This window comes from Lepisosteus oculatus, chromosome 25, assembly GCF_040954835.1.
Source record: "Lepisosteus oculatus isolate fLepOcu1 chromosome 25, fLepOcu1.hap2, whole genome shotgun sequence".
In the NCBI taxonomy this organism is placed as follows: domain Eukaryota; kingdom Metazoa; phylum Chordata; class Actinopteri; order Semionotiformes; family Lepisosteidae; genus Lepisosteus; species Lepisosteus oculatus.
In genome coordinates, this window is record NC_090720.1 from 7,597,432 (window position 1) to 7,885,789 (window position 288,358).

The 288,358-nt window shown below is 37.7% G+C and overlaps 2 protein-coding genes across 5 annotated transcripts; both read left to right on the forward strand.

Annotated features, from left to right (window-relative positions):
• Window positions 1–8,440: 8,440 nt before the first annotated feature.
• Window positions 8,441–200,634, forward strand: ephb2b (eph receptor B2b). 4 transcript variants are annotated; one of them, XM_069183719.1, is made up of 16 exons: window positions 8,441–8,733; window positions 91,321–91,385; window positions 103,976–104,660; window positions 147,000–147,155; window positions 149,801–150,136; window positions 167,538–167,662; window positions 170,687–170,849; window positions 174,108–174,216; window positions 174,991–175,058; window positions 177,609–177,731; window positions 180,746–180,993; window positions 187,358–187,573; window positions 188,085–188,234; window positions 193,620–193,813; window positions 197,566–197,721; window positions 198,300–200,634. In XM_069183719.1, exons 1-16 carry the CDS (start codon window positions 8,682–8,684, stop codon window positions 198,406–198,408), a joined length of 2,955 nt encoding a protein of 984 aa, XP_069039820.1. In that variant the 5' UTR covers window positions 8,441–8,681; the 3' UTR covers window positions 198,409–200,634. The 4 variants fall into 4 exon arrangements, with proteins under 4 accessions (XP_069039820.1, XP_015192737.1, XP_006641994.2 ...); XM_015337251.2 differs by having other exon boundaries at window positions 177,618–177,731; XM_006641931.3 differs by having other exon boundaries at window positions 174,994–175,058.
• Window positions 200,635–244,572: 43,938 nt separating this feature from the next.
• Window positions 244,573–279,975, forward strand: LOC102697192 (leucine-rich repeat-containing protein 38). The gene is made up of 2 exons (XM_006641928.3): window positions 244,573–246,039; window positions 275,016–279,975. The coding sequence occupies exons 1-2, from the start codon at window positions 245,412–245,414 to the stop codon at window positions 275,261–275,263; spliced, it is 876 nt and encodes a 291-aa protein (XP_006641991.1). The 5' UTR covers window positions 244,573–245,411; the 3' UTR covers window positions 275,264–279,975.
• Window positions 279,976–288,358: the final 8,383 nt, after the last annotated feature.

The window sequence follows — 288,358 nt, forward strand, 5'->3', positions numbered from 1 at the left end:
ACAACTTTAAAGCCTTCCAGTTTACAGTTTTGACCCATAAATACCCTTTTGTATTCTATCAGTTGTATTATTTTTAGCTGGGAAAACAGCATGAAAGTGAATTGAATCTCACCTCTCAAAACATTTTTTCTTGTGTTAACAGATGGAGGCTAATAATGTTTAGTCAAAATTAATCTTGTAGCAATTGCCATGTCACGATACTGTACATTCAAACTTGATTTCTTTCAAAAACAAGATGATGTTGTTCAGCAAAGCTGATAATTAGGCTTGGGATGATTATGTGAAGTTCCTTTAGGCATATCTTATGTACACAGAGTGTAATATAAATACAGCCTGATGACTGATCGACTGATGTATTCAGTTGTTCTTGATACCCATTCATAACCACAATCTGTGAACAGTTCTGTCCCAGCAACACATTCTGGCATAGCTTCTGGTTAACTGTTTCAGATATAAATATTTATAAGCAAAGTAGCCGAATGAAATTCCTGATGGAACAGAATAGGCCTATTCAGGTGTCGTGTAGAATTAAGACTTGCATGGTTTAAATAATTCATTATGATTACCTTTTTTTTTGCATAACTATGACAATATTCTGGAATTCTGCTGAGTTTTATGGTCAGTACATCATTCATTTGTGTTTATGACCGTGAAATGTAGCATGTTAAACTTCTGCACATTCTTTCTATAAAGGCTTTCTTTCAAAGCAGAGTGGTTTCTTAAGCTGGAAAAAAATGAAAAGTCTTATTGACTAATTTTTAAGTCTCCAGTGTAAACCACACACCATTTATTTTCTGTTAGCAAATGGAAAAGTCACAAAAATGGCAAGAAACGGATTAAGATTAAGAGGAAGGGATTGATTTCCAGTAGTATTCTTGATCGAGTAGCTACTTTGACATCATTGACTATGCTTCTTTTTTTAAGGCAAATGGAAATAAATCTTACAGCCTTGAGTTTTTTTTCCCCCTTGGTCTTCACTGTTGAGAATCTGAATTCTACATGTGAATGTTTGACATTATGCATGACGTATGTTCAGTGTTACGAATATGAGATCCCACATGCACATTGTATACTTTTCACTACGGGTTGAGTTACAATCAAGCACTTTGTATAAACACATTCAAGGCCTTATCCTTAAAATAAAAATATCCTGAGATAAAATTCAAGACTGGGCAAATGCCCGGCAATGATTAATGTAGACAAAGGGCAAGCATGCAGGAACCAAAAATATAAACTATACTGTAAATACAAAATATAACTGAGATAGAACACACTACTTATGAAGAAGACTTACAGTAGGTGTTTTTGTTAACACACTACTTATATCTCCTCGGCTTTTAGTGGAAACAATTAAAAAAGCAAGCAAAATATAGTTAAAAGTGTGGGATTAAATCAAAGGATGTCAAAATTGTATACTGTATTAGCAAGGCATCATTTAAAATATTTTGTGCAATTTTGGTCACCATGTTATAGAGTAGATACTGGTTCTCTGGAATTAGTCCAGATAAGAGCAATCAGATACATTCTGGGACTTACAGGAATGTCCAGCAGTAACAGGGTGACGAAACTAAATATTTCTAATGTTAAACAGAGATGATTACAAGGGATCCTGATACAAATATTTAAAATACTCAAAGGCATTGACAAAGTTTACCCAGTAAATTCATGCAGAATGAGCACTGAAACACGAACCAGGGGACACAAGTGAAAGTTATATTTAAAAACAAGAACTGCAAACACTGGAAGCTCAAAGAGTAGTGGGAGTATGGAACAAGCTGCCCAGCCATTTTGTTAAAACTGTGACCCTGGGTTCTTTCAAGAAACCACTGGATGAGATCCTTTGGATGTACTTGCTACCATGTTACCATAAGGGATCGACAGGCCGAAACGTCTCCTCCTGTTTACAACCTTTCTTATACTCTGGAACTGGACGTAAATTCCGTTCGTGAGTTAAGGCAGCAAATCTTGTTGCTGTTACAGAAAATTATTACTAGGAGAAGTTCCCCTTAGACTGAAAACCTAAATGTTAAATTCATATATGTCTGAATGTCTGTATAAATATATGCTGTATATATAATTAGTATATTCCAAAGATAAAAAACACATGGTTCTTATAACTGTTCAAGATGAATGCTGACTGATTTTTTTCAAGGATGAAGTGTTTTGATTATTATGAATTAAGGCTGGAGAGGGCCAGCAGCTTTTTTTATGCAATTTTTTCTTGGCAAATCAAATTGACAATAAAAATATACCCCACGTCAGTAATTCAACAATGTTGTCAACAGGTTTTTAATTCGATGTTGAATTGCTGGAAGAATGCCACTGGTCTATATTCATCAGTTCTGCTCACAAATTTCGATGTCTTCCCATGAGTATCCAGGCAATGGCACTATTTGCTTTTTAATTTCCATTTTATTAAAGCGATAGTGCAGCTTACGTCAAATGGACACACAATTGACTTCTTTTTTCTCCGAGTTGGGGGATCTTTAAAAAACAGTTAAAATATTACATGTGTATGTTATAAGTATTGAATTAAACAAAAGGGCTGGAAGAAATTAGCAGTAATTTCCAGGAAATTACCAGCAACATTCTGCCAGTGCAAGCTGTGCATTAAAGCATGATGCATTCCACGTCTGTCACAGCATCTAAACTGCTTGCAGCTTCCACAGCTTCTTTCTTTCTGAATATTTTCAAAAATAATTCCAATTCCAATAGCAGCTGCTGAAAAGACAGAAGTGATGCGTCTTCAATTGCTTTGAACGTTTCCAAAGACCCAACACTGTTTGGCACATTGGGCAACACTGCAAACTCAGATAAACTGTGGATTTTTTTGTTTTCATCTCCAAGTGACAAACTCCACCAGGCATAGTCGGGCACAAACTCTATCAATGTGTATGATGGTTTCAGATATATTGCTTTTGGTAAGATGAAATGTGCAGTGTCCAAATCTGAAAGATCTCTTATTTTCTTTGTTTTTAAAATGAAAAAAATAATTCTGGATATTTTGTGTTTTAAAAAGCCATAAAAGCTAAAAAATATTTTTTTACCTAAAGCAGGTTCTTTTATGTGCTGAAGTGTAAATATCACCTTAGACATGCTTAATTAATGTGTACTGTATGGCCGTTTGTGAATGATTAAACACGTTGGATTGTTTGTGAATGATTAAACTCGTTATTTTCTTTTTCTTCAGCTGAAACTGCAGCATAAAACAAAATTGTTACCTGAATAAGTTCCGCTTAATGCATAGTCATGGATTTCTTTCAGGATAAATGAGTCATTATGCTGTGACTAGAGAGCAGCTTTATTTTGCTTTTGTTGTAGGGCACCATTTGCCCCTCTTTTCAAACGCACACCATTATTCTTTTTATTTTACACTGACCTTTTTTTTAAATGATGAATATTTGTAATTAGAAAAAAATACAATTTTCATTCCTCTTTCAGATTTCCTCATCAGCACAATCTAAAAAATATATAAATATGACATTTTCATGGTTATTTTGGGAACAAATTCATGTACTTTATATACTGTATACAGTATGTATATATGTGTATGAGCCATTCTGTACCTTATTACAACTTTTGAAGTTATATGAACATATTTATTATGAAGGATAATACTGTATACTGTACTGTATATGAGCTTACATTGAGAGACATTACAGTTACATCTTTTATATTCTTTAATCATTTATATACAATTATTATTAAAATGTAAATATGTATATAAACCTCTGGAGCATTTTACATTAAAAAAATGAATACGCTTTTGTCTTTTACATAAGACAGCAGACTAACACAATAAAATTTATGTTTAAGAAAGTTGCCAGTAAAGTATGGGTTTGTGATACACAAAGCCACTTTCTTGTAGTGTTCGCTAATAGTGTTAGCTAGTCATCCTGTAGTGCAAATTCATTTAATAGCAAAAAAAAAATGCAGAGCCAAGTTATTGAAAAATAAATGTTTGGGTCTCTTTCAATAATTCAGCAGACACATACGTACTGTATATTTGTACACCTGGATATTTTGTAAGAAGACCCTACGTGAAGTAAGATGCTCAAATGCAGAACAGCAGTTCCACCCAGGATTTAAACTCGCAGCTTCCCAGTTATGAATCTTGAGGCTTAACCATGTCTCCAATTTTGTTTTATGTAATAATAAAATGTGTTTTTAAAGCCTACCTGCTATTTCCACTGCAAGGTCACTGTTACATTTTAAAACTACACATTGTAGTGTTACCAAGACCACATTTTGACCACATTTTGATTAAAAATGTGAATTCTAATTCAGTGGAGGAGTTTCACGGCCGTTGGAGAGGAAGCTGCCTTAATTACGTGTCTGCCGTGTAGACTCCGTTAGTGTTAGAGGTCAATAGTTCAAGTGCAGTTAACAGTTACTTTTATAAAACATGAAGGCTTCCATTTTTTCAGTCTGTATGTTCAGCCCAGTTCTGTTTGTGTAAAAGACTTACACAATTCCAACCTATATAGATATGAATATGCATACAGAACTGCGACATTTTTAACTGCCGAGTAAGACAAACAGCACTTTGCCTGCAGACCTTATTCTTCAATAATAATGTTATTATACCATTATGTAACTGTCGGACTAATCAAGATGTTTTTCACTCTATTGTTGTCCGTACTCCAATGAAGAGAAAACCCTTAAAAGCTGTTTTTTTTATTTAAATATTTAGCTTACGTTTTAAGGCTCATCTTTAATGTAAAATATTTTACAGCCACATTTGATTTCAATATAGCCAAAATGCACTATTATTTAAATAAAATGTTCTTTCACCAAAACATCCCCAAAAACATCACAATAAAAAATAAGAATAACAATAGTCATGGATGTAAACAAGTATCTTTTTTTATTTTTGGGGTTACTGTTGAGTAGAATTGTGCCTTAATGATGCTTTGCAGTCCCTGGTTTAAGAAACATGCCTTTCTGAAGTCATAAGTGTTTTTATGTTGTAATAAAAATATCTTCTATTGTTTTTAGATTGTAAAACTCCATCAACAAGCACATATTTTATTGCACATATTTAAAATTCAGAAAAATACAGAAAACTATTCTATAAAAGAGTGCAGGATTTAAAACACTGTGATGCTATGAGAGTAGAAAAAGAAAATCTATGAGGTGTATATGTAACTGGCTCACAACATGTTCCAAAATCCAATGTACCCATCTCAATTTAATAAATACTGTATTGTAAATATATTGTTTTCATCCAAAAACAGTTCCTAAATGTACAAATATTTGTTTTTTTCTTGTTATGTTTTTTTCCTTGATAGTTTTGCTTTTATACATTTTTTCACCTTATTACTCATCTTATTTAAGATATACAGGTTTGTCTGTAAAACGTTATTGCAATATGCATAGTAGATAAATACTGTATGTGAGTCATTTTAAGACATCTTGATGAAGTCTAAGCCAAATGATATAAATCTACACAGTGATATTTATAAACAAGAAAGTAAATATAATTTGTTTTGTAATGTGAGGATACTTCTGCATAAGCACTTTCACTCATTGTCCCAAAATATTACCATTATCTTTATAAACAAATACCACTAACTACTACATAGGGTTTTGGAACTATTGCTTTGGGGGCATTATATTACAGTACCTAAGCAACTAATGTTTGCAACTACTGTTGCTTCACACTACATCAAAATCCAATCATAGCATATCTAACTTGTAGATTTAATATTTCTATACACAGTACCTGTATTTGTGGAAGTGCACAGTACACGCTATATACCTTATCTGCATCTGTTGACTCAATGCTTGGATTTCAGAGCACAAACCTCATATATTAAAAATCTAATTTACTTTAACGTTTGTTTTTTTTTTAGAAAGGATTGTTTTAATTACAGACTCCTGGCATTAAACTGGAGAGCGCATCGACGGCTTTTTTTTCCCAGAGGTGAATATAGAAATTTTGAATGGTTTGAAATGCGCAGCACGAATGCAGCTGCCTGGGAAGATAGGAGCTGTTCAATTACACAGCGCATGCAAGTGTTCATCGATGCATCTGGATTGTTTCATTGAAAACTACAACTGCCTTGTTTTTTTAAACAGATACCCCACCCCGTCAACTGTAGACTATTTAACACCTTTTTCAAATTTAACAGCATTTTGATGCTAAGCCCTATACGCAGTTGAAAGGCAGTGCCGTAACAAGAAGAAATGGTTGAACAGATGATTAGGGTTTTCAGTGTGGAGGTTTGAGAAATGTATCCACACTTTTAATTATTCCAAGTGTAAAATAAACACTCTTAATCACTTTTGCATTCACCAAGGTAAATAATGTGACAAGACGTGTTAGATGTTTAACAGCCCTGTTTTTAACATTTCACTGTTAACGCCTAAAGACTAAAATTATACTGTGATTCTGCTTTTATACGAGTTTAAAATTAATAGAGGGCTCAAAAGTCAGAAATGTGTGACAGCTTGATCAAATGTCAGTGTCTCCCAAGTTTCGGTTCCGTTGGCTATTGTAATTATAAATTATAAATATTATACATTTTGTTATTATAAATAATAACAAAAATAACATCTGATTCTTACTAATATATAGGCATCACGTTGGTCTATTGCTCTATAACCAGCTGTGCCATACAGTAGGGTAAAGTGATATGGAAAAATAAGTACTCTATATAAATAACAAGCAGAACGGAATTTTTCATTATTAATACGAAAAACACGGTATCTATTAATATGCGTGCTTTGGTTTTACAGTATTTTAACAGATATTTCTATTTCGTAATATCGAGTGGTCGGAAAAGTTCTGTAATAAATGCAGGGACAGATGTATTTAATTTTGGATTCTTCCTCTATCAGCTGCACCTGTGTTTATAGCTAAAATGCAGAATTACTGGTCTATCTTGTGATTTTCGAGCTACCAAATTGATATTTGATCTAAGTAGATTAATTTTATGAATATAAAATATACTCTCCTGAAATCTTTCGAGAGAGCAGCAAATTATATAACGAGATTAGAAGACTGTAGGCCTGTAATTCATTATTTAACAATTTAATGGAGAGAATAAGCCTTTCTACACTGTAACAAGATTTAGTTATACGCAATACATCCCAGAAACAATTTAATAAAATATATACATTAGACAAAAGCAAGGTCGTGGCATATCGAAGCCTATTTATAAGTGCGTGATTCCCTGTGGATTTCCTCAAATATTAACTTTCCCAGCAAGTGAAAGAAACTGTATATAGCGTGTGTATGGTTAGTTTTACAGATGTTCTGTTTTAGTTTAAGTGCTGGCTGACGTCTAGAAAATTCACACGTAATATGCTTATTTATATAACCGATATAAATAAAACGTCAAGTGTTTATAAAAGACACGAGAAAGACGTGTAAATAGTTACCCATATATGATATAATAGCATTTTAATGTCATTTGCTAACAAAGAACCTAAGGGAAAATATCTGAAAAGGGTTAATGATTACATGTACAGTAGGAAATCCAGGTGATTTATATTCAGGCTAGCACGAAGCCAGTGCAAACATTTTTTAGAGCTGTGCCAATTTACATTTTAGGAGACATCCACTGCACTGTGCCATTAACACCGGACATAAATCCCGTGTTTTCCAGCGTTTAAAAATGTTGCACGCAACGCAACCATATTAAAGAAGTCATACCGGACGTTACAAAATCCCAAAACTAAGACAACTAAGAGAACGTTAAATAATTAAAACTGCACCTCATACTGCAGAAGTAATGTGCTATTCTACAGCTCATCGTGAAGCGCAATCTCTACCTGAGCGCAATACAGAACACACACAGCATCACATGGAAACACCTATGTGATAACTACATGGTAGACACAAGCAATTCTGGGATCGAGATATGCATCTCAGCTACAAGTGACCTAACGTCGAATATCAAATGAGAAAATAACACATTTGAACCTGGGTGTGAGCTGATTATTGTATTACTAATTGTGCGAAATTAAACAATTAGATAAGTAAATAATTACCCAAGAATCTGGTGTACAAATCCACTTAGTGTTATTTAATTCCTCGTTTTTTTGTTATTCGCGGAGAAAAAGAAATGTATTTCTTACCAACAATAGCAATAAAGGAAAAAAAAATCCATTAACAAATTTGGATATAATGCTATGGCGTTGTAAAATAAAACCCCAAAAATGTTTGACAGGAGTTTTTAAGTTGCCTTATTTCTTTCCATAGTCCCCAAGACTTGCTCTACTCTCAGCAAGTATCTTGCACTGATGAGTTTAAAAAATCAGTTCTTTATCTCCGTGATTGACAGCTGGGAAACGATAACGCGTCCTACAAGGGTGGGGACAGGCTTAGAGTTGATACGAAAGCGCCCTGAAACCCTCCAAATGTTTTTACGCGTTAACGCGAACTTGATTTAACACAGGCGTGTGGTGCGTTCTGCAAATAGCGGGCTCACATTTCACATTTAGGTGTAAAATAACAGATTTTGCGAGCGAGACGATTCCCCCTGTGTCTGCCTTCTTTTGGTTTCACCCAAACTTGGCTTAGATTTTTGCTCTCTTTTCATGGGATCTGGTTCATTCTGTTGGTAGCCAAGGTTTGCGCGTCTCTTGGTTTCTACTGTCAATGGCTTTCCGGACCTATTTTTATTGAATGCCTGGACTTTTTATATTTTTACACTGAGAAACCCCTCGCAGTAATGGATATCTTATTGGTTTTGTGGATAGTACCCACAGTATGGGCTGTAGAAGGTAAGACCATTTCTTTCCTTTGCCATATATTTTCAGCACGCTGTGGCCAAGGTACAGTATGTGTCTGTAATTAGCGCACGCTAGCAAAACGATGCGGTTCCCTTATCTTCCTGTACAAGGTGTCGTGGCATCAGTCATCACATGAAGATGTTCAGTGTGAGGAGGGTGTTGCGCGAGTACTATGCCTACCTCCCCCATGCACACATTATTACACACGGGTTTTATTTGCAAACTGCAACACTGTCCAGCCAGCTGTTTTGTTGAGCGCATCAGCGCAGGTCCAGACACAATTCTTGTCAAACATAAACTACACCAGTACTACGGTCGTTAAGATGACTTTACCACAGATGGGGAAAAATAAAACCCGACTTCTTCGACAAATAGACGGTAAATTACCGGTTGCTTCAATTAAAACATCTGAACACAAATAAAAAAGACATTTAACCGCAATGATATGCGTTTTCCACGGGATCTCTAGAATATTACACGAAACAATCAAGAAATTACTAGACAATAGATATTGGCAGAGGAAAAAATAAATAAAGTGGCAGCTGTGTACCAAGTAAAAGAGTTTTTCAATTCGACTGACGATTTTACATTTATATTGCTTATCTGAACATCTCTACTCTTAACACTGCAACTGGCGTGATGTGAGTCAGCCGGCTTGTCCTGAGTGGTAGTGCAGCGTTTTTGTTTGCACTATATAACACAAATAGTGTTTTAAGTGCCTTCATTTACTTTATGGCTTTCTGTATAAATAAAATGAGAAGAAATATTAGCAAATTCTAGCTGGAGTGACGGAGTTTTGATCTATCATGTTAATTTTTGGAATGGTGTATTGTATCTATGCCTGCTTCGGCACCGTATTAATGAATCTGTGTCAGAGCATCCCTCTACTTAATACAAAACACATTCTCTACTCATCTCCTGCGCAGGCCTTCTCCTGGATCCCCATTTATATACAAAGTACGATGTTTGGACTCCTCGCAGGAGCACTGGAGAAGGAATTTGGAATGTGTGAATGTTTTTCATGCGTGTTTACATCTGTGAAATTTCAAGTATAACAATTTATTATCCTGGTGTAGAAAATACCCTCTCCTCAATAAAACAATAAACACTGCAATAAACACAAAGGAAAACTTGTAGCTAGCAAACAGCTCTCATTGTTTTAAAAAGGTAGACATTCAAGCTGCGACGCATTTTATTTTATGTTTTTATTTATGTTCTCTTCTGATTTAACTTGGACAGTGTATACTGTAGAAGTCAGCTTCCATCATTGTGATGTACTTATTTGAATGTTTGCTTAACGGAATTAAACAGTGCTAGTGGGTACAATCATTGTGGCATAGGGAGTGTGCAAAGGTGATTAAAAAGCAAAATAGATTTCAAATGATTACATATATATATATGCTGATGTTTAAACAGGGATAATGATGACCACAAGCTGGTCACTATACTTTTTAATCTTGATGGAATTGTTCTATAATAAGTTATTTTTGCTATTGGGTATTGCGTTAACTCTGAGAAGGTTAACTAAATCTTCATTACTTAACAGTTTAATAAAATCACCACACCTTGTCTTACTCGGCATGCTTTAAGGCCTACCCATTGGAGAGTTCTGGCTCAAACTCTCTTATCCAAACATATTTACGCCCTGCTTTGTCTTAAGGACGTGCTTTGCCAGTCTTGGTGTGGACGGGGCAAATGGCGCAGAATTTTAGACCTCAAGTGCGCATTTATCAGTAGACCTGTATTTTTCTCCTTTATTTCTTTTCTTCTTTTTTACCTCCTCTGAAAACAGAAGGGTCTCGGGGAGTAGAAATACGAAGTGTGTTCCCTTTCTTGTGAGCTACACTGTGTTTGGCATGAACAGTTAGATTAGTGACAAAACATTTTTTTTAATGGAGCTCAGTGTACTGTTGCTTGTGGATGAAAATCTTTTAATGGTCTTCACAACTGTTGCTGGAAAATGCAGATAATGATCTCATCTTTATATAACATATTTCTGTCTACCCTGAAGCAAAAGTTCCCAACAACATACAATTAACTAGCTGAGTAATTAAAATAGTATATTGTCATCAATACATGAAATCCCCAATATTCTATACTTGAATTATTACTAAAAGTAACATTGTAAATTAATATAGAATGCACTGTACTCTTTGTATAGTTGTACTCATACTGTATGTACACATTTACAGTATATCCAGTTATTTTCTCTATTATGACTTATAGGAAAAATATAGTAAAATATCAGTGAGAGACTTAATTTCTTTGGCACTGATCTTGTCATAATGAAAAGAAAAAATGTATTACTTTGAATAGCCTTGTACATCTGACAAGACCTCCGTATTTTAGGTAATATTGTGGAAAAAAAACATTTTCTGCAAAGAGAAGATTGTTTTACTTCAGTCTCACCTCTGATCTTTCTTTCTTTCTCAATCTACATTGCACCTAATAAATTCAGCAAAAACACTAGAAATATCTGACAGAGGAGCTGAGTTTCATCAGACTTGAACTGCAAAGTGTCAGTGGAAAATGACCATACATGTGCTTTCAGTAAAATGTTTTGTACATCCCTTAAAGATAGGGACGTCAAAGAGCAGTAGATAACTTATAAGGCCATTCTTTCTCGGGACTGTTTGATCCTTTGATCCTCAAATATTTCTGATCACTAGTTGAATGAGGTGCTCTGGCGGATCTTTCTCCAGACAGATAAAAAAGGACACCCGTGACTGTGTAAGAGGCATGTTGGTGGGCTGCATAGCAAGGCTCTGTGCTAGAAATCTGCTTTAACAGCCCCAAGCACAGCTTCTGCAATGTATGGTAAAGGCTTAATTTCTCAATGCTTGTCGGACACGTCAGACATGCTGGGATGGTGTGGTAGCTTTGTGTCGCAGACATTAGCGCCATGCTCCCTCTGCCTGTAAATTCTTTCTCCAAGCAGAATAAGAAAAGTAGACCAGAAACATGAAACTCTTTTAAAATTTCCCTGTACAGAATTCCTGGAAAAGCAAGGAGTGTGCATGAGGATTTTTATCTCTTTGCTATTTTAGGCTGCAAATGTGGACAGACAATGCATTTTATTCATAAGGCTGGAAAAGTTAAGGAGCAGTGCTGATTTGTGTGGAATACGAAGAAGGTCTCTGGTCTTGACTGTTAAAATTCGGAGGTCCTTGCTGTTAACTGAGAGATCTGTAGTATAGGGGCTCTGCAATATATCTGCAGCAGCACTGCTGGAAAGGAGATAAAAGCAGAAATTAGTGATCCTTATCTTTCTTCTTTCACTCTTCCACAGTTGATGCGTTTGAGTAAGATTTAAAATGTTATGCCTTTGATAACTACGAAAGTCATGGTTGTAAACCTTTAAAGGGGTTAAGTGTTGGGGAAAGTATTCAGAGATGAGAGTGGAATAATTTGTTAAATCCATGGCTTTTTGTTTGTGTAACTAATTGCATACGATAACCTCTTACATTTTTTTCCATTTAAGAAGTGCATTCATTTTTTTCTGGGCTGTTTGTTCTTGAAACAAAATGTTTATTTGTATCTATTCATTTTGTAGTTTCAGTTACTTGCTTTGTTTTAAGAAAACCTCCTGTCGATGGATGAACATGTTTGTGCATATTTTTGCAGCCAGAATTCAGATTAAATTTGTTTGAATTCTGGCCACATGCTTCCTGGGCTCGGAGGACAGAAGGGTGGTTTATTCTGAGGATAACTCTGCTTTTTCTTTATCAAGAGGGCACATCATTTTATCAAACTAGAACATGATACTGCTTCTGTTAGCGATTTTTAAAGAGAAAGCAAATGGAAATGGATGTTATTTTATCCATTTCTTTTGAAAGCCACATGGTAGTAATTGGGATATGGGTTCCACATTTACATTCACTCAACAAAAGGTTGCTGGCAGAGCAATAAAATGGAGACTGCTGAAAAAAATATAATTATCCTCTAGAATAAACAGAATGTATTTCAGTTTCTGCAATGTAGGCAATTGCATTACAGTGGAATCTCACTATCTTTTCTTGAGGCTGTTGCTGTTCAACAGTGACCATCTCCAGTCGAGATAGATTTCTCTGCTATGTGGTGCCACCAAAGGAGATCAAAGCACATATAGTGAGGGCACTTCTCGCCAGGGTTAATGTGCGATATTTTGTCGGACAACATTCGTTAGCTGGCTTGATGAATTTGACAGTGGTAGGCGGGCGTTCCTCCCCTCCCCCTCCATATCACCCTAGAGTTTCGTCCAATACATTTCTAGGAGCTGGGTACGTATGAAAACTCGAGAGTTGAAACAGAGGTCACTGTAACCTAAAAAAACAACCCGGCGAGGGGAAAGAGACAGCGATGGGATGGAACGCTAAGCCGATTGGCGCTGACGTCACCATAGCCCAGAAAGCTGTGTTTGTTTCTCAAGGCGAGAAACTACATTTACTCGACCACTTTACAGTGTTCTGCTTCCCTACCAAGAAAAAAAAATGGGGAAAATTCAAAAGCTAAGCTGTATTTGTGTCCGTCAGTTCGTAATTTTTCAATTTCCTGTGTTTGTGTACACTTCGGAGAATTGCCATTATTCTCGCCGTAAATTTGATCCAATTTTAGATTAAATGGATCAGCGATCCAGTAGAAAGGAGATTCAGCTCCTTATCTATACTGAGAATATTGTTCGTCTGTCTTATATATGCACAGCCATATTGGTCCTGTACATCTTCAGTAACGTTATGTCATGCCTTAATTTTTAGGTGTCTCTTAAGCAAATTGTGATTTTTATTGGATTCCATGTAATGCAGAAAAAATAAATGCACATCAAGTGGTTTATTCCTGCTTTATTTTGTATGAATAGTAGCTTTTCCAATAGTGAATTTTTTATCCTCTCATTTTATTCTTCACAGATAGTGGAAGGATATTAAGAAACCCAAAATGGTCATCAGATGTGATGACCTTGTTAGTGAAACATGAAATTGGTTCAAAATGCCTTTCTATTCTACAACAGTAACAAAGGGTGATTTCTCAGTTCTGTTTCCAGAACTTATTCCGTTGTCATTTCTTAGTTCGGACTTCAGTGCTGATGACTGGATGAGAGTGAATACTCTGTTCGGCGATCCAGTTTTTAACATCCCACCAAAAAAGTAGACACAAACCCCTTGTTGGTCAGACCCTGTGATGTAGCAATGAACCGAAGGTTTGCTACATTCCGTTTGGCAAATTAAGAACATACTGTGAAATTTATTACTCCGTAAAATAGAAAGAGCATGCGATCGGTTTTCTTAGCAATTGAAAAGAACAAGATTTTATCCTAAAACGGGATATAATTCCTTTAGCGGTCTGGCTTATTTTCAATTACATTTCTATTACCAGTACAACAGCAGATTTTTTAGAAATCAGTTTTATTCATTTTTCATTTTTTTGGATTTTATACATTTGTCTATAAATGTGTACGCTTGAATATACAGTTTTAATTATTAAAATTGTGAACATTGTAGAAATACCAGAATGGATTAAAAATGAACACTTTTATTTAATTTCTTCACAAAGGATTTATGCAGTAAAATAAATGGACATTTTTATTTTGTATTAAAAAGTATGGGATATTGTCATTTTAGTGTAAAAATAGCAATTTTCCTTTTCTTTCATAATGTGAGATTTGTTAATACACCTAAAATGTAAAATAGAGTAAAAATAAAATCGTAGTAGAAAATATAGTGATCTTTATCAAGTATTGGGTTTGACTATTAATGATTTTTATTAATAATTCATTTTTTCCATTTATAATTTCAATCATGTTGTACAGAATTAATTCACAAATTCTAATTAATATAAATAATACCAAAAATTGTTCAGATTTTTTTCTTTGAGGCAATACTTGTGGAATTGTATATTTCCCCTCCTATATCCTTTATGGTGTTTTATAGTTTGTGAAGGTAAATGTTTAATGCTACAAAAATTCACATTTAGGAATTTTTAATTTCAGGAGCTTAAACCATGGAGCAAGTGAAAAAATGATATATATAATATGCTGGATAATATTTTTTGCAAATGTAAGATTTATAGTGGATGTAAAGCAGTGTAAACAGTATTTTGTTTGTCTCCAGATTTCCGTCTGCATAGCGATGATCATTATACTCAGCACAGTACTTGAAAACACTGTATGTTTAAAGTAATAAAAGAATTTGATCATCATTTCTCATTTGACTACTGAAAAAGTAATTTTGTGAGATTTTGCCTTGAAGAATTATGGAGATGTGTATATACATAATGCTTTTATTTAACATCAGGATTGGCTGAAGTGCAGAAATATTATTTGAAATGAATGAATCCAAGCATTTGTGAAGGAGCTTAGACCAATCATTCTTATATCCCCCTTCACTGCTAAATACTAATAAATTACTGTGCTGGTTTAGCTGCAGTCCCTGGCGACGCAAAACTCGTTTGACCTAATTAATGAAATCTCAAAGCACGGTGAGAGACCTTTCATTGTCTCAGAGGGAGTTTTTTTTTAAGCCATAGGTAGTTCATTTGGAAACAATAGTAAAAAAATATAAGTTTGAAGAGAAAAGACCAAGTATAATCTCGTGTATTTAATTTAGGTGTGTATTTACGAGTGCATTTTATTTTCATAAAATGTTTTTTTTTCAATTTTAAAAATCGTCTTGGAAATATAATTCAAGCTAATCTAAAGTAGAATATTAGTAGCAGCAGTTTTACTAGTCTTACTGTAATATAGGGTGTTAAATACTGATGATAGGTATGCAAAAGAATAATTGTGCAGCCAAACTGCATGTGCATAACCTAAAATTAAAATTATTATTAATAGGTTACGTGTGTGTTTAACAATCCAGTTTTTGTTGTATTTGTATAACATAATCTAAAGCACTGTTTTTGGTTATTCCTCCAAACTGGAAGTGTTTCAGTTTTGGGTCAGTGTAAAAGTAGACCTGAGTGACTGCTGAATGCTATATGCAGTAGGAAGGGCAAAAATGCATAACTTCTTATTTTTTTCATTTAAAAGGAAGCATCAGTCTAGCAGAATTTAACATATATTATTAATTGCAGCACTTTCTAATTTCTAAGCATCTTAAGCATCAAGATAGTTCAGCTTTAGAACGTAGCATGGATTGTTGATTTAAGTAGTGTAGATTATTGATTTAATTGAATATGCTGCCAAGGCTACATGGATGGTATTTCTCTGTCTGTCCTTCACCTCCGTTGTTACATTTTGTGCGAAGATACCCTTAAAAATGGCTTTATGCTTGTTCATAAAATAGCTATTTGCTTTGTCTTCTTCCTGAGTGACTTGTACTAATCTGCAGTAAATAGGTCAAAATAGGACATCATGCATTGAAAAAAAACTCCTTGTCTCCCATTTCTTCTGCTTTTTTTGCTGTTGTCCACTGCATCCTTTTAAAATTGTTCTCCAGGAATTCAAACCCATGGGGATGGTACATTTCATTTACAATCCTCTTGATGTCTTTTGGTTGTGTGTGTGTAGAGATGGGGGTGGAGAGTTGTCATTTAATGCTGTCCTTAGAGAATTTCTTTCCCCGACAGCCTTCACCACATACAAAACACTACACTTATTGAGCTTTCTCCTGCTTTTTGAGCTATTGACAGGTGAAAGTCTGGCTGGGCTTGAATACCAGAAGAGGACTCGTTCTCAAATTCTTTGTTCAGACCACATACTTTTTGTTGTTTGTATCTTTTTGACTGGCTGTTTCCTATTTAAAATGTTGTCTGGAGTGAATATGTCTTATTTCTGCCTGATTTTATTCATCATACTTAAGTAACAGCACCAAATTTTTATTTACTGGAATTCTCACACTTTTCTCTAGATTTAAAAATAATGAAGGACCCAATGACAAAAGTCCTTATTGAAATAAGGTGCCCTGTTTCCTGTGTTCAACTGTTTTTCTTTGCAGTTTTCCACGTAGATGTGTACTGACTGAACTATTGCCATTTTAAACCAGATGGTGCAGGTGATTTAGTTATGTGATGGTGCTGCCAGCGGTGTTGAGTTATATGTTTATTAAAGAAAAGTAATGTTCTGTCACTATCTGCACATACTCTTTCACATGATGACTAACCGTTTTCATATGAAAAGAGCACAGTGATGACTACTACACTGCAGTTATGTCTTCACTTAGGGAAAATTAGAAGAAGAGTTGGCTATGAAAGTAAGGGATTCACTAATTCTAAACCACAGAACATTTTTCTAATGTTGATCAGTATGCAGTTCTAGGTTTATGGTGCTGATTTTCTTCAGCTCGCCCTGCTTTAAACATTACATTGGCTTGATTACCAGTGTCTTTGTTTAAAATGAAGCCTATTTCCAGATGTACGCTTCAGACGAACACAAAAAACTGACCTCCTTTTATGGCTTTTGTAATTGTTTATTCAGTATGTATAAGGGAAGTCTTTATTTCACTTTACTATCGGTAAAACAAACGTATTGAATCTTACGCGTAGAAAAGCGTATAGAAATGTACAGAAAATTGCTCAAAATAGAGCAGGATTATATATGTGCAGTGTGTGGCACCTGTGAAAATATAAAGGTGTATTATTTTTTCTCTTCTTTCACAGTTTATAGAATGGAAGCAGATGCAGAATGAAGAGCTCTGCACGCTAACAGCCAGTGTTGCTTTAGGAAGGAATCCATTCTCATTCAAGTTCTAATCCTTAGTGCCCAGCTCCTTATCATTAAAAGTTGCATGCGAAATTTCAATTAGTGCCGGTACCAGTTGTTTTTCGGGATGACGGGAGTCACATTTCAGTCCAGACGGCCGCTTACCTTGAAGATGCGTTTCAATCAGGGTGGCGAGGGGGGCTGAAGGCTGTCAGGGAACAGCAGAGAGATGCCAGTCTCACAAAGACCTGGCTTCTTAGCGTGGCATGACATCATTGTTCCAGGATCTTGAGCCAGCTTCTTTTGTTACTGGACCCTGCTGACGGATTAGGCTGCTCTTGCATGGCGGATCACGACATCGGTGTATAAGAAATGGCAATGCCCTGCCTGCTCTTCTTTGGCAAAGGGGTGAAACAAAAATGCCATCGAGGCTCCATTAAGACTGCTGCTGAAAAGATTTGCAGGTCTAAGTGCTGTACCTTATTGCCAGCAATGGAAAGATCATTACTGAGAAAACCCATGGAGCCCTGTGACTATTTGCAGAGTCTGATTTTGCACGGGTAGGTTTCATTGTATGTAGACAGTAGGTCGAGTCAAAGTATGTGTGTAGCCAAGGCACAACAATTGAACTGTACTCGGGTCAAAACCTGAAAGGTCAAAACTGCATTCATATTCAAAAGGTAAGGGTAAAATACAGCAATATAAAAATAAGATGTAATAAAATAAAATCACTATTATATATTTTGTATTGCAGAAAATAATATCCCTTTTCAGAAAGCTCTGTCTGAGAGGTAAGGGTAGTGGCAGCCCAGAGCTACTGGTGTTCTCTAGGGGTACAAGGCAGATCTCCATCCTGGACGGGATGCCAGTCTGTCAGAGGTGCACACAGAATCACATAGGGACAGTTTGGGGGATCGGTTAACCCAAGTGACATGTCTTTGAAAGGTGGGAGGTCACCTGGTGGAGACCCACATGAATGCAGTGAGGACATACTGTACAGACTCCTCACCGAAGGCACTCTATTTTGGAAATGAACCCAATGACGCTAGAGGTGCACTAACTACCATGATCTGTGCAAAATTAATATTATAAAAATACTTGAAGGGATTACCTGTATGTTCTCTCTGAAGCTGCTCTTGGCATTGGGTTTCAGTGACGGTTTTTGAATAGCTCTGAATGAATTTTTTGGGGACCTGTGTTTAAGGTACTTAAAATGATGAGAAAGCTGCTGCTTATTCTGCTAACATGCAGAAGCCGGGAGGATCGTTTCTTTTGTCTTCGACTCTGCATCCAGCAGGGGGTGGTAAAGCACGTGCGTTAAGGAGCATCCGCCACTTCTACAACGGGAAAACAGGACTGGAGTTTGCATCGATGGGAAGTAATGCGGACGAGCTTATGGTAGTCGGATTTAAAGAAACAAAAAGTAACATCACTTGACCATATTCCACCAATCGGTGTCAGTGGGTTTTGTCCTTTTCTTTGCAACAGTATGAAAGTCCATTTTTACTGCACGGCGGAAATCTGTGATCGGTTATGTTTATGCTTCTTTAATAGGATGTTTGAAACTTTAAATTGTTTTAAGCTATAAAGGAGTAATCCCACATCAGCCATCTTCAATGTTAGAACTCTGCACTATCTGTTAGGAATCCACATAGGATTTTGTCCTTATCACTTCTTGAAAGATGTATTTATTACTACATGTAGCGATGTGGAAAGCTATAATTATGCAACTGTAGAATAGGAAATCTTGTTTGTTATAACTGCATTCATTTTGGGATTTAGAGGGCTCATCCTATATGGGATGCAGACTAATTCTCTTATACTAATTAATAAGAAGGATGTTGAGGGCTACAGTATATTGAGGGTTATAGCTGCTTTTGGTATGAGAACTTAAAATATCAAATCCCTAAATTGTCTCAATGAAAGTGTTACAGAATGGCATAGATTAAAGGAAACATCTAGGTTTCATATGTTATTTTCCCCATGAGGTATAAGTGCCTACAGAATAGGAAACTGGCATTGTAACCTTTACATACAACTCAAGCAATTACTATAAATAATATTTAATGCTGAACCAAATTGGCCCTTGATAGAATGTGCTGCTTTAGTGACACATTCATGTCAATGCAAAGTGTCAATTCATGTGTGGTGGTGGAGGGTTCTGAAGGTTAGGCAAACCTTTCTTCTCAAAGCATTATAGGTTTTGAAATTACTTTAATATTTTCATTTAAGATAGTTGCTTTTTTAAAGGTAACATTGACATAAAGATACAGTTTTTTGGAGCGAATTTTGTTTTTACAAATGCAGGACCAAAAAATATCTTATTGTATTTATAGATTATTACTCTCTCAAGTTCATTCAACTTTCCATGCAGCATAAATTGTGCTATTTAGTACAGCAGTTTTCTTGCACAGCTTAGTGTCTTTAGCATTGAATTTGCAGCCTATCATGCACTGTGTATGCAGGTAATTTGAATTATTCTAGGAATTTAAAGCAGTAATATTTTTTTATCTATAAGTGCTTGTAAGCCTCCATTCCTTTATTCTTATCTGGCACTGCTTAATCAGCGCAATTGTTAATTTCAGGATTAGAAGTAAAGTTCAATTTGCTTTCTTCTCACATTACTAAGTACAGTATTAGCACTGTTGCATCAGATAGGCCTGTTTCAAGTGTCACCCCAGTAGGGCTATGAAGGCTTTGTACATGAAAGATCTGTATGCAGAGATTCACTTTTTAAAAAACATTCTTCTTTGTGGACCTAGAGAGAGATGAAGTTGTGCACAGCCAAGCCATTTCTGGCTTTATCAAAATGCATGTAGTTCCAGTTGAACAAGGAAAGATGTGTACAGCATAAACATGTTGACTCTGCACTCCCTGCATTCAATTAACAGGGCTCTGAAGTAAAACATCGGTGTTCATGTTCTGTTCATACACAGTACATGTTATGCTTTGTAAATAGTGCACACTGCCTGTCCTTCCATTATACAGTATATGCATGAATCTTGTTTGCAGCACAGTGGGTGCATTTGCATACAGCAGTTGAAACATAATACACATGCAAATCGGCTTAATTCATTTTTTTCTTTTAAATCGGGGAGCCTTCTCACGCGATGTTATGCCAGTCTTCTTCACAGAAGGCTCATAATATTTTTAAAAGCAGGACTGAAGAGATCATCAGATTTAGTGTGCTTCAAATAATTTAATAAAATGTGAGGGAAACAAACTTTAAAAAACTTGGTTTGATATCAGCCCAGAACTGTAAACTAACGTAACGTAACATTGCCAGGCCTAAATGTAAGGTGTGTCATTATCCTGAGACAAGTGGACAAGTTGACAACTGAACTTAATGGTTGTTACAGTACTTCACCATCAGAATTTAGAGCAGCATGTGCTCCTTTAAATCAGGGTTCAGCAACAATTTTGGGCAGAGTACTAAAAAACCTAAAATGTCTACTTTAATATGCCAGGCCAAGAGAAATTTAGTATGTTGAGGAAGTAGTACTTGGCTGATCACACTTCATAGTATTAAGGTTAATAAGTGGAAATATTGCAGCCGTTGGTTTATGGTAGGCACCACGTCTCGAAAAAATAGCAAAAATAGGAAATGTAACGACCAAATAAAACTTTATGTGGGCTGTTGCAAACATAAAGAATGCACAGATGTACGGACCGAATTCAACATGCTCTTCAACATGAATATTCACAACCGTGAAGCCTCATGAACAAAAAAAGCACATTAGCTATCTAGCCTTATCATCATCATCTGTAATAACCATAACCTCATAAAATGAAATGCAACATTTGTAGAGCAGAGTACCTAATTACAAGAACAATGGCTGAATCGTCTTAGTAACTTGCACATTTTGCTGTTCATAATTAAGTATGAACAGGCCTCTTAACCACAGAAATAAGTAGTGTGGTCCTAATTGTAATATTTCCTGGAGTTCATTTTCAAGTAGCTTGAGGTGATTAAATGATGTTGTACTCAACAGATGATCAGACCTCTTTTTATTGCTTGAGAAACACGCTTTCAGCAGTGGATTAGATATTTAATTTCCTACTGAAGCTAAGTTTATTCTTGTAGGTATTGTGTTACTGCGTGGAATTTTATTTCTTTATTAATGACAGCTATGAAATACACGTGAGAACACAGTGTGGAAAGGGCTGGCTGGAATGTGTCCGTGTGCCCCATGAGGTGGGTGTTGCTGACCCATGCTTTAAAGCAGTGTGAGGTGCAACTAACAGTGTATTCAACAGCATGGAGAGCCCAAAGTTCATTTTCAGAGAAATGTAACTGAATCTCCTTTTTACACATTCCTTACTTACCAGGGTGTGAGCCCTGTTAAGACTTCGACTTGGAAGTTATTGAACTCCTGGTGCGACTGTGGTAATTAATCTCTCTGTGAAGCTTGGGCTGGGCACAAGCAGATTTATTAAAAATAATACTATTAACGACAAGCAGACTGCATTTTATTTTTTGGGCTCGTTTCCTTAAGTTGCGTTTTTTTTTTCCTAGAGTGAGAATTCCAAGTTGGAATGCCCAGTTCCAAAACATGTAGCATCGTCCCCTGGGGATAACCATCTTAAAGAACGCTACAGTTAAAGTGTAGTTAAATTGCAATCAGTTGCACATGAAGAAAGGGAGGTCACAGAACAGTGAAGAAATGAGATTCTCCTTCTCGTGCTGAGACTACGTTTATAGGCTCTGCCTTATTGTTTTCCTTTGGAGAACAGCTCTAGAGCTTTAGCAGGTTGTTCCCAGGGGGGGTCTCTGTAGAGCAGCTCGAAGAGCTTTTATTGTACTACAGTCAGTAAATCAGCTCCAGCTGGTAAAATAAACCTTGTCCAGTCTTTTGGTCTAGAGTGGCCATTCTGAAAAAGCAGATTCTCAAAGATTAAGCAGAGAAAATGCAGCTGCAGTAGAAAAATTGGCTTTAGCATGGTTTGTTTTTCCTTTTCATTTTATTTCAGGCAATTTTTTCAGGCGGTGTGCGTTAACAGCAGCACTGATTGTGTGCACGTTTTAATGAGTCTTAGCACGGTGCAAAATTTGACCCTATGCGCTGTAATTCTGTGGAAACAAAAGTTACCTTTCCCACAAATCGGATGTGTTCCAAAGCAAAGACACTTCGACATCTGTCTTGATTAGTTATTAAACATTAGAGCGATGCGTATGAATAACAACAAAATATTTTCCTATAGGTTAATAAATACTCAAAAATCTGATCTTGACATTATTTAAAACATCTCTTTGAGGATTACTTTAGGAGAAAAAAATGTGCAAAATTAGCTTTGAGCCGAAAAGGGCATATCCTTTTATGATTTGGATAGTGTAGAATTTCAGAAAAAGAAGTATTGTATAACACAGGAGCTGTGGGAGGTTGATGATTGAGGATCTGGATGTTATATAAATTTTTTGTGTTCTTTTCTAAGGATATGATGAAGGTGGGGGGTCATTTTGGTTCTGGCTTTTGTTTTTATTGAAATGGCTAAATGATAGCAATGTTGTTCTACCTTGGGGCTGTAATTGTTTCAATCTGCAGTCTAAAAGAAAAGTAGGTTTGGAACAGAGCGCTTACTCAGAAACCTGTGAGGAGTTAAGGCTAATGCCTTTGTACATATATCTCTATCTATACCAATCTTTCTTGCTAGAGCTTATGTAATATGTTACAGTAGAAATATTTATGTAGCACCTTATTCATCCAGTACCCTTACTCCGCTACAGTAGACATACACCAAAATAAGTGGAGTTTGTGTTTTTGGGGAAAAAAATAGCTTTGCTGTATTATGGAATTTCTGTACTGTAAAATGTAATTCAATCTGCATGATTGTGTACCATATCAAGGTGAAGTTGTGTGTGACAACATGTAAAGATAATATTTTAGCTGTCTGTAATATTGTATATAATGTATATAAAGAAGACAGTCATGCTTCCTCTTGCATAAATAACCTTTCTTAGAAGCTATGCTCTTTCCACGTACCAGCTTAAATATGCGTTCCTAGTGGAAGATTTAAATAAAAACAAAATTCCATTAACCTTAAGCGCATATGCTTTATTTAAATAGTCACCTGATAAAGGCAAAACAGGGAAATCAAAGCACTGATGTTATCTCAGTTATTGATGAAAATATACTTATTAATTGGATTGTGGATGGTAATGTGGATTTCAAAGGATTTGTCTGAAAGTGTGACTTTACAATTAAATACTTAATATTGTAATCAAATAATATCAATACATATTAACAGTAATGTGTTCAACTAGTATTCATGTCAAAATCTCTTTAATGTCTGAACACCTACGGAGACCTATTTGTCTATTCCTGATCAGATAACTACAGACTGAAAATTGTTGATTAAAGTTTTATCCTGTGATCACAATGAGATGTGAACTGAAGAATATTTAAATTGCTAAATTACTATAATTGTGTTTGAAAGACATTACAATGGTTACTATCTGTCACAGGGCGCACACAGACAAAAGCTTGCACACACTCACTCCAGGGCCAATTTTACAGAATCCAATTAACCTAGCAGTATGTCTTTGGACTGTGGGAGGGAACTGGAGCGCCTGGAGGAAACCCATGTGAACACTGAGAAAATATGTAAACTCCACACAGATTGCACTCCAGGAATTGAACCCAGGGCTCAAGCTCTACGAGACAGTGTTACTAAACACTGCGCATGATACGTTGTTTTACAGTTTCTGGAGCAAGGCTTTCTGAAGGCTTCAGTTTTTGATTCAAAATTTGAGGGTGCCATGTACGCTCACATTTTGAGTGGCAAACGTGCAGCTAATTTGCCATCCGGGCTAAGTTTCAGCTTTTATTTAGCTTCAGGGATCTGATCACATGAAAACCCATGAGGGTGATACTATATGGTGCAGGAGCCTTTATTTTAGAGATCATGCAGGTCTTTGCAAGAACAGATTCCACAACCACCTCCCCAGAATGCTATCATTCAGACACCCAGCTGCCCACTACCACCATGAGACCCTTCATATATTCAAACCTTCTGCTAATTTACCCCATGTGAGACTGTTGAATTAACTACTGCCAATAGTTTAATTAACTCATTATCACCAAACGTTTTTAATTGCAAATTCTAAATGCTTTTAATGGCCTCTAGTGGCAGGTCGGCTGTTGTTACAGTCCCCTCAAAGACCGACCTGCCACAGAGTGATTCTGCTTAAATGGTTAGACTGGGATGCATTTTATCGTGTTACGTCACATTAACTCCACATGACGGTTTTTTTTTCTGCTGGTCCAAGATTATGAAATATTTTTGTAGAGGTGCCAGAAGTTTTTTAAGCTGTCTTTTACCATCTATTCTGACTTACTTTCTAACACTAAAGGCAGGAGTGCTGCAGTTTGCTGTGTGTCTCTTTAGGCCAGAAAGACTTAACAATCAAAATAACCGCACAAGCTCAAAATGGAGAATCATCAAGTCAGTGCATCTGTACATGGTTCAGATAATGACAACTAGTGGGATCCATGTCATTTCTTAACGTCTTAAAAAATAAAACCAGCCACTGGATCTGAAGAGACAAGGTTGCTTCTTAATTTGCATCAGAAAAGAGATATTCCACCTGGGAAAGAGTTACACGCATGATGTGTGTGAGATCTCAGTAACGCAAGTTTTGCCCCTTGTATTGTAGCTGTGATGTCTATATTCTTCAGTGACATGTTCCTGAGCACAGGTATACCTGAGTGATTTCAGCCCTGTCAGTACTACCATGGCTTGGTGTTTTTGAGTAATTACACTGATCCAGTTTTCTTGCTGATGTAATGCCTTCAATACTGTGGCTTACAGCAGTAATTAGGTTATGTATGGAGCAGCAAGAGGGATACCCTTTTCCTTTTTGGATACATACAGTAACAAATGGGCTCAACCAATTTTCAATTGACAAGTATGCTGTCATGGATATCGGTAACTTTGTGGTATCATCAAAATCAGGCACAGAGTGGAAACTAACTTTCAGAGTGATTACTACATTTGTTACAGAATGTACTGTAGGTATGTTATGGAATAAAAACATCTTTTTAGCATCCACTGAATATTCTACAATGCATGCATTGAAAATTTTCCAGTTCCTTGCCCTAAGACAAATTGCGGGCTCAGGTGGAATTAGAGAAATCATATTTCCATCAGTGAAAATGTTGCAGTTTAAGCTTCTTTGGAAGAATAACTACTGTAGCGTTCCATGCACACTTCTTTTGACATGTGTCAAAGTAAACCCAATATGTACATAATGATGAATTTGCCCTGTTGGAAATTACCATGGCAAACAATCTGAGAGCCAGTAGTGTTTTGCATTTCTTATTGTCTTGTGACTGACATAGTGATACTTTTTTAAATAATAATTTGTTCAGATCAGTGTTTCACCCCACCTTACAATAATGCACATATTTAAGGTAAAGCCAAAACCAAAGTTTTTGTGTTGTCTGACTTCCTTGTTGGTTTTTGGTATGCCATGTACCATGAACGTATTCTATTGTAAGCAAGAAAACATCGACAGGTGCACAGAGGGACTTTTTGTGTTTGTGATTAGTTTAATCCTTTTAGCTAGCTTTAGATGCATACTGTAGATATTTCTTCTAAAACGCCTGATGTATTTGCCCCGTTTTGTGTGTTTTAATTTGAAGTTAGCTTTATGAGATCTCCCTCAAGAAATTGGAAGTCTTCGATCAACACTGTGTGAAAACTGCAGTGTGTTGCAAATCATAAAAACATGTAAGTCTTAATTGCAGCTTAGTAAGAGAGCTTAGAATTTGTATGAAAATTGTTTTTTGTGGTTGTGACGAAGGTTAGTTATGCATCATTATTATTGCCAGTTAGTGAAGATTTGCTATCATTGATACTCCTAGAATCCAGCCTGTAGTATAAATTAATTTCTTTTATACATATATTATAGATGTATCTTCCTGTTTCTAGTCTTCCATAGTTGCATATTCAGCCTTTGTTTCACCCTCAGCAGGACAGTGATATAAGAGGGGTGTTTTTTTCACACATCATCCATAATCACTTTCACATCATCTGTAATTTGTGTCTAATAGCTGTGCCAGATCATTAGCACCTCTTGAAATCACACCATTAAACAATTGGGGAAGCTCTCAAAGCTCCCTTCTTCTAAAACATCTGGAAACCGTTTGTTCTAAAATAAGAAAACTGTGGCAGGTGATGGTGCGTGATTTCAGAATAATTTTTATTTTTCCAGTTTTTGTACAGTATGTGCATAGGCATGGTCATTAACTTATTTGTAGTGTAAGATTTTGAGAAATGCTTGCTTGAGATACCTTCTGAAGACAGTTCTACCTCTCTAGTTTTTGAGGAAATTATGCTACGATAACAGAGTTGACACAATGGTTACAATACATTGCCAGCTTTCTATTCTTGAACACAGTCCTCAGGATTACATGACAACAATTGTATAATCCTATAGGTCACAGTTTCCCTAACTTTTAGTTTATTTCTTCTGTTTTGCCATAGTTGGTATGTTTTGAGTATTACTTAATTTTTAATGTAGTCTGTTCTGTATGCTGTGATAATCCACCCCATGTTGCATACAATGGATATGAATGTATAATTCTTTCTTTATAAAAGTGTATATAATACTTTCTTCAGTTGTCACAAAATAGTTTTGAAATAATGTGTGCATCAACCCTATCATTATATCACATCAAAAGACTATGATTATCAGACTTACAGCCATATATACAGTATGCAGAAACTGAACCTGTTTGATCCTAGATAAAAAGTTTTCCTTTTTCCATGCTTTTAAATGACATTGAAATTTGAACAAAAGGAGATATGATGAGACTCGTTTTCATTTAGAATCACTGCAAACTGTTGCGACTGTTTTTCTCTTGAAACAGCCATCGAAAGATGTCTTGGTTTTCTAAGGCCAGACCTTGCTCAGACATCCAAGTTGTTGAGACGATACAAGACTAGAGATATTCTGCTTGAAAACGAGTCTCTTCTGAAACAGTGGGAGATACAGGCATTCAGACAATGTTAAAGAGCAATTATGATCCCACGTGTACGCAAGACAGTGTGCACACCTCAAATACAGTGTCTGGGGCTAGTGTATTGGCTGCTCTGTCAGCTTGTCTTACAGACACATGCAGTCTTGCATACCAATTTATCCTGGCTGCTTGGAGCCTTTAGGATGCAGAAGATCCTTTAAAAAAATAATGCTGTTGTCCGTTCCTTGATTCCAGCAATGTGGTCGGCGCCATAGTAAAGCAATGGCATCCATTTTTGTCATTGTTGATCTTCTTTTGTCGCTTTGTCTAGGTTCATTTTCTCTTACAAGAAGATTTTTATTCAGTCCCAGATTTGTGGTTTTCCATTTCAAACTTCTCAGCTGTGTTGTGACTGCTTATTGTGATAATCTGAAAAATTCATCCCCCGTCCTTCAGTCATGAGAATTCAGACTGTGTGTTCAATTTCGTTTCCTCCATGGGGTCCTTAGTCTCATCCAGTAGGTGAGTGCTTCACTGTTCACCACTCTTAAAGAGCCTGGTTGAAGTATAATGGTTGATGCTTAAATAGAACAGCTTCCTCAGAGCTCTTGAGTTCAACAAAAATCTGGAAATTAGCTGCTTGGCTGTCAAGAAAAAAGCCAATAAAACTGTATTGTTTAATTAACGGAAGTTCTAAATAGCCTTGAGAGAGGGGGAACTATTCCAGCCTGAGAAACGCAAATTTAATCAAAACCACAATCATAAATAATAAGCATGATGCTGAAGATATTTGTTTGCACATAATTGCATTACTTTACTGCATGGGGAATTACCAGATAATGAACTGCTCTGGGCTCTGACTCTTTGCTTTCAGAATAATCTTCACCAATTCCCTCAGAGACGGGCATGGCTGCAAAAATGGAACATAAGCCTTCAGATAAAGAAGGGTTAACAATTTCCACAGCTGAAATATGCTGTGATCAGGGTTCTGACAGGACATATTCAACAAAGATCTCAGAGAAATGAGAAGGTCCATTGTAAAAAAAAAAAATCCTCACACTAATGTGGCTCCCCAGAGATTCTGGAGGGGGGAGGGGGTTAAAAGGTAAGAAATACCTGTGGAATTTAGCATTCTTTTGACCACCTGTGAATGTGGCATGTAGGCAAGGTAGAGTAGGAGGGCTGAACTAGGAGGTTAGGAGATTAAAACAAAATCCAAAGGGCAGAGGTCACACATCAGAAGAAAACACATGCACGCTTTTATTCCTGAGTAAATCGGCTGTAGTCCATTTACTCCAGGCTGCCCAGGGGCACACAAGCTTATTTTCTGCTCTGAATTATACCTCTTAAGCTTAAGGATTTTTCAAATCACTATTGGGTAGAGGGGTGTAGTAGCAGAAGATAAGTCCGTTTTGGTGTGGTGATTGAGATAGCACAGCTGATCTTTTTTTTGAGGTGGTGTTTTTGGACACAAAATGTAACCAGCTGTTTGGCATTGGACAGGAGTGTATAAACCCTCATAGTGGTGTTTGTATGTGATGTGAGGGGGCGGGATACGGCCACCTCTCCTGATGGTGTTTGTGTGACAAATATCACCACCAATTAATTTCAGCGCTCTGAAGTCTTCATGATTCATGGGGTTTGTTTTTGCCACCAGCTGACTGGGAAAAAAATGGAAACCCTTTAAATTGACCAATTGTAATCAGGTTTCGCAAAGTGTACTCATCTGTTCTTTTTGGAAACGGCACAGCCCACAGATCCATGGAACCCAGAGGTTCTGTGTTTTGGCAGTTAATTGTCATTAAAATCAGGTTCTTTGCTTTGTTTTTGGTGTAGTGAATCGCATAGGAGAGCAGGGTGTGTTTGACTAAGAAAACCTGAGACGTCTATGGACGGGCGTATTCCATGTGCATGTTGAGGGATAACTATTCCCCAGGCAGAAATGAAAGGTGGCAGCCAGTGTGCTCTCCACTGCCAGTGGCAAACAGCAGCATTCCTCAAAGTCTTGGCGTGAAAGGCTTCATACTGCTATCCTTCCTGTCAGGGACGCTCTCTGTTGTTGATATTGACCTGAAATCGGCTTCCTCCTTCCATTTTTGTTTTCCTTGGGTGGGCAAGATTTCTTGATGGAGGCCCTTTTACAGTTCAGTCAGAAGGTTAGATACTATAAATATTGCGAATGTCTGATTGCCCTTTAATCCTCCGTTGGTATTAATTCTTTCTAAGCGCATCTGTTTATAGTTATTTTTATTAATTCCTAACAGAAGTAGAATTCTAAATTGATTCTTCGATTATATAAATATAAGTGAAAATTACAAGCTGATCCGTTCTTGTGAACTTCTGCTTTTTTAATACATTCACCTCTCCTCTTGTCTTGCTTAGTCTTTGGCTACTGTCGTAACTGTAGTTTTGTTAAAGTAGCTAAGGTAGTAAACTAGAGCATAATTCAACATTCTTGTGCGTTTAGTCATGGAGCTCTTTGTTTTTTTTTAACACGCCTTCCTCACACTGAAACACCAATAAAAGCGATGAAAGCAGTCAGAGAACATGAGAAGGAATTTCTCGATTTCCCCCAGCGTGCAGAATGATATTTCTCATCGGCATTACTGTAGGTCACTGTTTTTCAAGTCATTCTCATTCATCCCAGCTGTGGAAACATATTGTTGGTCTTTTCAATGTGATGGAGAACTGGCTTCAGTAGTCCTGGGGTCACAGTGTACCACAGGTTTCCAATCTAAGTACAGGGAATGCTCACAGGAAGAGTGGACTTCTCTTTCAGGAAAGCGCTTTTTTATGAGTGCATTCTTTAAATTTGCAGTGCAATGTTAAACTGCTGTGCTATTTAAAAAGAACTGTAATTGTGGTGTCAAATCAGGCTTTAAATCTTGCTTTACTCTGAAAAATATGGTCACAGCCCAGCAACTGCAATAAAGGAAGCTGTGTTGTGCTGGTATCTCTTCAAATTTCTTTGGAATTTGGTGTAGAATACTTTTTAATATATCTCATTCATATGATTCTGCTTGTCCTGAGGGCTCAGGAAATGAGTGAAACATGGAATAAAGAACAAACAGCTCCAATAATGCTTTAAATGGTGTGATGTTAGCATTGCTACTTCACAGATCCCGGGCACCAGCTTTTGATTCCTGTCTGGAATGGCTTCTGTGTGGAGTTTGCAGGCTTTTGCCAACGGCCAAGTGTAATTTCACCATGTTCTTCAGTTTCCTTCGTTATTCCTCAAATGTGCTGTTTTAGTAAAATCGCATCTCTACATTTTTCCTGCATGTGTATGTATGCATTCCCTGTGAAAGACTGGTATTGCATCCATTCTAGAGTATATCCTGCTTTTGACTAGGCTCTGTCTTCCTTCGACTCTGTACTTGATTAAGTGGTTACTGGAAATGGATGTATGTTGAATATATGGTTGTTTTTGTGTCTTGGCTTTTCAGAATAAGTTAGGAGTTAGGAAATCCAGAGAATACATTTGGGTCCGGAAGCAAATAAAAAAGCCATAAGTTGGATGCCTTAGCAGAAATCCAATACATATGGTAGAATCAATGTAAAATGACTATATCAGACGGTATATGTGTGGGTCATTTCCTTTTTGAAATATGAAGGTCATTTCATACAATATCTGTATCACAATGTACACTACTCGCAGCTCTGAGCTGTAAGTGTATGTTGTGCGTTTACCACTAAACAATACAATTAAAGACAAATCCTGCCATCATGCCTGATTAAACATACAATACATGTTAATAAATGCAGAACGGCTTATGGTTTTGTTAGGTGAAGTGATGCAAACAATTAATATGTAGAGAACTCGGTTTCTCAAGAATGGTTAATCACTTCTGATTTCCTTCCCAAAGCATTTAGAAAAAATGGGCTCTGGAAAAAGATTGTAAGGACTGTGCTTAATTTGCTTACTTAGAAAATCTACAGTATTTTGTCAGCATTTGAGCCAACTAGATTCTAATGCAGATGAAAAGCTTTGCCCCTGGGACTGGATTTCTGTAGGCTATAGCAGGAAATATCGACAGTTGTAGCAGAAAATGGCCTACTTCACAACCATTTTCTTTTCTAGTAGCGAGACTCTGCGTCCCTTAATGGAGAGTTAGAAAATTGTACATATCGGTGTAAGCTGGGAGAGGGTTCCATTTTAACTTCTCTAACTATTCCACAATATCAGACTGAGTTACGTTTTCAAGGAGAAATATTTTTTTTTCCTCTGGGAACAATAATACTTGAGTGGGAGGTTATTTATGTATTTTTTGCACAAATTATTGAAGCAAGATATCAGATATCCAAGCAAGCATGATTTATTTATGTGTACAGCTAAATTTGTCTCATTCACTTAAGCAGCTTTACCTTAATTCACCTTGTTGGGTGTGTGCAGTTGAGCCTTTTCACTGGTCTTAAGATAAAGATACTTTTCACAGTGGGTGCAGCTGCTGTGGCTATTACAGTTACTATAAAGAGGCTGTCCTACGATGAAAACCTGCTTACTGATCTGCTTCACTTCAAAAACCTGTGTTTTTAAAAAGGTATTTATATTGGGAAGCACAATTCTTTATCGGTGGTTTCTGTTTATATTGGCTTCTGAGACAATTACATTGGCCTGTCCGTGCCGAAACGTTGAATAAAACTGTTGCATTTACAAGTCTGCGCTTGGCATTTGACAGTAAAGGTCACATTAGGCTGTATCGCATCAGCTTTAAGGCATTGATTCTTCTTTCAGATGTCCTAGAAATTGGACATTTTGAAAATGTCGGATACATTTTTTATGCGGTTGTGCTCTGCAGTTCATTAGAACATTCTTTTCGGCATGTATTTCCTTCCACACTATAAGCTACTGGAGCACTGTTGTAGTCAACAGGAAATTTAGGTGATAGCTACAATATTTGTATTTGGTTTCCAAGAACTTTCCCTCTACTGCCATTGAAACGATCAAGCATTTTGTTGGTTTGCAGTGGGATTCAGACTGTTGATACAGTATATGTAAGATAAACTATATTTTTCCTTTTTCAGCAGCGTGGTATATTGTATTGAAGAAACTAAAAACCCAACCAGAACTCTACTGCCTGTCTCAGCGTGTGTCCTTAACGATGAAGCTGGAGATAAGCCTATCGGATTTCTTGATTTAATTTAAAAAAAAAGAAATCTAACCCCTTGGGTGATTGGTAATACTCTCTGCTAATTATGCGTTGTCGTTCTACGCGAAACATTAATCTGTCCGCAAATTTATGTTGTGCCTGTCATTGTTTCAGTACACGATGCTGAGGCCCTGACATTGTTGTGGGGCCTCTGGCGAATAGCGAGATGCCTCTGCCTTCCCTAACGCCTGCACAACCCGATGATGAAGTGTTCTCTCTTTCCCATCCCAGAGCGGCGCCTTGTCTCTCATTGCGCTTTCCCAAATTACCATGGAAATGAAAAGCAGGAAGACAGAGCTGTGGGGATTACTGGGAGAAGTGTGGACGCCTGTGGAGTGGCCCATTAACTCCTTCCTTGCCTTACCAACGCCTCTCCCCCATCTGTTCCTCAGGTTTCCCTTCAGACAAGGGGGTGACTGCACTCTTCCGACATTGCCAGCTCCTTCCAGTCAGTGTGAGCTCTGCCAGTGTTAGCAGTTGGCAGAGGGCAGGGCATTCTGGTCCCTCTGAGACAGATGGTCCGTTCACAAGGTTCAATAAATAAGAGTTTGTTTTTTTTTAGAAATTGGATAAATGATGCGATTTCATATCTAATAAGTAAAGGTGTGAAGAAATGAGTAAATGGCTATCATTTGCCCCTTTTTTCAGAAATGAAAACATTAAGCTCAGACCTTCTAAGCATAATTTATTCAGTTGTTCACTCATTGCATGATATGTGTTGGCAATAACTTAAAAACTTAAATCAGGGAAAGAATAAAATCCATAAGAATGTGCTGGGCAGAGTTTTAAGCTTTGAAACAGAAAGCAGCAGGTTGTAATTTGTAACAATTTGTACTTATTTCAAACAATTGTACTTATTTCAATGCAATTTGGAACAGTTTTGCTCATGACATAATTTTCTGAACAAGCCAGTGAAGTGAGTCTTTCTGAAACCTTCTAGTGTTAATTAAAGGAGAAATGAACTCAGAAATGTTAAAAACTAACTATCAGCATCTCAAACTGTGTAATCAACTGAGGAACTACAGAAAGTGAATATAGCTCTGACAGGGACAGATCTTGTCTTTAGCTATTCTGAATGTTTTGGTACTAGTAACTCGCATCTCTCTACCATCATTATATGAAAAAGTTCATCTCTGCATGATGATCCCTGTACATTTCTGGACCATGCAGGCGATAGTGTTTCCAGAAAATAAAATGGTATCATAGCTGAATGAGAGGAAATTGACCCAGGGGTCGGAGTATTGTTGCCACACTGCTTTGAGCTACACTTGGCATTTTTCCTAGGCGTTGGCAATTCATATTAATTCCAAATCAGGTTTTTCTAAAACAGTGTATTAATGGGAGGGAAATGCGGTATGAAATAACATATCACGTTAGGGGATTGTAAAGGCAGTTTTGCTCTTAAGGGAACTGGCTTGCATTATGTCACTACTTTAATGAAGTGTAATGCACACTAAAAGCACAGACAAACAATAAGTACACTTATTATTCCCTTTTTTTCAGTATGAACATCGTTGAAGATATGATGTTCTTTCCCATCCCTGTCATTGTTTTGGTATTTTACTAAGGAAGTTAACGTGCCTGGGCTAATTTAGGTTGTTACCAATATATGTGAAGCAAAATCTCTGGAGATATAGACTTAGACATGAGCAACAAATCCTGCTAAATCATTAACGAAAATTAAAGGATCTTTTCTGGAGGATTTCAGCTTATGAATCCACAAGGGCTATTCTTGTGGATTAAACAAGGTATTGTACAATGATTAGTGTGGAATGGAGGTCCCCCTGCCTCAACGTGCCATTTGTAGTTAAACATTTAGTCTGCAAATATTAAACATCAGAGAAAATGTTTGAAAATCTTATGATTCACACATTCATGTGGTCTCAGGATATTTCACCACTGTGCCTTGATTCGTGTTTGTTTTGAACGTTAGAGACTTAATTGAATATCTGAAGCGATTTAAGTGTTGTGAAATCTTTTATTTTCCAACTACAGTTTAAATCCCTGTTAGACCTAAAAAACCTAAAAACCATTGCAAGTTCTGTGTGCCAAGAAAATCTGGTTCTCTATTAAAAGGCGTTGTACATGCCATTATGACACCAATAGCATTTGTTGCATTTTTAATGTCTATCAGTATATTTTTACTTTTTGCTTTAAGATTCATGAATTTGATTAATTTCAGTAAACATGACTATGGGCATTTGAATTCTGTATTTTCAGGAGATGGATAGCACAACAAATGGTTTGTGTCTGGTGGTTTCTTTTCCTTTAATTGGTAGAGAAATACCGATATCTCAAACTTGCTAAATTACATTCTAAGAGGAGAAATCGGCCTAAAATAAAATGTTTTCTTGCATAAGTCAATAAGACTGAAGAATTGTGTTAACTGGGTATGGAGTAATAAAATATCAAACCAAATATTTCCATTGTTCTACCAAAGACAACAACTGAAGCTCTTTGTGTTATGCCTGCTAAAATCTCTTGCTCAGCATCTGTCCGTCTGCAAATGTAAATAGTTTTTGCTGTTCCAAAATCAACTGCCAACACTTTCTGGGTAATGAGTAAAATATCAGTTATCTCTTTTCTGCTGTGGGTTTTGAGTGGCCATGTGCTTAACACCTACATTGTACCGCTGTTCTGACATAAAAAACTAATATAATTTAACCACATTCAGAACACATGCATAGCAGGCACTGATTCCTCATTTTGCTATGGGACTTCAATAATGAGATAATCGTGGGTGTATGTGGATGATTGGGGTGAGAGTTTATTAGTGTCCGTCAGAATATTTGCAGACTTTATTGTGTAGTTAAAGTGTTAGGCGTACTTATCTAGACAATGGACTTAAAGGATAGCAGTTGAGCCTTAAAAAGGATGATTATGTCCATTTCTGGCTGTTGTTTCTTCTTCCAAGTACAGTACATGGATTTCCTTTTGCTTATCACAACTACAAATTTATTTGGACAAAAAATACATTAACGACTTACCAGCTTGTCACTACTGTATGTATATGTTACATAAATTGAGCTGTGTTTCACAGAATGTGAAATAAACAGCCATAATAATTTATTCACAGGAAAGAAATGAAAGCCATATTTTTGTCACCTGTAGACTCAAGCTTGCAGAACTTGCAGAACTGCAGATTCTCTTTGGAGAATCAGTTTTGAGATTTGGTTACATACTATATCTGCTGGTTGTTTCTGATGTTAGAATACCTTTTGATACAATAGAACATTTTTTAATAGTTTCAGAATATCAAATATCATTTGCAAGTGAGAACAGATGGCCGTGCAATTTTCCATATCTTTTATTAGAATGCAAGAATACAATTCAGATGAGGGCAATAATGCAATATTCCCATAATTAAGCTTGCGTTTTAATTTTGTTTTTCTTTCTGATAATTTTAGTGTTTTGGAAGGTGGAACAGGGGATAAGGGTTTACTTTGGACTCAAAAACTGGATAACAGAGGTTTTTGCAAGATGGCAAAGGGAGGTCGTCATATTAAATTCACATTAGTACAACAGTGATTACAGATATCGGAGAAGCAGTGTTGTTTTTTGCAGTAATAGGAGACTTAGAAGGTTTGTCCTCTGCTATTCATCTTCTTCTCCAGGCAGAGGGGAGAGCAAGAGGAAAGATGGATGAAGATAGCGAGGAAAGGAATTCTTTTGTGTTGCTGTTTTTGGCACAAGGGTGGCATTTTTATGTGATGCGATCTCCGTCTTGAGTTCTGTGTGGCTGACTCCTCAGTGTCCTTTTTCTTTGACGGCCAGTCAGCAATGTGGTTTTGTTTCATCAATAGTTCTGTCAATTGGGAGTCATTACCGTCAAACAGAATCACGGTATGGACAGGTGCTGCCTATTTTAATCTTAGGCTGTGCAAGGTCTTGCTGGAGAAGAGACCTTCATATCTTGCTGAATTTCATCCCAAGGTTAGACCTTTCTCACATGTGGGGGTTGCATCCCAAGAGATAGTTGAGAGTGTAAATTGAAGAGTAGCACGCAGTTCTTTAAGTCGATCTCATTTGCATTTTTATGTTGTTCTTACTTTTTTTCACCAGCCCAGTGCTGCTGCTGAATATTTTAATCATATTATCTTGATGTGTATAGGAGCGGAGTAAAGAGGATTGAAGATGGGAGGCATAGCTAAAAATGTTTAGAATTTGGACTGGATACCCAACAGCATAACATCACTCTTCAAATTGAGTTGAAGGCTCTGATTCATTGCTAATGCACCATGATCAGAGTGGCTTAGGGAGAAGTATTCATTTCCCTGGCTTCCTTGGTAATGTTTACCACAGTACAGAGGTGCTGTGATACTGGCTTTGTGTGGCTGTTGATGAAGAGAGCTTATTTTTGCACTAAGAAACCTGCAAAAATCAATCTCATGTTTTCTGTATATATTTTAAGAAAGCTCCCTCACAGCCATCGTTTCAAAGAGGATGGAAGATGCCTTTACCCTTTTGCTTTTTGTATTCAAGGGACTTGCCTTGTCATGGAGAGCGATGCTAAATGTTGTCTTCACTCATTCCGTTTTGCTCAGGTCTTTAGAGAACGATAGGTGAAAATGTGGAGCTTATTGTAGCATACAAAACTCAGCAGGAGAGGAAACAACAGTGTAATATCCAGATTAAAAGAAAAAAGATGGATGCATGTATTAGCTACACTCGGGTATGAAAGAGTAATACAGGAATGTGTTCTGTCGTTTGCCCTTTCGAAACGCAAACAGTTCTGCTTCATGCTTCATAGGTTTAAAACCTAATTGATCAGTCAGGTGCTGCACTACACAGACCATCGCTAAAGAAAGAAATTTGCATTCGTCTTTGAAGGAGATGTTGTGTGGAAATTCACTTCAAATTAGTCACATAAATTTAATTCACACCAAAGTGTGAATCCATTCTGAGAGTAAAATAGGCTAAAAGGCACAAATGGAAAAAAGAAAACTATGTTGATGTTCCTCAACTGATCTCTGTCTTGAAATATTGAAACACCATTACATTAACAAAAAAGCCTTTTGATTTATATGAATGGTAACAACCTACCGATTTACATGAGCTTGTTGGCTTTGGAAGGTACAGTAATTGGCCCATTCAGTTTAACACTGTGGTCTGTGGTTTTGCAAGTGTTGCTGTGTTGTGGAAACTGTGAAACCAAAGGCTGACAGCTCCTTCGTTGGTATTTGTGTGCGAGTGCTTATTTATTAATGTATGGATGCTCTATTATGTATCTTCTAGTCAAGGCTGTGCATTAAGTCTCCCGTATAAGCAAACAATACACTTGTCTGTTCTGTCTGCATGTGCATCAGTTTCCCAAGGACTTTACCACATAAAGAATTAAAAGATATGTTATTTTGATAGTTTTTCTTCCTCTAGTATATAATACACTGTATATCTGCTTTTCTATGCTATAGAAAATCAGAGGCATGAAATAAATATTTAAGAGCCTATTGTGATGTTTTTATAACTTCAGAAGACTGTGATTACAGGCAAAAAAGGTTCCTGAATGGATGCATTAACAGTTGAAGAAGTGTATGCTTTCATGCAATATGCAATATATACAAAATAGTTCCAGGATGTAGTTTTATCAGGTGTTCCAGTTCAAGGACACTTAATGGATGTGACACGGACTAGTTGCACCAAATTAAGCTCCGTGTAATAAACACTGCAGTTATTTAGCCTGTCCTTCACTAGGCCACAGTAAACATCACATGAACTACATTTTGAGGTATAATAGAAACTCGACTTCACACTCTGGTGTTTTGTAATCTAAAACCTGCACACATTTTCACAGGCAAGAAGTGCTGAGCCGTACTCTGTATGAAGTTTGTATGTGCCATTTGAAGCTTATCATCCACAGCTCTGGGCATTCAAGATCAAAATTGAGTTGAATACTAAAGGGAACTCAGAAGTGTGCTTACTGTGAATGTGTGTGATGAAAGCAAGCTGAGAAGTCACATGAAACATTGGGAGTAGACATGATTACGGATACTATGGTGGCTATGCAAGTCCTCGATCCCAAGCTGCAGAGTACTAATGAAACCAGAAATCTTAAAATTCTGGATAAAATGTTCCAGAAATAAGGCCTAAGCAGAGTACTAGTAAAAGTCCAGGTTTAGATTTTGAGGTAGGCTTCTATTAACACACATTTATGTGCTGGTTGAAAGGGGCTAACAACTGAAAACCAGTACCTCCCCAGGAAGCCAGGCAGCTTAGCTGAACTCTCAAATTGAATGTGTTCAGGTGACTCCCTTTGCACACGACCAAGGTTTGCTACCAGTCAGTTAACCAGATGTTCATGGTTCAAGAGTAAATTTTTTCATATGGTCTTGTTACCAGCTGTTACCAGCTGATTGTGCTGTGATCAGATTTTCGGACAGAGGCAGAAGAAGTAATCTAAAACAGAACAATTTAGGATTTTTATTTTTGGAATGATACATTTTCTGTCCATGTACAGTAGCTTTTTGATCATCATGACACAGTTCTACCAAGATGAGCTCATTAGGATAATATACATTGATTTTTTTTAATTCTCAAAAATAAGCTTCATAAGGCAGCTTGGTTTAGCATACATTGTGCAGACGAAGCTAGTTGGCCTTTTTAAAGGACTGTATTGTGAATGCGCAGTTTAGAGCAATAAAACTTAGTTTAAATACAAAGGAGACCATTGGGACCATGCTTCCACAGCACATATTGGCTCAATATGACTGTTATACCCATGGTATGCTGCATGCATGGGCAACAATGGTCCACAGCTGTTCAGTGCCCACTGTCATTGTCTATGGGAATACTGTATGTACCCCATTGTCCTTTTTCTTTGTATAAAAAGTCATAAGTGTCATTTTCACTGTGTGCCATTTACACAATTTGAATAGGTCGACTAACTTTCTGCACACTCTAGAGATTTGTTGGTTCTTTTTGTGAGAAAAAAATACCAGCTCGTCTGTTGCCTGGGCTAGGTGATGGTGTCTCAAGCATAATGTTGTTTCAAGACGTTGAGTCAGAGCCCAGGTTATGATGGTTGTGAAATGATTTAGCACTGGCTAGTAAGCCCAGCAGAAAATAAAAACAGAAATTCATCACTGCATGAGTCTCGGTAACCATCGCCCAGGCATCCTCAGCATTGCTGGCGAATGAAGGCTTTCTTTGTGCCAGCATGGAAATGAAAATTACAGGTATTGAATGTAAACCTTCTCACTTTATTAGGTAGCTGTCCGTGTCCAAGAGATGAGTAAGATTGTCAGCTGCCTCAAAGTTTAATCAGGGGGTTTAGAGCAATCCAGGGGGATTCCTGTAAGAACATGTTACATCTGATCAAAGCATCTTGTGAATTCATTATCTTGGCATGCATTATTCAACAATTTTCAGCATCTAATAAAACTTTTTCGGTGATACTCTTGGGGAATAGTAGACAAAGAACAAGGCTTTTCATTAAATATATGCACATGCATACTAATATAAATACTTTATATGTATGCATACTGCTTAGAATGCCTTTTTAAGCTAGTGTATTTCCGCTTTTCCATACCTTGACTTTTCAAAGCACATTTTTTCTTCCTTTTGAAAGTGTAATTATGTACTTTCTAAAGCTGCTTCTAGAAAGCTTACTTCCATGTAGTAAGAACATCAGTAGCTTGGAAAGGAAATCCAGGTTGCTGTTGTAAGCAGTATTGCTAGACCAGGAGAATCTTTCAAGAATTTCCAAATGAATGCTACAGTGTGGTGACCAGGGACACTGTGTAGGTGATATTAAACAGATGTTGACTGCCTGAACATTAATGGTCCTAATCCAATGTTCATAAGAGTAGGTGTATTAACCACAGCAACCTGGATAAATTCCACTTTAGGTTTGCACAGTCTGGCCACATGAATTTCCCTTTTAATGGGCAAAATCATTCTTGAGGAAGGCTGGCATTATGTGAAGACAGAGCAATAAATGTATTTGCTTTGATCTATTTCAACATGCTTGCTTCCAGTAGATCATTTTATTCTATAAAGGCTGTTCTTATGGTTACGGACAAGTACAACAGAGAAATAATGCATAAACCAGATGGTAGTATCCGGTAAAATAAAATAAGTATATACATATAGTGAGCCAACAGATCATAAACACAATATAATTCAAAGCACAGTATACACAAGGACGTTAGAAATTTTGAAGTTCGGGATACAAGTAAGAAATGGAATGACCAGGGAGATCTGTAGTAATCTGTGAACAATATGGAAAAATAATCTAAATTTCTTACTTTAAAAGCTTATGCCACAGCCATATTATGATAATATTTTTTCCAGGGACGTTAATAGTATCTCCACAGTTATCATGCTATATTTATGTATGACATGATATATGATATTTACTGTATATGTATCATCATATCGCTCAGCACATGATTTATATCTATTTCTCTCAGTCCTGAATTGGAAGGCAAGATTTACGCCATGCAATAGAATCTTCACCTAAGGAAGGAACAGCGATTAAGATGCACCTTGTGTATCAGCTTTTCCTGTTAAGTGTCCTTGACAGTAATGGAATTTAATTTTAACAGGTGGAGTTGTGACATGCAACCAGAATCAATTCCTGAATACCCAGTGGTAGGCACCTAAATTATTGTGGCCGCTATAAAATGCTACAGTTATACACTTTTCCCTCCTTGGTTCTGTTTCAGTTTTATATCGGAAAAGACTGTCACTGAGATTCAGTCTCCTTAATGTCAGACCACAGAAATTAGCCCTGTGGGACCTTCAAAAGTATTATAGTAAGGACCCGTTATCCTACCGTGACCAAACATCACTAGCCATACTGTATTTGTGTATATAATTTAAGTTAGCCTTGTTAAAACTAAATGAGGATTTCTGATAGTGAAAGCGATTTAAAAGTCAGTCCTTGTATTCCACAGTATGTCCAGCTCTGGCTGCCTTTGATGTGTTACTGTTAATTTTAAACCAATATTAACACGCTGTTTTCTGTTAAAATGTGACATCCCATTTTCTTCACATTTCCACGCCTGCCATGTGCTCTGTGCAGTCTGTGTGCAGCAGAAGATGGGCTTATGTCCTCATTTTATTCTAGCTGACTGCGCTTTCAGATCACATGTCTGGCAAAAGCCATCCAACATATTCTTTAGGCTTTTCTCTTTTTTTCCAGTTAATTAGATTTTTTTTTTCTTGACTCTAACCAGGTTTAAGATTTTAGGTCAGATGTGGCTTGCTACGAAGGTCTTCTAACTGCTGCAGTGAAGAATACTGTGCAGATCCCACCCTTTTTGCTGTTTGAACAGGGGCTAGTTTTTTTAAATTACCCAACAGAACATTTTTCACTTTTTGTGAGGCAATTATACACAGCGTGTACACACATTTTCAGCATGCAACAAAGAAAGGGAGGTGGCATTTTCTGGTTCTGCTTTGCTGTTTAATGGCCTGCTATACCAGAATCCTGTTGAATAACCAGACAAATTGTTTCACTTTGAACTGACGTTCATCACTGATCCTGTCGGCTAACGGAAAAAAAAAATTGTACTGATTTAAACTGATTTGCGAGGAGAAATGCATTTTCCTCTGTGAAAGCACAACTTTTTTCTTGTGAGGTTGCAGTGTTTGGATAAGTGTCAACACAAATCGGTGTATTTTTTTGTAAAGCGAAAACTATTCTGTTTTGGAAAATAAGTGGATCACAGCCTGACTCTCGTTAATAAATGGTATCCCGAACTAAGGAAAAGGAGACTGAGACAAAGATGGGCTGGGGTTCCTGTGGTACTTTTGCGAAAGATTGACTGTATTGAGATGTGACTGGATTGGCGCAAGTGGGGGCAGGCAAAGTAGGTCCCTCCTGCTGCCCCCTAGTTTTGCATTGGAGGACAGATTTTGTCCTGCTGTGGTGATGTCCAGACTCATAGTCCCTGCATATACCCAGACCTTGGGGCCCACTCCCTCCCCTGCCTTAGTGGCTGCTCAGGCAGACTGTTTCAGCCCAGGCCCTGTCACTCCCATCATTCCACTAAATGTCAGATGAGTTTTCCGCTTAATTACAGCCAGATCAGTTTTGCGGGAGGTCGCCATAGCGACGGGCCACTGTCACCTTTATTGCGGCTTAACTCTCACTCTGCTGCGAAAACTTAAAGCTTGACCTAGTCAAGAGAATTCCATAAGGTGCAGTCTGCCTTCTCAACAGGCAGCCTTTGGATGAAGCCAATTTTCACAGTATTACACATTTGGCCCCATGTCTGTGTAATGTACACATAGGTAGTGGATCCAGGGAGATTGTACGGAACCACTGTTAAATAATTGTGTAGTCTTGAGTTTAAAGCTGAATTCATGCTTGTAATAACAGCCTGCCGTTTTGGCAAGAAGGATGAATGGATGTGTTGAAATAAGACTGAGAAACTGACTTTAAAGAAAGGGCATCTATAAGAAAATCTGTCAGTTTCTTCCTCTTTAAGGTGTTAGTATTTAAAAGGGTGGAAAAGAAAGTCAAAGACTTTTTAGCAGGCACCCATAAATGATCATTTAATTCAAATATGAATATGAACGTTTATTTTTGCTTTCTAAAAGTGCCTTGAAGTGTGGTGGCTCTTTAGGTTCGGCAAGATGCACATTCTTTCTGGAATGGTTTCTGCTGCACCATACTGAGGTGTATATTAAGCTCCTTCAGTATGTTCACAATTCTTTGGCTAGTGCGCTTACTAAAATTACCCTGCATCAGCATGCAGGGTAATGCTTTCGAGTTTATTGGAACAAATTTACTTTAAGCATCTTCTGCTGAACGTTTAGACACAAGTTTGGCTCCAGGTTATCTTAAGGACTTAATGCATTGAAATAGTCCAGTCCTTAATTGGAGATCTGCTGAATCAGATGTTCTTATTTCTCCGAAGTCCAGGCTCCACACAGTGGGCGATATAGCTTTCTTGTGTGCGGCATCACGTCTGTGGAATTCATTACACAATTCCACTAGAATGACTGCCGTCATATTTTTTTTTAAACTCAAGGACCTACAGTATCTTCTTGCTTTTCCTTTTCAATGTATAATTTAGTTTTGGTTTCAGTCTTTTTTTGTCAGCTTACTATCCTTCTTTCTTTTTTTCGGTTCCGTTCTATTAGGTGTGCAAATAAATAAACAAACAAATAAACAGGGCTCAGAGTTATTTTTATAACTAAAATTGTATTATTATTGTTAAGTGAGTCTAGCAGTAGGAGACTGGGGATATTCTTGATTTCAAAAGCTGTGTGCAGCTGTAAGAGAACATCTCATCAGTGAGAGGGCTGAATATGTCTTATTCGATTTTTTCAAACAGGAGGGAAATTGTACAAGGTCCAGCATAAAGGCAGGCACTTTTTTTACCATAGACCTGTTCAGTGAAGCAAGTCAGAGTACATATTGCTGATACCTGGGACATGGCAGTGGGGGGGCTGCTGCAGTTAATCTAATGTTTATGTTGGAAAGCAAACCTTGAATTTCAAATGGTGAAAAGTTTTCATCCTGTCAAATGTCCATTTCATTTCCTCATTATTTAAGATGTTTTTAGTAAGATAAACAGTTTGGCCAAGAGCTTTCTGGTTCTGACTCCCTCACCATCCAACATGCAGTACGATAATTAGTTCTCACTTCTACTCCCTCATTTGTCTTATGTTCTTTTTAGATTGTCTTTCTGGCACTGGCGTCACTGAATAACAGTGTAATGTGCCACAAATCACTAAGGAAAAATAATCCATACGTACCTAAATGTCATTAAATATTTGATTTTCACACAATATATTTGACAATGACCATTTATGTTGCAATTTTAAAATATAACATTCACTCCAAGTTGTTTTTAGTTGGGAAAATATATTCTGGTAATCTTCAAACCTTTAGAAACAAATGAATGCACCTTACATGTCATTCATTAGATCTTGTTTTTAACTAGGTCCACGTTGGTTGCCAAATCTTTTTTACACCAAGTGCAAAAAAACTTTTAGCACATTTTTTTTAGATGGACGAAGTTCATTTTTTTGACAGGCACAAGTAAAGGTTTATTCCCTGCTGAAAAGAGGCAAAAAAAGAGAAGAAAAGAAATGCAATGTTTGGCTGAGGAGCCTTCTTCGGGTGTGGAACTACTTCACTTGAACTCCTTCAGTCCATTTTTTGACAGGACAGCTATTAAAGTTTTTGACATTAGTTCCATTAAGTCTGGATTACGTACCGTAATTCAGGTTGATTTGAAACATCTGTAGTTTAACATTTTAATAAATTCCTTAAAGTCGATTACTATTAGCATAATTAATTGCAGAAGCATTAAGTGTGAAGAGCTTGGCCATATTTCCTGAATGTTTTCTTAAGAAACCTTTACATTTACCTTTTGCATCATATACTGTTTTCGGATGTCTTTTTGGTGTGCCGTTTTTGTGAAGGCACCGCCTGCTGAAAAGCAATTTGACCTGTGGGTGTTTTCTCCTGAACCAAACTTCCGAAAAATGAATGTGCGGTGATGTGTTGTGTGGGCGGGTGTATGTGCCTGTGAAATGAAACGCCTGTGCGTCACCATCGCTGAAGATGCCACAATGATGCCGTCACTCCCTTTGCAGTGTCTAGAATTTTGCTTACCGAACCATGTTTGCGTCTCTGTCTCCGTCACGTTTTTAGAACGCTGGAAACAGTAAGTCGAACCTGATGTTAAGTGGTACCCATATTTGTGCCCTTTAATCCGGAAGGGACCAGAACAATTTCCCATGGGAGTAATATGGTTTGGCATAGAGAGCGTGGCACAGCCTGCAAGGATTATGTGTGCCGGTGTTGTTATTCCCTTGCCCTACTTTTCCTTAAAAAGAGAGCGCTCTTTCTATATTGGAGGAATACTAGCACAGATGGAGTGAACGGGGGAGGGAGATCTGTCTTAAGGCATTATATTAAACCCACATAGCGAGAGACTACTTTTTTTTTCTTTTTCAACATCTATCAGCATGTTTCTCTTTTTTTCCCCTCTGAAGTGGGATGTCTTTATTGGCTTTTGCAAGGAGAGGAAGTCTAGATCCTTTCAGGATATGGTGTCGCTGACAACAATTCTCACTTTGGCTGAGGATTAGCTTGGCTATCCATCATCTATCCCAGGCGGCCAACGCACATGTGCACAGGGACTTTGGCCCCTGGTGATCTAAACCATTCAAAACTTTCCAAAGTAAAGGAATGAATGCCGTGGGTCTGAGAATCTTACGAGTTTTCTCATTTTTCTTTTTTGCCATGGTTGTACGAGGCTTGATACTTTGGCGCAATGTCTTTCTGTAACTAAACTTTTCATTTGCACTCAGGAAATGGTCATCTCCACATAGATAGGTTTTTGTGCCTTGGATGAAACACAAGGGTAACACAGAGAAGCATTGACATGTTTACCCCTGTCTACAAAGATAGACTTGTGGTGATGGATTGCTTCATTTCTCAAGAGGGTTTTTTTAAATAACCTCTTCTAATTTCCATCTTCTTCAATGCAATGCTAATTAGAATCTAAATGATTTTTTCTGTAGGGGCTACGTGATTTTCCTAAGGCCTTTCATATGAGTAGGTTTTCATCACTAAAAAAGCAATACATTTAATAGAAATCTGGTTCTGTGTAAAAAGGATGAGATTGGAGGGCAATAAGCATGACTAACTGAGAAGTGTAGTTATGTAGAGCAATGTGGCGTGTCATTTTCCAGCTGTCTGGGTGACAGTTTTTCTGCTGCTCTTTTTTCAGCTGAAGTATTCCTATATTTGTGTTAGTTTTTACTCTTTTGAAAGCATGGTGATGTGTTTCACTTTGGAATATATACTTGGCATCAGCTGCTTTTTAACTAATGAAGTCTGTACTGTTGATGTTGGCACATGATGTATTCTTTTGATCTCTCAGATTCACTTTCTGTGTTTTCCAGTGACCTTATATTCATTTCTTGCTTGTTTCTTTTGAGAAAAAACATCAAAAGAAACATCTAGTGCCTAGCTGTTTGGTCATTGCTGCTCTAACTTTGTTTGTTTTTTGCATTTCATGATTTTTCAGTTACTTATTGTTGAACCTATTGTTGTGCAATAACACTGATGACCTGTGGTAATTTTGGGATGGAAAAGCACAGTACATTAGAGATCTGCCTCTGAGAAAGTGACAGGACATAAAGTTCATGCAAATAGCAGGGAGCATTAATTTGTCTTAGAAGAGGATCCAACTCAGGCTCCCCTTCCTAGCCATGTAGTATTGTACAGAGGCATTTTAGGAAAATGTGTTTGTTACCACTCTCAAAAGAATCTTGAGTCATCAGCTTTGAGGTGGTTTTTAGGATATGAATGCTCTCTGAAGCATTTATGATTCAGCTAATGAAGGTGACTTGTTCCTTGCTGACATTGCTACTTAAACGATTTACAGTATGAAAGAAGATAGTCAGGAAGTATATAAGGGAAGCAATTTAGAGTAACACCAGGCTTTCTTGCTTTTTGGTTAAGGAGTTATCACACTGATAGTATTCCTGTGGAATTTTGCTTTTATTCAGGTTTGAGAAAGTCCTTTTCAAAGGACTCTTTTTCCCGTTAGCAGAAGGATAACAGTAACACAAAAAAGAATGTAGAAATTATAAGGAAATTAGTAGTATTCATGTCATTAACTCATGTGCATATATGAAGTTGATTGTTTAACTTGTTTATTGTGTACGTTACTTAAACATCTTTTAAAAACAAAATTCAATAGGCTACAATAGAAAAATCTACCCTATATATTTTAATTATAGCAATGCATACTTTCTGAAACTTTATATTTCACTTCATATAGTAAATTTGCCAACTGAACTTTGTCAGTAGACAGCTGTATAAGGAAATCAAAAGAAACGGGAATCTGTTCCGTGTTAAGTGAAAATCCATCTTTTTGTAATGTTATACTGATTGCATTCGTTTCTTAATTGAAAGAAGCATTACATTGAATTTCTATTCTTTTAAATTGCTGATATACAGTATTCCAATTTTGACAAGCCACGTGATGAAATGCTGAAATGACTTGCTGGGTCCTGCGTACTGTTCATTGTCTTTACTTGTGACGCATCATTTCTTAAGCAAGACTGAAGTATGTTTGTCCAGCGCCATCTTCACTCTGGTTAGAGGAGGAAGCTGCATCAGCGTGGGCTCTCTGAAGGATCAAATACTTGTTAATTCTGTGCTGTGAAAAAAAAAGAAAGAAATTCAGTGTTTCAGCTGTGGAGCCTCTTCAGGTGACCAGAGGATTTAAGGATTGGGGAGGTCGTACCCAGTACAATCAGTACTGGCTGGGTGACTATGGAGGAAAGAAAAATGAATGGATGAGCTCACTGGGCTGAATGACCTCCTCCTTTTTTTACTGTTGGCTTTCTGCAGTTTCAAGGAAAGGAATGTCTTCCGCCCCTTTCCCGGGAATCTCTTTCTTTGGTTAACGCCTACCACACATAACTCTTTCCTCATATCTGCAACCGGGATCTGCATTTTACTCTTTCTTTTCAGCAAAGAAATCATCTTGTCTCTTGACCTCTTGACTATGCCAGAGTAGGAAAAGGAGGTGGCCGATGACACTGTACCTGATATCACTGCCTGGTGGCATGTGAAAGTCTCGAAGCAAACATGACATGTGGTACATGGAACATGATGTGAAAATTAGTTGTAGGCTTCTCATATTAACTGTATTCACTAGGAATAACAGCACCCAAGAATAAAGTGTCCTGAAAGGATTATGGAGTGTTTAGTGAAAATTTGACTTAGCCTGCTTGGCTGAGGGCTGACCTCCTGGCTAGGGGACGAGGAGGCTGGGACCCCCCTGCAGAGTGAGGAGTGACCAAGGGGCAGCTGCAGAGGGGGAGATGGGGATGGATGGGGAGGTGGGATGCAAAAGATGTACGTGAGGGGGAGAAGGGGATCACTGATGGTATTTGTAGTGTTTTAGAAGACAAAATGAGTGATTGCTGATTACTGACAACTGAGTCTGATTGAGCTTGGCTGTTGTCATCCCTCCTGAACATTCGTTACAAACTCCTTTGATGTTGTATATCCATTAAACAAATTTCTCCAACAATAACAGAATACTTTCATCGTGGTCCATTGTATCATTCACACTTCATAATTTTTGGTTTTAGTGTGTTTCTTTAGCTTAATATGCAGTGACACAAGCTAAAGGGGTAAACTAAATCTGAACAATAAAAATATGACGTTTGAACCATAAGTTTAACTATATTCCATCCTTGCAAAGTATGATTACCTTAGCTATTTGCAAGACTGTAATTGTACTTGTTTAAAAAATTGCCATATATTGTGGCTAATGTAAACATACTGTACTGTATTCAGTATGTCAGGCTGGGTTTTACTAGCTTAAGGGAGCAGTACATCATGCCTAACTGTAGCAGCTACAATGCTGTATTAAGAATGAGGTGTGATTGCTGCTGAAATGGAGAAAGAAATAGTCATGTTTTCATTAAAGCATCTGTATTTCTACCCCAGCAACTCATATATTTCATCTGAATAGATGCCAAATGCAAAATACATTCCAGGGCAACCTGCAAATTAGCCTTAATAAGTTCTTAAAGGCAGGAATGTAAGGCATAAATTTAAACCACCTGGATTAAGTTACGACGAACCTGTTTCATAATTTGTTACTTATCAGGCATCCTGTGATTGCTTTAATATAACAATCCAATTCTGGCAGAGGGTACTGCCTACAGAAAAGACCTGTTACATGCGAATTTCTTACGGGTACATTTGCTGTTGTTTTTTCTTCCTGTTTTTTCTTCCTCCAGTGCTGAAACACTGAAGAGAGTTTTTTCTAATGAGAAACTCCCACGGACATTTCACGGCATTGGAGAAACCAAGATCGAAACTGAACTTGTCACATCCTAGGTACAGATGTCTATTTGTGTTTTGGTACTGTATTATTCAAAAGTAACATTTCAACTGATTCTCTTTGAATTAAATTTGTGCTTACCTGAAAGTGTTTCTTTCTCTTGGAGAGAGAGAACCTGTTAGATTATCTGTTAGGTCTTTTGAAAAGTCAAAATCCTGTTGCAAATAGCAGGTAGTTTAAGTTTATATTCCTTTGTTACACATTCAGTTACTGTATGTAGTATCCAGTATTTAGCACTCATTCCATTGTATCACACTTGGTCCTGGTTTGCTTTCCATTAAACTTGAATTGCAATACAAAATCAGTCTTTGTTGTTGACATCATTTTTGTGTCAGGTGGTTTTATCTAGATGACAGTCCAGCCAAGTCAAAAAGTATACATCAGCTTAATTATATCTGAGAAAAGGAATACATAACATACATATATTTAGAGTCATGCTTGGGAAAAAAATATTTCTTGCATTTAAGGCTTCAAAGGGAGAGAAAGGGTAACTAAATGTGCTGGGACATTAGGAAAAACATGAAGTCCAACCCCTATGCCAGATTGAGTGTGCAGTAGAAACCATATTGTGGAATATTATACATGTGACATTATGATGTTGCAAACATAGTAGTATGCGTGGTAGAGATGCAAGCAATTAGTTGCCGCTTCTTTAAAGAAAGTCGTTTATTCAGTTATAATGTCTTGAGGAATTGCGAGGGCTAGCCCTCAGGAATAGGTTCTGTAAAAAGCCATCTTTCAGACTATACTATAGATGTGGTAGGGCTTGAGTACTATGCAATAATAGAGCTCTAAAAATAGCACGGCTAGCCATGCCTAGAATTGTGATTTAAGTTATGCCAGTGAAGAGGCAATGTTCTTGACAAGACTTCTTGTTTTTAGTGAGTGTTTTTCTTTTAAAAGGGAGGGTTGTGGTCATTACTGGAATTTAGATACTTCTGTATTTTCTTCTGCCAGCCCTAACATTCTCCGTTTTCTATGGCCACAGGAGCCTGCATGTGTGGCAGATGTTCAGTGAGTGTATGATGTGATTTTATGAATAATTACTCTGGGTTTATCTTTTGCTCACAGTTTTAACAGCCTCAGAAGTAGGGTAAGAAGAGGAAGAGAAAGTCAGTGTTTCTATTTTGGCAGCTTATGACGATTTCTGGTCTGCCCCACATGTCCTTACGTCCTGTTGCACAGGTGCAGTTTAGATGGAGCACCTCTGAATGCTTTCTTCTCTAAAATCGCTGCAGACAGACAGAAGAGCACTGTCAAGCCCTTCATTAAACATTTCTTTGACACACTGGTCTCCATTTCCTCAGGCAGTGCAGCAGGAAAAAAGTCTAAAAAATAAACGGTCCTTGTATTTAGATTAAAGACCTTCTTAAATGCCATTCCACTGTGGTATTTTACAATAGAAAACATGTCATATCTTCTCCACGAAGGTTTTTCCACACGTGTATACTTGCACATTGCTGATACATTCTGGATACGTTTCTTACAAATTTGTTCCTGTATGGCTTAGACAGAGCGATGTTTAAAGGCACTTCGTAGTTCTAATCTGGCCATTATATAAACAGATTACGTAAACAGTCGTTTTATTCTAATACTGAAATTCAAGAGCAGTATGTGGAAGTACTGAACATTTGTGCTCAGGACTGCTTGCTGAATGTTGTGACTCTCGGGATCCTCAATTTGCTAATTAATAATGCCCGCACTGAACACCACTGTAAATTAATTGAACTTGATGTGAAGTTAACTGAGGAAACAACCCTGCTTGCACTCTAACACTTATGGCAGCCATCCAAAAAGAGCTCTGGCAGCCTTCTGAGGACTGTGTGTCCTTATCCATGCCAGAGCTGAGCTACAAGACTCCATCAGACAAACAGCTAGTAAATTATAGTGAAATAGGATGATGAAGTACTTTAAAGGTATTAAACACCTTAAAGTGTATTAAACTTAAATACACTTTATTTAAGGTATTAAAGTTCTCATTAAGGCTGTACACCTTTGTACTAAATACTTTTTTGGGTCATATTTTTCTATTTGTTACCAGTATATGCAACACCCAGGATCCCAAATGTAACTCAAAAAGGACAATCAATCTGTGGTCTACACAAATATACTCACCCTTTCTCCTGTTCTTCTCCTTATCTTAAGTGCAAGCAGATCTTAAGTGCTAAAAAGCAGTATTTGTGGGGCCATTAACACAGCTGTTGAGACTCAGAGAGGTTTTTATTTACTTAAGCAAGTGGGGAAAATTGAAAAGAAGTGTTAAAATGGGAATTCTCTTCCACATGTGGCCATGCAGGAATTTCTTTTCGCTGTGTGTCTGTTTCTGGAAAAGCAATTATGGCAAAGATGTTCAGAGAAGAGATCCAAAAAATAACTGCAGAAAAACCCAGTCTTTACCTGCTGTATACTGTTAAAACACTCAGCTTAAAACATTTTTTTAGTCTGACCATTTATCTGAAAGTACGTAAAAAGGGGAGTGCAGCAATGGGCAGACAATAAAAATACCTTTACCAAAAGACTCTGCCACATGTTTCATCCTTTTTATAAAACAAAAGTACGAGGGCAGAATCTCGTACACTCCTTGAATTGTTGTTTTAGGAGTTTATACCCTAGGGGGTCACTCGGCTGACTAAATGCTTGCTGTTTTCTTATGCGCTTTTATAAGCAAGCACTATTATGCACTATTATAAGTAAATTTACTTTACAGCTATTCAGGTAAAACCCTACTTTTGTATTCTGGACTAGAAGAGATTGAATCTGTATTGACAGGTTCTGTGTGTGTGTAAGTGGTTTGCTTTCTCATATAAACTGTAGTATGACCTTTTTAGTTTTGATTTTCCATCCATGTCCTTTTTTGTAACATTTGTAACATTCAGCTCAGTTCAGGCTGTATAAAAAAAAACTCTGTAAAATCTGTAAAATCACCAGATGGCTTTATACAAGACTGACCTGATGGTCTTGTCCAGTATTTAGTTCAGTGCTATAAATATATGGAATACAATCCAGTCGGCATGATTTAATTTTATGTGGTCCTGGTTTTGATCATAGATTTTCAGCCCTGTGCCTTTGTCAGACTATAACATTTTCTTTTGATTATGTGAAGCCAGACTTAGATCAATATATAGAAGCTATGACAGAGACGATGCCCTGTGCAGGAGAGTAGTAATGAAATGAAGACAGTGTGCAATTCCTGTGGGTTATCCCTGCAATCTTTATCATCTGTTTGTGGGTATGCCACCAGAGATGGAAAACGCCATGCAAGGAGATAATGTTGGTAACTTCCCGGCTTGTATAAGAAAGTGGTGAAATTTTGATAATTGCAAGCACTTTTCTATGAGAAATGGCGTGGTGGTTACATAGATCAGATTTCATCTGCAGTTTTTAAGGAACCTAGTGGTGACAGTTTAATTACAGTCCATCTGACTGGACGGCAGTTTATGTAGCCGTGGACAAAATAGTTTACCCACCCCATTACAGAGCACGAGTTATGTATTTTTTGTTTAAACTCTCTGCTTTTTACAGTATAAACCACAGCTATTTCGCAGTAAATATGCATTCGTATTTGTTCGTATTGATTCTAATTAATGTTTCATCTTCTCCATTGATAGAATTTGCGTGCACCAAAACATTAACATAAAATTTGCTGCTGTACAAAACATTTGCTTTGTGTACTTAACTTGAGATGGTAAAGTGCTAGGACTTTGCAACATTTGGAGCATGAAATGTTTTTCACTTAACTATTATTAAATGCAACATGTGTTCCCCGTTCTCTTTTCTCTTACTCTGTATAATATGTTGCCAGGTGGGGCTTGGAAACATGGCCATCTTCTTCCTCAGTGCAGCAGTTGTCTCAGCGATTCAGTCCGAGATGAAAGATTGACTCATACTAGCAGTGTCCCCTGTTGATTTTAGTAAAGTACAGAAAAGGGTTGCGTCATTTATGTTGACATTCCACAGTTCCACATAATGGACAGTATATTGCTTCTTTATCTGCCTGGGCAGCTTCTAAAGACCATCATCCTTATTCGGCACATTGTCCAAGCTGCTCAAGAGTTGAGATTTGGTTTTATTTTCAAGCACAAGGCTACACTCCCACCACTGGCCTGTGTTGAGTTTTTTTCCATGTCATGCATCACTTCACAGTTGTGTTTACTGTGAGAAGTCTTAAGGGCACAGAGGCCACTTTCTAACACATTCAATGTCACGTTTGCAGTTCGTGTGGTCTGACCTCTCGAGCATTGAACCTCATCCGCTGCAGTCTGGACATCCTTAACAAATTGTGACCGCTCTGGTTTCTGCACAAGGCTGCATTTGTTGTATGAAACTAATTTAATTTTGCTAAAATTTTCTGTCTTTAAGAACTGTTAAGTCAGTGTATTGCTGTGCAAAGTATTTGATGTTTTGTTCTACTCTTTTATTTCAATATTATTCCTTCTTCATTTATAAAAAAAAAACAACAATCATTGGTGATCTCCTACAGACATTTTAGCCCCTTTGTTATAAGCGATTAGTTGACCTTAATGGATGAATAATTTGTTGAAAAACATAGCCTGTTTAGAAGAAAACTTTAATGTTAATGAAGATTCATATGGGTTGTTTGCATAGTTTGTTTAGAGGTGTTGTGATCAGATTTTTCTAGATTATTATCAGTGTATATTAAAGTATGTACTAAATGACAAGCTTCATAGCTTTTCTACCAAAATTATTTATATTAATTAAAGTGGAGTGAAAGCTTTGAACAAATTAGTGATCCTCATACAGTAGCATAGTTTGTAACTGTTTGCTACATGGACATTCTAAGCTGTAGAATTGCTAAAAAAAATATTTATTTAATGGTTGTGAAGAAAGCTTTAATATATGTTTCTTTTAACTGATAGAGTTATTTAACTTGATACAAAACAAAATAGAATTTTCTTTTTTGGAAAAAATTTAATTGAAAATTGAACAATTATTATTTGCTGATACACTACTTGGTTTATTGTGAATTAAACACAGACTGAAAAAAATAATACCGTTCTTTGCGTTTTTTGGCACTCCACAGTAACACTGTGGATGTAGCTGTGTAATCTGTAAGCAATGCAAATGTAATATGTATAAGAAACATCAAATCCAAAAGCCCTCTTTCTGACAGCAGCTATTTCAGCTAATCATTTCCATAATGAGTTCCTGACACAAGGCTAGTGTAAGATACTGCTGAAGTCCTCTTGAGATTTTGTGAATTGTATTGTTTCATTACTGTTCATCTCTTATTTTTTTAAAATATATAGTTTATATAGAAATAACAAGCCATTTATTTTGTTAGGTTAAAAGAAGCAGGAGTTCTACTGTGAAAAACATGTTCTTTGCCATGAATGGGAATTCTTTTTGTATAACCATAATGAACTTTGTACAATGCCTCCTTGTATAACATATAAGTATGTTATATTGTCTTGTAAACTTTTAAATTGACCGGTAAAATGCAGTGATGCTCAAATTAAAGAGTCTATACTATTACTATAATCTTTAATTTTCATCAGGAGCTTTGCCATACCTTTTAATGCCCAAACAAGTACTAAAGCAGACAGAGAACAGGCTGTGAATCCGCCATTCAAAAAAGTGAGGGGCACCTGGTATGTGCTGTCCATAGAGTTTGTTATGAAGCACTATTTCCCTGTTATTTTAAACAAAGGTTTTACTTACTTAAAAAAAAAGATCTGTCACTTAATTTTTTATTCTCTGGGGACCAACAGCTTCATAGCTTTTATGTGTCCCTTCGCCCATTTTTGTGTTGATGAAGCTGCACATTGAAAAGGCTGGGGGGTGGGTTGATGGTCTGCGTTTAGGAGCTCATTTGCCTAATCCTGGGAACTAGAGTGGAAGCTGGTTGTATAATGAGGTGTAAGGCGCGGATAGGAGGCATTGTGGGGGGGGGAGGGGGGGGGAGTGTGTGAAAGTGTATGGGTTGGACTGTGAAAGACATGAAGGTATTAATCAGACAAAAGAGGCAGCTGAAAGTTTTAATAGAAGGGGAATACAAGATGGAATGCCTTTAGAATGGCTAAGCATTTCACATTTCAAACTCCTTTATATTGCAAAAAAAAAATGCACTATATTGGAAGCCGGGCAGCCCAGCAAATATTTGTTCGCCTGGAAGAACAGGAACTTGGATGTTGCTGGAATACTGTGCCATGTGCCGCGTTTTGACTAGAACTTTTGCCCCAGAGTATGGTTCTGGCTCAACGTTATAAAATTCACATCCTGGAGTACATGACTGAATGTGCATGTACTAGAAAAAAGCGGTACTATAGAGTAATAACTTGAAGCACATTCTGCATATGTAGTGGTTTATTATATTTTACTGCAGGTACCTTTACTGCCTTTCTGTATTTACTGTATTGCAGTACATGTGGACTGTCTCCCAACAGCTCCTGAAGATCAATTATATATTTGAAGAAACTACAAGAAGATCCTGGCTAATGCCACTTCTAAAATTATTATTATTTGTTGGAAATAAGCCTTTCATTGAGTTCTTTCCTCAATATAATTATGAGTTTTTATGTACTTTTGCATTTTTATTTAAAGCAAATTGCTTCCGTGTCTTATTTATAAAATTTATAATATATATTAAATATTAATAGTCATTTACTTGTAATTAATTAAGCCTATTTACTTACCTTCTCTGGGACAGCAGCTTACCTGTTAGCTGAACAGCACAATAAATGCGCAGAAAATATCTAATGGAATATGACCACAATTACTGTAACTATAGGGACATTAACCACTGTCTAGGCTGATAAAACATTAGAACGGTTTCGTCCTAATTAATTATATACAATTATCCTAAATTTCCTTTCCTAGGTTCCCTTAGGAGCCATTAAAAGTGACCCTTTTTGCAGCTCAGGGGTTTTTCCCTTTGCCAAGTTAAACAGTTGCAATAACAATACTAATAGCAGGTAGACACATTTCCCAGCAGTATCCAGGTATTAGTATAAGAGCAATTACACATCCCATGTCAAGTAGTGCTCTTCATTGCAGGCTTCTAAAGATCCCAGTTTACCATCATGAAACAGTTTTGGACATTTTGTAGTTCATATTGTGTAAAATGCGGTGTTATTGTTTTGGGTGGTGGGAAAGAGCGTAGGAGAAATTAGCTTTTGGGAGAATTTAGGCCAATCTCCTGTGGTTGACATGGCAACATGGATTTGAGTGTTTGCAAGAGGAAAGCTTCACCTGCATAATATAGTCCTCTCAAAATATATTACTTTTGTTTCTGCGGTCCTGCTGGCTCAGTATTCCGTATTTGCAGATCTACTGGTTCAGCAGTTTTTAATTTGATATGCGATATTCTAGTCTGGAAATGTAAAGTTAAAGAAAGTTTTGTTATGAATTTTGTTATAGAAACATAGCAATGAAAGTACATATATATTCCTTACTTGTGGATGTCCAATGTTGTGCCTTGTACAGAATTTGTGTTTCAAGTCTTGGGCATGACTGATCTGCCAGCCATCTGAACTGTCCTTCTTCAGACTGAGAAAACTGCTGTCAATTCAGTTGCTGTTTGTTCATTTTCCCTTTTTCACTTTGAAGTTGAGCACCAGATTCTAAGGACATACATTACAGTTCTTGTTATTGGCCGGTGACTTGAAACTTCATTTGCTCAGCTGAATGGTAAAGATTTCCTGAATGGTAGCCATTATTTAGTTGTTTGGCTGTATGGAAAGATCAATTAGCATCATAATTCACTATTAGAAAAAGAACTAACCCCGCAGTTTCCTCATTAAAGAATGCACTGAGGAAGAAAGAAGATTTTGAGTTTAGAAAAATGTCATCTCCCACTGGTCTGCTGAGCCCAAGGCAATGTAAAGAACGAAGGAGAGAGGAGGACATGGGGGGTGGGGGGGATTCAGAGATACAGAGAAAACACTTGGCAACAGCTGCTAAGAGGTGTGATGAAATGTCTGAACATGTTTACCCCTACCTGTCAAAAATCTAAGCATGTTTTGAATTCCCCTAAATTAGGCCATACCTCAGTTAATGCCTATTTTCAACAGCCCAACTGGTAACCCATCCAAGTTGGCTTTGACTGTGGGGTTGATCACATAAGAATGTGCGTTCAGAATCTGTCTTGGTTAAAGGCTTCAATTGCTTGTTATTTAAAATGTCTTGTCTATCTCCTAGGTAAAGACTTTGTTGTTTTTTGTCTGACTGTTTTTCAGATTTGAAGATATGGACTACTTCCCATGTTGCATCAAAGAGTCTTGCTCTGTTCTTAGCATTAGAAATAATAATAGTGATGACAGAACAACTCAGAGGTTTTCTCTAAGACACCAAAGACTACATTTCATTCTGCTTGGTAATTCCATGTCCAATGTGAACAAAGCCATTGATGTTAAGACACTAGCCCGAAAAACCTTACAAAAACATGGAGGAACAACACAGAAACACAGCAGAGACTCAAATTTCAAGTAATATTTGAGGTCTAGCAGTTCCATCTAGACCTCGAAGCACTGCAGTCTGGGGAAAGTCATATGTACACAGGCTTTATACCATATAGTTCATAAGCATTTCTTCAATAGAATTACTCCGCAAGAAGGCCAGAAATAAGTGTGATTTACCATTATGGGACAGGGTTAAAAACATTAATAGGGCTGTAAATAAATGCAGTTGTTACACATAACATGTACTGTAAGCACATAAAACATCATTATGAATTGAACTGACCTTTTAAGTATGGCTTTTAGTGAAGAAGTCTGGTATGTACTGTAAATGAAGTGAAAGGGAGTCATTTTTAGTTGATATTAGTGTTGAATTTTCTGAATCAATTATTTAACCAGATAAGTCAATTGAGAACAAATTCTCATTTACAATGATTGCCTAGAGAGTTTCCCATTTATACAGAAGGGCATGCACTGCAGCTTAGTGTGGTGTCTTGCTCAAGGGTACAACAGTAGCATCTCAAGCGGGATTTGAACCCACAAACCTCTGGTCCACAGTGACTTAAAGGCATAGCAGGTTCTTTTTAATTAACCTGTCACCATGCTTCATCCTATAGTTTTGAGATGTGAAAAGAATGAGTGTAGATAGAAAGCACAGCAGAAATGGTGTACATATGGCCTATGGGAAAATATTTTCTAAAATTCTCAACACAAATCAGATCTTCAAAATTTTGATCACATCTCATTCTGCTATGTAGAAGGCACCTCCCGCATGAAAGATTCTGTTTTCTTTGTGGAATTAGATCTTTGAAGTGAGCAATGTAAGCTTAGTTTAATATTTATGCACACAATATCCAAATATTCCAGCATGCAAAGGTAATATCATGTCACATATTAAGACATATTATCATATTCACAAATGCATATAATTCATGCGCATGCACACATGCAAAAGAAAATGGATGCATTCGCACAGTCACACAGGAATAATCCTTAAAATCAAATTGCCAGGGAAATTCAGCAATTCGTACAACTAAATATTACAGCATTGACTCATATTTGTATTCTGTTTTCTAAACTGAATTTGCTCTTATAGTCGCTCTAGTTTTTTTTAATGTTTTTCCTTTGAGGGTTGTATTGAAACACTTTCATACAGTAAATCAATATTTGGCCCATCTTTGTCTCCACATACAGTAGTGTACTGTATGCTGACAAAGTTTTAAGGTGTGCCTATTGATTGGAAATGAAAGGTTTATTTAATAAAGTATTTAGACATGTATGTAAAACTGTTTCACTATAATACATAGAATAAATACAGGTATCTTTGCTTTGCATCAGACACTGCATCAGTGAGCACAAATTATCCAAATCTCTTGCAATAATCGTGAGAAAAAGAAAATAGTTTATAAAATAATGTAGTGGCCACAGTCATTGTTGAATGTTGGATAGGGCTCTGGACTGAAAGGCTGAAACTTCAACTCCTAGGTGAAATGTTACTGTTGTGCCCTTGAGCAAGGTGTTCACTCAGACTTCAGTGAAACAAGATTCAACACTGCTTCAGTAAAATGCCCTACTTTCCAAATGGGTACAGCGTGGAGCCCTTTTGACAAAGCTGTCAGGAAATAGAAAAAAGATCAAATACAAAATTAATAGTTTTATATAGCCAAAACATTTTTGGCCTGGCTAATCACATGTAATAGGAATTGACACTCAGAACTCTAATTTAATGCAACGCAGAAGCAGTTGTAGTTCTCTGAGGTATTTTTGTGCTATGACAGGGGATTATGGTAATACAGTAAAGAGTGTTCTGGTAGAAATGTCATCTGATGCTGAAACAGCCTGGGAAAACTCTAGAAAATGTATGGCAATTCTGTATGGGAATTCTTAAGGAGGTTGGAAAAGCACTGATTATTTAATAAAAGATGTCAAGGCCAACCTGAAGTTTTTAGGGCTGATAATGTATATATTACCAGACTTTTCTCTAAAAATCTCAAGGATCTGAAGCACATGAACTCAGCACTTATTTAGGCTAGTCCAGTTGGAAAAATGTGTAAGTTATTTCTCTTGGTGGTGAAATTAACAGCTTTGTATTATCTTATCATCTGCCCACTGCTAACAAATACCAGACATCATCTGATTAAATTAAAACATCATCACACCCACTAGCTTTTTTGATACTTTACTGTAATATCGCAGTAAAAGGGTTCCAAAGATTTTTCCTCAGTTGTAAAACTTTTCTTGTGACTATTTTGAAACAACATCAATATTATGATGGTATATTTGTAGTCAAAAGTGAAGCATCATTAGAAAAGAAAACTTTTTAAAATAAATTCAAAGTTTCTGAATTTTAGTTGGAATTTAAGATCTGAAAAATCTCTTGATTGCTTTTTTTTTTGCTTAATCCGAATGGGGTTCTAGTCTTAGGCTAAACAATTCCCCAACTTTATGTCTATAAACATTGGCAGAAAGCATCCATGCAATTATATTTAAAATTTGAGTGGTGATTGTACTATTTGTTTAAAACATCAATATTATTTTTCCTGTTACCAAACTCCCTTGACATTGTATTGCCATTCTTTTTAGCCTCAGATTAGGCATTTGACTGTTTTTCAAAATGTTGTTTTAAGATGTGCCCTCGTCAGGGTATTTTGTAAGGTTGCCTATTCCAAGAGCCAACTGCAAAAGAACATTATCCAACATTAAATCCTGTTAGAATCACCTTCAGCCAAACAGCCATCTTCTAATAAACTGGAATAGGTAATAGATTCCCTAGAGGAAAGACACAATTATAAAGGAATGCTGGAAGGAAAATGAGGGCCACAACTCTTTTTTTCAAATTTTAGTTCTAATCTGGAGTTTGAAAAATCCAGACTATCCAAGAAGAGTCAAACATTGATGTCATGTGGCACAGAGCAGAAATATTAGTGCCTAGAGTTATGGTGATAAGACAGTAGAATCATGTCATGATCACATAATTTCTCTAGTTTTAGGTTTTCCAGGCCTGAAGGAGTGTACAGCCTCATTGTGAAAGGATTAAAGAGAGATACAGCTACCCCTTTTTCCACTTGGCAGAAAGCATGGCTGTTTCAAGATGTTTTTCTAAAAAAAAACGTTTTGTTAATCGGCAGAAATCTGTCGCTTGTTTTTTGTTTGTTTGGTTTAATTGCCTTCATTGTTGTTTTCGTTGGTTTCATTTGAATTGTCAAAAAAAAAAGATTTTGTTTAATAAACTTTCTTGGGTTTTTCCCTTATTTAAAAATCATCAGTCCTATTTAATGGGACGTGTGTTAGCATGGAATCATACCATGCAAACAAAACTGGTTGACCTGTCATTTGTGAAATCTGTTTTTTAGTTAATCTAACTTTCTGGGTTCTTCTGTTAACACTACACACCACAAAGATATTGAATAGTGATTACTGATTCACAGTAAACCCACTAGTTTTTAATTCAGTAAAAACTGTCTGCTTTTGTGATTTTTGAAAAACAATTTTTATTTCCAAAAATTAAAGACGCCTTCAGCTTTGTGAACTAACTAGATATTTGGATGATACACGCTCTTATCTGCTGAACTTTGTTATTTTCACTGCAGTATTTATTTTCCTGTATCTTTTTTAAAATCAAAATGCAATTGATTAGCTTTTCAAAGTGCATGCAGATGCTCAAGCGAGATGAAACATTCATGAATTTTGAATTAGGTGTTTAGTAGCAAAGTATTAATTAGTATCTCTGTAGTTTCTGAAATCGTGTTATGTATTCTTTTCCTGTTTTGGTCATATGCAAAAAAAAAGTGGAATGTTTTAGATTCCCCTAGATGTTTTAGATGAAAATGAACTATATCTAGTTTCATGTAATTTAGCAATCATTTTCACTTTGCTATAAGATACTGCAGTTCTGAAAAGGGTGACTCCCTGGAGTGTCTTTGACTGCAGATCTTTGAGTTGATCGAGCTTTAAATTGACCTGTAGTCAGCCCTCTGAAACCGGCACTGTAAACTGGCACAGAAATACACAGATCTTCATTTAAAAAAAGCACTTCAAATGGAGCAAAAGCATTGACATTGATGTTAAACAAAACTTTGATTCAAATCCCAGCCAACAAATGAAAGTGGGGAGTTTTACTTCCAGGCCAGCTACCAGATTACAGTTCTTATTGTTTTGCATCAGCCATTAATTCTAAATGTACATTTTATAAATCTACAAAGGCGTTATTTTCCTTATATTATGTGCCAGTTATTGATTATTGTGACTTACTGCCACACTCCCTACATGACTTAAATCAAACGAAAGCACTCATTTGTGTTGTTTAGAGGTGTGCCCGTCATTACGTTTTTCACTCTGAAACGTGAAAGATATTTTTTTCACTCTTACACCTGCATTATACTCCACTCCATAGATTCTTATGGTTTTACAAGCTTTCACCCAGCAGTGGTTGCAATATTGTGGGGCTACCATAATATACCATTTATTAAGTATTAAGTGGAAAAGATTGGTAAGTCTTCCTTCATAAACACACTTTCATGCAGGGTGGTTGGAGATTGATCAGTTCTTACAGTAGTTTTGAACAGAAATATTGGCACCTTTGTTTAAATTCAAACAAAGTTTCAATATCCAGCAGTGGTCCATGGGATTAGCAAGAGAGGGTACACCTTTTTGTCTACATTTAAGTTGAAAATCCATTCTGCTTTGGTCTTTAGTGCCTAGACATTTAAAACATGGCTTAAAAGAATTTAAAGAAGTAAATGTGGGTCCAGATGAAATGTAAAATTGTACATACCTATCAATCACAAATTTTACACCAAATGTTTTGATTGAATTTGGGTGTTGATCACATGTACCAGGGTTGGAACCTACATGGTTTAGTTTACAATTTTAAGAAATACTCTGGCCTTACTCTCCCCTCTTGAATGGAATAGTAAATGCGCACTGTCTTGCCCGTGTTGTGTACAAACTGGCGGTACTGTCCTGTCAAGGCCTCCGATTAAACCACAGCAGACTGTTACCCTGGTCAAAGGCACAAAAAAACAGACGTGACAGAAGTACAATGGTTTTGTAGTCTGTTTCGGTGCTAAAAATGAAAGCGGAGAGATATGAAAGCCCACCCTTCTTTTTCCCTTCATACAGTTGTCAGTATGATCACAGTGTACAGTATGATGTGTGCTTCTTCGTCAGGGAGCTGAACTGGAGCCAGGAGTGATTTTGCTCTTAAGCCCTCCACTCAGACACTTGTAGCTTCATGAATGCCCCCCTCCTTCGCTTCTCTCTTGGCTCTGGTGGAATTCCTCATGGATCACTGCTTGCGCCCTTTTAATTCCCTTTCAGTGGCCAGTCCGACACCTGGGCTGCGACTCCCCTTTAGCTCCTCATTAATCGGCTCTGATATTAATAGGACTTGAACGCTGGCAAATTAGTGGATTTAAAGAAATGGAAGCTTTTTGCATCCATATACAAGCCTGATTTGCATGCCAATTTTGCACATTTGGCTTTTCCCAGGCCAGTGCTAGCTTAGTATGAACATACTGTATATCTTTGTCTTTCTGTCTGATGTTCTGTCTGCGTCTAAACAGACAGTACATGCCTTTTTTCCTTTTTTTATGCTTTGGATGGATAGATTTACCATGAAGATGCAGAATAAGTAAAAATGTAAAAGCTTAGTACAAATCAGATGTGAGTACCTTATTGGCGCAGAAAACAATATGGTAAAAAGTTCATTTTAGTTATATAGATTAAATAAACCCACAATGCTCCCAAAGGATTTTATTTTTTCTTCTCCTTGGACTAAAGGTTAAATAAAATTTGTTTTTAGCTTTTTAAAAACTTGAATCAGGTTATATTTGAAACTAGAGCTTGCCCTCAGTTGGTGTTGGTCCTAGTGGCAAGAACGAGACTGAATTAATGTGCCTTCCGCGCAAAACATACAGCCAGCTGTTGATGTCATAATGTTAAGAAACAGGGAGATGCTTTTCAAAAATATGGACAACACAAAGATGGATAGAAGAGTACCTTTGGAGCCATAAGAAAAACAACAATGGCCACAGACAATCAAAGCCATAATACTTTAATGAAAAGATTAGGTTTTTTATGGATCAGGTCTTCAGATGTTTGCTGATTTTGCCCAAGGGCAATTAAAAAAAAAAATTGTAAACCACTTAAATTGCTCAGGTCTCAGTTTTCACTTTCTTCAGACACCTAAGGAATGCTCTCCTGTTTGTTTTTTTTCTGTTTGCTAAAGGACTGAGTGCAGCTTGAGTTCTTTGTCTGCAGAGAAATGTATTTACTGTAGCATATGACAGATAGGAGTAGAATATTGTACTGTGCATCCTTAAGACTAACTTTCTCTTTGCCTATTACTAGTGACTTATTTTTAAGCCAGACCTATAAATGTATACTCAGATAGTGTGAAAGATTGATCAGTATAGTGTAAATCGGTCAGATGCATGTTGTTTGATTTTGAATTGCCAATTTCTCACATTTTAAGTCTATAATGTGGTTGATTGTGAAAGACTTTACATCTCAGCTCAATTCGTAAAATATAAGGGAATAAGAACATTGAATAGTATTTGGTCAGAACAAAAATTGCTTGCAAAGTGACTTAAATTTTGTTCAAGATAATCTTTAATTAGAAACCCGTCGGTTCTTTCCAGGGCTGTTTAAGCACAATGCTGTTTGTGTTCCTGAAGGTAAAAAGCAGTAGCCTTTGAGACATTTCTCACCCCTCATTGCAGGTCCAAGAGAGTTTCCTTATTGCTTGGTAAAGATTAGTGGCAGCAAGCACCAAAAGACCTCGCCTGTTCCAAGGCTATGGAGGAGACAATTTTCCATTGTTATGCCGTAAGCGAAACACTCAATTTGAGACCAGCTGCACTGCAAATGAAATTAAACCATAATTTAATAACTGTTTCATTTTTTTCTTTTCTATCTTTTGAACGAGACATGGCGTAGTGCACGAGATGAATATACAATAATGGCCTCCTGGCCTGGCTTGCCACAGTGAATAATAACTGCATGGACTGTATCAGGGTCTGTGGGAGACAGGATTTGTAAAATGAGCTTAACAGGAGGGCAGAGAAATATTTTTTCCAGAGCTGTCTGTGTTCCAAACACTCAGCTGTGAGTTACTGAGTGACAGAATTAAATAATAAAAAGCCACATGATTTTAACAAGTAATAAAAACAATATAATAAGTCATAAATGTGATCCCAATTGGTCTTTTCCAAAATCAAATGTTTGGAAATGAGTTATAGTATGAACAAAAAGAACTATAAATAATTGGAAAAATACAGTAATTTAAGCATCAAGTTAAATCTATATTTATCTAATTTGTCAAGGACAACATGCAATTGTGATTTAGTTACTTTGAAAATAAAGCATACTGCCCTGTCAGAATATTAGAGAATGGTGTGTTCTATAGGAATGACCCATTCTCTCAATGATCAGCCTGGCCTTCAGTACTGCCGTCTTTGTCTTCAGTACGCTATATAAAACGGAAAGTGAAAGCTACCTGCTTCATGAGCTTGTTGTTGAGCCAGGCCAAACTCGCCATCTGAAAGGCCCAGAAGATGGATCTTCTCAGGTATTAGGTCTGTAGAGTTGCTGAGGATGTTTAAGGAGTTGGTGAAGAAAAGGGACCGAATTGATTTTACAGTATTTCAAAACCGTTAAGGAACTTGTATTTGAGAAAGTCTGATGTTTTGACAATGTTTAATGTTTTATGTGAAATTGTAAATAAGGAATTGCTCTTTCTCCAGAGTAGTGGGAATGGCCTAATGTGCTAATTCCCTTGAATCCTGATAAGGCAATAGCAGACCAGGCCTTCCGCTACATGAGCTGTACTGATATACAGTAAGTGACATCATGTGAGGTTTGATTGTTGGCGCCCCTGCTGATTGAAGGTGTGTCAATTCAGACAGCCTGATGAGCTTATAAATTTGTTTTGGAGGATAAAAAAATGATTGTGAACATCAAGTGTAATCAGTGCTGCAGTTTTAATTGCTGGCAGAGGTGGACCAGCTGATGTTTAGGGGTTACTCTAATATTTTGGTAAGGAAGGAACAACATGCAGCCTATTACCTATTGATAGTTCAGTTGTAGGTACTTCTTTCTAGTAGTTCAGGTGGGTAGCTGGATCAGCATGCATAGGCTGCAAAGGAACAAGTAATAGGTTTATTCCATGCTGAAAAAAGAAGAAAGAGAACACAACGTTTTGGCTGTGGAGCCTTCTTCAGGTGTGAAGAAGAACACCTGAAGAAGGCTCTACTGCCGAAATGTTGTTTTCTCTTTCTTCTTTTTTTCAGCATGGAATAAACCTATTACTTGCTTCTTTCTAGTAGGTTATTAGTTTAGATTTTTGGATTCCTGGTTAACAATTCCCCCTCCTATTCTGTTTTATATATGTTTCTGGAACAATTTTCAGGATGGACTGAAGACCCTTTTTAAGAAAACAGTGAGATAATAAAATATGGCACTTGAGGCACAGACACAATGAATAACATATGAAACGAATGCTGATTTGATTAACATATAGTAGTATATTCAAATACAGAGCATAAGGGAAGTTGTCTAATTGATATTTTTGTTCAAAGGGAGTTGAGTTGAGAAAACAATGAGCTTACGGCCCCCAATTCTGGAAGCATTTTTCGTTTTTAGAAGCACCCAAGCCTTTTATTATATTATTGTAATGTTATTATGTTATTAATAATTTATCTGGTTTACTTGGAAGAGAGGTGATGTCAGTACACCTGCCTGCCTTGGTGCTTCTTTTGTGAAAGTGTGCCAACCGTCAAGTCATTGCCATGGAAACCAGGGGGTTTCTGGGCCATGCAGATTCATTTTGTGACATCTGTGCTTCTGTTGTGACCTTGATTTGCAGTACCTGCCTTATAGCCAGTCCCTCCTTCCCTCCACACACACCATGGAAAGAAAAGGGGTTTGCATCAATTTAAATTCCTGACCAGTATTTCAAAATGGTTCTTTCATAAAACTTTGAGTGTCACTCAACCTTGCCAGCACATGGGAGGTTGACTTGTTAAAACTGTTGATGTACTTCTATGAGAAATAATTACTTTCATTTGATGGTGAGGAGCAGGAGCTGTTTTGGCTAAATCCAGGACATTGCCTGCCACAATAACTGAAATATATTTTTAGTCTTGAATTTTGATGGCGTATAAAAGAGTTTCACTGTTTGTTGAAAATTGTAGTAAAATAGACACCCTTTAAAAACAAAATGTGCTGTGCCCAGCAGTCAGCTTTACTTTTCCTTATTATAGTCTTGTAGATAATTTCCTTCACTTATTCCGGTAGACAAAAATGACTGTTGAGAAAAAAGAAGTCTTTTGTTTGAGATGTGATAAAAGAAAGAGAATTAGCTAAAAGCTAAATAGAACAGGTAAATTAGACAAGTATTTACACTATTCTAAGTACCCCTGTAATGGATGTTGAACAAACATACTAATGTGTACCAAAAAAGTATACCACAAAAGCATAAAAGGACCTAAAACAACTCTAATACTTTTTACTTTAAGGCCATTCCATTCTTCAAACAAACTTTGCTTGTGTTTCAAAAGACTAACAGACTGTTTTCAGCCTATTACTCTTAAGCTCACAAACATTTTTAAGGTAAAAGCTCAGATCCAGGTATCGTTAGCATGTGAAGACTGCCGCTGAGTTTTTTTAACTGTTTAATTCCTAAATCTGGTCTTTGCTGGTTGATTGCACAGTTTGCAGAAGGGGGAACGGTCTTATTGTTCAGCTGAGGCACCTGTCTGCAATTTATTATGCTCAATTGCTGAAGGAGCCAATGGTTTTGTACACAGAACCCTCTGTGTACGCGTCTGCACTGACATTGTGTAAAGTCTGAAGAGAATCTTTCACCTTTCAGATTAGTCTCTTACCCAAAGAGACGTAACAGAGTAAAGAGGAAAGAGATTTTAAAATTCTTCACATTGTTTGTGCTTAAAAACATTCCTATTAGCAGAAGAGTATTTACATACCAGTCTGTCTAGGCTAGTACTGTGCAGGTTACAATACAGTAGGTGTTCAAGATGAACAAGTTCACTTTTTTCCTTTTAGTAAATCACCCTGAAGTATCCTGCCTGTTAAGTGGTTTCATCAGATACCATTTTTGATGATAATCATGAATTTGGTTTTACTTGGTCAAGTCTGAGATCTGCATACGTTTTATACCAGCTAGATTTGTGATATTTTGCCTGACTTTATTGGATTACACAATGCTGCTCATTTCAGGCAAATGTGTTTAATACAGTCCTTTCCATTCTATGGAATGCAAATGGACATTTGCTTAATTGTAGATGTATATGAATTGAACTTGTATTCAATAGACTTCTTTCACTTTGATTTCTTACTATATAAACGACAAAGAGACCACATTTTAAGGCAAAGTTTTATGGCATGGGCTTTTTACTTTCGATTTAGATTACATTGACCTAATTTTATGCCACAATCCTATGCTTCCTGTTAATATATGTATACCCTTAGTCAGGCTGAAGTTCTCTTCCTTAGTATGAGGGATGTAAAGGGGATTCAATCTAAGTTCATGTGAATCTAAGGTTTTAAAATGGTGCCTGGAGTGCAGGTGAATGCAGCATTTCATAAACTTGACAAAATCCAGCTGCTAGGAGTGGGATGTAGCATTTCTGAGTCTTTCTCCACTTACTCTGAAGTCATTCAATATGTTTTAATTTTGAGTTGGCAATCCCACCTCCCTGTGTTAGTCATCTTAGTCCTTTTATTGCTTTTTTTCATTCAAGTCAAGCAAACCTTATGATCGGACCTCAAAGGTAGTTTATCATTGGCCTAAAAAAAAATCCCAAATTCCTGTGATTGTCAACTGGTAGAATGGAGCACAGTGTTGTGTTGGTCCTTGGTTTAAAAAAAGATATATATATAAGTATATATAAGTATATTTCTCCCCCTTATTAATTAAAATAGATTTTTTTTCTCTAGCAATATGCTTTTATTATTCTGCATGCACAGGCACTATTGTACAGGCACTAAGTAGTCCTTGTGTTCCCAAAATCAATTATAAAAGCCAGCATGACATCAGTAATTACAACACTGATCTTACTAATAATGTTTTAATGGCCCTTTTCTTTAACATTTCTTTCACTGGCAAGTGTTTCAGTCATGCTCACAGTCAATGTGCAGAAATCTGGTGAAATCTATTCCCTTCAGCACGCCTGCCAGGATATTGATTGGAGCACTTCAAGAATCTCTTGGTACATCGGTAGCATTCAGAGAAGGACCCCTTTCTTGTGGATGGACTCAGAGCCTAGAATAAAAGAAAACTCTGCCCACCTGCACAAGGGAAGACCACAAAAGCTCGTTTCTTTCGAAAGGCTTTAGCCTGAATGGCCAGACTCCAACTCTGGTGCCTAGTGCCTGCAGCTGAGGCAATCCTCTGCCTTCAGCGAGATCTCTTATAATTGTGAAAACATACCTCATGTGCCAGGAATCCCTAACGGTGTGGTTTTTATTTCTGTGTTTTAATATACCCCCTCTGGCTGCCTGATCCTGGAAAGCAGTCCTGCTTGTAAAAGAGCAGAGTAAAGAGACAGACCTGGTCTGGCAGACTTTGTCTGGTTCATGGAATGTGACCAAAAAGAGCTTCACTTTTAAAAATGGACTCATTGCCAACCTACAGTCAGTCTATCAAAGGAGGGAGCCAGTTCTGCACGCTAAACAGTAGGCTGGAGTGTTATGTGTCATGGTGGACAGAATTGTTTCTTCTACTATATGAAACATGGCATCATAAAATATGAAAGAAGGTCAGAGATGTCAATTAGTAACACCCGTTGCATTTCATTGTAGATCACAGCTTTGTGATTTTGTTCAAACTAAAGATATAGAAAAATGATTTTGCAAAACCCTGCCCTTAGTACTTTGTGATATTCCCCACATTTGGCATTCATTTAACTTGTTTTATCAGGAAAATGGACAGATATTGGTTTAGTATTGGGCATTCTGTGCCTCTGACATTTCTTAGATATCAAAGGCTTATTACAATTTTGTAATACACCCAAGGAGAAAGCTACAAGACTGTTATGCATCTGAAAGTAAAGAACAGCAGTGTCATGTCTTCAAGCAAAAGTCAATAAATGCAGGTCTAGGGATTTCGGTTTTGTTCAATTCTAGGTCCAATCCAGTAGTTTTGTTAATGAATGCTAAAAATATTTTGTTTTTCAGAATAATATAATTCAAGGGAACACTTTTTAGATTTAGATCTTAGAGAAGCTGTTTGCCCTTAAGTATAATATTCACTTTCATAAATATTTAACATCTGATAGCTTTAAGGTATGAATTGATTCTAAGGATTTGTGAGCTGTTTACTTGCAATTTTTCTGCTTAACTCAAGTTAAAACCCTGGATATTCCTCCTCTTTCTTTTTAAATTGGTAAATTGGAATTCAAAACATATAGAAAAAGGGAATCAACAAATGAAGTCTATGCTGCAAGTGCATTAAGTCAATTTGTTTCTTTATTTACTTGATTGTTCTGGTTAGTTTGTCTCTGATAAAGTAGTAGAAAACTTTTATAACATCTTATCTGCATGTACAGCAAAGGCTAATGCTTTTGTCATTCATCGGTTGTCTCTCCTGGTCAGGGAATATTGTGTTTCAGGTTGAACGGGCTTTTACTGACTGGTTACCTCTGTCTAATAAGGAATCTCAAAAGCGAAATACAGACGAACAAAATTTGTTTTCCAGTTTGATTGTTGTTGTGTGGCCCGAGTACATCCCGAGTGCTTTATAACAGGCAGCGATAGCTCAGGGTTGCAAGTCTGCAGCAGTAACCCAATTAAACTGCCTCACTGTCTATACTTCTGTCATACTACTGTAGTGTGTGATAATTATCGAACATTTGCACACTATTAAGCTGGGTGCAAAGCTGCACCACATAAAATTAGTTATTTCCATGTATGCTAGACAGATTTAATGAAGGGCCCATTCGGAAGTTGGGAAAACAGGACACTATTACTGTACATCCTACTCCATATACTCCTACTCCATATGTTATATAATTCCTCGGCAGATACAGAAGGTGCTAATTATATTGAATGTCAAGTTTAATGGTTAACTCTTGTGAATATGCTGGAATAAAACAGAAGATATTTCATTGTTATTTTTAATGTAATATAATTATAAGATGAAGCAGAGTAGCTTATTGGATTATTAATGGAGAAGAAGGGGTCTTGAGGTGTTTAAGGAAGCAGCCAAACTCTGCTGGAGAAGCTGCAGGCTGCCTTAGGAGTTCTTTGATCAAAGGATATTCTGTAACTTTATTATGGCAAAGGAGATTTTTGTGCATCATTAAAAATCTGCTCACCATAAAACCAATTAAGCCAATTAAGCAAACCAAACAGCAAATTCTTCAAATATTTCAAAGATTAAACAATAAATTTGTATTCCACTCAGCTTTCCTTTGGGGCAAATCCCTTGGTTTGGTAGAAAATATTTTCATCAGGCCTTGGCATTTTCTAATTAAAAGTCTATGCTCTGCTTAAGGATTTGTTCAAATGATCCTTCTCTCCTCCCAAGCAAAGTGTGTCCCTTCTACACCCTCACTAGTCAAGCCTTAATATTTACGTTGAGACAGAAGCTTAGAGCATGTCTAGCTATGAAAGCGTTATCAAATGTAAAATGTTATCAGTCACTGGTCAGAAATGTAATTTTAATCGAATTCCAGGCTTTATCTGTTTAATGAATTCTTTCCCACACAGTACACCAAAAGGTCCTATTCATAAAAAATAGGAAAGTTTCCTGACAATGAGGCAATGTTGAAGATATGCATCTCTGCAATACATTTCGGAAATAAAAATATAAATTGAGTTTTTGATTAGTAAAACTCAAGAAAAACTCTTTTTGCTATTGTCTCATATTTTTTTCCAAAACAAGGTGTTAAAGTTTATACAGTATATAAACATTGATGTTGTATAAAGACAATGCTCAGTTATTCATAACTGTTGAAAGACTGCACTATATATTTTATTGTTTGAAAGCACCCCTATGAGAAAAAGTAGTGTTGATTTACTGGTACTTCAGTTTTTCTGTGATGTTGACATCTGTGCTACATATTGATAATATCATGTGGTATTCTTCTGAGCCTGTTTTCAGGCGAATTTGCATTGGAAATTGATTCAGGATGGTGTTTTTCTCTGGCCAACCCCCTCTGTGTTTACAGACTTTTCACCTTTGTGTTTTGAGTTTCCCGATGCATAATCCACATATGCAGTTGTTTTGATAGATTATAGAGAATGGGGAGGCCAAAATATTCACTTATGCGTTCTGAAAAAAAATGCTTGATCAAACCCTTCTCTTGATAGCAAACATGTGAGAGATGTTCTTCAAAAGCCTACAAGATGAAACATTTGGTGTGTTCTTGAGTATTCACACCAAGCAAATTACACAAAATGTGGGAAGATTACAATAGATATGAAAGTAATGTACAGCTTTGTATCTTTGCCATGGCCATTCAGAGACTTGCTTTAACTGCTCTGCCTACAAGAGGTGCATGAGGTTGCTTTTTATTAAGAAGACTTTTTATCGTTCACCACACAAACATCCAGCCATGATGAAACAATTGGAGACTCCAGCACCAAACACCTTCCCACCAAAGGACACACAGGATGAAAACCCACCCGATATTCAAACACACATCATCAAGAGTCAACCAGATTAAAGAAAATGGTGTCAGAAACATAAAGTATAAGATAAAGAAGAAACATCAAAAGAGTCAGAGAACAGAATCAACAAAAAAAGGCTATAGCAGACACTTTAGGATTTATATCCAGACTCCGAGAGGTAATACAATAATTCAGTCTCTAGCCTCATGTATCAAGCTATAGAAATCTCAAGAAACAAACCATCCAAAAAGGAAAGAGCTCATTAATTCCAAGGCAGCACTGCAGAAGAACTGTCATCTTCTTGGCTCATTAAGTAAAAGTATTTGTTTTGAAACAGGAGACAATAATTTAAAACTCTATTAATAAAGAAAAGAAGAATTGTCTCCAAAATGATTAAACCTCTGGACAAATCCAAATCCAAAAAGGTTTCCATGATGACCTGAGGGTATAACGTAGATTGAGAATATGTTTGTTCCTTTAAAAATCTTTATACAATGTATATGATTCACTCAAACTAAATGTGGTCAACAACAGAGCACAATTTAGAACGTGATGGGTCATGACACCTCCCCAAGACCAATGTGAAGGTCTAAGTATTATTATTATTAGTTCTTTGCAGGAGTGTCTAGTCACTACACAACTGTGCTTGTAGTGATTGATGGCAACCTGATTGCATGGAGATACATTGATCAAGCCCTGGGACCTCACCTGCTGCCTTTCGTATGGACTTTTTCTTGAACACCATTCCAAAATGACAACTCAAGCCCTCATGCTGCTCATGTAACAACAGTTTTCTTGATGAGATGAGGATGTGATAATTATGTTGTGGATACCCTGCTCAGCATACTCAGACTCCTTTGTACTTTTGGGAGACGAGCAGGGAATGACATGTAGCATCTAGGGCTCAGAGACCAGTAAACGGGTACATGGTTATTCAGACTATACAGGAGGAATGAGACGTAATCTCATATGACACCATTAGCAACCTGATACAAAGTATGTGTCGCTGATATACAGCTTGTGTCTCTTCCACAGGGGGACATACAGTACACACAGGTTTTACTTTTTTGCATGTGTTTGATGGAATGTCAGTACAGTATACCTGCTACAAAAACGTTTGTCATATTCTTGACAGTAACCTTAAATTTATGTGGCAAGTTTCTTTCTATGCCCAGTTTATATTCACCAGGTGTTTCCATAATTACAGTATTTGCAAAACATGCACTCAGAGGACGACAACGTGTCAATCCTTGATTTTGTTTTCAACCAGCAGCTATTTTTCAGATGAGGTGATACTTGGGAACAGAGCATTAATTTCTAAAGGACATTAATTTGTTTTTGCTTTGTTGCCAGCCTATGAGGTGTATTGAGAGCCATTTTAGTGCCTGGTGAATTGTCAGTTCTTGAATTGCAAGTGCTAACATTATATGAACTATGTATTCATATTACAAATAAAGCAGTAATTAATATAATACACCACAATCATTATGTCCACAACACAGTGGTGAATTATGTGTTCGGTACTAAATAATTTATCTCTGTCAAATCATGACTTATCATTTGACAGAGAAAGACTATATTTGAGTTTGTTTTAAGGAAGTACATTTCACAGTATCAGTGATTAGCTTGTAAGTCAAATCAAAGCATGCACATTGTGGAAAAAAATGGTGAATCTTGTTTTTCAATTCAGATATTATTGACAAGTCTTAGCTCATTTCATGTGTTATTTATCAGTTTAAGAAAAGTGTACAAGGGTTCCTGACCATCTGAACCCATGCTTTGCCAATAGTCCCTGCACGCTACTGACCCACTTTTCAGCTTTTGTTTCCCCTTTGTTCTCTTTTGTTTTTGCTTTTTTCTGAAGCTGGAGATAAATGTTAATAATTTCTTATCTTAACTGACCTGCTGATTGAATTTTTTTCACTTGTGTATTGCTGTGGAATGTAGGTAATAATAATAATAAGCTTTATTGTATATAGTGCCTTTATTAAAAGTAGCTTTCTAAAGTGCTTTGCAGTAAGAACAAAAGTACACAATTAGAGGAAACAGCAAAATTCCATGATTACAATAAGGGTTTGGAATACAGTAAAAAAGCCAAGTGGTAGACACAGAATAGGTTAAATAAAAGCCTATCTAAAGAAGGTTTTGAGTCTTGATTTGAAGCGCTCGAGGGAGGTGTCTCTTTGATATCCTTGGGGACAGAAGCCCAGAGCTCTGGACACAGCAAGAGAAGCCCCTGCCTTCAGTAGTGTGTAGACAGGCTTGGGGGACAGACAGGAGACCACAATTTGATGAACAAAGGTTGCGAGGTGGGGAGTATGATGATAGTAAGTCAGACAGTGGCTTACTATTGTATGTACAAAATAAAATGGGACCATTTTCTAAAACAATCCATAGTTTGTGGGATTGCTTGGGCATAGCTGTGGCAGAAAGCGTGATGTTTGTTTGCTTGTTCCGAATGCCCCTGAGGGTCCCTGGCAATTTCTTTAGATGACGTGGATAAAAGGATGTCAGGCTGTCGTCATCTTTGTTAACTGTTAGTGACAGAAAATGATTTATTTATATCCCGTGAAAAATTTACAGCCCTGGATTAGTCACATTAAAAATTCAGTGCTCAGTGTGTGAGGTTATTCTTTACAACGAGCATCACATACTGTATATGCCAGGTTTGTAATGAAAAGCTCTTTTAACCTTTCTGAATTGAAGCCCATGTAATTGAATGGAGGAATATGGCTTTAGGTACACTGTATTGTATTGTACTGTACTGAGTCATAAAACCACATATCCATAACTTAGGTAACTAATGCTCTGTTTCATGTATGATAATATTTTCAAAATGTCTGTTTTAGCTTTGCCCTTTTAGAAATAAACCATATTAAGATGTAAACTAGTCACAGATTTGTGTTTTTAAAAGCAGGCCCTGAGGCAAGCTGAAAGAACTTGAATTATTTCCTGCAAATGAATGTACATTAACAGGTTGCAGAGCCCTGCATAAGAAGCAAAAAGAAGAATCCAAAAGAAGAGGACACTCTGTACTTTCTACATTTGATCTCGACAGCTGGTATGAAAAAAGGATATTCACAGCCAAACTGGAGGACTGTATGTTTCTGAAGGGATAGAAAAATGAGTTTAAAATAAAATCCATTGTTCACTGCAGTTACTGTACTGCAGTTACAGTAGGTTCACAGGCAATAAATCCTTCTGTTTAGAGAATAGTCTATACATGAAGGATCATTCTCTGGTATTATGTTATGCTTTTAAATCTGTTTTAGTATGTATGAGAAATGGCTCGAAGGAGTGGATAATATCATCGGTACCTTAAACTGCTATCCCATTTGTTGTTTATGGGTTCCATTTCCTATCGCTTTGCTTGGTGAGCTGTATTACTTTCCTGTCACTCGCTGTGCTAACTATTAATACAATTTCTCAAGCAATATCATTACATGAAAATTGTATTATTGAAGCCATTCTGTGCTTTTCCCATAATGTTTGGAGTGCATGATTCGTGAAAAGAGGCTTCACAAAAATAGCAAAGGCCAAATAATTTTAAATCCTGGTGAGGCTGAAAACATCACAAAACTGAAAGGCTTACAGTAACGGGAAGTAGACCCCTAATATATTCCTAAATCTACAGGTGGTTTATTACAACAAAGCATGGGTTTGGGCCATTTTAAAACTCTCCACTAATACTATACTGGAAAGAAGGATATATTTCCATACAGTTTGCTCTTTAGAGAGAAAAATAATGGCTTCTGATTAACCTTAGATACAATTACCATCTAAGCCAGCTGGTGAAGTATGAAAAAATGTAATAAACATTTCAGATGTGGCCATTTAAAAAAAAAACTATTTTTTTCCTGGAATATAAAAATGTGATGTTGTCAGGATAATTGCGAAGGGGTTCATTTGCACTTGCTAAATGAGTGTGTATTTACATAGTAATTAGTGTGTGATTAGATAACTGTGTGCACCATTATTGTGAGGTCCACAAGGTAGTTATCTGATTTGCCTTGACAAAATCAGGAGCTGAATTTCAGCCTCTTTGATAGACAGTTTTCAGTATGTCAGGTGTGAACCCAAATGTAAAAACTGTGCCAGACGTCTTTAAAGTCATGCTGTTTCAAAACTTAGCATCTTTTCATGTCCATGAAATATGACTGGTACTTCATCTTTTTCTGTTGTACTTTGCCTTTTCATTTTTGTTCTAGCCTGCTCTTTACCTGGTGACTTAGAGGAGTCATCCTTGGATGTGTTTCATTAGGCAATGCAGTCATGCACCGAAAGGAGCTAAGAATTAAAATCCTTCATTTCTGCTTCTTCATGTTGCTTCTGAGCCAAGACACAAGTTTTCTTTGCTGCGCTTATCCTGGCAGGATAGTAGTGCTGGAGCTTTTCTTCTGTGATCTTATTCTTGGGCTCTTCATAGTTTATATCAAAATTAGGATCTTTGCTGTTTTTTTATCAGCTTGGACAGTGCTGATAAAAAAAGACAGTGTAAACAGTGTAAAAAAAGTTGTTTTACTTTTATGATGTGAAAAAGACATTCAGACATTCAGAAAAAGACATTCCATTCCCACAGGTCCTACATGTATGTACAGCAAAACACAAGTGTGATCCTGTCACCTCTATACCATATTAAAGTTTCACGTTTTGTTGAGCATTCATGAGACTTATTGTGTTATTCAAGTTTAACAAAGCAGCCACTTTGTTGTGTGTGTTGTTTCCATTATTACTGACCGATGCCAGTGTAATTAGAATAAGAAATAGTGCCACAAACAGTGGCTTTCTTACAGTGATCTACACTACTGCCGCTCAATACCACACCATTGGTGGTGGTGGAGGGGAGTCCCCATTACCTGTAAAGCGCTTTGAGTGGAGTGTCCAGAAAAGCGCTATATAAGTGTAAGCAAATATTAATTATTATTATTATCCCTGTTTCAGGATTAAACAAGTTGGTGCACCAAAAAAGGTGGTTTAATAATTAACACTGAACTAAAGCCAGTAAAGGGGTTTTCCCCCATCCAGTACATCTGGGTGATTATTAACGCCGAAAATGCTGGTTGATGACAACTTGCGGAACATAATCTAAAGCATAATCATTAGGCAATAAACTTTTTTTATTTATTTACAGTATTTCAATAGAAAAAGTCTCCTTTTTACCCTTCACGTATTTAAACCTAAACAACAAATGTATGGTCTGTGCGCCTGGGTCTGGTGTAGTCTAGTAAAGTGGAAATGCATGGACTATCTTAATAAATTAACTACAACAGTTATTTTTGTCGGAGACCAGAGCAAGCTGTCCACTTAAGGTAGATTATGACACAAGAAAAAGTTAGGAAATTGCAATTCATGGATCATAAGAGGTCATTCTATTGCACAGATAAAAGACTGATAACAATCTTGGCAAAACAGCACTTCAGAGGAGGATTTATAGCTTGTTTTAATAGCACTTAAAGGACATAAAATTAGCTGTAAACTATTCTTTTTTGGCAGCTTAATGAGACAGACAGAGGGGTTCTGAACACTTAGTGTTTTAAAGGGGCAAGGTATTTGACAGAAGCCCGGTTTCGGACCAGTTACATTTCATAAAATAAGATCATGCAGTAAATTTAGAAACATTTATTTGGGTGTTAATAAAGTCTGCTTCAGAAAGAGGCAGTAGAACAGTCCTTTACAGAAGGGTTATTTGGAGTGCAAAGGACTGAATGGCATCAAAAGGAACACTTATCATTCAATCCAGAATCCATTACATTGGCGTCTGAATCTAATAAAGAAGGAGACTTCAGCAAAGCAGCATCAACAAGGTTTTTTGTTGGGGGGAACATTTGCGATGATTAGTTTGAGATACAGTACCTGTTCTAACTGTAACAATTCTGTGTTAGAAGGGAAAATGGCAACGGTTTATATTTAAAGGTGGACATACAGTAATTAATGTTCATGATGGTGAGGTAAGAATTTCTAAAACTGTTGCAGCCGAGCGGACAAAACTGACTTGTGTCCCTTTTGATAAGCGCACTGTGCTGGGTGCTGTACAATAACATATTCTGGTTGTGTCCTCTAAGACAATGGTTTCCCTGGTGCATCTTAGTCTGTTTGAAGGATGTTGAGTTGCCCAAGGCACGAGTGCAGCTCTCACAAGTGTTCTCCTTAAAGTTATAAAACAAGAAATTGTCCAATGATAAGGTAATGCTTGGATTTATGAATCGGACAATACGATACTGATTTACGTAAGTTATTCTGTTAACTTGTTTTACATTTTATAACATGCTGTTGGATACTGTGATACACGCTCAGGTTAGTACTGTGTGCTTTTTTAACTATATTAAATTGAGATCCGGATCCTTCAAAAACTTATGTGCAACCCTTCTTGATGAGGTGCTTGAATTATGATATTAGGTTAAGTTTTGGCTTTGCTTGCTAAAGCTTCATACTCTGCCTCATGCTGTGGCATTACTGTGGGGCTGTGCAGCTTCAAAAATGTATGGCTGGCACTAATGAACTTTTGTAGGTCCCACTTGAGTTTTTCGTTGTGGTCGGATATTGAAATCGATGTCAGAAGAACAGTTAGAAATGTTCTTTCTTGCCCGAGTTTCAAATGCTATTTTGGAATATTCAGCAGCAAAGTCTGTGAGGAGAATGAACATCGTAGCGATCACTGAGTAGTGTAGTGAAGCTGTGAATGAGGAAGATTCCCCAAATGGAAAATGTGTACAGTGTACACTACAGTGGCCTTAGAAAGTGTCTGGCACTGTACTGACACATACAGGCCTAGCTATCCTTGTTCAGTTATAAATACCCTTTAGTACTGTGCCTTTCTGTATATGTATATACAAAATACAGAAAATATAATGTTTTATTTAGAACCACAGTGTTTACCTTATAGATACACTTATGTTTTTTTCTGATTTAGTATTTTGATTCCTGGTTTACAAACTATGATTATTTCTGCTTAAATAATATGCATGTATTACTGTACTAAAGCCCAAAAAATGGAATGCTGTCTGTATTTGAACAAATACAAAGTAACAAAGCTGTCAATTATACACTTGCTGAGAGCAATATACCATTCCTTCTCTCTATTAATCTATACCAATACACTAACCATTAAATACAGTTATCTTTGATGTAGTAGAAAGTAATATGATAGCACAATAGTCTTACATTAAAGAATGTGTAATTGCTGTAGTAGGTGCACATTATGTCAGTTGCTTTAAGAATAATCAGTTGAGGGGTGAGGGGAGGGTATGCTGGGATTTTTACAGTAGGAAAGTGTAAGAATTCCACATATGCAAGCAAAAAAAAAACGAAATTCCCCCGACGGTTCATAGAAATGTGTTCAAGTCGCAAGTACAGTAGCTTTTAAATGTACAGTGTCTGGGTTGACAGCCTCTGCAGTGAGCTGTGTAGTCAGACATCTGCAGCGTTACTTGCAACAGCCTGTCAGGGTGCCAAGTCCTAGGAGAGAGAGAGAAAAAAAAACCAAAGGGTGGGAAAGGGTTGTAATTACCTCTCTGTGGTCCCCTGTGGGGCTTGTTTGAATAAATAATTACACTTTTCAGTCAGGATATACGAGCCCATTAAAAGCCCTCAAAGGAACGAGAGGGAAAGGGAGGAGCAGGCGGAGCTGGAGACAGCCAGCTGAAATTAAAGGGTGGAAGGAGTTGTGACACACCGACCAGAAGTGATAATCACAACTAATAATAACAATAATAATCAAACACAGCAGAACAGGTCTGTTCAGGTTTAATTCTGCAAGGCAGAATTATTTCAGGGCTTCAGTTTACCGTGCGGTTCATTCGTTTCTTGACGACTTTTCCAGTGTTTTCCCCCATTTGCATTATCACTACGATGTTGGCCAATTCTGTATTGTGACAAAGAAACAACCCACAGAAATAATGCCTTGTGTGTCAGTCACTCATTGGAAAGTGGTACTATCGCAGTGCAGTATCTGATGTCAACTGGCCAGCCCTCCGTGTGCTCTGTAGCAGCTCCTTTCAAAGGTGTTGAGTCGTGCTCTGATTGGCACTGTGTGTGCCTAGTGCAGAACCACAAGTCTGACAATGGTGGATTAATTCTTGATCATTGTCACACCTTCTCTTTGCATCCTCTAATCCCATTTCCACTCTGCCACAGTGTCTGCCTTCTCTGGATTCAGAGTTCAAGTACAACACTGGAAGCACTGAAGTTAACTAATATGTGAAACTTATTTACACCCAAAAAAACAAAGCAATTGTATTGGGGTTTTTTGGACATGGCCACTTTATCTACTGAGCCAGTGTTTAGTAGGGAATTCTAAAGACCATATGTTATAGCATATGGATCCTATTATGATACAAGGCTCTTTTTTTTAATATTGTGGTCACGTGACCTCCATATAATTGACCCCCCACTGTGTTGAAAGATGTTCGTGACAGCCAGGGGCAGTTCTTTGGAGTAACACTATGCATTTAATTTATTATTCTGCCCACATTGCTGTTATACCATTTCACTCCTGCATTGACGCTGAGCCATTCATGGTATCTCGGAGATATTTTTTTCCTTCAGTGTTCATCTGTTCTTGACTGCGGGATGTGTGACTCTTTCCTTGGTCATTGGATTTTTGTGAATCAGAAGCCCAGCACTAATGCTGTTTAACTCATTAATAGCAGCCAATTGCTCGTGGGCAGTGTGACTTGGAAAGAAAGTTAACTTTTTTGGGAAGTTGTCCTGGTCTTTTTGTCACAACTTGAAAAGGATTGTAAAGTTCAAGTTCAAGTTCAGTGTCATTGCCTGAAAATCTTATAAAACAGTATACAGTGCAAGATTTCCTTTTTACATCTGTGTAATGTACATTGTAAATTCAGCAAGATATCTATGAAATGCAAGCTTCCAATTAAAACAGTGAGGATAAAGGATGGTGATCAATTTCATTGTGTGGATGTACTGGTCTCCTGATGTCTATTGTATGTATAACAGTATTTCTGTTCTAGTGAAGAACCATGTCAACCTTCAACACAGTACAATGTCTGTTAGTCATTAGATGGAAACTATTATACAAAGTATTTTTCTCAGACCAGTCAAACTTCTTCATTACCGTGATCAGGGACTGATCCTTTTCCTAAATTTAATATACCGTCTTCAACTAGCGTTTTCAGTGGAACCTGAAAGGAGTACATTAAGAATAATTTAGAGCTTTATTTTTTAAATCCACTTTGAAGAATGCTGAAGAGCATAAGGGGGGGTCTAGTTAATGGGCCTTAAAATGATATTTTGCTTTTATATTACACCTTGTTTTTTTACAATGTTTAAATCTATTTTATTATCAACCAACAGCAGCATGTGGATAGATAAAATAATGTTCGTTGACTTTGTGGATAAGGAACAAAAAACGGGCATGAATCAAAACTCAGACTGTCAAAAAAGATGGTAAATCCAGTACAAAGGATGAGGATGAGGGTAAAAAACAACATAGAAAAGCAATAGAATATGAGAAATAAAATGAAGTCAGATGTGTTTAAAAAGCATATAACCTAAGCAGCAGCTTTTGCTGATCCTGCAAATAGGAGGCCAGTTTGTAGCCCTGCAAGAACCAGGGAAACCCTTAGGAGTGGAAAGGATTCCAAGAGGTGAGAGTTTCAGGCTTGCAAAGGAGCTCCATCAATCAGAAGAACAGGCATAGGGAGTGAGGCTTTCTCCTGGTGCTGTGAGTAAGTCTGCTTACTAATTGGCCATCTATCTTCCAGAGCCTGCAGTTTTCTCTGGCTAGCACATACCTGCTGTCCCCTGGTGAACCACGCAGAGTCCGGCCTGCTTCTGTCAGCGCGTGGAAGCACTTCTTTGTTAGGCGCCCGCCACACCATCAAATACCTTTTCATACTGTTAATAATTCTTGGTCCTTGAACCGATTTTGTCTCACACTTATGAGTACTTAAATAAATCAAGTTAAAGTGGCATTCTTTGGTTTAGATTGCGTCTTTTTTTTGTTCATGAATATGAGATTCATTTTAACCCTTTTTCATTCAATATGTAAAAAGAAATTCTGGGGTGAGCAACCCATTTGAAATAAACCCAATACGTGTTTATTTGTAATGTGCAGGCTCACACTAGTCAACTAGAAATAACCAAGCCTGGACCGTGCTGAAACTGCAGGTGTCATAATAAAGGAACCATGCCTTGCTTAGCAATAAATTTCATTTGCTAGCTTTACTTTAATTTCATTCTTCAAATAGGGATAAATACATCCTGCACTTTCAAGTCTTATGCCTGTAATCTTTGCAGAGTTTGAGGTTTCATTACTTAGGCCTTGATATGGTGATACTGTACAATAGGAGTTGTGTATCTTATTTATTACTAGCTTTGTCTGCGTTTAGAATTATTTCAGAACAGTACATTCAAAAATGCTAAACATTTTATCCAATCCTCTGGAATAGAGCTGAACAATTATCAAAGCATGAAAGTATTTTACTTTGACTCTTATTGGACAACTAGAGAATGATATGAGCAATATCAACTTGATTTTAATTTTACTGTGTTCTAGAAAATATATCACTGTTTTGGAATCATTTTACAGAAGAGCAACCAGATACATTCCAGGACTTAAGGGAATGTCTTGAACTGATAAGCTAAAGGAAATGCACTTTTTTCATCCTCAACGCAGATGATTACAAACAGACCTGATACCAGTTTTTAAAATGTTTAAAAGTACTCACAAAGCCAACCAGGTGAAATTTGTCAGAATAAAGTGGAAACCATGTAAAAGTCCACTGAAAACTGTGAACACGAGGCAATCCTTTACTCAAAGTATTTTCACAACCTGTTCTCATATTCTGGGAATACCAGATCACTTCCTCGGGTAGTTGAGAGTGAACCAGTATGATCACTTGCCTCATGCAACCTAGCTTTCCATCTCCAGTGTTGTCTCCATCAATTGAGTGTACAGGAAGTCCTCCCACCTTTACACCTGTTATCCAAAACAATAATGTCTGCTCTAATACCATTCTCTGTGTTACCCCCAACCTCTACTTTACTGCTTATCAGACATGAAAAGGCTGCACCTGTTTAGCTTTTCAGCAGCCCAGCTTGCCCAGGTCATGCAGTGAAACACAAGCACAAGTCCTTGGTTCTTGTTGTGTTTTCTGCTGAAAGTGTCTCTCCAGAAATGTGTGATAGGAAGATATGGATGCAACAGACCTTTCCTAAGTGGAATTATAACAAGTCAGGATGAGTGAATAGGTTCCCAAACATCCCAAACAAGTTCGGCTTCAGTGTTGTTGAGGTTGCTGATATTAAACTCTGAGTGAAGTTAGAAACCTTGTTGTTTTTTTTCTTTTGACACTGCCTTGTCATTTGAAGTGCATGTCAGAAAAATCATAAGGCTTCATCCATCTAGGTACCATTCCAGTCTGGTGCTGAAATATTAATACATGCCCTTATTTAAATCAGATTAGACCACTATAATGTTTTACTGAGGTGTCAGAATTATGTGACTTGTTTGCTAACTAAAAAATTGCTCTCCCTCAGCACTTTATTCCCATTCTCCGTAAATAGTCCTTGCTCCCTGTGACATTTAGAGTGGATGTAAAGGTTCTCCTGCTTCCACATAAGACAATGAACAGTGTAGCTCCAGGTTATTTTACAGGTTTATTGCATGAATATAATTCAGGTCTTACTCTGAGATCTGATTTTTCAATCTTTTTACTCTGCCAAACACCAGGTTCCACATAGTGGATGATAGAACCTTTTCATATGCAACATCACATCTTGGTGGACCTCACTGCCCAGATCTGTTAGAGAGACAGAGATTTTTAAAACTTGCTTAAAGACCACTGTAGCTTTTCACTCTAGCATTAGTTTTACTGTTTGTTTTTCTAGCTTCATTTGCCATGTGTTTTAACTTTTGCCTTTTGCTATATGTTTTACAGGGATGTTCTGCTTTAAAAGGATGAAAGATGGTGGGGAAATATTCCCCCTTCTCAAACTCATCTCGTTTTGGGTTCAGTTGAGTCAGGTCATCTTTAAAGGGAATGATTGTATTGTAGTGGGTAGGAAGAAATTGCTAAAGCTGCTTGTCCCTTTATTAGAACATTTGGCAATTTTAAAGACATTTATCATTTGAAACTTTGCGGCAAACCTGTCAGCTTTTGTTTCATCTTCTGGGGGAATGGAATGTTATTCCTGTAATAGCCAAGAAACATTGCTTTGTATTAACAAGCCTGGAAGTGTGCTCCAGTGACTTGTTATACCTGTTGCTTTAGACCTGAGGTTCACATCCTGCAGAACACTACCAACTCTTCTTTCTGTGATGTTGTCTCCAGCACACACATAATCAGCTCAGCAAATAAACAAACAGCCTGGTTAACAAGCAGTCTACCAATTTCACACTTGACTGGTTTCCAAATAAGTTTTATGGGCTCATGAAAAGTAGCAATTTAAACAGGGTGCCTTTTTCTTTGATGTCAGAGCCTGGCTGCCGGTTTACCAATTTCACAGCAATGATCCTAAACTGAGGCTGCTCTAAGTTCAGATCAATTAATTCAGACTTGAAACATGCTCTGGGGCTGCTTTTGTTAATGGCCTATGAACAGCTGCTTCTTTTATCCCTAATTTAAAAATAGATAAAAATGCAGGGGCAGACTTGGGAAAGCTGTGAAGTAGTATGAAGAATTAAATACTAGGTCAATTGTTATAACCTTTAGATTATGTTCAGAAATGCATGCTGTACTACACAGTGAGACTTCCCAGCACTCGTTACCTAAGTGACCGATAGGACCTTTCTGAGCATCTGCAGTCCACTAACTTAAGACTGCCTTTATCCAGTGTTTGTCAGTTTCACTGACAGCCATAACCTTTGCAGTTCTGATGTTCATGTAATCTTGGACTTCTTGCATTACCTAAATGGGTTACAGAGCACAGTGTAACCCGGCTCTCTCGTCATTCATGTGTGGAGAACCAGTGGTTCATTTAACTGGTTCTGCATGCAGATGTGTCCTGATAATACGCTAGCACATTGCCCCTGTACTTGCAGTTGATACTGACCCCACTGATGTGCAAAATCAGCATAGCAAGCGACAAGCACAGAGACCTCTCCCTCCTGCCTGCTTTGCTCTACGATGCAGAGCTGTCTGGACTACTTGCTCAGCCTGTCACCAGACTGGTGCACCCCTCCCATTCCTGTACCGCTCTGGATCGTCTTGGCAGAGCGTCTCATTTTTATTTTTTTCGGCCTTCATTTGAAATAAATAATAGAAAATGTGTCAGACAGTGGAGGGTTGCCTGAGATTCTTTTCCCCTTCTGCTTTGGTGTTTGGAGAAAAGAAATGATGACCCTTTGTGGCAGGGCAGGGGAACGTAATAAATCCACATTGCTCCGCTGGAGAGAGGAGCAGACACCGGGAGGCAGGGTGATTCATCATCCAGCGATAGAAGGACGGCTCCGTCTGGGTTGTGCTGTTGATACCAGGTAGCTGTTGCTGATTAGTACAAGTGGTATGTGCGAGAAAGGGAGAGACACAGAGAGTGCCCACTTCTTACTTTACTATTTATGAGTTTCTCTGTGCACAGAGTCCATTCAGGAGCTGGGCTTTCCTATCCTGGCACTTGAGAACTTGGTGTCTAATAGCTTTTGTCCCAGCTGTGCTCTCAATTACTTTTTCACCCTTGATTGAATTAATGTTTCACTTACTTCATGTAGACCTTTTATTTATTTTTTTTGCTGCTTTAATGTTGTAGACTGCATGATACATTTCAGTCATTCGAAGTATGTCAGGTGTTACAGAGTCACTTCTCTCTGCGGTTTCAGAACAATTAGAAGGGTCTATTGAGAAAATTATTAGTGCATTTCAAGGTTCAATAGAGAGCGCAGACACTAACACCAAGAGTATAGTTAATGCCGTGAGTTCTGTTTAAAACCTACGCAAGATGCCCTCCAGGGTCGATATCATGCATCTAGCAGCAGTGTGGCATGTGGAGAGGTCGTGCACAGGCATAGTTAGGGCTTTGGACTTCTAACTGGTAAGATGTGCGTTCAGCTCCCAGGTGGAGATAGGGTTGTTGTACAAAGTCGTTTTCCCAGTTTGGTAGAGGAACATGAGCTGTAGAAGCAGGTGCCTAAATGTGCATGTAACAAAATGTGCTTTAACTTATACAGTATAAGTAACTTTAGATAGGTTGCATCAGCCAAATAAATTCATAATTTGTTTTTTGTTGGGAGATGTTAACAATATTGGTGTGCTGGAACAGGGGGTGTCACAGGAATGCAAGTTTGCAACAAATTGTATGTTTTATGCACTTAAACTGCATCAGCATTTTATTCATTTGAAATATGCTTTATGTTTGCTATATCTAGTATGTATTATGATGCAAACAAAACTGTAATTACCTGAATGGTGAATGGCTGTACCAATGTAATTTCAGAACTTGCCTACATATGTGAAACATTATACAAGTAATATGTGAAGCTGGATACTACAGTATTGCATTAACGTTTTTAAGATACTGCATTAATTTTCTGGAGAAGTAATGCTTGTAGAAATTTTACCTGACATCGTGTGGCAGTGGTTTATGTTGTTGTATTCAAATTAGAGGTTTCCGTCCCAAGGCATGGGCTGGTTTTCGCAGCTTCAATTAGTTTTTGATTTTGACGACAGTGGAGTGTATCCGAAGGCTTGTGACTTGGGTAAGTGGCAAAAAAGGTAAAGTCTGCAAAATTAGACTTTTTAGATCATTTTATTATACTAGTTGGAGATAAAATCAATACTAATAACTGATTTAATTGTTATCATTCCATGGGGTTTAATTAAATTAGAAGTTGCGATTAAATTAGAAGTGTTTTTTCTGTAAGTGAAATCCATGCGAAACCCATTTTTGTCTTATGATATGGAATATTAACAATTAGACTGAAGCAAATGAAAAACATGAATTGTTCTGCAAGATTTTCCAAGCATTATACAGTAAATCCAAGTAATTCCTAGGAGTGTAAATCCACTGAAATGTCCTTGGCTCACACTGTAATTTTGCTCTGGTCTGCAGAAGATTGAAAGTGAGGATTTTGACACAGCAGTAAAGAAGCTTGTTAGTTTCAGTGTGCACTGTAGCACAGCAACCCTGGAGCAAATCTACATCCACGGAACAGCAACAGATGAAGGGATAAAAATGTATTTGAAAACCCAAAAGGAAGGCCACAATTAGCCTATTGTAAGTTTACAACAACATCAGGGTTTTCCCTATGTCATATTTTTTACATTTCATTAGCAATAGTGAAGAATGAAGTCACTCAGTGAAATACACATACTGTATATAGCCACTGACACTGTTTTCATTTTTGAGATGATTGTACAGTATTTGCTGAGTACAGTTATACATGTAAAAATTGTATTTTTCATACATTCAATTTTCCTTGCATTTTATTTTTTGTGTGTATAATCCTAAATCATGTTTAACGCTCAATTAGTAAGATGACAACAGTGACTAATTGGGCTTATTTTAAACCAAGTGGCAGACCAAACATCGGGATAGAACAGAACCAAATTGATTGAGAAACTTAATCCAAATCCAAATTATAAATGAGTTTTTACACTATGAGAACCGTATTCAGTTTTCATTTTTTCTGTTCTTCTTAAAAAATGAAAAAAAGTTTATGTGATGTGAATGGATCTTTCAGAAGCTGTTACTGCCTAACTCTTGATGAATGCAGTCTTCTTTTTCTTCCAATGATGGGAGACTTGTATTACACTAATTAGGGAAGAAAATAAATTAAGTCTACAATCATTGCACGCCTTTGGTTCCCTGGTAGCAAACTGCAGAAAACACACTGCATGGCCTAGGAATGTCATTTCTCTATTCCAATCATTGCCGGCATAATGACAAACGGATAGATTCAGGCAGAGTAGCAGTAATTACTCAAGGTTTATTTTTCACTGGATAATTCAACTAGTATTGAATGTTCTGTCCTGTTCCAAGTAAAGGTTTGCCAACAGCAAAGTTCTATACATGTACCTGACGCTCTGTTAATGTATTATAGAGTAGAGAAGAATCAGCTGGGTGCCAATTAAGTGCCATTTACTGTAGGTGACTGGACATGACTTTTCTTTGCATTGTCTGTCATCTTTCCTGGGGTTTTCTGATTTTTCTTAATGTTCAGCAAGTGTACCTTGCAAATGCTGGCGTTTGTATTAATGTTTCAAGTGACTTTCATTCGTGGAGGAATACTACAGAGTGGACAAGTAAACCAAACGAAAAAAGACAGACATGTAGTTATTCGATATTTTAAAAAACGTTTAAAACAACAAGATTTAATAAATGGAGTTTTAAATGATTGTCTCCCCATAATCTGCCATTTATTCTGTCACTAAAATACAGAAAAACCTTTGGGATCCTCACAGTTAACTCTTAAGATCATGTATTTACAATAAATAAGGGTAAATGACCAGGTTTCTACTCTTTCACCAGTTTGAAATTTAACATATCTGTTGTCATATGCTGAACAGTTTGTTTTTAATGCAAGTATACTATATAGCAGCTTTAATATGAGACTCCTTTGAGAAGCTTGGCTTTGAATGGGGTTTCTGTGCCAGAAATGTTCACTGAAAGCTTAATTGCATTTGCATAAGACTTGGACAAGTGACAGAATGAACCAGATTGAAAAGCAATTTCTATTTTTAATGTGTGTGGTGGTGAACAATCAGGATAAAGGTATGTCCAGGTCATGAAGTAAGCTATACAAGAGTGCTGAACATTGATTGCCATTTTTGAAGATTAAGGTCTAGGCTACACAACTGAAGATATGATGATGATACACTGTGCTGTACAAAGGGTTACTTTTTTAATTTGTTTTGGTTTTACCCTGTTGTGGACAACAAAGCAGTCATTCAAGTCTGTTTTGTGCTAGTTACATAACTGCAGCAATTTCTCATAGATGAAAGATTTTGAAGAGCAACTTTAATACACCTGAAATCATCTGTAATCAATTGTAGAGATTCACAATGCCAGATCTTTAGTGTTAAAAGTGGCTGATGTATTTTGAGGAGTGATAAAATCCTATAATCTTTTGGGATGTAATTTCACATTTATCAAGCAACATAAAAAGGGTGCCACTCTTTTGATGATGGATGTGAGAGAGGCAGAGCATTAGAACTCTGGTTTTACTAGAGATCTGGCAAATAAGCTTCTGAAAATTGGCCAAGTACTACAGCATAAGTAACTACAGAATATATTTTCCTTCGGTGCAGAAGTTCACCTTCAATAACAGCTTCTGTGTGTTTGGATTGCCTTTACCACAAGATCTTAAACTTAATTCTGAAATAAACAGTGTTTTCATATCAAACCAAATTGGCTGTGTGCTGTTGAAAGCTGGTGAGTCACAAAGGAAAGAAAGGATTTTAGTGTCATACAATAGTGACAGAAAAAAAATATTTAAAAAATCAAAGCCTTCCTGCAGGAGAAGATGCTACAAAGCATCCCATTAAAGTGCTGAATAACTATAATCAGTTACTGGGAGAATACAGTTGGAGGCGTCTGCCTATCACTCAGCTGTGTTTTAACAGAAGAGTTGCCAAAACCTTATCACCGTCTTGTCAGATTGCTCTTGTTTTATCCAAACACTTGTGACAGTCTTTGGGGTTTTGTTGAGCCTGTAGGTTAGATGATTCTCCTTTTTATTTCTTTTTGGCTGAAGAACACGAAGAATTAAAAACTATTATTACTTTTTTTTCCCTCTTTCTGGGTCTTGAAACTCAAAGCCTTGGGGATTTTCCAGTCTTTCAGAGGGATGACACTGGGCGAGAGAACAAACACTTTGAAGGTTGTGAACTGCTATTGGGATTTCTTGCAGGAATCTGGTGCTGGATGTCGGTGGTGCTAGCTGAAAAATATTGATTCCAATAAGTTGGCCATAGATCCTTATTCCAGAGAAAGAGGTCCACTCTGCAGTTTATTGTTGTTTTGTTTTTTAATGAGAGAAAAGGCTGATTTGTACGTTTTTTCTACAATAGTACAATAGTCTGAACGTATGTTACATACTATGACACATCACACTTCCAACAAAGGTCAGAAAGAAAAAGGTTTCATGAGCAATGTGAAATCGTTGATGACAGGTTGGTGTGGAATGTTGGTCATGCTTTGTGCAGTAAGAGGCTTATTATTGAGCTTTTGTCCTTCAATGATAAAGGATCTTGCCCTGTTAAAATTTGTTTGGGGACCTTTAAGACTAAACTAGGTTCATGATACAACAAATGGCCAGGGTTTATTGGGGAGGTCAGGTCAAGTCACTACACCTAGGAAGAAAACTCATCCTAGGTCAAAGGTTAAAGGACACATATGTAAAGATCTGTCTTGAAAATTGGAATTGTGCTAAATACAGTGATACATCTTTAAAGACCTCTGTTGGCATTGACAGAAAAAACAATATATATCCAGATCAAAGTTCTGCCATGTATAAATGTCAGTTGAAGAATATTAATTTTATTTTTTTGTATTGAAGGAATTGAAACATAGTACAGTGCACCTTTCCCAAACATGATTTGGTATTGAATCCTTCATTCTGTTCGTGATTAGACAATGATTTAAAATACATTCTGAGCTTTGAAATATTTGTGTTATAGGGAGAAAATAATACACCCACAGTGGCACGAACCTTCAGTAATAATCAACATACCATATAACCCATAACCTATACGATTCATTTATTTTGTTGTGAAAACTGTCTATTCTTAGTTTGTTTGAATTCTGAGGGAGGATGAATTTTAGCATGTTTAGACAAGTTTTTCTGACATGTTTATCTTAAACATGTCTGTTTCAAAATATTTATAGAGTGATCATGGAATATAGAGGTCAGTGTTATGCATACTGTATCAGGCTGTCAGAATTTCTTGCTTACATTACTGTGTCGCAGCAGGTCTGTTGAACTAATTACGTTTCCCCTCTGTAGTTGAATTGATTGTGTACCAAACTGGGATTTTGACTCGTGGTAACCTTTTCCTCCATTCTTTTCAGAAATGCTAATGGATTCAACAACTGCAACAGCAGAGTTGGGCTGGACAGTCTATCCATCAACAGGGGTGAGTATAACCATGGCTTTTCCTTTTATTTGCAACAAACAGCAGCAATGTTAACACTAGCCAGGTAAGTGATTGTGCTGAGCTCCACTGAGGCTTAATAGTAGTGAATGTGGACAGCATACTAAGAACTAACCTTTTGGATACTGTGTACTGTAATAGTGTGTTGTTTTTAACATTGGGTGTGTGCAGTGTTGTAGTGTTTGTCAATTCACATATTTGAAATTACTCTCCATAAAAGCATCCCTGTAATTTAAATCATAAAATAATACAGTATTTCTCTTGCCAACTCTTTCAAATGACAAACATATGCTTTAAGAGTATGAAACCATCGTAGTCAAATGGTAGTCAAAAGAAAGATGGTATGCTAGTGACAACTAAGAAAGCAAACAATATTTACCTTTGTTTCTGGCATATTTTGTAGTCAGAATATTTGTACATTTTTATATTCATAGTAAAATATACAATATTAATATTATATATTAATAACCTTTTCAAAACACAACACATGCACGTTTATTTTAAAACATTGGCCAGCCATTTTAAAGTTTTCATTTTGGTTTTCCCCGTTGGGGATGTGCATTGGATGTTGAAAGGCCAAAGGTCACCGAGAAAAAATCATTTATCCTCTTTGGTCCTGACTTCTTTCTGAAATTCATTTTATAAAATAAACCATTTTCCAGCTTGGAGGTTTGAGCTACTAAATCATTTACTTTTAACCCATTTTACACTAATACTTTTGTATTTATCTTTTCTTTGAAGGATGCATACTTGTCTGAAATACATGAGGTTGTATAGACTACTACTAGCTTAGAGAGATACATACTCTATACTGTACATGCAGATCCACTTTGAAGAAAACATTAAGAACGGATAGGGAACCTTGGAAATCAAAATTAGATTGAGAAAAACTAAATCTACTAACAGATGTGACTTGTACGAAAATCTGTACATAGTATGATAATGTACTGTAGCTCCCAAGGTCTTTGTACCCAGGAGGTTCAGTTATTGGATCTACTGTAAATGCTTCATATGGCCGAGAGAGAGAAATATTTCCATAGAGATAGAAAGTGGTAAAACTCCCAAGTAGCACAACAAAGATTTTAAATAAAAAATGATATTGTGATTTGTAAATGAGACACTCACATTTCACATGTAGTTACCCCTCTTAGGTTTTTAGCTGTGGAATACTATATAGGATATATTGTGTTCTTGCTTTACATTCCTCAGGAGTATTTTTTTCCACAGTTTGCATCACTGTAATAATTCGGGCATACTGGAGCAGAGTTTGCAGACATGCTATGTTACCAGCAGTTTTGTTTGTGAAAAGAGAAGAGGTATTTATGAATACCTACTGGTATTAAAGAAGTGTTTTCACAAGGCCCTGTGATCCAGACATGGGTTTTTTTTTATATTATGTAGATATGGTTCATTGTTGCCTAGTCACTTTATCAGAGAGTATAAGTAAATGTCTCTGACCTACTCTTTTTATTATTTCTGCAATCTTGTCTTTCCTGGTGATGATCCTTTATTAACCAGTATTATATAATATGCATAAAAACCTATTTGAAAATAGTGTGATGTTTAAATCATGGTAATGGAAAAGGAACAGTATCAAATTAAAGTTATACTGGGCTTTGGGTATCTTTCTGTAGAGCCAGGAGGGTGTGTTGAACTAGCTTGATAAGCTGTCCATCTTAATTTTACTGCACAAATATGCCTTTATGGACAGACTAGCCCCTAATTCTCTAAAGCTTTTATTACAGAGAGATTACAGACGTGTGTCTACCAGGTTTGATGATGATTGATGCAGGGACACTTAATGGAAGTGTTTAATGGTTTTATTGCCTGGATTTATTAAGGTTATTAAATAGAGAAGTGGTGTACATATAGAAGAGAAAGCATGACAGGACACCACTCAAATATTGAGTTGTTTATGTCATGTCTAATTAACAGATAGAAGCATGGCCTTAAACATGACATGGCAACAAATGTCTGGAGTTAAATGCCTGGAGCTTTTTTTTGTTGAAGAAAAAATCTAAACGTTTCGGTTTAAGTAATGTTTTAAAACCATATTGCAACTGTCTGTTTTATGATGGCATTTAGCTGTATAAATAGTGCTTTTGACCAGTTCCTAATTAGATTCAATTTCTTGTAAATGTTTAGCAAAAAATTAGTGTTTTTAGAAGCTTTACAGACAGCCAGTATTTCAAGAAAACACATGAATGTATGAATCATGTTACTTATAGGAGTCAACACCTTTTAAAATGTCAACATCAGTTTATTCAACTCCATCAGCTTCCAAACATACTGCCAGGTCCTGCTTATAGACCAGAAACATGCCAAATAAGCCCTAATGGGCCTAGACTAAAATTAAAACCTTCTACTAAATGTGGTTATTTTGACTCTGGAATCAGGACCCTTGGCTTGGTTAGATAACATTTTTGCAGGGACAGTTGCATGTGCCACTTATTTGGTAATGATCTTTGTTTATCCATCCAGTCATGTTGTGCATGTTATAAAGGAACATATTTTCTAAATTATTTAGAACTGGAGATTATTTACAGCGATTTAGTGATGATTTGGCACAAGCCTGAGGAAGAGCACCTGTGTCCTGTGTCGTCTTCGCAACAGTAGACTTTATGCATGCTTCAAATTTTTCTGAGCAAAGCAACCCAATTATTATTTTACAAAATAGTCACTATCCTCACAGATGCATGTGAATAAATTGTTGAAATTTGGGATTTGTATGAAACTGAACTCTACCATTTATCCATCAACAGATCAATTGTATGTTTTGGTCAAGATTTGACTATAAAAGCACATCTCCTATCTTCAAGCAAATTCTTTTTCTGGAAGTAGAACCTGTTAGTACAATAAAGGTTAGAGTTAAATGATTCAATAGGTTAACTGAATGACTCCTGTGCTACAGGGTAATTTAATCATTTATAGTGCTAGCCCGGACCTTACATTAAATTAATATAAAAAACCTAGACAGTCATCCTGTGTAATACGTGGTGGAACAACTATAAAGAACTGATAGATAATACAGTACATGTGAATTACTCTCCAATACAGCTTAAACTATAATTTCAGGTAAGGACACTTTCCTTGTACAGTGCATGAGAGCCCAGAGCAACAAAAATCGTTTAAAAGCAGACTTGCTTGGAGTTGACTTTCGATAACCAAAATGATATTATCTGTAAACTCTTCTTCATTTAAAAGAAAAACTATAAGAGTTTGTCAACTGTGCCACTAATACTGGAAGCAATTCTGAAATGTGATCAATGTAAAATCTTAGGATGTGTGTTAACAGAAGGATTCTGCTTTTTGTATCCATTCTGGGTGCAGTACTATAGAAGAGTGAATCTATTAAATCCTCCTTTACCACACAGCCGAAATCCCTCTATAAGCAGTATTGCAGCATGACTAGACTTTTCCCTGTGTTTTCAGAAAATCCTTCCTGTATTTTCTTGAAGTTGCTTAATTGTCTCTCGCCTTCTCTCAGGAAATGGGTCCATAGAGGTCTTCAAAGTGGTCTCCAGCTCATGCATTATCGGCATTGAGAAGAACCCCAATAGAATTTGATTTAGAAATAAAAAGCAAAAACCCTTGTAGTGTTTGTAAGTGTCTAGGAGTTGCACTTTTGCCATCTCTCTTGCTTCAGCAAATGAATGTTTCTTGCAGCATTGACAGTACAGGAGTTAATGAATCCTATTTTCTTCTGTTCAGATCACTGGATAAGATTTTAACGATGTCACTTTCAGATAAATTCACTAACTTTTGGTACTACTGCTGTGGAGGCTGTTAATTCAGCCTTATACTGTACATGTGCTATAGAATGCATCTGATACCGAATTATGCTATATTTTGTACAATGTAATAATTAAAAGTCTGGCTAAAGTCAGAGAATCATTTTTTTCTTATATTCAGATTGCATACGACAATTGTATCCATCCTTTTTGATTATAAAAAAGTTTTAAAATAAAATAATAGAAACTATTTTCCGATATGAAGATGGCCATTGTCTTGACAAATATGTGGGCGGCCATGTATTTCAAAGGGAGTATGTACTACCTAATCTTTTTAACACTATTTTGGAGAGCATGACACTAATAGTCAGGTAGTATCTTTGCATACTGCTACAGTTAACAAGCAAGGTACAAGAGAGGGCAGGCTGATGTTTTGTGTGCACAGCTCTCTGAGTACAATGTTAGCACAAAAGCAGTCAATTGCTTTGATGGCAGCAGTGAGAGACATATGGTGAAGAGTGAAATGGTCAACAACATAGCCTTGATACAGGATCTCAGAAATTAAGATTGAAGAGATGATAGGCAGAGAGGCCTTAATTTCCAGATACAAAGACTGGATGAGTTTCATCCTTTGTGTAATTTTCTGACTATGTGTTACACAGAATGAGGCCCACTTACCAAAACAATACTAAGATTATTTTTCTCTATTTCCAATTAAACACGTCACTAAGAATTTTAATGACGCACATTTGGCAGTAGCCAGTATTTCAAATAACTGTGCAGGTGTTGAGTGTGACACAGCTATGCAATACCAGTAGACATCCCTTTCCGGAAACACTGCTTTGTCAGATGATGCACCAGGGAGCTACTACACTGTCATGCAGTAGAAAACTTAATTTCATTATTGGTTTCTACTGTAATGACTGTGTTTTGAGGTAAGAAAAGTGAGCACACATTGCTGGTGTGAGGTGATGACTGGGAATTATAACTCATATTAACAGCTTTGCTTGAGTAAGCTCTGTAAAGCTATGGTGTGTGTTTGATTAATTTAACTGTAAATAATCTCTCTGTAGTATAATTTTGTATGTAGCTAATGCTTTCTTGAGTGCGTGATCAATGTGACATTGTGACATAATCATGCTTATTGAATTACCCCCTTGCCTAGCATTGCATTATGTGGCATACTCATACTCAGTGAATACCTCTCTTTTAAAGTGTTGTAGTTGTTAGGCTGCAGTTCAGTTTTGCCATTCATATGATTTTTTACTGGTGTGGAGCAAGTAATTTTGCATAGCGCATTCTGGTGTACAAATTGTGACATATCAATTAAACGATATATTCTAAAAATCTGTGTCTTTATTTAAGAAAAGTGAATAAGACAGGGACTGAAGAGTTAATGAATAATTGATCTGAGTTTTCTAGCTTCCAGTTAACAATCATTAGAAAGTAATGTTGGTATGTATCGGTAAAGATAATTAATGTAGATCATTTGTCAGTGTGGGTAATTATAATTGCAGTTGACCACAATTGTCACTGCGTGCTTTTGTAATTCTGGAGTGGAAATTCGTAGGCTTGGCAGCACGTTCTTTTTTCATGGCTGGGAACTGGAGAGAGAGAAGGCTGTCTGCTATCAGACATGCTGCTCAAACTTGCCGTCTTTTGTCCTATGTCCCCTCAGGGAAGATTGTGTAACTCAGACAGTTTTCCCAGAACTGCAAATTGGACAACTTGCCCTAGGGAGCTTTTAATGTTGTCTGTTGTAAAAGAATTATTTATTTACTCAAATCACTTCTGGAATGCTTCTTCCTCAGCTCTTATATGTTGACACCTTTCTAATTAATAAACTCTCGACAAGACGTAAAGTATGCAGTTTTTTTATATTATAAATTCTCTTAATCTTCCAAAGCAAGAACCATATTAGGAGCAAGTGGACATCTATTTGCATATAAATCAGTGTGGGAATATCCAGAAAGGGGAATGATTATGTCTCGTTTTATTTTGAGACTATGAATCCACGCTTAACCAGATTTTCTCTGCTTCTTTATGCTTTTTGCTCTGAATTCCAGGCAGTTTTTGAGGTTGTAAATCTCAATTCTGTATATAACGTCTTCACAGTTGCATGACCAGATCTGATCAATTCATGCCAGGAGCCATATCACTCTGCAACTCACAACTGGTAGCCCATTGAAGCTCAGCAGGTGTGAGCCTGGTCTGTACCTGGATGGGTGACCTGCTGGGAAAAACTTAAGGTTGCTGCTGGAAGAGGTGTTAGTGGGGCCAGCAGGGGACGCTTACCTTGTGGATAGTGAGGGGGAACACTATACTGTAAAGTTAAGGTGCTGTCCTTTGAATGAGACATAAAACCAAGGTCCTGTGGTCATCCCAGGGCATTTCTCGAAAAGAATAGGGGTGTTACCCTGGCGTCATGTCCAAATTTCCCATTGGCCCTTACCGATCATGGCCTTCTAATAATCCCCATCTATGAATTGGCTTAATTATTCTGTTCTCCTCCCCACTGATAGCTGATGTGTGGTGAGCATTCAGGTGCACTATGGCTGCCATCGCATCATCCAGGTGGGGCTGCACATTGGTGGTGGTGGAGGGGACCCCCATTACCTGTAAAGCGCTTTGAGTGGAGTGTCCAGAAAAATGCTATGTAAGTGTAAGCAATTAATTCAATTGAAGGATGCCAGGGCAGGTTATGGGAGACATTGTGGGACTCCAGTAAGGGAAAAAAATCAATCCATCCATCCATCATCCATCTATATTCTAACCAGTACAGGTCTTGAGGAAGCTGAATCCTATCCCAGCAAGTAATGGGTGTAAGGCAGGAGGCAGGATACAACTGGATGGGACACCAGTCCATTGCAGGGCAGGCACAGACCTAAACATACACACACTCACACCTGGGCCAGTTTTCACAGAAGCCAATTGACCTACCAGCATGTCCTTGTACTGTGGGAGGAAATTGGAGCATCCAGAGGAAACTCACATGAACATGTTGAGAGTGTACAAACTTCACACAGATGGCACCCCAGGAGTTGTACGTAGGGCCTTAGCACTGTAAGGCAGCAATGCTAGCCACAGCACCACTGTGCCACCCAGGAAAAAAATAATTTCAGTTAAAATTACAAGGGCTGTGTCACCCCTTATATCTCCATGTTCAGTCACATTTATAATAATATATATTCCACAATTAGTTGTATCTGAAACGAGCTAGTGTGCTACGGTCATGTTTGATACTAATTATATCTCTTTATAAAGGAGCACTGAGTTGACCTAGAACAAATAGTGACAGGAACAGTGTATTATTATATAATTATATTATTAACATATTATTGACATAATATTGACATAAGACCAACACCATTGTATGGTTAGCATACAAACAATTCCCACATAAATAAATTAAAACATAACATTATGCTGAAGCACCCTACTAATTACTAAGAAAAATTAATCAAAATGATATATCATATTTTTTGCTGGATTATGCAGCTTCCAGCATTGCCTTCTGCTTAAGTTATGCGAGTGTCGAATTCTTGGCATTTCTTTCCACAGTTGGCCTAAATCTGAATTTCACGTTTAACAAAACCCATATAGCCCTGGTTCCATTGGAAAGTCCATGTTCCAGTCATTCAGAACAGTCTTACACCGGAAGAGTTGGTGGCCAAGATGTTTGAACAAAAGAGGCTAGAGTGATCACATTTGATGTTCTTCTCCCTGTCACTAAAATTGTCCATGACAGGCAGTTGTTGCGATTTCTTTGAGGCTGTCAAACCAACACAAAACTCATCATAAAGTCTAGTCTAGTCTAGCATGCAGCTGGAGAGCTGTAGTTGCTTCACGCAGCTCAGTGAAGCTGAACTCCTTAAGTGCTTAAGCATGTCAATCACTAAATGAAATTCTCATCAGAAAACTCAAACCTCTTGGCCAAATATCTTGAAACATGCTGATAGAATGCTAAAAAGTCATCTTCGCTTGCTGCTGCCTGCGGTGTGGGAAATTGCTTCAGCAAAGCACTTCTCTCAAAAAACAAAGAAAGGATTCATCTTACAGGATCTTGTTCAGTTCACAGCCAGTTAGCTCCTTTCCTTCAACATTGAGCACAACATCACAGAAGAGTTTCAGTGTAGTCTTTTGGAAAGATGTATGCAATAGCTCTCGTGGCACTGCTGCACCATCCTTGTCATTTCCATTATATGTCTGCAGTAATCTCGGTGACAGAAAGTAACACTAGGTGGCCGGGAATTGTTGAGGCTCCTTACAGCGGGCCACCTTGCCGAGATGTGTTTGCAGTGTAATTGTCATCCACACAGTTAAGAACAGTTTTCAGCTTATGAACCTGTTTAGCTGCTGCTGAGAAATAGTTAAAAATTTAGTGACAGTGCTCTCATCATTGGGAGCTATCACTGTTGGTTGTGTAGGCAGAAAGCATTTCCAAATGAAAGTCGTTTCCTTGTAGCCCTGCAGTAATGTGAATAAGACTCTTGACATTGACTTGACAAATGACTTTTCATCATGGTAGTCATAAAAGTTAAACAGCTTCTTTTTTCAGACCATGCTCATGTTTTGCAATATGAGGTAAAGCGTTGGAAGTGATGATCACTGCACATTTTGTGTAACCACATGACATTTTTCTTGTTATGCCAGAATCTGGAAACATGGTGAGGTAGAAATATTGCATTGTGTGGTAAAAACTGGTCACCACAGCAGTGGTAACTTTGTCATGTATGCTATATTTTGGTCACACAAAAAAGTGGGTTATGAATTTGTTTCTTTTTGAAATGCATGTTTTGCTCTTTTTGTATATTTCTAACCATGGAAATATACCCAGCATAACTGAGAAGGGTGGGAAAATGCTAACATCCCAATAGTCAACACATGATGAGTCAATTTCAGATGTTTCTGCACCAATCTATCAAAACAGTATCAGTGGATGCCCATGTCCATACATTGTGGCTCAGTATTCGACTCAGCTGAGTTCTTAGTCCTGAAACAATTGTGAACATGTAATTCTACCAAATCAAAAACATGAGGAATATTACCAAAGGTCTGTTTTTTCAGACCTGAGCCTTAGCATAAACTATAGAAAGAATATGTGTACTAGCAGTCAGGACATCTGAACAAGCTTCGCTGAAGTGGTCAAATTCCAGACCGAGGGGTAGTTTTGAAAACCACAACAGTACACTAAAGCGCTCTATTCTCAGCCATCACTTCAACATGTACTCTGAACCTTGATGAGGAGCACTAAAACATTCCATTAGTGCCTCTTCAGCACTGTCAAGAAGCAGGTGAAAAAATAAATGTGCCTTTAGAATAACAGTTTGAACTCGCCAGCACTGGTGAATCATTAGTGTGGTCCTTCACACAGCACACTCTGATGTTTCTAAAATAGCCTTTCCTTCCTTATAATCGGTATCCTAGGTCTTAATGGAGGCTTAGAGGAGAAACCAAGTGTGACACAACAGCAAAACTGTTCAATATTTAAACCGAATTCAGCAATAATTTAAAGATTACAAAAACAAGTCCTGCACTTCATAGCTTTTGATCCGGTCTTGTAATTCACAACCTGTAGTCTGATACTTACTCTGCCAGCAAAAGAGTGATTGATTTATTTATATTTCACTGTAACCCAAAGCTATTGTGAACAATAAAACACCAGTACAGTTTTCCTAGAGCACTATGTTAATTACATTTTAGCCAGACTGTGCACTCTGTCATCCCAAGCAATAGGGTAAAGACTCTTTTCCTATATCTTCTTTTATTCAATAGCTGTATTTAAGTCCCACTTAGAAATAAGTGCATCTTTCCTATAGTATACAGTACAGCATTTCCAATTTCTTCTAAAAACATTTCATATGTATGAATGCTTTTGAATCTTCTGGTAGGAAATCAATACATTCCCAGTTGTGAAGAAAAAAGAAAACTAAGAATGTTGTCTTCAGTTTGTTGAGGGTTTTGAGCAAAATTCAATATTCTGGACAGTGGGAGCTGCATTGCACTGGCTGTTTGTAGTTGTTCAAGGACCTCAGGAAATGAGGCCTCAAGCTATGAAGAGTAGACTGCCTGTTAATTCATTGGAAAAAAGACATACTATGATCAGAATTAATTCACACTGTTTTATAAAGCAAGGTGTTGGCAAAGGTTGTGGGTGTGCTAACATCTTCATTCTTTAAGTAAACTAGTTTGAAAAATTGGTTTCCAAAGAGCACTGCAGCATGTAAAGAATTGCCAACAAACACCTGCTGCAATACAACTTTGCAGTTTGCTTTCTGCTGTATTATTTAGTGAGCTATTCTCCACTTCAGCCCAGTGATGTTGGGTCTCTTATGACACTGGTTATATAGACACGACAGTCTGTGCTCTTATCGTTACTTATTCATTGAATTAATGAAAAGAGTTTCTTTTGAGGTCAAATCTAGTGTCCAAAGGTAGTGGCAGCTGGAGTCCCGAACTTTGGGAACTTAACAAAGCCAATTCAAGGTCATTGCACTTCCAGGCTGTGTTAAAGCCATCATTAAGGAAAGAAAGAGCCTGGAGTTAAATCCAGCCAACTCTTTCCTTCCGCATCAAGAAATATCTACCAGTCCCCCCCAGTTCCACCACCCCCTCTAACCCACATCCCCACCATTGCACCACAACTTAAAACACATGACCTTGCCAGGGTGTCAAATTAACAGAAACAAACTGTGAAAATGAAGACGTTTCTTCTAATTTCACACTTTGCACTTGATTGGGGGCCCCTTATTATCCCCCATTTGGTTCCCTCCACTGGCTCTCATGAAAGGGTGTCAGGAAAGCTGTGGCATGACAAAAGGGGCCCTCTATCAAAAGACATTTGTTTGGGCTTTCCCCTCTCTCTGCCTTTCATTAGTCCTGCACTTCTTTTTCCTTTCTTTTAATTTGATCTGTCAAAGGCATTGGTTTCATTGGGATAAATGGACATCACATGTAGTGTCCCCCTCCCCAACCCTTACCCCACCAATCCCTGAAAAAGGGTTCTTTTTTGTGGCACGGTGACCCTAATAGCTCCTTACTCACCCTGTCAGGGTCCCTGTTCAAGTAAACCATCATCCAACTCCCCCATCTGAGACCGATACAGTCCTGAGATGGTCATCCATAACCCTGACACTTTCAGATGCACAGTCTAATAATACTTGTAGGATACAGCACATCTGAAGACTGATTGTGAAATACTATAAGTGGATCAAACTCTGCAGCCATTTCATTTGTGGTCCCTTTATCCAATATTATTTGAATCATCGAGAATGTACAATATGTTGCAAACGAGATATTCAACAATTTGGCATGCTGAGCTTTTACTACGACATTGTAGTAACTAATTTAGGAGGTTTCTTTTTTCCATCATACATAATAAAGCTTAAAAACATACCTTAAAACATGCACACATACAGTACCTATAGAACAACAACTGTGAATCACTGAATTGCCTGTTTTAATTAGTCTTCCATTGCCAGAGCACCCTATTGCTTTCCTTTACAGAAAATACTTGGGACATAGAATAAAAAAATAGACAATAAAAATGCTCTAATTAATCAAAGAAAATCTGTTATTTTTATGTTTTTAATTGGAGATTGGCTTTCCTGCTCTCCTGTCAAAACCCTAGTTAAGTGGGGATTAATTTGAAGAATTATGTCAGCTGTGAAGTGAGGAGTGAAGATTGGCAATTGGGTTGGAGACGGAGCTAGGAGGGGCGTGTCTGGGAGAATCACATGTACTCCACTTTGTTCGTGTGCTCAGAAAGCAGGGGGGCAGGTTTGGGAGGTGCCCCAGACCCCGAGGTCAAGGTTAAGACTAATCCAGTGGTTGGCTTTTACCACTAAGGACTTTTCACATAACTCCGAGCCAGTAGGGCTAGTATTTTTGCCATTAACGATTGGAGATTTTCAAAGCCCAAGTGAAGAGATCTCTTGAAGCCTAGCCTTCCTGTATCTGAATTTGCCTCCAGTGCATAGCATCAATTAATGATTCATCAAGAGGGAGATATTTGACCAATATTTGGTCATTTGATCCAATAATCATCATAATTTCTTGTTTTCCTTGCTATTTTGATAAACATACTTGTTTTAATAGGATAGTTAAAATGTGTATAAAATATTATTTGAAGGAAATATTTTTTTTTTGAAGTTCTTACAGCCTAAAAACAATCAAGCTAGCAAATCTTACAAATACTGGAGTTAATTATTATCCTTTTTTGTGTTCAGAAATGTCTTAATTAGTAAACATCAAAGGTACGATACTGGTAACATCAAAGGCACTATACTAAATTAGAAAATAAGGACCTCTACTGTATCTTACACAGCACATGAAGCATTCTTTTTTTTACTACTTTACTAAAAACAGCTTTGCTTTGATGAAAACAATGCAAAAACTTTGTATACTGGGAAAACAAGCCAACTGAATGCAGTTCACACTGTGAGCCATCTGAAAGCCTAGTGTGTGTAGTTTTAGCTGAGTGCTTCCAGTGCTGGGTTGCACAGATGCTGAGTGTTTTAGTCTTTAGGGAAATTAAGGCAAGCCACATTGATGCCAAAATAAAGCTGCCAAATTAATTTTCCTTATCATTTCTTACCTAACATTCCTTGTAATAAGGTTTTGGGAAAATAGCTTATTAATGGAACAGCTCACGTCTTAGCCTTCTTTGGATTTCAAAATCCAGAATACGAGCTTAAGAACTGCAAAAAACATTCCAGGAAAAGAGGTTCCAAGAGCACGAAACTGGTTCCAGAAAACATGAGAGGTATGAAAACAGCTAAACACTTCTGTTTGAAAGGCCCGATCTCTTCACTCACTTGTTCGTCTTTATTCGCTCCACAGTGGGAGGAGGTCAGTGGCTATGATGAGAACATGAACACCATCCGCACCTACCAGGTGTGCAACGTCTTCGAGACTAACCAGAACAACTGGGTGCGCACCAAGTACATTAGGCGGCGGGGCGCCCAGCGCATCCACGTCGAGATGAAGTTCTCGGTGCGTGACTGCAGCAGCATCCCCAATGTGCCGGGCTCCTGCAAAGAGACTTTCAACCTCTACTACTATGAGTCCGACACGGACTCGGTCAGCAAGTCGTCACCTGCCTGGATGGAGAACCCGTGGATCAAGGTGGACACTATTGCGGCAGATGAGAGCTTCTCCCAGGTGGATCTGGGGGGCCGAGTGATGAAGATCAATACGGAGGTGAGGAGTTTTGGGCCCGTCTCGCGCAATGGCTTCTACCTGGCCTTCCAGGACTATGGGGGCTGTATGTCTCTGATCGCCGTCAAGGTCTTCTACCGCAAATGTCCCCGGGTCATCCAGAACGGGGCCATCTTCCAAGAGACTCTTTCTGGTGCCGAGAGCACCTCCCTGGTGACAGCGCGGGGGACCTGTGTGCCCAACGCAGAGGAAGTGGATGTTCCCATCAAGCTCTACTGCAATGGTGATGGCGAGTGGATGGTGCCCATCGGGAAGTGCATGTGCAAGGCTGGGCATGAGGCTGTGGAGAACGGCACAGTGTGCAAAGGTAAGGACTACCTCTTGTGAAAGACGTGAAAGCTGAGTCGTATTGACTGTATTTATAGAGGTCCGCAAATAATTTATTGCCAGGTTTGAGCAATTGATCTAATTTTGCTTATTACCAAATCAGAAGTAGAATAATTTTAAGATCGTTCTTAAAGGTTATTTTAGTCCTTTGCTAACAACCCCTATTTTCTTCTTGATGCAAAGTGAATCTGTGCTTTCTTTGAAAGTGACAACATTTATCGCCTAGCCTCAGCCAAATATGTTTTTTATGGCATCTATTAATTTTGTAACTCAATTTCAAACATTAAGGAGCAAGTCTGAAAGTGAAGATGTTTGCTAATAAGCTTCAGATTAGATTTCACTGTGATGGAGAACATGAGGACTCTCTTATGGGTTAAAGACCCTCGAGCTGAACTCATCCTTCATCCTTTGTTTGCAGCTTTTACTATGTCAGACTCATGTTAGGCTCTTGATACACTTTATATGCAAACTATGAGATTTAATATTAAACAGACAATTTGTGTGAAAGTGTGTAGAGACTGTCACGCACTGGACCAGGAACAGAGACATATGGCAGGTGGCGATATGACCTTTTGCGGTGATCTTCATAGTCAGGCCAGCACTTAATATGATGCTTGAAATTCCTCCATTTACAGCACATGGAAAGCCTTTTTCTTCTGCTATATATATGAAAAAAATTATTCTATAATTTCCTTTTGTTGAAGATTACAGGTATTTTGAGTAGACATTACCTCAATGTTGTCTTTAAATAACTAAGTATTCATAATGGTAAGATCTTTGAAAGCATTCTATGAGATTAAATTTACTTAATAATTTACAGTGTTTGACCTCTTAGTTTTTGGCAGTTGATCACACGATACCATAATAGCTGCAAGCTTTTATTTTTTGCCATTGTACAATAATTTATTACATATCATATTCTACAGTGTAGAGATGTAATTGTACACTCCTCTTCGATTCCAACTTGAAAAGAAACTTTTTTCCTATGTTGAGAAGCATAATGTCAGCTCATGATATAACAAAGACCCTTATTATTCTGTAAAAACATTTAGAATAAAGCATACCAGGTCCATCTTTTTTTAAGGTGTGTATCAGATAGACGCCCTTGAGAAAAATCAGAGACTCTTCTGTTTTTGATAGTCGGAAAAATCATACTTTTTTTTTAATATATGTGCTAAAAATGTACTATATTCTTGGTAATACAGAAACAAGCTGGGTGTCACCTTAGCCTGGTATGAGACTTAGTTTTCTAGTGTGGAAGCTCTCCAGGCTAATGACTTTCAATAGGCCCTTCTGGTTGGAATCAAAGTATTCTCTTACACACACCGCCTAAAGCAAAGAGCTCTGTTCTCAGATAGGAGCTGGACGAGGGCCTTTTTTCATAGAGCTCAGACAAATAGGCTTCCCTTGGTACATTGTGCTAAAACAAGCTGGTTGATGTCATTGTGCCTGAGGGGAAATTAAAAGAAATGCATATCCAAATACCGATACCCAGTGTACAGGTTACAATAGGCAACAAATGTGTCAGAATAAATTCGGGCTCTCCCCTTCAGCAATCTTTTGTAATTCCAGTAAGGTCCGAGCCCCACATGTTGGATTTGAGAGTGTTCCTTTCTTCTGAAAAGCTCCAGGAGCTGTTTTGACATGCCTGGCTCACGCCTCGACAGCTTTGAGGGGCAGGTACAGTATGTGGAAGGAACACACGGGCAGGCTGCGTGCCCTGCTCAGCTGGCAACCCCACAGAAAACAACGGCAGTTATTGTTCTGCCAGCCGCAACCAGGCCGCCCCTCCCCGTCTCCAGACGGCCTCAGAGACAGTGCTCTTGCTAATAAGACTGACGAATGAAACACCTACCTTTGTCCTAAAATGGTTCTGCTTTTCAGTCAGGCTGGTACATAACATCCCGTTTCATAATCACTGGCATGATTATACGGTGATTTTCTCCCACTCCTCTGGAGGATGTGAAGTAGAAAAGCCTTTGGTGATGACAGGAGTGGGTGGCTCACTTAGAGCGATACAGTTACTGACACCTAACAGGAAGGGGCAGCGTCTCTCATTAACTGACACAGCTCACTTTTTCAATTATGTGCTTTGAGAGGACATATAATTTGAATTATTTGATTATTTTTAAGATATTTTACAGGTTGGCTAGTTTGTAATATACAATCAGCCTCTTTGGAATCGTTGTTTGTTTACAACATTAAAGGGGAACTACAATCCCAATTTCTCAGACCAGTTATTAAATCTTGGTATCAAAATAATTTAATTCATGGTGCTGCAAAGTTTTACGAATTTCAATTAAGCACTAAGTCCTGTACTTTGTGAAAGGACTGGAGAGTCTCCATGTTGTCAAAAACCCCTGGTCTCACCATGAGCAAGAGTGACAGGTTAAAGATGTCCTTCCCACTCAGTAGTCACTGAAATGACAGGACAAGTACAGGATGTGCAGCAAAGATTTCACTGAAGAAATGTTCCAATGTAATCTGCATGCAGAGTTAACAAGTAAGTTTGACTTATCAGCCAAACCATCTCAAAGTCAAGAGCAATCATTCTATTGGATTAAAAAAGATGTATTCAGATCTCTTGTTTATAGGGCTGCTTCACCTTACTGGAAGTTTGGTCGCCTCGTTCTGAATCACAGAATATGGTACTGCTCATGCCTGGAAATGAAGTCTATTTTGTGATGTAAATTGCAGGTTTTACATGTTATTTCTAACCCCTTAATAGAAAAATAGCATTGCAGTTCCCTTTAAAAACTGCTATTCCTGTGCTGCAATCATACTCCCCAGACCTGCCCATCATTTGACTTTTGACTCCCTGCAAAGTGAGAGAGACCACTCAGCTGGATAAACTTGATGTACAGTATCTCAGACATCTGCCTTTTGGAAAGCTACGGTCTGGGCTGTAGGGTGCGATGAGTGACCATTTCTCCTACTTGAGCCTGTCAGGAGCCCCATTTGTGATTTAGTCTTTGTGTATTTCCATATCAATGCACACAACTGTGCTTTAGAAATGATATACTGTAGTTTCAGGTTCTTTGTGGTTTTGTTTGTTTTCTAACAGGAGTTTGTATTTAATGCTTTTAACAGAGAAAAAGTTACAGAAGCACAAATTAAATAAATACTATAAAGAAACCTTGTGTGACAATATGAAAAAAGCTGCAGGTTGTATAGACTAGGAGAGACTTTGACTTTGTGTTGGGAAAACATCGTTGTTAAATCTCTTATTTCTTTTATTCAATACAGTTTCCACACAGTGGTAAATTAAAATAAAAACAAAAAGTGGCATGACTTGCACTTCATTGGGTGACGGCACGATTTCATCACAAATATCATTATGTCAGAAATGTGCTTGTTTGCCACAGTAGTTGTCTTATTGGAACACCATTTATATTTTTTTAGTCGTTTAGCATCTTACAATGTTAACGTGAATGCCATTGTCATGTTTGCAAAGTGCTCTAGCTTTGAAAGAATACATATAAACACTCTGTTATAGTGCCGCAGTTAAAGTTTCATGAGTAAGGTGCATTATCTGAAAGAGGTTTAAAACAAATGCAGTTGAATGAAGTGTAAGGGTCTCGACTCTTGGGGATAGAGTGGTCTTTTATTAGGACATATAGCAGAGGACATGGCAAATAGATGAAAAGCAAGTGTAGAATAAGGAAAACCAGATACTCACTGTTTCAGCTTTATCTTATAGGCATCCTTCGAGCCTGTTTCATATTTAACCCTGTCATCCAGCTGTTATTGGTTATGTGAAGAAATAAGCACTAATTCCATGGTGTTTTTCAAACCTCACCTTGACATAAGCATGCATGACATTGTGTTACTGGTTGTGAGTACTAGTTCACTACTGCTACATTTGCCTTGTTTTGTTACTTCTGTTACATTTGCATTTGAATCCACTAACAGTGCACTCTCAATCAGCTCTCACCATAGCAGTATCAGTATATCAATATGAGCCATTACACAGTGAGAAAACGGCAAATTTAACAATATTATAGCCAAAGGAAAGCAATGCAAAAAAATATGAAAATGTCATTTTTCAAAATGCTTTCCCAGACAAACATATAATTATGCCTGTGTAAATTAAAACATTTGACAGGGTTTCTTGATTCAACTTTCTTGAACCCAGAGTTTCTTGAAGTATTAAAATGGGGCTTATCATAATATCTTCAATTGGCAGTTACATTAAGACTTAAAAATTATGTTTTGTTCGAGCTTGCCTCATTTTGAGCTTATTTGTGTTACGAATCCTAGGCTGTTTTCCCAGTAAATTAAAAAAATATTTTCTTTAATGTTCTGTCTCAAATAGAAGTCTTCTTTTTAACGCTAATTTTAAATTGTGGAAATTTAATATTGAAAACATCAAAAATGTGCTTTAGAAATTTTAGGCTAAACCACTTACTGTAGGAAATGGAAGCTCATCGGCTTGGTTAATGATAAGAATTTCCTCGCAGCACATTATACATGTGCTTTTTATTTTTCAAACATTTCAGTTCCTATTTAAGCATCTCATTGTTTTGAATACAGGGCCTAGTATGATCAGCCATCAAACAGAATGTTTTACATTCCCGCCTGAGGAACCGTATAGCTTTGATTTTGAAATTATTGATGGATAGCATGGTGGTGTATTGGTTGATACTGCTATTGCTCCAGAGTATTAGCTTCTTATTCTGCATTATTCGTATTCTTATCAGACTTTTGTCTACAATAAACTGGCATCCAGGGCAAGCTATAGCTTTTTGCATCCCTCATCAGGATGAGAAAGTTACTGATATAGGTCTATATCTATTTCTATAACTTATTTTGCTTTTTTATCTTTCTAATTTTGGATGGCTAGTTATCAGTTAACTCTTACCAGCAAGGGAGGGATGGTAACCATTCCCCCAGAGAACCTGTGCTTTGTAGGAAACATCAGCTGTTTTTCATACTCTTACTCCCACTTTTTTTGTAGTGTTCTTGAGTATCCCCAACCTAGTTATGCACCGCTACTCAGGGAATCCCAGAGGAACTGCTTATCTTGATAAGGTCCTGGGAAGCTGATAGCTCATTCATCCTGCCTTGGTGAATCACCCTTCACTTTTTACTTTTTAATCAAGAAAAGGCCACTCCACTCCATCCCCTGAAGAACAACCAGAGTTTATTTAAACCTAATCTTAATACTTGAGTCAGGTAGCCTACTCCATGCTCAGAAATTGGTTCATAACCCTATTTGGTGAGACTATATCAAACAATGTACTGGTTCCACATTCCAGTATACAGATTCCAGTCCTTTACAGCTAGAACTGCTTAATATAAAATGTAAAACAGAGTATGTGCTTTGACATGAGACTAAATAAAGTCTTACTGAGTCTAACCAATCCTTGAAGAAAAGAAAGGTGTGATGTGCTTTACAGGCCCAACACCTTTGATGTGTTAAGAGTGTTGGAATCCACTCAAGAAAAAAACACATCTGGGACCAGGGCGAAGTGCTGCAATGGTAAGAAGAGAAATTAACTTTTACATTCACTGCAGGCTTGATTAATGAGAGGGATGGGTCACCCTGTCTCTTCTTTGCAAATATCAAACCGAGTGCTGGATCTCCCATGTGGAAAGACTCCCTGTGGAAATGCAACACTTTCACGCATTTTTAGTTTAACAATGAGAGATGAGGGACAAGTCGAAAAAACAACATTTAGTGACGCTCATTGGCATGCTGCCATCCTTTTTTCAGAATGCATCAATCTCCACCCCTCAGTCAGTCTCATTCACCATCTAAAGCCACACTAAACACCACCGAGTCAGATGGGCTATTAATACAGTACCTAACATTAGAATGGTTACAAATAAAGAGGAGGGCATTTGACCCATCTAGTCCATTTGCTAGTTATTAGCTAATTGATCCAAGAATCCCATCCAGCCACTTCTTGGATGAAGCTAATGGTTTCAGTTTCGTCAATATGTCTGAGTAGCTTATTCCATGCTCCAACAGCCTTGTGTGGAAAGAGCCACCTCCTGTTCTCAGAATTCAGCGCAGTTCCATGTAGTTTCCAGTTGTGACCTCTGGTTCATGTTTCACTGTTCCCAATGAATGAAAGATGCCCACTGGGTTGACTTTGTTAGTGGTTTGAGGATTTGGAACACTTGGATCAACTCCCCTACTAGTCTTCCCTGACTGACACTCAAAAGGTTCGGCTCTTACAGTCTGTCAGTACAGGACATTCCTCTAAGCCCTGGAATGTATCTGGTTGCTCTTCTCTGGACCATTTCCAGAGACAGTTTGTAATGTGTTGAGTCAAACTGAAGCCCACAAAATAATACTCTTCCGTTATGATGTAGTTTTGTATAACATTGTAGTTATATAGACAGCAAAGAAACAGTGATACAAAATAATATCACAATAGGGTAACTCTGTGGATCTGTAACTTCAGTGTTATATTGACAAGATTTAGATTATGCTGAGAAGTCGAGAAGATGACCAGACAGATATTTTAATGAATTTTAATTTTCAGATTTATTGATGGTTCCTCAAAAAAATGATTAAAGTAATTTGTGAGGTGAATGTCTCATGGAATCTAAGAAAAAATCTACCCTTTCAAAACCAGCAGAACAGAAACTGTTTTACAGCTTATCCTCAACTAATGTGTTTTTTTTGTCGTTGTTTTGAAGTTCTTTCTATTGCTCCAGTATCTAAGTTTCAGAAAAGCTTGTTGGATAATGAGGTGTTTGACATTTTTATAGAATATTGTGGTAAGTATCTGGCTCATGGTAAGGAGGCTGTTTTTGTAAGCAGAACTAGTGAAGTCTTTTGGTGAGAGTTAAAAGCTTCAAAGGTAAAGTGTTTTGGAAAATGTAGTGTAGTGTAAATATCATCTGGAATTTCCTGTCTTGTTACAGTATGTTTTGTGAAAGAATGATATCTACCATGTGTGGCACATGATATGTTGCTGTTTCCCACTTGTTTTATTGATTTCATATTATTTCATGTGAAACAACTTTGTAAATAAGCTTTTTTACTGTCAGTTATACAGTAGTAGGGACTGAGCATTACACCCAGGCTTTATATGTGGAGCACTGATATACATCCTCTAAATCATTTTCCCCTATTCATTTTCCAGATGTTATTTATGGTGAAATAGATAGTTGGCATGGATGATAGCAATCAGAGGAAAGTAAATTAGAGATTTGTGTAGAACCGCATATAAAGTAACAAACAAGCAATAAATTCAAATAATAGAAACACGCAGATTACACTACCCTACCTCTTTTATGGTATATGATGTAAATACTTCTGGGGTACTGGCAAAGTTCTAGTCCAAACTGACTCAACACAGCAGCCTCAGTTTTCCATAAACCAGTGCTCTCTTCCTTTTGAAAATCTGCCATCATTATAATGTGTACTACAGCTCTACAGTAAGATAATGAGCAACCAAGAGATATACATGGTAATTTCCCAAATGTTTTCCCTTATCCAATATGATGATAAGATTTTGAAATTTCAGGGCCATACAGTAGCCCAATACTGGCAGACCAGGAGCCAAATGATGAATGGAGAAAGATTAGGTGTAATCCCATTGTAAAATGTAGCGATAGATAAAGGGAGTTAGAGGGATTGAGTGAGAAGGTGGGTTTTAGGTACCAGCATGCATGATTACATGGGGAGAGAGGGAGAGCTGCAGCCAGGAAATAATTGTGGCTGTGTTCCCTCAATGACGCTGACAGAATCGAAATTATTAATGCCTTCCCGTCTGGAGAGGTTTAAGGATGGAAATCAGCGCCGCACAGAGAAATCCTCTGCAAACACAAAGCAGATTGTCTCTTTTATTTCCCTGGTTTTTATTCCCAGCACTGCTGCTGCTTTAATGAAAATACTAATTGACTAATAGCGGCTGCGGAGGGGCACAGTGGGCAGGAGCACATACAGGATTCTCCCCAGCGTTTTGACAGCAAAATGAGCAGATCCCTTCAAGGGTGTTACTGCACTGTTCATAAAAATTAAGGGATTACGGAGGGCAATATCAATATGTCTTCACATTAGGAGGTTTGAGGAGCCTAACAACAGCATACATTACATTGTAGTAAGTAAGTCTTCAGTACTGGTATTGCAGACTAAACTACATTGTCATCATAGATAAATATTTTTGGAAATGCTACACAGTTCTTCAGCATTACTTAGGCAGAAAATCCATTGACAGTAACCCAGTTTGTTGTGTAAATTTATTATTATTAGGGTCCTTTTAATATGAAGTAGCACCTGGTAAAGGGACATTTGATTTATGCCTTTTAATTAGTCACTAAGGAAACAAATGCATTTGTTTCTAAAATGCTAGAAAGTATACAATACCCTGTGAATGCTCCTTCCTGAAATTTGTTTGGTAATAACCTTTAAAAAAAGAATAGAACCTTTAGTCCCATCCATTTGTCAGTCAGGTTTAAAACTGTCAAAGTCCTGTTTATCATTCTTTGCATTTGTTCTTGTGCTGAACGCCAAGGGCAGTGGAAAAGAGAGGTCATCTCCCCACACCTCCATTTCAATTACACATGCAGGTATAATCCCATTAAGCCTAGTAGCCTGTCCTTCAGTCCATTTTCATCTGTATTAATATATAATTAGAATACAACCTTTTTGCCTGTAGTTACAAGACATAATTACCACAGGCATAATAAAGAGGTTTTACACCTCCTTCCACTTAGACCACATTTTTTCTCTGGAATTAAAACAACTGTCACTCTGTGCTATCTGACACTGGGCTGTGAAACACAACCTTGCTGGTTAATATAAATGCACAGGGCTTTGGCTGTTCATGGCTTGCGATAGGGAGTGCTTTGCTAAAGTTGAACATCATAATTTGAGGCAAAATAATGAGTGGGCCGCATTTGGCTTTGCTCGCAGTATATCTGGACACAGTGTGGTTTGGCTATCTATCAGGCCTGGATTTTGTTATTCATAGAGGGCAACCCTCAATGAGCTCTTGTCATCTCACTGTTAAAAAATGAAATATGTGCAGTATGGTACTTCCAGGAGTTTTTGGAAATTAATTCTTACCCATCGAAATGTGCATGTATCATTAGCTCTCTAGATGCTAAGGGTAACTGCATTTATAAATGAGACCCTGAGGCACATTTTACACACAAAAAAGGTTTTGGGAGTCTAAAGAAACTACTTAGCCGATCTGCTTTGGATGAGACTCGCAGACTATTTATCTACAAACAGGTTAATCTGTTGAAGGGGTTGCATAGCCTTGTCTTGTTGGTAATAACTCCTACAGTATGTCCTTAATGATTTATTTTCTTGCACAAACTGGGCTTCCAGGCTTCTTTGCAAAATTTGATGTAAGGTTTTAAAATTGGACTTGATGGAAATTTGATTTTAAGTTGAATTTGGTGTAGCTTCCCAATACTGCTGAATGAAAATGCCCCTCATGCAATGCCAAAATCTTTTTCTTGTGGTAAACTCATGCGAATTACAGAAATGGGAAACACTTATCCAAAGTGATTTATGTTTGTATCCATTTATACAGCTTTCCATTTCACTGAAGCAATGTGAATGAAGTACCTTGCTGAAGTTTAGCACATCAGTGTCCCATCTGGTATTTGAATCCACAATCTTCCAGGTATAATGCAACTAAAGAGCTCTGTCCACACCTCCCCCAAACCACTTTTTAAACCTATTTCAAATGCACCAGGTTAGAGTTCACACCTTCACCTGTGTTCTCTCTGTCAGGCACCAGCATTATGATCTGTGCTGCTTATCATCCACAAGCAACTCAGTCCAGGACTCTCCATTGTCTGGATAAGCTGCACCATATGTGAATAAAAGGGAAGGCTTGTGCTTGCTCTCTTGTGAGAATTCACTATGCTAGGACACGCATTCTAAAGCATTATCATACCTTCGGAATTTTCCACCTTCACCTTCTATGCTTCATCTTATTGTCACTTGCATTTCCAGTGAAATATTGGAGTAAACTTTGAAAGTGTTAACGGGGTAGTTGGCTGGAAAAAGCTCCCTGTGGAAATTTCAGGCTGGAGACCAGGGTGTCTTTGAAGCTTCTGAGGCAGATGGGATCTGGGTTTTGCTTCTTGTCAGAAAGAGGGCACATCTGATTAAACCTGCTGCTCTCCGTGGAGTGCCGGGGAAGGAAAGCCTACCCTTTCATGTTTATCCTGATTTATGTGTTGTTTGCTGTTCATTTTTCAAGAGATTAGGTAAACCTCCAAATCAAGGCTTCTTTCAGCACCTTCGGGGGATCAGCGGTGATGGTGGCTCCTCTGGGGTCTCTGCATAGTCTTGCATCACAGCAGATCGTGTAAAACCTGTTTTTATACAGCAATTATTTTTAGGCCGCTCACTTGTTTATCATAGTCTGTGACACACGGGAAAGAATGCAAAATAATTTTGGTCTTTGTAAACAGGAGGCTATTGCCCTACAGTATGTGTCTATTATTGATGTGTGCAGTATATATTTAAAAAGGCTGTGTTAATGGCAGCCCAGCCTTAGGCTGCAGTGCTGTCCAGAGTACGTTTTGCATTGTATGTGATGTGAAGTACTGGCTAGTGAATCTTGTTAGTGCCTGCCTGTCAGCTCTCACAGCAGGTAAGGTGTGGGGTGAGTTACTCAAGTGTGAAGAGGTTAGGGTAGCAGTGAAGCTTGAATGGAAATGGACGATCCACTTGTGTGTATCATGTACTCCGCACATACAGTGCCTTGCAGAAGCATCCTGACCCTTCCTACAGTGTCCCATTTTGTGAATTTGCAAAATGATGCATACACGTTTGAATTCTTCTTTTTTAAAATTTCATTTGGATGCTAAAACTGAAGACTTGAAAGGGTAGGATAGGTTAAAGTAAAAGTCAGCAAAAGCTAAAGAGAAAAGAATCACATTTGTTTATTGCATATGTACTGTATTCAGACCCCTGAAGCAAGCATGCAACCAATTGCCGCCTCAGATTTTTTTGAGTGCAGTAAGTCTCTCTCCCCACTCGCACACCTGTGGCAGATTGTGCAGCTTGATGCAGCTTTTGTTCATTTCTCTTGGCAGACGGCAGGGGATACCCTATGGACAGCAGTTTTCAAATCTTTCAGCAGATGCTCAATAGGATTCACGTTAGGCCTTTCAAAGGGCCACTTTGAGGACATTCACCTTCTTCATTTTAGTCATTGTATATGTGGCCTTGAGTTTTGGGGTCATTCTCCAACTGAAAGGTTACTTTGTGTTCCAGTTAAGGTCTGAAATAGTTTTTCATTCCAATACTTCATCTAGATTCTCAGCAGTCTTGACAAACTAACCTCTCTGCGCTGGTGAAAGTTTTAGTTTAAGTTTGCATTAGATATAATGCTTTGCATTTAGACCAAAATGTTCCACCTTTGCCCTGTCTGATCAAAAAACCTTTTGCAACATGTTTTCAGTATCAGTTAGGTGTGGAGTATCCTCTATAATTTTTTTTAAAGTGCTTTTGGCCTCATAATAGCATTTCATTCCTCTTTGCCCAGCTTCTCAGTTTGGAGATACAGCCTGATCTAGACAGTGCCAACAGTATTTGCTTCTTAAGGATCAACCTCACCATGTGCAGAGAGATATGAGGGGTCTTAGAAATGTTTTCATTCACTTCTACTGATTTGCACCTTTAGCAACTTTGTTTTGAAAGCTCCTTTGTTGAACCCTTGATTGAAATTCACTACCTGACTGAGGGTAGGTGTATTTATTCTGAAATTGTGTACAATATTATTGCACACACACAGAAGCCACACAGCTTGAGTTGTTTGTAATGGTAATTTTATGCACCAAATTTTATTTAGGTTTGCATAGCAAAAAGTACAGTATGAGTATCTTTCATGTTATATATTTGTGCATTTCTTTTTTTACTTTGAATATGTGAAGTAAGTTGTATGTTCTATAAACAAAATTAATCACTTCTTTATAGTGTATGCATGCTTTAAAGCAATAGAATGTGAAAAATGTGCACAGTTCTAAATACTTAACTTTTTTAAGACACTATAAAAGGAAAGCATGCATATGAAATCATGCCAATTGTTTGTAATCACCATAAAACAGGTGTCATTTGGTCATTGAAGACTGTGAGACAGTTTTACATGGTCTTAATGGAGGGGGTTGTTATTTTTCTTGGTTTGTCTGTGCTGTCAGCTTTTATAATACCATCTTTAGTCACCTTAAATCGCTGAGCCTATAAACATAATATTAAAGAGATAACCCTGGGACATAAAGCCAGGATTTTAAGTTTCTCAAGATTACTGACGGTGCCAGTGTCATCTGAAACATGTGTGGTCTGGAAAATCCTATTAAGATGAGTGGTTTCTTTTCCAACAGCCTCCAGTTGAACACCGAAGGGGTTAAAAGTCCAAGCAAAGTCACATCACATACTGTATCATTTTAGAAATAAACTGGGAATATATTTCCCTTGATTACAAAGCCTTGCTTTGAAGCTGAGAAAATAGAATGCACTTTTTGTACGCGTGTTGCTTCGTTGTTGGGAATCTTTTGTAATAGAAAGCTAATCCAAAGACAATTATCAGTATTAATCATTATCTTTGTGTGAAACCCTTCTGTCTGCATGAATCAATGGGGTGACATAATTATAAGAACATTAGCTTTTTTTATTTCATGTGATTGTAGAAGCAGGACTTTTGCAAGAAGAAAATGATCAGGAATATGATAAGGTGCCGTGTCTTTTTGCAAAGCAAGAGGAAGATGTTGTTCCTGGTGCAGAAAAGAAAATGAGTGGGCAGGGAGTGGCATGTCTGCCTGTAGTAAACATATTGCAGATATTGTAATGGAATCTAAAATAAGGGGCCTTTCCTCCAACAAAGATCTCTTTCTTGGTGACTTTTTTTTCAATAAAGATAGGTGTTTAAAGATTAAACGGGAGAGAGTAAGTAAAGAGAGAGAGGGAACGTTCCCTACAGCGTTGGTTTGTCAGAAATGGATGCTTCATAGCTCAGTGACATGGTGCGCTAATAACACCACCCTACTCTTTTAGCCCCTTTCTCGTACTCTGCATCTAAAGCCAGTGTGGGTTTCAAACTGCTCAGGTACTAGAGGAACAACACTCTGATACAGATGACTCTTAGACAAACACAGTGGATGTTTATTTTAATCCAATAGCAGACATTATATGCAGGACAAAATGGAGGATTTTTGTAGCTCATTCAGCCAAGACATTTAATGCAGGTTAACTGTGTTTCAGGGCTGGAAGGTGGTATGTGTTTTTGGGTTGTCTCTTTTAATACTAAACATTTATGGGAAAATGCAGGCTACATGTCAGTTCTTTAATCACTGATGAATATATCTGTTTCTTATGTTTAGAGAGGTTAGTATGTGTTCTGTAATTGAATAATGTATGTTTATAAGCAGCGGTAGTCCTCGAAGGCGGAATTATCCTGTGGTTTGTGATCCACTTGATCTCTTATTTGCCTGTTTAATATAAATATTTGTCCTGAAGCTGTTGGACCTCCACTCTCAGGGATCTGGGTTAACCACCATTACTTTTACACATTTCATATATGGAAAATTAAGGGTAACAACCATATTGTTAATGCAAGACCTGTAAGAACATGAACCAACCAGAAAATCAACCAGAGATGTATAAGTGTAAACTGTGTGCTCAATTTCAAATCTTCTGACAGGAAGATTAGGTGGTTTTATCATTGGCTTCATATCACACAGATGCATTCCTGAGAGGATTAATCCTTGTTTACTCTGGCAGATTACTCAATGAGCACAGCAGATGAGTATAAATTAACATATTACAGAGAATTTTTGATTTGATGTTCACCTACCCCAGCACTCATAAAAATCACTTCCATTGGACTTCTAGTCTTCTTTATTAATATACTCCGGAGTGCAGAGTCTTGTTGAAAGCTTGAATCTTTTTGTTCCCATTCAAGCCCATTCCCAGCCATTTTATTGGTTGAAAACAATGTGTTCTAATGAATCGTTCTCAGAATGTACTGTGCACAACACAATGCTCTGGGCCCCGGCATTCTGTTCCTAAGCAACCACCATGAAGCGCACATTAATTACCTTTCTATAAGATGACCATCAGTGTTTTCATTAATTTCAATGCCATGATGCGGGAAAAAAAAATCAACTGGAAATAGTGTCTGTATTGCTATACACATCATTTAAATGTCAGGATAATCTTCCAGTTTAATTTATATAAATATTAATTTACAGATCCACTTTACTAAGGGAGAAATGAAAGCAGAACAAGTATTATTAAAGCAGATAGTAAAATATTATTCCTTGCTTAACTGAGGCATTGTAAAGTGTCTGGCTTTGTCTGGGGTACCCCTGTTTGCAGCCCAGTTAATGGCAGTAGATATAACAGAATTTCTTCTAGCCTTTGGGAGCCTCTTAGAAAGGCTAAAACTGGAATTTGCAAAGGAACAGGTAAAGGTTTATTCCATGCTGAAAGGTAAGGAAACAAAACCTTTTTGGCAAAAGGCCTGTGCATGCTGATGCAGCTCCCTACCTGAACATGTAAAATTCTAATTTACTGTATGTAATTGTGCATTATGCAAGAAATACAGCACATTTAGAAACTATTTTTGCATTAATAAATTGAGTCTATTGAGAAATTGTCATGTAATAGTAATCTATATGACAAAAGAGATTATATCTCATTTCTACATTTTCACAATGGCTTTGGCCAGTAATTTTGCAGTCTTTTCATGTTTTTCTATGACTATGTATTTGCTTTGCTGCCTTTTACTATGGTGTACAATTTATCAAACCGTCAGTGTGCTTTGCATTGCTTTATTCTGCTTGTACTTTGTAGTAAGGAATGAAGTATTCCTTCTGCTTTGCAAGCTCCTACAAGGCACTTGTAAATTATGAATTATGCCATATCTTAAGCATTGGTTAAGACATTTTACTGTAGGCATTTCACTACTCTTTTTGCTTCTTACCAAGACTTTAGATAAATACTTTGATTTACCACATTATCTGCTAGATGCTTTATTATCAGGTAAAGACTTTAGTAAGACCATTAGCAGTGTTATCACAACCCTCCTACACAGTTCAGAAAAGGGCAATTCAATTCACTGTCACACCCACCATCCCAAGCCTGCCGTCCTCCCAAAGCCAGGATTAAAGCATAATCCCTGCCCATCAGAAGCTGTCCACCATGGATTTGCTCATATATTACATTGAAATCTCTTCCTTGATAAGAACCAGGTACAGTATCTTGTGCTCGTTGACATGTTTTTCACCAGCGCAGAGCTAATCAGGAGCTGCTGGGAATTCCCTGCTAGTTCATCAGGCTCCTGCCTGCAGGCAGACAGTATCACCTGACCGGAGGCTTCAGTAAAGCAGTCTCTCAGTCTCTCTTGTCTGGAACTCTCCATTGAGTTCTATGACCCTTTCCTTCCTTTAGTCTTTTTTTAACATGGCATACCCTCGAGATTATTTTGTAGCCGACTTGCTTGCTTCCTCAAACCTGTACAACAGTTAATTGTGAAACTCTTGCTTCATAACCTGACAAACTGTTATCACTGATTCTGTCACATCATGCACATACTGTAGTTTAAATAATGTTGGCATTGCTTATCTCTGAACTCTCCGATGAACCTGTTTGTATTGGTACCTATTTTATTGAATCACTAACTCTACAGCCTTAGGAATCAATATATACAGTAACTAATCAATATATTTTTAGCCATATACTGTAGCAAGGAACGTGTATAATTAGGATATTTATTTAATATGAATTACTGCATAGCTCTTAAGTGAAGTATACCACTGAAAAATGAAAATCTAGTGCACAGGCGTTACCATCTTAATCATGATATCAGGCTGATATTATTAAATGTAAGTCTTGGCTATTTGAAGAACAGAGGTTTTTCAGCTCTGCCTGCCTCTGTATAGAAGACAAAAGCCCTAACCTTTTATTGATATCCCAAAATGACATCCATTAGCAAAAGATATGTCATTTTCTAAATGGATGAGGCTCATAAATCTTCTGCCTGAAGTAAAAAAAAGGAAATAGACCAAAGTAAAACAAAAACTGAATAAATTAATGAATAAATTACTCTGCTAGGCAGAGTATTAATTCCCTTCAAAAGAAAAAAAACTTAGAAAATCATTTTTTTTCTGTATGGAAACAGATGTTCACTATTTGGGTGTTCATTAAAGTAAGGTTTGTTTGCAGATAGCAGTGACTTGTGTTTAGCCTATCAATAAATTCTGCATTTCTAAAACGGGCTTTGAAGTCAAAGCACAATTAGCTAAAGTACCTGGCTTATTATGACATACATGTACAAACAACCACCTGCTGACGAAAGCTGACAGATGTGTGCTTACATACTCACACTTGCACCACACAAACCCTGATGCTGAAACAGTCACTCGGATTCCCATCCTGTTATTGCCACTGGAGCAATGTTTCCATATACAGTAATAATTAATCCAAAATTGACTTGCTGTCTTGTCTTCACAGTTCAACACCCATTGACTGCGAGTGATATGCACAGCCTTAATCACTTTTTGTTTATTTATTTTACAAGACATGAAACAGAGTCAAGGTGTTTAATGACAACAGTGGCTTCCCATCTCTGAGCCATCTTGTAATTTAACATTTTCATATGTGTTTTTGTTTTTCTGTAATTTTGTACTTCCCAAATCAACAAGTGTGTGATGAATGTAAAATACCTGGAAGGGCGTTAGGGAAACAAGTTATAGAATGGGAGACACTGACAGGCCCCCCTACAGTGAGACGTGTGACAAAAGAAAAGCTGTTCGGCTCTAGGAGACATGCACAGTACTATACATGGGCCGGTAGGTTAATTGTTTTTGTGGGTAAATTGGCCCTGTCTGAGTGTCTGCCTTGCAAAGGACTGGCATTCTGTCCAGCGTTGTCTGGTGTTCTGTCTGTACCCTGCCTTGGAATAGGCTTCGGCTTCCCTGCAACCCTGAACTGGAAGAAGTGGTTAGCAACTGGATGGATGGATGCTGTCCTGTAGCGGTATTTTTTTGTGTTGAGCGGCTACCTGTAAAATTCTGTGGGTTTTGCGGTATTTTCAAGAGAGGCTAATTTCAGATAGTAAAAAATACTTTAGGGAGGGAAACTTCCATGCAGCCTTCGATAGGCTTATTTCTTTTAATAAACTATCCTATTCATGCTGTCACACTTTTAAGGTCAACATCTTCATCTGTTTATTTTAAAACATTACAGGAGCTCACTCTTTGAGTTTCTTTAATGCAGAATGATTTTCCTGTGCACTTGTTTATTGTGAGAATTGTTTCTGTATGCATGATCTAGAGTACTTTGTCCATGACGTCAGAAACAGATCGTTTACCCCTCAGGGAACTACCTTTTGTTGTGCACCAGATTACACTCTCCATAGCTGTAGTGAAAATACAGGTCACTCTGCCTGCAAGGAAATTTGAGAGCTGTCCATTCCGATAGTGATGATGAGAGAGAGGGAAGATGGATATGGCTTGTCAGGGGGTGCATATAATTTGCTTTGGCATTGCTCCCCAGTGGTAGCTGTACAAGAAGTTGGTATTTTACAGGTCAGTGGCTAGGTGATGAGGGGCCATCTTCTAAGGGCTCAACCCTTGCTCCTCCTGCACCATGTCCAGATCTGTGCTGGCATGTGTTCTGGCAGCTTGGCACAGACACACGCGTCCACTCGCAGTATCCACTGAACTTGAAGGAAGGGTTGCTGTTCCTCAGGGTTAAAGCTTCAATAAAGAAGGGTGCGGTTGTGAGATTCAGCTTCTACAATGGGAATGTGTTATTCTCATCCAGATGCACTGCAGGGTATCTGCCGGATTTTCATTGTGTTCTCATCATCTCACAAAAACAGCACTCTATCACACATCAACAAGTGTGTGCTGAATGGGGCGCACTTGGAACAGGGTTTAGGAAAACAGACAAACAAAGTTAAAGTCAGTTGAAGAAAACACTTTAAGTTTGATTATTGTTTTATCTTTAAATATTCCTCATAATTAATATGGATACCTCATGTCAGGGACCAATTTAGGGGACACATTCTTGTAAAAAATAATAATAATGTTATAATGTAATAATAATAATAATAAATATGCAGGATCCTTAATGCAACCAGGGCTTTCAAACCTAAAATATGGATTTGCTTGTTCAGTGTGTTTCCTAGTTTAAGTTTTGCATTGAAGCACTGGCAGAAATCTCCCTGTCAATTCTATGCACTGTTAAAAGGTTGAGTATACATTACTGGTACTGAATCCATTTGCCTTAAGTAAGTAGTACTCAGCCTTTTGTATCCTTAATGCTTTAGTTTGTTTGCATCTGACTTGTCTTTTACCTCCTGTGATAAAAAGTTATTTTAGCTGTTGCAGATAAACAAATGTGAATCAGTTTTAAGAGTTTCAATTAGCAGTTGCCTTTTTGATCTCTGTGTTGTATTTCTAATGCTTTTGAATGTATTTTGAATGTTTGTCGGCTTAGCTTTGACAAAATATGCCCCTTTTTGCTATATTTTAATGTGATGACTTTATATCTTAGTGGAATAGTGAAAAGGTTCTCTATGTTTTTTCACTTGCGTCAAAAGAAACATTTCTTTTTTTCTTATTCCATACCAGTAACCTGGCTTTTAAAGAATAGCTATATATCACTTTAGTAGCCCTTTAAAGTTTTTTCTCTGACTGTTAATAATGTAACCTATCAATTTCACATAGATTCCATCTGACTGTATTCTCTCTTAGTTCCCCATTTGCTAAATTCACAGTTAATGCCATAAGTGGGCGAACACTATAAATGCAGAAGTCTGTAATGCATTTAACTGGCACAGGAGAGCTTAATAGACCCAACCTTGTATCTACTTACAGTGTAGAAACCACTGCGGTCTGTCTGCTCTGGTTTTTTTTTATTATAAACATATGCTCACTAATCTTAAAATACATTCAAAAGAAATGTATAAATTAACTGAATGATTGTCAGGCAGACAGATTGATCGTTATAAGAAGAAAAGTGAAATATGCACACACAAAAAACTCCTGCTAATGTGCTGCACTGATGTGTTCTACAAAGCTAATGTGAGAGGTATGTGAGAGGGAGAGAGACTGCTAGTGAAAACTGCAATCAAGACCCAGACTGCATAAATAAGGTATTTCATGCACCAGACTGCCACAACCAGGGCTATTTACCACCTACCGCTGTTTGCAATAAAGACTGGATGAAAAGCATATTGATGTCTTTGTGCTGCTGACGTGTTGTGACTGGTGCAGTGCATTGTGGTCCATTCAGGGCAGTCGTCTGTGTTGAGGTCGTTAGGAAGCGCTTTTGGAAATGAGGAGGGAAGGGAGTTGAGGATAGGGGGGTGCTGGCCACAAAACAGAACAATTTTATTTCAAGTCAGTGCCAGCTGACATTGTGTGACAACATTTTAGCTCACCAGGGTTGCCAGCCATTTTACCCTTGAGCTGGCATTCCTTTCAAGAAAGTAGCCTTGTAGTTTTGTAAAGGAAATAAAAAAAAAGACTACAGCATTTTTTTTCTTTTTTTATTAATGTAATATGCTGTATGTTTCAATGCGTTTCCCAAACTGTTACAAAAGGTTTTGCCAAGAAAATGAACCCATTGAAAATTGAAGACGTTTCTTAAACCAAAAAAAGACGACTAATGTTTCAGATCGAGCAATACTGTCTCTGATGGTCCCCCTCCCCACACACACACTGCTGGTAGACTCTTTTTTTCTCTTTAGCCTTCATGATGTTATGTATTTGGCACAAAGTTAAATTCTTAGCCTCTTAGAGAAAGCCATGATTTTTAGATTATATGCAACAGTTTGAGGTTACTGATGGCATTTCTGTGTTTGCACATTTTCTCAAAAATAAGGAGAACATTTATTTCAGTTTTTTTTTATCATTAATGTTCATAAAAATGTTCTGTTGTGCAGAGATGTCATTTCATAATGTGTTTCTTCAGTATGTAAAGCTCTGAATGTTACCCCTGGGAAACTGGGTTCATCCATTTTCCAATCTTTCTAGAAGTCTCTACCAGTTTTGTCTGTGGTCAGTAAACATTTGCATTTGCTGCTCAACGGGTGTGGCTTTTGGATTTTCAGTCCTCTTATGTTACTTTATTTTTCTCAATCTTAAGGAAGAGATAGCACAATTTGGAGTTTTTCTACCCCATTTCTTTGTTTTTTTTCTTTTGTAAGGCGATCCTTTCCAAGCAATGTTGCACAGGTTGGTTAACTCGGCACCCTCTGAGATAATACAGCCATTCTTACTGTGCTGGTGTCAGATGTTCATGGTGCACTTAAAAATGACATGGAGAATGTAGGATTCTGGAAGAATGTTTAACACCATTGTTGTGATGGTTCAAACTGTATGTTCTCAATATTTTCATTTTGCATGGCTATAGGACACTTCCCAAATTTGTACCCACAAAAGTAGTTGACTCTGGCTGATCTTTAATGAAGAGATTTTTTAACCTAGACTGTTTTGAGTGTTTTTTTATCAGTTGTAAACTTTCACAATTTCCCCAGCACTGTAATGTAATTATAAATGTATAACATGTTTTTATGCCAGACTTCTTATTGTGCTTTATTTTTTTTATTGTTCATTTTTTTGATGGCTGGCACACTTAGAAGTTGGAGTAAGGCAACTCATGGTACACAATTGGAGTTTTGGTTTGGACAAATGAAGAATCCCTGTCCTGCTATTTTTAACAAGCTCCAGGTGGTATCTTCTATTAGAAATACCTAGCACTGTTTCTACTTAATTTGGTAGCAGCAACATTAGGACAAAGTGCTCACTATTTAGCCAACTTTGTGGAGGGTGATTGCACAATATTTTATTGGCACAAGAATGGTAATTCTTTTTGTATCACCTACATGAAGAAATCACTTTTGAAATGCAGTTAATTAACGTAGTACATTCCTCACACTTGGCTGCACATGAATCTCTGATTTATTATTTTCTGTCTATGCACTTAATGCATGTAGTAATAGTCAGTCTGAAAGAGGAGTGCCTCCATTGTTTTAAGAACTTTTGTACTGAAGGGCACACCCATACACCGGGTAGACATTTACTGCCAGTGGGTTGGGATCTGTCCTCTAAATCCTTTTCCCACAACATATCCCATAGCGCCCAAGTGTGGTTATGCTGCAGTAAAATGCACTGTTGTCAGACTTTTGTTATGTAGTATGAGAACATGCAAATAGGACAGTATTATTTCAAATATTATATTTCCATATTCATATTCAGTGCTTTATGTATTCAGCTGGCCTCCTCACAGTGTTGAAAGTCCTGGGCAGACTTTTCTATTCTAGCAAAAAAAAGTGAAATTTCCTCTCTCTCTTCTGTAATTGTGTGTTCAAAATTAGGCACAGAGACTATACGCGTTGAATCATGCTGCTGACCTTGATGTCCACGTCATCCAGCTATTGGAAATTTCCTTGCATTGCTTAAAATGCAAAGGGTGATATCAGATACTGTGTACCAGGTGGAGCTGACATCCCATTAAGATTTACAACATTCTAAATGAATAAATAACGTTAAACTGCCAGCCACAAGACAAACAAAGGCTAGCTAAAATATCCCCAGAGAATTGTACCACAGACAACTGACACCAGGACAGTATTAACATAAAAGGAGACAAATCCAAATGTTGTGTGTCAAAACATTCCATGCAGAATATATATTGACAGTAGGTAAACAAGTAGTGATGCCATTTAGACAGTTTAGGTTGGCTGTAAGAGTTTTTTAGATGCTTCTGAAGTCAATGTATTGTGCACCTCAGTTGCAGCCAGACAGGGCCGATGCACTAGAGGAGGATAATGTCAGAGTGACAGAATATTACTGGTTTGGCTTGACAGTTAAATGTCAAAACTCTCTGCTTGCATCCTGTTGATGCAAATAGGAATTGCTAATGCCCTTGTTTCTAATGTATTGCATAAATGCTGTAGCTATAAGGGACTTTCCTTTTGGAGTTCATTTATTGAGTGAAGACAGGAAGTGCTCAGTGGTCAGTCACTTGTCCCTGATGTGAGGCTAGGGTATCTCTAATGTCCAATAGAGAACTCACAGAGAAGGTCCTCTCTGAACATTTATGTTTGTTGTAATATAACCTTGTTTAATTTTGCTTGCTACTGTGCAAGTGTGCAACTACACCCTTCAGCACTCGAGAGGATCATAACCTAACACAAGCCGCATTTCATAATGATAGTAGTAAGAAGCTGGTAAGCAGCTTTCATCTGTTTTGAGTCTATACTAACAGTGAGGGATGTGCAACTTAATTTCTTTCAAATTACTCTGAAAGTATCATGAGAGCATTTTTCACCCTGTAAGGATATTCAATTTGCATGTTAAATCCAAACACTTTTTATTGTACCATTTTATTAGTACAATTATTTGAACCACTCAGGAAATAGGGTAATCTAATTGCAAATACACAGCTCTGCATTGTGTCACTGCTTATGTTCAAACCTGCAAATCTTATAGCCCACATCCTTGGCATTGTGTAGTCTAAATTCTGGCCCTTTGAGAATCTCTTACCTCCCTACCAGAGTGAAAGGACTGCAGTTACTCCACTGAGTCATTCCACAAGAGCATTGGTGAGAAAATTCAATAACAGCACAGTTAATTTGTGCTGTTATTAGACCTGTTACCTTTATTTGAGGGCATCCACATTAAAACACAGGAGTTACTGTACGAAGGTTTCAGACCTTAAGGTGAGGTACCTCAAAGCAGAATGCTGTGGTCACATTGAATACAGTAGGCTTTTATTAAAAACGGGTGGAGAGAGTTTTCTTTTGTTGCGTGAGTATTGAGGATGCATTTCAAGTCTAAAGTACTGTATGGTACAATGTATTGGGCTGATTCAGATTCAGAATTGTTAGAAAAACCTAAATGCGCCAGAATTTCATGAGCCAGTGTTACATAGACATCAATCAAACCATTCCCACCAATCTCTGCAACTTGCTTAAAATTTCACTGCAGAGTCACAGTCGAGTTATTGTAAACCTTGACCATCTGTCAGCACACAGATACGACATATCGTTCATGCGTTAAAGAGAGATTCTGTCATTTACATACCGAATGTGGTGCCTAATTGAGCTTTACTTCAGGTTTTGATGAGAAAAATATATTTGAACCATATAGGGCATGCATCACATAATCCTGAAGATGTAAGTCTCAAAATCCATTTTGAAATTGAAATATGATGCCAGCTGTGCTTTATATCCATCCAACTTGCTATATGCCAACTGGAGATGTAAAACAAGGTGGATACTGAATATTTTAATGAAATGGATTAAATATTGTGTCATCTTGCTTAAAATTCAGGGGAACATGGAATATAAGGCAGAATTAAGGGTTTTGTTTTAAAAAATATATAAATAACTTGTGCAAACTGCCAAAACAAGTAAGAACTTTATCACAAAGGCAAGATGTGATACTGTATGTTTGATCAAGGGTTTTTTTGAAACTCTGGTGAAAGTCTTTCAAGTGAAAGTACGAACTGACTTTTAGTTGGAAACTTTGTGTAAGTTCATTTATTTATAGTCTACTTTGAAACTTTGTGTACCAGCTCATATACTTTTTTATATGAAAACTGTAGGACGTCTTGCTTTGTGATCAATTTAATGACATTTCTTGTTGTATGCATTTGCTAAACAATTCAAAAATAGAATTTCCATAACTTTATTCATAGTGTAACGAATACGCTCCTGCGCATAACAGGGATGTTGGCTTCCCGGGCTGAGGAAGGTCTTCTTTAGCTCAGCCGACAATACCCTCTGTTGAGAGATGCTGGAGGCCCGGGTTCGAGCCCATGTGGTGAGGGACGAACTGGGGCAGGAATGGCAAGAACCCTAACTTGCTACAATATCATTATTTGGTCCTAAAGGGGCAGACATAGCAAATAAGTAACCCTTTAAAATAGAAAAAAAAAACAAGTATAGTTACAGTATCGATATTTGTTAGTGCTTTTATAGAACTTATTTAGCTTGGCAGACTTTCCTTCATAAACATTTTTGTATTCAAATTTCAGAACACCTGTGTTAGCTTTGCATTTCAGAATGAAAGGCCTGTGAACTGTTCTGTAAGTGAAAGCACTTAGTGGCTTTTTGAATTCTTGTTTCTCCATTATCTGAAATCTTTGTCGCGCGTGTTGGACAGCTGCCCTTCACATTTGCAGATTTAACGATCATCTGTCTGCCTCTCATGTCACTTCTTGGTTTCTCACACTCTTTAAAGGATTGCTGTCTCCTGCGCACAACTGTCTCTCTGAGGGCTGCCAACACGCCCAGATTATCCTGGAGCCTCCAGGAACCGAAGACTAATCTCCCAGTCTCCTGTCACTTGAAGCCAGGGAGATAAAATCTTTAGGAATTCTGTAACGCAGCATGTGGATCAAGTAACTGTTTAAACTAGAGAAGAAGGCGTTCAATAACAAAAATATATGATTCAAGCTGGAGTCCACATAGAAACCTACAAGTGAAGTGTTTCCATTTCGGAGCAGGACATTTCTCAATCATGTTGCTCATCAGAATGAGGAATGGATACTTGTCTCCCACTGTTGGAAAGTCTAGGCTTTTGCAAAAGTGCTGCAGAATAGCAGAATAGTCCTGGCCTGGTATTAAAGACTGAGCATAGTGGGTTCATGTTTGTTTGTTTTTGTGATGATTTTCTCCAGCATGTTGACTGACATTTGGGTTCCTAACAAGTGACCCAAAACCATCTCTTTGGGGCCCTCTACCCTCGTTGCCTTAGCTACGGTTCACCCTGGCCTCCTCCTAGGTCTCTCTGGCAGGGCCTGCTGGTTTGGAAGGGAGAGAGTGCCAGGCTTTCCGTCTGGCATGTCAACTCCCTCTGGCACCCTTTCTCGCAGTTTTCAATGCCCGGGAGCAATCGGAAGCTCAAGACACCTCCGTTTGAGGAGTGCTTATAAGGCATAGAAATCTATCCAAAAAAAAAAGCTGCGTCAATCCATCTTAACTAAACAGAGTATTGTGTCAACTGGCCATTTGTTTGCATTGCAGGAGTGCTGAGCTGAGTTAAGGATCAGGTTATACATTAGGAGACTGTGCATCAGTCAATCTCATCAATCACAGCGGCTGTTTTCCAAATCTACGAAGATATAAAAAACAGAGGAGTCTCCAGAGTGTTCTCCAAACATTTGGTATAATGCAAAATAAAAATCTTGTCTTTTCTGTCCCCTGCAGCTTAAGTGATTGCTTAATGTATTAAATTCTCAGGAATAGTGAGTTTGATTTAACTTCTACAACTCTCAAACATCAAAAAATGAAAAAGGAATGAATTCACATTACTATAATCTTATAAGGTGCTACAACTGTATTATTATTTTGTCATAAAACATAATTTCACTACATGCAACAGAATTAGTGGATATATACATTTTTCTTTTTGAGATTTCATAGATCAGAATGGTTTGCTAAATCAAGTCCTGTTTGTATAGAAACAAGGTTTCTTTTCAGTGTTTATATAAAGGAAAATAACAGCGTGGAGGATGATGGAAGTGATGGGTTTGTAGGGTAGGGAAAGTGTTATTTTTTGTTGAAAATTGCACACAAAGAAAATAACAATTGACAGAAAACATTGACCACCCTGAGAGCTTACTCTTAACAGCTTGCCAGAGACAGCTCTGTCCTAACCTGTGAATTCCCTCATCAGTGAAGGTACTAGGGTTTGCCAAAAACACCTGCAGTATTTTTATTTTCTTTATTTTTATGAGTACAAATGCCTGCTGAGGTTTACACACTGAGCACCTCACTATTTTCAGACCAGGTGTGAACAATGGCTTGTTAAATTGGGAGTCTTACAAACACTGGTTTGGAAACGGAAAGCTACATAAAACTCTTGTGACTGTAAGTTCTTATACATAAGGTCTGGTACATAAGGTCTCATTACAATGTTAGTTGAATTTTAAAACTTAATTATTTTAAGATAATTATGCCCAAAAACCCATAAGTGGAGGTGTGTGTTGAATCATCACCACTCTGTCTTGATATAATTTGCCTGATGTAAAAAGGACCAGTGAAATTAAGAATTCTCCTTAGGAGGGACTGAGGATCACAAGGGAACATGGTGATATGTATCAGCTTATTGTATTAGAGCTGGCACAGGTCCATGGACTTAAGTTACAAACAGGTGTGTCTGTCTGCTTTCTGGCAAGAACAGGCCTACCTGTGGTTAACTGCATAGACGTTGCCTTTGGAGCCCCAGACATTTACAGATAATATCCCTGTACTTCTTTCAAAAAATACCTGTGGGTATTTGGAATTGGACGTTGCTAGTTTTAAATATGTTAGAAAAATAGCAAGCTTTTTTTCAGAGTACTGAATCGTTTTTTTTTCACTTGTATTGAATTTATTTTTTATATTTTATAGTAACTGTATTTTATGTAGTTTTTGTATACTTTATAGTTTGAAATTCTCATATTGTAATTTAATAATCCATGATATGGGATATGCATTATTTTACAAAAATGTGCAGCTTACCTTCCATCTAATATTTTCAACAAACCATATGTACATTATTTGATACAGTTGAGGTTTGACATATTCTCAGTCATAATGAAATGAGAGCCTTTGAGTCACATAGTTATATAACTAGCCCTAAACAAATACATTATATACTTTCTGTGCTTGCTCTTTGGCACAGTAAACCTGAGAGTTTTAGTCCACATGATTTGTAATCTTTGTTTTATTATGGACATATCTATATTTCAGATGCCATCACACTTTGGGACATCTGCAAACTTATTTATTCTCTCACCAATACTGTGGTGGTGCAGTAACAGTCAGTGAAAATACTTGGGGATTTAAAATATTTAGTAAAAACTAATGAAAGCATTGGAATTGGTGATTTTAAGATTATATACCGTAATTATATAATATCTAATTTTGTTTTTAAGACTTAGATCTCTAACAGTGAGTGCTCTGGAGAGAATGAGGCATGCAGACATGCTTCTTCAACATGCCTTCCTGCAGACCCGTTTCTTATTTGACACAATGCAAGCTCTTCAGTTACTGGCATGGTGAGGTAGAGCAGATTAGAGGAGAGGCTCATCTCCCAGGTCCTTGTGGGTTTGACCAGAGGAGTCACCACTTGTTAGAAAGCTGGGAGAGATCTGAGTCGTGTATCCTACCCCTGTAACGCTCAGGCATTTTTTCTGTCACTGCTTGGGAAATCTTGGTCGCAGTCGCAGTTTGATAAGGCGACTTTACTTTTCAGCTTTTATTTGATACATTTCAAACTGCTGATAGTTTAGGAGGAAATCATGTGTAATGACAAAATTTAATATGCATTCACATTGAGGGTTATGTAAATAAAATGTGGTGCATGAAATAAAAAAAAGTAAAATATTGGAAAAAACAAACAAAAATATTGAACAAAGTTCTGTTTGCCAGGTCCACATTTCCAATATAGTATAATTCCAGTTCCAGTCCAATGCTGATATAGCCAAACAAAAGGGATAGAAAGAACATTTTTCAGTACCTCAGACTACCAGCTAGGTTACCATGGTGACAAAGGCCTAGCTCATCCCTAGTGCCCTGTGCCTGCCTAAACCCTCTTAATACAAGCAGAGTACTTAATTTCACTGACCCCTGGGGCCTGGTTTTAACAGGCTGCACAATTCAATTTGCATTGATTAGGACAAATTAAGGAAAGCACAGGCAGTATCGCATTTCCTTAAATGGGTTAAGGGCACAGCAGAGGAAGGTAGATATTTAGAGGGGAAGATAAATAGCTAACAATCTTTTTTAATGAATTAATGAAACAATTAAAGGGAAATTAATTTCTGTATCCATTGACTCTGACAGTATACAAGGTCTAGTTTTGAATTTGTTGAATGCTTGCCAGATTTATGGCAGTCTGCAGTCGTAATTATTAAGAACAGAATAAATAAGGCTAGATAAATGCAGATGCTTATGTTCAGAACAAAATTCCATTCAAGTGTGTCAATACTAATCTTGGGGGGAAATTCACAAAGGATATGAGTTTAAAAATTTAATACACAGTGGAAATTAAATTTAGAACCATGTATAGTGTATGATATAAAAATCCAACTGACTAAATGGCATTCTGCAGTTGGTACCTGCCTATACAGTATGTTTTCACTCCTTAATTCATCATCGCAGTTTACATGAATGGTTTAAACTTTGAGAGTGCTGGTATTTAGTTCTGAGAGGTATGTATTTTCTATAAGACTTTCTGTGACCTTTATCCCTTCATAACTCAATGATATTGGGTTTCTTGCACAAAATCCTGTGTCATATTACACAAACTGTTTAAACGTTAAGATCTGCCAGCAACAAATTAAAATTGTGATATGTAAAAATTAGTCCCAATGATAAATCATTAAGAGGAATGAATATGAATGTGCCATACCTGTGGGGAAAGACATACATGAATAATGAATTCGAAAAAAAAGTGGGTGGAGTGGGCATTTTCCAATCAGACTAAAGTAGCCAGGAAAACCAAAGCATCTGATGTTGGGATCAGGGGTTGCTTAACAAAACTGAAAGGGGTTAAAACATGGTCTGGCTTAGCAGATAGACCATCAAATTAGCTGGTGCCTCTACACTTTTTTAACTATACAGATTTCTATCACTTTACTCACGTGGGAGTGTTTGATATGAGATCGCAACAGCTGTCACATCTCTAATGGAGGACTTTGTTTTTTTTGCATTTGTCCATTTTCTTCCCTACAGTATGTTTTTGAAGGGGAAAGGGATTTAGCCATTAATTCCCAGTGGTCCCATTAAATCCCTTTCGTTGGAATTGATTTAATCTCTAATAAATTTGCACCAGGTCTGGAAGGGTAATGTGGATCTGTGGGTATGAATATGGTGCACAGAGTCTTCTTTTAGTGTCCCCTGGGGTTGGGGGTAGGGAGAACGATACAATACCAAAGGCATAGTGCTGGATCTGACACCAGCTGCTCTCAAACTGTCAGTCCATCACCTCTCAGTGCCCCTTTCTCTGCCCTGGTGGGTAGTATTAAGTCTCTATATGCTGCCTGCCCATCACTCAAGATGATATTTTTTAGACAGCTGCTGTGAGTGACACTGATACTGGACTCCACACTGTAACACCCCTGAGAAAGAGTGAGCGTTAAGTTATAGAGATCTCAATAGCTGCAAAGTTCTATAAAGGAAAAGGATTGTGAAACAGCTTTGAATCTTGGTTATCCTGGAATGTCTTTTTCTTGTCTAACAAGAAGTGCAAAATTTATCTGATTTATACCACAGTTTTTACAATAATCATACAGAAAAGCATATGATATAGTAACTTCTGAATATGTCGTAAATTCTTTATATGGCAGCTGTCATCCTTACAAAGTGATTGTCTTGTGGCACAGTTTTATGACACAAGCTAAGATATATAAAAAAAAACACTACAACTGAAAATGTCTCTTTAAATATTTGTTTTCCAGATGTTGTGCTAAAATAGCTACCCTCCCCTTTGCAGCTATGAAGTAAGAAGAGTGTAAAAAGCGTAGTTCTAAATCTAAAAGGATTTTTCCAATCCTGGCCCCAGTGACTTTATCGCTAGGTCTTTGCTGTTTCAGGTTGCTTTTGTAAGATCACAAAATGTAAGTTAAAAGTATTCTGCAAAATAAGCAGAGCCTTTGTGCATAGCAGCTCCAGTCCAGTCTTCATTTTGTGACCATGTATCATAAATGCTTAAATTGTGCAATTCTGTATTAATTGTTTCCAGCAGTCATCCCAATAATAAGCCAATAATTCTTCTGAAACTGTATCGATAGAAATACACAATGGGATAAATGAGTTTGGATGCAAAAAATAAAGGTGGCAGGCTTCAAAAATGGAGAGTGCAAAATAAATTAACAAAGACTTTTCTATTAATTTTAGCAGCATTTTTATATGTCAATATCCTTCTTTTCAAAAGCTATGTGTTCATGAGCTGATTTGTGTTAAAGGAATCTTAATGCCATCATAAAGTCTTTGTTCTGGAATTAAAAATCCTTTATGGCAGTTTTGCATTTAGCCATATTAATATTTTCTGAAAAATAAAACTTGCAATTCCCCAATTGCATTTGAATTGGGTAGGACTCATGTTGAGAAATAATATTGAGCAATTTGGACTTTTGTCTTTATGTTTTGACATTACATACTGTACATCCTTAAAATACTATAACTGAAACAGTTCTAGAAAATCTACTGTCATCTGCCCACAAACATTAGATAAGGAACTCACATTAAGTAAGGAAAATAAGAAATTTCATCACCCATATTACATATTTCTCAGGTGAGTTTTTGCCTCCTGGCTATTTGTTCTGTTGTCTCTTCTGAAAGTATTCATCACACACAGTTAACATTTTCCAATTAGACTCAGAAAGAAGCAAAAGAAAGAATCATACCTACCCTGAAATAAAGTACAGCCTCACCTTTGCATTGGTGACTGAAATGCTGAATATATTATTGAGTACTGAGTGAACTATTACTAGCTGGAAGGGATTTCAGGTTATCAGCCTGCCCTACCGATGGAATTATATCTCCCATAAAAGAACACTGTCAAAGATTTGGTTTGGTGATTCAACACAGGGAGTCAAAACCCATAGCTTTTCAAAAAAACATAGATCCACACTGCAGAACTAAGGTCATAAGCCGCATGCTAGAAGCCATCAAAGGAAAGAGACTCTTCAAAAAATATAAATCACAGTAATACAGATCTCCTGTTCTAATTGAATGTGCTTTTTAACCCTTAGGCTATAGAATTTTCACAGAAAAGGTTTAACATGCATTTCTTTTGCCAGTGTTTGTTACCTGGTTTTAGATTTCAAAGGTATAAACAGATTGCAGTCACTTTTTTTCATTCCTGATGTTAAAGGGAAACTGCAGTCCCAGTTTCTCAGTCCAGTTATTAAATCTCGATAACAAAATACCATTAATTGATGGTATCACACCTTTTGACAAATTCTGAAAGTACCGTATAGTTGCAATGTTGTCAAGAGTATGTGATTATTGTGACATGAAGCTCCCTTCCTGCTCACTAGTCACTGTAATGACTTATGTAATGAGACGTACAGTACTAGCGAATAAGTACAGGTTGTGCAGCAGACTTTTCACCGCAGAATGTTTAAATGTGATTTGCATGCAGAGTTAACAACTAAGTAGTATTTGCCATGACAAACATCTTGAAGTTGAGAGCAATATTGCTATTGGATTAAAAGACATGTATTCACAAGCCTGCATGTTTACAATATAATAGGGTCGCTTCAAATCACCGGACGTTTTGTAAGAACGTTCTGAATGACAGAAAATGACACACCTGGAAATTTTGTTTATTATGTGATGTAAGTTTGAGGTGTTACACGTTACTGTGTACATTTTACTTTTATTGAAGTTTGAACTGCACTCATCGATGCCGATTCTTTCTAACCTCAAAATATCAAAATTGTGTTGCAGTTGTAACCAAACTGCAGTTGTACCCAAAGCTGCAGGACTTAAAATATAGCTTGATTTAGTCTTTTGGTTGGTGCTGAAGCTCAGATGGATTTATTCAACCCGTGGATACCCTGCTGACTAGGTTGTCACATCTTGCAATTTTTCTTATTTAAGCAGATTGTTCAAGTTGAACTAAAAAAAAAAAAACCCAAAAAACATTAAGATTTGTTAATATAAGCTCTGTTCAAGAATAGATGAAATTTTTTGAATGACACACAAGAAGCTTGACTGTAAACTGAAGTATGTTATTGCTTTTGATATGGATTCTCTGGAATTATTGATAAACATGCTCTATACCTGTATTATGACTTTGAATGTGAGAATATGCTGAAATACATTTGCACTTCTGTTAGCATCACCTGTCTTTTAGTTTTTAATATCTGAGAGTCACGCCATGTCCTGACCCCACTTAAACAACAGAAGATCAGTGGGGTATTAAAGATACTGCAGCGTTTTTCGAAAAGGAATTTCCTCACATTTTAGCCACCAAACCTGGTTTCCTTTCGTCCTGATGGGGCTCATCAACATGCTGCTATACCAGCAGGTTGACAGGATGGCTTTAATGGAGATTAATGTTTGTGTTTTCGTTTCCACGGTGAGCAGAGTCACCCCCAGCCATCTGCTGCTTCATCCTCTTGGGGGTCCTCACAGGCTGATCGACTTCCAACCTGATTGGCCCCAGGATTCTCCCAAGGGCTAGCTAAAGAAAATGCCTGCAGAAATTAGCCTTCTTCGTTGTCCGTGCGGTCAGTGAGATGTAATTATTTTTAGGACCATTTGGGTGGAAGCTATTTGATAAAAAAACACAAAATACAAGGGTAGATGTATCTCATTAGCACAATCTTAAGGAATTCTGGAATTTAACATTTTACATCCTTAAATCTGTTGAATAAATGAACTAAATGAACAGTTCTTTTAAATGTGTTAAGCTTGGCTTTTCAAAAGGAGTGTTATCCTGACAATTTTTTTCATCCACTGTTTTGGAGAATTATGTTGTAAACAGCTGCTACTGTATAACATTTTCTGTATAATATTCCTTGGTTTTTGTCTTCAACTTCTTTTGGCTTCACAGACAATTTCACCTGGTCAATTAGTTTGAAGATTTCTAGAAGAGACAAGATTGGCAGGAATAAGACTGAATCCATTTGTGTTTCTTTTACTATAGGAAAGCGTTAAAATTCCTCACAGAGTAAGATTAATTATTTAATTATCGAAGGACACGCAGGAAGGTTTGTTTGAAGGAGAGGGATATACAAACCCTTACTTGGAAATTATATTTCAGTATCCTGTACTCCTGTCATGCCTCCCTTTCATTCTTGGTTCTTGCCTACAGCTGGTAAATAACATGACTGACAAAGCTGATGATGAGTAAAAACATGAATGTCAGGCATTTCACACTGACAGAAGAGGACCTAATGAAATAAAACTGGCCTTTGAGTTCTAACCAAAAGGTGCTTTTAAATGATTCCTGTCTTTGTCCAGAGATTTTTGGGAGCTTTAAAAAATGTATTTCCAAATGTGAAGATTGAAACTTCCAACTACAGCTGTTGCCCCCACACTGATCAATTAATTTCCTAGGTGTATATATATTTCTGACTAATCTCCTGTTCATATTCTCTCATTTGATGAACATGATCTGTCATAAACAGAAGAAATCAGAACTGAAAACCCCATTGCCCCTTCCTCGTTCTCCCGGAGACATTTATTGTTGGGCCTCCAACAGTGAAGTAAAGCATTTTGGGATATATCAGGTGTAAAGGGACAATTGGTATGAATATTATTGTAATGCTAAAATCATCCCATATTCAAAGGCTAATGACAGTTTTATGCTAAGTTGGTATCTAGTGAAGACACAGTGACAACATTTTAAAGAAAAGTAGTAAAATAAACACAAAATTACAAAAGACATGGAATAAATATTGCTATGTCATGCTTATGCCTAGTAGTTTGATAATTTATGGTATCTATGGTCCGCTTGAAGTACATTTAAATCACATCTTGCCCACATATGCAACTGGCTGTGACACCCCTGCTCTACATATGCGTTGACTCTTTAATTAGTAAGTGGTACAACTGCCAAGAAAGACAAACGTGCATATCTCAGATTATTCTGAAATACCTTTTTGAAGTATTGCATTTATTGTGATAGGGCGAGAATGTTTTTTAACTGTGATTTCTTAGTTGTAATGTATGATGTATGAACTGAACCGTATGTTATATTATTGCACTGTGATCTCTAACCATCCCGCTACTTCAGGCAGCCTATCATTTTGAATTCAAGATGGACTGCATGCAAATTGTTCCACATGTGCCAAAACTAAGTACAGATCTCCTGTGCCCCAATACAAGCATTCCATGACACTCCAGCAGTCACCTGCTTGTAAAAGGCAAGACCCTTTCACCAGCAGAAGTCATTAAAAATTGTGGGCAACTAATTACATCAGATGAAAAATGTTGAGAGAGAATGAAGATCTAATTTCTGCCTGCATGCGGGGTAATCGGAATGCCAGTTGTCTAATTGCTTTCACACTGTCTTGATTGAATTAGCTGGCAAAGTCTGGGCTCTAATTTAATTTCTGAATGCTTCCCAGTCTCCCTTCTGCTCTGCCAAAGGGAACGCACTCCTCATGGGATGCCTAGGATTAAGGAGACGACGCAATGATAGCACCTAGGGGCTCCAGCATCCCTGTCTAGTAGGCAGATATGGGTGTCCAGGGTGTAGTTCACAGTCAAAGACCTCAGAGATGATGCCTTTTTGTTTTAAAATTAAAACTTGGAGATCTTATAAGTACATGAGAAAGGTTCTATGCGAAAGGAGGCCATTTGGCTTGTCTAGCTTGTTTGGTTGCTAGTAATTAAGTGATCCAAGGCTCTTATCCAGCCATTTCTATAACGAAGCCAGTATGACAACGTGGCTGAGTTGTTTGATCCAGACTTCAGTAGAACCCCCCTACTAGTTTGTATTTAAAGGGATGGCTTGAAAAAACGGTAGTCTAATTGCTCAAGTTTGCAGCCAGTGTGTAAGGGGTGAATGTTTAGGCAAGTAGGAGGCTATGCTGTCGTGGCTAAGTCTCAAGGGACCTAGCGAAGGGTGGCTAGAACTAACAAGACTGCTTTGAGATTCAGTGCTTGTTTTACTTAGATTGTGAAACAGCGCAGGAGGCATACCTGTGAATAGAATGCTCTCACCTGTTGCTAAATTATTGACGGTGTGAATGTTTCGGTCATTTTTTATTTGAAAACCATGTGTTTGTGGTAGAGGTCTCCCAAATAAGTATTGCTCAAAACCTCTTAACCTAAATGTAAATCATTCTAAACCGATCTAAGAAGTCCTACAATTTAAGAGTAGACTTGTGTCTTCAAGAGCAATGCCTTATCTCCCCGGAGGTCTGCATGCCCTAAACTTTATCCTCCTCCAGAGCTCAAATCCCTCTTGGACCTTTGTATTCTGAGCAAAGAGTGGCAACGGTTCAGCTACCCTCTTGATTAGCTGCACACATCCTCAGCCACACAGCTCCCTATTCATGCTCATTTTATTGCGGGGGAGGGGGGTTAATGAGAAAAAAGCAAAAAAAAACCCCACCTCACTCCACTACTGTTCGCTGTCACTGTCCCTGGCGTACAATGGATGCTCGTGCATGCAAGCACACAGAAATGCCTGTGATTCTTCCTATTTTTCGTGCTTTCAGCACTTTTGTACTCGGCTCACAATGACTTGCATCTCTGTATCCTTTTTCTCCCCAGTCTTTTCTTTTAACCTCATTGCATTACCCATCCCACCCCCCCTCACCCCCAAGCCCCTCTCTTTTCTCCCTCTGTCTCTTTTTAATGTTGCTTTCATTAAATTCAGCAGATTCGGGGCGGATTTAGAGGTGCTGAATGGACATACTGCTAGAGTTGGAGGGGAGGGATGCGAGGGGGGGAGTATTACTGTTGTAGTCACCCGAGCTTTCGGACAAAAGGGCGATTTTGTTGCGTTGGGATGTTGGAAAGGGGGGTGGGGGGTGGGAAACAGGTCAGGGATTTTGTTCAATAGACCTGGCTTTAGTTGGATTACGATTTTTTTTTTACAGCCAATGCAGAGAAGTGAATTCTGGATGCAAGTGATTCACGAGCCAAGGTAGACTGAGCACAGCTGCCTTGATAAAAATATCAAACTTCTTCCCTTTGTTTGGACTTTTAAGAGCCAGCTCACTTTTTATATCTTCTACCTACAGGGCTCGCAGCTGGACTACCTTCTATGCCTAGATTTAAACCATTGCTTTGACATTCTCTGGAAAACAAATAACTCAATCAGCACTTCTACATTACAATCAGATTTCTGCTTTGCACAACCTACATTGGTAAAGGAGTGTTTTTTTAAGCTGAAATTTGTACACTGGTGTGCATTGCATTAGACTGTTTTCTACACCTCTTGACAATAAAAACGGCGAAAGCAAATGCAATTATTTTCATAATGAGATGACATTATTCCCAAGATCTCTTTGCAGCTTTTGGAAACATCTAATTATTATTGTTATTTCAGCATATATCTTGAAAAGTAATATAAATCGGAAAAAATATCTCATATAAGTGGCTCTAGTAACTACTAAATATTAAGATTTACTAAAATATTTTGCATTATTTATGCATGAGAGTTTATCCTTTTGTTTTTCACTGTATATTATATTGTATAATATGTACTGTATTTTACAACATCTACATGTAGCAGACTGTACTTAATACTTCAGCATTCCTTCCTGATCCTATAATTTAAAGGATCTAGTGGATTCTCCCTTCAAGTTAACTACAAACATGACCGCATCAGTCAATTTTACTTTGCCCCAAAAATGCTGTATTTCAAGTTCTATAGTGCAGAGTTTAAATGAACTTTCAAGAAATGTTTATAGAAGTGTTGCTCATTCCCTTGATTGTCTTGTCAAGCTACACTTCAACATGTTAATGAACAGCCTCTTGGGAGTTTAAAGTAATGTGCTCAAGGTTTCCAGATTCACATCTTGTGGGCAGAAAGGAGAGATTCTGGAACTGAGACTTTCAGGTTTGCAAATGGCAAGGCTTCTAGCAGTAATGACCTCATGTTGATGAAGGATGTTTTCTTCCTTTCAGGAACAACCAAACCCTGTTGTGTTCTTTGGGGGTGGAAAGGACAGGCTGAAATGCCTTAATGCAGCTGATCTTTAACAAATATGATAAAATAGTTGTCCTGATTTTCAGTCTGCTCCCGTGGCCCTATAGTGGTAATGCCTTAGTAGACATCTGAATTTACCCCCCTCCCTGGTTCTAAAAATAAACAAACAACAAAATTGCTTGTTAGAGAGGTAAGGAATTCTTTCTACAAATAAATAAAGGAAGGTTTTATGTTAAAGGCTACAAGGTGTGCTTTACAGGGAATTGGATGTTTAACATGGATGCCACGTCTTAAGAGAGTGTCAGAATGTTTCACGTTTTTCCCAGTGCCTCTCTGATGAAACCATCTGGAAGCAAGTAGGAAGATGCACAAGGTCAGACGCAACTGCTAAACACTAGACCTCTGTTGCCATGGATACAAGCACCTCTTCCCTTTCCTTGGTGTGAACTTTGAACCTGGCCCCTTGGCATACACACGGTATTGGGTTCCCATTCCAACCAGAGCCCCCAACGTTTATTTTCTTTTGTGCGTCAGCCTCTGTGCTAATTGATGAAAGTGAGTATTTGTTTGGTAAACACACTTAGCAATTCATTAGTCCATGCAGACAGATTGCAGTGTTGGACCCCTCCACATCAAAACCTTGTTAAAACAAAACCAGGGAATGACTGCCAGCTCTCCCTCATTCAGCCTTCTCCTTCTCCCCTTTGTGTGACAGGTTTTAAATTCTATTCTTTGGTCTTCCCTGCCCAAGTGTGCCACTCCCTAGCTCCATTTAACTAAACTTTAACCACCACTGCATTCAGATGCTCACTGTTTAATTTGCTGTGAGATAAGACTTTGTAAGTCTTTCTTTTTTATCTGTGCAAGGTGATTTTACTGCCAATTCCATTGCAATTAATTGTGGAAAGAAAAAAAAATCTAAAGTGTATTGAATGAAAAGAAACAATCTTGATAACATGGGGGAATGGAAGCAGTCCAATGCAAATATTGGACGTTTTTCTACCTTTGATTGCTTTTGTCTTGAACGACTAGTGGAAGTGCATAAGTTACTTTAGTTGAATAATAAGATAAATCAAAACTCAAATACTCTGTGTTTTTTTTTTGAATGTTTCGGCAGTATCTGCTGTGAGATCAGGTACACTGAAGTTGTCCTCACAGTGATTTTGCAGGGGGACACATCTATAACTACTAAATCAGAAAAGTCAACAGGAAAGATGCCTTTAAATCTGTATGAGTTTTTAAGGAATTCAGATTGAGGTTGACATGCATAATCCTCGCCACTTCTGTGTTGGCCTATTAACTTTTCAAGGAGTGATAAGTCTCTTAAATTAGTAGATAGGATTTGCTGAGTCTTCAGGGTTTTGAAGGGAATCTAAAATGATTCAGTGAAACATAATGTTTTTTTCCCTTGTATTGCTTTCTTTAGAGTTCATTTTCAGACCTCTTGTTTCTGACACGTAAGCCCATTTAGTTCAACACCAACAGAATGTAAAGGTGTATAAAAGACTATTGAGAATATGCACTGTGGTGTTTAAAAGAGTTCAATACCAAATAAAATGAATTACAAGAGACTCTTGAATGCACCCTCTTTATATTTTGAAGACTTCTGAAACCTATAATTTATGTATATGCAATATACAGTATGTACTGTTAGTGACTGTAGTTAACACTACTGTTGTTAAAAGAAGCTATTACATATAATCTGTCTGTGTTCCAATGCATTTGTTTTTCTTTGCAGTGATCTGGGGTTTGATCCATGGACTAGATAGTATAATTAATTAATTTATTATGTGCTTTTAATTTTCATTTTAGAGTATGGCCATATGTTTTGCATATAAAAGGGGGAATGTACTTCAAATACAACACTGAACTAACAGCATGCATGTGGGTGGTGTGTATAGGCCGCTACTGTATGTACAAGCAGCTCCACTACACAGCAGATCGGGAAGGATAGTGAGAAGAGTAAGCAGTCCAGATTCAACCAATCCCCAGTGTAATTTAATCAGGACACTGGGGTTAACATCATTCCTGCCCCTTCTACCAGCTAGCTAATCGACAAAGTTCTGGTCCCACAAGATGTGACCTCCAACCTGATGAGTTTCTAGGCTCCTGTATAGATATCACGCATGCATTACAGATAGCTGGACCGGTATAGTAAAAGGAAGGGGCAGATTTAATTTCTCCCAATCTTTGGATTCTTGACTTTTGAGTATTCCTCGTCCTTCAGCGCTCATTTTTCTGAACTCTCAAATTATCATAAAAATGAACTATAAAACCCTTTTAGAGTTGCATTTAATCCCATCTTAACACCTATTAACTGTGTTTTAAGTTATGATGTGGTTAGGCATTTTTTTTAAATAACGTTTTGGTGATCAACTTCTTTTTGCAACTTTGCTTCTTTCCACATGCTGCAGCATAACCGCCACAAAATTACCCTAGCTTGATATCGGTTGATTCAGTCAAATTCAGAAATCATCAAATCTTCTTTGCTTTTGATTAAATTGTAATTTATGAAAATATAAAGTCTTATTTAACAGTTGTTAAATCAAATGATCATGTTTCCTGAAGTTTTAGTCATGCGCTTTTAGGGTTTAGCAAGTGAACAATTTTACATTTTAAGCACTTATATATTGGATACTTAATTACTTTCAATAAAAATTTTAGAGAACATATTTAGGCCAAAGGAAAAATGATTCCTACAGTAAGCACAAGGCAAAGAGATGATATGCCTGCATGGGAAAACTAATGGAAGCTAGTCTTAGTTTGCTATGTAGTTTGTCTTTCATAGGGTGAAAGGCCAGACTGTGAAGAGACTCTTCTCCCACTCATTCCTTTGATGCAAAGGGGGCATTTGGTTTGGCTGGGGGAGTCAAGAAAGGAGGTATCTCTTGCTGCTCATGTGCGGTTTGAGAGGTGAGGGTGGATACTGTCCAGGCCAGTTGTCTCCTTGACTCCCTCTCAGAGAGGAAGGTGTGCTTGTTTCAGGGCCAGGAAAGGCCTTCCTTAAAGCCATAATCAATTAGGGAGTCCTTCTGTGCCACCTGACAACAATTAACACCTGACCTTTTTAAAGTCAAATAGAACTTTGTGATTGAAAAGGTTTCAAGACTTTGACAAAGCCTTTACATGTTTGTTTAATATGTTGCTCTGGATATTTTCACTTGATCCGTGACAGTTGTAAATGTTGGATTTGGGTTTCCTGCAGACAATTGTACAACATATTTTTTTTAATATGGACCAAAGATTTAATATTCTATTCATGTTGGCCATTTCATCTCACTGAGCTGGACAAGCCAAACTGTTGAAACAGTAAGGAACTTGATGTAGAATCTTGTCTCTTTCTGTTGAAATAAAAGCGGTGAAATCACAACCACACCTTGAAGGGCAGGGTCTGATAAAAATTGTCTTTGACTAAAAAAAGAAAAACGTTGTGACAGCAGTGGCAACGTCTGAAAAAATTGCCTCAGATGGTTCAAAAGTGAATTCTAGTAGTTATCTTGACCTTGCATAAATACGCCTGACCAAAGACAATTTATTTCTGTTGTTCCAAGTGAAAGAGCACTCATATTCTCTTGATGTATCTCTTGAAGTCATCTGCATCTCATTACTCTGATCTAAAAATCTAATTTTCCTTTGAATCATACAGGTTATTTTTATCAAGTATGATGTCTAGGAGGCATCACTGTATATCCATCAAAACTGTGTACTGTTCATTTCTTGCAGTGTCGTAGGCCAGTATACCTTACTATGCCGATTAAGAATGAAGTTGGTGTTCCTGGAATCTCACTACAGTTGGCTCTGGCCTTGAAAAATCATGCCAGTATCAACATTAGGGAAATTCCACTCTAAAATCCAAAGTAAGCTGCCGTTTGCATAAATCCAGCCGATCAATGTGTGTTGTGTCGGTAACTTTCTTCAGTGTAACCAAAAACAAATAAAAAGCTGAAACTTGTACTTAAGGTAAAGGTAAGAGGAGGGATTGCATTACATAAATGCTCCAGTGAAGGGTCTTGGCGGACTTTCAGGACTTGTTTCCAGACCTTTTCCACAAAAGTGGCGTCCTGCCAGCCTTCAAGGCCAATCTCTAGGTGTGTTTTGCAAAATTCATGTTTGTCACTTCTGACAGAGCTGGTGTAGCTGAGCTCATGGGGAGTGGGGTAGTTGAACGTGTTCTGTTTGTGTATTAAGGGTCAAAGTGTAAGTGAATTCCTATGAATCTGCTCAGTCTTCAGGAGTCCCTGTGGATGTGAACTTTGACTTTTGTTAAAGGGAAATACTATGAAGGTGGAGGGACATACATTTCCCTACTTGTGTGTAGCTGCTTTGTGTGAAGGGCATTGCTCTTTATATACTGTAGTACCTCAAGGTTTGTCTACAGTGTTTCTTCCTTCATGACTTACCTTTTCAATACAATATTATAAATAGTAGATTGTATGATATTTTTAATAGAAAAGGCAGTGCTTGAATAAGGAAATGTATTCCAGTTTTCAGTGAAATTTGGCAGGAGCAAGGTCACGATGATCAGTAAATATATAGGACACATCTAACCCATTTTAAGAGAGGTTGAGATTTAGTTCGAGTCCAGGCTGAAGTCAAAAACCTGAAAAGATTGCTCACTGTAGACACTTTCCCACTGTTACATCCCCTGGTTAACAAGAAAAAGAAATCAGAAATAATAGAGATAATGTAACACTGTATATATATTACATTTTTTTGCACTCCAAAATTTGTACACATTACAACTCTGTGAGGAAATGAGATTAAAAATCTTTCTTCCATGCATGTGAACCATGCATGTTACTCAACAATATGTCTGAGTAGGTACTCAGAACTCTGGGGAAAATGTCCAGGGTAGTAGGAAAACAGGAGTTTTTAGGACAGAATCAAGCATTTTATTCTTTTGTTGTTTCCCTCCTGCTTTAAATATCAATGTATTGTTCATGAGGTGCAAGACACACTTTCTAAAAGACTGACATAGTGGTGTTACAAAGATTAGACTTTTCAGAAAGAGGCAGTGAATACCCTCACAGTAGGCAAAATCAAGAACCTTGAATTTTGAATACAAAGTAACTCTGATGTTATGTAAGGATTGCAGAGTGTAAATAAGGCAGAGGAATATTTAACTGAACTTTTTAAATGATGGGTTTACTTTTACTGTGCAGTTTATTCAATGCCATGAAAGCTGCATTCATATGTCCTTGAATGTTCTGGCATTGAAAACCTGCATTTTTTCTTTTTCAGTCCATTATGTTCATCACATATTTCTTAGATTGGCTTTTTTCTTCTTTGATTCTTTTTTTTTCATTTTGATTGCAAGCAATCAGCACCATATCTCGTGTAGTATCACTCGGAGCAGTAACAAAGACATCAGAAGTCCATTGTTTCAGAATATGTTTTTCTTCTCTCGCAACGTTTATCCCGTAAAAGTGTTTTTTTTTCCTCCAAAATGTGATATTTAATTCCTTAAAGACATAATAATGTATAATGTATACATAGTATACATAACATAATGTATACTATGCGTTTCGAGAACTTTATTCTATAAATGCTTTGGTGTGCCAGATTTGAGATTATTGCCACTTAGCAAAATGTGTCTCACTGAAACATTCCAACTGGATCTGTAAAATGTGGCATTCTTTTAACGTCTTGTTGGAAATGAGCACCATAGTACAGCTGGGAAAGTTGGTGCAAGATAACCTTGGGGGCGAAACACGCTGAACAAATTCCGTTCCTTCCTCCTAACGTTCTGTTTTGTGTTTCACAGCTTGTCCGTCAGGTTCCTTCAAGCCGGCCCAGGGAGATGACTCCTGCATGCAGTGTCCTATCAATAGCCGCACCACATCTGAAGGAGCCGTCAGCTGTGTCTGTCGCAGTGGCCACTACCGTACCGAAACGGATCCCTTGGAAATGCCCTGCACAAGTATGCACACTGCTGGCAATGCTAGTATTAACAGGCCGCTTCTGCTTCTGGTTCTCTGGCCAACGTCAGTGGTGTGTCCCAAGTAATTGGTGGCGGTATTTTAGAAAATAGCTAGTACTGCTGTCTCCAGGAATGACTGACAGAGAGAGGCTGTTCTGGTACCCCCATGGGTCCCCTTAGTGGAATGAAATATTAATGTCTGCAGCCACAGGAACGAAACTCTCATCTCCTGTGGTTTTTAAGTGTGAATTTAAGAAAATCCAGGGCCGCGCCAAGCAAGTATAAAGTCATTTTGGTGCAAGCCTTTTTTTGATTTTTGCAGCATGATTTGTAGTTTGTATCCGAACTCTAGACCTGACACGAATGTAAGTTACATGCATAACAAGCTTTTATATCTGGCAACAAAAAGCAGGCTTAGAAAGAGTGACTTTCTGTAGTGTGTTGAAAAACTTGCTTTGCTCTTTTGATGAACTGAAAGGGAAGAAAACTGTGTGATCATTTGAATTCTTTGACAAAGGAATTTGCATAAAACCCAACCACATAGAGAAAAGGCCGGGGAGCTTCAGTGTGATTCGGACTTCAGTATGACCATTAAGGGCAAAAAGGGAGATTAAACCACTGGATTACAATGGAATAAAAATGACCACTGGAATCATCACACTTTAAAATAGGCAGCTGTGTGTAAATACCCATGTGCAAGATCTAAATGGGTTCATCTTATATGCACCCCTGGGCCTCGTGTGAGCAATCAAATTAAATGACTCATGCAGAAATAAGAAACTAAAAGGAAATAAAAGAACCACAGAATTTGTTTTGTTTCATACAGTTTTTCATGATATCATGAGTCATCAGTTCTATCTACAAGTATTAACCAATTGATGCATGTCATACCTAAATGTCAAATGAGCTAATGCTAATGTGAAAACAGTACATGTACAGTACTGTACATGTTTACAAGCTTAAATACAAAATTTAACTGAATAAAGTGATCCATTGGCTTTGTTTCCTTGCATAGTGCATTAGGGATGAACAGTAGCAGTGGATTTTTTCTTTATCTGCAAGAAGACAGCTTTGGTCTTTGCTTAAGGTTGTGTTTTTGCTCACTACTGTATGTAGTGTATATATACCTGTCTGAGTCTGTTATGGATATTGTAAAGCCCTAGTATAAAACAAAAAGATACAAACTGGGATGCTCTCCAGCGTACCTTTCAAATATAAAACTATCCGAGTCAGAGAGCTGATCTTGTGATCAATGAATCTGTGGAGCACCCTGTCCGTGCTGCAGTCTCTGGCACTTTTTCGATAAGAATAAACTGTGATTACACAACTAAGTGGGATTATGCTGGAAGAGAAGAAGTAGAGCAGAACAGAGACCTCACATGCTTGGCGTCTGCACCAGATGATTGCATAACAAGGACATTTGAAGAAATTAAATCTACCACGCTTCCACAAAAGGTTCCAGTCAAAGGTTCCAAGTCAGTCTGCAGCAATTGTAAGGAAGCACTGACTAGGGTACCAGATGCTGAAGTCAGACTGAGGAGTTGTGTTCCTCTGACTGTTATGTTGTTATTGTTCCTGTCAGAGACAGGACTGGTCAAACAGTACTTGCAGAGGAAGATATATATAAAAGCGACAGTGAAAGTGCTTCCAATTCCAAGTTAGTGGTTCAAAGGTAGTTGTCAGGAAACCATATAGATGATTGTACTAACCTGTTATATAAAATGAGCACTGTAACTCAGTCTAATATGCAATGGTCAATCTCGCTGTAATCAATCCGTCCATTTTCTAACCATACAATGAGCCACAGTTTGTCCTGGAAAGGAAAAGGAGGAAGGCGGGAGACACCCTGGATGAAACACCAGTCGCGGCGCACAGCAGAGACACAAACACACATACACACTCAATTTTTCACTCAACAAACACAGTGAGGATTTTTCCCAGAAGCCCATTGCCCTACCGTTAACAGCCCAAACACCGGCATTATCACCTTTATGCAGATAATGTAGTATCTGAGGTCCAGAATTGAACCAGCAATGCTTGTTCCACTGTACCTCCATGCCATCCCATCTCATGGTTATCATAGATAAGAAAGTGGATGTTACTGAGCCAGCAGCCATATCACCCTGTAGCTTGCAACTGGCACCCCACTGAAGCTCAGCAGGTGTGAGCCTGGATGGGGGACCTTGCTGCTGGAAGAGGTGTTAGTGGGGCCGGAAGGGGGTACTCACCCTGAAGTCTGTAAGGGTCCTAATGCCCCAGTATAGTGATGGGGACACTATACTGTCAAATAAGGCACCGTCCTTCGGATGGAACTTAAATTTTTTTTACTGTGGTCCTGACTCTCTGTGGTCATTAAATATCCCATGGCATTTCTCGAAAAGAGGAGGGGTGTTACCCTGGCATCCTGGCCAAAATTACCCCTGGCCTTTATCAATCATGGCCTCCTAATAATCCCCATCTATGAACTGGCTTCGCTCTCTTCTCCTCCCCAGTGTGCGGGGAGCGCACTGGTGCACTATGGCTACTGTCGCATCATCTAGGTGGGGCTACACATTGGTGGTGGTGGAGGGGAGTCCTTTGAGTGGAGTGTCCAGAAAAGTGCTATGAAAATTAAAGGAATTATTATTTCTGTTTGTGTTATGCAGCCATTCCTTCGGCGCCGCAGAACGTCATCTCCAGCGTGAACGAGACCTCTCTGATGCTGGAGTGGAGTCCCCCGCGGGAGGCCGGGGGCCGCGAGGACGTGGTCTACAACATCATCTGCAAGAGCTGCGGGGCAGGCCGGGGGGCTTGCACCCGCTGCGGCGACAACGTGCAGTTTGTGCCCCGGCAGCTGGGCCTCACCGAGCCGCGCGTCTACATCAGCGACCTCCTGGCCCACACCCAGTACACTTTCGAGATCCAGGCTGTGAACGGCGTGTCCGACCAGAGCCCGTACTCTCCACAGTTCTCCGCTGTCAACATCACCACCAACCAGGCCGGTAAGTCGCTGGGCGCTCTGAAGATTGTGGGGCAGAGGGGTGTCGTCTCCGCTCTGGTCTTACACAAAAACCCTAGAAATTTCCAAAGATCCCAAACTACTGCTAAAAGCCCATCTGCAGCAAATTGTTCAAAGATGAAAAGATGGGGGACTGAAAATTAGTGTAGGTATTTTGAAATACAAAATAGATCCCTTTTCATTTCCACAAACTTTATTTTTCCTTTGAAACGTAGGCTAGTTTCCCTCTACTGTATGTCAGTGATCTTGGAGCCTTTATACAGTAACCTCCCAAGTACTACTGGTTTAAATAACGGTATCCTGTTAAAAAAAAATCCTTTGGACATTTTTCATTGCAATGCATTCTTTAAAAAAGCAACTTGATAGAACAAGGTCATACTTTACTGTTTCATTTACTATATACATCTACTACTTTACTGTATTAATCCACTGTATACCGTACATTCTTTTCTGTGTGTCAGTAAGCACTATGACAAGAAAGAGTATCTGAAACTATGGCATTTCTTGCGTACTTTGTTTCTTGGATTGCAGAATTGAATGCAGTTTTATGGATTGGATTGTTCTTCATTCTTTTTTAGGTTACATTTCCCCGCGCTTACAGGTAAATGTGCGAGGTTGTGGTTATTGGATTGAGCCCTTACCTGAGGGCACTCTTCTACTCTGAGGGGAAAAAAAAAAACATTGATATAGATCGTAAGGATCCAGGCTTAATAGAAGTCACTCTCTCTGAAACAGCAGCTCGAGAAAAAAGGGAACATTTTGAGGAAGCTCTCTAAGGCACTTCCTTATATAGTCTTTTCAAATACTATAATGTGTATTAAATGTATTTTCAGTTGACGTCTGTGGAAGGAGAAACAAGAATGGTTAGGGTTTAATGGTTGTGTTTTCACCAATACAGCAAATGGGTTGTGGTTGTATTCACCTCCTGCTCTAATGGAATCCCACAGCAGAAACAGGACTGTGTTGTCCAGTACTGCAAGGCAGGGCCTCATAAACATTCTTTCAGGAGTCTCTCCGTGCAGTTGAGTTCTGAAACGGCTCCTGCCCACATTGACACTTCAGAATGCCCTCTGTGCTGGGCTTATTCAGAGCCACCATGGGGAGGGAAGGCTTAATTAGTGCCCCATTACAGTGTGAGCAATCTTTCTTCTGCTTCCCCCACTCCCCACTCTTTCGATGGCTGGGAGCGCTGGTGGATTTGCTAGCATTCTCATTAGCCCTGGCAGCTGTGAAAATCCAATTCACCGCAAATATTTTCTAAAACAGCCTTAAATATGCACACACAGCCACCCATTCTCATATATATATACACACACACACAAGTCCAATTGATGAGATACCAGTGACTGATTTAATGAATTGTTCTTGCTGAGGCAACTGTGGTAGCGTATACCTAATTTATCAAGGAAAAGCCTTAGACGCATTCCAATTAGTTTAATTTTAATCAGTGGTTTTCTTTGGGGGTTTTTAACATGTTCCAGTGAATTACAGAAAAAAGAGTTTAAGTTTTTTTAAAACTCTAAATGTTGCAGAAAGAGGAAGGTACTGTTTATAATACAAATTATAGAAAAATTAGAAATGAAGTATAATTTGTCTGTACAGGTATGTCACAGCAATGCAACCTACAATGTTGTTAAAATGGAAGCTAAACTTCTTTCAGAGCCCTCATTATATGGAATTTGCAAAAAACAAGTTTTCATACTTTTGTTTGCAAGCATTTTAAAGACGCATCATCTCTAAGCACTTTCCAACAAAACAAGAAGAAACTGTAGCCTGAAATGAATACAAAAATGAGTAACATGAAGTAATGTAGTTTTTCTAGCCTTTTGCACTTCTACGATCTTTTTTTCAAGCAAGAGTTAAATAGAGCAATATTTAGCACAACCGTTTAAATCAATGTTAAAATTATCCAAACATTGTTTATTACCTGGTTTGACTCAGAAATCATTAAATTCATTCACAAAATGTGGTTTGTTTTGCTTGCGACCACTTGTGGGTTTTACTATATTCAGTAACCAGGGCCTTAGGGCCTAATAAACCATACTAATGAGACCCTTGTTCAGTTTCCTCCATGCTGGCATAATGAACGACAGAGCCTGCCACTGGATTTGGGAAAATTGGTGCCTGCGTTGTCTCTGCTGTGAGCCTGTCAGTTTGGATTACAGGCTGACAGAGCCTGGTTTACTTGTGTTTGAGAGAGTCTCAAAGGCCAGTACTCTTTCACACCTGCACAGTGCGACAGGCTTTGCCCACCAAACACTAGTCCACAGAGGAGCCCTATGGGCTGGGAAGAGGAGGGTTCAATTAAGTTTTGTTGGAAAGCTGAAGGTTATATAAACATGTTGTCATTCTTAATTAGTAAGGACCCCACCATGCTTTTTATGCGTGTTAATTAGACACGTTTAGAATTAAGTCATGCACTTTGTAGGATTGCTCCGTGAAGGAAGCAAACAAATAAATAGAAACTGATTGGCATGAAACCAAATGTTTTGCTGCGTATGAGCAGTTCTCTCATATTTTCTGTGAGTGCTTATCCAGAGAAATTAACATGTGGAGCCAGCCTGTAATTTCCATTTCTAGCCTCATCCAAGCACAGAGCTTTTGCCATTTCTAATTCATTCACCATTTAATCACAGTTTGCACAATAATATCAGCGATTTTCTGGGACAGTTGCTGAAATATTTTACAAACAAATAAGAATTAACAAGGCTGTTCTCATCACTGCCTTTTTCCCCTGAGCAACTCTAATATGCCTCTGTACCAACAAATTAAGCTGCCCAGCTGATAGGTTAATAATTTAGTAGCATGTTTAGCATTTTCTCACCCATAGAACAAACTGAATATTTGAATGTTTGGTTATAAAATACAATAACACATTTATGTTTCTAAGTAAAATTATATCATTAAAAACAGCTTCCCTTATGATCTTGATAGTAGAATGCCTACTTCATCCCAGTTTCTATCACTGTAACTTTGAACTCTGAATCTCTTACATTGTGAAAATGATTGTTACTCCAAAAAAGATTCATCTTCAGAATTCATCATTTTAAAATGCCACATCAAAGAGGGCTGATGTGTCAGCCCTTCAACAGAAGACTGTTTTCTGGTCTCGGTTAATTGAAGCCCAAATCTTGTTTATGCTGCAATAATAAAGCTTAGAGGAATGCCTTTATACAGTACATATAGTAATTGCCTCTGTGTTTGTACAAGAGGGAGATGCAATGTTTAAGTTCTTAGAATTTATACAGGAAGGAGAGTGTTGAAGGCAAGCTTGCCAGCACCATATCCATTACTTAAACCAAGATGGCTGTCATTTAGAATATTATGTGCCAGTGTGGTCACCACTGCTCTGGATTCAGTCCAGAGAGAGTGACCAGATACATTCCAGGATTTATGGGAATGTCCTACACTGACAGGCTGAAGGAACTTAACTGAAGGCTCAGTATGCTGTTGCATTATGGTTGCTAATGTTTTGGCCAGTGAGTGTTTAAAGTACTCTTGATCTACTGAAACCTGACATGACCTGACAGCGTCAAACTTTCTCACATCTTGCCTGAGGACGACTTGCTGTATATGAAGAGCTTGTGTGATAACAGAACAAGCTGTTCTGGAGGTCTACAAATTGAGAATAACTAACATTAACCTACTAATTAAAATTAAATAGAATAGGAAGCAATAGTAAAAACTAATGAAATAATGAACTCTTTTAACTTCCCCTGGTGGGACTCCTTCAGGTCAGAGCAGACTAATTACTTGCCTGTAAAAACAGAAATAACTTAGGTTTTCTCAGTAGGTTTCTTTTAGTTTTCTCCACTCTTCAGACACATTTATTATCCACAGTTAGATCCTGGGAGCTATGATGTGGAAAGCAAAATCTTATGAAAGAAGGAAAACAATTTAAGTTTATAAGACTGTGCTTGAAGTGTACCTAGTATTTGCCTGTATTTGAAGTTCTATTAAACTGGACAACAGCATTTCATTTGAGATGCTTTCATTTGCTTCATGTGATCTTTCTTGCGCTCTTGTGGGAAAATGAAAAAATGAAAGTACCAAGTCTAGTCTGTTCTAGTTTCAGTTGCTCCCCTGTGGGGAAATGTGACATATAAATTTGTGTTGTGTTGCGTATTGGGGCTGTATGTTGCTTTACACAAACTCACAAGTGCCTTCTGAGAGGTGTTGGTTAATGGTTACTGTATAAAACCTTCGGTATAAACACACATCACTTAGGAATACTTCTGTCATATGAACCAGATCCCAGTGACCCTAAGCACATGCTACTGAGGCAGACTGTCACATGTATTTTGCAGAATAGAAGGACTCAGCATTTTGGGTTTCTCTTCAATTTATTGATCCCTTAAACACAACATTTCAACAGAAGGTGTGTTTTGTTTTTACACTGGTGTGAATATGGATGAATTTCTTATCAACCAATACACCCTCTGTCAACTAGTCAGTTGCAGTACTCAGTGGTAGGTTAATCTTGATCTTCTGTGTTGTGTGCTAGTCAATGATTAATGACTTAATTATTTACTAAATAATTGCTAAGGCAGGCTCTTACAAAGCCATGTAATGTGTTGGAATAGTTTTTTACCAGCCGTCCTTGCAGTGGGCTGGAACTAACTGGTGAGTCGCCAAACCAGACATTTCAGTGTTTCTTTATTCCCAGTGTACTATGAGTTAATTCAGAACTTGGCCTGTAAAGCAGTTGCTGATGTTGATTTATGTGTTTATTTTGATTTTATTTTATACATTTTTGTGTCCCATTTTCTAAAAGACCATGCCATATAAGTTGAATGAAGAGTTTCAATCTGATAGCAAGTTTTTTACAGCGTCTCTGACAACCTACAGTACTTAATTGGCTGAAAGTTTATAGCTATTGTTTTATTTCCTGAAACTATACATTTTCATTATATTTTCATGACAACCTAGATTGTCGAATATAAATTATGTTTATGATCACCTAAATTCAGACTGCAGTAATTGTTTTTTATTTGTTTACAACAGAAATAAATGCTTTTTAATTGCTTTTGAGCAATTCTTAGAAACAAAAGACAAGAATAATTAGATTGGAAGGTGACAGAAGAATTCTTCATGAAAGCCCCAAAGTTTAATATTAACTAATTTGTTGGTACATTTGACAGTATGCTGATTTTATGCTCATCTTATGGATAATAGCATTTGTAATGAAATCCCTCAAGCAGTAGCACTACACTGGTAGCTGCACATAAAATGCAGGTTTGGTTAAATTAGAATATTTATGTTTCATTTATTTTTTGCTTAGTTTTTCAGCCTTCTTCACCTGATCCCTCCAGGGCTTAGGTTGTCACTGAGACAGGGGCACTGTATTCCTGTGTCAAGGTGTGACAGAGACAGAAGGTAGCAGGGAGGGCACATATGGAATATGACACCAAGGGTCGGACAGTCAGTGAGGCAGGAAGCACAAGCTGGCATCTGGCACACATCAAAAGCACAGTAGCTGAATACTGATTGGTGCCCTCGCACCACATGGCAGCGAACAGGCTAGCTAGCTGCTAATTAGTAACATTGTCATTAAAATAAGGCTTTGGGTATTTGCATTTTTCAAAAGAGAAGCTGCCATGGTCATAACTAAAATATGGTATGGGATGTACAATGATGGCCAAATATTGGTCCGTACTGCTGACCTCTGCACTTTAAAGCATACAAGCAAGGGTCATTTTATCATTATTTAATTATTTTGTTTTACATTTGACATCAATTTGAGGTATTTTATCCATGTTCTGGTCTTCTCCATTAACAGTTTGTGTGCACTGTGAGACGGTTATCAGGCTCCTTTCTTCCACCCATGTGCTGTATCTTGATTTAAAACCACTTACTGTACCTGCATGTTTTTATGCTCTGTCAACCTCTGCTTCAGTATGAGATCCAGGAAGAAAAAGCCAACTTCTCCTCATGCAGTGGTGAGTGAGAAGTGCTTCAAAGCAAGCATTAGTTCAGGAAGAGCTGGTGCCAGAGACCGATGGGGATCCCATGGCACAGAGCTGCACTCTTAATGGTTTGGTATTGCAGATAGCGACGGAGGCATTGGGCCTGCTCAGTGTGGCATTACAAGATACTGTAACTGCAAAGTGGTTTGCAAGACTTAACCATTCATGTCAAGGTTCTGTATAACTTCACTGATGGTGAGAGCTGTGCATAAAAACATGTTAAAAAGATGGTCAACACATTTCAGGATAAGCTGAATGATCTTGAGGATAGAACACAGTGTTACAATATCTGACAGGTCAACTTACCAAAGGGTTTGGAAGGTGTCATCCTTCCCACTATACAGTAAATAAAGAGTGCTTCCTCATTGAATTGCAGATCTCTTATCATCTGCACAAGATCCTGTTGACATTTTTAAGGCCCACACGTTGTGGTGGCTCTTTGGCTGGATTTAATCAACCTCACACTCAAAATCTTTATTTAAGCTTCTCTTCTATACTGACTGACAGGCCATACTGCAGGTTGCCTGGAAATCTTAATCAGTACTGAGCTATTGAGATTCTCATATAAACCACTGGTAATGAGTGCTATTTGGAATAGGGACATACCTTTTGTAGATGAAGACATTTTCTGGTCATTTCACAGACATCTCGCAAAAACCATGTTACCACAAAGGGTACATTTTTTTTTTGTTATTTCAAATTTATTTTCTGGATAATCATGACTAGTTATTGAGAAATTCTTCCTATCTAAAATATATTGTTCTGGAGTTGTTATAGTCTGCTCCAGAAAACCCAAAAGCAATCCCAAGTATACTTTTATGTTTTTGTAGTAACCCACCTGAAACAAATGCTCTTTGAATCGTTGTGTTTGTAAAGAGTTAGTGGTGGGTAATTAGAGTAGACCCCTGCAGAGTGTTTGTTTATTTTGTTCACTTGCCATTTGCAATGTATTTCAATAAAGGAAATGAGTATCTTGAATCTAAACTGCCCTGCAAAACAATTATCCTGATATCTTTCAAATAAAACACAGATCTCTTATCTTATTATAAAAATCCCTTTTATAATTTTTAAGCATCTGGATCTTCACAGTTCATTCCATTTGATCCCTGTCTTACAGCCATGCATAATAATTTACTTGAGAACCTTTGTTAGCCAGGCATAACTGGTTTAACCATGAGTGATAACTCTGTATTAAATTATTTTGTTTTTCTTTAAATTTGAAAATCATTAGGCATGGTAATAAAGTGTTATGATTTCATGAATGTTAAGAACATTGTTGACTACAGTTGGCCCTTATGATTTACAACAGTGCCTGCTCCTTCTGCTTTTAGTCAGGGGCTGTCCTAAGGATAGAACATACTCAAGACTACTCACTATGCTTTAAATGGGTAAGAGCAGTCCCCAGACTCATAAGATCACTTTTAAAAATACACGCTTGAAGTTATCAATTGCAGCTATGGCTGGAGTATCAAATCAGATAGGCAATGCTTCCTTTTCTCCCTACTTTGCATTAAGAAGCATACCAGGGAGACAGTTATAAATAATGGAGTGTTCTCCATGAAATGTTGATGGCACACTCGTTTCTTTTTCCTGCCTGAGATGACACACAAATCGCTCTTGGCCCGGCTATCTTTCAGTACCAAGTGGAGCATGTTGTATTGGGAAGGGAGGTGGTGCTGGGTGTCAGACAGAGGGTGTGTGTATTAACCTGGTAGATTTACAGTATTTCATTTTCTTTCCATGCTGAAAGGCACAGTAAAATAAAGAAAAGAAACAGTACTGTAAGTTACGGTTGTGGAGCCCATCAGAAGAAGGCTCCACAGCTGAAACATCGGGTTTCTTTTCTTTGCCTGCTTGAGGAATCCAATCTGTTCTTGGAGTGAGTGCCTTTACCACCAGAGCCATTTGAGGGCCTGTGTCCTGGGTGTGTTTGACTGCCATTTTGAATAAAGTAACAACACTTAAATTGGGACTTTTATTGTGCTTAAAAAAACCAAAGCTATTCTATGATTCTGTGCTGGTTAATTAGATTTCAGGACCCTAGTGATTTTATAAAAAAACAGTAACGGAGTGTCCTATCACACAGTTTTTTTATGCAGTGATGTGGATTTACTACAGTATGTCCTATGTACAGAATGTGTCTAGCATGTACAGAAGTGTATTCTATAGTGCTAGACTTTTTAACTATGATTTCTTTAGTTTCCCTTACTACAGTATCTCCTTTAGGAACAGCTGTGCTCTAAACTTCTTAATCCACTCTACTGACAATATTAAGTATTTTTTTGTCTATGGCAGCAGATAAGCAATGTTTCATTGTTGCAAAAAAGTTCTGAGTCTGGAATTATAATATAGGCTTATTTTGTTTTTTGCTAAAGACATTGAATTCTAGAGCTAGCTTTCCATTGGTTTTGAAATTCTGATTGAAGATTATCCTCAGATATTACTACTTTCTTATTCATTAATTTACTCACTTAATTATTTTAAAATAACTTTAATTTGGGCATGCATTGCCCCCAGGTGTCATTGTGCTGTAACTGCAATAAGGGTACTATGGTCAGCATTGAAATATTTAATTTTCAGATTTATTCATTTATCAGTGGATTAGACCTAAATTATTTTTGCAGTGAGATAAACATAGTCCAGAATGGATTCAATGTATCTGAAGATGTAATTAGCTCTTTGCGTGGTGGGACTTAACGTTTTTTCTTCCACTTATTTCTTTAAATAGTAATTTCTCTGTCAACAAATAAGTAACTATATTTAAATTAATCAACTTAAACAATTTAAACTTGCAAGTCAGTACAGTTGGTAATATAGCCTATTAGAAATCACTTACATGATGAGCAATACATTTATACTGAGTATAATGAAGAATGTGTAATATTTTTAAAATGCATTTCTTGCCTATAGGGGCCCTAGCTGTACTTTGAAGCGGCTATTCTGTTTGAAATTATTCCATAACTCCCAGTCAGCTCAGTTCCAATAAACGAGAAATTGTTTCATGTATAGAGCACCGATCTCATCTCACCATCTGTCCTTGCTAATTGCACACAATAATGGAAAGGAGAAGTTCAATGAAAACAAACCTGGAATGAAAAAAATACAGTACAGGACTGTTAAGCATTAGTATGCTGATAAGGCAATTCAGATCCATACCATTTATTCCCCTGAAGTTCTGTCATCAAGACCTATAAACCCACATGCACTTTAAAATCTCATGTCTTTATCCCATGGGCTTAGAGAAAATTGATGAGTTTGCTAGGGTGAACAAGAAAAGAATCGGAAGCAGATTAGAAAAAGTATGGAAAACCAAAGGGAGAAGCACAATGTGAGTGAGAAGATTAGAATAAATTCCACATAGGACAGACAACCTTCTTTGACAGCAGAAAACTCAGCAGACTTATTTGAAAGTAGGGATTAATTCAAAATAGACATAGCAGTGTGGTAAAAATACTTAAGAAATAGTAAAGCTTCTCAAATGTCTTTTTAAAATGAGGCTGTGAAATCATGGAGATGTATGGTAATGCTTCAGTCTACTCAACAGCTGAAAGTTTTAAGCTTGATGAACTATGCAAGTTTACTGCAGTGGAAACTCTTTCAGACGTAAAACCCAAAATCCATTGCAGATGGAAATAAGGGATATTTGCCAGCCTGGATTTGATACAAAACACTAAAATTCCATGAACATTTGGGCTTCTCCATCTAAGGGTACTGTTTGTATTGTAAAGCAAGAATACATGCAGCTCAAAATGGGATAAACATTTCTTACTGTTATTGTATACCAGCCAGCTCATTATCTCAACTTTTCTTTTTTTTGTAGGATTTTTAACTTTTATTGGTGGATCATTCCCATAATTTTAACACCTTCTTCGTTCTCACCTTCATTTGGAATAGTCGTACACCCTATGGTAGAAAACTTCGAAAATGTTAAATAAAGGACCATTATTAACACACTGGAACTGATTATTACAGTGTGTCTATAACTAAGCAGGGTACAGACTATAAAATGTCCCAGATTTCAATACCTTGGCAGTCTTGAATTAATTAGAATCACCCTCATTTCTCCACATTCTGCTGGAGAATTGTAGGGCTAGTTTTTGTTCTGTGTTCCCTATATATGATGTTGTAAGAGTAATAAGAATGTTTTATTTTCTTTGCTTTGAACTTATACCCTCAAGATTCAGTCAATTTGAGGACATCAAAGGAGAATGTGTGCATTGAAAATATGGACAAAAATCTCTTTTTATGTCTCAACATGCAGTATGTACAGTGTAGTAGCTGCGAGTCAGTTTTCTGTCTGTCTTTTCCTTCTTTCACTCTCTTCCTTGTTTCTACCATCTTTCCCACCCTTTCTCTGACTCCAGCTTTTCCTCTCCTGTCTCAATGCTTTGTCTCATTCCACTCTCCTTGCTTACCATTCTCTCTCATTTCTGTGCCAACTTATTCCTGTTTTCTTCATAATATTCTTGACCTTTTCCCTATCCTTCCCTAGTTGTTCTGTGTTGCCTCTTCTTCTGACTTTCCTGTCATTTCTTCTTTTACTGTCTCTATCACTAACACAAACAAGCTTCTCAGTCAGACATGTTCTAGTCACACTCATCGCACCGAGTGCTGTACAGATCTAAAGAGAGCTGGCCATCATCTCTGAATCTTTCTAAAGCAGCCTTTTACCTTGTTTCTCACATGTCTTAAACACAAGCACACTTAGTGGTGTCTTTATTCCATTTGGTGTAAATAAACTAGTCTTTTGTCTTCACACACAAAAAAATTGCCGAACATCTTTTTTTTTTAAATGAAATTTTCTTTGAGTCGCTGCTTTTCAGTTTTCCCTCTCTCATCAGAGCCGCCCTCAGAGGGTTGTGGCCACTCAGGTACTTTTCCCCGGGAGTAATCAGAGCCCGGATATGCGGCCAGAGCCCGCTGCCTTTCCATGCTGCCAGCTTTCAAAAGAGTTGCTGAGTCTCACTTGATGAGCTCAGTTAATGAAGTTGCCTATTGTGCCCGGAGAGGTCCTCAGGAAAAATCAATAGACTTTGCCGGCCTGTGTGTGCAGAGCTGAAAGGAGTCAGGGCGCGCGTTTGAAGAAAGGGGAGGGTGGGTAGGAGGGGCAACATTCCACATTCAAAGACCAGGCAGGGGTAAAACAAAAAAAGAAAAAAGAATGGGCTTGGATGGAACAGAAATGCGCCAATCAGAATTTTAATGGTTTAGAAAGTGCAGATGTGATTTCCATCACATTTTAGGTCCATATCTGGCACTTTTACAAATGATCTACTTGATTTACTACTTGATTTAAAGTGCTTGGTCTTTTTCTTTGTCGACTTTCAGTGTTAGTCTTCTCGTTTGAGTGTCTGGTTTTAAGAACACTTTACAGAAACTCTCTAGCAGAGTACTTGGTGCTTTAAAGTAGTGCAGCAGTATCAGAGTATTTGTAATTTGTACACTTGAAAGCATTTTTCTTGGGAGCACAGTGCTTTCAGCAAAATAACATGATATGCCAATATCGTCATATAATCACCTAAAATATCTTACATGAAAACTACCTCCTATTCTTTACAGAAGGCATTTTTTGACAATTCACTATCTCTCCGTTCACATTTCAGTTACTCTCATGCTCAGTCTTGACTCTCCAGATAACAAGGGCACTGCCTTTTATATGCTTCTCCAGCCCAAGGCTTTGGCCTCTGAGATGAACTGTGCAACCCAAAAGCCTTCTGCACTGTAGTCGAGCAGTCTAACCACTGATCCACTGCATTCCAGTTTGCTGCCCAGCACTCTAAATCCTGATTTGTTCGAAACACATGGGTTTCCAATAAGCTGCCTACCACTTACTGTATGCTTCTTCTGTTTAACTTTCCACACTTACCCTCAGCATTCAAACCACTGAGCTTCTCAGAAGCAGAATCCTTTACATTCCAGGATAACCGCATGTTGCGAGAGGAATAGATTTTCTTGCTGCACTGTTATGTTAAAGCAAGTTGTTCTGCAGTTTGTCCTGCTAAGGTGTGAATAGACATCTCTTGTAAGTGGCTCTAGAAAAAAAACAAACAATTAACAACATTGTTTTAAGTCATAGTTTTTTGGGGAAACATCACAGACTCCTTGTACTTAGTTATGGGGGTAAATTGCAGATTAAATTTTAATAATGTTCATGTTCAGACAATCTTTTATAAAATATCGATTTAAATGTATTCACTTGGAATTTTTTCAAACCATTTATTATACAATTTCATATATTATTTTTTTATTATTGAAATTATCCATCTTTTACCATTTTTTAGACTGGGCAGTGCCCAGTATCCAATATGAAAGGGTTTACATAAAACCCTGAGCTCATGTAAAATATTGTTACCAACTGACCTGGATGCCTACTCATTTTAATATCCTCATTTTCTAATTACAGCACTGCATTCTGTAGATTATTTTTCAATGATGAATAATTCTTGAGTTCATGATGAATAATTCATTTCATGCCTACAGAGAAATGCTCTGTTTGCCCATTTTATATGTCATTCTAGTAAAGGCGGAACCACAAATCCAGTCCAGTGCATAATAATAATAGGCTAAACTGTCATTGAAATATGATTGATCAGTATTTTGTGACTGAGGTGCGATCTTTGCAAATGTTACTGTGATGATCGCAGAGCCTCAGAGCTGCGCTTTTTGCGAAGGGTTCCCTGCCTTTGTTTTCCAGTTTTGTGCGTGCTGTGACTGTGTGAGTGCAGGGGCGTGTCCACTGTGGCGAGCTCTCAGCGCACAGGCCAGAGAGCAAACTGGGTCAGGCAGCCGTCATAGAGCACATACAGTATGTAGGGGTGGAAGGAATGTAAGTGTTGGGGAACTCCACTCAGTGGTTCAGCCTGGGTAAATAGAGGTCTCTCCCCCAGTGGGTGATCCTTCCCAAAGGGGGGACAAAGGGCTTCCTGAATTTGAGGGACTTCAAATCTCAGAAAAGGGCTGCTGTGTACACCCTTGTCCCTTACAGTTTCCTTTCTTTCCTGATTTCTGCAGTAAATATGCTGAACCCAGGTTATAGTAAACTGATATTGCCCAGATTCCACTCAATAAAAATCAGTATAATCAAATATTTTGTTTCTGAACAAAAACACACATTTCTTATCCTGCAATGCAGTGGATTTCTATTGCCCAGGGAGCATATGAAATGTGGTTTGTTTTTCAGCAGACGTGATGTATAATGACCACAAAGAGCATGTCAGCTTCGGCAAGTTGCCAGGAGATGTTTCGGAATTATTCATAAATAAAAGTTTAGACAATGGAACTCTTTGCTGCAGTGGTCCTCCTGAACAGACTAGCATTTAAAAATAAATTTGCTTTTGGCAGATGTTTGTGTAATATAGTCCTGAAACTTAAAGTCAGTGATGAAACCGTATTTGTTGTTGTTATTTAGGAGTCAATGAGAGTTTGAAAGTAATATGTTCTGCCTATTCAGGACAGGAAAACAACTTCTCTTCCAGGGGAAGGATCATACAATACATTAATTTAGCAAAAGAGATAGAAATGTGATTGAAGTAAAAAATTAAACATTGCAATTGGAGAATGACCTGACTGCTTCTACAAAGAAGTTTTGAGTAAAAGAAAAAGATGTGCCAGAAGGAATATGGCATTGAATTGGGGTTTTGTTTTCCAAGGCAGGCATTATAGGATTTCTACATAGTGCAATCTTTAGTTACAATAAATTTTGAGCAATTAGTTTGGAACCCTGTGTTTTTTAATCAAGCTGTAGTACTGTATTAACTGTTTCTAATGTGTCAGGTGTTAAGGACCACAGATGATGATATAATTAGTTAATATAAAGAGCTTTGGACAGAAAATGTTTTGTTGTACTGTATGTCATTACATCTCTGTAGTTATTATTTATGTAGGTTTTGTGACCTAAAAGTACACATTTAAACATGTTTTAAAACTTAGCCATGCTTCTCAAATATTTGTAGGTACTTGTAACGTTTAGTAAGCCTCTAAATGTTGCACTAACAGCCCTGGTTTAAATATCCCTGTTCTATCAAAAAAGCTGTGACAAATCACATTTTACTTGCACTGTCAATTGCACTTTCAGATGCCTACCATTATAATTATAATATAATTATAATGCATATTGCTGTAATTTCAAAAAGCCTTAGTCACACTGTCTTGTTTCTACCTATAATGCTCCCTGCGTTTAACTGTTAATTCTTAGTGTTCCACTCATTGTTTTTCTGTTTATTTCACTTCCATTGCCTTGTTTTATCCAATCAAAACCCTCTATCTGCTCTCCCCACAACCCCCCCCCCTCGCCTCCATCAACCAATCAGAGAGCACAGAGCACTCCAATGAAATGTGGACTGGAAGAGGTAAGTCTGACACAATTGAAGCATTTAAACTAGTTGGACCCTGCTTTCCATTTATCATTAGTATTTTAGCATTAGTATATAAACTTTAGGTGATATTTTTGCCAAGTTGTCTCTTGAAGTATGAAACTGTGGAATGATACTGTACATGGTGCTGCAGTTGTAGAAACATGCAACACTTTTTTTTAATCTTGGCATAATGCATCATGATATACAGTACTGTGAGCATAACGCATACAGTATTTGGACTTAAGTGATGGTTTGTGATCTTATAGCCTTGAATATACCTGAACTTCACACAATAGAATTAAAATAATGGCCAATATACTGCATAAATAGAGCTGACAATCAGAGGTTCCATAGTGGAAAGTGTTTTTGCCTGCTCTCTGGACAATTTGCCTAGCTCTCAGTGAAACCAATTGAACTCCTGCCTTGATCTCCAGCTCTTGGGCTGTAAAGGTTATTTGCCATGCTGGTGCTTACAGAATGGTGCAGTGAAGGGCTTATTTAACATTCGCCATTGGCATCTCTTTAGGGCAGAATTTGTTGTCCTTACGTTACATCATTTCATTCCAGTAGATGTCTTGACATAGACATTCTTTACTAACTCTTAGGTTGAGATTTGGTCTGCTAACACACTGAAATTTTGAGTTAAAAAAATAACAAATGAGGTACTGAAATGTGCAGTGTTAAAGGGGAAAGACATGCACTTTAGTAAGGAATCAACATGCTTACCTCCTCCTGCTCAATATTGAGATTCCCTTTCAAGAGCAGTCTTCTGCCATTAATGCTCTGTCAGCACTGAAACTAGAGCACACATACACTGAGAGTAATGCAGAGCTCTTTCAATTACAAATACAGTTGTTACATGCAATGTATGTAGGTGCTGGTAACTTTACATTCAGGATCACATTTTTTGCAGGTCCATTTGACAGATAAGAGTGAATTTTAGCTGCAGAGCTATGGTAAATTAATATGTTGAGCTCTTGGTGCTCTATCAGGTTTTATGGTGTACGCTCTAGAGACTTTTCTGTTCACAGGGTAGTAATGTTCTGCCAAAATGTTGTGTATACAGCAGGCAGCACAAGAGCCAGATGCTATAAATTCTGGCAAAACTACAGCAAACAAACCTTTTTTTTTTCTTCTACAGTGTGTTTACTTGGACCAAGCACACAGTAGGGAGACATTTTATCGACTTCAATTAATTTTATTCCAGGCTTCTAAGGAGTTTTTGCTCTCCCACACACAACTAGAGATAACAAACTGCATGACCACTCTTATGCCCACATGCCAAGACCAACATGCAGTAAACATTGTACTATAGCTGGGATGAATGCTGTGATTGAACTTCATGTTTTTATATTAAACATGCTTTCGGTGTTAGTCTATTTGTACTCCATTATTTCTCATTTAGTGATAAGGGCAATACTATTAATGCATTTTTTTGGTTATTTCTTTGAGCAGTGTTTTATATCCATTATCTACAGTACACGTGGATGCAAATTGCAAATGTGCAGCTGACACTAGTAATTAAAAATAAATTAAATCGATTTGGAAAAAATAATTTAATCTGAATGATGTTTCAAATCACTGAAAATATCGAGCAGTTTGAATTCTTAAAATTCTGTTGTTGAAATGTTATGTATTTCAGTGTATCTTTTACTGAACTATGATAAACACCTACTATACAGTACTAGGGCTTTGTACTGTAGCTAATTACTTGCTAACCACCAGACTGATTTTGTGGCTATGTGATAATGCTTTGTTTTTCTTTCATATGGTGTATTATCTAAATGAGAACTTATCTGACATATCCCTGACTTAAAATAAATTTAGGTTTGGTTGGTGAAGGTACTGAATATTATTCTGGGAAATGGATTCTGATAATGTCCGAATTGAAGGAAACTAAGTGAACAAATTGCTGTTCAAATCCCCATTGTTGTGCCAATGTAGAAGCATTAGTAAAACAAAAGGTTCGAAAGCTCTTTCCTTGTGTTATAACAACATACCACATACACAAAATCATTCTGCATCTCTCTTTCTTCCGACCTGTCTCGATTATTCTGCACATCTCAGGATTTTGAGTGAAGAAACTTGAGCCAAATTTCTACCCCAAAAGCTAAAAAAAAAATGTAGATGCCCAGCCTCTTGGTTTAATCATCTTACTCTCAATTATCAGTCCTCTGACTTGGGAATCTTCCATTGAAGGATATGCTGTAGAGGAATGGGATGTTGAAGTTTTGTTGAATACCTTCCAAAATCTACTTCAAGATATTTTTGTTGCTTGCAGTGGCCCAATATATTGTTCATGGTTGTTCCTAATATTATGGCTGGTTAGTGAAGGTATTGGATGCCACATTAACATTTTTCAGGAGTCACGTAACAAAATAACTGATGCATTTATTTCTCATTTTGTTCTAATGATGTGTGTTGTACTGCAGTTAAAGAGGGTTTCATAAAATGCAGTGCCAACCTACGAGTTATACTGGAAAGGATTTTCGTAAGACTAGAAAACTAGAGTACAGTAAATGAGTTTGTGGCAAACACACTATTTCACATTCCTTGATAGAGTGTGGAGGATCGTATGTAATGCCATTGTGGTGCTATCCCACAGCTTGAAAGCCCAACTATGACAAAGCCATATGTGTAACGTTCATGCTTGTCTTTGTAAGCTTTCTGTGTGTGATTGATTTCTCCCTCTGAGTTTGTGGCCTTTGGTTGATTGTGTTACATAGAAACCTCTACATGTGATGTTACTGGAAATCCAACTGTGGAATGTCAGACTTAAGTTTTGTTAGTGTTAATGTTTCCCAGACACCCTTAGTAATGCCGAAATTATAAACACGCATAAAAAAGTTATTGTGCACAAGTTGCCTGAGCTTTTAATAGCTGCAGTGACTTCTACGCTAAATTATAGACATCTGGGTCTCTTCACACTCTTTCCTACAACCGCAGTTTTTTTTTCATTTTTCTGTACAGTATTCTTCGCACTCTCTGTTTTGCTTATATTTTCCTTTTATGATCATTTTCACATCTTCTGTGTCCTCCCTTCCCTTTCCCTTTCTCCCTACAGCTCCATCTGCGGTGTCCATCATGCACCAGGTCAGTCGGACAGTGGATAGCATCACGCTGTCATGGTCGCAACCGGACCAGCCCAATGGGGTCATTCTGGACTATGAACTTCAGTACTATGAAAAGGTAGGATTTCTCTCTCTACAAGGGTACAAAGATGTTAATGGTTGAATTTTACAGTACCCGAAACTGCTCTTTTTTTGCCGTATTTTTATAGTGTGGACAGGGAAGGGCTTTAAAAAAAGATGGCGAAGCTGCACAAAAGACTATATTTTGTGCATTGCTATCTTGAGAAAGAGGTTATACAGTTTCAATACTATCTGTCCATCTATTTTCTAACCACTCCATCCAGTACAGGGTTGCTGGGGAGCCAGAGCCTGTTATGCTGGCAAGCAACAGGCAGCGGAGTAAACCCTGGACAGGACACCAGTCCTTCACAGGATGCACACAGATGGAGACGCGCTCACACCAGGACAAACATATTGCTTATAAAACCTATTTATACTTGAAAATACAAAGAAATATCATACATACTGTATGTGTTTGTAGACTAACTGTTGTACAGTAGACCTAATGCTTACAGTTTTGGACACAAGCGTTTGGAAAAGAAAACCAAATCTACTACAGGTCCTGATGGGACTATTAAATTCAGTTGGTTTGTGGACATTTGATACAAAACATTTTGACTTCAGTGCAGCTCAATTAATTTTGTGTACGCAGTTAAAGACAATGGTGTGTTCTGTTTTTGCGGATGAAGAAAATCCCTGATGACTTGAAATGTTTTGACCTGCAACAAAGCCTCTGTGGTATTTTAGCTCTGGTGATTTGAGTGTTTGAGGAAAAAAGGAACTCCACATGGGCTCTGAACGATCCACTCAGACAAGCACATCCTGTACATCTCTGGCACATGATCCTCAGCCAGCTGTCCTGAGTATAGTGCCACTCCCAGACACAGAGGAGGATGTCTTGTCATTACATTTGTCAACCAGGCTGCTAGAGCAGCTTCTCTGTGTTTACTGAATGACAGGCTGAAGTGAGCAGCTTGTTGAAAAGTACTTCATGATAGCTTTATGGAAAATTGTTGAGTTGTGTTGAGATTGTATTGAAATATTATTACAGTCTGCACAGAAAAGAGATGAATTTCCATCAAAGTCCATTGTACTTCAACACAGTAGATGGGGACTGTGAACTTAACTTTCCAGATTAAACATTTAATAAAGTAATCTACCATTTTTCATTAGAAGATAACAGTTAAACACTGGACATTTTTTCAAGCATTTTGTAATCTGGTTTGAAATGTAATATTATAACACAAATGTAATTAATTTCCTGAAAAAAATGAAACTTTAATTTTCAAGAATAGGCAGAATATCCAGCCATTCAGTATGTCATGTTTTCATGTACAGTACATGCAGTATGTGGACATAAAATATAGACTTACATGTTTCTACATACATATACTGTAGCGATATACTGTTGACACACCCTGGGGAGGTGTGCCTTAGCAGCAATCTTTTAATAGGCAAGTCTCAGTAATAAGACACAAAAATGCACCCGTAAGGTCCAATATTATGCTCTTTATTTTACAAAATGAAGAACTCCAAAAGCCTAGCTCTGTCCAAGCTCTGATTGCATTTATTTTCTCTGTCTGTTAGTAGTCAGGGAGCTCGGCAGCTTACTGGCATAAAAAGACAAGTCTCTCTCCAGACTTTCAGAAAAGCTGAATTAACATCCATTTGAGCTTCCCGAGAAAAAAAAACTTCTACATCCTCATCGGCCAGTTCCTTCTCACTCCCTTCTCCCTCTGGTGCTTCCTAGATAGCAAAGGTCAACAGCCGGTGGTAGCTGTTTAACTATTAACTAAAATTGTTATAGCTACTTATTGCACACATTAATAGATTATTTATTGACTGCTACAGCAGAGAGCTAAACTGTGACTGTAGAGTGTGTCTCTATTATACAGTATTGGACTCTTCATAATGCAGCCCTTACATATTGCAGTTATTCTTTATGAAATTATATCTATTAAAGCAAAAGAATTCTGATTTTTTCTATTATAAAGCCTCCCCATGGAACACCATCCACCTTGTTCACGAGCTAAGCAAACATAGAAGGCTTCCTTCTAAGGAAATCCAGTCTCCAATAAAATAGCACAAACCTGACCAAACAGTTAATATCTATATCAAGAAAGCCTAAACCCCAGTGATAATCGCAAAATTGGATAGAGTCCCAGTCCCGTTTATATTTAACATCAGTGTTAAACAGACATTTGCATTCATGCATCTGAAAATATACAAAACAGAAGCTGCCAAGGCATTGCAAATGTCTTCTTTACAAACCCTGCTGTAACAGTTAAGCAAAGGACCTTCTAAAGATACCACTGGGCTTGCTTTCGATGTACAGTATGTTGATAAACACCTTGAAGCACTTTGAATCATACTGTAGCTATTCAAACCCACCAAAAACAACATTGCAATCACTGGTACATTTTCGAGAAGAAAAAAAGCATGTAAGTTCAACAACAAACTTGGAAATGATGATTTATCCAAATGGCGGGTTACACCACCATGGAATTGCACAGCAGGTTATTAGTGGTGAAAAAACTGGTGCCAGTCAAACCGCAGTTTCGGAGGGGGGAATCAGGGCCAGAGAAGTCCATTCATTCATGGGATGACTATGTAAAGCTTTATCACAGAAATTGATTTTTTTGTTAACAAAGAAAAATGCCCATTGCAATTACAGTCTCGTTTTTTATGGGCTGCTTTTGAAGAGGATGTGCTAAATTAACTAAAATGTTCAGGAAATCCTGTAATACTACTATTTGGATTTATTGCAAACAGAGCCTTTTTTAATGGCTCTTTCTTACACCATCCTCACTTTTTCAAATGGGCTTATGGGCACGTACCTTTACTGAACGTACGAAGAGCGAGTGCTGTATTTATTCGCAGGTCATTTCACGATGACGTCCAGGGTTTATCAACAGTGGTGAAGTGTTCTTCAGCTACCCCAGGGGTAGAACATGATACCACACACAGAAAAGTTAGCTTGTGGGACAACATCAATCTCATGATACGCTGCATGTCAGTTTTCTGTCTGGGGAGCTTTGGGGTGGCTCACTCTGAAGTGTTGCTCTTTGTTGCTGTGCTTCAGGACCAGAGTGAGTATAACTCCTCGACAGTGAGAAGTCAGACGAACACAGCAGTCATCCGTGGGCTCAAACCGGGGACGATCTACGTATTCCAAGTACGGGCACGGACAGTGGCAGGCTTTGGACGGTACAGTGGCAAGATGTACTTCCAGACCATGACTGAAGGTGAGGCCCAGAGTTCCAGGCACCACAACAACAGAACTCACGCATTCAGCAATTCTCCGGCTCTCACTGTCCTTTTCCAGTTTTGCAGTGAGAACTCACATTAGTATTCCAGTCCATATTCCACCTCTGTTACTCTTCTTAATATATGTTATAATTACATTGTTTGGGTAACATTTGTATGCTCCACTCAGTATAATGAAATGGAACACCTCCTTTCAGGAGTGAATAGGGTATGTAATGAGCAAGCTGATCCCACCTGTCATTTCCGTTTCAGGCTAGAGCTGAATTCTGAGATAAGCCATCAGCAATTGAAAAAAAAAAAAATTACTTGCAGCCAGTATCCACTGCTATTCAGGATGTCACACATTCATCCGATTTGCAGAAGACTGCTTTTCTGAGGAAAATTTGGTTAACAATAAAACCTGGAATGTTTTAAAATGAAGAAGTATTACAAATACATTATTTTCTGCCCATGGCTGATTTTAAATATTTGCATTTTTGTACAGGTAAAATAATATTTCCTGTTTTAAGACTGCTATATACAGTACATATGCAGTATTTAATATAATATTTCTACTATATTTTTTACTGTGTATTTTATAGTATATTCACATTTTTGTCTACACTTGTAGAACTATAATGTATGTATAGAAATGTATATCTATATAGTATCAAGGATTTCTGTCCCTTCCTCCCAATTTCTTTCTCTGTGCACATACCGAAGGTATCTATTAGGTTTACAGCTTTACATTTTATATACTGTAAGCATACTATAGGACTGTGAGGTTTTGGATTATAAAGCAAAACATCCTGTTAGCCAATGATCAGATTAAAAATTACCTAATCTCCGATGATAAGAATACCTGTAGGCAGGAATCTAAAAGTAGCAAAACTAATGCAAGAGCACTGACCCAGGCTTTATCTAAACGTCTCATTACCTGTATCGCTCAGGGATATAATTAGCCTGATCTCTTTTCAAAGCCTTCTCCTCTGAAAACTATGATGACAGGCAAAAAAATGAAAAGAACACGGGATGTAGAACTCCCAAGAATAAACCTAGACATCACAGATTGGATTTACCATCTCCTTTAAGAAACGGTGCTAGTACTTGCTAGTATCCAGAATAGGATCAGAGAAGATGGACCGGTAGTTAATGAATGGCAACAGAGAGTTTAGATTTTTCTTTTTTTAAAAAACCAACTCATTTAAAGCCAGTAGTGTGTTCTTTTCAGCACCTACAAAAACATTTAATATCATAAACTCAATATAGTGTATAAACGTTTCCTACAAAGTTCTTGCTCAAAGCAGTATAGAAGAAATTCCCCTGTGCCAACTAATGACATAATTGCCTGGCACCAGTCCGCATTTTGTGGCTCAGCTCTCAAACTTCAGTGCCAGCCAAGCCCGTTTCGACTAGGCTGACCCACCTTTCCAGAACAGTGCACTCGAAATGTTTTAATTATATCACTTTGACAGTGCTCACAAGTCAGTTGCTCAGGGGCAGTTTGTTCGTGGCCCAGATCCTTTTTTCCCAAGCCTTCTGTCCAGGGCAGGAGGTCTGGAGGAGCAGATCAAAACAGTCTCCTTCCGTCTGCCAAATATGTGCTCGCTCGTGAGCCTCCCATATGCTCCAGCTACTGCAAGATTGTGACTCGTGCCTCAAGATGTAAAATCGCAAGTGGAACCATCCATCAGGCCTTCTGAGGAAGCCTGTCTGTTCCCTATTATAAATAGACTGGAAATCTCATAACTGCTGACAGGCACAGGCAACTGTCATTTCCTGCAGACTCTAGTTCAGACTTCGTTATCCCTACACTATTCTGCTTTGACACCTAATGGCATCCAGCAAAGCCCACTGAGATTAGGTGTTTGGTGGCACAGAACTTCTCATTTCCTCTGGCCACTGCTTTGGTTTTTCCCAGCACACACTAAAGTCAAGTTTCAGGCTTCCTCCCAATCCTTGAATAATAACCGCCTTTTGCATTATGACCCAGTTGAGGGATCTAATGGTTCCAGGCTCTTAGGTTCATGTCCAGTAGGTGAGAGCTTACAAAACCAAATTTCTGAATAACTTCTAACTGCAAGTGCTTTTTAGGGCAACCACTGATAAAAATTTAGGAAAGGCTCCTTAGGACGACAGCCAGCCAGGGGGCAAGTTTGATAAAGAACTCTTAATCACGCCTGTAACTCATGCCTTTAACTGCTAGATGAAATCCTTCTCTTAGTCCCTACAATCTCATCATTCGATTATGCTTTAATATGCATCTTTTACTTCTTAATGCCTACTCAGCACCACCTCATCTGTGCTTTACCCCTGACTGTATCATGTATCATGCTATTGCTTACGGTATGTTTTATGCCCATGTGCCTCAAACCCCTTTGTTTTAAGTAGAAAGCAAAGCTGCTTCTCAGTCTTTTCAAATAAAAGCCACAGTGCCCCATGGACCTGGTTCTGTTTCTCTAAATAGTCAACCACATTTCCTCCTTCTCCCTCAATTGCCTTAGTCACTGGCAGTGAGGAGGTATTGATTTCAATTTGTAATTATGTGTGGAAAATAGTCATCTTCTGTTTCAAGGGATACAAATCTATCAGCACATTTCAAGCCCCGCAGAAGAAAATTAATGAGGACATCAATGATCATTATTTGTGTTCTGTCCAGCCATGTTACAAAGAGAAAAGAGCCCGTAATTCTGAAAGATGTCATAACAACCCGAGAGAATATGATTTCATAGTAAATATTGAAATATTGATAAATGACCTTGGCAAAAACATTATATAGTTATCGATCATTAGGAAACTGTTTACATTGCATCTGGTTTAAAATGTTTGTAATTGAAGTTGTTAATGTTGACTTTTTCACTCTTTTGACTTCAGCGGTTATATTTTAGAATTATTGATTATGCAACTAATCGCACATGGAATTTTAAATGTTTTAAATAGATAGGAAGGAAGGTAGGTAGAAAAAAACTTAATATATTAAATACAGTATCGTCCATGGAACCAAATCAACTTTCAGATAGGCAGCATCTTACTGTCATTGGGTTTTGTTGCAGTCCAAAACATCTACAACATAAGGGAATTACAGTATATAGCTTTAGGTAATGTAATATTTAGCTGTGCACAACTTTTTTGGGGGAGGGTCGTCCCATTGTTTTTCTGTTTACAGATGATTTCTGTTTTTTGCTGTACAGTAATCATGTATATCCATGTCTGTGCTTGCTGCCTCTGAGGTGACACTGTGTTGTGTCTCTTTCCAGAGGAGTACAAGACAAGCCTTCAAGAGAAGCTGCCCCTCATCATCGGTTCGGCTGCAGCCGGACTGGTCTTCCTTATCGCCGTTGTAGTCATCATCATTGTCTGCAATCGGTGGGTCATTCTGTCTCCTCCTCTTTTATCTTCATTGTAGAGAGTTGATTCTTAAGCAACAATTACTTATAGGCTTTCAAATGCACCCCCCACTTGCTACTAATCATAGTCAACCTTAGAAAGCGATTTATCCAATTAGGTCTTAAATCTTTAATAAGTGACCTTCAGTAGCATAATATATAATAAAAAGGTGTAATTAAGCAAGCATTTGGATTACTTTTAGCAATTAATTATAGTTCATTTACAGTTAGTCAATAATTAAGAGCTCAACTGGAACAAAACCCAGAATGTATGGTGTCCCTCCAGGATAAAGAACTACTGGATAGAAAATATTGATACTCTACATTGTTCAGTTTAGACCTTTGTTCCCTTAGTAGGTTTAAAACTTGTTTCATTAGGAGCTCTCCTCATTTTATCACTGAATTAATAAATTCATGAATAATGTTATATTAGGTTTCTCTGCAGATGTTTCATTAATTTCTTTCCATTCTAATTATCTCCTCTCGTTCGCGTTGCTGGGGGGTGTGAATAAGTCATTGGTGCATCACTGATAGGTTCCTTAACTTTCTGTTTGCTCAGTCGACCTCGTGCACCCCTTTCAAAAGTTGCATGTTTTCTGGGCTAGGTAGTCATCTGTTACAGAGACAGAATGACTGTTTGACAGGAAGAAGGTTTCAATGTAGAGCTGTCAGTGGATTTCCAGTGGCTGGTTTACTGTAGCATGGTGTGAGACATCTCTTCTGCAGTTTTATAGGTGATTGTTTTTTAACCTAGGAGGAGGGGCTTTGAAAGGGCAGATTCTGAGTATACGGACAAACTGCAGCACTACACCAGTGGCCACAGTGAGTAGCATGCATCCCTTCACTTTAAACCTCTGCTTGCAAAAATGTGATTTCCTTTTTTTTCCTCTATGACCTTTCTTACACTACTTACTTACTACTCATTAGACATTAAGCCCTTGTAGTTGCAAGCTGTTTTATTCCACATTCCCTTTTTATTTGTTGTTGTAAATCATCTGTATATTTATGTTTTATGAATCATGTTTGGGAAAAAAAAAGTGCAAAATGCTTCCACTTCCAGATACCACAAAGCCATTTTATTGGCATTTCCAAATAGGAAAGATAAATAGTTCTGTGTAACATACAGCACCTTTGAAAAGAAAACAGCTACAAATTACAGTGTTTGTAGTGCCACCCCCCGCCCTTTCCTTCAACACAAATTAACCAGACCGATTTGTTTTCAGTCTCATACCAGCCACTTTGAAATTTGTTGTGAGTTCACCAGAAGAAATAAAAACCTCATCACTGTTTTTACTCAGAAAGAAGACGTTTTCATTTTTGCTATTGTTCTTGTAGTCTGGGGTTTTGATAAGGATTATCCAAGAAATATGATTAAAGTTCAAGGCCCCAATAATGAACCTTTTATTATTGTCTCCTTGCAGTAGAAAAAACAACAACTCTTGCAGCATACAGAACAGAATTCTTTCTGTAAATTATTTTTGCTCTTAATTAAGAGATTTTCAATGGCCCCATTGAAATGAAACAGCATGAAAAACAAAGGCATTTATTTTTTTCAGCAGGTAAAAGTAATATTGTTTCATTATACAGTATACACATTTTAGGAGTTCATAAATGTGTAAGACCAATTTAAATTCTGAATTATTTTTCTCAAAAAAAGATTGTAATTTGTAAAAACACAGGGCTGATGCAGCCACAGCACAGTTATTTAAAGGGGTTCTGTCTGTCAAAGGGATTATGTCTTATCATTTCTCCTGTTCAGCCTGGGAAATCTGATGCAGAGATGCATTTCTACCAGGAGCTTATTTCTGTTGCCTTGCTTATCAATTTAGACAGCTTTTATATAGTTTAATCAATAGTATCAGATTGCAGTAAATGCTGTATTTACAAAACTCAGTTCTGCGAGAGGGCAGAGAAGGTTAACCCGGCTGGACAGAGGCCATTACCAGCTATTAATATCATCCCCACAGCTTCACACAAGCACGGTGTAGAGGGCTTTGATTCGTTCCTTCCTCATCTGCCATTCAGCCTGAAATATTATGTGAAACCAGAGTAAGGAACTCGGAGCTCAATCCTTACATCTGGTCAGATTCATTCTATACTTTCCAAACCAAATCATTACTATTTGTGCACACACCTCATCTTCCTGTCTCTTTTCCCCTAGAATACATAATTCTGTACCTGTTGAGTTTGGATAGTCTCAGATAAAGTTGCATTGCATTTTTGCAAGCCCCAAGGGAATGGATAGAATTATGATCTGTGTACTCTTAATGCAAACCTGGCATACTGTACTGTATGTTTCCAGTTGTCATATTCACTGTTATTAAACACATTTACTGTAAACAAAGGTAATTATTTTTACACTTATCTGTGATATTCCAGTAACCTGTTGGGCTTTTCTTTTCTCTACTTAAAAATGACATTTCTTTCGCTCTTTTCTTCTGCTTCACTTTATCTCCATTCTGATTTTCCTAAGCTTTTGCTCCCATGGTACCACGTACTCAGCCCTTTGTGGGTTTTCCAGACCAGAGCCAAATGTGGTATTTAGACACAGAATAATGGGAGTTTATAAACTGGGACTCTTAAATCCCTTAACACTTTTAAAAGCTATCATAAGCCAATTTACCTGGTATCTAGACCTAAGAAAAGCAATTTATTTCCTGGAGCAGAACGCAATGATAATCGCCACTCACTCAGAAGCACTGTGCGTTTTCTTCTGGTTCTCATAGCTCTGTCTGCCTCAAGCAGATATCATTTTGGAAGAGGGCTGTACTCATATGGAGTGCATCTGCAATGGGGGATAAACAGTCCCAAATGTAAGCTGTTCCCTGTCCTCGTCCTCTAATGCAATTACTAGGTGACCCTTCATACCTGCAACTCCAGAAAGTTGGGGATATAACAAGGTCAAGTCTTCAACAACACCCCAACAACATGGATGCACAACTTTTTCCAGAAACCTACAGTGCTTTGTATTTGAAAGTGCCACCTACTTTTCTCAGCTTTCCAGTTTGGAATGTTTAGTAATAGTATATCCCTGGTTTTCCAGCCTTAATCTCAGACCTGGCTGTACCCCAGTCCCCCAGTTCTAGCCTATAGCTGAAAGTGAACTACGCTAGAATTGTCTGGGCAGACTTCTTTTGCACTTTACACAATCTCCAACCCTCGCATTTCAGAACAAACCATCCCTTCCAGATCTTACACTTCCCAGGTTATATCTTGCATTATATACAGCATATACATGTGTGGTATTTTTTTATTCTGTTTTCCTCAGCTCCAAGTTGAGATTTTTACAGTAGTGGGTTTCGCTCTTGGGGTTCCCAGGCAGGTAGGGGTGCTAGTTCTGTAAATATTATATCGTCATCTTTTCTTTCCAAGTGACTCCAGGAATGAAGATCTATATCGATCCGTTTACATATGAGGATCCCAATGAGGCAGTGAGGGAGTTTGCCAAGGAAATTGACATCTCCTGTGTGAAGATTGAGCAGGTGATCGGAGCAGGTAAGCTTGAATGCCCACGGCCTGCTGGCCCTCTGCTGTGAAGGAGCAGGGATATTTCTCTCCAACACCATGTTCTGTACTCAGCTAGTGAGAAGCATCTCTCATGCCACTGTTTTATATTAAAAAGAATACAACAATTCCAGCACAAAGAAGAGATTTTTAAAATAATGCATTCTTTTTTATTGATGGCTTTTTAAAAATACATTTTTAAAGTTGGCATTTACTATATTTAAATACATTCTGAAATAATTTCATATATATATATACAGTATATGTTATTTTCTTGCTATTCTGTTTACGTGAAAATAATTTGTGTCCAGATGTACATTATTCTCCTGTCTCAGGGCTTTTATTGCAGCCTGAAACTTTCCTTTGTTAAGTTACATTAATGTCCGTGGGGACAAATAAAATAAGTTTATTGGGCTGGAGTGTGTTGGAGATGCAGATAAAAAGACTGAGAAAATAAAATGAAGAAAAGGTCTGTGTACTGTACTCTGATAGCTCTTGTTAATTGGAGTTGAATCAACAAAATGAAGATAATAAACAGCAGTCTTTGCTGTAGAACATGACTGTTCTGACATCTGTGTTGCTCAGTTTGAACTCAGCAGGTGTCTTTCTCAGGGCATTAAGAGAATTTAGAGTGTTTTTCCCCATTATGTGTGGCAAGCCAGGTTGTTGCATCTATTTATTTTTTAGCAGGGACTCTGTTTTTTTTAAATCATAGCTTGCTATATGGTGGTTTGTTGGGGTTTCACTTTTTATTGTTAGATAAAGAGAGTTGAAGATACAAAAGCTACCAAACGAAGAGCAAAGCTATACAAATACAATTTCTGTACAGAAGGGAGCAATATGCAGGGTATAACCAGTCACAAACATGATAGTACAGTGATTCTCTCTAACCAAATACAGTGTCGGTAATCTGAGAATTTGAAGCTTAAATTCTGAATTATATAGTAAATACCCTTTCCAGCCTGACTAAATATTGAGAATGTAGTTAATATAAAAATCTGTGTGGTATACTGTATTCGAAGGGAAACCGTTTGATCAGTTTTTTTCACCCCTCACAGATATAAGCAGAAGCAGTACAATCCATTTTGAAACAATACTTTTCATAAATTCTTTGCCATAAATTTGTGTATTTATATATCAAATTAAGGTTACAGCTTCCTGTTTTAAGCTACATTTTATTTTAGGTACAACTAAATGTTAAGTAAAAAAATACAAATTGTTCAGAAGACAGCTTGCTTTTCCAAAGTTCATTCATTTTAACACGATTGTAGTTAAACGATTCACATTTCAAAAGATACAAAGAACTGAGTTAAGTGTCAAAACAGGCTTTGACTGTAATAGAGATTTAAATGTACTTGCGACAAAACAAAAGAAAAGAAAGGATTTTATTTTTATGCAGTAATGTAACATGATGGATCATTTTCGGTTTTGGAAGTGTAATCTGAATTCCTCTTTGACAAGATAATGATTGAGCTCATGTTGGTAATATATTAATTTGTATTTAGAAAATTAGGTGGAACTGGCGTACTAAAAGTGCTCAAATAGATGCCTCAAATGCCCCAATACAAATCAAACTGAGCTCATACAGAATTATAGTGAAAAAGTTGAATCCAATAACCTTCAACATGTAGAGTGCCTTCATTTCATGTGGTGTAAACATCCTCCAACAGTATTCTAGCCATGCACTAGAAAAATGTTTAATTGATTATGACTGCTAAATAGAGAGTTTTCTTGCTTGTATAGGCAAAAATCATGGGAATATGTAAATATAAACATTGAGATTTATTACTTTGCTAAAGAAAAAAAGGTAAAGTAATCCAAGCAAGATGGCAGCCCACTCTTGTGAAAAACATTTTTTTCAAATTTGTTGGTGGTTGTATAGCTCTAGGATCGAACTCCTGAGCTACTGAGGACCCATTATGAATTAAGGTAGAGACCTTCTCTGATCTGATCTCCGAAGATGGGATTCTTTTAATTTATTTTAGAAAGTACAAAATATAAAAACCAATCCAATGCAAAAGGGGAGTTCATAAAGGAAGACAGAACGAACAAAAGGAAGAGGGAGGTTTATATAATACATCTGCCAGTGACAAAGTGTCAATGTCACTGACAAAGTGTTTTGACTACCACAGTGCAGCATCTAATAAAGACAATTTCTATAAATGATTGTAGCTAAGCATGATTTAAAGGTATCCCAGGCTGCATCAAGCCCTGCAAGAAAGATTGTCAGCTACAGTTAAACCTGTCAGTAAAAGATGTTATACCTAGACTTTGACAGTAAACTGAGAGTTGTCATTAATCAAGTAGTCAGGGACATAATGGCACAGTAACACCAGTTGCCACTGAGAGCACGTCAGAATATATGTAGGTACGTTGCCCTCCCAGGCTATGACATTATCTCCGCCATTTCCACAAAGACTATCCATGAGAGTTTTATGGACTGATGGGACCAAGATTAATCTTTACCAAAGTGATGGAAAGGTTAAAGTGTGTTGGAAAAAAGGAACGATAGATGGTGCAAAGGACCAGCTCATCTATGAAGCATGGTAGAGGTAATAAAAGTCATGGCCTAAGCATCCATGGCTGGCTCTGGAGCTGGCTCACTTATCCTTATTGATGAGCAAAGCATTTCAAACGATAACACAAAGAAATTGGTGAGCTTGATGGTTCACAAGTCATACAGCTATTGTCCCAAAGAGGTACTTATTAAAAGAATACTGAATACAGCATTTTTGTTCTACAATTAAAAAAATCTATGCATGGAATTGCCCCCAGAATAAAACAAATTATATTGCACTTATCATTCAAATTATTCTCACCATAAAATTCTTTGATTTCTTTGGAAAGGAAAAATAGCAGTTTTGACTTTTTCGGCCCAGTGATTCTGGAAGGCACAGTATGCTGGTCACAACCGGAGCGCATGTAGTACAGAAAAGGTCAGGAACATTGTTCATCTGGAACCACTGGCATGGCGCTGTGTTAATTTCCTCTTCTGTTTGTCTCAGGTGAGTTCGGAGAGGTGTGCAGTGGGAACCTCAAACTCCCGGGCAAGCGGGAGATCTTAGTGGCCATCAAGACCCTCAAATCCGGATACACAGAAAAACAGCGACGGGATTTCCTAAGTGAGGCCAGCATCATGGGCCAATTCGACCATCCCAATGTCATCCACCTGGAGGGGGTGGTGACCAAGAGCAGCCCAGTGATGATCATCACTGAGTTCATGGAGAACGGCTCCCTGGACTCCTTCCTGCGGGTGAGTCTGTTGTAATCGCGTGTGTCGGTTTATGTCCCAGAGCAAGAAACAGTGACATTGGGCTTGATGTGGATAAGCACACCCTTCAAAAAGCACATGCGCTTAGTGCAAACTGCACCACACACAAGTGTATCTCGTGGGCAGCGATGCTTATCCTGGTTTCTACTGTACATTGAATACTTCAAGAAATGAATTCCTTCTCATAGGGAGAATCAAACTTCTTGTAAAAGTTGTTTGAGCAACTGTATCCAAGACGTTCCTGCTCAAGATGACAGAAATATCACCAATCACTTCATGGAGATTTTTAGAAAATAAACTGTGAATTGAAAATAGTACACTGTATGACACCTTTGATGAGGTTATGCCTCCTTTGTTTATGGAGGGTTTTTTGTAAGTCTTTCTGGAAAGAATTTCTTCTTCAGAGAACTTGTTTTACATCCTGATCCTAAGAACATTTGACACTTGCATGCCACATGGTATCAAAGTGTGATGACAGGTCTAATATGAAAAGAGTCTTATTGGTATAGAATATGAGAGATATGGAGGACTAGAACTGGTCTTTACAGGCCCCTGGCCTGTTTAGTGCTGCAAAGTGTTCTGCCTGTTACAGGCTGATTAAAGACTGGAGAACCCGAACTCTGTCCTGCTTATTATGTATAGTACATTTTGGTCGGGATAAGTGGTGAAAAACAGTAATGATAAGGACCTATCCATGTATGACTTGTACAGTATGTGAAGTGTCATCAAAAACTTTTCTGGTAAAGTAAACTAAGTTCAGACTGAAAACTCTCTATCAGACCCTCATCATGAGTCATTTACTCACTTAGTTTTTTAATTTCCAGTTTTCTGAAAGTTTTTAATAGGTACTAAACATTGCCATATGGATGTATCATGTGCAGGTGCTTTAGGTAAAATCTTTTTGTTTCTCCATCTGTTTACAGTTAACTATTTTGAATTGATGTACATAATAAAATGCAGTTCGGTATAGCATAAAGGTCCACTATAGAAGATTTTGTTTTTCATTCTTTTTTTATGCACCACTTGTTAAACTCTTAAATGCAATCTGTCCCTTTTTATATCAGATGAAATTGCAGTGATGTACTGTACTCTGCTGTGATTGAAAAAGCTGCAAAGAAGAGATATCTAATGATATTGAACAGTGAAAGTACAAAACACAGAGCTCTGTGATTATTTTATTTCTTTTGCCTTGACTAACATACTGTAAAATGCCTAGCCTATCTAACCTTTAACACATACAAAAATGAATGTAAAATATGAAAACACAACTCAAGATCTCATGCTGTTGTCCAATTTACAAATCTTCTGAGGAAATATACACTGTCTCTAATTTGCTGTTGTAAATTTCAAATCTCTGTAGAGTTATCTAAATTGCATTTGCAGCTTTCAGTGAATAACTGGAGATTTGATGCGTATGTTAGTGAAATTCTGACATACTTTTTTAAGGCATGGGTGCCTCTCTAGACTGACTTTCATTAGCTAACTTCATTTTAATTGTAAATTATGTTAAAAAAATAAAACCAGTTATTTAGTGCAAATGTTACATTAATTTTACAATCTTTTGATAATAAATGCATGTCTGTTCTCCCCTTGCGTCAGCAACAATTCAAATCAGTCGCTTAGAATGAGTGAACCCGGATTGGTACATTACATTTTCACTTTGTCTGCCAAGTAACACAATTCTTATTTATGGTAAAATCACATGATTATCTTAAATCTTAAAAGCCAACATTTTCAGGAAGCTGTAATTTTCAGGCCAAGTTTGAACTGGCCCATCTTTTTTATGAAACTGACAAATCTTTTCCACTTTATCATAATGGATATTAAAACATGCTGTATCAATTAAAGTGGTGGTAAATTTAGCCTACTTGTTCCTGTAATTTAATGCATTACTTGTTACATATCTCATTCGATATGACCCACTGTTCCACTGTTCTGCTTTAATCACTGTGTTTTGCATGCCAAGCGTTTTAGCAAAGAAATAATAAATATTACAAATATATGTGTATATATAATATATTTAATATAATAAAATAAATATATTATAAAAAGGCATATTAATATTAAAACGTATATACTAGAGGAAGCCATTCCATCTTGCTTCTATAGATGTTACTTGCTTAATGATTTTTGAAGGCTGTCACAACATGGCTGGGCAGTTTGTTTCATTCGCTCACATCTCGTTTTGTAAATAAGTGCCTCCTTATTTATCACAGGAGTAGAAAAGCAGGTAGAAATAAAGTAGGCACATGTGTTACCCCATACTCCATGGCTTGAGGTGATTGGCAACTGGGTATGTGCTGTAAAGAGCTGATCATATCAGAGCTATCTTCTTTATTGTATTCATGTAATAAACGTTTTACATGAATAAGTTGTACTGCATTTCACCTCAAACCCCTAAAGCCCCCTTACTTAAAGGATTGCAGTCCATTCCAAAGTGAAATAAGGTGGTTATGACTCAGATTAAAAAGTCATACACCATCAGATTCCACTACAACATGGAGCTATCAATAATATGTCTTCTGAGTTCGAATTATATTTCCACTGTGCTATAAACAATAGTATTGACAAGTATAGGTAGTATGCAGTATAGGTAGATCACGTGAATGTTCAACATTGGCATAAACATACTATGTAACGTAATTGTACTGGAGGCATTTCAACAGCAAACACTCACTCTCTCTACACTCGAAGGAAATGCAGATAGAGTGCAGAACATAAAATGTACAAATATTTTGGTGACATCTTGACTTTCTTCAGTTTTACCCAATAAAAAAAATTAAAACTCGTTTGCTAAAATGACATAGAAAACTCAAGAAGCGGAAAAACAACAGCAGGGGGCTGTCGAGCTCCCTGGAATTGCAGTTGCATACTGAATGTTTTTCTCCATAAAGCCACATCATGATATTGTGCAGCCTGCTGTGTTTGTATTCTGAAAGAAAGGGGGGAGCCAGAGGAGGAAGACTACAGATTGTCTGTGTCAGAGGTTGAGAGACACTGATAGAGATGAACTAAAGGCACAAAAAGGCACAAAATAAGGCAAATACTGAAGAGCTAGGAGAACATGTACTACTGTATATTACTCTCATGTTGTCAAAAGGCCTGAAGTCACTTCTTTGTAAAGGGTTGTAAAATGACTGGTATTTAGACTTAATATTACAGAATAGAGTAGGTCCACATTAATAGGAGAGGTGCAAATATGAATATTGTTCCTTTAAAGAGGGAACAATTTTGAATTATCCACATTTTAATAATGGAGAAAAGGATCTGAGTTTTTTTAGTTCTTTTGAATTTTTTTTTCCTTGTTGGTTGTTCACCTACAGTACCTGTCTGTTTTTATCTGAAAAGATAATAAACTTCAGAGAGCATTTGCTTTAGATTCTTTTAGGTGACATAAAGTAGACTTCTTTTCAAGACTTAGAGGACTTTTCTGGACTAATTAAAAACTGCAGTTTTTGTTTATGATGACGACAGAAATGCATCTTATCTTTTTCTGTGCCACTGGCATCTTACAAAATAAATATTGTAATCATCGTAATTTTTAATGATGGAGATGTGGAACTTGTATATGTTAGAAATAGTTTTAAAACCATTTTTTGTAATAAAGAGACAAAGGATATTTGATACTTACATAGTAAAATGAGGAACATTTATTTTTTATTACTTTAGTGGAAATGTTTTTTCTGTCTTGGCCACTAATGACAGAATGGGGACTACTGATAGAAATGAACTGGGCTGTCTTGCCTTCTCTAGTGTCTGTAGACTCCTCGTGACATTGGTGAAGGTCATGCATTTCCTCCAATGGGTGTTGACACTACAGCAATAAACAGGTTGCCAAGTACCTGTGAACTTGTATTATTGTCGGCAAGAGCCATATTTCTTCTCCAATCAATGATAGCTCTGCTGTACACCCTGTCGTTATTATTGAAAATGACAGATACTCACCAGTCCACATTTCACAGGAAAGCACCGAAGCTCTGAATCTGTCTGTCTTGTGCTGATGTGAGGATTATACAGATGAGCTCAGTTGGTTCTAATGATCAGTTGTACTTGTTTATAAAGATCACTCTTAAAGAAATCAGTCTGTCACAGGTTTAATGTGCTCAAAAATAGGCAAGCAGATCAAGAAGGTGTTATATCGTGGTATCCCTTGTCTTTCTCATGTTGTTTGTATTCTGGCTGCTTTGAGACCTTTGTGCCCACATCCTGTGACAGACCTCTACTGCTGAAGTATTCCCCTATCCAGAAGTGTGTTTTGTTCATGCAGGATATTAGTCTTATGAATAATGGATGGTCCTTTATTGCCTAGGCATATAAAACATGATGAGAAATTACACAGCAGCAGCACTATGATTTGAAATCTCTTTGTGAGCAGTGAAAGATTGATGGCTGAGGAAGCAAAGCTGAATCACAGTGACAGAGAGGGAACAGCATTGGTAGAAATGGAAAGAAACTCTGTTACCTCTGTGGTCTCTTAAGAGAGACACTGGCACTCTCTTTCCAAATTCTCCAAGGGCTCTATGAATCCTCCCTGGGCTTTAGTGTTATTTATAATTTACCCCAATTCCCTGTAGTGCTGGTGCAGCTGGAAAACACAGTGGGATTGAAGCATTCTGCTGGTCCAGATGTGAAATCTGAGGGTATTCATGTCTGACACAGCATTCCTCACGTTTACTAACTGTTCGGAAGGGATGCATGAGTGAAGGTCAGACACAAATTTAGAACTATGTACTATAACCAGGATTAAAAAGAGCTTTTCCACATTTTCCCAAAGTCAAAAACTTTGATTTGCATGAATGAGGTTTGATTTTTAGTCTGAGTGATGATTTCATGATAAATCATGCAATGAGTTCACTCTCAACAGATCATAGTGACAGTAGACTTAACAATGAATAGAAAATAAACTCAAGTAACCAGCAGAGTTATAGTGTGTATAAAAACACTTGAAGCTACACCCTATATAATGAACTGACTATTAAGCACTTTTATTGTACAGGAAGCTCCTAAATTTATAAGAAGTTAAAAATTTCTAAGCAAGGTAACAATATAATACTCACTTCAAAAGCCTGATTTTGTATTCTAGGTAAAGGAAAAATGCAGAAAGCAAACTGATTAGTGTAAGAGTGTTCAAGAGCTAGTGTGTCACATACACCAGCCATAGAAGAGTATGAATAGCTGCAAAGAACATGCCAACCAATCACAGGGACTGACATGATGCATGTATTTTTTATATTTCCAGAAATGTGCGATTCATCTGTATTAAAATGGATTAGAATTAAACAATATTTTAAGATTTAAAATGTATTTTGAAATGACCAACCGTACCTCCCTATATATGCTAAAGAAAATTGCAGCCAACACCAAGAGTCCAACACTAACTGAAATAGTTAAGTAAAAAATGTGATAAGTTTAAATATTGATGTACTGTATATATCATCACATAAGAAAGATGGATAATGAAACTTTGGCAAGGCATGACATTTTCCTTGAAAAACGTGGCACTACATTGTCAGAAGAAGACTAAATCCCATTACAGAGGACATCTTATGAGAATATGTGATGAAATTATTACTTCTCCCATAAAACTATGCTATGCTAATGCATTGTACACTGAAAGGCTCCATCTTCATCTTTGAAGAAGTACAAAATAAGTAAGTGACATAAAAAATGTGATGTTGCTTTTTAAACTGTCATGAATCACTGTGCTTTTTAAAATTACAGTGAAATGCCAAACTTTGATCAAAAGGAACTCGGAGAAGTCCTGAGATGTCTGCTAAACCCAGTCTTTATAACAGAATAAATGACATTATCATACTGAGTGTGTTGATTTCTGGATATTGTTCTATTTAGTCTTGTTCAAAGTGTGCCTTTCTATCTGGATCATTGCAGCAGGGTCAACACCAATTGGAGACAATGCATGACCTTTTCCATAATACCATGATGAGTCTACAGGTACTAGAGAAGTCACAGCAGTTGATTAGCTGGGAGCCAAGACAGCCCAGATCATTTCTAACAATAGTCCCAGTTCATTCATTAGAGGCCAAGAAAGAAAAAAAAATTTCACTGAAGTGATAGAAATTAGATATTGCTCATTTTACTGCATATGTACTAATAAATGCATGTTCTATTACTTCCCATCATTATTAATTATGATGATTACAATCTTTAATTTGTAAAAGCACAGTGGCACAGGAAAAAAAATTAATGTACATTTCAGTGGTTATCAAAAACAGAAATCTGGTGATTATTTAGTCCAAATACAATTATAAAAGCAGCCCTTTCAGCCTTATAATTTAGTTGACTTGGCCTTTTCCTAGCATGATGTTGGTTGTTTTTGTTCTTTCAGCAAAATGATGGCCAGTTCACAGTGATCCAGCTGGTTGGAATGCTACGTGGCATCGCGGCTGGGATGAAGTATCTCTCTGACATGAACTATGTGCACCGAGACCTTGCTGCCCGTAACATCCTGGTCAACAGCAACCTGGTGTGCAAGGTGTCCGACTTTGGGCTGTCCCGCTTCCTGGAGGATGATACTTCAGACCCGACCTATACCAGTGCCCTGGTTAGTGCCCAGCTCTTGTGGGTTTCTTACCCTGTCTCCTGCCACCATCCGGCACAGGCTGGATCATGTAGAGGCCCTTACATTGACTCCACTTACATTTAGGTTTTCCTGGAACAAGGTGAGCACTGCAGACTGCAGAAAAGGACAGCGTTTTCTTCTGCAGACGTCGAAGACAAAATCTCTTGGCAATTTGTGCATTAGGGTTCTAAACTGACAAGAAAGATGGTTTAATGCAGAACTGTTTATTATGTCTTTTAGAACACAACTGCGTCGTGCATAGGCTGCATGGTGGAAAATGTAGAAGGTGTTAGGATCATTGACTTTGATTTGATTACTTTTTTTCTCCTTTTGCTTACAGAGAAAGTGTTTTTTAATGTTATCGCTGCAGACATCTTTGTGACTTTTCTCCCAGTTCCTTTTTTTGGTCTCAGCTGGTTATGTGTGTGGTGTTTTTCATCCCATGATAAAAACAGAAAAATGCAATCGTTCCTCTGCTTTTTCTTGGCTGAAGGGAGGGAAGATCCCCATCCGATGGACAGCTCCTGAAGCGATCCAGTACAGGAAGTTCACATCCGCAAGCGACGTCTGGAGCTATGGCATAGTCATGTGGGAGGTGATGTCCTACGGAGAGCGACCTTACTGGGACATGACCAACCAGGATGTGAGTATTCCAATATCTGGCATATGTACAAGGTCTAATGGTGTATTGAGAACTTGAAGCAATTTAAAAAAGAAATATAAGCAAGATAAATGGCCATTTCTCGATATTTAAGAAGGAGAAATAAACATATAGCTTATTTTCCTGAATGTTTTAATGTGTTTTAGAGAGGTGACGCAAAGTTATCAAGATTAATAAGGAATGCTGGTAAGTCTTTTTGTCTAGATGTTTTGTTTTTGTTTGAGGTGACACACACCACCTAGTGGCTGAAGATAGCTTTTAGGATAGGTCTGTCTGAATAGAGGATTTAAAGTTATAAGGATTGTTTTATTCTTCACCATAAACAATATCCCCAAAATTAACTGATTATCTCAGTAGGCCTTGCATGTAGGCCTTCCAAGACGAGCTGTTGTCTGTGGGTCACATCTATTAAGGCTTCACACTAATCATGCTGTGATCCAGTTTATTTAATGATGTACCACAGTCTAATGATGATGAGCACAAGCAAATTAGAGAAGATGTGTGTTTTAACTTCTCTATTCTGAGGTGTTAACCAACTAGCATGTAACTAGTGGCTTTAAACATTAACTGCTTTTTACACCTTTTTTTGGATTTATGTGTCTTTGTTTGGTAGTTGGTTACTTTAGCAGCTTAGAGAATTTTTAGACCAGTAAGGTTCAGATAAAGATTAACTGACTTGGTTTTGAGTTTTCAGCAAAACTCTTTTATACCTGTGTAGGCCTGCTCTGCTTTTAAGAATATTAATTGTAGCTGTGTAAGACTGAGCCTAGTGTTCCTGAGTAATGAAGAGTACACTGGAATGTGTTGAACTTTCAAGAGACTCAAATTAGTCCTCTCTCGTATTACCTTCAAAAACTCTCGTAAAATCTCAAGAGTTTAAAGAGGTATTATGCTTTAATTTACTACAACATGTCACAAAAAACATAAATGGATTCTACAAAGTGAAGGTATCATAAAAAAAATTGAACTATAATGGCATGGTCTTCTTTTACTTTTGGTGAAATGCAGACTGCTGAACATAGCTAAGGGTTAGCTTAGCAATTAACAATTAGGTACAATTAATAAAACAAATGATTTATGACTTAACGATTGTAGTCAGTGTGATTGTAAAAGCCCATCTCTTTACCATTTGAATAATTGAACAGCTGAGTTGGGGTGCTGCACAAAGGAACAGTTAGAGGTTAATTTTACACTGAAAAGTTAAAAAAAAAATTTGTTTTTTACTCTTTTATACTTGGAATTCTCTTATACTTGTTCCCAGGCACTTTGACATAATCAAAAACAGTTATGATTCACCAATCATATAAATTTATGGAAATATCCCATTCTTAGCTTAAAAATAGGAAATATTTGTTCCAAAGCTACAGTATGCCTGATAGCCTTATCCAAAACCTAAGCGAAAAATAGATGGTGTGTCTGAGCAGGTGGGAATTTTTGATACTTGCAAGAGAACATAGGGAACATGGAGAAGCAAGAACCTGAATGAGGAACACACATTTAAAATACTCAGCAGCGGGATAGAGGGAAAGGTGGTGCTATCAATGAAGTAACAGTCAGATGAAGGTGAATGCTTGATGTTGGAAGTCTCTAAGATCCCAAGACCATCTGCACCCCACCGCCCCACTGGTTCACCGGAGATAAGTGACTACTGTCAGGAGGAGATGTGTTGGAATGTGCCAAGCTATAATGAGCCCTCTGGAATGCTGTTATTCATGAGGAGGACTCCTGGCCCAGCCAGGTTGGGAGAGACGTGTCCCCAAAGCTTATGAAAGGTCAGAGCCAGGTTTTAATGTGCTGCCAGAGGTCTTGCCATGCAAAATGTGTCTCACTTTCCTTAACTTATTAGAATAACGTTTTGGATTCCCCTTGCCTCACTTTCGTGCATGCTGGTCTCCGGGCTGTCAATTAAAAATTAACCTTTATATTATCCCCCATACATTTATGCATTTTGTGTTACTATCATGGGATAACTTAATTAGGCCCTTGGTACCTCCAAAGTAATTAAAATGACAGGCAAGAAGTACTTGTTCAATAATTGATGTCCTGTCACTTCTCACTCTGATTTTCAGTTTTTTTCCTGTCCTTTCTTACAGTAGCAGTAACCCACAAATAAAGCACCAGAAAGTGTTGTTTATTTCAGAATTCAGTTTTTGATTTATAAATGACACTTCTAAATCAAATGTATGAGAAATGTTTTATAATTTGCTTAAAAGCTTTCTCTGTTTGCAGAAATGTGTATTTCGCAATAAATATTTGCAAAGTAATGTTTCATTCTGTAAATGACTAAGGTGTAATCACAGGAAGCTTTTAACATCTCTAAATTAATATATGCAGAGTGATGAGTGTTACTTAAAGCTGTTGACATTTAAGGTAGAGGCGCTTAGTGTGTCTGTTGTCTAACTGTGAGATGACACCATGGAGAAAGAAACTGCTGAATCGTCACTACTTCTTAAAACAAAAAATATCTTGCTTAGCTGGCAAACATTCAATCATTAAGATTAAGAAGTTTGAATTCTATAAAATAAGATTAAGCTCAGAATACAAGGAATTGGGCTTTCACAATGTTTTCAAAGGGTCTTGTAAGTTCCTGTTTTCAATTCAATTGCATCTTAAAATTTTAATATATTTCCAAATGCTTTGCGCTGAAAGTAAGCATTTGAGAATTTGTTTTTCTGTTCAAAAGTACAGTACATGCAACAAAAAGCTTTTCACTTGCCAACCTCTTTTATGTCTTATTTCAAGATCACGTGCAAGAATAACATTTGGTAATAAAATTGGTGTACTTTTCAAGCTAGAATCTTGATGGTTCTGAAGCACCTTGTCATGGTGGTAAGAATGTATTACCAATTGAGCTTGTCTGGTTTGCATCAATGGTAGTTATCAATGGACACTGCATGATTTCTCAAAAAATATATTTGGAATTATAGTTTATAATAATAATAATAATTGCTTACACTTATATAGCACTTTTCTGGACACTCCACTCAAAGCCCTTTAAAGATAATGGGGACTCCCCTCCACCACCACCAATGTGCAGCATCCACCTAGATGATGCGACGACAGCCATAGTGCGCCAGAACGCTCACCACACACATCAGCTGTCAGTGAGGAGGAGAGCAGAGTAAAGAAGCCAATTCATAGATGGGGATTATTGGGAGCCCATGATTGATAAGGGCCAATGAGAAATGTGGCCAGGACACCCCTACTCTTTTCGAGAAATGCCCTGGGATTTTTAATGGCCACAGAGAGTCAGGACCTCGGTTTTAGATCTCATCCAAAGGATGGCGCCTGTTTACAGTATAGTTTCCCCATCACTATACAGAGGCATTAGGACCCACATGGACCACAGGGTGAGCGCCCCCTGCTGGCCCCACTAACACCTCTTCCAGCAGCAACCTTAGTTTTTCCCAGGAGGTCTCCCATCCAGGTACTGACCAGGCTCACACCTGCTTAACTTCAGTGGGTTGCCAGTTGTGATTTGCAGGGTGATATGGCTGCTGGCTGCTGGCTAATTATGATGTCAATTTCTCTGCCATTCATTTCCTAGTCAAAGTTTTCGTAAAGTGCCATTGTTTATTTTATAACACAGTTCTTTCATTAAAATATGTAACTGTATCTGTCAAAAAGTGTGTCATCCGCAGAAATACATACCTTAAAACAGCAGCGTGCAGTATGTAGCTTTCATTTCAACGGGGCTTTCATGTCAGTGATCCCAGTCAGTTATAAAAGCGAAAGCAAATAACTGGATCAATGATGATTAAAAATTGAAGTTAGGAAAGCTAATATAATTAGAGAAACCCAATAGTTCTGCACTTATCAAACTGATGAATCGAGATAATTTTTTCCCAGTGGGTCTTTCGTTTAACATCAGTTAATGCAATTGGTTTTGAGTTGAATGAAGTTTAGTAATCACACAATTAATGAGGCTAGGAGCAGCAGTATAATTTTCTCTGCTATTAACTTTTCTCGTTTGCCCACAGAGGATCTGCTTCAAGTGTCTATATGCAAATGTATATTAATATACAAGCTGTAATTTAAAAGCTTAGCAGCTTTTGCCTTTTTCCTAACAGTTATAACAACGCATTGTCTTTTTTTTTCTTTTTAGCTCATACTGGTAATGGGAGTGTAAAGGTTTTTTTTTTCTGTTTGAAATCTGAATGATGCAACTTACAAAACTGCAGTTGCCATGCTTGCAAAAACCACTGTTAGCCAGTATATGCCACAGAAATGACCGCAGAAGGGATATTTAAAGTGGTAAAAGAATTCTCTTCGTTTCTGAAAGGCCAAAGGATAGTGAAAAACATGCTATGGTTTAAGCACAGCATATGCAAGGATCTAGACTTGCATACATAATATTCAGAGGCAGATTTCAGGCTCAATTTATGCCTGTAAGGCATATATACAGTATATAAATGCAGATACCATTAGCTTCATCTAAAGATGGCTATTTATTAGCCTTTTCTGGAGCCGAGCGTTGATTCACATCCTGTTTGTTTGGAGACCAGCTTGCTTTCGTCTCACATCGCCAATACAGTTCCCAATGCACATCTATTAATTAAAAAGAATTCAAAGAGCAGTATTAGTTTGTTTACATTGAGCACACTTGCATGAGCTGGTGTAGGAAAGGAGAGGTGTCGGAGTGATTAATCGGTTTCTGAGACTTGGCAAGTTGAGACTCATATGTCTCTTTCAGCCTGAGATAATGATCATAGTTTATTCATGAAGTGGCTGAATCAATAGAACGTCTTGTGTACGATCCAACACATCCTTGACTTCCCAGAAGCATTTGCTTTATTGTTCTTTAAACAAAGGAAATGAAAGAATCTGTGGGCAGGAATGCTGTGTAAATGTTAAACTAATTAATTCTATTTCTTGATTAAGACTGTACACAAGGAATACAGGATACATAGTGTACTATATATCTCTTTGGACAGAAAACTATAAAATTTGCACGATCACTTTGACTCTTCCATGCCCTCTTCATATTCTGTAGAAGAAATCACTGATGATGTTTTAAAGCAAAACATGTTACAGTATCAGATGTCTTGCAGACAGGCACATTCCCTCTGGTTTCTTTTAACTGTTCAAATTCGCATTCATCTAAATGAAGTGTTGAGAGGATTTTCAATTACAGAGAAAAGGCAATAAATTGCTGTTGAAATCTATAGTACCAAAACAGTATTACAAAAATCAGTAATAATTATAGACTGATGCCGTTTCAAACCATGCATAACGTTCTGAAGCTATCAAATTATTAATGGAAGCAATGGTATTCATTTAAATGACGTGAAGGAAATGGAAAGCAAAACACGGTTAAGCTGGGCTCTCATTGCTGCTGGTCCTCAAACTGTGTGATGTCCTCTACAGGTCATCAATGCCATTGAGCAGGACTACCGGTTGCCACCCCCCATGGACTGTCCCAGCGCCCTGCACCAACTCATGCTGGACTGCTGGCAGAAGGATCGCAACAACCGGCCCAAGTTCGGACAGATTGTCAACACACTGGACAAGATGATCCGGAATCCCAACAGCCTGAAGGCCATGACCCCTCTGTCGTCAGGGTAAGACTAGGGGAGGAGGAACTGTACTGAGACTGGACTCTTGCCAAACTCCATCAGTCTATCCATTTTGTAATTGCTTTATCCAATGCAGAGTTTTTTTTCGGGGGGTATACATCCTGGACAGGAGGCCTGTCCATAACAGGGCACACACTGACACACACTCACGCCAGGACCAATTGCCCCAGAAGCCAATCAACCTATTAGCATGTCTTTGGACTGTGAGAGGAAACTGGAGCAGCAGAATAAACCTACACGAACACAGGAAGAACATACAGTACAAATGGGCAGATAAAACCCCAGGTTCAGAATTGAACTTAGAGCCCTAAGCTCTGCGAGGTAGCTAGTATGCCCCTGTGCTGTGCTGCCCTTCTTGCCAAAGTGTTTTCTAAAAAGATAGTGAGCTTGATAGTTTTCTCATGATAGGATCAGCCATGCCTTTTTCATGACATATCTGTGGGGTACTACAATGAGTTCACGGTGCAAAAGCAAAACAAAAACAGAAATCACATAGTAATATAACTGTTATTTGTAAAGACCTTTGTCCTGTCTTGCTCAAAAATAATTACAATCTTCATATCTTCAAGCCACTTTTAATGTACGTGTTGTAAACCCTCAAGAGGTATGAGCATCAACAATCGGCTTCCTCAGAAATACACATTAGGAAAAAAATGAAGTTAGTCTATATTGTGAAAACGTGCATTTTTAAAAAAATATTTGTCTTCTGTTAGTGCTTTTCTAAACACTTTAGATTCATTAAGGCTAAAACACCTCTGAAAAAATTAATTTATTGCTAAGCACAACCTATTTGTCATGTAAATTTTTGACATCAGGAATGAGGCCCTGTAGAGAAATTATTGACTTTGTTAGAGGTTAAAATTCTAGTTTATATGAAAGTTGTTCTCTGGTGCACATACTTAGAGCTAGCTGTAGATTAAAGCTTGAGGTAAATCCTGGTCTCTGGGGCTGAATGACACCAGGCATGTTTGTAAACACTGTCTCCCTCCTTGCACTGATTATAGTCACAGGCAGCAATGGAACAAGACAGCTGTGCTGTTGATTGCTCCATTGACAATGCATTGTTGTTGATCCCTATCACTTTCACTAACTCTCAATCACTTAGCTGGCTGACAGGAATTGCATGCAGTGGCACATGGCCTAAATCCAGCCTGCATTCATCATGTACAGTTCGCAGAGGAACCCTTGAAACTCTGGTGTCCTGAACTTCACATGACATTCATCAAGTGTGGATTGAACCAATTCCATCCTATGACAAGATTTTTCTGTTAAAATCCACCAGACTCGTTTGTTTATTCCTCACTAGCCAGGGGTGGTTGAAAGCTGTTGTACAATGACATGTCGTGGAGGTGGTGGCAGAAGAACAGCACAGGACTTTTTTATTCCCTGGTAACACAACAATAGAGGGAATTAATGAATGGGGTCAATTCCTCTGAGAAATGGGCCTGTTAAAATAATATGACAAAAATCCTTGTTGTTTCAGTGCTCAAACCAGTAAAGGCATTTATTTGAAAGCAGGTTGAGCCCTGTGGACATAATGTTGTCGATCACAGGGTTCTTGCCTGCTGAACCTGGAGTTCCTCAATCGGTAGCACACAATTCACTGATCATTGCCAGGGCAGAGTTGGGATTAGTCTCCTCAAATCTCCTGTTGCTTGCTTAGCATCTGTAGGTTTGCCGTGACATCAGTGAGAGACATTCCAATCTTGCAGTCAGCACTATCTCTCCTGTCATGCTGTGTGATAGCAACATGTCCACATGTCTTGTGCTTTTTTTGAGCAGTGCAGGAGTTGCAATCATAAAGCTCAGTCACATACAGTTGGTGATCCTGAATTGGGAGGGTTACTCACTCCAAAAATAATACAAATCATAAGGAAATATTCTGTAATTGAAGTGGGTAACAGAGGAATGAGAAGGTGGGGCGTCTGTCCGCATACATTTTCTTGCTGTTTAAATCTATGGACCTCAAAGTTTTTCAAGGATGCACACAAATTTGGCAGACAGTGCAAATAACACAGGAAATGTCATTCAGTCTGTTGTGAGACCAGCAAATAAAGAAGGCTGCAACTGCGTCAGGGATTTTACTTATTAGTGGTGAAACTAGAGAAGCACTGTGTTTCTCACAAACGGTGTACATTGTAAAGCATTAATGAGAACCTATACAATTATCATATTTGAAGCCATTACAATTTCAAAACAACTTATTAATCTCTTAATAATAGTGAAGTTAGTGAGTTGGTAAACATACACAGTTTGCATGAGCTTCCTTTTGAACATACATCTCCAGTGTGTTGGTCAGGGATTTCTTTACAGAATGTTTTAGGTTTCTGTTGCTTGAGTGGAAGGGAGAGTGAAAACGCATGATTTAAAAGGTGCATCACTTTTAAAGATCATGTGGCACATACTGTAAGTAGCCTGAAAGATACAAACATTTGGTACCAATTGCTCAAACTGGATCGCTGAGTAAATGAATGAGATGTATGCTTCCAGTGCCTTTTCAGATCATGCTCTCCATTTAATTTTTTTTTTCTATTTGCTGGTTTTAATAAAATAAGGAAGAGGACTCCAGCGTTCAGCAGAATTTTTAAAACAATTCCATCCTGGGGCTTTCAACCTCATAAACAAAAACTTTAACTCTGCAATATTTAAAATGTGCTTTTAATTAGGTTACAGATGCATGGGTTCAAGCTCGTAGGTTTAAAAATTGGTTTTCATAAAAAAAATGACTGACACAACACTATTTTTAATGTGAGGTCAAATACTTTGGTTACATGTTTCTTTTCCATATGGCGCAATGTATCTGTGCCATACATTTTGTTTTTGTTGGTGCCAAATGGGTATGTAAAAAACAAATTAGCTTGTCACATTTGTTATTTTGGTGGATTCTTGAGGCAAACATAATATAGGCCACTTTCAGTGCTTTAAAAAACAATGGTTTTTAACTTTTGGAGTGCTAAATTACTGAATTTTATAGATTCCTTTGCATTTTTGTTTTTGCTCAGAGAACATTCTTTGATGTGTTTGTTTCCTGTGTGTTTCCACTTTTCAGATTTGTATGTGCTGACTAAATATTTGTGGAAAACATAGCTTCTTACTTAAAGTTCAGCAAGAGAATATCTGGTTATGAAGTAAATTAGTAATTAAAGCCTGCTGGTTACACATTATTTTCGGAAATGTGCAGCACTGAAAAAAAAATTCTATGTTGCTCTTTCACTCGTTCTCGGGCAATGTGCTCAATACCCATTTTTTGGCTGGAATACGTGTTCCATCAAGCCTGAGGTAAATTTAATGGGGCAGTCGGCCAGTCTTCATTTAGGCAAGCACCTTCAATCATAAACAAGAAACAAGTTAACATAATGCTAATTCTTAAGGAAGAGTTATAGATGTCAGTTTAAGCATTTACGTCTGAGAACATTCAAAATTAAAGCAATATTATTATGAATAGTAGACGTGTATATTATATAGTGTTCTATAGTAGTGTCCCAATTCTCAATTCAAACATTTCTATAGGTAATCTATAGATTTGCTTTGTCGGTGCCCTGCAAATGTTCTATTCAACAAGAATGAATCAGCAAAAAACATGATATGATATGAACTAAATATAAATATAATATAATATAAGGTGAAAAAAGTAGGTGATGTAAATTCTTCACTAAAGCAGAGTGCGTTGGTCTCACTGTTGGCAGCATGTCTTCTTTAAAAGTTCTGGTTGTTGACCCCATTCTTATTTTTTTCAGTGTTCATCTCCCCTTGCTGGACCGCAGTGTCCCTGACTTCTCCAGTTTCAACACTGTGGATGAGTGGCTAGATGCTATCAAAATGGGCCAGTACAAAGAAAACTTTGCCAATGCTGAATTCACAAGCTTTGATGTGGTCTCCCAGATGACTATGGAGTAAGTGCATGACTTTCCCTACCTGATCACTGGGATAATTAATAAAGTGAAATTCTCCTAAAAATGGCAAGACAGAGACTCGTGTGCCCATCCTTAATCAGTTGTGCTTTGTAAATACACTCAGCGTCTGCACATCAGAACACGATCTTTTCTTCTTAAGGAAATCCAACTCTCAGTGTTGTGTTTTTACTTGTTTGGAATTCTCTTTCTGTTACTTCACTGGTTACAAGAGAAGTGTAAACAAGAAATAATACACTGTAAATGTAGAAAAGTATTTTTTAATCAAGTTTGAGCTATTGTGCAATTACCTCCGTGAGACGAAAAAAAGGGTAATAATCCTATTCCAATTTAAATTTGGAACTAGACACGTTGATTTAATCTCCGTTTGGGCATCCTTTCAATTTGGAAGTGAGATTGCCAGATGTTCCATACAGTAACTACCTTTGTTAATAGTCTGTTTCACAATTTGCTTAACATGAGAAAATGGTAAACTATCACTTCGAGCGGTTTTTTTTTTTGTAGTAACCAGTCAGCTCAAAATGACTTTTTTTGTCTCGCCTGCCCTTTTCTCTTTGCAGTGATATTCTGCGAGTGGGCGTGACGCTAGCAGGCCACCAGAAGAAGATTCTCAATAGTGTGCAGATGATGCGAGCCCAGATGAACCAAATCCAGTCTGTGGAAGTTTGACCTTAAGAACAGGGGGAGCCGGACCCTGAGCCTGGTCTTCCTGTGACACTGTCTTTCAAACGTCCCCCTGTCCTCCAACCCCTTCCCCATCCTCTCCTTCTTCCCTTTCCTCAAGCCTTTGTTCTGCCCTAAAAGAAGACTTTGCCCAGCCCGATCTCCTTGACAACCAGCACAGAACACTAGGAAGACAGTAGGCCGACTGTCAAAGCCAAGTCTTTCACGGTGAACTTAAGCAGATCGAGTCATTAGTTTTTATTTCTCTTTTTTTGGGTTTTGTTTTGTTTGTTTCTTTGTCTTTTTGTTTTTTTAAAGAAAAACTAAAAAAAGAAAAAGCTAATTAAAACCTGAGGAAATATATATAGATTATATATATATATATGTATGCATAAAGAACTGAATGAAAAGGCTACCCTTTAAAAGGGCTAAGAGAAAACACACAAGAAGACAAAATGAAACTGGGGACACCCCATCCAACCCCTTCACACAACCAACACACACTACGCAGCTCTGAGAACTTTGCGCTTTCATTATTAAGCCTTTAAAAAATGTAAGATGACATTTCCTCTTCTGAATCCCAGCAACTGAAGGGAAACCATGGAAGAATTTCAAGGACCAAGAAGATGCCCCGGTTGTTACCGCGAGCAGAAAAAAATATTGTGGAACCCTCAAACCATGAAATGAGCCTCCTCTCGGCAGGACTTGCCCGTTTGAGCTATTTCTGAGACTTACATAGGAAAAATACTTGTAAAACAACAGAAAATGATTTTTCTTTTTCCTCACATTTAAATGTTCTCTTTGACAGTGTGGAAATTGTGATAAATCTTTTCTTTGCTTCATTTCATCTTTCCGGATTCAGGATTTTACTTCCTTTGTTTTAAATGCGCCACAGCCTGCCAAATGGAACACCCTCCATTGTACCTCTGATGTCATCAACCTGTATATATCAGATACACGTGACACTTGCTGATGTCATCACTAACAGGCAGCCTGAGACCGACGCCGGACCTTGGCTCAGTACGATTTCAGGATTTGATGAACTGGTTCAAAAAGATGTGCTTTTGGGGGGTGGGGATGAGAGGAAGCGTTATTGTTTGCTTATATTAATATTTTTCTTTTTTGAAATATAACATGATGATTCAGTGACGTTAATGCCATCATACCAGCTTTCTCCAGAGACTTATAAAAATGTTTTGGGTGTTCTTTTCCTATATTGTTTACATAGAAGGACCCTGAGTGCACATATGTTTGGTCTTCACGAGATATAGAATGAATTCCCGTTCTTGCTTTGAAACTTACCATGTCCGTTTTGGGGCCTCTATGGCTTCAACACAACAAGGTAGCTCCTACAAATAGGGAGCTAGACTGTGAGCATGCTGTGTTAGGAGTGGTTTCACAGGGAGCTTGGCTTCAAAACACTTTGCAGAACACTGTGTTGATGAGCTTTCATTTTCTTTGATTATTATTTGTGTTTTTTTTTAAGTAACTTGACCTTTTTTTAAAAAAACAAATGTTTTATAATGAAGCATTAGGATTTTTATTACCACAAATGATGACGGAAATGTAATTTGACTGAAATAGTGTAGAGGACGGTTCCTTTTTTTACCAAGGTTGGACAGATTTGGTGGTAGGGTACTTTTTATATACCGTTGTTATGATCATAAGATTACATGGTAGGGAGTTCAGATGCTTTAGGCACCTTTCTTAATGGTGAGGGTGCTGGCAGGAGAAAGAGGGTTGTTATTAGATCTGGGGTGATTTGGAGTAGAAGGAAATGTGTAAGATCAGTTTTTAACAGGGTCCATACACTACAGACTTGTCTTCAGCAACACTGTAAGGCAGTGAGGGGATCGTGGCTCTTGCCTTTAACATACCAGCACAAAAACAAAAGGTTTTTATATAAGTTGCCATATTAAAGTGGGATCTTCCCAGTATAAAAACAAGAAAGAATACCCATTACAGTATGTTGTGGAGATGCAGAGTTTTAAAAGTTAATGGTTAATTTGCCTCATTATTTGATAAATTCTACTCTTCTCTCAAAACATTGTGTGGAAGAACTTTCCCTGCCTTTCAACTGATTTTAACTTTTAGGAGATTTTTTCAATGTGTATTTAAAGAAAATCAAAAACCTGTTTGGTGGTTTTAGAAAAAAAAAAACAAAGCCATGGTGCTATTCTTTCTTTTTAAGCAAAAAAGAGACCTTTTGCTCAGAGAATTCCAGTGATTTTTTTTATCTTTCTTATTCTTTAATTACACTTAAATCTGGCAGATGAACAGAGAGATGCCACTGTTAATGTGTTTAGAGTACGTTTTAGCTGTGGGATGTCGGGAATTGAAATTAAAATGGTGGATGATTTCCATTACAATGATAGCCACTGAAAACTGAAAAAACATGAAGGACCCTTACTGGTACATGAAAGGAAACATCAGAAGGTTGCATACTCTGCTGTAGCTAAATAAGAACACTAGAATCCCAAACTCTCGAGCCTCTGAGATAATTCTGAGGGAAACATGAAAGACTAACCCTGTGACTTTCAGGGATGAGACAATTTGAACAGTGAACATTCAATATTTTTTAACAAGCAAGACTGGACCAAGCTGTTTTCCTGTTATCAGGTGCTCGCAGGAGTGCTGTGTTCTTTGTAGTTCAGTATTCCGTGTACATCCTGAAGTATCCTTGTTATGCGAAAGGTCTTCAAAAAGCCCAGTGCCTGATAGAGCTTTCTTCAGGGTGAGATAGGAATGAATTTGCAGCAGAGTACCTTATCTGATTTGGCCATCAGAATTCTCTACTGAAGGATAACAGCCTACCATGCTTATTTAAAGAAGTCCAACAATATTAATCTGAAGGATGATGATCCCCACTCACCTCAACAAACAGGGGTAGTCCTGATATGCTGGTTGCCAGGCAATGTTGGTTTATGTCTGCGTATAATCAGAACTCTGAGCCACCTGCCAATTGCAATTTAGTAGAACAGTACTCAATGGCAAGTTTCCATTGGGCAGTGAAAACAATACTCTGGTAAACAAGAAGCCGCCATCAAGTACAGGAGTTCTAATTTTCCAATGACTGAGTGGGTTGAAATTTGGATTTTATCAGGGCCCTCACCTTGGTTTTTGGCCCCAGCAGGTTTGCTACAAAAATCCTCTGTAAAGTTCTGTGAATACAGTATGTGCTTCCAAAATCGAATAAACAAGCTCTTCCAAAATTGTTTTAGAATGCTTCCCATTCGAAAATTAACATCACCCCTTTCAGGTAGTTCTCAAAGATACATATCAGAAGAAAGGATCAAGTGACTGTACAGAATGTTTTTATGTGAAAGGTTCTGTCATTTGCTCAAGGTGATGGTAATTGTCAAATTTACCCACGCCAACCAGGGCTTGCCCCAGAATTACATCTACACCTTGAAATACAGCAGTCCGTTCAGTGATTTATGTTTTAATATCTTTAATATCGGTTTCACAGCTTGAATCTTACAATGTGTCCTGATTCATGTGTTAATGCATGGTTTGTTTGTTGTTGCATTACAAACTTTCTATTTTTTGCTCATCATATACACTACAGATATTGGAAAATATCATCATTTGCTTTGATTCTTCACATCTTTGGATTTATAAAGATTTGTGAGTGGATACCCATGTGGTTCAAAGACAGGTATCCTTCCAGCTTCAGTATTATCCCATGTCTTTTGTGTTATTACACCTTATTTTCAGTTTAGTTGAATTTAACTTCAAGGTAGTGATACCTGCTGTAAAATAGAAAGAACCTGAGCATCCACTATTGAACCTCCTTCTATTGCTAATGTGTTATCATTCCTGAAAAAGTCTGCTAAATTTGGTTTGTATTTTTTTTCTAAATGTCTTGATTGTTCTTCAGTTAGCCGGGGTGCATACAATCTGGATTCTTCCCATAGTTTTTTTTTTCTGTACTGCACTTTTCTTATTGCAGGTAAGACTTGAATCTTCTTGCCACACTGTTTCCAAATTTTAATAAGGTACCTGGTTCACACTGTTCAAATTGGAAGAGAGTTTCTAAAGAGGTCTGGATACATCAAAAATAACTTAATATTAGAGTGCTGTAGTGGAGTTAGTTTTCCCCCCATAAAATTTATAAAAGCAGAACATAATTATAAAAAGCTGTTTTTTAAGCTGCATAGTGCACAGAACCTCTGGGTAAATTATGATTTTGTCCTAATTACTTTAAAAACTATTAAGTATTACTTAACGTATTTTTAAGTATTTTAAAATGATGCATTTTTTGTTTAAACAGAATATCTTGAAAGGAAATTAAAAGTCAGAATTGAAAGATGAGAGATCATCTTTGCTGCTTGTGTAGATTCTCTCACTTAGGTCATTTACAGCTTTTAAATAGGAGTATATAGTCATGCTTGCATCAAAAGGCCTTGAACAGATCAAATTCAATCAGCCCCTCTGGCTGACACATATATATTGTTTCTGTAATTCTAAAATTAGATCAACCCTTGGAATCATCTTCTAATGCAGTCAGAATGTAAGAACCGGAAACAATTATGTGTTCCCTTTTTACATCTTCTGTCAAACGTTTATTTTTTTCCACCATAATCATGAGAAAATCTGTGAAGTTGCTGTTGTTACAAACCAACATTAAGATTGATTTCACAGAAATATGTTGCTAGGCTGCTGCTGGTGTTGTGGGTCAGGCTGGGCTGAATTAGCCCAACCCCAGCTCATCAAAACATACAATATATACAGTAAAGCTTTTTCTTAAACATGCATTTAAAGTATGCGAGAATGTTTCATCAGCACAGCTTGCTAATGCAGGCTGTTTTTTTTTATAAGGAAACAGTATCATTTGCAATAACAAAATACATTCTTTCGTCCAAGAATACCAGGGTATTTTCCTTACCTTTTTTCCCCAGTTTTGGGCTGGTACTGTACAGTGATTAGGGTGGATAGCTCACAACTCAGAAAACTGTGGTTTTGATTTGAAGTTGGTTTTCTTCCAGGGGTGATGTAAAAATTCAGTTTATTTGACAGCAGTAAAAGAACTTAATCTTCTTGTGCAACTTTATAATTGTATGGTGGCTCTTAATGTAAAGGTCCTCATGAGAGAGGTGCGTACCTCCCCATACAGTATTGTAAATGACTGAAAGATTTCTAAAGTTAATCTAGGTTATTTTGGATGTATCTGTATAAACTGTTCTTTCACCTATGAAGAACTCAGGTGATTGAAGTTTTTAGCTTTGGGGTAATCTATTGGTCTTTTTTAGCTGTGAGCATTCAAGTTATGAAGTTATGAATTTATGAAGTGGTTAACTCTTCATTTGCACTCCAGATTGCATATGTTGCCTGTGCTTATTTTCAGACAAGAGCAGCACATTGCATTTTACAGGCTACAACACTGGGGGCCAATTCATTTATAATCTTCTGAGCATAATCACTGGGATAAAGTACTGCAATAGTGAAAATAATTCATTTATAATCCTTCATGTGGATATACAGTATTTGCTTTTTATTACAAGACCACATATGTTTTCTACAATTTGTGCAGCTGTCTGTTTCTTAAGAAATTATGGGTCTTCTGGTTTAGAATTTGAATCAGAGCTCTTGTTTTCTAGTTAGCATGCATTGCACACTTCAGTGGGTGGCATTTATAGAAAGTCAATGGCTTCTGCAAGTTGATCTCATTGCTGTGTATTTTATTTTTTGATTTTGCCACAGAGTTACATCAGCTATTACCATGAGAGCTGTTCAACAAGCAGATGCATTGATTTTCTTTTCGGTGTTTAGGGTGCTCTCTACAATGGCCACTTAATATGGACAGTAGTGGATGCGGCTGCTTTTTCTGTCTGTTTTTAATTAAAAAAACAGTTTATTGAAAACACAACAGCAGATATCTCAAACTGCAAGTATATTGCAAACAAAAGTGCAATACATAGAATTCTGCCAAACAAGTTCTATCTTCAGCTAAAGAATTGGTCCTGTGAGAAAATAGCAGCTTAATACTATAATGCATTTTTTTTTATGGAGGATGCCAAGAACATAAGATTTCTGTATAAAGTGAAAATATGGCTTTTATTCTCAAATGAAGCATGTTAAAAATGTATTTGAGCCAGCTTCTTCATTTTTGTTGTATTGTCTAGGACTGATTAATCTCTGTTAGTACAAAGCAGATACACTAAAACAGGTTTATTACAAATATGAAATCATTGAACCTCCCTAATTTCAACTCCCTTCTGGGGTTGTCATTATGGTGGTGCTTCTTTTTAGTTGTGTTTCTCCTTATGGATAATATTTGGCTTTTGTCATGTTTATGTGCATTATCTCCTACACATTCTGTCAAGATACATTGTGAAATGAGAGGCACTGTATGGACAGAGCATTTTCAGTTGGAATACAGTATCTGCAAGGTCTTACAGCCAATCCCCTAGTTTTGTTCTGAAAGAAAACTAATTCCAATGGCATATCAATGTGTGATATACAGAAGATAGACTTCAAAGAAACACAGAGGACTGTTACAGTTTTAATGTTTTTCAGCTAGATGAAAATGAGAAAATTCATTTCAAGTCTGCTTTTCCTGGCAAGGGTTGCAGCACAATGAAAAATGGAGGAAAACATTGTGACACATCGCTGGATTTTCTCGCAATTGTTACAAAGTTACTGGTGCGTACTGTATGTTGAAGTCCAGGAAAAAAAGGCTTTGCTGGATGAGGGCTTTTGCTCTTGAATGAAGATGAGTTTAAAAATAAAAACTGGGGAATTTGCCACCTGACGTTTCTCAGAAAATGCAGATTTATGATCTACACACAATATGTTTCAATTGTAACAGTTTGGCTAAAGCACGATCCCAAAAGTGAGAAAGACTTCATCTTTTTGAATTTATATGAATAAGTGCATTCAAAAAGAAATCATACAATTGCCAATACATTGTCCAGGTTGTAAATTGCTCTAAAGCTCTTAATAAAAACACTAGCATTTTCTTTTTTTTTTTAAATATTGTAATGTACAAAGGACAGATTAAATGTTTCAAACTTTTTTTTTACATCTGTTGTTTTTCTCTTTGGAAATCACTTCTCAAATGCATGATACACATCTGTCCTTTTCAACAGAAATCTACTGCTTTAATGGTATGAAGGTATAAACATTGTACAGTTCTTCATAGATTAGTATACCTTTTCGAAGCAGTTGTGAACGGATTCTCTTTCCGCTAACCAGGTTGGTTATCTTTCATTGAAGCAGGTGAATAGTGCACATATTAGCTCACTAATTTTGTTGACTGGGGAGATCCCTTTCAAAACAAGACTTTATGGTGCTAAATTGCAGTTGTTTCCGTCAGTTTAGAAATGAGTGGATATAGCACATGATACCAAGTGTCTGTACAGGAATAAAATAAGACAGTTGTGGTGAGAGAAAGTTCTCTGGAGGATCACCTAAAGTGTGCATGAGCAGTATCGATCGACGATGTGCTGTGAAACTTGAGGAGAAATTACAATGATTATTAATAATTTTGATTCAGTCAATAAAAGTCTGACATGCCAGTGATTATTAAAAAAGCACCATGGGCTGTTGTTTGCCCAGTGTGAAAATAGGTTGTTTTCAGAATCCCTCAAGACTTGTCGTCTGCCACAGCATGGGTTTTTTATTAGGATTTGATGGCATTCTGAGAAACCTGGTCTGGGATTAATATAAGGAGTGTGCCGGTAGTCCATCTTCATTGATCACCCACTCATAAACTCTGAACTCATCAGAGCAGTGTACAGTATATAATAGATATCATTGGCCATGTTAACCTGCCTCTAAGACAGTGTAAGCGCAATTCTGTCTGCCGTCATTATTATTATAAATAGCAATGTAAGAATTGCCATCTGATATGAGTGTTGTCAAAGATGGTGCTTACGGCTGATGGTGTTGAGTGAGGACTAATTGGCACAAGCGTTTAGATGATGGGAATCCCTCCATATTGGGTGTGGGGAAGGGGGTCATGGAGACGGATGGAAGGAGAACAGGGGAATTCGGGAACCTTTGCTCTCGAGGCCATTGTAACAGTTTGAATGGTGGCCCACAGCACTGTACTTGTGTGACACATAAAAAACAAGCTGAGCCAGTGTTTATTTTTTTGTGTGGGTTGTTGGCTTCGGTCCGTCTTGTCGCGCCCTCTGGTTGTGGCTGCATGTGGATACGTGCTTTTTGCGGTTCTACTATGTAGAGAATGGCTTCCTTTTTTTAGGCACCCCTGCCTTTGTGTAGTGAAAGAGCTCCCCTTGCTGTTTGCTGTTTTGACAGTAAACCAACCAATGTCCATCTGCCCAGTTCTCAGCTGTGGCCATCACAACAGCCCCCCAACGTACAGACCTCCCTCTCAGCGTTCGTCCTCCTTCCACTTTCTCCAGTCCACACAGCGCCCCCTCATGGAGCACACACCGCACTGCCGGCCCAGACCACTGTGACTGAAGCGGGAAGGCCTGTTCTCTGTATAAATGTACATTGACTGTAACCCTGTGAATGATGTAACAATTTAATTATTTGTAATATTGTTATTGGTTTATTTTCTAAAAATGGAAAGCCCATTTGACTCTCCTCAATAAAAAGAAAAGAGATCTGTTATCTTCCGTTGTGCTTCTTCAGCTTGAAGATGATAGTGCTTGTCATCGTCCTTTCTCCTTTTATTTTAAAGTATTGAAGATGCACTGAATTCTGAATGATACTCTTGGACAGGTACTGTATGTGGTTAAAGGTAAGGTCAAACCCTTTTGGTTTAATCAGTTCTATGAGTCCTCTAATTTTAATGAATGCTGTATAGTATCTATACTTTATTAGTTTTGAACAGCTTGCCTTCTACAGTGTAGTTCAGGAAGTGTGTTAATGCAGATTAGTGGTCTGACTTGGTAATTACCGTTAAACATGTGAGAAGCCTGACTCATAGCACCTGATTGCTACATTTTACACAATGGATCTTGAGAATGAGCGGGAGCTTTACTTTTTAACACCAGCTCTCTTGCACCTCGGCATGTTTTGTTGCCCGGTATGAGCCACGGTGCTCTGAATATTGGTGTTCCTTGAGAATCAAAAGTGAAAAAAGAGACACTTCCTATGGTAGTATCTTATGCAATGCTACTGTATATGGAACCAATCTTCAGCCACAATGTAGAATGTACTACATCAGAATGTTGCATTTAATAAAGATTGAAGATAAAGAATGAAGAAGGGAATGCAGAAATACATGCATGTTAAAGCAGCATGAGCTGCTGCTTCCATTTTTTCTCCAGTAACACCAACTCTTGCTTTTTGCCAACTTTAAGCCCCCAGCAGCAGTAGATGTGTGAAGTACCCACAACCTCTGTATGACCTCATCCTGAGTAGCACACACCTCACTCCTTCTTATAAGGGAAATGCAGCTCAAGAACAAAAGGTCACAAGTTCAATGTGAACCATCATCCCATCATCATCAGCTGTCTCATTGTGTTAATGGTCGTGACTGTTGGCTCAACAGGACCCCGGGTTGGTGGGTTCAAATTATTATGGTAGATGGGTTACATGCGTTTTCTGCTGCCTAGGAATGAAGTCGAGATATATCCAGATGAAATCATTAGATCAGTTGCTAACAACCAACAAACTAGATTGACCAAAGTAGGTGGTTTCCTCTTGTTTGCAAACTCTTATGTCCATATTTTCTTAGATTCTTCTGTATAACTTAGAAATTGAGACAAGTAAACGAGTAAAAGGGACTATTTGTGTCATCTAGCAAATAGAATAGGCATTTAAAATATTTTATAAAACATAAAATAATAAGGGATAAATTAACTGGACACTGTGTTTCAGAGCAGGTACAGTGTAAAAAATAAAAAGAGATGTTTCAGTGGTTTGGGGCACAAAAGTAATTTGCGATCAGCCCAAAGATGATCAACAAAGAAGAAAGTTATACTGTAGAAATACATTACTATTATAATTATTTTCAAATGTCTTTTAATTTTGGTGAATGTCACAGAAATTATATTCTCTTCTTGGCCAATGTATGTATTTACTGGCATAAAAGCATGGAAACAGTTTTTATTAGTGGGAATAGTCCCATACAAGCATCCATCCATTTTCTAACCACTTTTTCCAGTTTAGGGTCGTGGGGAGTCTTACTCTATCCCAGCAAGCAACAGGCGCAAGGCACAGTACACCATGGGTGGGTACACCAGTCCATTACAGGGCAGGCAGACACAAACACAGTTTTAAAAAACAGAAAAGTATGAAAGCTAATAAAAAGATCTTTGTGAAATGTAACTGTAACATAATGCAGGATTCCCAGGTTCAGAATTGAGCCCAGGACCTCTGTGCTGTGAGATACCCAGCATACAAGTACAGTACAGTTTAAAAACACAGACAAGAAAAAAGCACCCCTTTATTCCTGTATGCAATTCTTTTGATTGGATCAAAAGGTGGCAATAGTACTCTAGCAGTAAAAGCAAAAGTAGCAGTTCTCTTAACAAGGGGATTTCTTAGCATGGGGTGATATTTTCAATAGTTAGAAATAATATAATCATCATGAAGCACAGAAGAGATTTTGTTAGGATATTTTTCGTCTAAAAATGGAAAAGGTTTACTCAAGACTATATAACTGCAAAAATGCACTGTGTTCCATAAATACTGTATTTATGAGAACACTGAGTGAAAATTGCAGGTATGAAGCCCTGTTTTCAGTTCATCAGCTGTGAGTGGATAACTTTCAATGGCTAGCTGGACATTACATACTGCATTCCATCTGAAAAATAGCAAAGAGATGCTAGAAAAAGAACCAGAGAATAACTGTATCTTTATTTGCATAGAGAACAAGAACTGAACAAAAGCAAACACTTGTATGGTCAACAGTACACTGCATTTTAATCCAGTGCAAGTTTTTTCATGTTTTTCCACTTTCATAACAGTGATCTTACTATTTTACAGTCACTGTTAAAATTTTTAACTGCTAATATTAGTTGCATCGGTTACCTTTTATGCAGTTTTGTTATATGGGAAATTGAGCTGGAGTGAGGTGCCCCATATCCACCACCACATTCAAAACAGATGAATGGAACAAGCCATCTGAAACGGTTTAAATTAAATCTGAAGGGATTCAATGCTCTTCATAATTTTGATTTTTTTGCAGGACCCAATTCACATAACCCAGAGATGAGGTCCACCATTGAATCAAATCTTCAATCCATGAAACCGTTGCAAATATCCAATCCCAGTATCCATCCCATTCATCCCTGATGGTATTATTCCAGTGGGCAGTTGCAAACAGAAAGCTGCTCTCAAAAGACACATTTTGCAGCTGACAGGTGGCTCATTCCATTTTAATCCAGGTGAAGTCTTTCTGTTTGAGTCAAAGCATTAAAAAAAACTCAAAAGAATCAGCCAAAAATCTCTCCCTCGATTAAGCTCTTAAGTACTATGGTTATGCAGTGATGACACAAGGATGATATTAAATAAATGTTACATTGGAATTTCATTTGTGTATTTGTTTTTCACGATGACCCTGCTTGCAATTCATTTTCTTGTGCCAAACAGTTTCCAAACACAAATTTAAACTGAAACTCTAAAAAAAACACCCAAAGAAGGCTCCACAGCCAAAATGTTGTGTTTCTTCTCTCTTCAGCATGGAATAAACCTTTACCTGTTCCTTTTCAGCCTATCCATGCTGACGCAGCTACCTACTTGAACTACCTCATTCTCAAAGATAGTCTTGCACATTCTGAATGAGATAAAAAATAACTAAATAATAGCTCAGACTTGCAAATTGAGCACAACCTCCCAATTGGGCTCATTCTTGTGATCATGCTGTGTTTCTTTAGTGACAGACAGAGACCAGCATCTTAATGTAGCTCTGCAGGGGAAGTGCTGGGCACAGGAAAGGCAGTGGCGTCCAGCTGCCTGGTACAGTTAGTATTTGTGTTCCTCTTTTCTCTTCTGCCTCTGTACTGCCTGCTAAATGCTATTGATTTATTGATGGGATACACAGTGCTACAGTTGTCAGCGCACGTGCGTCCTGTAGACATTTAAGAGGCTCTGTCACCAATTAAACTCCAATCAATTTATGTGTCTACTTTTAGCCCCACTGTTTGTGTTTGCTAATGGGACTCCAAGACAAGTGTTGTTCGTCTCCTAAATGGCCACTTTACAGTTGTCTTAACTGGCTGAGCTGCTGCTGGCAAGGGAGTGAGCTCTGGGCTGAGAGGTCTGCAGGGGCCTTTCCGTTTTATGAAGCTACTTGAAAAGGAAGTTCCACAGGGGCTCTTAAATGACTCAGCCAGCAAAGGCGTTCAATCAGAGGGCAGACTGAGCTGATTCAAGCCTGGACTAGGGCACTAGCCAAGTTTTGACTGGGATTCTCCTGCGTCAGCTTGTAATTGGCAATGTGCAACCAAGGCGAGGTGAATTGGACTTGGCCAGGATGTCTGTGCTTCAGCAATCCATGGATTTCAGAATTGGCTGAGTACTGCCGGAGACACAAGAGCTCCAGGCAGCCAGCGTATCCTTGGCATGTAATGAAAAGTTGATCTCAGTAACCTCCCAAGTGCCTGTGAGCTTGCAAGTGTTGTCAGGTAGAACCACATTATCACTTCAGACACTGAAAATCTGCTGGACATCCTGTGTGAGGTGCAGCATGGAAAATTAAAGAAGGAAATGAGATGAATGGAAATTCAGGGGAAGTCACCCCCCAAGCTCAGCCACACGTCTGCTTGCATAAACATAAAGTAAACATCAGGTGCCTTTTGCACCTTTCCAGCATTTGGCCCACTCCCATGCACTACCAGCATTTTTACCTTCTCATGCTGTTGCTTTAATTTTGGCTCTTCTCTCAAGCTGTTAACATGGAACTCCTGCTGGACGCCACAGACTAAAGTTTTACAAAGCTCATCTCGGGCCCTGCCTGTCACCCAGCAGATCTACAGTTGCATTTAGGTTTGTAACCCTGCTCATGACTCTTACAGCTTGTGGGTGTTTAAACAGCTCCCTGCTTGGATCTCCCAAATTCGGCACGGGCAAGGCAAGGGTCCTGCTTGGTTCTTTTGGGGGTCTTGTCCCTTTGGCCAGGCTCTCTGATATGGGCTAAACCAAAACCAAACACAAATACTCAAGTGCTTCTGAGAGATCAGAAAGCACACAAAATGAAATGCGAGTACTTAGTACGTTTTTAGCCCATCTCATGTGTTGAATGCTTCTGTTTGATACTCTCTGTTGTTGTTGAATGGACACTCCACCATAACAAAGTGTTTCAACCCCCAAAACGTTATTTTTTAGGGTTGATCTGAGGGGCTGTGGTAGAACAGCAGACGTGTCCAGAAAATTGTTGCTTTCCAGATAACTGCTTTAGGAGCAGCTGCCATAGGTGTTTTCAGCACCTACTTGTCACACAGATAATAAATTAGAGGAGCGGTTCTCAATAACAGACCTTGGGACCCCTTCATGTTTTTGTTCCAGGCAGGCTCTCAGCTACAGTATATAATTGAGCAAATAATGTAAATAATTTGAACAGCTAGGAAATGCAGTGCAAGGAATGATAGAGAAAAAAAACAGCAGATCTTATTTTTCAGAGAAGTTTTTAAAAAGCCCATTTTAAATCAGTGCTGTGGCAACTCTTGTGGGATATGAATGAAAGGGATTAATTAATTAATCCGACACAGTCCCTGAGCGCTGCTCTGTCAACATGGACGACTCTTAATTAGAACGTCCAACTTAATGATCACGTATGTCGCTGTTCGCCATCTCCTTAGGCAGATTGCTGTCTCCACATTATAGCGAGTGTCAGTAATCCAAAGGTAATTACATATCAAGCCACATGTTCTCCTACTGTATGACGGCTGGCCAAACATCACTTTCATGGTGTTTTCTAGACATTATGGAATAGCTTTTTAAATCACTGACAGGTGTACAGTAATTTCAAAGCATCGTTTGTAATGGTGAGATACTTTGTATGAAGTCTGAACATAAACACAAGTACAGTAAATGAGATGGAAGGATATTGTATTGTACAAAGTATATCAATGAAAATTCAAGCCAGATTCATTGCAAGCATTTTTACAGCACACGTGTGGCATAAAACAAAATATGTTTATGATTTTGTGATATCTGTTGACGTGATACATATTCAAAACAGACTGAACACAGACGTTAACCGCTGTATATGTTTGCTTATCAGGAAGCCCTATTTTATTTACATCTTTGACTCATTTTTTTAAATGAAGTACTTATAACCTGACATTAGACACCTATTGTGAATCTTTTTGTGGCCGAAGGCTGTAAATCGGCTATGACAAAATAGATCTAGATGTACAGTATGTCGTGAAATCCCAGGCACCAAGCTGCCTTTGAATGTCTAGGTTTTTCTGAGAGTTTCCAGTTAATCAAGCTTGAGCCTTTTGACTAGAATGTCACTGAGTCTGCTTTGAAGATATCTACTGCCATCACAGGCCTCCTTAGCTGTCTGCGTATCCAAGCCTAGTTTTTGGCAAGGCTCTGATAGCTTATGCGACCTGTCGAAATAGATAATAAAGCCGATCTCAGAATATAGCCACCTTTGTCCTCCTTGCTGTTAGGAGACTTGTTGTTTCTCCTTGTTTTCCTTAGGTTTGACCACAGAGCATTTGAAGCTATGAGTGTGCACCTAATAAAAAGGCAGATTGAAAAAAGCTTAGCAGCTCGTTTGGAGTAAATCTGTACCATAACCTCCTCTCCGCATTTAGAGTCCAGACATACAGTAGCACGTGCCTAGGTTCTAAAGGGAAAAAAAAAGTAATCATTCAAAGGGAATGTATCTTGCACTTCAACAGGTGAAAAAATATGAACAAACAGTCTGAAAATCATTTGTTGAACTGTTACGCCAAGTGATCCAGGCTGTGTTATCCTTGCATAAATGTATCATCGGACATTTGTGAAGTTATTTAGGACTTTCATTAGAAAGAGGCCCATTTGGGGTTAAGAAATGCATGCGTTTCTTGAGGGAATGATGTCATTGCCCTTCTGCTCCTTTCTTTGGCAGTCCTGCACACTGTCAGAACACACTTGTGCTGAGGTGGGTGTTTCACTTGTTTATTTCTTCAAACTAAATGAAGTGCTGCCAGTTGTTTCTGCCTGTATTTAGAACAGACAATCTGAGTTTTCTGCCCCTAAGCTCTGTTTTGACATGGGGGGGGGGGAGTTTTGAGACATGTGCATGGCATCTTCTAAAACTGTCTCTTATGAGGTCAGTCACCTTCTTTTCACAATGCAAAAGAAAATCGAGGCATCTGAAGAAAGTGTGTAGCTAGCTCTGATACCAAGCAGTCTTAGTGGCCAGACAGCTGCAAAAGCCTGCTGGCCAGAAAATGGAGCATCTCTGACCCTCAGGTACTGTAAGTACTACCACCACCCCCAGTAGTCCAAAACCAGTCTTGTTAGAGGGCAGGGGTCAAGACATTTGAATGGTTTTTGGATGTTCTAGCATTTCCTGCAGAACCTTCTCCTCCTTCAAATATTTCCATATCCCTTTTGCTCATAGTATATCATTTCCGTTCTGTCCAGCTAACAGAGGCAGATGCATCTTTTCCAAAACCACCTTTGGGACACATCTTGCAAAGCAGACACAAGCTTGAGGGTATTGCTCATCATTCCTAACCTTCCACAGCACAACAGTAGTTCCTTTTTTCTTATCCAGACATCAAGTGAGGCCGGAAGTAACACTTTTGTTACCTTGTCTCTCTACAAGAGTGAGAAATGTCAAGACAGAGACAGTTAAAATGCAAAAAATGAAATATCTTCTGAAATACCAATGCTGAAAACCTTCCCTTTCTCTGTTTGTTTGATTCATTGGTTCTGTAACGAGTCTGTCCTACCTAAAATCTCATCACCCAATAAATTTTGAGCTAAGATATAGGATGATCTCTGAATTTTTACTATACACACAATAGACAGGAGAAAACGAATCATGACTTTGTTTTAGATTGAGCCAGACTGTTGCAATTAGCTGCTTAATTAGGTGGTATAATTAATGCATTTGGTAACAATAAGCAGAGAAATCTTCCTGAAAAGAGATCACTGCTAATGATCAAGCAATCACAGTCTCTGTTGTCTATTTTCATACTGAGAGCTGCACACATTACCTCACCATAATAGTGTACAATTAACATGTTACAACAATGGGACGATGAACTAGGCCAGTGATCAGCATTTTGTCATTGCAGTTTGATAACATGCTTTAACAGAATTTAGATCAAATATAAAAAGAAAAAGCATATAAAAATAATTGCTTTAGGACATAATGTTTCAGGCAAATAAATCACATGCACATTATATATCCCTTTTCCACAACTCAGTAATGCAATTCCACTCCAAAACCGAACAGATGTTTGCTTTAAACGCTTGGGCTACATCTTCCTCATATGGCACAGATTTGCTGTCATTTTTGGTTCAGTTATTTGTTACCAAGAATTTGTTTCATCGGGGGATTTGGAACTAGAAATTCTGTGGTAGCATGTTTGTAATGGCAACACTGGTGTCTTCTTGGCTCACTGAAACAACCTCCCCATGTAACACGGAGCCTAATGGTCATGCCAAACGTTTATTCTTTTTTGAAACAGTGTGGTGGGAGAGTGGGTGAAGCTTACTTTTACATTTGTCAGATTAATGCTTGAATTATTGCCTGCATTTACACTGGAAGATAAACGTATAAATCTTCTGGTTGTAACTGAAACCCTTTGACAAGCCATACACTGCCCCCTGGTGGTGTTGTTACAAAGTAACACTCGTGCAACGTGGCCTGAAACAGATTAAAAATCTCTCTCTTACATGTTATTATATTTATTATAGGGCAAAAAATGACTGGGTATTTAATACTGAAGCTGTTTTTATTCTTTAGAAAATATAAACCATTATTATACTTCTTAAATAATTACAACTGGATTTTATATAATACAATATTACAATATATATTAATGATTATATATTTTCAGAGTCATCTATTTTTATCAGCTTTATTTTGCCAATTAGTTCTGTTAAGCTGTTCAATTCTGTTGCACACCTGAATGCCGTCCCTAGTCACTGTGCCTTAAACCTAAGGCACTTGATAATGGATTGAAATGACAACACCTTGAAATTAAATTGGCAAGCAGCTGTACATTTTAAAAGCGATATTTGGACTGATCTCACATGGCATGATCAGTAGATCTATATGTACTGATTTCTCAAACGGTTCAGAGTTTGATCACTGCTTTTATACTTTTTTATAGCATTTTTATGTTTGGTTAACTCGATTTCCCAGGCTGTAACTCAGAACAAGAGGGGTTTGCGTCAAGAGAAACTTGTGATCATCATTAATCAAATTATGTGCTTTAAACAGTGAAAGTCAGCTGGAAAAGTTGTGGGATATACAGTAAAGGTCTTTAAAAAGTATTTTACAAATTGCATAAAGATACTTTTGTTTTACAGATAATATTTATGCATGTGTCCACACGTTCTTTTGTTGTTCACTTTCAGTTCTTTGTTTTTCCGTTGACATGGTTTGAGAAAAGCATTGGAATATGACCAAAAGGAAATAAAATAGGACGTGGTGAAGATTTTTTCAGCCCTCTAATAATTGCTACGTATTCTAATGGGTCTAGGATATTGCCAAGGCAACTGCGGTTCATTCAGTCACTTTGTTGTAGCCTTTGGCTTAATATGTTTATGAGCCAATGTACCCTATCTGAAATACGATCATAGTCTGTTGCAGTTTGTAGTTGTTGTTAAAAGGGGGTTTTCTTGAAGAAATAAAAAACATTTAATGGTATGAGTCTAGAAAGCGGCAAGATCGTTTTTGATGTAAAAGTGATTCAATATGTTTTCTCTCCTTTTTTCTGCCGATCGTTTTGTTCCTGACTACAAAGATTTGTGTGCCCTTGAAATTGAGTAATTGTTCACTTTGCTTTGAATCACACTATTATCTCGGTTTGATTTGGTCGTTTTCTCCACGCTGGAGCTTCAGATTGTTTTGTATGGGTCTAAAAAGCGGCATTGTCTTTGGATATCAGCATCTCGGTAAGAATTATATAACTACACCAGTTGTGTCATAAAACAACAATCAGACATATGGTGACCTGCATTCTATTTTAAAGGCAAAAGTAGGAAGATATTTTCATCAATACATTAAAGACATACTGTAAGGCTATTCTATTTTATCAAATATTTTGTGCCTGTCTTTAACAGTACTTCCATCGTTTAATTTTGCCCAAACAAATATGCCACAGGCTAAAAGCTATAAAAGTAAATCAGTTTTAAACAATAAAGGAAGGTTCAATACATGTCTCGCTGCACAGAATACTCAACCTTTCAGATCCCCTGTGTGCAGCTAAACAACATAAATCCCCTTCCCCCAGGGATGGCTAGGCCAAAACCCATGACTAAAGCAGAAAATCAGTGACCTGAAGGTCATTCTCATTTGCTTGGCAGGACATTGGGGCGACACGACATGACTGTTCTAAGGTGTTTTCACACTTAAAGTGTCGGTTCTGTGGGTCTGCTGCTTCTGGTGTCAGAAATAAAACTGGGCAGGCCGTGCTGAAACCCCCAGCAGGGGAAGGCCTCGGAGACGGTCGCCATGGTGACAGAGTGGATTACAGGGGCTCCGTTCCGAAGGACGTGTCACAATTATAAACTTGCAGTGGTGATGTAGGCACTTGAAGGGCCCATTAAGTGTGATTTGTGGAGAAAAACGAGCCGGCGTATTGACAGACAGGAGCTTTGTTCTGTTGGAGACGGTCGCAGAAAGCGCTCGTTCTTTCTTTTCTCCTCCCCCCCCCATCTTGCCTAATTCGATGTAATTGTTTGGCACCTCTCTCTCTCTCTCTCTCACGCGCTCTGTGCCTGTCAAGGGGGGACAGTGTGGGGGCACTCTTTCAGGGACCCTTGGCTCCTCACAAAGGAGCACAGCTGTGCCTAAATTGGGATTTGATCCTCAATTTGACAGCAGCCTCAGCGCTGGGCCTTGTCTAAGATGTAGCCACCCAAGGGACGCTCTGCTTGAGGCCACTATTGTCTGTAGCACACGTCATTAAAACACAGCCTTTCAAAGCAACAATGAAACGTGCACATGTATTTAAATTTGTTTCACGTTACTGTGGGTACTTAGTTAGAGGTCTGAAGATAATATTATAATGTTATCTTTAGTCATCAAATTAAAATAACCTAAAATTGAGTGTCTTTTTGCTTACTGCCGTTGATTCTTACAAGAAATGACACAGAGTGAGAAAAGATCAAACAGGTAATGCATGACTAAATTCCATTGTTAAAATGGCCATTGCTGTCCTATTTGAACCTTGATAAATACCCATCTTTCCCGTGGATGTTAGGTTAATGCTGTCTGAAAGTAGCACAGCACATGATGCTACTTCACTGTTAATTTAAGAGTTTAACAATCTCTTTTGTCTTGCCAGTTCTGTTTCTTGGCAGAAATGGCTACTACATTTAATAAATGTCTCATCTACAGTATCAGCGCTGTTAGTAAGAAAAATCCTAATTTTTTTTTTATGGGTGCTATAATCTGGTTTTAGATATAGTATCTTAGAAGAATGTTGTAGGCGAGAACATTTTTCATTAAGATGAATGGGAGAAGATTACAATTAATAGAACCTGTGGTTTTCGGTGTGCTTGTGAATGAAATAACCTTAGTGCTGAAGACGTCTGATAGAGCAAAATAATAATTTTACTGAAAATTATTTTTGCTGCCCAATATGAAGAACAAGAGCAACAGGAAGTGTCAATTCTTCCTACCGAGAAGACATGAAGTAACTTGTGCCATTAAAGAAAAAATAAACTGAACTGTGTATGAAAGGTGTTAAAAGTTTGTGTGGCAAACACATTTTCAGTAATATAACTGCTATACAGTAGGTGAAAATAATCCTAATCTCAGATGTGTCTACGCATCCTATATACAGTATTCGACAATACTATATATATATAGTTCCTTCATCCCTCTGAAATTATGTCCTACCCACACAAACATGGGGAGAATTTATAGACTGACCTCATGGGCCCAACACTGTGAGGCAGCAGTGCTACCCTCTGCACCACTCTTCTTCCCCCATGATGGCCCATTTTGTTGAATTGTAAATGATGTACAGTACTGTATATACATGTGTTTAAAGTATATTTTTTAATGAAACCTTGAATAGTTAATGTGTATTCAAAGTATTTCAAATGATCATGCTTATGGGACCATGTTAAAGAGCACGCATATAACTCTACTCACTAAATATAAACTACTAGCTAAATGTACTAAATAATTGTTGCGCATCTCAGAAATGTATTGTCTCTAGTGGCTTAAACAGCATAACGCATATTATAACTCATAAATCTGTGAAGAAAAAGACAGAAAATCTAATTGATTCCATTTAAATGTGCGATTCTGGCAGATACTAAAGCTATTTTATAGATATATAAAATATAGCAATTTATAGCAATTCTGCAGAATAGAATTCAGGTCCATTACACAAATTAGAGGATAATGGAGCTAACTTTAAATCTTTCTGTAAGATTTTTCATAAGAATTTGTAACATTTTTCCTCATTTTTAATATATTTTTGCATATGGATTAACAACACATACCTACATACAGTACAATATCTAAGATAACGATTAGAGATGTTAATGAATTGTGGCACAGTGGCTCAGAGCTTAGCATTGCTGGCCTGTCTCAGAAACACCTTGGGTCCAATTCTGGACCTGGGGTGCTATCTTCATGTTGGTTTCCTCTGGGTGCTCTGTTTTTTCCCACTGTCCAGAGACATACTGGGAGGATAGTTGGCTTCTGGGAAAATTGACCCTGGAGTGTCTGCCCTGTGATGGATTGGCGTCCTGTCCTTCCCTGCCTTGCACCTGTTGCTTGTCCAGATACTGTAGGCTCTCTCATGACCTTGTGTTGGATAAAGGATTGATTATGGATTCCATCAAACATATTTTGGGAAACTTGTTACTTCTGAAAAAATATAATCTGTGAATAATTTGTAGTCTCTTCTCATATAACTGTGAAACAAATACAGTATGTGGTGCTGTCCGAGAATACATAGGACCTCTTGAGTAAGTGTTACATGAACATAGTATAACATATAAAATAACAGTTTAGATTTATTCATTTAGCTTCATGTATTCTGTTGGAAGATGTTAACTTAAATATACTTTATATATATAGCATTGGTGATTTAGATCAGATTAGTCAGGCACAGAAGTATTTTGTGCTCTAAACACGCTGTTAGGTATCCACTAATCTCAGGAAAGAGTCTGAACTTGGATGAACAGAAATAATTTGGTGTGGTTAGGCTTTGCCTCTTGGGACACTTTTAGTGCTGAAGAAATGAGTGGGTGGATTTTGTGACGAGAGTAATATGGGAAGATGTTTTATACATAATTGAGACTGAAACACTCTGGAGGGATCAGGGCTCTGTGGCTTTTCAGAGCTTGACCTACATAACAACTGCATTTGAAAGATGCAAAATACAGCAACATCAAGTCTTTAAGACAATCTGCCAAAACTGTAGAGTGCTGTTAAATGGTCAAATCAAACAAACATAAATTGGTGTGTTACCTTGCTTTGTATGGTAAGTACAATGGTAATTTATCATAATGCAAAACACAATGCAAATTTAGCTCATTAATTTGATAAGAATATCCATAAGGATCCTACCTCATTTCTCATGGAAATAAATTCATTCTTTTATTTACCAGCTGTAATGGAGTTTTCAAGATTCCCGAGACAAAATACATTTAAAAATACAGTACTTTTTAATTTTGTGATCATGCAACACAATCTCTTCTTTCTGATTGGTGCAAATACCAATCTATTGTGGAATTAGCACCACCTGGAGGTCATGATTGTTTGCGATTACAATGTTTTTTTTTTGCAATGCTACAACTGTGATGGTTTTATATTACACATTACTACACATTACAGTGTAGTAATTCTATTTTTCTGTAAACAGTGATCTCTAATGCACCATTTGTTTGCTGAGTCTCATTATGTTCTCAGTCAAAATAAATACTGTAGACCACTTAATTCACTTTAAAAATTCTGAAAAGTTATATTCTGCCGAAAGGAAAAAATATTTAAACTGGACTGAAGAAAAACGAGACACAAATGTATCCTTTTTAAAACGTTAAAATGTTATGAAGATTTTAGGTCATTCTAGATCTAATTTCATAATGTTTATGTGAAAGTCTGGTTTTGTTTTTTAAAAATAAACTAAACTTTATTTCTTAAAACAAGGTCTGCTATGTTCAAATTTTATAAAACGATGCCAAGACATATTCTACAATTCACTTTGATATGAAAAAAAACACATTGTAGCAATGGAATCAATCCAGGGAAGGGAGATACATTCCCTGACTCAAAGGTTAAAAGGACTAAATCAGAGAGAAGACCTAATTAAGTATTCAGCAACCTCAAAGGCATTAACACAGTCATCCATGTGTACTTCTTCAGAATCAATATTGAGGTAAGAACAGAATGGAAAAATGCAAAAGGAAAATATGGGGAATTGCATTTAAAGGTGAGAAAAGGAGGCACTTATTTTACACAATTCTAATGGATTGTGGAAATACTCTGTAGAACAATCTAGCCAGCTATTTTGTTGAAGATGATGCCCTGACATCCTTCAAGAAACAGCTGGATGAGATCCCTAGATCAATAAGTTACTACTTATCAAACAGGCCAGATCAGCTGAATCGCTTCCTCTCATTTCTAACTGTTATGTTATTGTTCACTTAATTACCCAGTTGAATAAATATTGTGAAGCTTTATCTCCCACACGTTTTTTTAAATTTTATTAGACAGTGAATCAACTCCCTTTGTTGTAGTAAAGATTCCAGGTGGGTTAATTCATTTCAGACAAGGGATACAGTAGCAATACTTTCAGGGTCTTCTGCAGCTTCACAGGCATCAATGGAGTTGTAAAGCTATTGTACATTTCAGGCATCTTTGTCTTAATTGGATTCTCAGGCCCTCATGTTTTACTCCTACAGTACTGTACTGACAGTACAAGAATTAATCTATATCCAAGAAACATTCGAGGTGTACAGTAATTAATACAAAATAATTAACTTAATTTAATGTTGTTTCAGTTCAGTACAGTTCTGTACAGTCAGTGTTTAATTCTGTGACTGTACATACAAATCCCTTTGCTCTGACTTAAAAAAATTTTTTTTCCCAGAAACTAAGCAAAATACCATTTTATTTGTAAGGTAGAATTAATGTCAAACTTTATTTCTTCAGCTTCTCTACTGTAGGTTGGCCTTAACTGCCTTCCCACAAAAATAAGTTTAGTTCACCATCTAGTGGCAGCAATTCACCATAACTACAGTTCACGAGGAATTACAGCAGCCAAAAGCTTGGGAGAAATTAGAATCGTTTATTGGGATGTGGAGATTTGGCGTAATCCGCTTGGCTGAGGGGCGACCCCCCAGCCGTTGGACGGGGAGGATAGGACCCCCATGTGACCAATGGGGCAGCTGCAAAGGTGGAGAGGGGGTGGAGGAGGGATGCAGAAAACGAACGAGGAAGAGGAGAGGGTGACGTTTGATATTTATGGAGACCGGTTGCTTACGTCGGGATTAGTGAGAATTGCAGCAGCTGTGTCGAATGAGCGCGGCTGCCTTCATTCCTCCCGAACTTTCATTAAAAACTCCATTAAATTGTTACATTATCTCACAAGCACTGTTACTTCATATTATAGCTATAACTATTAAGCTGCCTTCTTATAATAATTTTCCATATGGAAGGGCTTTCTCTGTTTAACTGTGAATGACTGTGACACACAATTCAGAAGATGAACCCTTGCTAGAACCAAGTCATGAACTTTGAGTCATTTTAATAAGAGGCAGTCTTTTTTGGAAAGCAAAGTCGTCCTATTTGTGTCTCGAATGCTGAGCTAATCTCCCGTACATTGCTACATGTAAAGCACTATTGCACCTTCACGTTGCTGTATGTTTTTTTATCTCAAGTATCATCAGTGACTCAGGATGTAAAATAATACTCCCTACTTGACCATTCAGAAACCTGTGGAAATTAATTTTCCCAGAAGACCATTAAAGTCAATATAGGTTGTTTGACCATTAATGATTAATTGACAGTGTTGTATGTCAGTAGCACCAAAAAATAACTCAAGATTGGGACCTTTAAATGAATTCACCTACAAAACACACACTAATGAAGACAAGTTGTGGAGTTTAAAAAGAAATTCAGAGCCCGGCAATGGACAGATGGGTGTGTGTGTATACAGTATGTGTTTGTGTCTGTCTGGCCTGTGATAGACTGTTGTCCTGTCTAGAGTGTATCCAGTCTTGCACTTGCTACTTGCCAGGATATGCTTTAGCTCCTCTCTGACCCTGAATTGGATAAATATCTTAGAAAATGATTGAATAGACAGACTACAGTCATGTATGCCTTAAAAGATGAATATTTCTGGTTACACTTTTCTAGCAATGCACTTTATTTAGTTGGAGCAAAACCTAGTAAAATTAAATGCTAGCCATTTGTTTTCATTAGGGCCATTTTTACATTTGTCACTCATTAGTGATGTTAAACTAAATGTATTATACCTTCTCATTCACTAATGAGTGTGTGTTGTAGATGTACTTAAGTGTTGAACCTACAGACATGCATGTTGATTTTACAGTATGTCCAATATATGTCCTATATTTTAAATGATTGTCTCTCTAGAATGTCTTAACTACCACCCCTAGAATGAATGAGTGCAAAAAACTGGACATATCACAATAGAAATTAGTATATTCTTAAAATAATATGTATCACAAATATCTGTATATGTTGCATGTAAAAAACTGACCTAGTGAACAATTAAATAAACACCTAAAAAAAATAGAGAAAATGCTTAAAATATTCAAAACAACCTACCACTAGGCGGCAATGTAAGCTAACTCTAGGTACTGTATGCCTGCAGCCAAGAGGAAGATAGTTTTAATGATTCTTTGTGCGTTGATTGAGGATAAATTGGACCATCCCATGAAACTTTAAGGGCAAATAACAGAGAGAACAGGAAATTTGGGTACCTATCAATCATTTGTGACAAAAATGTAGATAAATGACAAACACTAGAAGACAATATTGTCCCCTTTTTGCTTTTATTTCCAGTGGGTGTCTTCAATGAGGCTTTTTTATCCTCAGGTATCACAGTTTTATTGGTTTACGAGCTTGTTGAACAGTTTCCTGGAATTTGATAGTACAAACTTTTAAATAGCTTCTTAATCATTTTATTTTGGTCTACATAACATTGTGAGATCACTAAAGAGCTGGGATTGGAATGTTTTGCTTTTCACAGCCCTTTTTAAATAGAAAATGAAACATCTCTATTACATTCGGATAACAATCTGGAACTGGGTAAGAGTTCATTGTGGCCAAAAAAGACTGAGGTCAAATAAGTGATTCTTTATCTCTCAGGCCTGTTAAGCTTAAAATGTGTAATCCAGAGACACAATAATAACCTTAAATCTGGATTAAATGAAACATTTTTGAATCCCTCCATGAATTCATGTTTTGTCATACAAATCTAACTTTTTATTAGAAGATTTTTCAGGAGATTTTTTAAAATCTTTTCTTTTGCTTAATATAGGAATTCCCAGTCCTGCTCCTGGAGGCCTGTTCATTTGCTGGATTTCATTCCAGATTAGTTTTTTACTTAATTGCACTAACAAGTCGATTGATTGTAGCTTTTGCAAGCTTAGAATTTTAAGTTATTTAGCAAATTCAGGAGTTAAAAGGTGTAACAGCTGAAAACTAACAGGTTAAATTAGTCCAATTATTAAAATAATTAAGGATTCATTAGTGTTACCGAGAACGACCACTATCAACCTCATGATGCATAATAATTTACAGAACAGGAGAGGAAAAGGCCATTCAACTGGATATTACAAAAGCATGGATAATGATATAATGATTATTAAAGCATTGTGGATCTCATGTTTCTTTTTTCTTAGTTGATACAAACTGTGTGTCCAATGTAAGTGTTCCGACACCCATGACAAATTAATTAAATTATTTTTTTCCTTGTATTTCTATAGGCATTCTGTTTTATTTTAATTTCAGTCCCCATTGTCTGTCTGTGAAGGTGATGCATTTGTTTTTTTTTATGGGACTGATGTGTTGTTTAGGGCAAAAGTTATAAAACAAGGCTGCCTTGAGTGATCTTGAGCTCTCTGACAGTTGTATAAAAAGGCAGCTCTGACGGCCTGTCAGTTAGTGATGTGCTGCCTAACTATTCACTTCCATAGAGAGAGGACATTGTTTGGAGATGCTTATCTGCTCGCTTCAAATCAAGACAGGTTAAATTACCATCTCCTTTTTTCCAGAGAAGGTGCAAATGTAAAGGACAAATGCAGCTGTAGAAAATATATTCCACTTTTAATACAAACTTCAGAGTTTGAGTCCGAGAAAGAGAAGGAATAAGTATGCTTTGTACCACTAAAGGATATTATTTGACCTCCTTGTTCGACAATTTGTACAGACTGGCCTATGACTCTTTAAGATCCCTTCTGTGGAACCTGAACTATGACCTTTCACTTAGGCTGTTTGGTTAGAAACACTTGAGTATGATGCTTTCAAAAGTCAATCTCTGCCCATAGGTTGTCAAAACACAGTTCCTCTTAGAAGAGAAATTTGCTTGCTAATTTCCCTAAAAAGACCGTCGTACACTACTTAATTTTCTATATTTATTGTATACATTGACACTCCTGGACTAATGTGAACTAATGGAAATGTGAACATCTTTATTTGTAGGGAGCAACATACGGTGCTTAGGGTTATGAAAAGAGCTTTTCTGTCTAAAATTGCGAAGGCTTGACACATGCTTATCAATGCCTGTAACTGGTAATCTAAAACATGAACATAGTAACTCGTATTGGAGAAATATACTGCTGTGAGATAATGTTCAGTCGCCTGAAGTACAAAATGTTTGTAATTACATGTCCTGAGCACTTGATACATACCAAAATCAATTTTGTCTCTGTAATACGCTTAAATCTACACTATGATCCCTTATCAGTTCCTGATAGTCTGATGGTTGAGGTGGTGTTCTGTGCACAGTCATAAAAAATGCCTCTAGAGAACATGGCACACTGCATTGTGAGAAGATGGACAGTGTATGCTTTTGAAAGACCTTTGTCAAACACGAGAGCTGAGGTACAATCTTCCACAGGACACTTTCACTCTCTGGTTTATTACTTTGCTTATAGCTGGGAGTTAGAGAATAATTGCGAAGTATTTTACTAGCGGACTTGGGAACACATGTGCCCTTGAATCTGTCAGTCCCGATGATGGAGCACTGAGAGAAAAAAACCCGAGATGTTCATCGAAGAATGGGAGAGGCCGGCAGAACTCCTGATTAATGCAGACAGTCGATAAATCGCCGAGTCCCTGCTTGCTCTCTGCAGCCACTTTCAATCACTCAGCTTCTCACGGAGACAGCCTCTCGACTCCATTCTCCACAATTAGCAAATTCGACCTTCCTTTTTGTTAAATTACCATCAATGCTCAGGGAAGAGAAGGTGTCCTGACATTTACTGCCGACTGAGAGTTGGCAATGAAGTTCAGAGCCATTCACCAGAAATCCCTGTGTGACAACTGGAGTCCCCGTGTGATGTTATTAGTTTTGACTAGGATCTGTGAGCCTGCACTGTCCAGTTAGTGTAGGCCTTCTTTCTGCATTGTTTAAATGAGCCGAAATAAAGTTTAGCTCTGGTCTTAGATGCCTTGTAATAACCAGAGTGCCATCTTTTTTAACTTGGTGTATAATTGTATCTTTAACAAAATATCTGCACCATAATCTGCGGTTTTTGTTTTGCAGGAAAATAGAAATAGGAAAATGAGCTTTTGTGAGATTACCTGGGGTCTTTCAAAAAATAGCTGGATGATATCCTTGGATTGTTGGAATACTAGAAAACAGACAAGCTAAATGGCCTCCCTTCTTTCTTTTCTTGTCCTATGTTTTTTTCCTTTCTTTTTTGTCTTTCTTGATTTTTGTCTATAAGGAAATGTCTCCATATCCCTTATAGATTGTGGAGTTCATTTTACTTAAAGCAGATAGGTGCTATTATGGAACAAGTAATAGATTTACTTGTGTGAGCACACCTGAAGAAGGCTCCACGGCCGAAACGTTGTGTTCTCTTTTTTCTTTTTTTCAGCATGGAATAGACCTATTACTTGTTCCTTTGCAGACTACGCATGCTGATGCAGCTACCCACCTGAACTAAGTGCTATTATATTATTAAACTTGGAAGTGGATATACAGCATGGGTATCCCTGTATCGTGTATGTTTCTCAAGGTGGTTTATGAAGGATAAACAAGTCTGTTTATAAGCATGCTGCCTATATTTATTAGTGCCCATGCACTGGGATTTCAATCATGTAATGACATGTGACGACAAACATGCCCCATCGCACAAACATTTTACAAGATTTTCAAAATGTGTGTGTGAGGAAAACAACAGATTTGATTTGAAAACTTGTGAAAACACTCAAGGCTAGTGAAAGGAAGTTATCACCTACAGTATGCATTTAATAGTTTTGTCTGTAGTGTTACACTTTATCAGTTTTCTCGGTGTCATTTGACCGCTCTAGTTTTCTCAAAAAGAAAGGGCATTATGTGTTGTTAAAAGAAAGCGAAAATGCAATTTATTTGAATTTTTATTAAGTATCTTATATTTATGAGAGCTGAGTTTGCGCGTGCATGTGTGTTTTGATTTCTATTTCCTCAAACTCAGCAGATTTAAACCCTAAATTGGATCAAAGGAACTTTACTAATGTGGTCTTCTTACCATCCTTCCAGTAGCTTCTCCCAGTCTCTGATGTTCATGTACTGTATATGTCGGGGTACTATTGTAATACCTTTATGTGGGACTCTCAGTGGTGGAAAGTCTCCTTGCCAGAGTTCTAGAGGGTAAAATGAATAAAGCAAAGACTTTATTTCTTATAGTGGGTACCCGTTTTAAAGGGATTTTCAAGAATGAAATGAAATAAAGGGGACTGGAAGAAGTTGGTTTTGGAGAGTGGGAAAGATTTGTCACGTCTTGTAGTCATCGTTGCTCCAGAGAGTATGATCTGCAAGTAGCTTTATGAACGATGTTGTGACACTAGATTCACGTGATCTAAACAGAATTAGTGCGCTATATCAGTGGCTTACAAGCTCTGCGCAGGTCCTGCAAACTTTTTGGGTGGCAGTTGCCATCTCTGACCTACTGCTGTAGTTTCAAAGGAATGTTTAGACATTTAGATCCAAGAGCTCCAAACTCCTTTAGTTGTTGATAATTTGTAACATTTTTAATTGTGGTTGGCTAGATTCATATCTGCAGGTTCCAGAATTAAAGCTGTAAAATCAGTATTAAAAAACTATAGGTTTTCAATCTGAAATAAGATACTGTACAGCCTGATGTGGATTATTTTACTATGAAAGAAAAAAAGTGAAAGCAGTTTTATTCTTTATGGAAGGTGTTTTTTCATTACACTTCCTTACATATTATTTTCAAGACTTTTTCTGGAGCATTTGGCTCCAGTGCAAAAGATGCTCCATTTTTTTCCAGCTCCCCAAATTACCTTTATGTGGGAAAATGTACAATGTAATTCCCCATGTCTGTTTGGGTTCCAGCTAGTCTTGGCATCTTTGAAAACTTTCGGCAAATCAAGAGTAAATCGTGCTGGGGAGCAAAAAACATCTTGAAAATGTATTTTGGTTTTTGCCAGGATGGTTTGTCCAGATGGAAAGTAACACAGAATCACAGACATTATTGCTGCTTGCTTACAAGCAAGGCATGAAACAATAACAATAACATTAATAACATAGGCAGTGGGATTGACACCTGCAGTTTGTGACAGTTCACTAGCTGAAGTCGGTGTTTTATATAGATTATCCTGTTGTGTTTAACAGCAAAATTCTTGAGATGCTTTTGCTCGTGGTCATTATGAATATAAAAAGATCAAACCAGTTTAAAATTCTGTAGCACTCTTCTTTCTTTCCAAGTTAGGTTGTGTGAGTGTTGTATGACAATCTCTGAATCAACAGCTAGATTGCAACAATCTCTGCACTGGAACATGGCCATTTTCATGGTTAATGGGTCTTTGAAAGAAATGCCAAATGTTAATACTTGTATTTTTCAAATGGACAAAAGTGACTGTAAAGGCTTTTTAGCAACGTCCTTTAAAGTGATTTTGTAACTTTTATTTTTGTTTTCTGTCTTTCAATGTCTTTTGATTTTCTTTTGTTCTTTTAATACCCCTGTTCCTTAGTGTTTCTAGGCACTTTTTCCAGTGAAAAGGAACTGGAACATTACACAATTCAGTTCAGTTCTTTAACTCTGGCCTTATAGTGGTGCTGTGTGTTGTAAATCTGCTAACACATTAAGAATGGCTCATCAAGCCAAGAGGTCTAGAGAGCATATGACACCCCCACAGATATGACGGTGGTCCGTCACAGGGATTAGATTACCCCCCAGCAATGGTTATCCCTACATACAACCGGACAGGACATACGACAGCCGTGTCTGCTGCAGGGACTCGAACCCACAACTCATCAGTTACTAAAAAGGGTTGCTCATTACATTATGCTGCCCCAATGCTAACACAGTAATAAATGTAAAAAAAACCCATACTTTTTATTAATCAAATATTTAGCATATTGCTTTAATTTATTAATTCATTGGTATTTTATATTCTGAATGTTCTTTTTATGAGAAAGAAGCCACCAATGTATTCTGAACTGTACTGCTTACTCATTTTCAATTCACAATTGAGTGTCATTTTTAAATTTTAAAACTATTTGGCCAATGGAAATAGCTTACCAAGAATACCACTGGAATCTCTGCTGTGGAAAAAAAACAGTGATTTCCTTCATGTGTGACCTTCATGCATATTAATCATGTGTGACTGACCATGAAACCACTCCTCCTCTCTACTTAGTCTTAGTCTCAGCACTACAGTTGACTTTTGAACAAACAGATTGAGAGCACTTAAGAACTCTGATATCTTAGCTTCTGATATCTTCCCTCTACTCTGCTCAGGAGATGGTGCTGAGATGTGAGGGGCTAAGATCAGCAAGACAGTAGGAACCATTACTGATTAGATACTTTTTTTACTAGGACACTGTGCTGGGATATAAAAATGTTAACCCAAAATGTTTTTCTTTTGGATATTATTTTTTATGGTTCTGTGCAGGAAAATGACCAGAAGTAGTATATTTCTGGAATCCTGGCCATTATCAGTTACTTGCCTTCTACTCCTACACCTGCCTATAATGCACTCTCAATGCACACCAGTCTGCCCTGTACCAGTGTCTAACTTACTAGCTTACTCACGATAGTAATTTGCCAAGGCTCTAAGAATTATTGTTGAAATCCACCTGGGCTGGAGAGCCTTAAATCATATTTAAGTACCGTTTTCTTGCAGTCAGCTCTTTTGCTGTCTCATGTTGTGTAGTACTTTGAGGCATACCAACTTCAAAAGACAGGTGAAACAAGTTACTGTTAACTGTATCCACATTCTTGCCTCATTCTATTTCAGATTGAAACTCTCCATAGAGGTGAATCAATGCCAATGGTCCAAGTCATCCATCTTTCCAAAGCTCTCTCCTAATGATATGCAGTGAGCCAGTTGTGTAATTGGTTCCGCCTGCATTTTTAACAAGTCCTTGGAAGAGTATTGAAACCTGGGAAGGCAGGCAAAATAGCTGACCCCCTCCATGCCTTTCCCAGCTGGAAACAGCTAATCAATTTAGCCCCAGCTGACAAGACTCAATTATGTCAGCTGCTCAGGAGAGCTAACGTCAATCACTCTGTCCTCCATATCACTGCTCAGAAAGGCACCTCGTTATGCATGGGATGTCTACGCAGAAAACAGAGAGATTTAACCCTGGAACCTGTAGCAGAAGATTCAGCACCAGTGCACCCATTCTTCATTGAACTTTCAATTTATCCTTGATTTCTTGACATTGTTCTATACTTTATGTGGGCATAAGGTGTTGGGGTCTCTCAAGCTCACTTGACATTTAAAATCAAGAATTTGGGAGTTTTTCCATTTATTTATTAATTAGACATGTTAGGGAAAGACATCTAAGTTTATTGTCATGCCAAAGCCTTTTTAATAACTGAGATAAATGACATAGACAAAAGACACATCAAGGGCAATTGTATATGGAAAATGTAATCTTCTTGAAAGACCCCTTGGTGCAAAAAAGTCCTATTTTGAAGTCAATTTCTGCACTAAAATCAGAATCAGTGAACAGGCGTTACGTTAACAAGTGTGTAAGATGCCTCACATTGTTTCATTTGAACCAAGTGGGAGTATTTTATCTGTTCCATTTTCTTTTACAAAACATAATCTTAGATTTAAAGTGAACTTAATTGATGAACTAATTTCTTCATTGGTTTGCTTTTCAAAATCTAAACAGTCTACACAAGCCTCTTTATATGAATTCTAATCCTGCAGTCTTGCAATGTTACGAACAGATGTTCCAATAATCTATTCCCATTAGATGTTTCCAAGGACCAGCACAGTCTGTCTTGCCAGCACCTAAGCTATTAATATACCCAAATGCTTTGTTTTCACAGACTGAAAGAGCAGTTCATAAATTTATTAATACAGCGAGAGCAGGGCATCCTTGAAAGCTAAGCTGTCTACAGCAATTAAAAGACTTTTTTAAAATTGAACGCTTCAGTTAAAGGAACAGTGTTGGAGCAGAAATGTAAGTGAGCAGAACTTCTCAGAAGGATGTTGGCGTACTGGGCTAACCGTCTATCATGCATTGTTGCTTAAACTAGGAAGGGCTGTGGAAATCTGGGGCCCAACATGGCAGACACAGGGTGCCAAGCGGGGCTGCTCCCTTGATACGATGCCAGTCTATTGCAGGGTATACACACACTTCAGAGGCACTTATTAACTTGGTGGCATGTCTGTAAAAGGTGGGACGAAGCCAGAGAGAACATGAGGGTGTAACAGAGCCCCCATGGATGGTTGCATATCAGGGGAACTGCACATGAAATCAACCCTAATACAGGAGATTAAACAGCTGAGGGAACCGCCCTGATGTTAGACTTCCCTACCCTGTAGTTGCCCCTAAACACACACATTAACTTCAGAGGTGAGTGGCAGTGGAAATTCTTCACCCGGTCAATCCGGTTTAGGCCAGACCACTCATTCACCCTACATCTTTTTTACAACAGCACAGCAACGATTGAGGCTGCTACCAATTGAGATAAGTCTGAACTTTGCTTTTATCTCCAGCTGAGTATTTGTAAAACCTATTGTAGTTTCCCCCAAAGTACCTCTCCCCTGAGATCATATAATCTCTCTGCCTGAATGGCATTGAGGATCCGGTTTAACATCTTCGGGCTCCTCAGTAGAACTGGAGTCTTCAGGTGCCGCCAGTTCCCTAATTACCTTGTGAGAATGCAAGGAATGTTCTACTGGTCTGTCTTAACACTGCCCTCTGGAGGTTCAGCCCTGTTTCTACAGTCCTATACTGCCTGCCCAGTAATAGGAGAGGGCTTACACAAAAGGATCCCAGGATCCCAGGGCTCTGAGACAGCAGCTCTTACCTCCATACAATTAAAGGTACTGTATGTCCTCTGAGATTGGGAAGTATACTGTAGCTTTCCTACATTGTGAGGCTGAGCTCTACAGTCATATTCCTACAGGGCTCATGTCTGTGCTCTGTCAGAAGCTGCATGTGACCAGGACTTCCCAGTAGGTACAATAGGAAAACAAGTCTGAACAACTTCAAGTCCTGGTACAAAGGTTGAGCTGAGTTAATTAATGATTGCTGATCCCACATTAAAAACAATTTGTGATTCCAGGAACGCATCATTAATGTTTTTATTTTGTGAAAGGTCATACCAATCACATTTACTGTATACGTCCAAGTAGCATATGCCAGACGATGTCTAAAAATGCATGTAAATCATACACTGTGTTTTCCTCCCAGTCATAAGATTAAAAAAAAAACGGTGAATCATGATTTGACTTCATAGAAGGGTCACTCAGATTGCTTACGGGCTGGCTGGAAACTGCATCAAAAACCTAAATGGATTGCAAGTACGCAAATTAAATGAGTCAACAGAACGTGCAGAACAGCCTCTCCTGTTCCTCACAGAAGCAGAAATGTCATTTTTGGAGTGGGGGGTTATGTCCTAAATAACATGTAGCTCCCATCCTTTTCCTGCAGCATCTATAGGAAATCCAACTTCACTGTAAATCTCTCCCGGCACACTAAAGTAGAACGTGGTGACAGGGTTAAGCCCTGGCTGGAAAATACAGCATCATGATGTGTAAGATGTTTATCTGAGCTTGGCTGTTACACTATCCATCAACAAGCTGACATCACATTGCCCTCCTTCCATCTTTCCTGCTCAGGATCATGCCAAAAGACACTCTGATGTGTCAGTACAGGGTACAGGGTTTTTCAACTTTTTTTTATAGCTGTACGTTCCTGTACATTCTATGTGGTTTTCCTCCAGGTGTTTGGGTTCTATCTCACATTCCAAGTGCATGCTGGCTAGGTGAATTGCTGTCTCAATCGTTCCAGTGTGTGTGCCCTACAAAATGGACAGCTGCCCTGTCCAGTGTGTAGTCCTGCCTTGATCCCTGTATCTGCCAACTAATCTCCAGCTCACCCTCTATAGGAGGAAGCAACAACAGCAGCTGCATGGATATTCCTGGTGCATACTTTAAATGAGCAATAGCTGTGCTGTGCATTTGTTTCATATGCTTTTTAAGTTATTTTCAACTTATGTTATGTTATTGCAAGTTTAATATTTTTTTGTAAGCTGGAGATGACAGGTTTTATAACCCACCACAAGTTGTCATGTTTGCTGAGATTTAGTTCCATGTTCAGTACCTAGATCTCTATGTCTTTTATATTGGTCACATTTAGTGTGGACCATTTTCTCCCACATCACATCAGGAGAACAAAGTAGGAGTTGGCACTTATCACTACCTTGCTTTGTATTATAGGTATACAAATGAACTGCTGTGCAAGGTTTTCCTATTTCAGAGAGTCACTACACCCATAAAAGAGCATTATTTCAGAATACTGTATATTTGAGATTCTAAATGTGTAGTAAATGATTTAATATATTCATACACAGTGGTGTAGAGATAATATATGATTACAAATAAATTTGATATAATACCACTATAGCTCCTAGAAGTGACTCTAGGAGTAAATATACCCTGGTATATACCCCACTCTTCATCAGGGTATCCAATTGCATGTGAATGTCACCTTAGTCAACTGCTAAAGAACTAAGCAGAGATTTAGAAACTCCACAGTGGTCGACCTGCACTTTAATGGGGATACCATAAGTCCTGTTCTCCCTCCCTGCTTAAAATCAAACCAGAGATGTCATGCTGTGATTACAGTGTAAGTCAGTGCTTGCGATGGGGTGATTATCTCTGCCTTGCATAATAAAAAATCTTTTTAAAGGATTGCTAGTCTTAAATCTTCAGGCAATGGATGCTTCAGGAAAGCCACAGTGACTGGCAGTCCTGACCATTTAGGGATTCAGATTTGACCTCTTGACATAGTATAATCCCTTACTCCCCAAAAAAGAATTGACAGATTAAAAGGTCTAGTAAATATTTGTTTTCCCAAAAATTTCACTTTTCCCCATGTTTATATCCTTTTAGAAAAGTATCCTTTCAGACATTTTGCAAAAGCAGTATGCTTAAATTGTATTTCCATCTTTTCAGTATTTTCTTTTGGTTATATATTTTGGTGTATGCAACTATTGGAATGTGTCATGAAAAGTGCCAGTTCTTTTGTTAGTCATACCAACTCCTGCCTGCTTCAGCAGTGTAGCTCAATGACTGTGCTTTTTTTTAATCCTCTGAACTGTCCAGCCATAGTGATAATAAACACATGTACATATGCATAGTATCTGGTAATATAAGCCCGTATGTGTTGTTTTGACTTTAATATTTAATCAGAGTTTATGTAAGTATATACAGAGAGCAGTGCCTCTTTTTTGTCTTTGTAATGTAATTAAAGACACTGTTTGCAACACAAGCTGCATATTTCCCTCTATGTCTTTTTATCTGGGCATAATATCAAATGCAAAACCAATTGAAAGTACAGTAGGGCCCCTTCACATTAGTTTTATTCAATTTAAAGTAAAATGCGCACATGTGTTGTTAAACCCCAATGAAAGAACATGCCTCTTGCAGAATAACAGTATTTTATGATAGTATGGAGTGAGGTCACCAAAAGACAAAGTGTTCTGTTAAATGCCTGTTGCTTACAGAACACGTTATGTCTATTTTTGACTAAACAGAACTGAAGCTTTTTAGTCTTGAACAGAGAAATGTAAGGGAACTTGATGCAAACATTCAAAAGCCACAAAGATATTTGATCAAGTCAACCCCGTGAACCTCTTCAGAATAAACAGTGAAGGCCTACATCCTGGCTTTTGTCAAGAAACAACTTGAGATGCCTGTATCAATTTGCTACTAACTATGCACAAATGTGATCAATGGCCTCCTCTCATTTGAAATCATTTTAATGTTTTTTAAAAAACTCAATGGAAATTGAAATGGGAAACAATCTGGGGGTTGATCTCATTCAAACTGCATTGTAGTGAGCCTCACAGCTCTCGGGTCCTGAGGTCTGCACTGGGGATCTTTCAGTGTGGAGTTTGGGTATTCCTCCCCGGATGGTGTTTGTTTTCCGTGTTTTGGCTTGGTACTGTTCCCTTCCAAAGATGCTCTTGCCGGGTTGACTGGTGACTCAGAACTGCGTACATGCGTGTGAGCCTTGAGATTGGACCTTCCACTGAATCACCAGTCCAGAAACAGTTTTGGTCACAGTGGGTGTTTAAGTACAGGAAATGTCAATGTAGCCAAAAAACAACTACAGAATATCGAAAAAAGTGTTAAAAAGACGTGTTAAAAGCAATTCTACATAACAGATTTTGTAGAATTGTTTTGCACACATGAATGAAACTGTTATTCAGATCAATTGGTGAATTATAGACATACAGTACTTAGAATTGATTTCAGAAACTGGAAAATGATTCTGTGTGGCATTTCATTAAAAAAACCCACATTTTTACATGCACCTTAAACTGCAAGTCCTGGACTTTCTTACCTAATTCAAGCTTTACTCCAGGCCTCCAAATGCAGGGTCCCAATAGGAGCATCTGTGTCCATTTTTCAATTGTAATCCTTCAATATGTGGCAATGACAGGAGGCCTAGGCCACTCAGTATATTAGCTGCAAGGCAAACACGGCTGACAAGACCTTGGTTTAAAGTTACATTTGAAGGACGAGAGCTCACAAATCAGAGTGCCTACCAACCACCACAGCTCACTGGAAAACCACCCCTCCTGCCTGCAGTGTTCACATCCACTTTCATGATGAGATTGTCCTCTGATCTTGTTTTTTATTCATGTGGGTGTATATTACCTGGCAGAGCAACACAATTACCTGTCAGAAACTTTAATTAAGCAATGTCAGGACACTAATTCATTCATTCATGGGACAAGCAAAACAAAGACATTTGTATTTCTTGAAGGTTCACTTTTAAATTGTTTGGACTCCTACTGTTTAAACCTTCTTAAATAGATTTTATTTTATGAACCAACTCTGTTAATTGAGCTGTTTCATCACAGCACTGTTGGGTTGGGTTTAAGAAATCTGACTAGTTTGGATTGCTGTGGTATGTCTTAGACTTCTTCTGGAACTAATAAATTTGTTCAAACAGACATTAGTAACACCATGGAAGTAGGATAATTGAAATGGAAATGGAAATCCTTGAAATGTGTTAAAATATAATGTTTATGGTTGTAGGTACAAATAGGGCCCTATTCAAAACACGTAGGCGTTTACAGGTAAGTCTCCATAGGAAGCCACATATTTAGGTTTTTGAAAATAGAACCAATCCTGGTTAGTACACTTAATACTTGTTTTTTAAACTGCAATATCCAGTGTTGTCTAGGCAGAAATGCTTTATTTTGCTACAGAAAGCAGGGTTGCTAAAAATCCCACTTCAAAAGCTGTTAGAGAAAGCCTACACAAGATTAAAAAATGAAAATATCTAAAAAAGCAGAAGTGTAAAACTCCTAAGCACATCTGATTTCAGGCTGCAAGCTTTGTCCAACAAAATCTTCAACTGTAGTAAATTATTCCCAATAAGACATCATAGACTTTTGTTCAGGATAAAGAACAGTGAATGACATGCAGTGAGCATCAGTCCTGCATTTAAAACCTCATGGGGAGAAGAAATGGCAATCACATAGACTTCAGCCAGTTAATAGGCTCTTATCCCTCTGATGAGAACAAGACCTGCCACCTCTACATTACAGCATCAATATCATTCAGTGTGTCAGCTGTGTGCCATAGTCATGTTTTTTATTAATTAGACAATTAACAATTAGAAAAAAACATCCTGCTACAATTATTGGATATAGATTCACAGCTATGTGCAGATATGGTTATATTGGAACGAAATTGGTTTGTATGTTTGTGTATATATTTACTAAGCTTTCAGCAATATACTGTATTATATTATATAGACATAAGAATAAAATGATCATTTCTTTTGTTTGTCAGATATGTTTTTGTAATCAAAAGCAAAGCAGCATTCGTTGTATAGACAGCCTTTCCACTGGTGTAGAAATGGAATAAACCTTTACTTGTTCCTTTGCAGCCTACATATGCTTACACAACTACCTACTTGAACTGCTTCAGCCCACTATATAGTACACGTACAACATGTACAATATACAGTGGGACTCTCACACTATATTTGAATGTACACCATATAGTATACAGTACATGCAATATGTACAATATATACTGATGGAAAAAAGGAAATGCAACGTTTTCTGGAAAAATAAATACTATAGTTATACAGGTAGCTTATGTACTTTCACAAAAAGTTGTAAATTTGTTTTAAGCCCTCTGACATGCAATACAGCATGCACAGTGAGGCATTGCAACTTGCCAATCATAGGAGTGTGGAGGAGGAGGTGTTTCTTTTTTCCATCAGTATGTTTTGGGACTCACACTATATTTGAATGTACACAATACTCTATATACTATACATACTGTACTGTATATAGAATGCATGCCTTTACAACTGTGGTGTGATAATGCTTGAAAAGCTGTTTTGTTCTGTTTTTGAGACATTAGCCTGTTAATGTTGGGCAAATACTACCCTTTGCGTTCATTTTATGAAAGGTCATTTTAGAATGCAACAGATACTATAGAGATACATGGTTAGTGAGTGGCTATGTCATGTCTAGTATTTTTAACCACACACATTTTAAAGAGGGATTCCTCAGAAAGCAGTAACCTTCAGCACCTAACCTTGCTGAGCTCCCCAGCGTGACGCACTGAAGGAGGCTGGCTTCTCACCCGGCCAATGAGCAGCTGGAGAACCAACAGCGGGGTCTTCCTTTCGGCATTCTCAGTTTGGCGGTCATGTTTCAAAGTGAAGTGACATTTGCAAGCCATTTATCCAGTTCCCCCGCTAACGAAGCTCAGCTGTGGGCAGCTGCTTGGTACCCATGAAAAAAGACTGCGCTGTGTTTGACATTTATCACTTATTAATCAGTTCGTTCTTAATTGCTTACTTACGCCACGCTTTCTTTTCTGCAGAATGCAAACCTGTATGCACACAAAACCATCACCTCACCTTGTTTGCTTGTCTATAGAGTAATATTTTGTCTTAGTAACATTTCCTACAGGTCTTTTTTCTTAGTTGTTGGTTTAATCATTTTCTTTTTTTAATTCTGCTTCAGCATAAGAGTTCCAGCTCAGCCTGGTAGAAACTGTTTTGATAGAAAGGTAAATCCCTGGAGGCAGAGTGGTTGGAATTGCTGTCTCACAGTGCTGGGGTCCTGGGTTCAGTTCTAGACCTGTGTGGAGTTTGTGTGTTCTCACTGTATTTGCATGGGCTTCCTTGGGCTGCTCCAGTTTCCTCCTGCACTCCGAAGACAATACTGGTAGGGTAATTGGCTTCTACAGAAACGGGCCTTGGTTTGAGTGCGCGTATGATTGTGTCTGTGTGTCCTGCAGTCCTGCAGACTGGCATCCTGTCCGGGGTCTTCCCTGTCTTGTGCCCGTTGCTGACTGCAATAGGCTCAGGCTCCCCCACAACCTTGTATTGGATAAAACAGGTAGAAAATAGATGGATGGATGGATGGATGGCAAGCCCAGCTTCAATTTACTTTCCATTACGACACAAAACTATTTCACAGAAACTAATGGTCTGTGCACTTTTAAAAACTGACCCTTACTTTTTACCTTGTAGATTTCACTCTGTGTCTCTCCAACTCCCATACCTTCCTGGCACTCATTGTGAAAGCAGAGGAGGCAAGTCCTTGGATCAGCTACAGCAGTTCTCCACACTCCCTGCCCTGACTGCCCAGGCAAGTCCTCTCATGCTGCAGAGGCAGCCAGGCACTAATTCCTGCTTCAGCTGTTTAGTATGGAACAGCGAGTGTTCTGGTGAGCCGATGTGATCTGAACATGGAAAAAACAAAACAAAACAAAACAAAAAACTTACAAGCAATTCATTTTAAATAATTAAGTCCTCCTCAAATACAAATGTTTCTATTATTCATAAGTGTGGCACAGACACTGTATTTGGTCTAAGGGAGATTTGAGTAATAAGCAAGCACCCAGAGCAGAGAGGAATTAAAACTCCGAACTTTGTGTACCCATTCTGAGGTCAGCTGGCAGTCAAAATTGAAACACTGTCATGGCAAAAGTGTCATGTTTCTGAGACCACAGACAGAAGAGGCCTGATGTTTGAATATGAATGTCAGTCAGACATCTGACTTAAATGGGAGACGGAATTGGGAGACTCTCCCAGTTTGAACTGGGAAAATTCAGATCCAGTTACAATAAGTATGTATAGTCTAGGTGCATTGTACTTACTACAGACACTTGACAGAGGACAGTAAAGACAATGCAGTGATTCCAAGTGACATTGAATACAACAAGCAAAATAACTTCGTTGAACTTTAACCCTGAAGGATATCAATAGAGTGAGCTGTATCCACCTTGGTGGATGCTTACTGTAGTGTTACTGCAGGCACAGTATACCCTCTCCCTAGTTTCATGTATTAGAACAAGCAATATCATTAGACCAAAATGGTGTCATTCTAGCAGGGTGAAGCCACCTAAGCCTGAAAATCTTCGTGACAGATTCTTTACATTGTGTAGTCTGGGATCTCAAACCCACTTCCTCGAGGGCCTTGTGTTTGTACTTCTGCTTTCTGTTTCAACCTTAATAGTCAATCAATTAACCTAACTACTTTGGAAATGAGACAAATGTAATATTTTTCTTTAGGCCTTTTACCTGCGATTTCACAGGATATTCACTCCATTATTGGTACAGTTCCCCTTACATCACCTCGAAGTGTTATAATTATTCAGCTGATTAAATCATTATAATAACTGTGGAACTAAAGAAATGGGTGGAGCACAATCCAGAAGACTGGCATCCCATCCAGAGTGAATCCTGCCTCCAGGGTTCATCTGGGCACAAGTTAGGAAGACCCTCCTATGTAGTCCATTGCATCTAAACAGGGCAAAATCCTGTAGTGGCGGCAGTGGCATGCACATTAAAACTAGTTCCCCAAACGTTTTACCTTTCCTGCCCTCAGACGTGTCCTGGTTTCTGTACAGAATTGTTTATTACTACCACTAGTTTCAATTGCTGATATTCCACCCAACCTCCACTGACAAGGGCCCAGATTAAGCTGAAACATCAACCCACCTTTCAGTCACAAACTGCAAACCCAGTACTGGATGGCAGGTCTCCAATGATTAGAAACAAGAAGCCGCTGGCAAACACATAGCCAGCACTGGGTGCAGGGTGTCGCTTACTACTGCTGTGCCAGTCGAAGTTATGATTTAACCTGGGCATATGATTTAACTGCTTGATCTGGGCCTAAATCTGACACAGCAATGAGCCCTTTTCCTGCTGCTGTCTTAACAAGCACCGGGGATGTATTCCCCTGCATCCACTTATTTTTGCAAAGAAAATTAACATTTAAATCAGAAATGTCTTGACTGATTTGTCACAGGGAGAGACAAACTTCAAGCCTGGGCCTTTGGAGAAAACGAGCTCCCTATGTTTTTACATTGGAGGTGTAATTTGTTTCCACTGATCTTTTCTGTAAAGTGTTGCCAAGCAAACTAGAACAAAAGTAAAATGGATTAGAAAACCACCCGAGCAAAAAAAAAAACGTGGCAGAGATTGGAAGGCAATTTATTTTCTCCCAAGTAAATTCTTCAGCAAAATTTTCTTTCTTTTTTATCTCCTTTCTACATACAGCAAAACTTTGAAGAAAAATACATCACCTTTTTGCCTTTTCAGAGAGACATTAACAACAGTGTAGATTGGGTAATAGGAAGTGACAAAGCGTTCTCTGTGAATTGAGCCATTCAGGAGGTGGAGTGCATGTGATCACCAAGTTGCCCCATATAGTTACATATGTCACACTTTCCACTGTGTGAAAAACAGGAGAATCTTTTCAGACATTTACCCATTAATGCCCAGTACTAATTATAAGAGATCACAGGTTTTACTGTAGCAAGGGGCTGCGTCGGAGTACAGGCTGCAAAGGAAAAATTGGAGCTTAATGTCAATAGAAAGAAAAAAAACCCACAAAGTTTGGGAACCAGATGTTGTTATTAATAGGGAATGTTTTTTAAAATGTGGTCTTGATGTGAACATTTATGTACATATACTGTACATATTTAAAACCATGGTATATATAAACACATGTAGGTGGGTAATCTGTCTTAAAATTGACCTATTTATCTGGTTCCTTTACAACAGTCAGCTCTGTCACTGAGATGACTCTCTCGCTACATTGGTTGTGATTGTAACTGAGGTTTCAATGTTGTGAGCCTGTGCATGAAGGATCACTTACATTGCTCTGTGTGTTTGTTTGTCTGAGTTAGACTAATTGGCTGAGTAGCATGTGAGAAGTGCCACAGTCTCATCTGCAACTCAATCCGTTCAACTGAAGGAACTCCATTTCTGTCTTTGAGCTCAAGAAAAGAGGGGACATGAGACCTATTTCTGTTTTAAAATAACATGGTATCTATGCCATTCTCTAAAAGGAAGTCGGGTGACAAAAATGTAATATTTAAATACTATATGGAATCTACAAAAGGGAATTAAATGTACTGTACGTATTCCTGGTGTGTAGTGTTTTGTGATTTTGAAGCCATTAGGACTGTCCTGGATATAATATTCCAGATAGATTGAAATGCTGTAATCTTTCTTTTTTCACACAAGTCTATGGCCTCCTTAACTCAGTTTAAAGCTATTTGTCAATTACTCAGTAGGCACAAATGGCCACAGGAGTTCATGGAAATGAAATATATCTCTATTCTTAGGATCCATATGATTTAAATATAGTGAGGAAATATATTTGTGAACTTTTTATTACTTGGGGATTACCGGACGGAAAGTTGGTTTTCTACTTTACATTTATGAGAATACTCCTCACTAAGATTTCGCAGTGCTTTATCTCAGACAGTCGTATTTTCAATTTTATTAATGTGAAAAGGTAGACAAGGAGGAAAAAAATGTAATCAACTGAAATATTCAATAATCCATCCATTTTCTAACCGCTAGGTCCAAATAAGAGTAGTGGGGGAGCCAGAGCCTATCTTGACAAGCAATGGGCTCAAGGCAGGAGACACTCTGGATATGACGCCAGTCCAGTACCTGGAGGAAACCCACATGAACACAGGGAGAGCACACAAAGTTGAGCTCAGGGCCCCAGCAATGTGAGGCTGTAATGATGTGCCATCCCTCAGCTGAAATATTTGATACATTGATAAAAATCGTTAGGCTGACTGTCTGCAAACGTGGAAGAAGTATCTGCTGGGCAGTGAAATTACAACCTATGAACTAGGACGACAACTGTACAGTGACTGCTTGCTTGTCTTTTTGCCTTGAGCTTTCGGTTCGGTGTATGATACATGCCAACATTGACTCCTTCAGCTCACTGTCTCAATGGCTTTCATGTAAAAAAAAGGTTTGAAGAAAAAAACCCTGCAGAAAGTATATTTTTGTGTAAACACAGCAGATGAATGTATGTTAAACAACTCTTTTTAAAAATCCTTTTCAGTCTTTGTGTTAATTATCTGCAGCACATTTGTAGCTCTCCTATGAGCTGCAGCCTGAGATATCCTCCTCTAATTATGTGTGCAGGTGCATAGTAGAATTCACAGGTGCAGATTCCATTATTAGCAAACTACTTTGTGAGTGTTGTTTTCTTAAATCCATACAATTAAAATAGATAGACACCATCTAAAATAATTTGTTTTCCCCCTATTAATTAATATTGTGAGCTATAAATGATAGTAACTTATAATAATAAAATAACTTTTATAGTATGGCTATGCCTGAGATTTAAATTAAATTTCAGTGTTTGTTTTCATTTATGCAATTAATAATTATATGAAATATACCTTATATATAAATACCAAAGACCTTATCATTTGATATATTTTGATAAAATTGAACAAATTCCATGTTTTTCGATTCTATTGTCCAATTCACATTGTAACTATCAGGCAATAATTAATCTAGGATTGGTTAAAAAAAATAATCAGTGACAGCTGTGAATTCATTTTAGTTATACATTAGTAAAAAGATACTTCCTGGGGGTTTCTTCTGGCTATAATAAGTTAAAACCTAATTTCATTTTTCAAAGATTGCTGTGTTTCACTTTGAGTAAACATGATAGCTTTTATTAGACGTACTTACCTGAGGGGTTTATAACTCTAATAAATAGGATTAGAAACTAGGTACTTTACTAACTGAGAGGTGTGATGGAGCCATTGAACCATTCAAAAGCATCTGCAGCAGTTTGTAGGAGAATGAGAAAGAATTCACCTTGAAGGAAATAATCAAGATTTTTTTCTAAAGAAAACTATACTAAGGCATGTCTAAGTATTGTAGTACATAATAACAGTTTTGTTTGCTTTAAATCTGATTTGACAAATAACCAAGATAAGAAATCTCAAGATACTGAGACGTATTAAGATGCTACTGTGTGCTTCTTCCTTCAGAGAGCAATTGTCAATAGCAGTGGGATATATTCAAGATCACAATTGTATAAGAAAGCTGACTAACTGCTCTGACGTCAGTTATGTGGTGTTTTTTTTTTAAAAGGTCACAGCTGTGTCTTGTCCATTCCTAGGGACCTGCTCATTAGTTCACAGGGTGAATCTGGGAGATCTGTGAGAGTCCCGGTACAAATGCAATGGTGTAAGCAGAAAAGCCCTGAGCATCATGCTGTGTATTGCATTAATCATAATAGACTGAAAACAAAATGAATTATTACTTCATGACATGCAACAAACAGGAACATCCAGATCCTTACAGAATGAAATTCTCAAGTGTGCATTTGTTCTAACATAAAATCAAATTAAAATGTGATTCCATTCTCTCATGAATGGTGTTGGTGCTACACATCAGTTCAGGGTACTTCGTGATTTGATTTGCTTTTATATTTCTTGGGCATCTGATAATCTAGTCTCTTAGTTGTGCCACATTAAGAAAACATTTCCGAGCTATTAATGAAGCGCGTATGCAAATTATTTTTTGCTTTGCATCATTAGCCTTTTCTGTATTTAAACTTTAAGAAGGTATTTTTAGCAGCAATTAGAACTAGACTTGTAATGTGGCTATTTAAAATTCATAACTGTATTGTCAGGTAAGTGGTAATAGCTGTTAAGCATTACTTTGTGCTAAAAAAAATCTACTAAAAAACTGAGGGTGTTCAAGAATTGATGCATTAATTCCTTAAGCTGTTGAGGTAGTAAAATGTTTTTCTGTTGTTGACAACAAAAGAATCTAAGTGTGAAAATGGCCTTATCAAAGAGATGCAATTTTTCAAAAAGGCAAGGTAGATCATTCTCCTAAGAAGGCACAACTAGTGAATGAAAGTAACAGAGGATAACTGCACTGGATAAACACTGATAACATTCTTATTCAGAAGTGACATCACATGAAACTATCATGTTCTGGGGAAAACATTCAACACTAAAATTGCACATTCAGGCCTTTGAAGAACTCAGGAGACAGAAAACAAATTGCTTAGTTATCAGATATGTGTATCCAATCGACTGCCACTCTGTGATATTTACAGCAATATGAACTGCATCTAGTCTCTTCCATTGTCGATGTTTAGTGCTGTTCACCATGGCAACAGAGCTTGACGGTGTTTTTGCAGCCCGGCTTTGTCTGCGTATCACAGAGAGGGAAGAAATAATACAATGCTGCCCAGCACCTTAACCAATGTCGTTACTTTTTTTTTTGGTTCTAGGTTTTTGCAAGCCTCATGACACCAGCCGACGAGCGCCTCAGATTTCATTTGCAGTTGCCAGCGAGCCAGCAAGCCTCAGAGTTTGGAGCCAGGGAGCAGACGAGTGGTAGATGGCAGCCTTCAGCTCTTTCACTGAGCTCGCCTTTCAACGTCGGAGCCTCCTGGGGTATCCTTTTGTGTCAAAGATCCAGGCGTCCTCCCTAATTAATCCTTCAAGATAGACTCCAGGTTAAAACCGCAAACAGACTCTCCATCCTAATAACTCCCCCCCACACACACCACTCACCTCCTCACCCCTCCCCTCTCCTCTCTGCTCCTGGCCTTTCCCAGTCTCTGGTTCGCTGGTTTCTATTTACCTCTGTCTGCTAATCTCCCCTCCCTCTTGCTCACCCAGCTCTCTCTCGCTATCTCTCCTCCCCTTACTCCTTCAAAGCCAGCAGGCTGCTATTCGATCCAGGCTGCTGCTACATGATCTCTTGGAAACGGCACTCAGTCTCTCGCTGCTCGATGCCCGAGCTCTTTTAGTTTGTAATACCGGGGAAAGGATGCCTCTGCCTGGGCATTGATTCCTTCCTTTATCCTCTCGCTCTTCCCCCCCTTTCCTGATCTCCCTCCCCCCCACCCCCCTTCCCTTTCCCACATCCCCCCCTTTCCCGACCCCCCCACCCAAATTCCCTTTCCCCTTGACCCCCTTGACAATGTTGCCATGTTGCCGCTGGCTTCAGCCTCTCATCGTCTTGCTCTCCTCTGCCTTACTGACTTGGGGGCAAAACTGCCCAGCTAGCTGTCTCTGCCCGGACCCTCACACAGTCGACTGCAGTGGACAGGGTCTCACCCGCCTGCCGGTTTCCATCCCCCTGGACGTCCGGAGGCTCCTACTGTCAGACAACTGGATTCCCAAGATCCCCTCAGATTTTCTAGTGCTCTACAGCGATCTGGTCTACCTGGACCTGCGGAACAACTCCCTGTCATGCATCGAACCTGGAACTCTCAGCACTTCCTCCAGACTGGTGTTTCTGGACCTTGGCTGCAACAACTTGACCGAGATCGCTGCTGGGACGTTTGGGGAGTCCCGCAGCCTGATCAAACTCCGCCTGGGCAACAACCCCTACCTGACTACGGTCAACGAGAACGCCTTTCTTGGACTCACTTCTCTGCGTGAGCTGGAATTGGAGCGCAATGCCCTGTCCGGCCTGCAGGTGGCGGCCCTGAGCCAGCTGCCCTCTCTGAGGGTAGTAAGGCTGGAAGGCAACCCTTGGGTGTGCAACTGTAACTTTTCCAACCTGTTTGCATGGCTGAGGGACAACTCGGACAAGCTTCCAACTGGTAAGCAAGTTCCTCTTTGATCAAGCATGTACTGAATGTGTTTTTGCACTCAAAATTCTAACCTCATGTCCCTCCCTTTTATGTTGAAAAATATTTTGGGTTATGCCTGTTTTCAGTCAGCTCAATGTTATACAGAGAATTCAGACTCTGAACGGCCTTGCCATTTCTGTTTATTTTTTTTTTTTCCCTGGACAAAGGAAAAGCTTTCGAAACGAGTCACAGACAGAGCTCCAGCTGTCATCGCTTATCTCTTCCAGCTAAAGATGCCCGAAAAAATGGAAAGCAAAATTATTCTTCACATTGGAAAGGGTTCATTAAGCACACTGTAGAAGTCTTTGAGATCAATTGCACCACAGAATTGAGGATTCATTCAGAGTATCCCTGACCATAGTGATGCTAAGCATTCTGTTCTGGAATGTGCCAAGTGTTTCATGTCTGTGTGCTGTGTCAGACACGTTGCAGTCTCTTTTTTATCTTTTTCTCTTTCATTGCCATGATAATTTACCAAGCTAATCGGATTCCTTTTCTACAAGTCAGATGTAGTGCATGATGTTGTTATTAGCATCAGTAAAAAATGAACACGTCAAAAGATTCTACCCAGACTAGCTATTGTTTCCCTGGATCAGTTAGGTTTCAGCATTAGTTTCAGCTTGCATCATAGCACCGTGTTCAGAGACATTTTTAAAATGCATAGCTATTCAAAACAACACAGAGAGGATTGTATTTTTTCATGAAGGGGTGAAGAACAAAGGCAAAATTCAAGGACTACGAGTTACCATTACGCTTCCTTATAATTCTGCAAACATAAATGAATTACAGGGTACAAATAAAGGGCCTTAGCTCATTTAGCTTTCATTACACTGTAAGCCGCTCTGTACTGAACCTGCGAAGTTTTGTTTTTATGGCACATTATGCAACATTTTACAATATTAGTATGCGTCAAGCATCTTCTAAAGTATGTAGTAAGTGTCTTAAATGAAACACTTCTAGCTTGGAAAAAAGCAAATTCTATTTTCAATGAATAATAACTTGTAAAATTAAAATACTACATTTGCTTTTAATTTACCACAAACAACATATGCTTACTTATTAAAGAATGCAGAATATTTATCCTCAGAAAACAAGGTATATATATGTAATATAAACAAATTCCTGCATACCTATGTGTGATCATGTCCTTGCAACTTAAAGGTAGGGAATAAAATTACAACATACCTTCTTCTTGTCTCAGATATGACAGAGGTAACAGAAAAAAGCTGTTATGGACAGCCCAGGATCAACCATTTTCACAAACCTCTGTAATTATTACACCAAGTATGTTTACTGTAGTTCTAGATTTGTTAGACTTGTGAAAACAAAGACTAAACATGGAATTGCATTCTTAGATCAGGTAATAAACCTTTTTCAGTGATGTATTAGCCATGACATTCAGTATCTTGCTGCTCTAATAATGTACTCAGGAACATGTGGGGTTTATTTTTAAGCAACATTGTCATTATTCTTAATCAGTTAGGACTGTGATTGACATGGTTTAATTATACGGTACACTACTGAAACAAGTATTTTCTTGAGATATTGTTAAACTTTCCTGAATAATAATACAGAAGGATGACACAGTGGTAGATGGCATGGCATTGCATGGTGATTAGCACTACTGTCTCACTTTCTCTGGGTCATGGGGTCCCAATTTATGTGGAGTTCCCATTTTCTGCATGTATTCATGTGGGCTGTCTCAAAGTGGTCCGATTTCCTTCTCACCCTCCAAAGATATGCTAGCTAGATTAACTGGTGTCCCTAAACTGTTCTTTAAATTGTCTCTAATGGTCTCTAAATTGTGTGTAGGTACCCTGACATGGAGTGAAATCCCAGCCAAGCTGTAGTCCTGCCTTGTATCCTACTGTATGTCTCCAGGATAGGAAATAGTTTTCTGTGACTCTTACCAGGAATAAGCAGCTTTCCAGTAATGGATGGAATGATTTTCAATTATATTTCGTAATGCTGAACTATTATCTGTCTTGTATAACTATCTAAAAGCAATCGCAGGTCAAGGATGGTAGCTTTTGGAAACAACTGCAGTAATATCTGTTCTCGGAATAAAGGCCTTGACATTTTGTAAGGAAAAACGTCTATCTGGGATCGCCCATGCTATACTGTAAGTAACCATCTACTGTTGAGACTGTACGTTTTGGTATTATTAGATTTAGAAGATTGCTTTAACCATTGTTGTTGTTTCTATGTATCAACTTTTTCTGAAAGCTCCAAAAAAGCAATATGAAATATTCTTACATAATTAATATAGTGTGTTCTATAGTATTACCACTTTAAAATGTATATTGTCCTGTCATGGTGCTTTAAGTTTTCTACATTCTGGCACAAAGTACTTTTTCAAAATAATAGTCCAGGCTTATGAAAATATATTTTTCTTTGTAGGTTACAACAATTGTAAGGCACTGTGTTTGTTCAACTACAGAAAATTAAGAAATAATTAAGAAATCTTCATTCATGTAGCCATCTGTATGTGAGTAAAGTACGTACAGTACTATAATCAACCTCTTTTTGGCTTATGTGATTAGCAATTCTTGCAACTGTATCTTTGTCTTCGGTTTGTCTTTTATAATAGGTGCAACGCAGCTGTAACATCTCATTTAGAGGGAATCCTGACATCCGTATATAGCAATGACAATTTATTGTGCAAAGTTCAGGATAAACTAATGAGATACAATTACTGTTCTCCCTAGCTGGCATCCGGCTTGATGATTGCCGAGGTTAACACAGTTCGCTCCGACATCTGCCCACATTTTTCTAAACGCTCAGAGCAGGACAAAAATGTCAAAATTACAAACGCATAAATAAATAAAAATATTCACAGCTGTCACTGTCACTGAGCCAGGGTCATTCCAAATTTGAGAGAAAATGTAGCTTTGCATATACCAAAAACTTTATGATTAAAACAAAGAGGGAGAAGGCAGATTAAGCAGACGTAAGCTGTGTATCTTTACTTTTTAAAAACTGAATTAAATTATTCAATGCATGGATCGCTCAAGTTAAGTAACTTAACAGAAATATCGCAGATGTGCGGATTCATTGATCTGAACAACTACAGTATGTTGTCTAGCATGCAGCCTAATATTTATAATATATACACAACGTATATGCAAACAAATTAATCATGTCACTGCAGTTTGTAATAAAGGCAAGGAGGAAAATTATGCTTAGCAGAAAAAACTGCTATTTTGTTCTATGAACAGAGGTTAAAGCAAACTTTTCAGACAAAATAAACTGGCCTCAGAATTTGTACATAGTCAGCTGCCACAACCCAAAGTATGCACAAGGTCTCCCTGTGTCCGCACGTGACATTATTCGTATTGGAGTGATTGATTGTCTGCCCACATTAGGCTACAGAAACATCTAGTTTCTAGTTGTACATTCAGTTCCATATTTTTCTTCAAAGCTACTATTTTTTTACCTCTGGTAAATAAGTTATAAGTTATTGTGAGACTGTTATTTCTACAGTAAGATTTGTAAAAAAATATGAATTTGTATGCTGCTACTTTCAATGTACACAAAGATTTATCATTGAACTTGTCAAGACCTGCTTGTAATTTTTTTAACACTGTAACACAACCCAAAATATTTTTTATTGGGAAGTATCAACTATTTTTTGGGAAAATTTACTTTTAGGATTACCTGTTAAAAAGAAGAGTTCTGGTTATTGCTAATATGTTGTGACTTGAAAAAAAATTTGAACCTGGCTTGCCTGAGTCCACAGAGAGCTCTGATACTGGTCCCCTCAGAGGGCCAATTTGGATAAGTGCTTCATTTCTCATCTGGAATAATCTTCAGGCAAATGAGATATGAATTTTAAAACTGCAACATCTTCAAATCATTAATTTTTAACATATAGATAATGTGTTTGTGTAGATCTGGAATCTGTTTTAAAAAACATGCAAATATTTGAAAACATGGGTCAGTTAAACATGGGCCTGTGTCATTTCTAATATACAGTACCAAATAGAAACAATCGATCTTATACTGTCTTCTGTGATAAAGGGAGGAGCAGCTGCAGTCCATACGAGCCACACAACCATCTGTTTTCCACTGCAGCTCTGATCTTTATGATCCATCAATCCACCAATTTTCTAACTGCTTTATCCAATTCAGGGTCATGGGGGAGCCAGGGCTTATCATGGCAAGAAACGGGCACAAGGATGATACACTCTGGACAGGATGCCCGTCCATAGCAGACCCAATTCCACTAATGAATAAGAATCCACATTCCCAATGGGTTTTCAGGTCTTAAGTAGATGCTTGTTTAAAAATATTAATAAACTGACCAGGATTATGACCGTTGAGGACTGCAGTTGTTCATTCCTGCTGTATATTAAGGCATGTTTTTATTTTTGCATTTCTTTGAGCACTTCTACTGCAATGCGTGAATGGAATTTTATTTCCTCATTTCCCATTGAGTTGAACACTGTTGTATGCACATCAGTGTGTGCAAATATTTACTGGAGCTCCTGTAAATATGTTGGAGTTTATGTGTGATTTTGCTTTGCTTTTTTCAGAGGTTGGTGACTCGGGAATTGTACTCTGGAAAGGCTTACATTTTATAGCACGTCTCAAATGTCCATAACCTTTTTTCAGACTGAAGTACCTTCCCATTTCACCATCCTCATTCGGGCCAATCTAGTACTCTGTCTGTTATGTTCCATTTTGACGTAGATGTGGATTCTGTTTTCCCATTTTAAGATGGCTGCTCTTCAGTTCTGATTGGTACCTCATCTGGGCCGCTCTTTGGAAATGTGAGCATCTGCTATTGTATAGTCCTGGTTTACAGCAGCACTGATAAAAACACGTGTACAGCAGTGAAACCTCAGTTCCCAGATTAGACGTTAGGCAGCTGTTTCCTTGAATGGGAGTACATACAGTATTCCAGGCTCTTAATATTAAACCCCAATTGAGAACCATTATTTGTCTTCTGTTTAAAGTCACACAAGAGCAATGCTCCATAAATATGTTGTAAAAGCACCACGTACAGTATTTAGTAAAATATATGGAATTCTTAACCTTCCATCTCTATGTGAAAACTAGCAAATCATATAGGGTAAACAATAATAACTGTTTGGCAGTTGTATGTGCAGCATCTCTTGCGGAAACTGGGTAATTGCAGAAACAGTTTTATTTAAGAAAATATAGATTATTTAGAATTTATATTATAACCCAAATCATTGGTTCAATAATCATAAGAATTATGTCATGCATCTGCATATATAAATACATCATAAAAGCTTGTTAACACTCAACTCTGGATTACAGCTTGTTACACTGTGAAATGTATCAGATTGCTGTGCAGTGAAAGTCTTCTTATCTGTAACCCATGGTAGTATGGAGTAAATGTGCCATTATGCCTGAAGTAAACATTCAGGAATCACAGCTGTTCCACACTTCCTATAAAAGAAGGCACATAACTGGACTGTAGAGTTCAGTGCAGTTTCCTCTATGCCAGGCTGAACACAGAAGCATGCTTTGCAATAACAACAGACGACAAGGATAAACAGTTTTTAAAAATGTGCAAAACTGGATTTTGCGTGATGTATCAAATAGTTTGTTTCCTTTTTGTCAAATGGTTCCCTGTTTTTTTTTATGAGGAAAGTGAAACGGCATTCTAAAAATAATAAGGCACAGCAGAATTGTAGTTTTATTAACAGAAAATTGAAGCAGAGCAGCAAGAGTGCTAAATTGGACTCACAGCAAAAAGTGTGAAGGGAATTGCATTCCCTAGGAGTTCATCTCGGCTCCGGCCTACCTCCTGAAATATGCATCTGTACTAGCAGCAGCTTTGCGGGATGTAAAAATAAGAATCTGAATCAGATAAGCAACACGACATTAGATTTAGAATTATTTTTTGTATTGTAGTGATTTAGAAAATCAATTCTGTTTACATTTTGCCCAAGTGGGAAGCTTGTTTTTCATTTCTTTCATTTCTCACCAAGCTGGCCATTTTAATTGTTAAACTCTCTTTCTTACAGTTTAATGTTGACACTCACGTGAGAAAACATACATATATATTTAATATACCCATAAAATATATGATAATGTTTTTCAATTAGTAGTTTAACCACTATACTTTTTTGGAAGCTAAATATGCTTGCAGTAAAGGGCTATATACAATATATATACTATTTTAACTTCTGAATTCTAAAAAGGAAACATTTTTTTCAGTGATGTTGACTTTCTTTTTCATTTAATGCATTTTTAAATCTGTTCCTTTTTAATTATCAAGGCAAAATAACTCCTAAAAATATTTCTTAGATGGAAAGGGAAGGACATTAGCAGTGCACTATTTCTTGTGTGCCAACCCTAATACGCTTCCCCACTTCACAATTATGCCAGAGTAGCTAACAATCTCAGTAATAATCCTGTCAAGTTACACAAAATGCAGCCTTAAAACTTATCTCTGTTGTGTTAGAAACTGAGTAGGTTGTTGTAACACAGAAAAGGAGATGAAGATTAACTAAGAATAACACGGGGCTAAAACATTGCATGCAATAAACTTGTATTTGATTGGTATAAAGTCAAATTAATAGCTAATCATTAAATTGCCAAGGTAAACTATGTAGCTATATATAGTGATTTGTACTGTATTGAGTTTTTTCTTTGGTAATGCATTAGCAAAAAGCCTCCTTTAAGAAATGTATTCCCATATGTTTCCAAAGTGGCAAAACCTGTTATTTGTAGATGGATTTCATGACGCTTTCATGTAGTATACAACTCAAAGTGTTGAGTTATAAAGTCACAGGTGCTAACATAACATATTTAAGATCATGTGTTCAGGAATGTTTCTAGAGAAGTAAGACATACAGTCATTTGCTTTTTGCTTAATCTGCTTTATTTTATAGTCAACCACCTGGTTGTAGGACAAGAAAATTACAACCTCCTTATTCAGAGCAAAGATACCTAAGGGAGAGCTGCACAGGTTGAGATAGTGTAGAGGAGGGAAGCAGAATGAGTCCAAGAAAGAGAGAGGGGCTGTCTATGGTATTTTATACTGCAGCTTTTTAGGAAGGGATATCATGTAGAATTTGAAATTACAGTGAAGGTACACTTCTGCTTAATGACCGGGGAGAAATGTGCCAGGGATAGAAATACAGGGAAACTAGGAGTACAAAGTCTAAGAAAGTTTCTAAGGCCAATTGTCTGAAACACAAAGGTAAAACACACACATCTTTGGTTTCTGAGACTCCTGTCATTCTTTACTTTGAATGCAGGTGGTTTGGTGGAAAATAAAAAAAAAGACTCTTCTCAACACCTACTCCCTGGACTTAATGTGGGTTATGTTGCTTGAAAGGTTTTTGTCTCTTTGAGGCATGATGCATTCCCCACACTTACTTGCAAGTACAAATCCAGCGGAATTCAAAATACTGCATATCCTGAATCCTGTAAACATGGTGTTCAAAATTCCTGTGGTGTTATTCTGAAGAACAATATCTACAAAAGTTTCATATTGAAACTGTAATATTTGAGTCTCCTAATATTTGGGTTAATTGTAGAATACTAGAGATATCTTATTCATAATAGTCATTTAATGCGATCTTTCATGTGCATTACCTATTAATAAAATCCTGGCAAATTTGAAGAAACCACTGTGCATTATGTTTGCCAGAAAATATTTTAAAAACCTTCAGTGTTTTTGCTCACAAAAAGCATATGGGGCAGTGTTGCTGTAGATACTGTACATAGTGTACACTACACAATTTAATTAAACTTAAAGCACCTCTCAGCACTTTTCATTCTTCACAAGGACAATAAAACATTTCTGCTCTATCGCTGCACAAAAGCACATTTTAACATTTTCTTCTTTAATAGAAACACTGTTCAAAGTCAGTTTATATTGTATGTACTCTTCCTTTCCTATAAGTGTCTTTGACATGTTCCAGTATTTAGATCAAACTTTGTAAATGCAGTTTTCCTTGTACTTTAAAATAAGACAGCATAAGTGTTTGCAATAAAAGGGAAGGAACAAAAGAATTAAACACTATTGTGTGGTGGCTGATATCCTGTATATCAGTTAGGTCTGATGGCAAAGTTTTCAGTAAGATACATTACAGTATGTGAAAGGCAAGAAACCTTTCAGGCATCATTACAATTTCTTGTCTGATTCCTGCCTCACTGGGACATTTTTTGTATGAACACTGAAGGGCAGAGAAAATGGCAGAATACTAAACTCCTGTAAATAATTCATTGGAGTTGGTCTTCCCTTGTAATGAGCCCTTTTTCAACCTGAATTATTGAGGAGCTGGATTATTGAGAACAGATTGCCACAGCGAACCAAAGTTAAGGTCTCTGGGTATTTCTTTCTTTATTTAATTGATGAAAACAAGATATTATTCCACAGTAGAGTTATGCACATAGAAAGATAGATGAATTGTAGATATCTCCTGGTCAGAAAAAGCTGGCAGTATAACTGTTCATGTACTGGTAGGTTTACAGAAATTCAAGTTATTTATCCACAAAAGCTGCAGTTCAGTTTAAATCAGCTGAAACTCTTGCTCACAGTTTTTACCAATAAAGCCTATATATAGTATGCTTCAATTTTATCTAGTTCTCCTTTAATGAAAAATTAGAGCTAAACAACAGCAAAGTGCCCCAAGGAATACTGACCCTGTGCTGTTCAATAAATCTAGTGTACTAAATTTGCTTTACGACGGCAGGTCTCTGATTGTAGATACTGCAAAGGCTCTGTCTGTATGCCTGGCCATGTTTTTTTGTGTTATTTTTGTGGCTTTAGTAATCAGAGGCCTTCATTTTTTTCCCCCCAGCCTCAGACATGAACACCGTATGTAGGTCAGTGAGGCAATTGAGTTGTTGCTCAACCTGATCATTGGATAAAAGAATAAGTTCAGTCACCTGGACTAATGATGAGTACTCTTCAGAAAAGCCTAAAGCTCATCCTGAGCATCACTCACTACTCACTCACTGACTCACCTGACTGCAGTCAGTGTCAATCCCAGGCCCCTCAGAAACAGGTTGCTGTGATGCACACGCAGAACAGATGGACAGATCTGAGAATGGGAGGGGGGGGGGTTGATAATCTGCTTGGCGCATCGCATTGCGTGTACTATGTTGGATTAAAATGTGGCAAGGTTAAAGATGACGAGTGTTTTTGGTCCTTGGCAAGCGCATTGCGGCGATGGAAGTGGCAGATGTTTGGAATCTGTGTTGTGATTTGACCATCTATTAGTTTTTCAGTTTTGATAAAAATAACTTACTGTAAAAAACGTCTTGTCCATTAAAGTTCACGTTTAACACCTTCTGCTTGCAACCAAGAAAAGCAAGCCAATTCCCACCACTATGGAAAATATGAGTAAACACATTTATTTCTGTGTTTAATGGAATTGATTGTGAAATGCCAACATGGACCTGGATTTTAAAATCAAGTCTTCTCTTGGGACTGAAAGGTCGAAGCACCAGAAATATTGTATTTATGTATATATTCCACTTCTTTTCTTTTTTCTAGTCCGTGTTCCTAGGCCGATCCAGATACACTAAAATCACATTCTTCACAAGCTGCTTTAATTGTTTAAATCATGACCACATTGTCTGCAAAATTATTCATTTCTTTGTGTCCATGGGCAACCTCTCTTCTTAATGCAAGTTTATTAAATCCAGGCGTTGTATCTGTGTGGGCATGTGTTAAGCCTTTTCTTCTGTCTGCTTTCTTTCTTACATGCTGGTTTTCTTGTGGGCTTAGGCTCACATTGTTATTGTCTCCATATTATTTTATCTGCATATTTTTAGGGGGCTGCAGAGTTCACAACAGGTATTGTAAGAGCCAGGCACCATGAAATGTCCAGAACTGGTGCAGAGTAAATATCAGCTCGGCCAGAAGGCTGCTTTGCAATGACCTCACACTGAAAGTGTGCGGATAAATAAAAATGAGGATCCATAGCAATGGCACGCCCCATAGTAACTGAGGGGGTGGCGATGTTCTGTGCACAAACTGTACTGAACATCACACAAAATAGTATACTGTCTTACTGTGAACAAGCACTATACACGTTCTTATGCTATAGTGATTTAAAATATACTGAAAGTCAATGAATATTCTGTAAATGAGTATTGGAAAGAATAGCCTTTACTGTGACTTTAGTGCCTCTCAGTTAGTATATGTACTATAATAGGGTTTACACACTGAGCCAGTTTCAGGAATTATGTCATCCTAGACAGTGTCAAACTCTGGTGCAGAGGAGAACCTGGACCTTTGGTCTATAATACTGTAAGTTGCTTTTCATCTTTAATGACAGTGGAATTCTCTGCTGCCTGTACAGTGGCACCGTGTGCCTCTGCAACTGCTAGAGACTGTGATTGAATACTGTCAGGTGCAGAGTGCACCAGTTACTGGTGTTGTGTTGAATTTCATGCCACCAGACCTGGTGTTTTGGTGTGGCCGATTTATCTACTGTCTGTGCTGTGTGTGTTTGAAGCCAACAAGCTACCATGATCTGATGCCAGCAAGGGCAGGAAGAGCTGCAAGCATTATTTGTACAAGCACAGGGTGTCTATGAAGCTCCTTGCCCTGTTCAGACTGCTGAATCATGACAACTGGGGAGCAAAGACATTGGTACACATTTGTTAATGGGTTACACCCTTCCACAGTCAATAACCTTTCCACAGACCATGACAGACCCCCTTTATTTACAGTATATGTTATATCCTTCCATCATGAACCCAATGGTGGTCTGGCTGGACCAATGCAGTGTCCTTTGTACAGTGTCATTATTGTCCATGGGTATACACACTAATTTTCTGTGCTCCATGGTGCAGGTTTCATGACACAGTTGTCTGAATAAGACAAATAATACTTTACATTTATAAATACCTCACACAAGTTTAGCCGTAGATGTATCACATAATTTTGATCAATAATCAGCTGTTTGAATTCAGATACTTTCAAACAAATTGAGAAATAATGAACAGAGCAAACAGAAAAAATGTACTTAAGAAATTCAATATACAGCAATGTTAAGATGTTAGGGAATTTGAAGACGTGATAAAACCTTTGGCCCAGAATAAGTTGTTTTTCATCATTAACGGCAGATTATAAGCTTGGTCTAAAGCCTTGGACCACTTTTGCCAAAGGGTTTTCTGTCCGCTGCAAATCACCAGCCTAAATGATTCAAAAGGATAACTGGTGTAAATGTGATACATCACTGTCTCAAGTACTCTTGGGTTAAGGATGAACAAACGCCATTCATAATTTAACACAACACTGAATGGGATCAGAGTGACAAGACATGGCTGACCATTCAGGACCACTGTGCTGCAGTAATAAAACCTGTAGGTCTTGTACACTGTAGCCAAGCCCTCCATGGCACTGTGTGTAAATTTTAGGCCTATCTCTGTGTGACAATGTATGTTAACGTTATGCAGTACTATAGCATTTGATAGGCAAGAAAAGCTAGTACAGTTTTTGAAAGTTTATCATGGTGAGCACAACGTTATTGTGCTGAGCCAAGAATAAACCATGGTGCTCTCTATTAAACAATCCTTAGAAACATCTTTTCCAGTATACTAGAGAACAGTGAAAGGCAAAACCACAGGGAAAGTGCAAAATCGACCCTGCTTCAGAGTAAACCATCACAAGTGTGGACACAGTGGAGAAACACATCTCCTTTATATTTGTTTTACAGCTTATTTGTTCCACATCCTGTTATGTATCCATTCAGATTTAACTAGTCACTAGTCAACTGGCTGTATGGGAATTCTGGCAACAAGTAGTTCTGAAAAGAGGTCTTAATGCCAACAAAGAGTGACTGAGTGGGAGATGTTTATCAGTATGGGACAGAGTGCAGACTCACTTTACAGAGTAGAAAACAAAGTGTGGAATGAATTGCTTTCCCTCTGCACCTTCCTGTAAGCTTTGATAATTTTGATAAGTTTTGTCAAAAGCTCTTTTTGTGCTGAAGTAGTTAGCTCATGTCAAGTAAGTTGCAAAGAAATGAGATACAGATTCACATATAGCACCACAAAAATGGTAAATGTGTATACTTGACATCTCTGAAGTCTCCTTCATTTTGAACATTCCACATAATAAACTACACAAGCTTTCTTCCTAATTCTACCAGAAGGTTGACTATTGCAAAAACATTTTTCATTTCTAAGCTCAATATTGTTGATAACTATGTACTAGAATAAAACTAATGAATTACAAATATCATTTGTAAAGCCTTTTGAATTTGAAAGCTCATTATACAGGCAATAGGTAAATTAAAAATATCGACTCAAAGTGCAGATACTGTATGTACCCTTCAAGTATTTTACTCAGCAAAACCAGCTTCATTTCACAGACACAGCTACAAAGAATTTAATGGCTTTCAAATCTCTTCTTGTGTACTCTACATCAATCCACATAACCCTGACTCAAAATATCAACTTCTACTGAAATGAATGCCCTAAATGACAAAGGGTTTTTATTCTCCTTAAGGCTTGTAAAAGGATGCTGTATTTAAGGGAAAGATGAATTGGTTTATTATGTTGCATGTGAGGGTTGCTTTGTTTTACTGGTGTATTCTGTGCCTTGAAAAAAAACATATATTTTATGTTATCATGGTGACTACTCCTTACAATGTCAGGAAGAGTCATTAAGAAGTACTTTGTATTCAGTATACGGTCCTTTTTAAAATTATCCTTGGCAGTGCATTCTGCATTCTGGCAACAAGGTTACAGCTGTGGTTGGCTCTTTTTAAAAAAAAAGCACAAAAATTGCATTTTTCAAACATGTGCTACTTCAGCATGCCCCAAGGTGCGGCATTTTTAACTGTTTCATCATTGACCACTCAACATAGCTTGCTCTGGAAGCCTGGGAGGCCAGCTGAGCTCATTGGCAGGCACGCCATACGGTTGTCCATGTGACTGGAATACCAGAGCAGGAGAGGAGAGTGAAGTCTGAGGTCAGTGCATTTCTGGCTTGTGGAAAAGCCCCCCTGGTCAGAATGAGTCATCCGAGCCCTCAGTGTCACACTGGTGCTTGTCATTTGTGCACAGGATCTGTTGGCAGTCAGTGTGGTGGAGTAACAGCAGACCCTGACACCTACAGCACAATCATTCATGGAGAGAGAAGGGGCTCTTTTTGTCCCTAGCCCTGTCAAATTGAACAATTCTTCTGCATTGACTGGATTTTGTTCCATCGTAAATCTAATTGATATTTATTTTTTGTCCCCTTCGTTGACTTATTTCCTTGGTTATGGGCACCTAGTTAAGGTGTATTGCAAAATGTTTACTGAACATGACTCTTGGCAGTGTTACAATGTCATTTTAATGAAAAGAATTAAACAAAGATTGAAAAGACACATGTTTTACACACAGAATACAAAATGGACTCTGCCATTACTTTGATGATACATGTAGGCAATGAACCAGAAGCTGTCATTAAACCACTGTGTGGGGTGTTTGGGGCTAAAAGACAGGGAAATGGCTTGTAGAGGACAAAGTGGAGGAGTGATGCTCAGCCCCAGCTTTGAAAGAGCATAATTTAGTTTTGTAGGCCTCCTTACATTCCCAGAAACTAAAAAACTTGGATTTTGCATGTTATTATAATTCTGAAAAGTGAATGGCCTTTAGTAATAAGGGTGAAATGCCTTACTATAACCTTTGGTTATAATATGAGCAGGTGGGTCTTCAGAGAACAAGGGTCTGTTACTACTAACAGTATGAAAAGAGCATTGCTTTAAAGCAGGAATTGGGAAACTAGACAGTTTTTCTGGTTTTACTGCAATTCAACTCATCACAGGCTATATACAAGAAAAGAAAGGTCAATATAACTTGCTGAACTAGTATAAAGATGGTGTTTCTAATGAGAATTTTGTCTCTGCGCAATTTACTTCACAAAGAGAAATAGGTAGCTGTGCTCCTGTCTAATTAGCTGCTAGAAAACCCTTAGCTAACAGCAGTAAGTGCTGAATTTAACTAGGATAGTACTATTCCCATGGCTTAACTGCTGTCCAGTAACTAATGAAGACACGGGTTTTCATGATCCAGGTGGGAAACCAATATATCAATCAATCTCCAGGGAGGATGTTACAGGCTGACAGCCCATCCATCTCAACCTGTAATCCTAACTCTAATCTGTCAAGAGTCTGTTCCCTTGGTATAACATATCTCTGCTGTAACTACACTGGAGGTGTCATGACAGTGGCTTTCTCCCATAGTCATATCCTTTGTCCCTTCATCTGATTAGTTTTCAGGGTATATTTTCCAGCATTCTTATTAAGAAGCCTTTGCATTAAACCTGGGCAGCTTCAGGACCTAAGAGAGGTCAGATGATTAATGCCAGTAATGAGCAGGGCTCCGTCCAGAAGGAACCTACTGTGACTAGCATCTGCTTTTCACCGATTACAGTTGGTTGTTTTTATGATTATAATGCTTTTGAAACATGATAAAGTCTGGACCTCATACAGATGTATCCCACCCCCACTGGGGACAATGATAAATGCAGTTAATGGTTATCACTTGAACACTGCAGAAATTAGCAATGAATTGTTTCAATTACATTTTGCCAAGTCATTATGACATTATTAAGAATTGAAACGTTCTGTATTATTAACTGCAAAATAAATGTAATATGAAATCACTGTAGTATAGTTGTCAAACATTTAATTTTCCACACCACAGGATTTTAACAAAAAATCAAACAATTATTACATCAGCTTTCTATAATTGAAAATCATTATCTGCACATATGTTATGCAGTGTGGATCATTTTAAGGTCTACAGTACAAGCTCATATGATTCTCTGTCAAATATATGTAATGATAATTATTTATTTCTAATTCAGAAAATTAAATAACTTTAACAATTATGCATAAGATAAGTCATTTTACTGTAATTGTATTACTTGCCCACCCTGGTAGATGGAAGCGATATTTAATGCTGTATAGATTATTTTCAAGTTGGTCACCCTAGCAGGCATTCAGTGACTTCTAAACCCACAGATGTCAAATCAAAGCAGAATTAGTGCCCAAGTGTCGTACCAGACTATTTATTCCATTTTTGGTGCAACAGCTATCTACTATGGTCCCATTTCATTTCCGCTTATTTTCAAAACATTTTTAAACTGGTATACATGTAATAACACAAGCAGCGACCAGTCATAGGGGACCTTGCATTAGGCTCATACCAAACAAAGGCAGAGAAACTGAGTAACTTTTGCATGTTTTATATATCTATAACTACAGGTTGGGTCACTATAAAGAAAGCTGGAATACTACAGTAAGAGAGAGTTTTAGAATTAGAATTTATAATTGTATTTTTATTGTTCAGCTTAGCAATTCTTCATCCTGTTCATGTATTTTAATATCTACATTGTTGTGTGTTGTGCAGAAGTTTAAACAAGTGTATATCTTGAGATATATATATATATTCATATGCAGCATACAGTAGGCACTCCCTGGAAATAGCACATAGACAAGTGTTGGGCTTTGGATAGACGGGTGGATGCAAGTTATATTTCGGAGACCACTGTGCTTAAAGATGAGCCACATTCTGACACAAAATTCTCTTAGGGTGTGATAACAGTGATGATTTAACTTAGATAAATTGGGGTAGATTTACTAGCAATACTAAAATCCATTTTTTTAGGCTGCGTATGCCATGTTTCTGCTTTGTTGCTTGCGGCAAACAGTTTAGTTTACTTTCTGCTGTGTTCACTTAAGATCTGAACATCTTAGTAGTAACTGATTATAAAGCACTGTCTCTTGGGTGACTGATGTGACAGCACAACTCATTGGACTATAGCTATAAGGATGGCAGTACTGTACATTGCTTGAATGAGAGAACAAAGCTCAAAAATATGTTAGTCGTTTTCTTGCCTTTATATTATTTTTTTACATATTCTTCACAGTAAAAAGGAGACTTTCTTTCAGTGCAGTGTACTGTATGCAATGAATTCTACAGAGTGGTGCTCAAATACAGCTCAATTCACAGTATGTGAATACCACTGCCTTATTTTAAAATCAATCATTTCTTTATCTGAAGGCATGAAAGCCCTTAACACTGTGCCTGTGAGCAGGTGGTAGAACAGTGCAGGAGATAAACTCCCATTAAATTTTGTTTAAAGCGTTCATCACCTTCTAAGCTTTATAAACTTCTCAGCTTTTAATTATCAATGTTTTTCTATTATATCATTTCTTGGTGTTGCTACATATTTTGCATCATTCTTTGTTGTTTTTTTCTAACATGACAGCTAAAGGTCTTGCTAAATAGTTTCTTTTACCTCAATCACTTCTTATTGAAACTGAAGGAGAGGAAATTCCATGGGCAATATAGCACTGGAACATTTAAATGGGCAGAAGTGCAACTCTAATTACACTGCTCCAGCATGCTTTTCAGTAAATTTGAAAAGCCCTTTGGAAGTAATTTATTTGCCTGTGTAGTTAAACAGCAAATAACCAGGTTGGCCACATTTAGAAATCTATGACATGAGCGCAGCAGGGAACAGCATGTTGTAAATTACTCCTTAACATTCAAGTGTTTCGCCTTTTGGTTACTAAAAATGTGGCAAAGAAACTTGGAGCTTCAGAATGTTCTGAAGTTGCAATGTCTCAGTGTTACAATAGGAGCAAGTGTTACTGACATCAGCCAAGCCTTCTAAAGTTGGAGAATACGTCATAAAGTTAAGCCTCACCAGCAGTAGGTGGTCCGACGTTTGTGTTAGTGCAGTTCATGTAATTTTCAGTCTGTTAATTACTCACTCCCTTGGCTAATGTACAGAAGGTGATTTTGCTGGGTGATATGTTAGTTAATTACCTCATTTTTCAAGTATTAGATAGTGATGCTGCACTAATCCCTGAGCCCAGTCTGTCCTCTGTTTGGAGTTCATGATACTGAGTGAATGAAGACATCAGCTGTTTTCTAATGTTCCAATTGACTCCTGTGGGACATTTCTGACATGACTTTCTGAGGTGTTACTGATAACACAGCCCTGTGATTTCCTTGTCCATTTTAATGTTGTTTTTCATCCAAATGACACCTTGTAAAATAAATATAAATTAATATAGCAAGTTATATAGTATATAGTAATATAGTAAGTTTAACAAAATATACTTATATTTTCTTTTGGTATTTAAGGATGATTTCTTTTTCAATGTATCCTTGCATCCATTTTAAAATCAGCTTTAAAGAATTTTTTATTATAAGAATATTTCGATTCAGGCAAATAAAATGAAATCATTAAATGAAATGATGTACAGTACAGCATGAGTTATGTGTATACTTATGGGAAGGTTCAAAACTGAAACCAACGAGTGAGAGAGTGAAAGAGACTGAGATGACACACATGAGCTGAGATGCATAAAAGGTAAGGTTATGTATTAGACTGCAAAAGTTAAGAGTAAGATGTTTTTATACAGTATGGGGTGTGGTGAGGTACTGTAAGCCAGTGTACATTCTCTGACTACTTTCACAACTGTCTGTGAAGTAAAACAGTGGTCAAAACTAAAACAAAACAAAACTAAAAGTCCCTTTAATGCAAAATAAACTAAATGGTTAGTGGAATTTGGGAATAAGCAAGAGGCAAGAAGTAAGATGAGGCTCTTTTAAATAGTGACTGTTATGCCTTCTGGTTTGTGTTTCACTGTTGGTTCTATGGACATCCACTGGCTCAATTCATTCCTTTTGAGGATTTGAAAACATGGATCAGGTTCCTTTGTAGTCTTCCCTGTTAAAGGGAAGGATCAGATTTTTTTTCAAGTAGAAGGTTAGCAATACTGCAGAAGTTCAAGGTCCAAACCTTACACTGAAATGATATAATACAACTGGTTTATGTAGCCAGTGCTCTGTGAAACCTCTGCAAATACCTTGTTAATCATTCTAATCTGTAATTGTAGGGATAGTCTCTAATCTGGGTCTGTTCTCTCTTGGAAAAAATCCAAGATTTTTTATTTTCAAATCAAAAGTTCAGTTTTAGATTGTAGATTTCTCTCTTAGGATTGGATTGACAGCTGCAGTTCCTGAAACATGAGTGTGTGAAAAGCTCAGCAACAGCCCAGAAAGAAGACATCTACGATCTTTTCTCCCAGCACATGGTTTAACTTTTACACAGAAAATACCAAAGTTTGGGACATTTAGTTACAGTATGAGTGCATCAATTATATTTGAGAAGAAGATGGATCCTACTTACAGGACCTTACTCCCATAATTCACTTTAAATATTGTCATCTGTAGCAGGGGAAGATGAATAGGTATTGTGTCATTCCATTTAATCGAGAAAACTTTTCAGTCATCACCAGTGCCATCTTTGTTATTTCCTTGATTTTTTATTCACTGTGCTGAATACATAATGATATCCCTTAAACAGAGAGTAATAGTAAGTATTATCTCTCATATATTTTAGTATTTTTGGTATGCAATTTATTTTAATTGAGCTTTAATCCCCCATCCACCATTCTTTGAATATCCCTACACAGCTTAATATCATCCTAGCTGTAGTACTAGAATTTATCACATCCCATAGCGTTATCTACTGTGCATTCTGTTCAAGATGGGTTATGCTTGAAACTGAGAATGTCTTGAATTCAAATTACATTTCCGTCTTGTTTTCTCTTATGTCCCATGTATTTTATAATGAAGAATTTCCTGATGGTATTGTTTAGTTAAGTTGTTAGCGAGGTTCAGATTGCAGATAAGGTGTAGGCAAAAGGCATTTTAGTGATTTAAGGTTGAAATGAACATGACTCATTCCTATGCTGCTTGGCTGTTGGAGGGCTGCAAAATTGATGATGCTGTTTATTGGGACATTTTGTGTTGGGTTTGTGTATTGATTTCCATTTAGTTCATCCAAAAGCTATTTGCAGAAAACCAATTCCCATTAATTGTAATTAAGACATCTGGTTTTCTTGTTATGTGGACCATGTGTGGCATTAACATGGTTATTTTAGGACCAACAGTGAAACACAAATTAGAAGACACAAGTGCAAACTAAGAGTAAATGCATTCAAAATAGAGACTTTTTATACTGTACACATATTGATGTGTACGTTTGGAACAAGCAACTCAGCCATGTTGCTGATACTTTGGCTGCTTTCAAGAGACAGCTGGATGAGATCCTCAGATCAATTAGCAAATAACCAAAATGGAAAGACAGGACAAATAGAGCCCTGTCATTTGTAACCATTATCATGTTCTTATATTCCTTGTACGTGATAAATTATAGTCAGGCCTTGTGAAAAAGAGCCGAAGGGATTCTCAAACGAGAAAAAAGTCATAATTTTACACCTCATTGAGTGCATCCTTGAGTCTGTAGGCAGCAATCTGAGCAGACACGAGGTCTGTGGGCAGACTGGTGTCTCTAATGAAAGCAAAGGACAGGGGAAGCCATTTCTCATTGTCTGTGCCAGACAGAGTGATACCCTTCCCTCAGCTTTGTTGCTGAGGTGGTTCTCAAGGACAATTTTAATATGAGGAGAAAACCCTAGCAGGCTCAAGCATCTTGTTTCTCTCAAGTTAGATCCTACATAGAGTATGATCAATTGGCAGGAAATAACAGTAGTATGAACACAGAATTAGTTATTTACTGTCATCAGATTCATTGGACTATTGCTCCTTACTGTTTGTACTTACTCTCAGAAACTGGGCATTTTTTTCCTCTAAAGAGAAAGTTCTAGCTCAAACTTATGTCTTTGAGCACTTGCGTTAAAAAAAAAAACAGGCTATTAAAAATAAAACCATTTAATATGAATATGTTCAAATACAGTAACTGTAACCTCCTCCCTTGTGAATGGAAATAGCAGAATCAGGTTCTAATATGTTTTTTTCTTTACTTGCTTTATATATTATTGGCATATTTTGTGCTTTGTTGCTTTCTCTTATGGCTGTAGTTTTAGATGTGCGCCGTGCTGTTTTTTCTTTATAAAACCAATGGAAAAAAAGGTGGTGCTCTAGATCAAGAAACTGCAAAATCTGGGACCATGACAGAAAAAAGCAAGTCATCCTTAGGACTTTTGTTCCCCCATTCAATTCCAAACTTTAACATTTGTATATTAATTTATAATTTTTAAAATTATGATGATGAAGGATTACAATTTATAATGAATGCATGAAATATTAAAAGTGTAAATATATAGTTATTCATGCATATAAGAAAAGGGTCTAAAATCATTTTGAAAAAAAAAATCATGTCCCAAGATGGATCTTTTCTCCAGGAAGGTAAAGGGTATCTGTATTTATGAATATAAATAGAACACATTAATCATAATGTAAAAGGTACCATTTTCAAAGCCGTCTGAGTACAGTACACTCCAACATCCAGAAAGAGTTTTCTTTGTTTTTACTTGGCTTTATAAAATCTTTTTACCGAGTGCAGATAATTGCTTAGATCATCAGTGTCCCCATGCCTTGTTTTAAAAATATCTATCCCCATTCCCAGGACAAAGGGAAGCAAGTGCTGTATCTTTTGGGTATTTTGGTCCTTTTTAATAGAACAAAAAAGACCAAAGCGCCATTTGCCTTTATTTGCTTTTGGAATATAAAACAATGTTTGGATATTAATCCCAGCGTTTCAAAAGCATTACATAAATGAAGACTTTTTTTTAACTATGAATGTTTTTGGTACACGTGCAATTGTTTTTATTATTGTTAAGCTTCTTATTGTGAAATTCTGAGTGGTAATCCAGAATTGTCAGTATGGAAATTCCCTCTATGCCTTGAATATCCACCCATGGGGTTTTCATGATGATAACAAACGTCTTTGCCGGGAAGGAAACATCATATTCAGCACTGTTGACTCATGCCCAGCAACAGAACTACAGTACCTGACTGCCTTCAAGTACCACATGCTGATGATGACAATGCTCTTAGATGTTTGGAATTCCAAACCTACTCCAAAAAAGCCTACTCAAAATTGAATGCTCAACTGAAAAGCTGTTGTTGGGGGAATTTATAGTGCAGTGAAACCTGTCGTTCCTGAGGGCTTGATTTATGGGCTATTGTTGTAAAATCTTGAGAGATGTGCAGTGTGCACTCAGTCATTTTTTAGATGGACGGGGCAGTTCTGCACTGGGAGACAGAATGGAAGGGTCTCCTGGAATAATTTTCCCCAAAACGTCATCCCCAGCCCTTTACTTCTGCCCATGCAGCCTGCCTACAGCCGTGAATCACAGACACAAATGCTCAAAACAGGGTTGGGTTGCAAATCATACGTATGTGCAGTCCAAGAGGTGACACCCAAGAAGTGGACTTAATTGTTTACTCTTCAAACTGAAATCTTTCTGGTGTCAGAGACCATATTGAACTGTTTCTTTGTATTATGTGCAAAGTCCTATTCTAGATGAACCTATTTTAATGTGTTTTTAGTGGGTTGGAGCACCTGTAACATGGTTCTTCTGAAGAGTATTCTGGATCTGCAAGCTTATTTTTTAAATGGATGAAGTGTATCTCACATATTGTGTGGAAACATCTAAATTTTAATTTCTATACTTTAGGTCTGAGGTTGTGAATTATATTTTTCCTGCAGAGAGTTCTACTCTGTGCAGTAGGGCCAGTATTCTCACTCTTATTGATATAAATGAATTAACATTATGTAAAATATAATTTCTCACTTTCAATAAAATATTATGATGATGAAATAATTATTGTTACCCAATAAATCGTATCTGTTTGTATTTATTCACATATTTATACGCACCCAGTGTCCACATATAGTACTTTTATTAATCAATTTACAGATGTCTTGAAGAATAGAATGTAAAGCATTAAACTAATCATTTTCATTTGGGAAGTATGGCACACATGTTTGCATACTAAATTTTGTTAATATGCTCTTGAAATGTACTTTATATGTAAAACTTAGCCACATGTTTAAATAAGGAGGTATTGTTTGGTGTTGATGTTCTACCAGGAGGTTGTAATTGTAGTCGGTGTGTCTGTAGAATGCTTGTCCTGCTGTTGCTCTAGCCATCCCACTATGGGAGATACAGTATGATCAATTGGCTTGACACAAGGGAGGGAGCTTGCAAGCCCACTGTTTTCCCACAGAGTGAGCAAACAGACTGGTAGGTCAGGGCTCTGATTGTTGTGGAGCCCTCCTGAGACAGAGTTTGAATCCAGTGTTCCACTGCCCGTCAAAGGACTTGAGCCCACTGGATTTCTTTAACATACAGCAATGACACAAAACCCCTCAAGCTCACATAAAAATTCTGAAGAGACACACAGAGGACTGAGAAAAAGATTTACACTAGGTGTTGTGACACTAGGATGTTTGAAACCATGAAACTGTCCCGGCTGGTGTTTGAAGCTGCTTTTCCTGAGATCCTTAAAAAAAACAGCTGGATGAGACCCTGAAAATCCATAAATTACTACAATACACAAACAACAAGAAGGGTTGTATCTCCCTCTTTCGTTCTGACTTTCTTTTCTTGTGTCCTGCATGTGACTGCCAGGGAAGACTGTCGGCTCTATGGTATAGCTGGAAGCAGGTGTCAGGAAACCAATTGGTAGAATAGGAGGATCCTTATCCTTATGCAGGAACCGTGAATCCTGCAGAATGCGGAGTAGTATAGGGACAATCCAAAATACGTAATCCAGGGTCTTGGTCGATATGGGAGGCAATGAGTTCGGTAACAAGGGAAATCCAAAAGACAACCCAAAGACAAAATCCAAAAGGCATGGTCAAAAGGCAGAAGCAAAGATTTGGTACCAGGAGATGAGTCAAAAAGGCTTAGGAAACACACACAAGAGAATACTACAGGAGGCTTCTCAGTAGTGAGCAAGGGTTGGTGTGTGAGGGAACTTTAAATATTGAAGGTAAAGGGATGTGGTTGGATAATTGGTCCGGGAGTGAGAATTTGTGGAATCTGGTGCATGTGGGAATGTGACGTGTTCAATTAGGAATGGGAGTGTGAAACAGTGGGTTTGGGAATGCAACAGCGTTTGCGAGGGAGAGTGTGGAGGGTGAAAGGAATGGAATGGTGTTTGCGAGGGAGAGTGTGGGACGTGACAGCAGAACTGGAAGTTATTGCGCTGTTTTTTTTTTCTGAGCTGCTTAATATATCGACATGACATATACATGCACCACCTGGATAGAAATCTGGTATTGTTTGCAGAACTCTCAAACAGTACAGTGTGGACATGTTTAATTAGGTTACACTAGATTTCCAGTTGACCTTCTAAATGATAATGTTTAACAGGTGGTCTGACATGCCCAAACAGTATAAAGAACAATAAATCACCAGTATAAATCTTCACTATGGCAGCAAATAAAGATAGATCTGAGCTGGTGTATGAGGTAACCCCTGGCAGACAATGGCAACCCTTCTTGGTCTCAGGATAACGTGCTTATTTGTCGCTTGCACAGCAATCATTTGGCAGCTCCTTATCATCCTTTCAGTGTCACGCAGCAATGTTTGTTGTCTGTTTTGCTGGGTCAGGTTCTGTTTTGCCTGGTATTTCATCTTTAAAGCAACGATCCACAAAAACATGAAGAGTCTTTCTAGGAGATTTTAAGCTATACCTATTGCAAGTAACTTAACACTGCAGAGAAAGAACAGGTGCTTGAGCTTTTGGCAGTGTCCCTAGGTGGAGGTTTTCATTGGGCCAGACCAGCTGTCCAACAGGCTATGATTTAACCACAACATTTCGAACACACTTCTTGTACCCTTCCAATGTATGTCACTTCAAAATCCGCTGTGGGTAAAATGAAAGTCGAGAATGTGTTTGTTCACGGTGTGGTTGTGCAGTGGAATTCATACAGAATGACCTCCTTCCTGGAACACTAAAAGAGAGAGTTTAGTGACATCCACGGACCTAAAAGTCAGGTATTAATGATGACGCCCTTTCCTAGACAGTGACAGAGATTAAGTGTAGAATTTCTAGAAAATAATCCAAAAATGCACTTCGACAACGCAATAGCCAGTTAAATATGCCCTCTGTCTGAGATGTCCCTGGCTCGCAGTCTTCAGATTAACCCAGCCCAGAGAACTGTAATGGTGACTCATGATAGCCACAGTGATGTCTGTTTTTTGCACATGCTGAGCTGATCTAGTTGACAATATTTGATCAATTATTTTCTAAATTTGTACAAAATAACATTTGCCAGGTCTCCACTTACTGATTATTTAAATCTCCTTTTTAACCCTGCAGCACCATAGTTCTTTTGGGAATTTTGTTTCTGGGCAATAGGACTCACTCTGCTCTCTTTGTAAAAGCTTATCAGAGACTGAGACACTCTGACCTCATTTATGAAACTGAGAAACCATTTGCAAAAAATTGTGATGCTGTTAATAAGGAAAATGCATCTTGTTCTTTGCTGTTCAGAAGAGCTGTTCTAAAGAGCTGCACCAACATTGAAGTAGTCCCACACATAAGCCCATGAGCTTGTTTTGCATGTGGTAGCATTCAACCCCCACAAATAAGACCATGTCTAAATGCAGAAACACATAAGAGCATTTATCATTATTTCTGAAATTTACTTTCTCTCCCCACATCCTATTATCTGTGATTTGGCATGTGTATTTTTACTTATAGGAACAGGAGTATGTCTTGTATTATAAATTATCCTGAAAGCCTGAGAAGAGTTTTTTTTTTTCATAAATCAAAACCAATTGAGGCCAAAACTGACCCTGCTGTCTGAAAAATATATAAAGTATGAATAGAAGTAGGGAAAACAAAATTGCACAGTCATTAAAAGCTAAAAGAAAGAAGCAATACAGGCCAAATAATTATCTTATTGCAAGGAGGTATGGAATGTATTGTGAACCTTTTGAAAGGATTCATATAGAGAGCAAACTACGTTTAGCTGAATATATTTAGTCTCTGTTTTTGCATTTTGTTGCCACAATTTTTTTCTTAATCCTCTCAGCTCCGTGTTCTTAAATTTGTCCAGCTGGGCCACCTGCTGCATGCCGAATGTCTCTTCTAAATGGGAAACATACGCAATGTTGACAACAGAGAAACAGAGACACTCCACCATTTCTGGGAGCGTAAATTATATAGAATTATTGATATCTGTAATCCAGGCTGTTTAGCAGCTATTCCTACCGATCCTTGTACAGTAAGTGTTCATGCACTGAAGCAGTAAAGGAACATTTTTATGTATTTTTTGCAAGTCAAGTTGTGCAACTAAATTATAACTTGAATTATTGCCCTCTAACTGCATTGCCCTGTGTTAGTGTACAGAACAACAGCTATTTAAGCTGCTGCATCCTCTGAACTCCCAAATCCCTCACCCAAGCTCTCATCATATGTCACAGTTTTCAAAGTCAGTTGTGAAATCTGAAACCACACATAGACTCACATAGTAGCGTTTCATCCGATAAAAGGTTCAGAAACAAGAAGGAATGGAGAAGCCAGACATGGGCAGCTATTTCAAAATCAATAGAGTGACATGTCATTACTAAAAGCACTACTTGCCTCCCTCTGACCTCCTCCTGCTGTGCTGTATACAAAAACTTTCCAATTATTCTATAAATTCATGATATTCGCCTACTGTGGCTTACGTGTTCTTTTTTTCCCTCATATAATACAATATTTTGTCCACTTTAAAGGAGATGTTGATCAATGTTTGCTTTTCATTATAATACAAGTTTAAGTACAAAACCAGAATTCTTGTAGAATTCTCACCTGAAAAGTAGTTTTCAGTGTGAAACTGAACAACAGTGTTTTTTAAAGTACTCACCCTGCATAGTGTCCACATTTCATTAATTTCTATGACACTTTTATTAACTTTTAATATATTATCATTATTGAGTACATCAAAAAGAGCCTCTCGTTGATATGGAATGGAGGTAGCAAAATATTTCACAGGCTGTTAATTAAAGAAGACATTTTAACATACATCAATTGACTTGTCATTACGGACACTGTAATAAAGATATACTGCTAAAATAAACACTATAAGATAATTTATCATGGCCATACCTTGTAAAATAGAAAGTTAGGTTTTCTGTTGGTCTCAGAAAGAAGTAATTGAATTTAGAAATCTGGAAAGGACAAAAAGGGAAGTAGTTTATCAAATTAATGGTTTCTATATCCTTTCAAGGGTAATTATACAAAATATAGTTTGAAATAAAGCCAGAGATTCAATTACCTTGAAAAAAATACCCTTAATATGATAAGGTCAGACCTGATATAAATGATCCCAGGAAGTCACAAATGATGAGTCCAAGCTGTTGTTGATTTAGACAAGAACAGGAAATTAACAATAATTCAATCTGTTGTTTCCATATTTAAACTTATATTTTTCATTTACAAACATTTAAATAGCACTTTCACCCAAAGCAACTTATAGGTGCACCAATTTATTCTAGTGGGTATTTTACTAAAGCAATTGACGTGAAGTACTCAGGGGTACAACAGCAGCATTTAATCTGGGATTTAAACCTACAGCCTTCCAGTGGTAAATCCAGAAACCTTATCACTGCTCCAGACTACTGATCATTTGTGTGTTTCTGTTCAAGTCTCAGTTACGTACTGTACAGTAAGGGAGACTCTACAGTATGTCACAGATGTCGGAAGGGCAAGCCATGGAATGACTAGGAGAGCAGATGAGATCCTACTGTATGTGTGGTAATAGGCAGGTCTCACGACATCCGTACGCTCAATGCTGAGCCAGGAGCAGACCAGACACAGGAAGTAAATAGGCAACACAACAAGACACACTGGAAAGACATGAATAATCACAGGGAACTAGGAACAGGAAGAGCAGGTGTACACCTCTAAGTGTAGAGGGTGTGACACTCTACAAAGGTCATGGCTTAGCCAACAGGAAGTACAAGTGCACACAAACATTTTTTAATTTTGTTCATAATGGATGCTCAATAAAATGTAAGTGACCTCAGTTTGCCATGATCATTAGTTTCAGTTCACCTGCATATCAATTTTCATATCAACAGTAACAGTACAAGCCTTTTACTTCTGAGTGAGGGTGGGCATTTAAGGCAATATTGACAGACAAATGTTGGGCTACACTACACATTGTATGGGCAAGCACGATATTTGGGAACTGAGTCAGAGAGTGTTGTATCAATGTTATCCACAAAAACTAGAGAGTACGTAAATAGCCTCCTCAGCAATTGGACAATCATCATTTATTCCTCCTTTGTACAGTAGATATGGAATTAAAAAATAGTCCTTCTACAGTATCTTAGTGCTGAAAATACTCATTTTTATATTTTCAATGAATTGATTTATCAAACGAATTAAATAAATTATTAATTATTAAATTAATGAAATTAATGTTAATTAAATAAAAACATGACAACTAGCACCATGTAGAATCAGCCTCATGTTACATGCATACAATATGCCATTATTGACATTTCTTTAAGATTATAGCAATATTGAACTAAGTTTATTAAAATACAAAAATACAAATAAGTAGGTACTATACTGTATGTGATCTACAACCCCACTCAAAATGACAAAGTATTGTAGTATTGCAGCATCTTCATATTACATTACAGTGCTGTTGTGTTACTTTGTCACACTAATTCAGGGCAAATACTAATGATTTGGTCCATATGCAGAACATACAACCATTCATCATGTTGCAGTGCTGTAGTGCATCTTGGTCACATTAATTCAAGACAACAATCAATTATTTATTTTATGTAAAGAAAATGCACAGCAAATTGTAAACAGTTATTTTTCAGAAATAAGTATTCATTTAATACTCCTCACATTGCAATTGTAGAGCTAAAAATAGTCAAGCCAATGAAATAATGTTAGGGGTTATAGATATCATCCTAACTTAATCTACAGTATATTAGCTACATCACATGAAAATATCAACCTAATTAAGACTGTGCAAACATAATGTTTTCAATTTGCCTTAAATGTTTTGTTCATTTTAAAACTTCACCGTCTCTGAAATACATAAATCTTTATTTTCTCAAATTAATTGCCTTTTTTTTTTACATTTTTGCTCTCAAGTTTTTTGTTTAGCTCTCTTTCACTCCAAATATTTTCTGTCTGCTTGTTGCAAAGGAGCATGCTGCAACTGCATTGCTTATATTATCCTGTTTGAGCTTCTTATTGCCGGGTGTCAAGAAAAGGATCCCTTAGTAGAGAAGGGCAGTATGCACCTTGACTTGTATTGCTTTTCATGATTTGTAGTACAGGGTGGTGCAGTTGTAAGCATTGCTGCTTCACAGCCCGGGGGCCCTGAGTTCAGTTCCTGGGGTGCTATGGGTGTGGAGTTTGTATGTTCTTTGTTTGGGATTCCTTCAGGTTCTCCAGTTTCCTCCAAAAGTCCAAAATTTACTGGTAGGTTAATTAGCTTCTGGGAAAAAATGTCTCTGGTGTGTGCATCTGTGGTGTCTATGTGTGTCCTGCAATTGACTGGTGTCCTGTCCAGGGTGTATCCTGCCTTGTGCCCGTTGCTTGCTGGGATAGGCTCTAGCTTCCCCCCAATCCTCTATTGGATAAAGTGATTATAGTGTATATTGGATGGATTGATTTACACTGTGTCAAACCTCAGAAAACAAATTTAGTAGATGAGCATCCTAATCTAGATGCATGGCATCTTCTACCCTCAAACCAAGATATTTTAAGCTGTGCATTCAATAATTTTCATGCTGACAAAAGTGCACTTCCCTTTTCTATACAGTATAAGGTTTCTGTGCCAAATTGAAAGTAGATTGTGAAGCCGCAATTTAATTAATGCCATGATCAACACTTTAGAGTATCTGGGAGTCATTGCACTTACTGGAGTTAATGACCGAAGACATTGAATGATAGTGAACATTACAAAATGATTTGTGTAAAACAAAGACAACTATCTTGGTGAGAGACATGCAACAGGATGGATCTCTTGACCCTCACTTTTAATTAACTGCTGTATATCTGTCAATCCCACACAGAATTACTCACTCAGACAAAGTTCTAGGTTTTACATTAGCCGTCACTGTGGCTCATTCGAACAGCTTTAAGGCTGAGCCCAGGGATTGTCCTTTAAACAGTCCATGTCCAACCCTCTTCTTTCCCTGCAGGAGTGGATGGCATGGAGTGCTCCCTCCCGGTGGATGGGCGCAGAGTGGCACTGAGCCAGCTATCGGTGGACAGTTTCCGCGAATGCCAGCTGACCCTGACCCTCACCGACTATCTCATCATCATCTTCTCGGGCATCTCCGTCTCGGTGGCTGCCATCCTCGCCAGCTTCTTCCTGGCCTCCACTGTGCACTGCTTCCAGCGCTGGAGCAAAGCGAACAAGAGCGATGAAGAGGACAGCGATGACTGAAAGAGGCGAAGCTCCCTTTGACAGCCTTGTTCTTCACAAAATAGGGATGAGAAGTGAGCTCCAAGGCTCCAGGTGATATCCGCCATGTCGGATCTGGTTGGTCTGAGCAATGAGAAGGGTAGTGCTGTAATTAATGAGGTAGTTTGAGCTATTAGTGCATTTGCTATTATACAACATTGACCAGGATCACACTAGAAGCAATTGGTGGGTAACATCAGATAGAATTAAAGATAGAATTATCTTTTTTATTCAGCATAATAGCTGGTGTTCCATTGCATCATTCCACCTGTGCAAAATGGTGTTTGTACTTTGACGTATGCTTCCGATCTTGTGCAAAAATGCTGGTGTTTGTTTTCACTAGAGGCAAACTGGATGCATGCTGGATAATAGAAGAATTGGTTGGTGGTTCACAGTTTGTCCACAGGGAACAAATCAGGCCCACATGTACTAGCCGTTAAATACTTCTCATAATTAACAATGATACTTTTCGACAAAGACTCATTAACAACATAAAAACAACAACAGATGGAACAAACTAAATTTAGTTTGCTGAAAACAGTGAAAATAAGGAACCCTGTACATTAATATACATTTTTTCAATCTGAGGCATGCATGCTCATTAGCACGAATATACTGTACATTCGTTATCACTTATTCTTAAACAGCTAAACAGGAAAAGTATTTTATGCTGAGTGTATGTCTATGTTAAGCAGCAGTAATGTCATGAGTATTGTTCAGAAGAGGCACAGTTTCAAGGGAAAGTGCAATATCATGACTTAAGCTACCAGAAAATACCCGTGGGAAGTGTAATTACATGAGGTATGGCTCTGTGAAACACAGACAACAGCTAAAACTGCCCCTTACTGGTTCCTTTTATTTTCCGCATAAAATAAAATTAACGTGAAAAACGTGAAAAAGGGATAATTAAAATAAATTAACCTGCCATTATTTGATCAGATTTCATATCAAAGGGATATAATCTGTTTATCATATGTTTATGTTGAAAAATAGACGTGGAAATTATTACTCGTTACTGGAGAAAACAACCGTAGTTCAGTGTAGAGCTCAACTAGATTAAAATGTTTTAAATTACAATCAAGCTTCAGCCACTTGCTGTGACATCTCATGAATTGCACTTTATAGGTGAAAATGGTAGCATTTTATACTGGTTCATGTTCCGTTTAAAGAAATGAGTTTGTCAGAGACTGCCAAAGATTAATTCAAAGTTTCAGGATAAAGTGAAAGTTTAGTGAGTCCTGCTGTACATTAAAATGTTATTAATTCCAGTGAAGTTACATATTACCTACATAGGATTTCTAAGTGAACTGCTTCTGAATTCATTTGAACTGATCAAAGCTGTGGAGTTAATACTAACTCTTAATAAAGTGTTAATGATCTGCGTAAGTGTGTAACATGCTGGCGTTTTAATCAAATTGGAGTTTGTAATGCTTAATTAGTAGGAGGTGCTATTGAATAAGTGACCTATTTTAAAGTGCTGATAAAGCATAGATATGGACTCATTTCTTTCATTGCTGCAAAGGTTAATAATGGACCAAAAAGCATAGTCATGTATTTGTTGGCTTTTTCATCGCTGTGGCCAAAAGAGGTTTTAATCCTCTTTTGTAAGTAATTTCAGTGTGTTGTTTTTCTCACTCTTTTACTATTTGAAAGATTTAACACAGCAAACATATTATTCAATATATCCCATTGACTTGTATTGTAGCTGAAGATACTACTTGTTCTGAAAAAAAAACAAGCTTTGAATTCATGCTCTCCACTTTCCAGGATGTGTTATTGTAATGGAGTCATTCTGATTTCCAAGAAATACATCAGTCTCGCTTTAGTCTAGGGGTTGCTAAGCTGAATTATTTCTTATCTGTGTTCATTTTGTGATCTTCTCCCTGAGGTTGAATTATTGTGATGTTGGGCTTTAGGCCTTTTTGAGCAATTGTGTAACCACATCTATGCTCTCCACCTGACTGAAAATACTGAATTGTTGGTATTTTACAAGAGCTGATGTCAAATTGCCTTGTACAATATAGGAACAACCTAAGTTGCTAGAAAAACAGGATAACAAAGGGCAGGACAAAAGGATTACAATACAAATAAGTCAAAATCGGCGAAAAATTCTATGAAAAAAGAATGCATGGCATCCTTTCAAAATTTCAAGTTTGGAAACTAAATGTTAAGCCTTCCTCTTTGAGTGCCAGATACAAGGGTTTAAGATACACACAACGATATTCGGTCCATAGAGAATACATGATAAATGTAATTGATGGGTACATGATAATGTCTGAAGGGTACAAAGTGGAAAAAGATAGTGGAATACATTTGATGGAATACATTTTTAGTCTGCACATTATCAAGGGAAATAATACCATCTATGTTTCATTCAAAGTTACTTTTCCACATTGAAATAATAAGTTTAGGAATTCATGGAATATATATTAATTCCTACCAAAGCCCCACTGTCCCTATTAGTGATCTTATTGGCAGAAATACGTGAACATTTGCTGCAATTGTTCTGACAAATTTAATATCAGTGTACAATTACAGTAGGTCATCAGTCGTTAAAATCGAAAGGGGTCAAACATTTTTGTGGTGGTATTACTTTAATCACTTTATCTTCTACTAATTAATGTGCTTAACAGAGTACAGTACATTAAAAAATATGGTAACATTGTAAACCTGTGCTTGATAGTTGATCAATTAGGCAGATGGTGGGAAATGTAATTCTAAATGTTAGTCAGTATTACCGTGTACTGTGCCCAAATTTGAGCTGCTTTGTTTTTCGATAATCCAGAAACAAGTTTCCTTTGTAAACAAACCATTACAATGAGATTGCAATAATGACTAAGGGATAGGATTCACTGCATGACCTGAGCATATCCATACATATGTCTGCATAGTCCTTCACATATTCTTCTGTTTAAGATAGAGCAATTGTTTGCAACCCCTAAATTGTGAATGAATCATCCATACGATTTGTACATGCTGGATAAATTTGTAACCTGTAACAAATCCTTCGTCTTGTCCAAACCTTTCCTCTAATTTCAGATTTTAAGCAGAACTACGGGACACATTCAAAATTCAGGTACAACTCAGTGCTGTAACTTACAAGGTAGTCGCTGTTGTTATCTACAAATTGCTCCTGTGTGTTTGTATCTTGTACCCCCTTGTACAAAACATACCTAACTCAGATTACTGTGATTATCTGGATTTGTTAGTTTTCATTTAAAATATTCAGTATTAGCTTGAAATGTCAAAGGACACTGTTTGGCAAAAACCTGTCCTCAAGAGGTATGAATTTTAAAAGCAGAGTAAGTGGGTTTTAGGCAATTACAGCGATTGGAGTGCAGTCTGTTTTGTTAAACGTAGACAGTTTTGTTCAGAGAGCTGCAACACGTGCTTATATTGTTTGGAATTGGAACCCGCCAGTCTGACAGTTGGTTAATTAAGGAAGGAAAACACTTAATCTTACTGAAAAACAGTGCATACCTACACATCTAGAATGCCTGTCTTTTGTATCATAGAATTAGGCTTTCAATCTATGTAGCCAATGTTTAACTACTGTGTAGTTACCATGGTCTTAATGTACCTGTATTTTGAGTGTATTATGGTATGTTTTTTTATTGCTCTTTGAATTTCCTATAAATTCCTTTTAGTTCTATTAATTTCTAAGTGTTGCATGCCACCGCCACTCCCCTGCCCCCATGAATTTATTTTATTTTTATTTATGAGAATTTATAGCAATGAATATATAAATGCTAAAACAAATGAACTTTTTGACATGTAATTTCATTATTTTTGATTCTACTTTCAGATTCATATGTATATTTTTTTATAGAGACAGTACGGAGTGAGTCCTCCACAATGTTACTTTAAGAAAACCTTGTAAGACTCCCAGAAATGGGGACTTGTGTCAACTTCATTTTCTTGCCCAATCTCCTTACTTGGTTCCTATCCTATGGTGTGATCATTCTCTAGTATTGTTATTCTTATTTATGCCCACAAGGCTCAAGAATAGGAGAAACAACAGGGAATGGCCATTCCTTTTGGTACATACATTAACACATACTGTAATACTTAGCTGTTTCAGAAAGCAAAATTGCTTCTCTATTAAACTTCCTGGCAATCAACTTTGGACAACCTTTTCAGATTTTTCTTTCCTGGATGTTTTTTTTAACTTGGCCAATGGCAATCTTAATAGAACCTACAACAGAGATTGTACTGTACATTGTAGGATATGGAACCAGGGAGAAATGAAACAACAGGAATGGGCAGATGATGGAAATTAGTCCTCAGAGATGGTACAGTATACTTAGTGTGAGGCCCTTTTCATAAAGCATTGGCATGTGCAGAAATTTAGTGCATCCCAACTCTTTATGAAGATCTGCCCAATATGATACTACCAAGTACACTAATTTAAATTCCAACGGAGAAGAGATTAGGCAAACCTTATTAGCTAAGATTTCTACATTTGTGAGTGCATCTCTAGGTACCATCTCACCTTTGTTATGACTATTAATATTATATTGTTCTTAGCATTTTATACTGTTCCTATTTATACCAAAATGAACTCTTTTTGCTTAAGTAATATAAATCCCAATAGCCATGCTGTAAAAATATTGAAACACTGTAAGATCAAGGTATATATGTGTATATGTTTAGTAAAAAAAAAAACAAAACCAAAAAATACATTTTTTAAAGACTCGCTTGTTGAGCTTGATTATTTTCTTCATTGCAGATCATCGTAGGGGTCCATTGAAAGCCATGACAGCTTACTGACAAGCCAGTTTTACTGATATGTACAATCAGAACATTAGAAAGACCACAGATAAGAAGGGACCTTTCAGCCCTTTGTGCTCAATTATTTCTCTTTCTTTACCACCATCACCACCTCCGAAACAGGGGAATTTAGAGCAGTCAGTCAAACCTAAACTTGTATATCTTTGGAAGGTGGGAGGAAGCCAAGTATCTGATGGAAACCCACGCAAACCTCTCTTCTTCTAGTTTAATTTGTACAATGAAAAAATGTTGAGGTGAGCATTTTAAAACAAGCTCACACTGGGTAGCTCGCTTGAGGTGGCAGTGAAGGAGCTGGACTTTAACTGAACCTCTGATGCCACAGCTTTTTTTTACTTCTGTAGCGCACAGGTGATTTATTTCCACTTCTGAACTGTCAACGTGCTGTAACATCTCCCTCTGCTCATTGGAGCAGCTACATCAGGGAACTGAGATTGCAGAGTGTTGCCTCCCTAACCCTCCCCTCAGGTATAACAACATATTTCACGCCTTGGAGCCAAGAAAGGACTCATTACTCACCAGAAATAACCTCTTTTGTGCAGCCTGTGGAATTTTACAGACAAAATGTGAAACTAAGAAAATTGCAGTTCATGTGGGATATTCACTACAATGCCAATTAATCACAAATAATGATAAAAATAGCAACCTGCAGACAGAGAAAGCACTTGCCAAGAATGTGTTTAAATGTTTTGAGAGTGTTTCAAAGTTATCGTGAAAAATCAACCCTTTTACAACAAATTTTAACGGGGAACTTCAGACATATATTGATAGATGCACCAGCACATACAGTAGATAGATGAACAAATACATTAGCAGATATTCTTAGATAGGTAGCCATCCATTCATTTTGTAACCACTTTGTCCAATTCTGGTCCAGGGCAGAGACAGGGCCTATCTCGCCAAGCAACGGACATGGGATGGGGTATTGGGTACATCCCTGGATGGGATGCTGTTACCATGGCAGGGCGCAGACACAAACACAGACACACTCACTCCAGGTCCAATCAATCTACTGTACCAGTATGGCTTTGATCTGTGGGAGCAGACCAGGGCTCCAGGACAAAACCCATTCGAACATAAGGAAAACATACAAACTCCATGCCGATAGCCCCCTGCGCTGGGAGAGATCAATGCTAACCACTGCATCACTGTGCTGCCAATAGATTAATACACCCTACTTAAATACACTTGACAAATGCTTAAGGCATTTAACATTCCATAGGGGTCACCATCTGTCATTGAGACAGAAACTCTTTAATGAAGCAATGTGAATCTGTGCTGATAATCAATCAGCGATGTGCAATGCTTATAAGGTATCAAAAGGCAACTACTGTATAAATACCTCCCTTAGAGCTGCATCTAGGAGTTGCCTATCAGCCAGTTGAATTCATACATTTTACCTTAACCTCAGTCTAACCCAAAGAACCCAAAAATAACACTTTTTATATTATGCCAGTCACAAACAACAACAACAACAACAACAACAACAACAACAACAACATAAAACAGCCAAAATGTGGTTTTCTTCCCACTTTGCGACTTCTCAGGATGAAATTAACCTTTACATTGTAGCTCGTGCAAGCTAACTTGAACCTCATGAGCGAGAATAATTAATTAAAATCACTGGTGGAATATTATATATCTCACTGTCTTAATAAGATCAAGTTGCTCTAAAAACTCCCAGAGTCTCATTTGATTTTTTCTTATTAAAGGGAATGATGAGAGGAGAGTAAAATCCCAAATGGCAAACAATCATGTCTGGGATATTGAGACACCATCTTGCTTGATTTGGCAGTGTCTATGAAGAAGGATTCCCCTTCCAGCTTCCCTTAAGCATATCCAATGCCATTTACAAGCAAAATGCACACAGCCCTATAACATCTGCAAACAGTATTTTGTTTTTCATTTCCCTTCTGTGCCTTTGAGCCTAATTTGTTTTACAGGGACTGAAAATCAACAGTCAGCTGTGGAGCCTGCTGAGAGGCTCTCTCAAATTTACTTGGAGAGCTCTTCCATTTATAACGAACAATGCTAATAGCTCCTAGATTTCATGCATCACAGTTGAAGAGTTGTCGTAGTACTACCCATTGAGATATGTCACCTAACATTAAGGTCAAGCAGGGCAGACCATGACCTAGAAGGTGACTGAAATATATTTCTTCCATGTTTGACATTTAGATTTCCCTGCTTCAGGCACGTCTTAGTAGTCATTGGCAACCCAAGCCAGTCTCTTTGTGGAAAGCACTGGTTAAATATGCTTTTTGTTCCTTGTTGTTTAAATGAAAAAAAGCAAGATTCAAGTTGCAAGAAAAGCCACTCAACATGGATGGTGGTGCTTTGAGTTATAAGATTGAGCAGGAGACGTGAGGACTCTGCCCACCTACAGTACAGTAGGTGCTTGTGGCACGAGATTATCTGGCAGGAGTGTTTCTAGGTCACATGTCCTTTGCATGCAAGGTACGTTACTTTACGATATCTGAGTCCTCGATGGGATTGCTTTGTGATGCCTAAAGTATCTAAAATTAATGTCTTGATTTTACTTTTAAACGCTGGATGTAAATTATGTTTAAGCAACTTTTAGTAATTATTGCCTGAAATCTTTTACAAGAACAAGGACAGTACAATTTGTTTTGCACCCCTGCCCATACACACATACTGTAGGACACAGGCACCACACGTATTACTTTCTCTCCAGCTATATTCTCTTTTAGGGTTCAGTGTAAGGGGCAAAAAGGTAAGTACAGTATACATCAATGTCTATCTTTAGGTCTTTTTCAGTTTTCATTCTTTCAGAGAAAAAAAATAATTGTAAAATCAAGAACACTTCATTTCTGTTCTTTACATTAAAAAAGGCTTTGGTAATCACTGAGATGGTAATAAATGCTGAACATAACTAACAATATGGCTAGGTGCTTTGAACAGAGATAATGTCCACAGGATTATGTGCAGAAAAAAATATTAAATACTGTTTTAAATGTCAATACATTATACCCCCATATCCTACTGTATGAACCATATGCTGCATATGTTGACATATGAATCGATACTATTGTACAATTGTGTTGTGTTATATGAAACAGAAGGAGAAATACCCACCCCCAGACCCCACACAAATATATTAAGATTCAGTACATTTATCTAGAAATAAAAAAATGGAGCATGTAAAAAAGGAAAGGTCAAAGGATTTAAGCATTTTAAAACAAGAATGTAGTGTATATGACAAGACTGCAAAGCTTGTAAAAAATTGTGTAAAGCATGCACAGTATCTCTGAATTGAAGGAGCAATATACATCATTTATATTTGTGTCCTAATTACTGAAATTAAAATGTAAATCCTAACCTTTAAAGCAGGCACAGTGGCAGAAAGGTACACAGATTTCACACCACAGTATACATACTACTGTTAAATCCTTACATTGTCACTTCATTTCAATGTCTCCCCTTCTCTACAAAGAAGACAAAGCAGAAGAGAAATCGGTACATAATTAGAATTTATTCTCTGTGAAGACTTGTTAACTGCCAATGTAGTTTTTAACATACAAGTGAATTGTAAAGCAGACAGGCAATCCTTAGTAGGCTCTCATGTCTTAAAAGAAGCATGAAATACTCAAAAGCCCATAAGGCAAAAACACATAACACCATTGTATTACAAAGGCCTGCTGCAGATGACCCTTGAGAAGAAAAAGGGAAACCATAAGAAACAATTTTCTACATATTGCCTTGTCATACTATTGTAAAGGCAGACAGACAGGATAGAAACAACAATAAAAAACAGAGAGCAAGGATTCTCCTTCCATCCATTTACCTCGTGCTGTCACCATGGTTACGCTGCCAGATGCTTGGTGCTCTGTCAGGCCAAAATGGCACTGCAGTAGGGAGAGCACAGTGAGCTCACAACACAAATGTGTTGTTGTGCTCTCCTGGAATTGTCAAGACATGGCATTTTCTGACTGCGTGGCCCAGCATGTCTAGTCTGCCAGCATTCAAAAAGCCTTCTCAAATGTGTGAAAATAATTATGCTGCATTCGGTAATGCAGGGTAGGACTCTAATTGGAGTGTGATGCTGCTGTACATCTCGATTTTTGTTTCTCTGTACATCAGCTGTGACCTGCAATTAGAACACACTATTCTAACACACTATCATCAGCTGTGTTGTCCGTCCCTTAGTACAGTTTTTGCCAGTGTTACTGACCTTTGATCTCTTACTCTCTGTCTTTCCCACTCTCTCAGTACAATAAGGCAGAATGAGCATTTTCCCCATTTAGATTAAAGGCTCACTGTGCTAAACTCTTGTACTCTTGGGCTCCATTCCAGCCTGGGTCTTCTTCTGTGAGGAGTGTGCATGTTCTCCCTATAGCTCTTCTGAATTGTCCGTGCCCTCTGTGTTGGGCTGGTATCTTGTTCAGGTTAATAGCATTCTTGTACTCTCAGTCCAGCCTTGTACCCTTTAATTCCATTATAGGCTCCAGGTTGCTGTATTCCTCTATGGCACGAGACGCTTTCTGATTGGAAGTTGTTGGGAGCACGTTAATAAACGAGCCCCCTCACACCTTATCAGGAAAATAAAGGTTTCAATAATAGTAAGAACTTGTTAAGGTAATAATGTTCCTTCACCTTGTGACTCCTCTTTGCTAAAATGTCCAGAGTTAAAAGTTGTAGCTGTTGCTGGTGCTGAGTTCCTCACCAGAATGGAAGAATACTTTCTGTTTATATCCAAAGTCAAATTAATTCCAGATACTGGAGTGTGTTGGTCACTTTTTTGTTTTTGTGGGCCAAATTATTAATGTACAAGTTTATGAAACAGGCAGCTCTGTTAGGTGCACTGTTTGGCAGTAGCCATTTGGCAGCACACTGTTTCAACTCAAACATAATTTGTTTGTGATTGATAAATCATTAGATGACCAATCAACTGATTTGTGATTAACAAACTGTCAGGTAAGGTGATTAAGGAGAACCAGAAAAAACAATAGTTATCTAGCATTGTGTATGCACAATCCTATGGTAATCTCCCAAGTTTTTACAAAGTAAAAGTGCACCTGTCACACCCTCTGCAGCCAGAGGGCGCTCCTTCTCTGTCCTGTCCCTAGTTTCCGGTCTATTGTCCTTCCGGTCCCTCTCTTTCCCTTGGGCTATATATTTCTGGGTTTTGCTCTCTGTCCTCGCTCAGCATTGACGTTCGGATGTCCTGAGACCCGCCTAGCACCAGGGCGCCCCATGTCCGCTCCCTGAGGGCATAGGTTTCTATACGGCATTCCTGAACTCTTTGCACTTATGAGCCCGGGCCTTTTTCCTGTCTCGCCGCTACGCATATGGGTCTTTTTCCGCTCTCCTGCTCCCCTTTGGACGTCCGTGACAGCACCCCTGCTTTAACAAAAATCTGATCAAAATTAGTGGGGGTGCTTGAGCACTTACAGGTACAGCACACACAGAGCTGGTGCATATGATTCAAGGTATGAGCGTGTGTTCAGCAGAGCAAGTCACTGTAAAAAGCAAAGCAAGTGAACTGAACACCATAGAAATGCAATCACAGGTTATTGTACACACTGCTAAATTAGAATAAACTAGGGCATCTATTACAACAGACGTTCTTTTCTTTTCATACATCTGGAGTTTTTGAAGAACTTCATGGCCTCAGAGCTGGTCACGTAAAGTATGAACTCACTAAAGAAGGCCTTACAAGTGGGACAGGAAGTAATGCTACACCTTAATAGATGAGTATGAATAATTGCACAGAGGCTCAAGGAAAGAGTTGGGGTGAAAGGGTTAGATTTCAGTGTAACACGAGTAGCATTGGGCTGGGTGCTAGCTTCCATTCAGGCCAGTTGGAAAGCAATCAACTTGACATTCAATTCAGTAACAAAGTAACTGATCTAAAATTGGGCCAGGTTCAGGAGGGAGAAATGTTATTGCACAAGACCACAACCCTGGAAACTGGGGGCTCAAACCCAGGCTAATGCAGTTTATAGGATACATTTTACAGCCCTTGGGGATGTTTAACAAAGATTTCTTTTATAACATAAATGTGTTTCTACACATCTCCTCTTTCCATAATAGGTACTCCATCAAACATTTCCTCTTACACCTTTGTTTAGAGGGTTTAGCAGATGATGTTAAGCTAGGTAATGCAATTTTAGCGTAGCAGAGAAAGAAAATATACAATTTCCTGGCAGAATAAAATTAGCACCTATTACTGTACATATACACTGTTCTGTATTTTAAAAAAGGCTCAGGTTTGCGCTATTAGTGTATGAATTGCTTATTAAGTATTTTGCATGAATCTGAAAGTGGAAATGATTGTATTTGAAAATATATTTAGCCAGATTTGAAATATATTTAGCGAGCAAGCACTATCAGGCCAGTGAATGTTGTGAATTGTTAGAAGAGGGATAAAGTCTGGGTTGGCATCACATTTTAAATACTTAATTTATCCACCTACCTTTGCTTTCTCACTAAATATCTGGGTTTAGTATGAAACACAAGTGCCTCCTCTTTCTCATGAGCAAGTCCTACCACATTCACCTTAACAGTATAAATAAGTTAGCTGTGTTATATGTATAATTATATATCATGAGTGCTCAATTTATTCTACAATTCCAGTGCATGACTGTAGTTAAAAATAACAATAAAAATGTCTAAAATAAGTTTTAGGTTCAGTATGGTGAATTTTGTTTTTCAACATTTAATAACATTTCCTCGGTGCGGAACTAAAGTATTTTTCAGCTGCTTGCATTGAAAGCTTCTGCAGGCCGGTGGACACATTAGAACTTGTAGCTGATGTTAATGATAACAATTTTCATTTAAAGCCAAGCACAGGGAACTTGGGACCTGTTTTATCAGCCATGCACGACCATGTAATAGACAATTATCATAATTTTCCTGTTTTCCACTTGATCTTTTTTTCTCTTTGCTTACACTGCCAGTATAATAATTTCTCATTAGGCCCCCTGTTGATAACTGTATTTCTAGGACATATGCAGTGTCCTCTGAATTTATTCATATCCTAGATGAAATAGGAACAACAAACATCAAATAGCAGAAGGATTTAAAGATCGGATAATAAGTTTTCTTTAAAAAATCAAAAAATGTTCTACGGTAACTTTAACAGAATTACAGAGAACTTATCAGTATTACTAAAAGTCATATTTGGCATAAAGTCCAGAAACACAAAGCTCATCTGACCTCAAGACATTGTTCCAGTTGTCATTTAAATGATGTTTATTGAGTCTCAGTCCCTTCTTTTTGATGTTCGACCCCGAAGAGGTATTTTCCCTGCAACCTACAGTAGATAAGAGTGTCACATTCATGTAAGTGAAATTGAATGGTATTTTTGACACTTTGTATACTGAACATGCTACTGTGTATTGGGGATTTTCATCTGTTGTCTTTGGATTTCCGATTGCCTAGTAAAATAGTTGTTTTATAACCTCTATTGGCAAGATACTGTACACTTGCGTCCTCTTTCTGGCAGGTAGACCACTATATCAGTAGCTTAAAATGTCTTAATAATGGACACAAAAGTGGAAAGCAATAGAAATAGCCATTCTCCAGCATGTGGACTGTCATTTGTCTGCTGTCTCTCTGGCCTTAGCCATATGATGCATGCTACTAGTGAGTGTGTTAACTCCTTTTTTTAACCCAGGGAAACAGGAAGCCTTTTGCATTCCAAATGCTTCCATTCTATTTCCACAGAACAGGTTGTTACTATGGATTTGTTTTTCTTTTTTTTATTTAAAAGAATCCATAGATGATTTTCATGATCTATATTACTTTGCTTTGTACAGTGTTAGCATGATTACAATTTAAAGACACATTAACCATTCATTAACTATTTCTGCTATTTTACACCATATTATTTAATCCTATTTCCCTGGTGGTATGAACAAACCTGTAGGGCACTGTGGAATGTCAGTTTTATCTTTTTATTTGATAAGCAAAGTGTGTGATATAAAGTAAAAGCACAGAATAGGTTTAAGGATGTTTAAGACTACAGTTGGTCTGAGTGCAGGACAAGGTGGTAATTCCACAGAAACTACCAAGAATCTACCAAGGCAAACTTGGATGACTAATACGATTAACATTGTTGGCTAATTATTAGGTTCTACTCAATAAATTGTGAGAATGTATTAGTGAAGTGTCCTCTTTTTTTATTTTACAATTGATGATACAGCTACAATGACACTCCTAATGTTTAGGCAGGGTGCCAGCATGTGTCATTCATTAGCTTATGGTGTTTTAGATCCACAAAGGCACCTCAGTGTCCTCTGGAAAAACACCTTCAATTAATTAATG

Excerpts from the sequence above, each read along its gene's own strand:
- ephb2b (XM_069183719.1), top strand. The coding sequence starts at position 8,682 with ATGGATATCTTATTGGTTTTGTGGATAGTACCCACAGTATGGGCTGTA. Across the intron at positions 8,734-91,320 it reads CACAGTATGGGCTGTAGAAG|AAATGCTAATGGATTCAACA; the intron begins GTAAGACCATTT and ends CATTCTTTTCAG. Across the intron at positions 177,732-180,745 it reads TGAGCAGGTGATCGGAGCAG|GTGAGTTCGGAGAGGTGTGC; the intron begins GTAAGCTTGAAT and ends TGTTTGTCTCAG.
- LOC102697192 (XM_006641928.3), top strand. The coding sequence starts at position 245,412 with ATGTTGCCATGTTGCCGCTGGCTTCAGCCTCTCATCGTCTTGCTCTCC. Across the intron at positions 246,040-275,015 it reads CTCGGACAAGCTTCCAACTG|GAGTGGATGGCATGGAGTGC; the intron begins GTAAGCAAGTTC and ends CTTTCCCTGCAG.